This window comes from Staurois parvus, unplaced genomic scaffold (genome assembly GCF_062004578.1).
Source record: "Staurois parvus isolate SC_StPar_1 unplaced genomic scaffold, SC_StPar_1.0 ptg000498l, whole genome shotgun sequence".
In the NCBI taxonomy this organism is placed as follows: domain Eukaryota; kingdom Metazoa; phylum Chordata; class Amphibia; order Anura; family Ranidae; genus Staurois; species Staurois parvus.
In genome coordinates, this window is record NW_028318294.1 from 3,960,496 (window position 1) to 4,248,853 (window position 288,358).

General features: G+C 41.4%; 1 protein-coding gene across 3 annotated transcripts; it reads left to right on the top strand.

Annotated features, from left to right (window-relative positions):
* The first annotated feature begins 15,488 nt into the window (after positions 1 to 15,488).
* Positions 15,489 to 156,070, top strand: MAF (MAF bZIP transcription factor). 3 transcript variants are annotated; one of them, XM_089689812.1, is made up of 3 exons: positions 15,489 to 16,874; positions 99,730 to 99,790; positions 143,937 to 156,070. In XM_089689812.1, exons 1-2 carry the CDS (start codon positions 15,823 to 15,825, stop codon positions 99,761 to 99,763), a joined length of 1,086 nt encoding a protein of 361 aa, XP_089545938.1. In that variant the 5' UTR covers positions 15,489 to 15,822; the 3' UTR covers positions 99,764 to 99,790; positions 143,937 to 156,070. The 3 variants fall into 3 exon arrangements, with proteins under 3 accessions (XP_089545938.1, XP_089545940.1, XP_089545939.1); XM_089689813.1 differs by lacking the exons at positions 99,730 to 99,790; positions 143,937 to 156,070 and adding an exon at positions 21,439 to 23,236 and having other exon boundaries at positions 15,492 to 16,874; XM_089689814.1 differs by lacking the exons at positions 99,730 to 99,790; positions 143,937 to 156,070 and having other exon boundaries at positions 15,489 to 16,878.
* Positions 156,071 to 288,358: the final 132,288 nt, after the last annotated feature.

A 288,358-nucleotide genomic window follows, 5' to 3' on the forward strand; every position in this document is an offset into this window, starting at 1 on the left:
GAATTTCCCCCACGAATCATTATCACTCAATTCTGCAAGTGGTTCTGATTTACTATCGCTGTTCTCTAGCTGATCTAAAACCGCTTTTGACCTAAAGGGACACATTTTGGATGCCATGGATGTTTCTCAGTTTCCAGGCAGAAAGAACGGTAAAAATGTAGGCAGGGCGCAGGACAAAGCACTAGGGACAAAGGTGTCCGTTTATGAACCAGCGGTAAATGATCGCTGCTCAGTTCTCCAGCATTCTCGGAGAACACAGTTCTCCTGTGAATGCCTTTTATGAAGCGGTGTAGATCAGTTCTCCGATCGAAGGGAGAACGGTCTACAAACGCCAGAGAATGGTCTACAAACGCTGGAAAATGGCTTATTTTACTATAATCTCGCGAGATTACAGTAAAAGATCAGTTTACTAAGCAGAGGTAAATTATCGCTGCTTAGTTTGTGGGCCCAGAGCTGGAGAATCTGGAGGGAGAACACAGATCTCCAGTGAAGGGCTGAACATGTTCTCCGCTGATCTCCTGAGTGTCATAAACTGTGAATGTCCAGAGAATAGCTGCGATCCTCTGAATCGCAGCTATTCTCTGTATCATAAATGGATACCTAAATGTATGTGAAATGGTTTTATACAGTAATCTTATACTATGTGATTTTAGTGAATTTAGTGAATATCACTTTTCCAACTTTCAAATTTCCTGCCGTTCCATCCCCGTACGTCCCGACGTCGCAGTGAACGGAACCCAGAAGACAGATGCCGGCATTTATTGGAGGACATTGCCAGGGACACTGCAGGAGGGACATTGCAGGAGCGCAGGACAAGGTAAGTGAAGAAGAGATCCCAAAGCAGCGCTGCAAGGTATTCCCCAGTGTAGCTCGGGGTTACCGCTTGTGGTCCAGAAACTTTACCCCAAGCTACACTCGGGAATACCACCAGGGAGGTTAATGAAAATTGCAGGTTTAAAAATATTTAAGTACTTTTGCTTACTATACACATGGCAACTCGTAGACAATTTAAACCGTTTTTAGCCAGTTCTTAAAGCGGAGTTCCAGTCATTTTTGTGTTTATTAAAAGTCAGCAGCAACAAAAACTGTAGCTGCTGACGTTTAATAAGCACACACTTACCTGTCCCAGAGTCCAGCGATGTACTCACCCGCGCCGAACTTTCTCTCCTGCACGGCACCGGCATCTCAGCTGTGGGCACCAGGCTGTTACAGCTTGCGGCTTCACAGCCTGGTGCCCACTGCGCATGCGCGGGTCACGCTGCACCTCCTGATTGGTCTGGCAGTCTTCTAGGAGCTGTGAAAGTTCCCAAGAGACTGCAGGAGGAAAGAGTGGGCCGCATTTCCGACTAACTTCGCCGTAGCAGACTGAGCCGGAAGTGGGAGCGGGTACCTGTCCAAGACAGGTATCCGTTCCCCCCTTCCCGCCAAAAGGTGCCAAATATGGCATTGAAGGGGGGGAGGAGATAAATAAGCGGAGATTCCGCTATAACTAGAAGAGGAACCAAAGAGATCAAGGCAATCAACAAAAGTAGTTGGCTGTGGGTGGGTGACAACACTTATTGACTGTACTGTATCTACGTATATGGGAGCAGCATATTCATCCTAGAAAAGGACTACAGGACACCTTCCCTCTCCCCAATTTTAGGGGGGAGTTCTGTAGTCCATAGAGGTATGATAAGACTATAGGGTATGCATTACACCCTGTTTCTGTAATACAGTTAGGCTACGTCTACAGCAGGGGCGGACTGACAACTCATGGGGCCCCCGGGCAATAGGGGATCATGGGGCCCCTGTGTCCTTGCCCAAACTCAAAAAAGCCTATGGAAAAGGTACCAGGGGCATCTCATGAGGCCCCCTACTGACCCCGGGCCCTCGGGCAGTGCCCGAGTTTCCAAATGGTCAGTCCGCCCCTGGTACACAGAAATATATGTTTGAGTTTTTTTTACTGTGATCTCATGCTTCAGGTTTTGTGCTGACAGCATGGTGGAGAGTCGCACCGCTGCTCCATACAGAGCATAGCAGTCCAGTGTTCTGACACTCCCCCTGCATAGTGCTCCAATCATTAGCACCCCCAGCTCCTTGAGCAGCACTGTTGAATGCAGCACTGTGCGGGGGGATCAGACTACTGGAGATCAGGATGGTTCTGCTCAATGTTTATAAGTTGATTGGCTGATCCACCACCTCCAATACTTTCTGAGTTCACTGCCTCCCTGCTCATTCAGAGTCAGCATCTTGGAAAATATCCAAGCCATTAAATCATCTTGATGGCCAGGCAATTAGCAATTTTAAGGAGGTCAGCAATGGTAGCCTATATCCAGTATATTTCTCTAGCTATGCTACCCCTTGTTTTACCGATGCGTCCTTTAGTGAAGCTCTCACTCATGTTTTCATGAAACATTCAATTCTGTTGCAGCAATGTGTATGGAACAACTTTTATATGCTAACAAAGAAAAAAAAAGAAAAAGCAAGCTATCTCAAATGATATTTTATTAGTTAAAAGTTAGAAAACTCTGTTTACCCCAATTTTTTTTCTGACCAGTTATGGTGTTTGCTAATAATAATCTAGGCTTTATTCTATTAAAGAATATATAAACCCAACATTTCATATTTCTGATATGTGTCTGCTGTAACATGTACTTGTATAAAAAAAAGCATCCTGTTCTCTTTGTGTTGCTTCCTTTGTGTGAAATCTCTGGTGTTCCTGACAGTCCTTCTGCTTTCCTATTAAAAAGTGACCACACTAGGCATGAGAGCTCAGCACGGTCAGTTTGTTGGCTGTACTGAGAAGTCAGCCTGCTCTCCTCCAATGATCAGACTTGTCCTGACACGATTCCCCCTCCCCATTTCTGCACAGACATTCAATGGTTCATTGGGAAGATCAGTGTCATGCTGTTTCTCCTCCCCCAGCTCTTTGACTTGTCTGACTTGTTAAAAAAGGGAAAAAAAGGTATTTATAATTTTTTTTATGTTTATACAAATGTTTGCCTTTCATTTCTGTTTTAAAATGAATGGGTTGTTTTACAAGGTGAGTGTTCATATTTACTATGGCATCACAAATTTAACTGCAGTTCAAGGTGCCGGCATTAACATGCATGCCAGATATTCTGCATACAATTGTATCCTCTGATGTGATCATTTTAAAGCACGTCCACAGCCAAAATGTTTTTTTTTTCAGCTTTGGATATTAGAAAATAGCAAAATAGAAAAAGTTTTTTTTCTTGGGGGGGGGGGGGGGGGTGTTGCTGCATCCTTTAATGAAAATTTCAGTTAATTTCCTGCTCAACAGACACAACAGGATGTTAGAGAAATCTCTTCGTTGTCACTGTTAACAGGTCAGGTTCCCCCTCATTTTCCCCCTGGTTTACGTTATTGCTTTTAAAATACATAAAATACTTAATAAAAACAAATCTTTAAAAAAAAAAAGCTCTGGTTGTGCGCCTGAGTTCTCAACACCACCACCACCAAAAAAAAAAAAAATTACTGTGTGTCACACAATTGCCGAGTTATACAGACATCATTAGATCCTTTGATAAATTCTAATAATTGTCTGTAAATAAATAAAATAAAAAATGCAAAGGAATCATGAATATATAACAATATATAAAAAAAAATAAAAGCAAAACAATTGTCTATAAATAAATAAAAAAATAATAAATACAAAGGAATAATAAATACATATAAATATAAAAAATAAATAAACAAAACTAAAACAATTGGCTATAAATAAATAAACTAATAAACACACAGAAATAACAAATATATAAAAAAAGATAAATAATAAATAAAAGTAAATCCCTAAACAATAATAAATAAATAATGGTCCATAAGGAGAAACAAAACCATAATCCTAATGCAGAAGATAAAAATGGCAAAGATGTGAACTACTGCGTTACCCTGCGTTTTGCTCTGATATTCATCTTACTTGTCTGTATGTACTAACCCATTTCTAGGCACATTCGGCCCCTGCTTCAGCAGGAAGAAATGGTCTCACACACATCTCTTGTTATCTGGAGCCAGATAGACAAGAGTATTGAAATCCAGCACAAGGGGTCATCGAGCACAGCCCCTCCCCCCTCTGTTGCTGTATTTTCTAAGTGGCGTTGTCACCTTTGGCTGGTGGATCATCTTAGTTCTTTAGGAAACCATGATCTGTTTTCTACTTTCTACTTGTGTTTTATAACCAAGTATGTTTTATTTGATTTACAGACATGTGATTCTTTAAAATCTATTTTAATAATATTTTCTTGTGTAATATTTAACCAAAAAAAAAGCATCTGCATTGCTTTGCCAAACCCTCTGTGCTCTTTGTCTTATTATTAATTACTGCATTTTTTTACTGCTATGGTTGAATTGCTGGGAGGTCCTGGTGAGCGTTGCCTACACTTCCATGGCACCGCGGGCTGTTTGCAGTGCACACAGATGTCACATGACCACAGCACAACTGTCTATGTGCCAGTTTGTTAAAAAAAAAATGGCAGTGCTTTTGTCTTGTTGTTTGTGAACTTCCATTTGCTGTCTAATATCTATGGCATGTATTAAACATTCTAAAAAAACACATGTCCGTGTTTATGTAATTATTTTTTTTTAAAGATTTAGATTTAAGATTTTTTTTTTTAAATGCCATATGTTGGTACAGAGCCCTCCTTAAATCTGATTTTAATATTCACACTAAACAGGTGATTTGCCTGTTTACACTCTGATCTGTACAATACGGCAAGCGCGTTAACGCCGGCAATTTCCAGACTTAATGTGTGTTGCAGAAAGTCAACCCAATTTTTTTTTTGGATGGACTGGCAATGCACCACAATGAAGATTTTAACAAATTTCCAGCATTTTTGTCAGTACAGCTCACCTCAACACACTGATGGCTCACATCTGTGCTCTGGTGCACTAAAATGTACGCTCGTTGTTCTGCTATAGATAGATGTATTAGAGTGCCATTCTGCAATGCATGAGTTAAAGACCCTCTCATATGATTGTTCTGATTGGGTCTACCTGTCCACTGTCAGGAGGACCCGATCTAACCCACCATTCTCCTCTAACGAGTGGTGGATGTAACCTGACTTGTGTACATTTACACCCTCCTATATCCAATCCAATCTGATCTGCCCAGACAAAGGGGAATGAATTCCCTTCCGTTTGCTTTTAGTGGACTGGATTGGAGCAGATAGAAGGCCAGTCCATTTATACCTGACTGCCCATAGAACAGATTGGGCTGTGTTCATGTCAGCTCTGTTTATGCAAAGACCTGTCATCTGACATTGGTGGACAGATCCCCTGCTGTGCAAGTGGACTCCGTCCTGCGTGAAAGGGTCCAAACGGGCGTATTTACAACAAGGCAAACAAGGCATTTGCCTATGGGGGCATTTTTCAGTGGGGCAGCAGCATTTTGCAGGGGGGCAGCACCGCCGCCCCAAAAGAAGGGACACACACAGCATGGGGACCAGGTGGGATCTGAGAGAGGCTGCAGGCTGCTTGATGGTGTATGCAGAGGCTGACTCTTGTTCCCGGGGATGTCTGGAGCTGTGAAGGTGAGTGTCTTCTCTCTCGCTGGGGTGGGAGTGGGGGGTTGTCAGTGTATGGGGGGCGTTGGTAATGGAAAGCTCTCTCGGATGGGGTGGGGGCAGGGGTGTTGTTGGTCAATGTCAGGCTCTCTTCGTGGGGAAGGGGGGTGTTGGTCGGTGTCAGGGTCTCTCCACGGGGGGTGATTTTTGCGTTGCCTAGGGCAGCACGAAACCTAAATACACCACTGGTCTAAAGGCTACTAATTCCACCTTTGCCAACATGTTTCATGTTACACCCATATTCAGGATGTAAAATGTAACTCGGTGCCATAGCCAGCACCCCCCTCACCCCCCCCCCCCCCCACTTACCTAAATCGCAGGGTTCTTTTTCTCTCAGGCTTCTATTTCATTTTGAATTTTGGGAGGATGTGCCTGGCTATGTCCACGTAGTCATGTCATCCTATCATAGAGATCTGTGAATGGAGAGACTACAAGTCCTTGATGAAGTCACATGATGTGTGACGCAACGCATCGGAAATAAGTGTGGTGACGTAATTTCCGATGCGGCAATGCCAGCCGCTATCTTGCTTCACTTCTGTTTTTATGCTTGAATGGGCTATGTAGCCCTTTGCTCCATGTAAGTGTTTAATTTTTACATTGTATATCACATGGTAATACTTACTACACTATGAGGAGCCTTTATGTTTCTGTTTGAGCTATTTGCCCAGCCATTGTGTACCAAGCAGATCCATACGTCTGTGATATCGATATTGAAGGAGGACTTCTATTGAGCGCAAGTTGACCTGCTTTCTAGGTCAGAATTGGGAGGTAAGCGCACACCCCTGGTGGAGGTGGACACAGTGGTGTTTGAAGTGGACACTTTTGAAGAGTTTTTCTCACATATCATTGATTGAATATCATTTACTTGGGAACTATAATCTGACTATAAGCTGACGCGTTTCGGGAGCTGAACCCCCTTCCTCAGAGCTCTGAGGAAGGGGGTTCAGCTCCCGAAATGCGTCAGCTCATTCGCATTATTAGACACAGATGTTTTGTGACTGTCTTTGTGGACCACATACACTGCCTTTATTCACGTTGGTTTGTGAGTATATATCCTCTTTTTATTCAATAAATACGTGTTTTACTACGGTATTGCACGATGAGAGTGCGCCCTTGTCTGTTCTTTTTCACTATTGTCATCATGTATTTATATATTCTGCTGCATTTTTACCTAGGAGGGATGATGTGTGTTCATTTTATTCATTACTATGGCTTTATATGTTTATGACACATTTTTCTTTTCCACTTAGTAGGGCAGCTGGGAGTTTATTTGCCTGTTTTTTATTTATTTATTTTTTATATAATTATTTTTGTAACATCACTTGATTGATTATTTATGGTTTTGTGATACATATAACATTGCCCTGGGTTGTAGTATGCAGGGCTCAGCCCGGTGTTTACTGTATTATTGCATTTCTATTTGGCACTAGTGGTGTAGTTTGTTGTGTGTGAGCGCAGCATCTTTTTTATATATATATATAATTTTTTATTTACAAGCCCCATCTGCCACCCCAGCAGAGGGATTCATCATTCCCAAGGGAACACAAGTATGGTGACGTCACTGCACTCACATTTATGCTCCCTCCAGCTCCATAGCTGAAGGTCCGAACCTCAGCACGGACCTGAGCAAGAGAAATAGTCTGCAGGAGCCAGAGCATTGCACCCACAATCCACTGATCATGGTTGCAATGCTTTACAAGCTAAAAAAATACAAACAATAATTAATTAATGCATTTTTTTTCTCTTTTCAATATTGGTGAATTTATTAATTATTGTAAAAAATGGAAAATGCTTTTAAAATACGCTGCATGAAAACACTGTACCGTGCATTATCAACGCATCAGTGCAAATGGATCCAAATCATTTCCCCCCCACCATAGTATGATAACACTGTCCTGTGCTGCAAATTATTATTATTATACAGGATTTATATAGCGCCAACGGTTTGCTCAGCGCTTTACATTATAAATTCTGAGTCAAAGGATGGACTACAAACTTTAACCTGCAATCAAGTACAAAAAATGTATATTTTATTTGGGTACTGGCTAAATATATACAGATCAGCTTTTAAGAAATACAATCCTCAATATCACATAATATAAATAGAAGTAAAACCTGAGTGCAGTATGGGCACTGCTGGCACAGCGAAGGGTTTCAAGTGGGACTTGGAAACAGATCCAATGATGAAGTCCACCAATAGGTGGCACTGTGGAGTTTCAAAATAAAAAAGCCATATAATACATTTTCCCCCTTTACTGTGTATTAGAAGTCAGAACATCAGCAGCAGAATGTAGAACTGCGAGCCAGTTTAACAGGATAAATAAAAGGGCCAAAGGAGTAAGCACTGTCAATGCACTTCTTATAAGTGTAACATTTCAATTTCACATCCTGCCACACTGTTCTAAATGGAAATCCAGCAAATGTTTTTTGTGAGCTTACAGCCGGGATAAAGACTCCAACGTATCACTAAATATATCGTGCACACATCGTATTCTGGGGTCAGGAAAAAACACTATTGATCTGTGACTGCTGGATATTAAAACAGTGATTGGTTAATGGAGCGATGATAACTGTTTTTTTTTATTTTAATATATATAGAAACATTTTGATTTGAAAATTATAAAATAAGTTCTAAAATTTTAGCGTATGCATTTTAGAGTCTTGTATCGACATTATAACATAAAATATATACATATATATATACATATTATAATAATAAAGCAGGCTTAGGCAACCTATGACTCTCAAGCAGTTGTGAAACTACACCCAGTCAGGGGCGGACTGACCATTTGGAAACTCGGGCACTGCCCGAGGGCCCGGGGTCAGTAGGGGGCCCCATGAGATGCCCTTGGTACCTTTATCATAGGCTTTTTTGAGTTTGGGCAAGGACACAGGGGCCCCATGATCCCCTATTGCCCGGGGCCCCATGAGTTGTCAGTCCACCCCTGCACCCAGTACAACCAATATCATGTCTTTTTTTAAAACCATTATAAATGAGCCTTGTTGGGGTTATGCTCACTTTATCTAGCCAATCAGGTTTTCAGAAATTGTCTTTTTTAATCTTCCAATAGTAAGCATCAATTCACACTATGAACTGCAAGTGAATCGCACAAGAACCCCACAGCCTTCACACGTGATTCAGTTGGACGCAATTTGAACGGGCTCAAATCGCACTGCATACACAAAAGACGTGCATCCACTAATTTTGGAGCAACACTGCAACCAGATCGCATGATCTTTTGTTCCATGTGACTTGGTGCAGGCAAATGCACTTCATTTGCGACCTGCGTTTGGCGTGTTGTTAAGATCGCACTGACACCTACTGCAGATCGCAAGGGCAGTGCAATTGGAATACAGTGTGGGAAATAAGCACAGATCACAGGGTTTCCTGCACCGCATTAGTGTGAACCTCTTATTTGAAACTATCATAAGTGGGCCTTACTGGGTTTGTGCTTGTTTTAACTAGCCAATCAGGTTTGCAAAAACTGTCTTTTTTAATTTCCCATAGCAAGCAAATGTATTAGATGGGGTAAAGCATATATTTTAAAGCCGACCTCTATATAGATACAAGGACTTGTTCACACAGGCGGTTGGGAGGGGGGTGGTAAAAGCAGGCAGTTTACCACTTCTGACCACCCACCTGAACAAGGTGCTGCTCAGGGCTGTACAAATCCTGTTACTGTGATGCTTTGGCGCTGCTGCAAACATTAAATGCTACATGCCATTTTGCGGCCAGTACTGCCACCAAACATGGCCCATTTGAGTGAATGAGGGCATTCCACAACCACCCTGCAACTGCAGTTGCGGTGTGGTGAGTTGGCAATTTCAGGGTTAAAGCAGGAGGTAAGGAGGTGACATATCACCTCCTATCAAATGCCCTCTGAAAAGCGCTTCACTGTGTATCACTTTTTGCCAATAATAGTTGCGCATCTAAAACAGCCCTTAAAACACAAATTAATGTGATCACTAATACATCAGTCAGGCTAGGTTCACATCTATGTTTGCCAGGAACGCTCGGCAAATTGTGTGCTTTCCTGAAAAAGGCGCTCCCTGAAAATGAGCCTGGGCCCAATCACACCAAGTAGCAATGGGCTGCCGTGCCTCTTGAAACGCAGGGAAAAGGTTGTTGCTTCATTTTAGAAATCACATCCTAGTGTGGTTCACAGTGTGGGAAGTGGCACTGCAATTTCCAGCGTGTGTGGGTGCCATTTGCATTAATTGCACCCGCATGCATCTCCTGCATTTTACTGTGCGGGTGGTTGCGGCTGCAGGAACGGGGGTGGTCCCGCAGTGGCAATCACCCACACAGGTGTGAACCTATGCTTAATGTAATGTATTTAAAAAATGCCAGCAATATAAGCACCTAAATCTGACCTGGTATCAGCATCTTACAGGTCCTTTACAGCAGGGCTGGAGTATGAGGGTATTAAGCAGCCAAGGAGCCAATCAGTTCATGTATTGACAAGCATGCTGATAGAAGGATAAAGCGGAGTGAGATGAGTTCCTTACCGTGCCCCTTCTTTTACTGTTCAGCCACAGGCTGAGAGTAGATACAGGACAACCTGGTCTCAGAACAAAGTGGTTGAATAATGCTGGCCATCAGACTGAGGACATCTAGTGGCAGAAGAAAAGTATTGCGGGGGAAATCTCTGGATTAATGAATATTGCAGAAAAGGCTGGTTTTGCTTTTTTATCCGTACACAGGCTATTCATTTTTATCTGGAGTCCTGCATTAAATGATAGCTGCACCATAGTTAGGCAAGTAGAAGTCTAAAAATCCAGTAAAATTGCAGCGTGATCCCTCTCTTTGTATTTGTCTGATCGACACTCTTGCCTTGCAGCGCTTAGATACTGGATACAATTCCCAAAGCATACTATCAGTGTGGAGTTTGTGTTTGGATGTGTTCTCCCTATGAAGGAGATTTACTAAAACTGGAGAACTCACAATCTGGTGCAGCTGCATGGTAGCCAATCAGATTCTAACTTCAGCTTGTTTAACCGTTTCTGCTCCGCCCTATAGCAGGAATACAGCTACAGTGCGGTATGGGTGTGCAAGATCACTTATTTCACGTAAAATCATAGTGGCCTCGGCTGAAAATCACCGGCTCCTGCCCGGTGATTATGCGCCGGCACCCGGTGATCGCCGAATATCTCTGACGGGGAGAGACTTGTGTATAAACAACACAGATCTCTCCCCTGTCAGCTCCTGCACACTGCTTTGTACATAGAGCCATACAAAGCAGTGTGCTTACAGTGAAGCACACACACAGCTCAAGTAGTGAAACAGCACACAGTTAACCCTTTGATCACCCACATGTTAACCCCTTCATGCCCAGTGCCAGTAGTACAGTGTCAGTGCTTTTAGTTAGCACTGATCATTTTATTGGTATCACTGGGTATGTCAGTGACACCAACTCAGTTCCCCCCAGTGTTAGAATGCCCACTGCAATCCCGTATTGGGATTTTTTTTTTAGCAAAGACATGGAGCAGAATACATTTGGGTCTAAATTTATGACGAAATTTGATTTTTTAAATTGTTTTGCTGGACATGTTTTATAGCAAAAAGTCAAAACTATATTTTTTTTTTTTCAAAATTGTTGGGTATTTTTTGTTTATAGCGTAAACAATAAAAAACTCAGAGACAATCAATTACCACTGAAAGAAAGCTCTATTTGTGGGTAAAAAAGGATGCAAATTTCATTTGGGTGCAGCGTTGCATGACCGCGCAATTGTCAGTTAAAATAATGGAAAAAATGGCCTGGTCAGGAAGGGGGAGAAATCCTCTGGAGGGCAAGTGGTTAATTACCCGGAAATGCAAAATCATGTGCAGAGGCGAACTGACCATTTGGAAACTCGGGCACTGCCCGAGGGCCCGGGGTCAGTAGGGGGCCCCATGAGATGCCCCTGGTACCTTTTTCAAAGGCTTTTTTGAGTTTTGGCAAGGACACAGGGGCCCCATGATCCCCTATTGACCGGGGGCCCCATGAGTTGTCAGTCCGCCCGATTATTTGTATATATATACGTGATTTTGCGCACCCCTGGCACTCTGTAGCAGTATATCTTCTATAGGGCGGCAGGAAAGCTGTTAAGCTTTGACAAAAAAACCTGGAAGCTGATCGGTTTGTCTGCAGAGCTGCACCAGAATTTGTACTTTCTAGTTTTAGTAAATAACCCCCTATGGGTTATAGTATATTCTCAAACTTGTGTGTGTAGAGGGAGGAGGGCTGGTATGGGTTTCCTCTACAGCAGGGGTCTCCAAACTAGGAGGGCCAGACTTTGGCCCTTTGGTGTAAAAAAGGCCCCCATGTCAGTGGGAAAAACTAGTGCCCTATTGTTTGGTGTCATTGGGAGGAATTGTGCCCCACATTGGACCCCATTGTTGGTGTCATTGGGAGGAATTGTGCCCCATCGCTGGTGTCATTGGGAGGAATTGTGCCCCATCGCTGGTGTCATTGGGAGGAATTGTGCCCCATCGTTGATGTCATTGGGAGGAATTGTGCCCCATTGCTGGTGTCATTGGAAGGCGTTGTGCCCCCTTCATTGGTGTAAATGGGGGGAATTATGCCCCATCGTTGGTGTCATTGGGAGGAATTGTGCCCCATTGCTGGTGTCATTGGGAGGAATTGTGCCCCATTGCTGGTGTCATTGGGAGGAATTGTGCCCCATTGCTGGTGTCATTGGAAGGCATTGTGCCCTCTTCATTGGTGTAAATGGGGGGAATTATGCCCAATTGCTGGTATCAGTGGATTAAAGTGTCCCAAGGGCCGGATAAAGGCAAGCAAAGGGCCACCGGGCCGCAGCTTGGAGACCACTGCCCTATAATATGATCTGAGATAGAAATATATTCCGATTTGTGAAATGATGGGATGACTGGTGTGGCTACTTATTAAACCTTGCAGCCAATCGCCTTCAGCCTGGGTTCACATATATGCGGTGCATTATATCGTATGTGATTCGCAAAGGAATGGACCGCATTCCTGTGCCAATCACGTGATTTGTGTGTGGTGCGATTGGAGCCATACATTATGTATGGCTCTAATCGCACCGCACCAAAAACGTGCGGGACCCTTTCTTGGGTCCGCACTAGAATCGGATCGCATGGGTATTCACACCTATGCTGATTCTGCACATCGCACTGCGTTTTGCGGACCGCTTTCGGGGTGTTGTTAACGTAACATGCACACTTGCAGCGGTTCACATGAACGGGGTGCGATTCTGATGCGGTGCGGAATTTGCACAGAAAACGCTGCAAATTATGCACCGGGCTCAATATTCATTTATTCAGCACCTTCCATAGAGCACATCCTGTCCATGATAAACGTGTTTTATTCTGCGCTCATACGTGTCATACAATGTTTTCACTTCTGCACACACTGAGGCCTCCTCCTGTCACGGTGTCATGGAAGATGGATTTTTTTCCTCCTCTCCACATAATATGAAAGAGTTAAATGTGAAAGTGCAAAGGGCAGAGGGAAGCATGCTCAGATTACAGAGAGGGGGCAGCCTGGGTGGAGGAGGGGGGGATAGACTCTCCAACCCCAATACTAGATCAGCCTGGCTGAGTGTGACATGCAGTACAGATCCCCTCCTCACTCCTCGTCCACAAAGAGCTATACAGTACAGACACCTAGCTGTCACATTGTATATAGAGCAGGCAGATCACGGTGCAGGGGAGTTCTGTGAAGGGGATGGACACAGCATGGCCCCATGTGATGAGGACCATTTACTAAAGGAGTCCAGGAGGTGCACTGAAAAAGAGAAGGATCACTTGAATGATCCAATCACCATTATTCACCAGGGATTGCTGTGTACATGATTGGATGATTGAAGGGACTCTTCGCTCTTCCTCTAGTCTGCGTTCCCAACTCACATTGTGTGCAAGTGTTGTGTATAGAAGGACAATGTCTCCCCCTCTCTCCCTGTAGATTTTATATCACAAATATGTCAGACTTTCAGTTCCTTTACTAAATTTGTCTCCCCCCCCCCTCATTCTCTACCTCCCATTGCACTCCCCCCCCCCCCACCCCCCATTGCTGTCTTCTCCATCCCGCTTTCTCTCCCCTCTTACTCTCCCCTTTTCTCCTCCCCACCAACTCTTCTCTTCCCTTAGTAACCCTTCCCCACCCCTTTGCTCTCCTCTCCCCTCTCCCCCTCCCCCCCCCCTCCACACTCTACTTCCTCATCTCCTAACTCCCTGCCCCTCTCTCCCTTCCCTACCTCCTTAATTGTGCTCCACTACCTCTCTCTCCTTTCTCTTCCCCCCCCCACATTGCACTCACCCCCCCCTCTATTCCTCCTCTCCCCTCTCTAGGCCCCCCCTCCCATTGCTCTCCTCTCCCTCTTTTCCCTCTCCATCTATTTCCCCATCTCCCCCCCCCCCCCCCCCCATTGAGCTCCTCTTCCCTCTCTTCTCTCTCTCCCCCTCCCTTCTTTTTCTCCATCCTCTACCCTCCATTGCCCTCCTCTCTCTCCTCCCCATCCCCCTCACTCTATTGCTCTCCTCTCCCCCCCCCCCCTATTTCCCCATCTCCTCTCCCCCCGTCCCTTTCCCTCTCCTTTCTCTGCCCCGCTCCATTGTGCCCCCACCCCCCCAACTCTCCCCCTGTAGCTCTTTTATCCTCTCTCATTCTCCCATTTCTTCTATCCCCTCTCTACCCCCTCACATTGCTCTCTTCCTCCCCTCTCTCCCCTGCTTCCTTACCCTCCCCAAACCCCCATTGCCCCCTCAATTTCTGCTCCCACTCTTCTCTTCTTTCCTCCCCCCCTCCTCATTTACACTCTTCCCTCCCTGTCCCCCCACTCCTTCTAATTACTCCTCCTCCCTTCTCTCTCTATCTCCCCCATTTCTTTCTCCTTTTGCTGTCCACCTCCCCCCCAGTCTTGTATACAGTATATACATATCAGAGATGGCGGTATGACACTGTGCACACCTCCTGATCCCTACTCCCCCCCAGTCTTATATAATGGCAGTAGAACACTGTGCACACCTCCTGATCCCTACTCCCCCCCCCCAGTCTTATATAATGGCAGTAGAACACTGTGCACACCTCCTGATCCCTACTCACCCCCCCCCCCATCTTATATACATAGAGATGGTATGATGGCAGAACAACACTGTGGACACCTCCTGATCCCCCCCCCCCCCCATCTTATATGATGGTAGTATAACACTGCACACATCCTGATCCACTGATCCCTACTCCCCCCCAGTCTTATATAATGGCAGTACAACACTGTGCACACACACCTCCTGATCTCTGCTATCATTCACGCACGCCCCCCCCCAGTCTAATATAATGGCAGTATAGTACTGTGCACAACTCCCCCCCCCCCCAGTCTAATATAGTGGCAGTATAATACTGTGCATCCCCTCCAAGTCTAATATAGTGGCAGTATTACACTGTGCAACCCCCCCCCCCCCCCCCAGTCTAATATAGTGGCAGTATAATACTGTGCACAACCCCCCCCCCCCCCCCCAGTCTAATATAATGGCAGTATAATACTGTGCAACCTCCCCCCCAGTCTAATATAGTGGCAGTATTATACTGTGCACACGCACCTCCTGATCCCTACTATCAGTCGCCCCCCCCCCCCCCTCCCATTAGTGGGGATCCTCTCCTCTCCGGTCCTCACACTCCGAGAAGTATGTAAAGTCCCATCTATGGGAGCTCCGCTCAGGAAGAGTTAACCCCCCCCCCCCTCCCCGAGTCCCGGTGGTCCGGCTCGGGAAGGGTTAATGCCGGTCCCGTCCCAGCTGACAGTCAGCTGATCGCCGGGTGACGGACGGCTCCCCTCCTCGAAGTTTATCTCTACTATTATGCTAATGAGGCGCGGGGTTCCGTGCTCCCATTGGCCCGCCGTCCCCAGTCCGGGGCGTGACGTCAGGCCGCCTATAAAACTCAGCAATGCTTTTAAAGTGCTCCGAGGACGGATCGGTGAGAAAATCCGGAGCGGCGGCGCCCCCTCCCCCCGTCCCCCCCTCCCGGTCCCGGGACTGACTATGAAGTGTGACTAGTCGTGGCCGCTCGCTGTAGTTGTCGTCCAGCCCGGGAGAGGCAGCGCAGCCCCCCGGCATGTCCAGCAGCAGCGGCCGCCCCTCCGCCGGGCTCCTGTGATCTCCCGATCTTCTTCTCCTTGTAGTCGTTGTATTTGGAGTTTTGGGGGGGAGCACCGATCAGCGCCCACGCTGGCTCTCCCGGTGCCCGGCCCCAGCAGCCTGGTATCACCGGTGTGGAGGGCTGCGAGCGGCAGCAGAAGGATGGCATCAGAACTGGCAATGAGCAGCTCCGACCTGCCCACCAGTCCCCTGGCCATGGAATATGTTAATGACTTCGATCTGATGAAGTTCGAAGTGAAGAAGGAGCCGGTGGAGACCGACCGCATCATCAGCCAGTGCGGCCGCCTGATCGCCGGGGGATCGCTGTCTTCCACCCCGATGAGCACGCCCTGCAGCTCGGTGCCCCCTTCCCCGAGCTTCTCGGCGCCCAGCCCCAGCTCCGGCAGCGACCAGAAGAGCCACCTGGAAGACTACTACTGGATGACCGGCTACCCCCAGCAGATCAACCCGGAGGCGCTGGGCTTCAGCCCGGAGGACGCGGTGGAAGCTCTCATCAGCAACGGCAACCCCCAGCAGCAGCAACAACAGCAGCAGCAGCAGCTCCAGCAGGGCGGCTACGATGGCTTCGCCCGGGCGGCGCAGCAGTACGGCGGCTCCTCGGGGGCCATGCCTGGGGAAGAGCTGGGCTCCGCCGCCGCGGTGGTCTCCGCAGTGATCGCAGCCGCCGCGCAGAACGGAGCGCCCCATCACCACCACCATCACCACCACCACCCGGGGCCCGGGGGAGGAGGAGGAGGGCTGCCGGGATCCGCCGGGGCGGGCAGCGGCGTAGTCTCCCCGGCTTCCTCCGGGATGCACCCGGCGCCCCACCACCATCATCACCACCACCACCACCTGCACTTCGACGATCGCTTCTCCGACGAGCAGCTGGTCACCATGTCCGTGCGGGAGCTCAACCGGCAGCTGCGGGGGGTCAGCAAGGAGGAGGTGATCCGGCTGAAGCAGAAGAGGAGGACCCTGAAGAACCGGGGCTACGCTCAGTCCTGCCGCTTCAAGAGGGTGCAGCAGAGGCACGTCCTGGAGTCCGAGAAGAACCAACTGCTGCAGCAAGTGGAGCACCTCAAGCAGGAGATCTCCAGGCTGCTCCGGGAGAGGGACGCCTACAAGGAAAAGTATGAGAAGCTCCTGGGAAGCGGCTTCCGAGAAAACGGCTCCAGCAACAGTGACAACCCTTCCTCTCCGGAGTATTTCATGTGAGTGTCACCCTTGAGCCCTTCCCTTCCTTCCCAATACCATGCTGACACCTGTCTGGGGGTGAGGAACCTTTACTGAACATTTCCCTTCCTCCCTGTACCATGCTGACACCTGTCTGGGGGTGAGGGATCTTTACTGAACCTTTCCCTTCCTCCCTGTACCATGCTGACACCTGTCTGGGGGTGAGGAACCTTTACTGAACTTTTCCCTTCTTCCCTGTTCCATGCTGACACCTGTCTGGGGGTGAGGGACCTTTACTGAACCTTTCCCTTCCTCCCTGTTCCATGCTGACACCTGTCTGGGGGTGAGGGACCTTTACTGAACCTTTCCCTCCCAATACCATGCTGACACCTGTCTGGGCGGTGAGGGACCTTTACTGAACCCTTCCATGAAGCCCATGCGCCATGAACTCTATTCTGTTTCTCCTTCACTCTTCCTGAAACTCCTCCTTACCCATTGGGGTGTAGGACCTTCCTAAATCCTTCATTGTCTATATGCTGCCCAGGCTACATTAACTTTTGAGCTTCCCCCATATAATTTCTCCTTGACTTTGTCTAGAAACCATTCTTGACCTCTTCTACTATGCCTACTCTGATGTGGGAGTTTACTATACCCTTCCTTGCTCATATGGTACCCATATTGCATTAACTTTTGAGCTGCCCCATGTAATTTCTCCTTGACTTTGTCTAGAAACCTATTTTGACCTCTCCTCCTATACTTTCTCCACGCGGGAGTTTTATACCCTTCCTTGCCCAACATTTGAGTTGCCCCATGTAATTCCTTCTTGACGTTTTCTAGAAACCTATCTTGACCTCTTCTACTATACCTATTTCTATGTGGGAGTTTATTATACCCTTCCTTACCCATATGGTACCCATGCTGCATTAACTTTTTCGTTCCCATGTATATTTTTCTCCTTGACTTTGTCTAGAAATCCGTCTTCTACTTCTACTATACCTATTCCGATGTAGGAGTTTACTATAACCTTTCTTGTCCATATGGTTCCCATACTGTGTTAACTTTTGAGTTGCACCTGTGTAATTTCTCCTTGACCTTGTCTGGATCCCCATTTTGACCTCTTCTACTATACCTAGTTTGATGTGGGAGTTTATTTTACCCTTGCTTCCCCAAATGGTACCTATACCACATTAAATTTTGAGTTTCCCCTGTGTCATTTCTCCATGATTTTGTCCAGAAACCAATCTTGACCTCTTGTACTATGTGAGAGCTTACTATACCCTTCCTTGCCCATATGAAGCCCATGATGTACTAACTCTTAGCCTTTATGTCATTTCTCCATTATTTTGTGTAGAAACTCAATCTGTCAACTCTTCCCTGCCTGCATGGTACCCATTAACTATTGGGTTGTCCACATGTTATTTTTACTTTGCACTTCTGCTCTCTTTTGCTACACATATTGGGGTGTGGAACTTTACTAAACCCTTCCATGCCCATATAGTGCCACTGCTGTGTTAACTCTTAGCTTCTTGGGATAAACTTGTTATTTCTTTGTCACTTTTGCTGGAAACTTATGGTGCTCTCTTCTAATGTGTGGGACCTTACTAAATATGTCCTTGCACACATGGTGCCCTAGCTGTATTAACTCTTAGTCTCTGGGGCTGATCACCTTTTTTCTCCTTCACTCTGGCTAGAAAGTATTTGTGCCCTTTTTCTAGTATGTAGGACCTTACTAAACACTGTTTTGCCCTTATGTTGCCCATGCTATACTGACTCTTAGCCTGTTGGGTTGACCACATGTCATTTTTCCTTTACTTTGTTCAGAAGCTCTACCTGGCCTATTCAACTAAACCCAGTGGGGTGAGGGACCCTTAGTAAACCATTCCATGCCTACATGGTACCCATGCTGTATTAACTCTTAGCGCCTCCATGCAAGTTTATATACTTTGTCTAGAAACTCATCCTGCCCTCTTCTCCTAAAGCTATTGAGATGTGGCACCTTACTAAACCCTTTGTTGCCCACATGGTGCTCACGCTGTATGAACTCTCAGCCCTTTGGAGTGACCACACGTTGTTTAATATTCATTTTGGTTAGAAACCTGTCCTGTGTCTTCTATACTCACTGGGGTGTAGGACCTTACTAAACTTGTCATTGCTTATATGGTGCCATGCTGTAATAACTCTTAGCCTCTTGGGGTGACCAAATGTCATTTTTCCCTGGCTCTGTCTAGACATTTATCCTGCTCTGTTCCACTATACCTACTGGGATGTGGGACCTTACTAACCTCTTCCTTGCCCACATGGTGCCCAGGCTGTAATAAATCTTAGCCTCATGGTGACCACATCTTGTTTCTCCTTCTGGCTTCAAACTCTCTTCTACTCTACCCAGTGGGGAAAGGAAATCTTACTAAACTATTCCTTGTCCACACGGTGCCCCTGTTTGTATTAACTCTGTATGTGCAGAGACTCTTCTTATTTCACATCCTTTCCTCTTCACCCTGTCTAGAAACTTGTCCCGCTCTCGTCTATTATACATAGTTGGGTGTGGGATCCTTACTAAACTCTTCCTTGTCCACATGGTGCCCCTGTTGTATTAACTCTGCATGTCCATAGACTCTTCCTCTTATTTCTCCGTTATCCTGGCTAGAAACTCATCCTGCTCTTGTTTATTATACCTATTGGGGTAGGGGACCTGTACTAAACACTTTGTTGTCTACATAGTTCCCGTGTCGTATTAACTGTTCACGTCCACAGACTGTTCGGACAGATATTTCACATCCTTTTTAGCTATCTCACATCTTATTTCCTCCTCACCCTAGAAACGTATCCCACCATCTTCTACTATATCCAGTGGGATATGAGATTTTATTAACCCTTTTCTTGTCCACATGCTGTATTAACTTTGCATGCTCAAAGTCTCTGGTGGTGACCACATCGTATTTCCCCTTCTCCCTGGCCATAAACTCATCCTGCCCTTTTCTTCTGTCCTCAGGAGCTGGCCTTAGCCTGAACTCGTGTCCCCTTTAATTCCCTAAAAGTTCCTACACCCCCCCCCCCACCCCTTAAAACGACAGTCCATTTTCTAACATTTTTCTTTTCTGTTCTGCATTAATTTACCTTGTCCCTTCTGTATATCATAGTCTTGCATGCCCATCTGTTATAATCACAGCTCAATTCTGGTGCACTTTGAAAAGTTGGAAGGACTTTTAGCAGAGCAGCCAGCAGTTCTAGGCAGTTGTATTTCCAGGGACAGTTCCTAGTAATGATTGGTCCTTGCAGACTGCTGTCCCATGTTTTCATGACTGGGCAGCTGCACAAAAAAAATTCTAAACACTGACTATAAATAATTACTCGAACATCTAAATAAAATTAGTATTTAGCATTGAGATGTTCAAGTTATTTTGAATTGTGGGTCAGTGTTTAGGATGCAATCATTTAGAATAATAAATAGTTAATAGATGGGGATCTAGCTTTTCTCTTTGAGACACTATTTTGCAAGCTGGACCATGACTAGCCTAATGCCAGAGTGTCCCTAGAATTTATTTTAAAGTGTTTGCAGCGATGCTTTATTTTTCGGGAAGGTGGCAGGGATGCTTAGTAAACTGAACATTTCCTAATATAAGGGAGCAGTCAATTAATCTCTTCCATCATACCCATCCTACACTAGCCAGTTCTACACCTTCACACATTAGAACTTTGTCTTAGTTGGCTACTCACAAACCTAAGATAGCAACTTGTGATTTTGAGTCACGCTTTTTTTTTTCTATGAAAAAAAAGCGTTTTTTTTTCTTTCGAAAAAGCCGTCCATTCAAAAGATCATTATTGCTAAAAAAAATCAAAGATTAATTTTTTTAACCATTTTCCGCCAAGCGGAAAACTTTTTTTTTCAATCGAACGATCTCATGCAATACACATGCTTTTGCTGTATCTAGAAGCACTTTCTCGGTATTGCCTTTTACTGTCATGTGTGCATTCTGTCTGCCTGAGGAAGTCATTAGCGTTCGTAGAAAAAATAGTTTGCATGAAACTCTATCAGGGAGGAAACAGCCTCAAGTCTTGCTGTCTTGTGTCAATGAGTAGCCTTAGTCTTGAGGACTTTTACCCAAACAAGCAGCCCATATAAGATAGATATCAATCTTAACTGCTTCGGTGAGCTGTAATGAAATCTTTAATTGCTCATATTAAAGCTGCATCACCGGCTAGACACTTGGCAGTGTACTAATTTAGGCAATAGTATTACCTTGGCATGCTTTATATCTCATATATCATGGAGATATATTGTAGGGGTGTGCTAAAAAAAAATGTATTGAGGTCCTGTTCACTTTTTTTTTTTTTAACTTTTTCTGCTGTAGAAATATAGAAGCAACAATGTACACACTGCATTCGAAACTTTGAAGTTTTTACAGTTAGCTGTCTTCAGTTGTTTTATTTCCTATACTTTTATTACATTGGGTGGGTTCTTTTAGGTATTTTATTTTACTGCTTTCTTTCCATGCTTTTCTGGGCTTGCCTTACACCTATCTAACTCCCCTTTTGCACTCATATGAAGATTACTCTTTAATACCATCCGCTTTACATTTTTTCCTATTTTGTTTTGTTTTTAAGGTCATGAGTTTATGAGCTTGCTGTGTCAAAGACAGAAAGAAAGAGAAAAAAAGCAGAATTGTTGCCATCCCGAGTCCTTCATATGAGCTTGCAATAAATAAAAAAAAAAAAAAAAAATGTGAATTTTTAGACTGTCTCGCTGAATTCATCATTTTGAGAGTTGCTGACCTAAAACAAACAAAAAAAAAAATGAGGAGATGACGTGTAAAGCAACCTGCCAAAATGAAGCCTCTTCATCAAAACTTCAGTTTTTTTCATGTGACTTTATGGCCCAGAATGACTGAAACTGGCCTGCCATTAAAATCCATGCTCATCTCATGCATTGTGCTTGCTGTTATGTCTTGGCAACAAAGAACTGTAAATGTCATAAGACTTTATGGAAAAAAAATAGACAATATATTATTAAGAAGGCCCTGCATGCTGGACATGTATGGTATAATTATTTTTTTTTGTTTTGTTTTTTGTTTTTTTTTTCTTTTGCTTGGAAAATGGACTTCTGGACAAAATATGGCATGACATTATTATTTTTTTTGTTACTCATCACTTAAAGACAAAAAAGTGCAATCTAGATCTTCCCCTAACGTTTGCATCCACTAGAGAAATAAACAATGCTTTTTGGTTTTGTTTTTTTTTTTCTGTTTTTGTTTTAATTTTCCGTATTTGCAAAACGTCTGTTATTATTTTAAAATGCACTGATTGCTTTTCCTCCAAAAAAGATGGCAGAATGGATTTTTCATATTTAAATGTGGCAACATTTGAAAAATAGAAGCAACTTTGAGTAACTTGTGTTGGGACTAAATGCTGTGAGCTAATGACGGTCTTAAAATTTATTTAAAAAGAAAAAAAAATACCCTTTTTTTGCATTTGGTTGCTGTCAAATGTGGAATGCTATGGGTTTATAGTACCTATTTTTATGTTTAAATTTTCCATAGAATTTGTGAGCGCTTTTTAAATGTTTGTAACAGATAAAGGAATGTCTTAGTTTTAATGGAACAAGTTAGACCCATTTTAGATGTAGTATATTTTACCGATGATGCACTAAGTTGTTCACTGTCGTGACGTTGAAAGGGGTTTAGGAATGGGACTATTTTTTAAAGGTAGTTTCCAATGCATGTGCTTGCAACTTAAATATAAGTTGAGTATGTGTTTAAAAAATAAAACCCAAGCTTTACCACTGACTGTATTTTAAAACCAAAGTATTAAAAGGGTAGGTAGCCTTATGTATATTCAAGGGGTAGATGCATTCAAAAGTGTCTGTTTTTTTTATTTTATTTTTTTTTATTATTATTTCTAAAATTGAAGTATTTGGGACTGAATTGCACTAAGATATAACCTGCAAGCATAAAATAAAATGCAAATTTTGTTTTAGAACGCTAATACAAAAATTATGCAGTTATCATGGCATTACTGCACACTTTTTAAAACAATGCAGATTGTCTTTTTTTATTATTTACCGTTTAATATTATGGTGCAGAACTGGATCTTCTGTAGCTTCACAAATTTCACAAGTCTTAAATGCAATAACCAGGAAAAAAAATGTATCATCAGGGACTGATAACATGTCTTTTTACAAATGAACGTAAACTTATCCATAATAGATAGAAATCCATGTCGGCTATATAATGTTATTTTTTTTTGTTTGTTTTCCTATCCATATTTTGCTGTGCAAAATTTTTTTTTTTTATATATTTTGAGTTACTAACGAAATGTGATGTATTTTGTGCTCTGTCATTTCATGTCCTATGGTCATATCAAAAGAAAATAATCTACAATAATAAACTGCAGTTTTTGATTCTGAGTTTGTACCGGGGTATGGTCTAAAAAAAAAAAAAATTCTGATTTATTTATTTTTAATTAAATTTGCAAGATGTGCAGATTGATGGCAATATAGGCAGAATTTTGAGATAGTCGTGTTCCTAAAGATACAAGTCCCTGTAGGCAACCAATACATTTTGACTGTAGGATATAGGCTCTTTTTATAAATTTCTTAATTTGATGGATGTTACCTGTTCTACTTGCTTTACTCTTTTGTCCTTTAAATATGATCTGCCCACTCAGACTTCATCATGTATAATAACTCTTTCCACCTCTCTGCAATGTCATTTTCAGTTCTATGCCTTGCCTGACTGCTTCAGTACAATTCTTCCTAAATCAGCCTACACATGCATTGAATGTTAGCTTTTATTGGTTAGAAAGATTCCTTTTGCGCTTATTATTTATTTTATTTTTTTTTCTGAAAGCCAATGTGCCTTACAGAGGATGGTGTCAATATCTCTAGGCAGAGCGTGTTGTTAGGGACTGAATAGGCAGCAACAAACTTTGAAAGGAAGTCTAATTGCAGCAGTAATTAGTGTCATGATCACATATCAATCGTAAGGTACCTTGCTTGGGACATCGTTTTAAATGCATGCACTGTAGAGGTCTGATTTATTCTCCCAAGTAGCATGACCTTACATTTTTTATATAAAAAAAATAATATATATATATATATATATAATAGTGTGTGTGTGTATTTGCTTCCTTTTCTATCTGTGATCATATATCCCCTACGACACCCATACGGAAAACTCAAATAGTTATTGGTTTTCTAAACCCCGAACTATCACCCTTTTGACATCTGACCCTTTGTGTGACACTGCTGTTTGGATAATGATTACAGACCCCAATTCCAGTTTATTTAGCTTCATATTCTAGTTAATCTGTAGTCAAAGGATGAGCAAAGATGGATTTGGAAGATGTTGTTGTGCCATCCTGTTATACCCTGTAAAAAAAAAAAAAGGTCATTTTGCTATATCTAATCCTATGTTTAATCAAGTATTGGCTTGCCGGTAAGCGAACGCTACACCCTAGTCTGCTGTGTCATCCTGCCTACGTATAGTTTGGCCTATGGGCTGTGCGTTGATGCTTTAGCCCATGGATTTGCTGCCTCTGCTTTGCTCCGGCTGTGGAAGCGTTAAATGTTCAGCTGAAGCTTCTGTGCACTGATAAGTTTGGAGGGCACAGTCTGTGAAGTCGGTTGGACTGGACTTTTACCTAGCATAGCAGGGAAAACTAAACAGGGAGGATGTTAACCCTGGCTTGCCGCAACAGATCACACCCTACGCTTTTGCATAGAATTTATACAAATTTATCCGACCTACACTGTGATATGGGGAGGGGGTGGGGTAATAATTTCAGCAAACATCTGTCCCCTCAGACATAAACTGTGATTATTTTCCTCCGCTGGCTGGTTCTTATCTTAAGTATATAAAAGTTGCAAAATATGTTCCTACAAGCTTTGTGGTTTTTTTCTTTTTGCTTGACCCTTGAAGGGTTTTTTTTTTTTTTTTTGGCTTTAAATCCCTAAGTACTCTAAAGATACAACAGCTTTCGGTGTTATGTGTAATATTTGTTGGGTAATGCATGTGATGTATTTTGTAGAAGAGTACTTCTAAGTGCTATATGGACAAAATATGTTTCTACAAGCTTTGTGTTCTCTTTTGCTTGACCCTTGAAGCTGTTTTTGTTTTGTTTTTTTGTTTTTTTTTCTCTCGCTTTAAATCCTTAAATACTCTAAAGATACAAGTCACAGAGCTTTAGGAGTTAGGATATATTTTTTGGGTAAGACATGTGATGCATCTTGCAGAACAGGGCTACTGAGTGTTGTATGGACAAAATATGTTCCTACAAGCTTCGTGTTTCTTTTGCTTGACCTTTGAAGGTCTTCTTTTTTTTTTGTCTTTAAATATTCCTAGAGATACAAGTCACAGAGCTTTAGGAGTTAGGTAAGATATTTGTTTGGCAGTACATGTGATGTATTTAGTAGAAGAGGGCTACTAAGTGCTGTATGGGCAAAATATGTTCCTACAAGCTTCGTGTTTCTTTTGCTTGACCCTTGAAGGTCTTTTTTTTTTTTTTGCTTTAAATATTCCTAGAGATACAATTCACAGAGCTTTAGGAGTTAGGTAAGATATTTGTTTGGCAGTACATGTGATGCATTTAGTAGAAGAGGGCTACTAAGTGCTGTATGGGCAAAATATGTTCCTACAAGCTTCGTGTTTCTTTTGCTTGACCCTTGAAGGTCTTTTTTTTTTTTTGGCTTTAAATATTCCTAGAGATACAATTCACAGAGCTTTAGGAGTTAGGTAAGATATTTGTTTGGCAGTACATGTGATGCATTTAGTAGAAGAGGGCTACTAAGTGCTGTATGGGCAAAATATGTTCCTACAAGCTTTGTGTTTCTTTTGCTTGACCCTTGAAGGTTTTTTTTTTGCTTTTTTTTGGGGGGGGGCTTTAAATACTCTAAAGATACAAGTCACAGAGCTTTAGGTGTCAGGTAGGATATTTGTTGAGTAATGCATATGATGTATCTTGTAGAACAGGGCTACCAAGTGCTGTATGGTCACAGCCTTGGTCAGAGATGGCTATGATCTATGGACTGTAGGAAGTGCAGGCTGAATAACTGAAACCAGCTTCTGAAAATATATTACGTAGCCCTATAGGGAATCTATATGCAGCATTTGGCAACGTGCATGCTTTGTTTTTAACGCAAGAGGCTAAGGCATACGCTGCACACTTGCCTCGCTCACCTAATATGAACCTGCTATCATCCCATAACAATTGCCCTTAGACTATACAGTGCCTGCTGTGATACATGATCTGTGAGCCTATATATATATATGCACATATGTGTGATGAATTATTTATAGCTTTTAGCATAGATCCCAATTGTACGGCACTACACGTTGACAGAAGCTTGTTTACGAAGGACACTGACAAATAAAATAAATATGTTTGGTGTCATGCACGCCCACCCGATCAACTGGGGGATTTATGATTTTCAGCAATCAAATTAGGATTTACATGGCTGTCTGCTTTGATAGGAAGCGATAGGAGATTAATCTTGTAGTTGGTTAGATTTATATATTAAATATTTAAATATCATCAGTATATATTTCTTTAGTCGAAGTAAAAAATGGACAGATTTAAGAGAAGGCTATTGAATTCAAGCTCTGCCCTTCTGCGAAGCAAAACTTTTTATTTGTAATATTACCAAAGATTGCAGCTCTTTTAGTATATGATCGCTATTTCATGTATCCTAAAATAATTTCAGTGATATGAGCCACTGATGACACTGAAAGGGCTGGTTATGGGGGTTCAAGTAAAAAAAAAAAAAAAGCGCATAATAATCTATGTAAAATGAATGATGCATCCCAATCTTAGTATGTTTAGCAGAATTTATTTCATCCACAAGCCCGCCTTTTGAAACTTTCGTCAAGACATCTGTTACTCGCCACGATACAATGTCTTTAGCAACTCCACATTTCCAATAGCACCATTCATAATATTTGGGAAACGTATCCCTGAATGCAAATGCTGTATCAAGTATTCCTGATTTCCTGTGCTGAGTTTGTAAATTATGTATAGGGTACATAAAAATTCTCTTTTTTCAAATATATGGATTGCTTTCTGCATAACAGTGTAATTTAAAAGAGAAAATCCATTTTTTTAAATAAAATAAGTAACACGGTTAATTTAAAGTCCCGTTAAGCAACACCTGCTTAGGAGTCCTGGAGATCAGCCAAACGTATGGCAGCAAAATAACCTTTTTGTATTTATTTTCCGCAAATAACTTATCATTTGAAACAGACCTATTTTAAGACGGTGCAGCTGTTGTAAAATAGTTTAACAGATTAGGAAAAAAAAATGTACTTTTTTTTTTTTTCATTTTCTTTAGACAAAATTCCATTTTAACATCTAACAGCTTAGCATGCCAGCCCAAATTTTCAGTTAACCAAATATATTTTTCTGATTTTAGTAATTTTGGAGGGGAAAAATATTTAGCGTTTGCACACTCTAAGATGGTATTTTATTTTTTCATGACATAAAACCACAACAACAAATAGCAATAATAATAATACTACAATTTCACAAGCATTAAGAATCCTAACTACAATCATCTATATCATCCTTGCTATCCCTTTCTTTTGCCTTCTTTTTTTTTTCCCAATTATTACATATTGTCATTAATTTTTTTTTTTATATCTTCCTCTGCAACCTAACAATTCCCATGAAAATCATAAAAGAGAAAGCGACTGTAATTATTTTTTGATGTTCAAAATTAAAAACAACAGAAAAGGGCATAGGCAGGGACAAATGTGAATCATCTGCTGTAAAGAATTGTGACATTTTGTTGTCGCTAAATACATTAATATAGCAAATAAAACAGGTGAAAAACTTGCTAGTATAGGCTGCTATTGACATTGCTACTTAAGTAGTTTTCAAATATAAACCTGTTAATATGTAGTGTAAATGAAATCAATATTTATTTTATGCAGGAATGTGTCTGGCTGGCTCATGTCAGCCCAGAGATTAATATTAGGCGGATGACAGGGAGCGGGGTATAGGGTTATGAAGATTACAATTCAAGCAAGTCAAGTGTTTAATGCTTAATTCATGTCTACATTTACCCTTGTGTCTTCCTTGTACACACAGAGGTGGAAATAAGCCCTCTTGTGTGTGATTACTTTTATGAACCTATTAAAGGAATTTGATAAGCAAATGGCTAAAGCCACCTATGGTTGGTCTCCCTCAGGCTTCCGTCATTTGCATTACTAATTCTGACCAATGAACAGATTGTAATTTACTGCTGCCTGTTTAGCTGTATCAGTTTCTAGAAACCTTGTAAGAGACTATATGTATGCTTAAAAGTATAGTAATATGTCTCTATTTGAGAGTGAGCAATTTTTTTCTAGGATTTGGGACTGGTTTTATTTTTACTTCAAAAGAAAGGAGTTGACTTTTGCTTGACCGTCCTTTTAGAATATATGTTCTTTAATTAGATGTACAAAGGCCATAGCTATTGGGTCTGTAACTATTGGGTTTTCTCACTTGGGGCTTTGGCTACAGGAAAAAATGAGGGCATGGTAAAGCTAGGTGTTATTTAATATATTAGACGGTACGCTATTAAGGTGGCAATCAGCAACTCTTAATAGGACTGACCAGACAGAATCACTTAGCTGCAGTTGGCAGTTGAGTGTAGGCGAATCAGAGTCCACAATGTGTTAAATTGTATCTAGAGATTTTGAAAGTAAATGTTAATTTACTGTACTATAGTAGAATGTTTGACCCTGTCGAGATTTTACATTTGCCAGTCCTTCCTAAAATATTCAATTTAGGTGGCGGTGTTTGCAAGTTTTCATTATACTACTGCGATATGGTTGCAAAACTGCGGCAGCTTGGTGATTTAGTTATATGATAACGTCAAAAAAGTTTTGTCTATAGAAAATTTTATGTGGTATAACCAGTGGCCTTAATCATCGCATCAGTTGCCCTTTCTAGGCAATTCCGATGTCCCAAATGTCATTATTATAAGTCTTTATGCATTCCATCAACATATTCTGCAATGATTTGGGATTGGGGAAGTCACAAAATGAACCAAGAAAGGATAAGCGTGTCTCTAGTAAGGCCAGCTGTGTACACCAGAACCAATCTCAGCATCATTTGAGATGCCTGGATAATGTAGAATTTAGCTCTTCAGCAATAAAGAACTCTTGCAAGCTTTAGAAAAACAAATTTTTACGAGCGGAGGTTTTCCAACGAATAATATTTTTGAGACTGATCAGTGGTTCCATTGTTTTCCGTAAAGAATGGAACATTTGCTTCTTATACTCGCACCTCTACTCAACATCATCTAAGATAGGAAAACAGCACCGGGTTTTAGCAGTGCAGAGCAGAATGGTAGAGCTCCTACGACCCGCTTTTCTTGGTCGAAGGTCTGTCGATAAGCAAGTCCTTCAAATTATTGATTTTTTTTTTTATATATATGTAAAATAGTGGGAGGCTTCGTTCTAATTCTACCTTATCTCTGAAGACCCTCAAAATAAGTATTTAGCAAAAGGTTGTTACAGAAGCAAGCTGCAGAACCTTCTACAGCGTTAGAAGTTAAAAAAAGTAAAATCTGGGCCTTCACAGAAGGAGTACAAAGCCACCAGTGGTTTAAATCTTTTTACTTAAATGGTCAATGCCTTCAAGCCTTTAAAGTAGATGTAAACCATAACAGGTCTATTTATCATTGTTTTCAGTCAAGTTTTGCACGATGTTCACTCAAGTTTCACCCATTTTTTTAGTGTGACGTTTGGGTGAAAGTTGTGTAACTTAGGTGAAGCCATTGATAAGACAATAGTAGTGTTTAAGTACCGTGTAACATAAATTGCTATTATTTTCTAATACTGGGTTTTACCTTTTGCATTCTTTGTAGTATCTTAGTGCTGCCAATCATTTGCAGCCTATTCTGTCTACAGGCATATGCACTCCAGCAATGGCTACATGACAATTCTCAGGTTAGGTTTCCCGAAGGTGACAACAGTGGACCATGACTGTGCAATGTGTGCTGAAAGCAGCCACTTGTAATCTCCATCAGAAGTCTATTTGACAGGATGAAGAAGCAGGAACCATATACTTAAATTGGGCGCTAAATAATATTCAGGAAAAATTCATTTATTACAACAGCCTTTCTCAACCATGGTTCTGTTGAACCCCTGGGTTCCTTCAAAGGTTGCTAAGGGATGCTTCAGCAATGAGCACTTTCTACCACTCATATAAGTTACTTCTGACACCAATAATTTTTTCAGCTCTCTGTAAGGGGAGCTTTAACACATCCCACTGCCCACCAATTAAAAAGGATTTTTTTTCCCACTGGCCACCAATAGAAGGAGCATTCTTCCCACTGACCACCAACATAAGGAGCACTCTTCCCACTGACCACCACTGTAAGTAGTATTCTAGCCACAGACCACCAACGTAAGTGACTTTCTTCCCACTGGGCACCAATGGAGGGAGAATTCTTCTCTCTGACCACAAATGTAAGGAACATTCTTCCCAATGACCATCAATGTAAGGGGCATACTTCCCAGTGACCACCATTGTAAGGAATATCCTTCCCCCAACCACCAATGTAAGGGACATTTTGCAAACTGACTATCAATATGAGGCATTATTTCCACTGACCACCATTATAAGTAGTATTCTTGCCACTGACCACCAACGTAAGGGGCTCTTTTCCCTCTGACCACCAGTATAAAGTGCATTCTTCCTATTGACCACCATTGTAAGTAGTATTCTTGCCACTGACCACCAACATAAGGGGCACTGTTATACTGACCACCAGTATAAGGTGCATTCTTCCCATTGAACACCATTGTAAGTAGTATTCTTGCCACTGACCACCAACATAAGGGGCACTGTTCCCCCTGAGCACCAGTATAAGGTGCATTCTTCCCTCAGCCCACCAATGTAAGGAGCATTGTTCCCACTGACCACCATTGCAAGTAGCATTCTTCCCTCTGACCACTAATGTAAGGAACATTCTTCCTACTGACCTCAAATGAAAGGAGCATTATTCACACAGACCACCAATTTAAGTTGCATTCTTCCTACTGACCACCTTTGCCAATGTAGAGAGCATTTTTCCCAGTGACCACCATTGTAATTAAGCCCTTCTCTATCTAACCACTAAGCTAGGGGGCCATTCTCCACTGACCGATCATTGTAATGGAGCACTTCCCTGCCCCCCAGAATAAGGGATCACTATACTGACTGCCAATGTAAGTGGTCACACTAATGTGAAGGAGTACTACAATTTTCATGGTCTGCATTTCTTTTTTGACCATTATTATCATTTTTTTCCATTTCACTATTAATACTGAAAAAAAATTGTTGTATAAATCAGCCCTTGGCTCAAATTTGCTAAGTACGCCACATTCCGTATTCTTTCATTTATTCTGATATTCACAACTTACTGTTCACATTAATGTCCTTTAAGCTGCAGATATATTAATTATTAGCATAGGTTGCCTAAGACCTAAAGCTTATTCCGAGGATCCCTCCATATTGAGAAAGGCTGTATTATGGGATACGGTGAAGAAACGTGATCAATTTTGCATTTGTAAAGCAGATCAATGATACAATACTGATTTTCCTTCTGTACGCCAAGAAAAAAAAAAAAGAATGATTAAGAACAGAAATCAGAGGACGATAAAAAAAAAAAAAAAAGATTAAAGGCAGTAACCCTTAGTAACCAATTAGATTTCACATTTTCTTCAATTGGAACAATGAAATCTGATTATTGGTAGGTTGGTTGAAGTGCATTTCTGTCATTTATAAATTGTTCTTTCACTTGTTAGGTAAGCTTGACAGTTCTGTTCTAGATGTGCAGTTTTAGATAAAGCAACGGAGTTCTCGTCTTGTGATTTCAATCTGCAAAGGAAATGGTGTTAACTAGTGCTATCGCTTGCATATTGATGTAACATGCCAGGCATAGAACAGGCGTATAAGAAGGGGCCCGGGGCCTCTAACTCGGTTTAATCACTAGTTAATACTTCCTGCGTGCCTGTGCTTGTATATCTATGTATAAGTCTACATATATCTTAAAATGAGATGCAAGAACATAACGAAGGGCCTACTAAATCTAGTTACACTCAGAGGATCGCAGAATATATAATCCAAACAAAAAGTATTCACTGATTTTTTTTTTTTCAAAGAACATTTTTTGCAATTTTATTCATTAACCTCCTCGGCGGTATGATTCTTTCCGATTTTTTGTGCTGAAAGCGGTACCATTTTTTTGCATGGAAATATGTAGTTTTTTATTGTAGGCTGTAATTTTTAGGAATAACTCACTGAAATCTGTCCGAACAAGAGTCTATTAAACATTCCGGGTATGATAAAATTTGAAACACGAAATCATAAATGATAATTTAATAAATAATCATAAAAAATAATAATATAATAATAATAAATTTAATTCAATAATATAATCAAACCAAAAACACTGAAATTTGAAATACAGAGGCAAATTCGCACATCGCTGAGCAAAGTCGCAAAATCGTTTTCAGTGTCTGATGACGAATTTCCCCACGAATCATTATCACTCAATTCTGCAAGTGGTTCTGATTTACTATCGCTGTTCTAAAACCGCTTTTGACGTAAAGGGACGCTTTTTGGACGCCATGGACTTTTCCAGGCAGAAACAGTCAAAATGCAGGCAGGGCACAGGACAAAGCAGTAGGGACAAAATATATGTGAAATGCATTGAGACAGCAATGACAGCAAAAATGACATTTTTTAAAATTTTCAAATTTCCCGCCGCCGGCGGCGGCGCCCGTACGTCCCGACGTCACAGGGACCGGAACACAGAAGCCAGATGCCGGCATCGGCCGGAGGAGATGGCCGGGGACGCTGCAGGGGACACATCGCGGGAGCGAAGGACAAGGTAAGTGCTGCAGGGACCCCCAGAGCAACGCCGCATGGTAAGCCCGAGTGTAGCTCGGGGTTACCGCTCTTGGCATAGAAATTTTACCCCGAGCTACACTCGGGATTACCGCTAAGGAGGTAAAAGCAGATATAAACCCAAACTGAATGATGTTCAGCAATATTAAACCCAAAAGCAAACATTAATTATATTGCAGCTTACCAATTCTTAGATGTGATGGCTGCATGACTTTTCTTTCTTAGGCTTTCTTTCTTTTATTTTCATCTGGTGATCCAGCCAGCAATTCTGCTTTTTTTTTTTACAAAAGTTCAAGCTCTCCAGCAGAATGTATCAGTTACAGGGATGAGACAAACCATTTAACACCGGCAGGGTTGCTTACAATGGTCAACTTTTATTTATTCATGTAAAAACCTTTGTCTCAAAAAGTGTTTTCTGTATCTAATATAAAAGTGCAGAGCTTAAATGTAAATGCTAATTATTATAGCATAAATATATACCGTGTTAATATCCAAAATGAATTAGCTATAAAGTGCATCAGTGTAAACAAGATTCATATATCCAATCAATACTGAAAGAGTTAATACACCAAAATCAATATAAATTAACTTCTTCACGCCGGTGCCTCCCTGCCCTTTAAATGTTTTCAGACGCCGGGAGGCGGGGCAGGGTTTTAGGGTCATGTGATTCGCTGTCACGGTGGTCACATGATCGGAAAAGGTCCTGATCGCAAGGGGAGATCAGGACCAGGGGCGGACTGACCATTTGGAAACTCAGGCACTGCCCGAGGGCCTGGGGTCAGTAGGGGGCCCCATGAGATGCCCCTGGTACCTTTTTTCATAGGCTTTTTTGAGTTTGGGCAAGGACACAGGGGCCCCATGATCCCCTATTGCCCGGGGGCCCCATGAGTTGTCAGTCCGCCCCTGATCGGGACCTTTGTGTGAGACACCTACATATGTGCTGGGAGCGAACTCAGTGCATATGTGTTTTCAAGCGGTACGCAAATATGCGCTTACTCGGCGCCAAGGCCCAGCCGCTGAGAGACCTCATATTTGCGTTCGGTCCGCGTCAAGGGGTTAACCATAAAGCATATCGGGGTCAAAAGAGTTAATACACCATACAATATAAGGAGCAATAAAATAAACCATTAAGGTGCTATTGCCAATATAAATGTCCAAATGAAACAATACATCAGTCCTCTTCAGATGAAATGTATAGAAAGTCCTCAGGTGTAGGGAAATAAAAAGCTCTCGACTCCGTCGCCAGCATTGTGCAATCCTCCACCCTTATGCACTCACCAAAAAGATCAATTCCAATAGCGTGTATTATAGCTAATGTTGCACATCCAGCAATCCAACCTCAGGCCACCAATCGGGTTCCCTAGATGGAAGGGAGCTCACATCACAGAGCCCAGATAAAGGTATATAGTGAAGTATTTATTGGTAAAATATCAGTACAAAGTATAAAATAACTCCACATGGTAATGTAAATTAGCAGTCTGGACTTACTAAGATGGGTCCTGGAAACAGCATCATGACGTCAGGACATAAGGCCCCTCCCTAGAAAACTGACCACACTGTACTCTCATGCCTAGTATGGTCAGTTATAGGCTCCTTCGCTGCTCCTCGAATGACAGCCGTCACTCTTGTCAGTTTTTCCTCTGAAACCTGAAAAATAACCGGTGTGGGAATCTTTCCCATTTAATAGCGTACAGTCTCCGCCCTGAAGAAGGGGGAGACTTTTCTCCCGAAACGCATAGGTTTGATGTACTTGTTGATATTCTCAATAAATGCCTCTTCATTTACCATGAAAAGTGCGTTCTTTTGGACATCGGACGTTCCTTCTTTCCTGTTATTCCAAATTTCAGGCTCCATGCACACAAGCAGAGTTTTTTTTTTAAGGTAAAAAAACTGCTGGATAAAAAAGGTGGTAATATGCGTTTTAGTAGCGTTTAGGTGCATTAGTGATTTCTTAGCATTTTTAAAGTACATGTAGGAAAACAAAAAAAGCTAAAAAAAAAGCTGTTAGGAGCATTTCAGTAGTGTTTAGCGTTTTTTTTTTTCATGTAGGAAGACACTGCCAAAAACTCTACACAAACATTTTTTTTTTCTGCTCCTAAAAGCTGAAACTTGAAAAATGCTAATAGCCTAAAGGAGTGTGCATGGACACATAGGAAAACATTATTTAGCTTCTAGGAACAGAAAAAATGCTAATAACAGCTTCTAGGAGCTTAAAAATGCTAGTGTGCATGGAGCCTTAAATAGAATAGCTTAGGGACTGTCAGGAACACCAGGGATTTCACATAAAGGAAGCAATGCAAAGAGAACAGGATACTGTTCCATACAGGGGCGGACTGACAACTCGTGGGGCCCCCGGGCAATAGGGGATCATGGGGCCCCTGTGTCCTTGCCCAAACTCAACTCCTTGACGCGGACCGAACGCAAATATGAGGCCTCTCAGCGGCTGGGCCTTGGCGCCGAGTGGCCGCATATTTGCATACCATTTGAAAACACATATGCACTGAACTCGCTCCCAGCACATATGTTGGTGTCTCACACAAAGGTCCTGATCAGGGGCGGACTGACAACTCATGGGGCCCCCGGGCAATAGGGGATCATGGGGCCCCTGTGTCCTTGCCCAAACTCAAAAAAGCCTATGAAAAAGGTACCAGGAGCATCTCATGGGGCCCACTACTGACCCCGGGGCCTTGGGCAGTGCCCGAGTTTCCAAATGGTCAGTCCGCCCCTGGTTCCATACAAGTACATGATACAGCAGGCACATATCAGGAATATGAGATGTTGGGTTGACATATTCTTTAACCTATTAAAGTCTATATGAGATATTAGCAGTTGTGTTCACATAGACTTTTAAGTACAGTCACTCAGCAACCAATCAGAGTTCACCAAGCTGAAATCAAACCAGGACATGATAAATTCTGATTGGTTTCAAAGGTTTTTCTGCATGTGCAAATGCTAACTTTTTATTTAAAAAAAAAAAAAAAAGGCTAATAGCAAGAACTGAATGTAATTTTCCAAAAAAAATGAATGGGATTGTGCAATTGATCAGTGTTTAAACTCCGGTATATTTCCAGCGACACATTTCCAGGAACAAGACCTGAAAACTTTGGTCTGTGTCTGGAACTTAAAAATTGTTGCCAGCTACATGGAACACTTGTTAAACGAGGGCTTTTTTTCTTTCCAGAGTATGTGTGTGTGTTTTTATTAGCACATGTATTTTTCCGAAATGTGCATTATTTTGAACACATTGGGACTTTTTTTTATAGTTTTATTGGTAAATATTTTTTTTGTTATTATTATTGTTATGTTTTTATTTATTGTTATTAATTTTTTTTGTCCAAAATTAATTTATTATATTATACTGTATTTTAGGTATATTTTATAGTATAGTTTTATTGGGTATATCGTTATTTTTTTTATTATTGTGCAAAATATTTGTATTATATGTATTATTATTAAGTGCAAAAAAGTACAAAAAACTATATTAACCACTTAATATAAATAAGAAAGATAGTGAGCGCTCCTATTGTGGCAGCAGCTAAAACACCAAAGGTACCAAAAAAGCCTCAAGGTAAATGACAGAAAATGGGTGTAGCGCTATGGTAATATAATACAAAATGACATTAACCAATACAAATAAAAATATGCCATAAAGTCTGAGTAGGTAAATGTGAAATGTCCATATATAAATAGCTCAATTAAAATAAACTTTCAAAAGGTGAAAACCAGCAGCAGATGAACTTGTGACATCTGTTAGTAGTAAAAGTGCGCACTCACCAGAAGCACATTGAAAATGCTCATATAATGTAAGCCGTGAAGAAATCAATAGGTGGACAGGATAATCCGGTGAACTTTTCCTCTATGGTGTAGTCATCAAGTTGGAAGGATTAAGGTATCTGCTGAATCCAGAGGTCTCCTTAAGGATGGATATAGGTGCTCAACCTGAGTGCAGGGCTCCTTTTCCTCTGGTGGTATAGTGACAGTAGGGAGGAAAAGGAGCCCTGCACTCAGGTTGAGCACCTATATCCATCCTTAAGGAGACCTCTGGGTTCAGCAGATACCTTAATCCTTCCAACTTGATGACTACACCATAGAGGAAAAGTTCACCGGATTATCCTGTCCACCTATTGATTTCTTCACGGCTTACATTATATGCGCATTTTCAATGCGCTTCTAGTGAGTGCGCACTTTTACTACTAACGGATGTCACAAGTTCATCTGCTGCTGGTTTTCACCTTTTAAAAGTTTATTTTAATTGAACTTTTTATATACAGACATTTACCTACCCAGACTTTATGGCATATTTTTATTTCTATTGGTTTATGTTATTTTGCATTATATTACCATAGCGCTACACCCATTTTCTGTCATATATTAACCACTTGCCTTCCCTTCCTGACCAGGCCATTGTTTGCAATATGGCGTTGCATTACTTTAACTGACAATTGCACACTCATGCAATGCTGCACCCAAATGAAATTTACGTCCTTTTTTTCCCACAAATGAAGCTTTCATTTGGTGGCATTTGATTGCCTCTGCGTTGTTTTTTTTTTGCACTATAAACAAAAAAAAGACCGCCAATTTTGAGAAAAAAACTATATTTTTTACTTTTTGCAATTAAAAATATCCAGTAAAAAAATTTAAAAAATCAAATTTCGTGATAAATTCAGGCCAAAATGTTTTCTGCTCCATGTCTTTGCTAAAGAAAAATCCCAATACGTGTAAATTAATTGGTTTACGTGAAAGTTATAGCGTTTACAAATGGCGGTATAGATACTGTAGTTTTTAATTTAATTTAATTTTTTTTACTAGTAATGGTGGCGATCAGCGACTTATAGCGGGACTGCGGTGGGCATTCTGACACTGGTGGGAACTGACTTGGTGTCACTGACATCCCCAGTGACACCAATACAGTGATCAGTGCTAATAAAAAGCACTGACACTGGGCAGGAAGGGGTTAACACGTGGGGCGGTCAAAGGGTTTAACTGTGTGCTGTTTTACAATAGCGGCTGTGTGTGTGTTTCATTGCAAGCACGCTGCTTTGTATGGCTCTGCTACGCAGAGCCATACAAAGCAGTGTGCAGGAGCTGACAGGGGAGAGCTCTGTGTTGCTAAAAACACAGGTCTCTCCCCACCGGAAATCCTCAGCGATCACCGGGTGCCAGCAAGTAATCACCGGCCAGGACCCGGTGATTGACAGCCTGGGCCATGAATGGCGGCACGGGTAGGGCTCCCTATCCGCAAATGCAAAATCTTGTATATATACAATATATATGTGATTTTGCGCACCTGTGCTGCTCTGTAGCAATATTTCTGCTATAGGGCAGATGGGAAGCGGTTATGAAGACCATAGAAAAGAAAAAAATTGAATTCATCTTTCCCTGAAAAAATATCCTAGATGTTGTTCTACATGAAGCACTGAGGGTAGTTTATTAATGGTGTAGATGCAAATCACTTGGCACTGTGTTCCCTTTGCAAAGTGTATGTTGGGAAGCAGGGCAAAGCTGTCTTTATTTTGAATATCCAATAATGTGCAAAAAAAAAAAAAAATAAATTTTTGTGTGCATATGATTGGGTATTCAACTTGAACACAGGTTCACCTTATTTACTAACATCCTCTTTGCAGAATTAAGATAAACTTTGATAGTTGAACAGCCTCTACACCCTCCATTACATCAACCCAATTATCTCCATCAATCAAATAGGCATAAAGCATAGAGCTGCACCAAATGACTATAGCCTTTGGCAACCATTGACTAATCAATGTTCATTCCTAAATCCCTAAGGGGTTAATCCTCTGCATTATGTCAAAAGACTGTTTGATCCTGTCTTCTCTGATCTTCTACTGTCCTCAATCCATCTGCTGATAGTACAGAGCTCCAGGAGTCACTCTGCACATGCTCAGTTCAGTGTGTATTGCTAGATAGTTTTTTTTTTCTTTGTGATCAGCAGAGAGCCAATCAACACTGTCCAGACAGAGGGTCAGGGGCCAGAGGTGTCCCTACGGTTGTTGTCACCCGGTGCGGTAACACTTGGTGATACCCCCTCCGACAAGCCCCGCAGAATGGATCAAATCTGCGGATTGAGCATAATGGATCGGACTCCGATCCATTATGCTCAATCAGCAGATCCGATCCATCCTGCGGGGATCGTCGGCTTTCTTTACAACTTACCTTTTCTTGGAGCGGGTCCGGTGTCACCCCGCATAGGTTGCATGCCGACGATCCCCGCAGGATGGATCGGATCCATCCTGCGGGGACCATCGGCTTGCTTTACAACTTACCTTTTTGTGGAGTGGGTCCAGTGTCACCCGGTGCGGACCGCACCCCCCGCACCTGCCTCGGGATGACACTCTCGGGCTACACAGCCTCATAGGACAGTCAGAGCAGAATGAAAACTCCTCCTGCAAGTTTTAACCAGTGCTCAGCTGGACACTGATAGAAGTTACAAGACTGCCATATATTGCTGATGAGAAAAGGTATTTATCAGTTTATATTTACTAAACTATTTCTTCCACTGACACCAATGATGGGGTACGATTCATCCCCTAATTTCAAAGATCGGGAGTTGTTTACTCCCAATGAAGCCTGGATATTTTCTGCTCTGACTTCCTGCAGTCCGGCCCCCCTAAAGTCTGAATGGCCATTAACTGACCCTTTGTTTAGAAAATTTGGAGGCCCCTGCTCTACAGTAGAGGTTGGTAGACGTAGAGGCTGGCAGATGAAACCACTGAGCTCCGAGGGGCAGTGGCGTCCCGAGGCAGGTGTGGGGGGTGCGCGCCGCACCAGGTGACACCTATCGCATGGGGTGACACCGGACCCGCTCCACAAAAAGGTAAGTTGTAAAGCAAGCCGACGATCCCCGCAGGACAGATCTGATCCATCCTTCGGTGATCGTCGGCTTTCTTTACAACATACCTTTTTGTGGAGCGGGTTCGGTGTCACCCCGTATAGGTTGCATGCTGATGATCCCCGCAGGATGGATCGGATCTGCAGATTGAGGAGCATAATAGATCAGACTTCGATCCATTATGCTCAATCTGAAGATCCAAACCATCCTGCGGGGATCGTCGGCTTTCTTTACAACTTACCTTTTCTTGGAGCGGGTCCGGTGTCACCCCGCATAGGTTGCATGCCGACGATCCCCGCAGGATGGATCGTATCCATCCTGTGGGGACCGTCGGCTTGCTTTACAACTTACCTTTTTGTGGAGCGGTCGGTGTCACCCGGTGCGGACCGCACCCCCCGCACCTGCCTCGGGATGACACTCTCAGGGGCTACACAGCCTCATAGGACAGTCAGAGCAGAATGAAAACTTGTCCTGCAAGTTTTAACCAGTGCTCAGCTGGACACTGATAGAAGTTACAAGACTGCCATATATTGCTGATGAGAAAATGTATTTATCAGTTTATATTTACTAAAATAATTACATTTCCATGTTCTGTGTACTGTGGGAGACCAGATATAGTAAATGCAAGGTCCGGGGTTTAGTAACACTTTAAAGCAGTATTAAACCCAAAAGCAAACATTCATTATATTGCAGCTTACCAATTCTTAGATGGTGGTTGCATTAGTTTTCTTTTTTAGGTGTTCTTTCTTCTAGTGATCCAGCCAGAAAGTCTGTTGTTTTTCAAAAGCACAACCTCTCCAGCTGTCCAGTTTACATGGACGAGACAAACCATAGGGGTGCTTACAATGATTAGCTTTTATTTATTAATAGAAAACCTTTATCCCAAAAGGAAAAAAACTGCTGTAACTGCTTATAAAATGTTAGCTGGAGTTCAGCCTCAATTTGTTAGTGTATTTAATTCTACTAGTTCTTCTAACACACCCTTCACCCCAGACCAGGGGCAGACTGACCATTTGGAAAGTCGGGCACTGCCTGAGGGCTCGGGGTCAGTAGGGGGCCCCATGAGATGCCCCTGGTACCTTTTTCATAGGCTTTTTTGAGTTTGGGCAAGGACACAGGGGCCCCATGATCCCCTATTGCCCAGGGGCCCCATGAGTTGTCAGTCCACCCCTGCCCCAGACTGACAATGCTGCTGTCCTATGGTATCCCCTATGCTCCTTCATCCAGAGTAGGCACACTCTAATACAGGAGGTGTGTTACTGGCCAGATCATCAGGTGAAGACGGGGCAAAAAAAGCCTAAAAAGAAAACTAATCCAGCCACCACAATGATTGGTAAGCTGCAACATATTGACAATATACTGACAGTTGCGCAGTCATGCAATGCTGTATACAAATGAAATTTCTGTCATTTTTTCCCACGAGTTTCCTCTTTGTGGTGTTTGATCACCTCTGGGCTTTTTATTTTTTGCGCTATAAACAAAAAAACACTGACATTTTTTTTTCTACTTTCTGCTATAAAACATATCCAATAAAAACATTATAAAATTCTAATTTCTTCATAAATTTGGGCCAGAATGTATTCTGCTACATATTTTTGGTAGAAAAAATCCCAATAAGCGTATATTGATTGGCTTGCGCAAAAGTTATAGCGTCTACAAATGGCGGTATGTACTGGAATTATTGTTTTTTTGTAATAATAATAGTAATGGTGGTGATCAGCAATTTATAGCGGGACTACGATTTTGCGGTGGACAGTCTGACACTAACTGACACTTTGTGGGAACCAGTGACACTAATACAGTGACCAGTGCTAAAAATTTACACTGTCACTGTATTAATGACACTGGCTGGGAAGGGGTTAAACATCTCGGGCAATCAAAGGGTTAATTGTGTGCCGAACTCATGTATGTGCTCTACTAGGCAATCTGTTAGATTTTATTTGCTGAATAAAATCTAGCAGATCTCTGCTGGCATAACACAGCTCTGTCTTGTTTCCTTGGCTTGCAGAGCTGTGTTCTGTCATTCTGTCAGTCTCCTGTGTCACCAACGGGTGCCGGCGCTCATCCATTGGCTGGCACCTGGAGATTGGCTTTTGCTGTGTCCAGTCACAGCAGAAGTGGAGCTCTGGCGGCAGGCGCAACAACCCTGCCCCCCCTTCATGGCAGAAGTGCAAAATCATGTTTACCGTATTTGCCGGCGTATAAGACGACTGGGCGTATAAGACGACCCCCCTACTTTTCCTGCTAAAATTTAGTGTTTGAGCTATACTCGCCGTATAAGACTACCCCTCTTCCAATGCACACCAGTGGGAGGAATAGTGCCCCATCATTGGTATCAGTGGCAGGAATAGTGCCCCATCATTGGTGTCAGTGGGAGGAATAGTGCCCCATCATTGGTGTCAGTGGGAGAAATAGTGCCCCATCATTGGTATCAGTGGCAGGAATAGTGCCCCATCATTGGTATCAGTGGGAGAAATAGTGCCCCATCATTGGTATCAGTGGCAGGAATAGTGCCCCATCATTGGTATCAGTGGCAGGAATAGTGCCCCATCATTGGCATTAGTGGCAGGAATAGTGCCCCATCATTAGTATCAGTGGGAGGAATAGTGCCCCATCATTAGTATCAGTGGGGGAAATAGTGCCCCATCATTGGTATCAGTGGCAGGAATAGTGCCCCATCATTAGTATCAGTGGGGGGAATAGTGCCCCATCATTGGTGTCAGTGGGAGGAATGGTGTCCCAACATTGGTGTCAGTGGGAGGAATGGTGCCCCATCATTGGTGTCAGTGGGAGGAATGGTGTCCCAACATTGGTGTCAGTGGGAGGAATGGTGTCCCATCATTGGTGTCAGTGGGGGGTGGAATAGTGCCCCATCATTGGTGTCAGTGGGGGGGGGGAATAGTGCCCCATCGTTGATGTCAGTGGGGGGGAGGAATAGTGCCCCATCGTTGGTGTCAGTGGGGGGGAGGAATAGTGCCCCATCGTTGGTGTCAGTGGGGGGGAGGAATAGTGCCCCATCGTTGGTGTCAGTGGGAGGAATAGTGCCCCATCATTGGTATCAGTGGGAGGAATAGTGCTCCATCATTGGTATCAGTGACACCAATGATGGGGCACTATTCCTCCCACTGACACTTGCTGACCCTGTTCTCGTATGGTGCTGCTGCAGCCAGCATATGTGGTTGCAGCAGCACCTCTACACTGACCACTTACCTGCTGGTCCTGCACTCGATTTTCGCGGGGCCGCTCGGCTCCACCCCCTCGCCGGTGATTGGCCGCCTGTGTGCCTTTCCTGAGCTACAGTTCTGGCGGCCAATCACTGGTGAGGAGGCGGAGCCGAGCAGCCGCACGAACATCCAGTGGCCGAACTGAAGGCGCAGCCGCGCTTCCTGGACCGGATCGTCGTGGGACCGGAACCAGGTAAGAAACAGCCGCTGCCCACCCCTGTACTTAGTGTCCCTTCCATTGGGGGAAGGGGGGGGGGCGGCGGCGGCAACGCGCCGCCCCCCTAAAAAGTGTCAGTATATGCCGTATACCGGCGTATAAGACGACCCCCGACTTTTGAGAAGATTTTCAAGGGGTAAAAAGTCGTCTTATACGCCGGCAAATACGATATATATTTTGTACAGAACATCCACTGCTATATAAATCTGCTATAGGGCAGACAGAAAGTAGTTAATATGCAAAGCACTTTATATCATTTACAGATACTTTTTTTTCTAACAAAATACAGTTTTCCCCTTTTTTATCCTTCGTGTTGAATAAACACAGTTGATCTCCTGCAGCCTCTTTGCAGCCACTTCATATTTACATGCTGCATGGCACTTTGCAGGACAGGCTTCCCTTTAATGACAGCAGTGTCTGTTCAATGTGTGTTGCTTGTTGTTTCCTTTGAGAGAATGTGACAACACAGGAGCACAATTGGGAGATGGACAGAGTGTTGTCACCCTATAACTGGTTCATGGGGGATGCACATAAAATGTATATATATTAATGAAGTATATTACCATGAATGAACGCAAAAATCAGGAGCATTTCTGCAGAAATTAAATAGATAAATCTTCAAAGCCTAGTACTGGCTGTAGAATTGCCCAAACGTTGGAAAATAATCACATTTTCAGATTTACTAAAACTGGTGCACTCAGAATCTGGTACAACTGTGGTAGCCAATCAGCTTCAGTTTGTTCAATTAAGTTTTGACAATAAAACGTGAAAGCTGATTGGTCTCTATGCAGAGCTGCACCAGATTTTGCAGAATGCAGCTTTGGTAAATCAACTCCAATGCATTTGAATGTTCCTTAAAGCAGAACTCCAGAAGGTCCACATTGCTGGCAACTCCCACCGCCAAATAAGTCACACTTACTGCTGGATCCTCAGTGGCCTTCACTGGTATGTTTGGGATGTACCTAAGAGGGGTAGGCAACCTGGGCACTCCAGATGTGGTGAAACTACAAAACCCATCATGCCCCTGCCTCTAGGAGTCTAGGAATGCCTAATGGGACTTGTAGTTCCATAGCAACTGGAGTTCCAAGGTTGCCTACCCCTGTGAGAAAGGTCATTATTTGCATATAAGTGCCGCGGGTTTGAGGGCTCCCAAGGTACAATAGTCTTCTATTTATTCTGCTGTGTGGCAATGCTGGTTTATTTAAAGTGGTTGTAAATCCTTACATATACTCAGTGAAGTGTCTGGCTTCAGGTGATACACAGAGATGAAACAAATCCTCCCACATACGTTGTACCTGTTTATCTTCAGCGTTCTCACCTCTACAGCCTATCAAAGTGCAGAATTTATGCAGCTTGTCTGAGCTTTCAGAAAGCAGGGGGCGGAGAGCTGAAGATACAATCAGTAAGGAGAGCTCTGAAAGCTAATTGGAGGGAAGGGACACACCCCTTCCACTTCACATAGCACAACAGAGCTGAGGCTGTCAATCACAGGCTGTGTGCTGGAGCTCCCTCCTCTGTCACTATTTTTCTCTTGGTGTCAGGAAAACGTGTCAGAAGTGATTCATGCTGATAGCAGAGGAACTACGCAGCAGACAGAAATGACACTCAGTACTTTGGATTTGGATATGCTTTATTCATATTTCATGTCTGAGGTGTACAACTGGTTATAGTTAACCCTATGCCACTGCCAACCCTTTAAGAGGGTCTCGGTGTCGGGAAGCAGTGGTGGGTTTCCCGATCATGTGACGCTGCAATTGGCTGTCACAGTAGTCACACAATCAGAACAATGACAGCTCAGTCACTGCGATGGTAACGCACGGCGAGCACTTTCAGCAAAGAATTGTGGTTCTCCATTGTCGCATGTGCTGCGGCTGTGCATTCCAGTCCACCCGTTTGGCCGGCACAAAAATGTATACAGCTGATGGGAACAGGTTAAACAATAAATTCAACCATTAAGAGCTTCTGTAAACTGAGTCTGGCGGGTATAGGATAAAAGGGGAGCTGCATGGAGTGTGTCTGAAGTTGAATTACTATATAAAAGGATGCGAGCACCAAAACTCAAGATTTAATCCAGTGCATGTTTGTTATTCACAACAAAGGGTCCTAAACTATATCCAACGCGTTTCGGGGGCTCATAGATACTTTATCAGGGCTTGTATGCGGGCAGTGATGTTCAATAACACTAGGTAGCCAATTATGGAAAATTAAGATGAGTAAGTAATTGCAGCACAAGGCCTTGAAGTTGAATTAAGCAGACAGCTAAGAGCTGCATGGAGTGTGTATGGAAGTTGAAGAATTGAGAAGACCGCTAGGAGCTGCCTGGAGTGTGTCTGCAAACTGTATTAAACATCTAAAAGCTGCATAACGTGGAAACTGAAAAAGTAAGCATTCCACTAGAACTCCATATAGTGTGTTTGAAGAATAAAGCGAAAAAGGGGCTGCATATTCTCGTATCATTAAGTGTTCTTGCATGGCAGACCACTTACTGTTATCTCACATATATATTCTTATTATTATAGCCAAACTTACCACCCTAACTCCTCCCACAGTTTTTACACTACATAGACAGTAATATACCGAAACGTGTGGATTGTTCCCGATTGGTGTGCTATTACTTTGTGGAACGTTTCACCGAATAGTTCACAAAATATCGGCATTTTTGTGGTGAAATTGGTCGCATAGGAATGAATGGCGGAATGTTTAAAACTAGAGTGGGAGCTCACACAAGCTAGAGTGTGAGCTGAAAAATCAGGACATGATTTCTAAACTGCCATCACTCCCTCATTTTCATGCCCACCTACACAAATCTTATATCAAAACGTTCAGCTATCCCTGCTGCCACTAAAAATGTCCACGGCTAAGCCATAGTCCTGATAGTTTTCACAATATGTCCATTTGTTTGCAACTCACATTGACATTCATTGAAACTCCACTCTAGCCACCTCAAATTTGAAGGGCAATTTCTAAACTGCGACTGTGCCTTCATTTTTAACATTTCAGAGACATACTATGCATCAAAATGTAGGTCTGGGTCTTGTGATTTTCACAATATGAAGCTCTTCGGTGTAGGATTTATATTTTTTAAACTACAACTGTTTGAAGATGGCAACTACCAGTGAAGTGAGCAAGTTGGAGCAGTTTGTTTTTAACCGCTCTTCTCTGCCCTTGCTGTAGAGTGAGTTGCCATAGGAACCCAGGTGTGTGAGCAGGCAGCAGAGTGACAAAAGCTAGAGTGTGAGTTGTAGACTACTGGTGGAGGCAAGAACACTTCACACAATTTCCCCAGAAATTGTAGCTTTTCTAGTTGTTATTAGTATTGCTGAATCCAGCTAGAAAACATACCCAAGCATCAAGCTTATTGATTTAGGCTGTGCGAAGAGCAGGGATGGATTGCAAAGTGAAGTAACTGACAACAACCAATCAGAAATCATTCCTTGACAGATCTTACAGCAGTGAAATGGAATCTGACTGGCTGCTGTGTGATACTGCTCTACGCAGGGCTGCTGTTACGGAGAAATTACGGAGCCCCATACAGCCAACCTGACAGCCCCCCCATCACCCCCCAAAAAAAAAGTTTTCTATGCTTCAGTTATGAATGAATATAGTGAGTGATCAGTACTGATTACTCATTGTATGCATTCCAGAAAGGAAGGGGCTGGTAAATGTGACATATTTATCGGACCCTTCATGCACTCTTCAGCCTGAAGGATCCTATTGTGTGCATGCAGCTGCCAGTGGAAAGGAAAGGAGGGAAGCACTGTGGGGGTGGCTTTCGTGGAAGATTGTCTGGTGGCTCTTGTGAAATCACATAGGTGAGTAGATATAGTGCACAAGACTGTCTGTGCCATACTCACCTATGGGATGTCAGTGGGGCATACAGGGGGGCCTGTGCAGCAGGGGGAAGCGTATGGTGCACAGGGAGGGGGATGTATGTGGTGGTGGGGGGGGGATTACTGGAACCCATCCCTGTATATCTCTCTCTGTAGCAACTGAGAGCCAGGTGGAGGGAGAAGAGAAGAAACCAGCTTTCAGCTGCTGCAGAGAGAGCCATACAGGGGATTGGTTCCAGTAATTGCTCCCTCCGCATTGATCACCTTCCCTGCCCACATCTGATTCACCCAGCTGCCTAGGCCCCCCTGCTGTCCTGGGCCCCATACAGGAGGACTGGTGGTACCCCCTTATCCACGGCCCTGGCTGTGTGCACCCACAGGCTTTTTTGCTGCCTAACTGAATAAACCTAACTACACACGCATAGATTTCTCTAGTTCAACGGTCTGAAAAAGAGAAATCTAATCCACGCTATATGAAGGAATATATTGGATTTAGAACTCTATCAGATTTCGGTTGGATCTATTGATATAGGAATCTATTTGATTTCCCACTATTAGCTGAAGTATTCTGACAGCTGGTATCCTCAGCTGTCAGAGTACTCAAACACTGACCGTGTCTGGTTGGATGCAGCCTCTGTTCAGCCCCCAGTTTTCCTCCTGGCTCCTTCGATCTTTGAATCAAAGGATGTTGGGTGGATGGGGGCCATCAGGGCCACCCATAGTTTGAATTTCATCTGATACCTGCTGAACAAGAGAAATCTAATAGGATCCTGAAGTCTAAAAGATTCCTCCATCCACACTGCTAAGCATGGATGGAGGAATCTTTTTGGTTTAGATTTCAATTAGATCTATTCGATTTATTAATCTATTAGATTTTCCCCTACCGGCTACTGCATTGTGACAGCCAGTGTCCACAGCTGTCAGAATACCGAAACAATGACTCCATCTGATTGGATACAGACTCAGTTCATCCATCAATTTTCCTCCCGGCTCCTTCAATCTTTAGATTGAAGGATGTTGGGTGGAAGGGGGCAGTCAGGGCCACCCATAGTTTGAATTTGATCTGATACCTACTGTACAAGAGAAATCTAATAGGTTCCTGAAGTCTAAAAGATTCCTCCTTCCACACTGCTTAGCATGCATGGAGGAATCTTTCTGATTTCGATTTCGATTAGATCTATTAGATTTAGGAATGTATTAGATTTTCCCCCCTAGGGTCACCTATTGTTTGCATTGTGGCCGGTTAATGCTGAACAGGAGAAATCTGTAGATTCCTGAAATGTAAAATATTTCTTAAAATAATAGATTCCTCCATCCACACTATTCAGCATGGATGGAGGAATCTATTAGATTTAGAACTCTGTTAGATTTCTATTCGATTTAGGAACCTATTAGATTTTCAGAATACCCAAACAATGTATCCATCTGATTTGAGGCAGCCTCAGTTTGTTCCTCAATTTTCCTCCCAGCCCCTTCGATCTTCAAACTGAAGGAGGTTGGGCGGTTGGGGGCAGCCAGGAACACCTACTGTTTGGATTTTGGTTGGTTTAAGCAGAACAAGAGTAATCTAGTAGTTTCCTGAAATGTAATAAATTCCTAAACCTAATAGATCTAATAGAAATCTAATAAAAATTGAATAGATTTCTCTATCTATGCAGTTTAGCGTGGATGGAGGAATCTGTATGATTTCTACCCTACAAGAAAAATCCAGTACATTTTCACATTTATTAAATTCCTAAATCTAATAGATCTAATCGAACTCTAATAACGTTCTAAGTCCCTGGTCACAACGGTGCGACTTATCATGCAATTTGAAACAAGTTGCCCCCTTTTGTCTGCAATGGAAGTGGTCAAATCGGTGAACCAATTTTGAATGTAGTTCATGCACTACTTTTTTTTGCAAATTCAGGTGCGACTTGCATAGACATCTGTGCATGAAGTCGCACAGATGTCTTCCAAGTTGCACCTGAAGTCTCACTGACATCCAACTTTGAAGTGCAAGCAGGGGCGGACTGACAACTCATGGGGCCCCCGGGCAATAGGGGATCATGGGGCCCCTGTATCCTTGCCCAAACTCAAAAAAGCCTATGAAAAAGGTACCAGGGGCATCTCATGGGGCCCCCTACTGACCCCGGGCCCTCGAGCAGTGCCCGAGTTTCCAAATGGTCAGTCCGCCCCTGAGTGCAAGTGAAGTTGCACAATTTCAAAGTCAGATTCAGTGCAACCAAAGACTAAATCTAATAGATTCCTCTATTGATAGATGGAGGAATCTGTTCGATTTAGAACTCTATTCGATTTCTACACTCACCGGCTACTTTATTAGGTACACCTGTTCAATTGCTTGTTAACACAAATTGCTAATCAGCCAATCACATGACAGCAACTCAATGCATTTAGGCATCTAGACGTAGTGAAGACAACTTGCTGAAGTTCCAACTGAGCAGCGGAATGGGGAATAAAGGGGATTTAAATGGCATGGTTGTTGGTGTCAGATGAGCTGATCTGAATATTTTAAAAACTGCTGATCTACTGGGATTTTCACACACAAACCATCTCTAGGGTTTACAGAGAATGGTCCAAAAAGGAGAAAATATCCAGTGAGCGGTAGTTGTGTGGATGAAAATGCCTTGTTGATGTCAGAAGTCAGAGGAGAATGGGCAGACTGGTTGCTGAGACATTCAGATAATAGGGTCAAGATTTGGTGTAAACAACACAAAAGCATGGGTCCATCCTTGTCGTGGTTGGGATTGCGAACCAATGACCCTACTACTGCCAGGCGGAAGTGCTGACCATTTAGCCATTGTGAGAATGATAATTTATTCTAGCCATTAAAATGAATTCACGCGTTTAGCCGTGTTTTTAGCCCTGGGTTTTTTTTCCTGCTGGTAAACGCCGCTGCTACTAAAAAGCATGGACACACAGGATAACATAGAGGACCGTTTAGAAGCAGTAAAAAAAAATGGCTGGCACCCCTAAACGTGGCTGCAAAAATGCCCTGTGTTCATGAGGCCTTAGCATCCCATGGAAATCGCATGGCAATGGGGTCGCAGCAGTGTGAACTGAGCCATAAGAATCTATTTTGATTTTTCTGTGCCAGCTATTGCATTTTGACAGTCAGAATACTGTCTGCATCTGATTGGATGGAGCCTCTGTTCAGCTGTCAATTTTCCTCGAAATTGATAGATGTTGGGTGGGAGGGCTACCCTTGGTTTGGACTTTGTCTAATCCTTCGGCAACCAGCGGAAATTCACCCTGTGTATGGCCAATCTAAGTCCTTTCGAGTTGTGTTGCAAAGAAAGCAAGTAGAGGCTTTATAGAGGGGAGAATTCTGTACGGCGGATATGCCGGAGAAAGTCTAATTTCCAGTAAACTCGGAGTAAGCAGAATTTAACACATAATGAGATTTTCGGCAGGCAGGTTTAAAAGGTGTTTTCCTGTTTAAAAATTCAATACACTTGCTGTGGATTATATCCTCACTGTCAGCCTAGCAGTTTTAGTAGGCTTGGCAAGGTCATCCTGTCACACACTAAGGAGCACATATGTTCCTTGATAATCATTCATCTCCAGACAACTTTCTCTTAGAATTTGGAAGTGGAGGCGTCTCTCCTGCTCCATTGTACTCCGGAGCTTCTACTTGCAGCGTTGTCTACAAAATCTGGAGCCTGGTCTAATGCAGCTAAACAGAGACTACCAAATAATTTGGGCAGCACAAAGGCTAAATGGCTAGCACTTCCACCTGGCAGTACTAGGGTCATTGGTTTGCATCCCAACCATGGCACCACCTGCCTGGAGTTTGCATGTTCTCCACGTGCCTGTGGGGGTTTCCTCCCACGCTCCAAAGACATGCTGGTAGGTTAATTGGCTCCTGTCTAAATTGGCCCTAGTATGTGTATGTATGAATGGCAGGAACACATACATCCCATAATAGTTTGCTGGCAAGCAAGACACAATAGAACAATGGGATGCAGCAAGTGGCAGTGAACAATGGACAACCCCCCACCCCACCTATACATGTCTACACAATATCAGGACAGACCACCCTATACCCCTAACAGGCACAGGGTGGTTACACATAAGAGGAATCTGGGGAGCTGATACAGGAGTCCCCCCACCCCCAAAAGTCACTCCCGTCACAATACCTCTTTTAATACAAGAGAGGATTTTGCTCACTTTAGAAACCGCAGCTTGGCATTACATGCCATTATTAAGCTTGTGATCTACCAGAACTCCCAGATCCTTCTCCACCATTGATTCCCCCAGTTGTACCCCCCCTAGTATGTATGATGCATGCGTATTCTTAGCCCCCAAGTGCATAACCTTACACCACTTGAAGTAGCGTGATTTCAAACCAGATCAGTGTGATTTGTACCTCTGATTTCACTGTGGCTTTTTTAATATTATTATAATACAGGATTTATATAGCGCCAACAGTTTGCTCAGCGCTGTAGATTATAGCGGGAGACAATACAGCAACAATACAGTTCAATACAAGAGGGATAGGAGGTCCCTGCTCCTTGGAGCTTACAGTCTAAGAGGAAGGGGCTGGTGGTACAAAAGGTAATAACTGTGGGGAACTAACTGATGGGAGAAATAGAATATTTCGTTATTAGCTGAAGGCAGGATAGGCTTCCCTGAAAAGATAGGTTTTCAAAGATTGCCTAAAAGTGAGAAGAGTAGGTAATAGTTGGATAGTTTGGGGTAGAGAGTTCCAGAGGATGGGGGAGGCTCTGGAGAAGTCCTGGAGAAGGGCATGGGAGGAGGAGACAAGGGAGCTAGAGAGCAGGAGGTCATGCGAGGAGCAGAGAGTATGGTTTGGTTGATATTTGAAGACAAGATTGGTGATGTAATTTGGGGCAGAGTTATAAATGGCTTTATATGTTATTGTTAATGTTTTAAATTTTATTGCTTGCAAGTTCATTTAACAGAAGTCAATGAAAGTTGCAATGAAATCGGAAAAAAGTAGTGCAGTAACTATTTTTGAAATCGCGCTACTTCAAATCTCACTGGTTAAGACAGTGCCATAGAAATACATTAGATACGACTTCAGGTGAGATTTGTTAGTCGCATGTTGCACCTGAAGTCACTCCGGTGTGAACCAGGGCTTAAATGCAAGGTGATATAGTAAAAGGTGATGAAAATACACCTCTAAGGACCAGTTCACACCACATGAAGTCCAGTGAATTATTTTTTGCATCAAAAATGCATTGATAGTAGGTTACATGGTTTCCAATGGCATAGTTTACACCAGTGCCGTCAATTACAGTGCGTTCCAGTTCCAGGAAAAAAAAGGAGAATATGCTGCATTTTTTCGGCACTGAACTGTACTGGAATGCAGTAAAACGCATCAAAAGCACACCAAAATGCACTGGAATGCACATGTCCTTATTTAAGGTGAAGAAAAAGAGAGGGAAAAAAATTAACCAGAACACATCAAAAGGCATCAAAAACTCAGCAGAACGCATCCAAAACACGCAAAAAAATAATTAAAAATGCATATATAGAAATGCATCTGAAACGCAGCCGGACTGCGTTTCTATGATGTGAACCGGCCCTAAGGGTACATTCACACCAGGTGCGGTAGAACTGTGTTAGGCGGCTATCCCAGGACAGTCCCCCCACAAGATAAGGAAAAATGCCTCGTCTCCTACCTGGCCAGTTCAGCGCAGTGCAACGTAATCCAATAGACATGTGCGATTTGTTCTGAATAGGAATTTGGACAAGTTTTTCATCATACGTAAATTCGGATGTATCCTAATTCTGAATCACAATAGTAATGAATGGAAACAAATCCTCTGAAATATTGAAATTAAATTAGTCCAAAATAACAAAGCCACTAGACTCTACAGCAGTGGAGACGTGTTCTCTGGAGTGATGAATCACACTTCTTTGTCTGGCAATCCGATGGACATGTCTGGGTTTGACATTTGCCAGGGGAACGGTACTTGCCTGACTGCATTGTGCCAAGTGTAAAGTTTGGTGGAGGGGGATTATGGTGTGGGGTTGTTGTTCAGGAGTTGGGCTTAGCCCCCTAGTTCCAGTGAAGGGAACTCTTAAGGCGTCAGCATACCAAGACATTTTAGACAATTTCATGCTCCCAACTTTGTGGGAACAGTTTGGGGATGGCCCCTTCCTGTTCCAACATGACTGCACACCAGTGCACAAAGCAAGATCCATAAAGACATGGATGAGCGAGTTTGGGGTGGAGGAACTTGACTGTCCTGACCTCAACCTGATAGAACACCTTTGGGATGAATTAGAGCGGAGACTGTGAGCCAGGCCTTCTCATCCGACATCAGTGCCTGACCTAACAAATATGCTTCTGGAAGAATGGTCAAACCTTCCCATAGACACACTCCTAAACCTTGTGGACAGCCTTCCCAGAAGAGTTGAAGCTGTTATAGCTGCAAAGGGCGGGCCATCTCAATATTGAACCCTACAGACTAAGACTGGGATGCCATTAAAGTTCATATGCGTGTAAAGGCAGGAGTCTCAATACTTTTGGTAATATAGTATATATTCCTAACTCAAAAAAGTCCCTTCTATTGCTCTTAACTTCCTTTGTATTCCTTTTTTTTGCTGCTGTGATCTGACTTCCTGTTAGAGGGTGGCTACATTCCTTCTCCATGGTCCCACTGTATATAGGAACATAGCCACCCTCTTTTGCTCACTCCTGAGTTGGACTATAGGATTGATAGCGTGCAGTGCACATGACTGCAACCAACATTAAATGATCATTCTAAACAAATGGAAGTGAGGGGACAAGGAGAGAATTGGGAGCTCATGGAGGATGTTATGGAGGCAGAAAAACACAGAAAGAGCTAGTCTAATAAAAAATAGATTAGAGGGCCACTAAGTAGTGGATGTGTATGAAATATTTTTAGAAAATAAGGATGCTGTTTAGTGTAACTTTAAATAACTTTAAGCATTTTTATATCTGTTCTTTAAGTGCAAAAAAAAAGAAATACCTATTGATCCTGCCATAAATCCTTTGACCTGATGACTTCCTGTGCACTCTGCCTGTAATCAGGGGTGGACTGACCATTTGGAAACCCGGGCACTGCCCGAGGGCCTGGGGTCAGTAGGGGGCCCCATGAGATGCCCCTGGTACCTTTTTCATAGGCTTTTTTGAGTTTGGGCAAGGACACAGGGGCCCCATGATCCCCTATTGCCTGGGGGCCCCATGAGTTGTTAGTCCGCCCCTACCTGTAATGTCTGTTATCTGTTAGAATTGTTCCTAGCTATTTCAGTGAACTTCAAAGCCCCTCCCTCCAATGTTATGGAGAATAGTAGAAAGAGGATATGTTCTGGAGACTTGTCTTAGAGTGACAACGCTGCTCCTCCAAAGATAAAGTAGGGTGAGGGAGTGTTGTCAGTGGCAGTGGCGTATTTATCATGAGGCATATAAGGCATTTGCCTAGGGTAAAAATTTTCAGGGGGGCAGCGGTGCTCCTCGGAAGTAGGGACACACGTGACAGGGACGGGGACTTGGTCAGCTCCACCATGGGATCTGAGGAGGCCACACACTGCTGGAGGGTGAGGGAGTGGTTGGCTGCTTCTGTCATTGTGGAGGTTAAGGTTAGTACATGAATCAGATGGTCGAGGCGGGGGAAGGGGGGGGATGTGTGCTGGTCAGTGGTGGTGGTGGGGTGGGGGATTGCAGTGATGGGTTGTGATGGCAGTGGGGGTGGGGGGTGTCTGATTTTAGAGTTGCGTAGGGCAGCACATGAACATGGGCGGACTGACCATTTGAAAACTCGGGCACTGCCCAAGGGCCTGGGGTCAGTAGGGGACCCTATGAGATGCCCTTGGTACCTTTTTCATAGGCTTTCTTGAGTCTGGGCAAGGACACAGGGGCCCCATGATCCCCTATTGCCCGGGGGCTCCATGAGTTGTCAGTCCGCCCCAGCACATGAATTAATTACACCACTGACCTTGGGACAAGAAAGCGTGTTAATGGCGGCATCACCATTTGAAAAGAGCCTGGAAAAGAGAAAACAAATGCAACCATCATATCTAAGGACCAGCAACCTGCAATATACAACATTTTTTTTTCTTTGGGATTAAATATATTTTAGGGCTTAACGCCAGCCAAATGTTTCGATAACGTGCCCATCTCTATGCTAAAGGCTGTGAAGGAACGCAACGTACTTGCATGTTGTGTTTGTGTGTTGACCTAAATTCCAATTTTTTTCAATTATAGAAAACTAGGATGTAAAAAATGCATTTGAAGATAATTTATTTTTGGGTATTTAAGCTACTAACTATTCAGTAGAGGTGAATTTTATTTTTTTTTTAATTACATATATTTAATTTTAAAATAATGTATTCATTTACCTTAAGATTATTACATGATAGGTCCACCTTAACACTCATAAAGGCTATTTAGGTGTAGAATGTTGAAAAAGCTTGCGAATAAAATAGCTGTGTGGTTTGCTTACTGGTTGGGAGAGATATAAATAATTCTTAAAAAATAGAAAAAAAACAAACAAAACAAAAAAAAATTATAAATAAAAAAAATGGGGCAGACTAGATGGATCATTTCGTCTTTTGTCTATTACATGACAGGTCCACTTTCACACTCATAAAGGCTCTGTGAGTAGCAAAGGCTTTAGAATAAAATAGCCATGTGGTTGGGTCTTCAGGTTGGGAGACATAACTATATCATATGACACAGTAAAAAAAACCCCCCAAAAAACAGAAAAACTAAATAAGTAAAATATATAATTTAAAAACAAAAAGGGTCAGACTTGGTGGTCCACTTTTCAGCCATCACAAAGAGAAACGGCAGTCTTAACAATATTCACATATAGGGTTACTTAAAAAATTCTGTCCCCAAAGTATTCTAATCTTTTCTCTTATTTAGTCACAAATATCATAGCATTTTATTTTGGAATATATTGGAGCTATAAAGAGTCATTTTGAAAGAGGCAGAGCAAGATTAAGTTAATGATGGTCTGGTTTTTTAGACAAGTTTCTGGTACTATGTATTTTTATGTATTTTTTTTTTCTATTCTTTATTCTTTTGTTTATTGTTGATAATAACATCATAAAATATGTATAATATAATTAATAAAATATATGTAATTTTAGCTGATTTTGAGTAAAGGAAATACACTAAAATTAAAAAATACTGATAAATTTGCATGAAACATGAAAATATTTTCTAAAAAAAAAAAAAAAAAAAAAAGTTTAACATGCCTGCCATAGATTAAAAACTGAAAACTGTCAGGGAAAGTAAAAACTGCCAAATGTTTTAATTGCTGAACCGGAGTGAGGATTTTTTACATATATTGTTATAATCGTCACTATTAGCGCTTTCAATAACGTAACTTTCACATTTTAAGTTTAGTATTCTATAAAACGCGTCTTAAATTTTGTTACTTTTGCCACAATTTCCAAAACTTTAATACACCTGGTAAAAATCTTTGTTTTATGTAGCCCTGTAAAATTTAATTGCACTGATGTTTAATGCATGGGTGGTTTGTTATAGCTTATTATTCCTTGAGCTTACATGCTTCGTGTTAATAAAATATGCAGGGTTACCATTTTCAAAGAAAGTTTTAATTTTATTGCATGGTTTTTCTTTAGAGTATTTGATCCCTCAACTGTTCTTTTTTTTTTATATTAAAAGCAGTCCGTCCCCAAAGAAACAGCAGTAAGACATCGAAGATTTAACTAATTTATGTAACCTAAAAAGATGCAGATTAATTTTTTATACAGCATTTATTATATATAATATCTAATTACTCCTTTGATCTAATATCCTTCCACCAAAAAATGTATATATAGATAATATAGACAAAAATTCAATAGAACAAAATGTATAAATGACAGATATCTAAACAAAGCATACATTAACAAATTAAGGCTGATTGATTCAAGGAGTTAGTAATCTTCACTCAATAAATTAGAGCTTTGATTACCAAATCACGAGCATATACTATATGATAAACAGAAATTTGATTTTCACATGACTCGATAATTGAAGTGAATCTAAACTCTAAATTTCATTGTCCGTACCCAAATATAGCTTTATTCCAATTTCAAGACCTTTTCAAACTTTTCCATGCATATTCCACCCTAATCTCTTATAATACAAAGCCATATAATGGGGGTTATAATAAGATAATAAGATTTTTACTTATAATTTTATTTTTAATACTTATAATTTTATAATATGTATAATGTTATTATAATAAGAAACACACTTAGATAATAAACATTTTATATTCCGTTTTTTTTTTTGTTTAATTTAAAATGTTTGATGCTATATCAGCTATAGTTCTTGGGTATACACATAGCTCATTTATTATATAGAGAAAAAAAAAAAGCCCTGGACCCTTTTGAGAACGTGCATAGCACGAAACGCGTCAAGGGGGGCTACAGCATCTAGGACATCTAAGCCACCGTTGGTGGCCAGCACATATCATTGCGGTCAGTACTTTTGTTTCTATGTTTGACTTTCACTTGCAAAAAAAAGTCTTTTATGCAGTATCACGCTATGTGATGTCCTTTATTGGGCTCTATATGAGCGCCACCCTTTCAGTACCTAACTTAAGGAGGGACCCCTAAGGTGCATAAGTGTCTGAGGAACCAGGGAACTTGGCCAGGATGGATGTCTAGTGAGAGCGCAGCCTGACCTGAGATCCAAGGACCCAGATGTACCTGATGAAAGAGGAATTTGCTTTCATGCGAATCTTAAACGCACTTCTGGTGAGTGCGTATTTCACTTATTTCCTGTTCACCTGTGGATTATTTATCGTGGTTTGAAAAGGAGATACGACACAATTTATATATCACACTTCTTGTGTGGTTTTGGGACAATAAATGGAACCTTTAATTATGATCCAATAAGATTATTATATGCATACTTTTTTCAATTTATGTTGATATAGCTCTACTGGCATTATTAGCGCTGCACCCTTTTTTTTTCTCTATATATATTGTCTTGGAAGGTTATGTTGGTTACCTTTTTGGTGTTCTAGCAGCTTGCATCGAATTTTCACTACAGTGGGCGCTCGCTATACAATCTATATGTAGCTCATTTATTGACTGATTTATTTTCAATAAAAGTTTTGTTATTTAAAAAAAAAAAGAGGTAAATTTGTGTCCACTTACACAGGCCCTGATGTAAAAAAGTCAATCATATTCCCACTGAGCCCAACTTTTGGATGCACATGCCTGCCAAAGATGGGTTAGTAGCAATAGATTTGAGCCTTAAGTGTAGGGGCCTCATGCACATTGGTGCCAAAATACATGCATTCAGATACATTTTACATTCAGATACATTCAGCTAGTTTTTTAAATGCATCTAGAACCTTGTAATTCTATGCAATGGTGGAAATTTTAAATTCTCCTAATTTTTCATTCTATTTATAAAAAAAAAATTATAATTACATGTTATAAATTTTAATAAAAATAATAATAATAATAACAATAAAAAAAATAATAACAATAACAATTCTACTATTAACAATACTGCTAATAATGAAATATAAATATATTTAATAAAAATCATAATATATTTTACTATTTAATGCTTTCTATGTGACTCATTTAAGATCACTTTTACGTAAAACTGGATTAAGGGCTCGTTCTGACATTATCTGCCTAGATCAATGTAGGCTCAATATTGGGTGACCTGTTCACACCACAACGCCGAGATGTGGCATGGCGTGGCGCGCTGCATAAAAATGCAGATAGTCTGCATATTTTTTTGCAGCAGAGTGTACCGCAGCACACAGACTTGAATGACGTGTCATTTTGTGACATTTCAATTAAGTTTTACAAAAAGAAAAAATATAAATAGCTCTATGCATTGTAACAGCACACAATGGACACCAGCCTGCAGTGTTTTAGCATGCTGGCTGGTATGAACAAGCCTTAACTGTTACCCTACTTAAAAGATTTCTATATACTGTACATCTTCGTGCTCGGCAAACTTTGTATTTTGTTTTTTTATTTAATTGAGAATTTTTCTTAAAGTGTATACAAACCCAAGGAACTTCTCTTATCTGCTCCCATTCAGTTTGTTAAATAAACCTTGGAAGCTCCTACACACTTCCTATTCTATTTTAAAGAGTCTAATTCAGGAGGCGGACTGACAACTTATGGGGCCCCCGGGCAATAGGGGATCATGGGGCCCCTGTGTCCTTGCCCAAACTCAAAAAAGCCTATGAAAAAGGTACCAGGGGCATCTCATGGGGCCCCCTACTGACCCCGGGCCCTCGGGCAGTGCCCGAGTTTCCAAATGGTCAGTCTGCCTCTGGTCTAATTAGTTCTCCTGACTCTTATATTGAGCTACAAATTGATTGAGAGTAGGAATGGCCAGGGGCGGACTGACCATTTGGAAACTCGGGCACTGCCCGAGGGCCCGGGTCAGTAGGGGGCCATATGAGATGCCCCTGGTACCTTTTTCATAGGCTTTTTTGAGTTTGGGCAAGGACACAGGGGCCTCATGATCCCCTATTGCCCGGGGGCCCCATGAGTTGTCAGTCCGCCCCTGGGAATGGCTGAGTAGTTTAGCAAAAGACACTGGACAAGGCTGACACCACTCAGTCCACAACAAAGCTTTGTATTGTCAGCCAAAAAAAACGCAGTGCATATCTGGCAGATCAACAGGTATTTTTCTGTACTTGCAGTCTTTAATACTTTTATTGCCACCACCGTATTCCATGCATCACTGGTGGCAGGGGGTTTCACACACTATGTATTTGCTTAGTGCAACCTTATACTTTATAAAAAAATTTAGTAATTAAGAAAATTAACATTAGTGAACTGTTACCTGAAATTTAGCATTTTCATGCTAATGCTTTGGGACATAAAAAATTGGAACTACCACTATTTTATTCTCTAGGATCTCTGCTTTTCAGAAAATATACACTGCTCAAAAAAATGAAAGGAACACTTTTTAATCAGAGTCTAGATTCAAGTCAACTAAACTCCTGGGATATTGATCTGGTCAGTTAAGTAGCAGAGGGGGTTGTTATCAGTTTCAGCTGCTTTGGTGTTAATGAAATTAACAACAGGTGCACTAGATGGGCAACAATGAGAAGACCCCCAAAACAGGAATGATTTTACAGGTGGAGGTCATTGGCATTTTTTCCCTACTCATCTTTTCTGACTGTTTTTCAGTAGTTTTGCATTTGGCTAGGGTCAGTGTCACTACTGGTAGCATGAGGCGATACCTGGACCCTACAGAAGTTGCACAGGCAGTCCAACTCCTCCAGGATGGCACATCAATATGTGTCATTGCCAGAAGGTTTGCTGTGTCTCCCAGCACAGTCTCAAGAGCATGGAGGAGATTCCAGGAGACAGGCAGTTACTCTAGGAGAGCTGGACAGGGCCGTAGAAGGTCCTTAACCGATCATCAGGACCAGTATCTGCTCCTTTGTGCAAGGAGGAACAGAATGAGCTCTGCCAGAGCCCTACAAAATGACCTCCAGCAGGCCACTCGTGTGAATGTCTCTGACCAAACAATCAGAAACAGACTTCATGAGGGTGGCCTGAGGGCCCGACCTCCTCTAGTGGGCCCTGTGCTCACTGCCCGGCACCATAGAGCTGGATTTGCATTTGCCATTGAACACCAGAATTGGCAGGTCTGCCACTGGCTTTTCACAGATGAGAGCAGGTTCACCCTGAGCACATGTGACAGACATGAAAGGGTCTGGAGAAGCCATGGAGAACGTTATGCTGCCTGTAACATCATTCAGCATGACCGTTTGGTGGTGGGTCAGTGATGGTCTGGGGAGGCATATCCATGGAGGGACACACAGACCTCTACAGGCTAGACAATGGCCTCCTGACTGCCATTAGGTATCGGGATGAAATCCTTGGACCCATTGTCAGACCCTATGCTGGTGCAGTGGGTCCTGGGTTCCTCCTGGTGCATGACAGTGCCCGGCCCCATGTGGCGGGAATATGCAGGCAGTTCCCGGAGGATGAAGGACTTGATACCATTGAATGGCCCCCATGCTCGCCTGACCTAAATCCAATAGAACACCTCTGGGATATCATGTTTCGGTCCATCTGATGCCACCAGGTTGTATCTCAGACTGTCCAGGAGCTCAGTGATGCCCTGGCCCAGATCTGGGAGGAAATACCCCAGGACACCATCCATCGTCCCATTAGGAGCATACTCCGACGTTGTCAGGCATGTATACAAGCACATGGGGGCCACACAAACTACTGAGGACCATTCTGAGTTGCTGCAATGAAATATCAGCAAAATGGACTAGCCTGCTGCATCATTTTTTCACTTTGATTTTCGGGGTGTCTTTGAATTCAGTCCTCTGTAGGTCGATCATTTTCATTTCCATCCAACGATGGGCCATCCTTACATTCCTATCACATTACCCATCCATGTCAGTATAGACATCCAGCAGGAGATTTCTCCCCATTGAGATCTGATGTGTTTTCAAAGTGCTCCTTTCATTTTTTACTCCCTAGCCCAATTTGTCCGACTATCTCGTGTTCTGTGTAGGTGATTCATGAAAACCCTTCTCTTTGGAGAAGCCTATTCCACCTCCATCTAACAAATGTACTTTTATTTTCTATATCAGCTCATCCCCCCAGTTATCACCTTTTGTATCACGTGACACCCCCATTGTAGATTGTAAGCTCTAATGGGCCGGGCCCGCTGATTCCTCCTGTATTGAATTGTATTGTAAAGTGCTGCACAAACTGTTGGAGCTCTATAAATGTATAATAATAATAATTATAGTAATGATGCAGAAAGCAGAGAGAGAAGAAAGGGGATTTCAACTTCCCAGACTTCTACACTGACTGTTTTCCAGCATGTCCAACAATAGCCAGTTCTTGAAGAATTTCCACTGCTGGTTACTCAGCTCTCATAAGTATTATAAATTATCATATACTCAAATAGATTTAATCAAACCTATTGTAATGTATCATCTTTCATTACTTTACAAAGCCTTGAGTAAATTATATTGGGTACCTCTAGTATAAAAACCTCCATAGAAGAAAAGGTGTATGCTTTTGGCAGACTCTTTGATCCTATGCCAGCAATGCCAGGGCTGTCTGAATGCATGGGCATCCCTGGGATCTGTCAGTTCTGAAGAAAGGAGCTTGACTCCCGAAACGCGTTTGCTTTCGTAGATGGTTCCGAGATGGGATGGGCCTTCTAAGGCTGTATTTCTTGTACATGCATGCTATTTTTATGTGTTTATGAGTTTGTTTTTGTCTCTTGGCATTTGATTACATTTTATGATGGTAATGCACCAGGGTCTGCTCCCTCTTGTGTGTTTTTACAGTTTTCTGGAATTTCCCCGATTCATGGAGGTACTTGTTTGAAGTACCCTGGTTTGATCACTGGAATGATTTTAAGAATTTAGATCCCCTGGACAATGCCCAGGGGCCCCAAGTGCATGGGGACCCCATAATAATCTTGCATTACATCATACTTGCCAGCCGGATTGCCAGGACAGTCACACTTTTTTCCAAGATGTCCCGGAATAGCCCTTGCAGATTCCCAGAACCTGTACTGTGCCCTCCTGATCCCAATATTGTGCCCACCTTCCCTGCCCCCCCCTTTCCCTGTACTGTGCCCTCCTGATCCCAATATTGTGCCCACCTTCCCTGCCCCCCCTTTCCCTGTACTGTGCCCTCCTGATCTCAATATTGTGCCCTCCTGCCCCCCCTTTCCCTGTACTGTGCCCTCCTAATCCCAATATTGTGCCCTCCTGCCTCCCCCTTTCCCTGTACTGTGCCCTCCTGATCCCAATATTGTGCCCTCCTGCCCCCCCCCTTTCCCTGTACTGTGATCTCCTAATCCCAATATTGTGCCCTCCTGCCCCCCTTCCCTGTACTATGCCCTCCTGATCCCGATATTGTGCCCTCCTGCCCCCCCCCCCTTTCCCTGTACTGTGCCCTCCTGATCCCAATATTGTGCCCTCCTGCCCCCCCCTTCCCTGTACTGTGCCCTCCTGATCCCAATATTGTGCCCTTCTGCCCTGCCCCTCCTTTCCCTGTACTTTGCCCTCCTGATCCCAATATTGTGCCCTCCTGCCCTCCCCCCTTTCCCTGTACTGTGCCCTCCTGATCCCAATATTGTGCCCTCCTGCCCCCCCCCTTTCCCTGTACTGTGCCCTCCTAATCCCAACATTGTGCCCTCCTGCCCTCCCCCCCTTTCCCTGTACTGTGCCCTCCTGATCCCAATGTTGTGCCCTTCTGCCCCCCCCCCCTTTCCCTGTACTATGCCTTCCTGATCCCAATATTTTGACCTCCTGCCCTCACCTCCCTTTTCCTGTACTGTGCCCTCCTGATCCCAAAATTGTGCCCTCTTGTCCCCCCCCCCTTTCCCTGTATTATGCCCTCCTGATCCCAATATTGTGCCCTCCTGCCCCCCCCCCCCTTTCCCTGTACTATGCCCTCCTGATCCCAATATTGTGCCCTCCTGCCCTCCCCCCCTTTCCCTGTACTGTGCCCTCCTGATCCCAATATTGTGCCCTCCTGCCCCCCTTTACCTGTACTGTGCCCTCCTGATCCCAATATTGTGCCCTCCTGCCCCCCCCCCCTCCTTTCCCTCTGCTGTGCCCTTTGTGTTAAATAGACTTATATTTATTGTTTAATTTTAGAATTTTATTGAAAGTACTAATAAATATATATTTAATTCTATCAGCTACTTATACTTTAATTCTTGTAAGTAAAAGCGTAAATTGGGGCAGGCTGGTAGGGACCCCAGTGCATTACTTTGCCTAGGGGCCGATGTTGCTATTAAGATGGTCCTAAGCAATGCTGTTGGGGGAGAGAGAGAAGCGAACACAGCTTAGGGCCCCAAAATTCACTTCTACGCCCCCTGTACTAATTTCTGGTAACTGCTGTAAACTAAGAGGCACATGACATCACTTCCAGTCTGTTTAACAACTTCATGACCCGTCCTGTTGCAGTTTTACTGCGACAGGGCGGCCGCTCTGCTCAAAATCATATATATATATATATATATATATATATATATATATATATTTATATATATATATATATATGTTATTTTGCATTTCTGAGAAAGGGGCGCACGCGCGACCTCCTACCAGTGCTGTCATTGGCTCCTGCAGGCGTCAATCACCAGGTTCCAGAGAGTGATTCATGGCCCGATTCAGTGATCGGAGGAGCAACTGACAAGGAGAGAGATCTCCAAGAAACAGGGCCCTCCTAACCCTCTTGTATTGAACTGTATTGTTGCTGTGATGTTTCCCTTTATATTATAAAGTGCTGAGCAAACTGTTGGCGCTATATAAATCCTGTATAATAATAATAATAATCTGTGAGTGTAAACAACACAGATATCTCTCCTTTCAGCAGGGATGTGCTGTTTTTTATTTCTCTGCAAAGCAGGGAGATAAAACCCAGCACTTCCCCTAGTAAAACAGCACACAGTACACAGTTTAATCCCTCCCTAACACACAGTTAACCCTTTGATCACCCCAGATGTTAACCCCTTCATGCCCAGTGTCATTAGTACAGTGCTTTTTATTAGCACTGATTACTGTATTAGTGTCACTGGAGATGTCAGTGGCAGTTAGTCAGTTCCCACCCAGTCTCAGTTAGTGTCAGATTGCCCGCCGTACTATCACAGTCCCACTATAAGTCTCTGATCACCACCTTTACTAGTATAAAATAAATTTTAAAAAAATAAAATTCAAGTATATATACGGCCATTTGTAGATGCTATAACATTCACACAAACCAATTAATATACGCTGATTGGGATTTTTTTTTACCAAAGACGTAGCAGAATACATTTTGGCCCAAATTTATGAAGACATTTTATTTTTTTTATTTTTCCATTGGATATGTTTTATAGCAAAAAGTAGAAAATATATATTTTTTGAAATTTTTGGTATTTTTTCATTATTAGTGCAAAAAATACCAAATGATGATCAAATGCCACCAAAAGAAAGCTATATTTGTGTGAAAAAAATTATATAAATTTCATTTGTACACAGTGTTGCATGATCGTGTAATTGTTAGTTAAAGTAGTGCAGCGCCGTATAGCAAAAAATGGCCTGGTCAGGAAGGGGGGGGGGGTAAATCTTTTAGAGGGGAACGTGGTTAAAGTGGCACTAAATGATATCTGTTTTCTAAACATAGTCCATACACATCAACTATTTAATGGCCCTTTAATTATTTTTCATGAAATTGTTATTTACTGTATTTTTCTGCCTCCTTGTACTGTGTTGCGTGAGCTCCTAAACCTTTCCTTTTCCCTCTCACTTCTATTTGTTTGGCGTGAGCAGTGCATCTTAGCTACTTACAATTTCCATCGTCCATCTTGAGTGTGAACAAAGGAAGGTAGCTACAGTCCCACACACAGTGGGATCATGGGGAATGAGTGTAGCCACCCTTCAACAGGAAGTCAGATCACAGCACCGAAAAAGGGAATTTGGAGATTTGGAAGAGGCTGGGAACAATAGAGGGGACTTTTTTGAGTTAAAAATTGATTTTTTTAATATACCAGAGTTTAGTGTGACCTTAAAGAGTAACTCCAATTTTGTTGAGAAAAAAACATTCTCCCCTGGGTGATCTATGTACATTGCAAGGAGTTTCACAAACTTTGTTGCAGATTCCTACCTTTTGTTATTCTGTAGAAATAGCTCTTTGTTTGTTCAAAATGAATATGAAAGGGAGTGATTTTATAATTACCAATCAGCCGCTGCTCTAACGAGGAAAGTGGCAGGGTCTGCATCCCTTTAGACCTGATTTCCCTTTGGGAGTATGTGACCAAAAATGACATTCTTGTTGCAGGGTATGCCCAAAATCTGACTTGTATTTTAGTGCAGACTTCTGTGAAAATCCGTAAGCCAATCACACAAGCAGGAAATGGCATTTCTGGGGGGAAGTTTGTACACCATCTGTGTACAGAACACCTCCAGGTTGCCATATTGCATTTTTCAGAAAATTAAAGCACTGCAGATTGAAAAGGAAATGTAGCTTTTAAAAACATTGAATTACAATATGACTTGTGTAGCAATTGTATATGTTATTTTATTTTATTTTTTTAAACTATTTGCTACTTTTTTCACATAAAAGTGGAGTTGCCCTTTAACCTCCCTGGAGGTATTCCCGAGTGTAGCTCAGGGTAAAGTTTTAGCACCACAAGCGGTAACCCCGAGCTACACTCGGGATTACCCTGCAGCGCTGCTCCGGGATCTGTTCTGCACTTACCTTGTCCTGCACTCCCGCGATGTCCCTCCTGCAGTGTCCCCTGTAATGTCCTCTGGCTAATGGCGGCATCCGTCTTCTGGGTTCCGTTCCCTGCGAGCGGGACTTACGGGGGACGGAACGGCGGGAAATATAAAAATGTGAAAAAGTGACATTCACTAAATACACTAAAATCACATAGTATAACATTGCTGTTTCAAAACATTTCACATACATTTTGTCCCGAGTGCTTTGTCCGGTGCCCTGCCTGCATTTTTACTGTTCTTTCTGCCTGGAAACTGAGAAAAGTCCATGGTGTCCAAAGAGCGTCCCTTTAGGTCAAAATCGGTTTTAGACCGGCTAGAGAACAGCGATAGTAAATTAGAACCACTTGCAGAATTGAGTGATAATGATTCGTGGGGAAATTCGTCATCAGATACTGAAAACGATTTTGCGACTTTGCTCAGTGATGTGCGAACTTGGCGCTATATTTCAAATTTCAGTGTTTTTGGTTTGATTATATTATTGAATTACATTTATTATAATTATATTATTATTTTTTATGATTATTTATTAAATTATAATTTATGATTTTGTGTTTGAAAATTTTAACATACCCGGGATGTTTACTAGACTCTTGTATGGACAAATTTCAGTGAGTTATTCCTAAAAATTACAGGCCTACAATAAAAAAAATACATATTTCCATGCAAAAAAATGTACCGCTTTGAGCACAGAAATATGGACATAATCAGACCGCTAGGGAGGTTAATTACATTCCTGGCGGCCTTGACCCTAAGTAGAGCAGTGACTCTCAATAAGGAGTTAAACCTCTGAAGGAGATACACTTTAATTCTTCAGGATTAGGGATAGAATGTTCTTTTATTAGAAGTATACTTTACAACAGTTGACTGCTTCCACCTCTAAGCATGAATTTATGTTCAGTAAATGGGTACACTTTATATACCAATTAAATATCTGTTACATTATAATACAAAGTAAAAAAAAAAAAGTTTATTTGCTCAGCATGTGTCTATATGGTCTTATGTTTCTGGGGTTTTAATTACACACTGTGCATTATGTTTTATTTCTTTAATTTTAAGCTCCTCTGTTACCGGTATCTTTATTTTTTGAATCAGGGCATGCCAACGTACGACAATTTCCCAAATATTCCAATTGTTTTAGAGCCCACTCGTCTCCAGCTGCCACCTATCAGTAGATCTAAACCCAGTCATTAAAATCAGGCATCAGCTTTAATAAATTAATTATTAGAGTGTTACTAAACCCACAACAGTAAAATCAGTCTGTATATGCGGTAAAGCATGCTTGTTATACTCACTGTGGAACCTAAGGGGTTAATCCTCTGCATTGTGTAAAAAGGCTGTTTGATCCTGTCCTCTCTGATCGTCTACTGTCCCCAATCCATCTGCTGATAGTACAGAGCTCTACGAGTCACTCTGCACATGCCCAGTTTAGTGTGTATTGCTAGAGAGTTTTTTTTTCTTTGGGAAGGTGCATGTGATCAGCATAGGGCCAATTAGCACTGGCTAGACAGAGAAAACTCCTCCTACAAGCTTTAACCAGTGCTCTACTGAACACTGATAGAAGTCACAAGACTGCTCCATGTGCTCTAACTCCAGAGGATCAGGGGTCAAGCAGCCTCACAGGGCAGTCAGAGCAGAGTGAAAACTCCTCCTACAAGATTAACCAGTGCTTGGCCAGACACTAATGGAAGTCACAAGACTGCTCTAACTGCTAATGAGAAAATGTATTTATCAGTTTATATTTACTAAATAATTGCATTTCCATGTTCTGTGTACTGTGGAAGACTGGATATGGTGAAGGCTGGTTTAGTACAACTTTAAAGTTTAGGTTCAGTTCACAATGCTGTGACCCCAAAGTCCTGCAACTAATACTGCAACTTTCCATTGTGACTTGTTTGCAATGTGATGCGACTTCCATGCGACTTCAATGTCAGCTTCCATGTGACTTTGATGTTTTGCGACTTTAGCTTAAAACCCTCTGAAGTCGCAGTCAATGTCACAAAGATAGGAGAGAGATCTGACAACCTTGCGACTTTTGCGACTTGTTGCAGTCTATGGCATTCATGTCGCACCAAAGACACAAATTCACATTAATTCTGAATGGCACCCCCACGCATCTCATCCCGCAGCGTGATCGCACCATGATCGCAGGTGCAGGAACCGCATGGAAACTGCATGGTCAAAAAGACCATGTGTGTTTCTGTGTGACTGCATTTCAGAAAAAGTGCATGCACATTTTTCTTGCGTGAAATGTGGGCACAGCAGCCCGTTCAAATAAATGGGCTGCTGTGCCTGAGCAAACGCGGGTTGCACAGCCCGCACTAGTGTGAACCGGGCCTTACCAGTAGAACAATGCTCTGAAACTGATTTACTAAATAAGTGGAGCTTGTGCACTGCGCTTAGCTTAGCGAATAGTTCAGCTATGCGGATGTCTCTCATCTAATCATGTGCTAGTAAAAATCTTTTTCTTTTTTTTTTTTAAATTTCCTTAACCTCCTCGGCGGTATGATTCTTTCCGATTTTTTGTGCTGAAAGCGGCACATTTTTTTGCATGGAAATATGTAGTTTTTTATTGTAGGCCTGTAATTTTTAGGAATAACTCACTGAAATCTGTCCGAACAAGAGTCTATTAAACATCCCGGGTATGTTAAAATTTGAAACACGAAATCATAAATTATAATTTAATAAATAATCATAAAAAATAATAATATAATAATTGTAAATTTAATTCAATAATATAATCAAACCAAAAACACTGAAATTTGAAATAAGAGGCAAAGTCGCACATCGCTGAGCAAAGTCGCAAAATCGTTTTCAGTGTCTGATGATGAATTTCCCCACGAATCATTATCACTCAATTCTGCAAGTGGTTCTGATTTACTATCGCTGTTCTCTAGCTGGTCTAAAACCGCTTTTGACCTAAAGGGACGCTTTTAGGACGCCATGGACTTTTCTAAGTTTCCAGGCAGAAAGAACAGTCAAAATGCAGGCAGGGCACAGGACAAAGCACTCGGGACAAAATGTATGTGAAATGCATTGAAACAGCAATGTTTTACTATGTAATAATAATTTTTTAAAAAAATGAAATTTTTTAAAAATTTCAAATTTGCTGCCGGTTCCGGCGCCCGTACGTCCCGAAGTCACAGGGACCGGAACACGGAAGCCGGATGCCGGCATCGGCCGGAGGAGATGGCCGGGGATGCTGCAGGGGACACATCGTGGGAGCGAAGGACAAGGTAAGTGCTGCAGGGACTCCATGAGCAACACCGCATGGTAAGACCGAGTGTAGCTCGGGGTTACCGCTCTTGGTACTCAAATTTTACCCCGTGCTACACTCGGGAATAACGCCAGGGAGGTTAAAGCCAAACTACAGACACACAAATCTTGAATTTAAATATATTCCTCGTTAGCCGCAAAGGACATAAACTAATTTTGTGTACCTTTGTAAATTCAGATATTACCTTGTAAAAGTAGCGGTGTGCACTATATAGGCTGTGCACAGAGTAGAGCTGTGGGAGGGACCCAGCAGGCCCCACCCACTACAGGCTGCCTGCAGAAAACTACAGAAGGGGGTGGAGACAAGACCAGTCACCCTGCACAAGGAGAGAGAGCAGCAGTACTGAAAATCACACTGCAGTGAGTTGCACAGGAATCGCACAATAACTGGCACTTAAAAAAAAAAAGATAAAATATCAAAGGCAATTAGAATATAATTCAAGTTTTCAACATGTCTATTTTATAACATGGAGAGATATTTTTTAAAAATACATAGTAGAGAATAAGCCATACTATTTTGCAGCTTGGGGATCTCTATAGCAAGAGCCAAATTTATGTTGAATCCTAAACAATATTTTATCTGGTGACCAATTCTGGGATTATTCATAAAATAATAATAATAGTAATAATAATGTATTTTGAATGAATTGGTATATTGTTATTATTATTACTATTACTATTTTTGCATTTAGTTTTTGTATTTTGTTGAAATCAGGTTTTAAAGCGATTTTAAAAGAAAGATAAGCGTGGATGAGGGTGCAGAGGTGATTGTGGACTAGGGGTTTAAGCTGTGAATGGGGGGGGGTTACATGTTGACAGAGCATAAATAGGGGAGCTGTTGATGGGGGGGGGGGACATGCTAAAGTGAATTGTGGAATGTGGGAGGGGGGGAGAAGGTAAGCTGTGGATTGCGGGGAGCAGGGAGGGAGCTGTGGACAGGGAGAGAGAAGGTGACCTGCGGAGGAGGGGAGTGGGTGAGCTGTGGATGGGGGGGGAGAGGGTGGGAGAGGATGAGCTGTGGATTGGGGGGGAGAGGGTGAGGTGTGGATCTGGGGGGGGGGGTGAGCTGTGGATGGGGGGAGAGGGTGAGCTGTGGATGAGGGGAGAGGGTGAGCTGTGCATGGGGGGAGAGAGTGAGCTGTGGATGGGGGGGGAGAGGGTGAGCTGTGCATGGGGGGAGAGGGTGAGCTGTGGATGGGGGGAAAGGGTGAGTTGTGGATGGGGGGGAGAGGGTGAGCTGTGGATGGGAGGAGAGGGTGAGCTGTGGATGGGGGGAGAGGGTGAGCTGTGGATTGGTGGAGAGGGTGATCTGTGGAAGGGGACAGGGAAAGGGAAGGTGAGCCTTGACCACACCCATTATTTGGTAACACTTTACATCTCTTTCCTGAGGAATAGCAGGATTGGGGGTGGGGGCAGGGAGTTGACTAGGGAGGGTGGGTTCCTGCACCTATTCTCTGAGAAAAAAAGCCCTGTGTATATATATCTATATATACACAGGGGAGGCATTGGGAACCTCTCCAGTCACTGGATCGCATTCTGTATCAGCGGGAGGGGATGTGTCCCCCCCCCTCTCTCTGCTCGCTAGTGATTTTTGGGCTTACTGTTAAAACCGGCCCGCCCAAGAAAGATCCGATGGTGTGGCTGGCTGAAGATGGAGGCGATGAGAAACTCTCTGATTACCTCTATTATTATTGACTGGAGCAATGTCAGTTTTCTTCTTTTTTAAAGGAAAAGTCCTGTTTTTTTATTTATTTATTTTTTTAATTCAATATTTTGCTTTTAAAGGTAAAGGAGAGATCTGGGGTCTTTTTGACCCCAGATTTCTCCTTAAAGAGGACCTGTCATGCATATTTCTATTACGAGGGATGTTTATATTCCTTGTAATAGGAATAAAAGTGGTCAAGAAAAAAAAAAAGAAACCATGTAAAAATATAAATAAATACATGAGAATTTTTTTTTTAGCTTTCCCCTTATTTGTATTGTTAAGGAAGCAGCGGGAGAGTTATGTTTAACATGATTACCCCATCTGTGCTGTGCTGGCAGGTCTTCATTATCAGTTGTAAGTTCGATGTGTTGACCTGTCTGTCCCAACAAAGGGTTAAAGATTGTAAGGCTTGGATAATACATGGTATGGGCTCTTGAAAATCAGTCCCCAAATCTGTCTGCTGGTTGCGTATTGGAACCTGCCTACAGAGTCCAGTGCCAGGAAAAGGCCATCCAGCGCTCAGGCGAAGTTGGCGAACTAACCTCCTGGGAGGGGATGGGGCAAATGTATGGAATTTTTGTGGCATGTGCTGAAATGGTGTTGCTGCACTGATAGGTAGCACTGATGGGCACTGATGGGCACTGATAGGCGGCACTGATGGTCACTGATAGGCGGCACTGATAGGCAGCACTCATAGGCACTGATAGGTGGCACTGATAGGCGGCACTGTTGAGCTAGCACTGATGATGGGCACTGACTGGCAGCACTTCTGGGCACTGATGGGTGGCACTGACTGATGGCACTGACTGGCGACACTTCTGGGCACTGACTGGTGGCACTGATGGGCACTGATGGGTGGCACTGCTGGGCTGCACTGATGGGCACTGGTGGGTGGCACTGGTGGGCACTGCTGGGCACAGGTGGGTGACACTGCTGGGAACAGGTGGGTGGCACTGCTGAGCACTGATGGGCACAGGTGGGTGGCACTGCTGGGTACTTGTGGGCAGCACTGCTGGGCACCGATCATCAGGGCACTGATGTTCTAACATGGGTTTTGCCACTGGAAAGAATAAAATGTCCCTGCATTGGTGGTTTTACTGGAATTAAAACAGGTCCCTGAGTCAGTGATATCACTGGGTGGGAAAAAGTTCCCCGTGTCAGTGGTGTCACTAGAAGAAAAAAAATGTTTCAGCATGGGTGGTCTCATTGTAAAGAGAATAGGTCCCTAAGTCAGTGGTGTCACTGGACAGAAAAACTGTCCCTTCTTTGTTGGCATCACTGGAAGGAAAAAAAATGCTCCAACATCACTGGAAGGAAAAAATATCCCTGTGTCAGTGAAATCACTTCTGTTCCTTCTGACAGGAGTGATGCTGCAGTCTCTAGTCCCAACTAGCAAGGTAAGAATTTTTTTAAAATTATTTTTAGGTATTCTGTGTGAACTGAAACACATAAAAATATATATAAGGGTTTCTCAAATTTGACTGCGAAACTGGAAATACATTTGAAGACTTTTGTTGGCCAGCAATGGGTAGGACATATTTTTAAGCACATGCTTATGTTGTTCCTTGGTTGCTTACCAATATGTAATTATGGCTGAAATTGATTGGCTGGTTGCATTCTGACATCCAGTTTTGCTGAGATATATCAGTAATAGATGGCTGTTTTAGATCAAGGAAGCAATTGGACTTCAGATGCAGCAAAGTGTATGCCTTGGGGTCATGATGAAGAGCAAGGAGATAACGGCAAGGATGGCTTAGCATGCATTTCCATCCTGCAAGATGATGGCTGGGACTGTTCTGTCCTGTGAAATACTGCAGTGAATAATTAAAATCATACAGACCAATGACGTCAATAAAAAGCTAATCAAGTTCTACGTACAGTGACCACTCAATGCTGTACTATTGACTGGAAGCTGAACTCCGTGTAAACAACTAAGCACACAAATGAAATGCATACGCGGGTTTACCTAGCAAAGGATTTATCTTACTATCCTTCCAGTCCTGAAATTTACACAGCCCAGTCAGGATGGCACCACTTACAATTAAAGTGTATGTATGACAATTCCCTTCTCTTAAGCTGGCCACAGATGGATCCAATCTTGGCCGGTGCACCAGGCACCAATTGAGATTCGATCTACCTATGGGGAGGCTGGTTATACTGAAGTCGAATTTTCTATACAGGATCACTGCCGGCAGCTTTAGCTATTAACCTCCCTGGCGGTATTCCCGAGTGTAGCTCGGGGTAAAGTTTCAGCACCACAAGCGGTAACCCCGAGCTACACTCGGGAATACCCTGCAGTGCTGCTCCGGGATCCCTTCTGCACTTACCTTGTCCTGCGGTCCCGCGATGTCCCCCCTACAGTGTCCCCTGCAATGTCCTTCGGAGGATGCCGTCACCTGTCTTCCGGGTTCCGTTCCTTGCAACGTCAGGACATACGGGAGACGGAACTCGCGGGAAATTTGAAAGTTGTAAAAGTGACATTCACTATATTCACTAAAAACATTACTGTATCAAACCATTACACACCCATTTTGTCCCTACTGCTATGTCCTGTGCCCTGCCTGCATTTTTACTGAAACTGAGAAATGTCCATGGCGTCCAAAAAGCGTCCCTTTAGGTCAAAAGCCTTTGATATTTTATCTTTTTTTTTTTTTTAAAGTGCCAGTTATTGTGCGATTCCTGTGCAACTCACTGCAGTGTGATTTTCAGTACTGCTGCTCTCTCTCCTTGTGCAGGGTGACTGGTCTTGTTTCCACCCCCTTCTGTAGTTTTCTGCAGGCAGCCTGTAGTGGGTGGGGCCTGCTGGGTCCCTCCCACAGCTCTACTCTGTGCACAGCCTATATAGTGCACACCGCTACTTTTACAAGGTAATATCTGAATTTACAAAGGTACACAAAATTAGTTTATGTCCTTTGCGGCTAACGAGGAATATATTTAAATTCAAGATTTGTGTGTCTGTAGTTTGGCTTTAACCTCCCTGGCGTTATTCCCGAGTGTAGCACGGGGTAAAATTTGAGTACCAAGAGCGGTAACCCCGAGCTACACTCGGGCTTACCATGCGGCGTTGCTCATGGAGTCCCTGCAGCACTTACCTTGTCCTTCGCTCCCACGATGTGTCCCCTGCAGCGTCCCCGGCCATCTCCTCCGGCCGATGCCGGCATCCGGCTTCCGTGTTCCGGTCCCTGTGACTTCGGGACGTACGGGCGCCGGAACCGGCGGCAAATTTGACATTTTTAAAAAATTTCATTTTTTTAAAAAATTATTATTACATAGTAAAACATTGCTGTTTCAATGCATTTCACATACATTTTGTCCCGAGTGCTTTGTCCTGTGCCCTGCCTGCATTTTTACTGAAACTGAGAAATGTCCATGGCGTCCAAAAAGCGTCCCTTTAGGTCAAAAGCGGTTTTAGACCGGCTAGAGAACAGCGATAGTAAATCAGAACCACTTGCAGAATTGAGTGCTAATGATTCGTGGGGAAATTCGTCATTAGACACTGAAAACGATTTTGAGACTAAGATCAGTGATGTGCGAACTTGGCGCTCTATTTCAGATTTCAGTGTTTTTAGTTTGATTATATTATTGAATTAAATGTATTATTGTTATATTATTATTTTTATGATTATTTATTAAATTATAATTTATGATTTCGTGTTTCAAATTTTAACATACCCGGGATGTTTACTAGACTTTTTGATTTCTGTGAGTTATTCCTAAAAATTACAGGCCTACAATAAAAAAAATACATATTTCCATGCAAAAAAATGTACCGCTTTGAGCACAGAAATACTGACATAATCAGACCGCTAGGGAGGCTACCAGTAATCGTTGTGTTCTGCCAACAGAAAAGGGTCCTCATTGGCAGAACATAATAGCACTATGGGAGGGCCTCCCCCATCAGTACTAACTGTATTGATGGGTGATTTTTTTTCCCTGCAACCACAGGCTGAAGTAAATCACATCACCTGCCTAATTTGCTTTCTTTTGGTTTATTTATTTACTATGGGTACTTCTATAGCACTGCCAACTTTACTTATATATTGTACATTCACATCAGTCCCTGCTTCCAAGGATTTAACAAAAGGGTACAGTTCAGGTTGGATAGGGACAGAATCAGGGGCGGACTGACAACTCATGGGGCCCCTGGGCAATAGGGGATCATGGGGCCCCTGTGTTCTTGCCCACACTCAAAGCACACCCACAAAAGCCTATAAAAATGTACCAGGGGCATTTCATGGGGCCCCCTACTGACCCTGGGCCCTCGGGCAGTGCCCGAGTTTTCAAATGGTCAGTCCGCCCCTGGACAGAATACCAGTAAAAAAGGTGACTTGAAAAAATGTTCTTTATCCACAGCTCTGCACTTATCCTGGGCAGCCGAAGCACAGAGATGTTATAAAAGACGGCACTAGATATAACCGGTTCACTGTGAAGAATTAAAAATCCATCTTTATTATACTCTGAAAAATGAAAAGTCCATCTTTATGACATTTTAAATTGTTGAGGAGTCCAGGCAGGGGTACAGCACTGAAAGATGATCCTATATCCACCTTTATTCTTGTATCATCAGAGCTTCTTTCTTTCCATTACAAATTCATCAGCAATAATTAAAGACCTTTAAAAGCAAAATTGGATCCAAGATTTTGGCAATGAATTCTTGTCCTTTGTATCATTTCTCTGCAAGCTGAGCTTTGTACAGTATTGTGATGTATTCCTCATCAACCAGTTTTTTTTGTTTTATTTTTTTTGGGGGGTGGGGGGGACTAAAACAATGATCATGCCAATAGAATAATTGTATAATAATGATTGTATACAAATATATTAGAAGGAAAAAATAGCAGTTTCATTAAAGTGTTACTAAACCCACAACAGTAAAATCAGTCTGTATATGCAGTGAAGCATGCTTATTATCCTGTCACTGTGAAACCTAAGGGGTTCATTTATTGCATTGTGTAAAAAGGCTGTTTGATCCTGTCTTCTCTGATCTGTCCCTTCTTCTACTGTCCCCAATCCATCTGCTGATAGAACAGGACCTTGGGAGCAAGCTGCACATGCTCAGTTTGGTGTGTATTGCTAGAGAGGTGTTTCTTTTCTTGGGAGAGTGCATGTGATCAGCACAGGGCCAATCAGCACTGTCCAGACAGAAGATTAGGGGTTATTCAGCCTCATAGGACAATCAGGGGAGAAAGAAAACTCCTCCTAAAAGATTAACCAGTGCTCTACTGAAGTAACAAGATTGCTCTAACTGCTGAGGAGAAAAGCTATTTAGCAGTTTATATTTACTAAAATAATTGCATTTCCATGTTCTGTGTACTGTGAGAGACCAGATATGGTGAATGCAGGGTCCTGGGGTTTAGTAACACATTAAAGTATATGTGAACCCTCACCTTGTAAAACAAACCATACAGTTTAAAATCGAAATGAAAGGTAAAATATTTGTGTATAGATATAAAAACATAAACACAATGTCTCCCCTTTTTTATAAGTGATTACATTCTCTCTGTCTCAACTGCATAGAAAAGTGGGGTGGAGAAACAGCATCATGCAGGTCTCCCCAGTGAATGGCAGTGCAGGGAGGGGCGTCTCAGCACAAGTCTGATCATTGCACACTGGGTTTCTGGCACAGCTAGAGAACTGACCACTCTTCCTAGTGGGGTCAGTTTTTGATAGAAAAGCAAGGGGACTGGCAGGAACACCAGGGATTTCACACAAAGGAAGCAACACAAAGAGAACAGGATACTTTTTCATACAAGTACATGGTACTGCAGGCACATATAAGGAATATGAAATGTTGGGTTTACATATTCTTTAAAGCTTTCTAGAAGGGAATACTGGTACGGCGCAGCAGGTCATTTAGTGTAAGTCCATAAGCTCTACTCTGTGGAAGCCATGGTTTCCATACACTGCGCTGATGATGGTCAAGTAGCCTGAGACAGTCTTGTGAAGATTGGAATAAATAACTACAGTAGACTGTGGGGTTTATTTACTAAAGCTAGAGAGTGCAAAATCAGGCTCACTTCTGCATCCAATCAGCATCCAGGTTTCATTGCCAAAGCTTAATTGAGCAAATGGAAGTTGGAAGCTGATTGGTTTCTATGCAGAAGTGAGCCTGATTTTGCACTGTCCAGCTTTAATTAAACCCCTGTATGTGTACTCTACACCAATAGTTCTGGATGTACAGTTGACCCCAGGGGCAAATAAAGACTTATTTGCATACTCTGCCAACTAATCTAAAATGAGGAGTAATTCTCTTTTTCTTTTTTTTTCTCTTTTATCTGGGATGTAAGAAATGAAAATTTGCTTTTGTTTTACTAATAATGTACTGTGTTTTTAAAAGAGAATACAGAGCAATATTAGATTAGCAACTACAGCATATGATATTTATGCACATTGTCTCCATATGTAAAGTTTTTGTGTTGCCCACAGGAACCAGTTCAATGTTTTCTTTCATTTTATAATGTGTATTAGAAAATTAGCAGCTGAAATCTGATTGGACTTTAAGTCCAATGCAAGAAGCTTTATATCAGGCTTGTCCAACCCATGGCCTGTGGGCCTCATGCAGCCAACGACGGCTGTGAATGCAGTCTAGCACAAAATCGAAAACTTGCTTAAAAATGTTGATTTTTGTTTGTATTTTGTTTGTAAAAATACTTTTACACTTACCTAACACATGCAGCCAAAAATGTTGATTTTTGTTTGTAATTTTTTTGTAAAAATACTTTTACCCTTAGCTATCACATGCGGCCAAAAATGTTGATTTTTTTTTTGTAATTTTTTTGTAAAAATACTTTTACCCTTAGCTAACACATGCGGCCAAAAATGTTGATTTTGTTTGTAATTTTTTAATAACAATACTTTTACACTTAGCTAACACATGCGGCCAAAAATGTTGATTTTGTTTGTAATTTTTTTGTAAAAATACTTTTACCCTTAGCTAATACATGCGGCCAAAAATGTTGATTTTTGTTTGTAATTTTTTAAGAAAAATACTTTTACACTTAGCTAACACATGCGGCCAAAAATGTTGATTTTGTTTGTAATTTTTTTTGTAAAGATACTTTTAACCTTAGCTAACACATGCAGCCAAAAATGTTGATTTTGTTTGTAATTTTTTTGTAAAAATACTTTTACCCTTAGCTAACACATGCAGCCAAAAATGTTGATTTTTGTTTGTAATTTTTTTGTAAAAATACTTTTACACTTAGCTATCACATGCGGCCAAAAAAGTTGATTGTTGTTTGTAATTTTTTTGTAAAAATACTTTTACATTTAGCTAACACATGCGGCAAAAATGTTGATTTTGTTTGTAATTTTTTTGTAAAAATACTTTTACACTTACCTAACACATGCAGCCAAAAATGTTAATTTTGTTTGTAATTTTTTTGTAAAAATACTTTTACACTTAGCTAACACAATTTGACAGGGTCTCTTCACTGGACTTTTATAAGTTTTATCTTCCCAATGAAAAATCTCCTACTCTTCACAATCACACCTTACTCATTTCATCAGTTTTCAGCAGCACCTATATTTGTGAGCAACTCTTTTCAATTGATGAAGCTGAAGGGCAAAATTAGAACCAAAATATCTGATGAGCACCTTGAGAATTGCGACTACATCCATTGAACCAAATATTGATGCCTTAGTGTATCAAAAACAGTGTCAAATATCACACTAGTTTTATGTTGCCCTCTTTTACTTTTATAATAAAAAATATTACAAAAAAAAATGAAGTTTTATTACTCAGTACATTATCTATATCAGTGATCCTTAACTTGGGATCTGCCCGACTTTTGCTCATCAGCTCTCCTTATAGTTGGTGTATTTTTTGTGAGGCCCAAGACAAATCCTCTTCTTTCAATGTGGCACAGGAAAGTCAAAAGGTTGGGCACCCATGCCTTATATCATTAAATATAGAATTTAGAAGCCTTATTGTGGTTGAAAAGTGGTTGAAATGGCCAGAAAAATAATCTAGGACATGCGGGCCGAATTTCTACATAGCTAACAGGCTATGGTTCACAGGTCTGCTGTATATGTTGCTGGCTGTAAGTAATTCATTCCTGCTGTCAGTGCAATTTGGTCACATCCTTGTTGTTACCACTTAATCCTCTTGTTGGCGCTATACATATCCTCTATAATAGTATAATAATAATAATACTTATGTATTTTAATGGTGGATTGGTGTATCACACTTCATCCTGTTGGGGTTCATAAAACTAGAGCCATACTGCTAGCAGAATAGGGTGACAGTTTGCCTACTCTTCCAGTCACTTATTCTATCTGAACAAATAGAAGAGGCTTTCCATTTAGCCTTTTCACCCCTTTCACAGCCTTAGTGTAACTTAGTGACTTGGATGACATTAAAGTGATTCTAAAAGCTGACGTTTTTTTTACCTTTATGCATTTTATGCATAAAGGTAAACAAACTTCTGTATGCATCCCCGTATACTTACCTGAGCCAATCCCTATCTAGCGCTGTGCATGGGAGCAGCAGCTCTCTTGGGTCTCTCGCTCCCTATTGGCTGAGACAGAGCAGCTCGAGCCACTAGCTCCCACTGCTGTCAATCACAGCTAGTGAGGAGGAAGTGGTGGGAGGGGATGTGTTTATGTATGCAGACAATGTGGCTCAGGAGCGAGTCCGCATGATGGATCCCCCATTCTTGCTGAAAAGAAGGAGCCAGGAGTGCCGACAGGAGATCCAAGAAGAGGAGGATCGGGCTGCTCTGTGCAGTTGTTTAATAGGTATAGTATAATATGTTCGTCATTTAAAAAAAAAAATCCTTTAGAATCGATTTAAATAATAGTTTTGTGAGCTATTTAGTTGGCTGGGAGGGATGGCAAAAGACCATTGGCCCAATGGTCAAGAACTATAAATCCAACCCTTGATGTAATCCCAGCATCTCTAAAATTCAAAAACTGAATCCTGGAGCTCATATTAAGATGTCACATAGGCCATGAAGGGCTGGATTTTATCCACAAAAATTAATGCAACTTACATAGATACAAAGTTGCATAGTTGGGTTGAAAAAAAGACACAAGTCCATCTAGATTAACCAACAGATAAAAAAAAAATAAACAGAATAAATAAACAGAAAGCCTCCGTTATACCCACGGTCGATCCAGAGGAAGGAAAAAAACCTATTAATCATTGTCTGTGTGCATGGAGTTGTGACGTCAATCTATGAATTGATGTGGAGATGTTTCAGGATCCACTTCAGTGCTGTTCTATGTATTTGCATCTTAGCCCTGTGTAATTCAACCTCTGAACATAAATCGAAATCTTTCATTTCTGTTGAGCAAGGATCCTATGACTACACTAAAAAAAGGCAGTTCAGGAGTCACCATATCCCCTACCCAGGTGTTGTCTTGGTACTATAACTGCTCTTTTAACCATTCACTCCTCTTTGCCTTGTGGATCCCTCCGGCAGTGAACGCTCACCATGAAATGAGGAGAGAACCACATGATGACTTGTTAATTAACTGTCTGATGCTGACTAGTCTCAGCTGGGGAATTGCAAGTCTCAGGAGGAGCATTGCAGGAAAATAACATCTTCCATAGTGTGTAAGCGTGTTTGGATAGGAAGGTCTCTATGCAGTCTTTCACATCACCTATTTGCTCTGCTCCTGCAATGTCTGTAATCTGATTCTGTACATAATGAACTGGCTGCATTGTACGGCATCGCAGCTTCTGCCTCCAACAGCACCGGCAGACAGAGACTGCAGAGAAACTCTATGCAAGGAAAGCGTTTGGGTCCTCCTAATACTCATCAATGCTGTGTTATGTGTATTCTTATCCTCCTGCCATGGGACCACTTGGCCAGAATAAGGGACAATCTTACAGGGCACCTATACCACATTATACATTCAATCACATTTGGTCTTTATTTCCAGTAACATCTCACCATTCACTACCCAAATCACTCAAGATGGGTCCTGTTCGAGCAGGCAGCAAGCGCCAACTTTGAGAAGTTAGCTACATCTATTACGTGGCACAGTCTAAGCATTCTTATGAGGATCTTACTTCTATATCGAAGGGCTGAGATGGCATGCAGTAGAATGGACAGCTCTTCTCAGCCCCTCTTTTTGGTTTCCATGGACCCCTCTGAGGAGCCTGCCTTGTCCTTTTATGTCTTTGGCCCTGAATGAAGTAGGTCCACTCCTGACAATTAGAGCAGGCAGCAAGCATCAACTTTGATGTTTACTTTGTTGTTAACTTTGAAGTTAGCTACACCAATTACATGGTGCAGTCTAAGCATTCTTATAAAGATCTTATTTCTATATTAAAGGACTGAAATAATATGCAGTAAAATGGAAGTTCTTTTCAGTCCCTCATTTTGGCTTCCATGGACCCCACTGCGGAGCCTTCCTTGTCCTTTTATGTCTTTGGCCCCCCACGGTGCTGGTCCACTCCAGACCTTTAGAGCAGGCAGCAAGCATCAACTTTGATGTTTACTTTGAGTTAGCTACGCCAATTAAATGACACAATCTAAGCATTCTTATAAGGATAGTATTTCTATATCAAAAGGCTTAGATAATGTGCAGTAGAATGGACAGCTTTTCTCGGGCCCTCTTTTTTGGCTTCCATGGACCCCTCTGAGGAACCTACCTTGTGCTTTATGTCTTTAGTCCTGAATGGAGTAAGTCCACTTTTGACTGTTAGAGCAGGCAGCAAGCATCAACTTTGATGTTTACTTTGAAGTTAGCTACATCAATTACATGGTGCAGTCTAAGCATTCAAATAAAGATCTTATTTCTATATAGAAGGGCTGAGAAGATATGCAGTAGAATGAACAGCTCTTCTAAGTCCCTCATTTTGTCTTCCATGGACCTCTCTGAGGAGCCTTCCTTCTCCTTTTATGTCTTTGGCCCCACACGGCGTAGGTCCACTCCTGACCATTAGAGCAGGCAACAAGCATCAACTGTGATGTTTACTTTGAGGTTAGCTACACCAATTACATGGCACAGTCTAAGCATTCTTATATAGATCTTGTTTCTTTATCGAGGGGTAGAGATTATGTGCAGTAGAATGGACAGCTACTGTCTGTCCCTCTTTTTGGCTTCCATGGATCCCTCTGTATAGCCTACCTTGTCCTTTTATGTCTTTGGCCCCACAAGGCGTAGGTTATTTTTATATCGAAGGGCTGTGCAGTAGAATGGGCAGCTCTTCTCAGTCCCATTTTTTGGCTTCCATGGACCCCTCTGAAGAGCCTACCTTGTCCTTTTATGTCTTAGGTCCCACATAGAGTAAGTCCACTCCTGACCGTAAGGCAGGTTAATTCAGGTCTGGGCAAATGTATATAACATAAGCACTGATGAGCAAAATTATAATATAAAGTTGTAGCTTTTTTCAGTGCCCATAACCACAGGTGGATACATAATGTAGACATCTTTTATTGTTACACAGTGACCAATTTTGGAGAAGCATACTAAAAAGGTTAAGAGTTTACCGTAGAGGGAACAAGGTTGGGTTTGCTAGGGGTAGCAAATGGAGAGATTTGGTAAGGGACAGAAGCAAAATGGGCCCCTTAACTTGCAGGCAGCACATAGTTAACTATTACAGGCTTTCTCCAGATGGCACTATGCAAGCAGTCCTGCACTTGCATGGAGCTGCAGCGTTTGCTCAAGGACACTACAATTATATCTACATTTCTGTGATATGGCCAGTTTACTCAGCTATGCCATAGATCTTCATGACTGTACTGAACTATTTACGTTTCATAAGATAAATGAATTGTGCTTATATATTCTTTCTGTATTCTCTTATGCTTCAATCAAAAAAGGGTCAAAATAATATATTATTTCACAGCTGGTCACTCTTTGAAATGTTGCCACCTTGCACATCTAAGTCCTACCCACCTACCATCACCCTTTCCATTGATAGTACACTTACAGGTCACTGGGGCACTCTTTTTGACAAAGGAGCCAAAAGTGGATAGGGCCTAACTTCAGATGATGATGTTGAGCCTATAGTAATAAAGTTAATCTATTATCAGAGGGGCACATTCTTAGACTCGAGACTTGAGTCTTAGACTTGAGACATTCTTAGACTTGAGTCTTCAAAGTTTAAAATGTCAGACAGGATCACTTTATATGAACACTTATTCACATGGATGGACTTTATATTAATAGAAGAGTTTTAACTGAAATACCTGCTATATTCCAGCAGGGACCAGCTTCGCTTCAATCCACCTATGGGTAGGCTGGTTGTACTAAAGTTGATCCATCGATTGACTTCAGTACAATAAGCTGGTCAGATTTTTTTCATGCAATCACTGCCAGTGGCTGTAGCCACCAGCAGAGATCATTGTGTTCTGCTGGCAGGGAAGGCTCCCTACTGACAGAACATGATAGCGCTGAGGGAGGGATTCCCCCATAATCACTGACTGTATTGATGGGGGGAATCAAGTAATTTTCTTTCCTTCCACCCATGGTAAAAGGAAAGAAATTTGCATAATCTATGGGCAGCTTAATGGACAATTCAGGCAATAAACTGCACTAATAATTTGTTTTTTGTTTTATTATAAAAATAGTTCCTTCTGATATTTCTGTCATAGTAAACTGTGCCAAACACTTTTCATTGTGGGCATAATGTTTACTGATCAACGTTGAATAAATTAAGCCACATGCTTAATGCTTGTTTATTGTTAGTAATTGTTAATTCAATTGACTTGTACATTTCCATCTAGAAAATGATTTAGGTCATAATAAAAGAGTTGGAATTAATAGATCGTTACATTTTAGCAGTCTCTTTCTGTAAATTGGAGTGAAAAAATGTAAACAATCAATCAAGTCTGAAAAAGGCTCTTGTATGGGAATGGGATAATAATTCTAATTATTTAAAGAGTAGATCAAGCAAAAAATAAAATAAATTGAATACAGTAAATGTGCTAAAATCAGAATGTATATCCGATTTATTTTTAATCTGAAATGTACTTAAGGTATTTTTTTCAAATAATAAACATGTCATACTTACCTGCTCTGTGGAATGGTTTTGCACAGAGCAGCCCCAATCCTCATCCTCTCAGGTCCCCCGACTGCGCTCCTGGCTCTTCTTCCCTTCTGAGTGCCCTCATAGCAAATTGCTTGCCACAGGGGCACTCGTATAAACCTGATCCCAAACCGCACTGTGTATCCATCAACACACAGCTCTGCTCATCCCCGCCCCTGCTCTCTCCTCTCAAGATGTGATTGACAGCAACAAAAGCCAATAGCTCCCACTGCTACCTGCATGACCCATGAGGAGAGGGAGAGAGAATAGAGCCACTACTCGCAGGTATGGCTCTGGATAGAGTTCAGGCTCAGGTAAGTATAGCGAGGGGGAGCTGAACAAAGAAGGTTTTTTTATCTTTATGTGAATAATGCTTTAAGGAGAAAAAAACGTCTGCCTTTAGAACCACTGTAATCCATTGCAGCCCAAATTAGTAAGATTCTGAATGGTCACTGAAAGCTACTGCAGTCTCTTGTCACATGTTCTGCTCTCAGCAACCTCCCTCTTGTGCTTCATTTTGTGTTAGTAAAGCTGCAGTGGGCTCAGAAGAAAAATATATACTGTAGACAGTGGGCACTTGATCCTTCTCTTCTACCTTCTCCTATTCTCTTTGCTTTGTAAAAGCTGCCTTGCCTACCTGGGTTCTCACACAAGAATCCAACATTCATTAAGCCTTACTTAATGTGAGCATTGCAAGGCTGGAGGCGGTGTGAATGACGCTACCACTCTGCCTCTTCTCCACATAAAGAGGTTTCCAGCAGATCAGCATTCAAAGCTGAGAGATTTGTGCTTATATAACTTGGCACAGGCAATATGACGATTTGGCTCAGTGACTCCAGCTGCAGGATATGGTACCAATGATGCAGAGGGGGTGACTTTAATGTTGGAAAATACAAAATACCTAGAAGATAGTTTTTTTAGCACAGGTCCAGCTCTGATTTTTTAGAAGCTCCATGAGTTGGGAGACTAAATTTTATTATCAGCCACCCAGTCTAGAGAGTCTGACAGCTGTACATCAGCTATAAGACGAATGAGACTACATAAACTAGTAGAAGAGTTTATGGCACTCATGGTTTGATTTTACAACAGTGAAGGGATTCTTTAAGGGACTATTCTCAGTCTTGGTGTGCTCTAGAGCAATTACTGAAAATATAGATATTTTTCAGCAATATTAAAGCTGGCCATACAACAGAAAATTTTCTTTTACAAATTTAGAATTTTTGGGAACATTTGTTTGATTTTTAAATGGTTAGTGAAGGCAAATTGATGATTGTTTTCAGCCGTAGTGATGAAACGTTTTCTTGAACAAATCAAATTCTAACTGTGAATGTGCCTTTCAGAAAAAAAATCATATTATAATGTATATGTTCTAGGCACAAAAGAAATCTGTGACTGATCAGTGCTGTACTGAATCACAGCACTGCTGAGCCGGTGAGCACGCTTTTGTGTGCCCCCAGCCCATGAATACGGCGCGGGGTTGCAGAACACGTATATATATGTGATGTTGCGCAGCGTGACCACCCTGTAGCAGTAAAGCTATAGGAGGCGGTTTCCAAGTGGTTAAAAACATCCAGGATTCCATTTAGGTAGCAGGTCTGGGTTTTTGAACAAACTTAATTGGCACAATGACGGCCAGATTGATTCAATTTTTATAGAATTTCTGTGCAAACTTTAAAAAAAATTATTTCTACTTTTGCACCTAAATTTGAGGAAAACACCACTATAGGTTTGTTATATGTTTCCATTCACACAGCATATCTAAAACATTTATTGATAAGAACATGGACAATATATTTTCTTTAGGTTTGCTATTGATAGCATCTATAGCAATAATTCTGAGAATGAGCAGATTTTTCTGTAACGCCAAAGTATAATTTTACACTGGGTGTCAAACATTTTATTTTTTGCAAAGCAGAGCTTGAGAATGCAGATTACTCACCTTTAGAGCATAGCTACATTTAAACAGTTCTTGCTGATACAAGTACTGGTCTCCTCTTCCAAAAAAAAGTTTACCTTTTGTAATGTATTTATGAACAATTAAAGTGACATTAAAGGCAGTTAAAAAAAATCATTAAACAATTAAAGTGACATTAAAGGTAGTTAAAAAAAAAAATCAAAAAAATTACCTGCTCTGTGCAGTGGTTTTTACACAGAGTAGCCCAGATTCTCTTCTTCTCTGGTCCCCCGCCGGCGCTCCTGGCCCCTCCCTCCTGCCTTATGCCCCCAGAACAAGCATCTTGCTGTGGGGACACCCAAGCAAGCTCACTCCTTACCCGCTGCTCTGCGTGTCCATTCACACACAGAACTGTGGCTTGGCCCCGCCCCCTCTCACTCCTCATTGGCTCACTGGCTGTTATTGACAGTAATGGGAGCCAATTGCTCCGGCTGCTATCTCAACCAAAGAAGAGGGTGAGTCTTTGGAGAACCAAGGCTGTTGTGCACATTGCTGGATTGCGATGGGGCACAGGTAAGTAATGGGGGGGGGGGGGGCTGCTGCACAAAAAAGGTTTTCCACCTTCTTCCATAAAATGCATGAAGGTAAAAATCCTTGAGTCACATTAAAACTAAACTCCAGAGTATTTCAGCTTTGTATTCATTACTATATCAGTAGATGTATGTGTAAGGACCTGAATTTGACTTAGTATCAAGCGCTCACAGTTCCTACACAATGGAAGGGACAAGCAGCACATGGAGCCAATCAGTTGTGCTGTAGTGCACGTATGTTAAGAAAAGGTTCATGTTGATAGGAGGAGAGAGAAGTGTGACAGAGAGATGAACTCATTAGTCTGCTGCTTCTCCTTTCACTGTCCAACTGCCTTAGTTCACATGCTAATATTTTTTACACTCCAAGAGTATAGCCATGATAATTTGGCATCTTTTGCAGCACAGATAAAGCTTCCATGTGGTGTATTTCTATGTACAGCAAGGGCCTAATTTGCAAAAGTGAGGCAAAGTAAAATTTATCTGAACCTGATTTACTAAAGTGTAATGTGAGAAAAATAGAAAAAATATAGAAATAGAAATAGAAAAATAGAGAATCTGTTTCAGTTGATCAGATGTACACAGGCGATATTCACTCCATTTTACCTGCATTAAAATGATTAAATCGAGCTTATTTTAGTAAATCCAGCCTATTTTTTTTAGTTCCGTGTGGAAAAATATAACTAAGATGAAAACACAAAAACTATTTATTATATTCTCCCTGAAATAATTTTCCCAGACTAGCCTAGACCTAAAACCAAACCTAAGACTAATTCCAACCTTAGCCTTAAAATGGAAATCCAGCCAAAACCTAACTAATGCTAAACCCACTCCAACCCCCATTTTAAGCCTAATTGGAATATGTAATTATAGCGATCTTCCCTTCGCAGGGTTCGATAAACCCTGAACATGAACATGAAATATCTGTATACTTACTTGTTCTGAAGCTGCTCCAGTCCAATCCCAGGCTGAGCTGTCAATGTAGAGCAGAGGCAGCTGACAACGGATGCCCCATAGCAAGTCTATGGGTGATGTCATCTCCTATTCATTTCAGAGACGTTGTCGGCTTTCTCTCTCTACATAGAAGCTGCTGCTGGAGACCTGACCAGAGCAGCTTCAGAATAGGTAAGTAAAGCGATCTTATCTTTACAGGGTTAGATAGATTTGCTTAGAATATGGGTGGGAGTAGGTTTAGCATTAGAGAGGCTTTAACTGGAATTGCACTTTAATGTAGTGCCAAACCTTCACCAAGCATAATTGCAGCATTGCACTTAGTCATAGCCCTTGTCCAAGCCCTTACACTAGCCCTACCCCTAACCCAAACCAAAGCTTAGGGGCACAAATATACCAATGATTAGGGATCAGTAGAGGTATTTCATAGAAACTGATTTTGCAATGAAATTATCAGTTTTCCATTGGGTGAAATTTTGCTCAATGAGCAATTTGGGGACATTTTGTGGGGAGATAGGGATGTACTTAGGGTAGTTTTTTTAAAGCAGAGTTCCAGCCCTGGCCACCTCCCTTAAAAAAAAAAATCAAAGTCAGCAGCTACAAATACTGTGGGTGCTGACTTTTAATAGTCCAGGCATCCAGCGATGTCCTCACCTTGAGCCGATTCTTCAATCCTTCTTTGGCTTTCAGGTGCTGGCACCATCATCTTGACTAAGAGAAACCAGCAGTGAAGCATTGTGGCTTCACCGCCGGTTTCCTAGTGTGCATAGACAAAGCGTGTGGCACTTTGTGAGTGGGCTGCAGTCCTCTGGGACCTTGGAAGTGTCCCAGAGCACTTTGGGGGGTGCCGAACTTCGAAGTGGGAGTGGGTACCTGTTAAAACCAGGTACCTGCTCTCCCTCAAAATGTGCCAAATGTGGCAGCAGAGGGGGTTGGAGACAGAAAAGTGGAGCTTCCGCTTTTGGGTGGAACTCGCCTTTAATTTAGGGTTCTTTGTATTTGTGTTTTTGCCTATTTATTTCATTTCTATATGGCAGTTATTTGCATACTGTTGCTTTAAAATGTTGAATATGGAGGTAATACAGAACAGTTTGTAAGCCGTGCCCAAGGAGGAAGGGATTGTACACAAAGCCAACTAGAAAGTATTTGTATCTTGATACTTGTTGACATACTGGGGAAAATTTACAAACTTCTGAGCCTCTCTTTAGAAAGATGGGTATGGTATTTAGCATCTGATTTTTATTGTGTCTCATTATTTTTATTTTGTCAAATGGTGTGCAGGCCGTTTAAGAAAAAAAATATTGTATGCCCCCCCCCAAAAAAAGACACCCATCCAGACATACAGACTGTGAGGGAGGGGGTCAAATCTATTTGGTATCTGCTTACCTGAGTTCATTTAAAGTGTTACTAAACCCACAACAGTAAAATCAGTCTGTATATGCAGTAAAGCATGCTTGTTATACTCACTGTGGAACCTAAGGGGTTAATCCTCTGTATTGTGTAAAAAGGATGTTTGATCCTTCCCTTCTTCCAGTTTCTACTAAATATCTCCTGATAGAACAGAGCCTTGGGGGCAAGCTGCACATGCTCAGTTTGGTGTGTATTGCTAGAGAGTTTTTTTTTTCTTGGGAAAGTGCATGTGATCATCACAGGGCCAATCAGCACTCTCCAGACAGAGGACAGGGGTTCTGCATCCTCCTACAGGAGAATGAAAACTCCTCCTAAAAGCTTTAACTAGTGCTCTGCTGGACACTGATAGAAGTCAAGTCACAAGACTGCTCTAACTGTTAATGAGAAAAGGTATTTATCAGTTTATATTTACTATAATAATTGCATTTCCATGTTCTGTGTACTGTGGGAGTCCAGATATTGTAAATGCAGGGTCCTGGGTTTAGCAACACTTTAAGTCCAGTCAAATTTTCTAAGCTCTAATGGAGTGGGAGTCTATTTGAACCCCAAAATGTGCTGACTTTTTTCTTCAATAAAATTTTGGTTATTATTATTTTTATTTCTGCATTGCTGCGTGCCCTTCATGGCATTATCCAGGTATCCATGCTCTTTTTAAACAAATGTTTGAAAAACTGGCCATGAAAAAGGTCAGAATGTCTTACAAGATTTGTCTCGCATCCATGCTTCAGTGGAGTTTAGTGTCCTGTTGGGGTTTAGGGGACTTTGCTAGGCTTGCTGGACCTCCTGTGACCTGAACTTTGCCGTGTTCACTCATGAAAAATACTACATTTTGTATGTTTGTATTTATTTTATATTTTAAATGTGACATTTCAGTTTTAATAAAAAAAGAGAAAAATCCATTTTATCTCAAGCCAGAACTTTTTTTGTAGAGCAGGGAAGGGTTAAACTCCTCAGATTTTTTTTTTTTGTTATGCTATGTTCCCACTTTCACCCTTACTTGGTCTCTTTGAGACACAACCCAGAAGGGACTTAGACTGAAAAAAAGAGCCTGACAGTCAATACCCCATTCCTATAGTATCCATTAAAAAAAAGCCTTTAGATATACTATAGCTATATATTTTGCAGAAATTTAGCAGAACACATTGCATATCCATACCATTCCCAGTTTTGAATGTGATGAATGTCCTTTTTCAAACTGACTGATAAATGGGAGAAGGATCTGCCTTTATTATCAACACCTGACAGTAACTTAGAATTAGTAGTAATTGTAGTAGTAATTAGTATCCTGTATATACACTTGGAATAATAAAGTTGTATTGGATATGTACTGTATACACTGGGTATAATACAGTTGTATTTAATATATATATATATATGTATGCATATGCTGTATTTAATATATATGAGTATGATAGCGTTAGAGTTGTATTGAACTTTTAAATATTCTGTAAATTATATTATTATTATACAGTATTTATAAAGCGGCAATAGTTCGCTCAGCGCTGTAGATTACAATGGGGGGCAGAACAATAACAATACAATACAATGCAAAACATGAGGGGATCGATGGCCCTGCTCTTTTGAGCTTACAATCTAGGAGGGAGGGGATGGTGGCACAGGAGGAGATAGCTGTGGGGGATGGGGTGGTAGGAAGAGTGGAGGAGGTCGGCAAGTTAGCAGGGGGTGGGGTAGGCTTCCCTGAAGAGGTAGGTTTTCAGGGTGCGCCTAAAGGAGAGGAGAGTAGGTGATAATCTGATGGGTTGGGGCAGGGAGTTCCAGAGGATGGGTGACACCCTGGAGAAGTCCTGGAGGCGGGCATGGGAGGAGGAGACCAGAGAACTAGATATAACTATATATATATATATATATATATATATATATATAACTACATTGGATGTATTCACTGTGTGTGAAAAAACTGTATTGGGTATATGCAATGGGCCTTGATTCAGTTGGGTATATGTAATGACTTATCTCTGATCCCATTCATTTTGCGGCCAGGAGATTCTACAGGAAACAGCTGCATGCAAACAAAGGGGGTTGGATGACACCATTACCCAAGCATGGCAATGCTCATATCTGGGCAACGACGAGTTGCACTGGAGATGGAGCTAATGGGAAACTAGTCTTAGAGTTCCCCATCAAGTTCACCCTCCCAAACTTTACATCTGCCTACGGCTGCCATGCTGTAAATCACAGGCAAGTTAGACCTGACGGGAACTAACCTCGCAGTTCACCCTGTTAGGCTCTGCCCACCCCACCACCAAACTCCTTGGCCATGTGTGTGTTTGTGTGATTGGCGCAGTGGCTAATATGGACACTCTGGCACCAGTACCGCCACCTACTAAGACAGATCCGTGTACCTGTCGCTGAGAGCTATAGCCACCAGCAGTGATCATAGTATTCTTCCACTGGGGAGGGATCCCCACTGGCAGAACACAGTAGCTTTGCTGGAGGGTTTCCCCCATCATCACTGACTGTGTTGATGGGGAAATCGAGACATTTTCTTTCCTTCAACCATGGGTTGCATTATCTGTGGTTAGACTAAGACACTCATTATGAGTTCCCCCTATGAGGCTAGTTTACTAAAGAAGTTTAGTTCACACAATAAATTACATAAAAATTCACTTAAATTATCCAAACTTGCATTTACTAATTTTAACTGAATATGATTGGATAAATGAAGTGAATATTTAAACAATTTATGGTGTGAGGTTTCTCAATTCGTTAAATTAATCATTCCAATGACATATTCTGCTAATGGACTGTAGCAACTTCTACTGAACACAAATAGAAATATATCGAACACAGTAAAATAAAATCTGGAAGACCCTAAAATAGTTTAAAATGGTAGAATATAGTCCATATTGAGGCAGTGCAAAAACTATCCCGATAGTCCTTCATTTAGATTTAGTCCTTATTAGTACTGAAACTCATGTGGGCAACCAAGGAAAAGTTCTCAAGAAACTGAACATTCATTCATAAGTATTAGCCCAGAGTAAAAGTGAATAAGGATCCCAGTCTTGGAAGTGTCAGTCCATAATTTTTGGAATCACACTGTATAAGGCTGCATTATACTTGCTACCTTCTTTCACTGATGGCAGCTTGTGATGGCTTGGAGGCATCCATAGTGTCCCGGTATGTCAGAATGTGCAAATATGTGACAACACTTATTAATATTTACCAGCATGTGCCTAAATCCTTGGCTCCCTTTAGGCCCATGTAACTTAAGTGATCTGTCTCTAGCAACAACACGCCAGCAACAGGATCACTAACAGACAATTTACCTGTTGTTATGGAGTCACTTCTCAACTAGCCAGACCAATGAGATGTCACAATTCCACTGGCAATTCTGCTGCTGGCAATGTGTCATCAGCAGTAGAAGTAGAATCACCCGTGTGACATCGGCCTTAGGCCAGATCCCCAGTACTAGATATAAATATACTGAATAAATATACCTAATAAAGTAGCATCTGAGTGAAATATATATATATATTTATTTATTTATTTCAGGTACTTGTATAGCGCCGTAAATTTACGCAGCACTTTACATATATATTGCGCATTTACATCAATATATATATATATATATATATATATATATTTTTTTTTTTTTTTTTTTTTCCAGTAGCTATATTTGATGTATTTCATATATAAGTACAGGGGAATCAAACCATATGCAGAAAGTTCACAAAGAAAACAAACATAGGAACTTAATTTGTTCCCTTGCACATGTTGTTGAGTGTTGCATGCAAGCAGGGATTCTCTAAAAAAAACTGGAAACTCCTTTTATAAATGAAAGAAAAAAAACCCTCTTTTTTTGCTCTTTCTCTTTAATTAGTTCCCCTCTAGAGCATTTTATCATTTTTTTTGCATACATGTTAAAATCTGAATTTTTGGCTATGCAATTACCTAAAACTCCCCAAATTGTATGTTTTCTGAAATCAGGGACTCTGTACAATAAAATGATTGCTGGAATTTTTTATTTTGCATGATATTTTTGCACAAATGTTTATCGAATGCATATTATCAAGAAAAAATATACTAAAATTAATTTTTAGGCAAACAAACACAATATAATACCCAAATGTTTTGATAAAATATAAAAGAATGGGTTGCATCAAGTGCAGAGATACCAAACATGCCAAGTTTTAAAATTGTGTTTGCTGGTGATATTGCAAAAAACACGGGTACCTAAAATTCTCCATAGGTAACAATTTAAAAGCCTTTACAGCTTGTCAATTTAAAGTGAAACTAAATTAAAGTTAGAGTTAAAGTGGTTCTAAATGGAAAAGATTATTTTTCCTTAATTCAATACCTGCATTAAGGTGAAAACCCTTTCTTTAGCTGTTTGTTCCCCCCTTCTAAATACTTACCTGAGTCCTGTCTTAATTTAGGGCTGTGCCCACCTACAGCAGTGTTTGTCTCTCTCCAGGACAGATTGGGAGCAGTGGAGTCATTGACTCCCGCTGCTGTCAATCAAGTCTTGTGAGCAGAGAATAGAGGGCAGGGCCAAGCCAGGCTGTGTGTGTCTATGGACACACTCGGCCTGGCTTGAGAGTGCTCCCACATGTGTGTAGCGGCTGGCTAGGGGGGCGCACACAGGGAAGGAGGAGCCGAGAGCGCCAGTGGGGTCAGCAGAAGAGGAGGTTCAGGGCCACTCTGTGATATATCCTTGCACAGAGCAGGTATCTATAACATCTTTTTTTCATTTTAGGGAAAAAAAGAAGACTTTCATATCTAATTAGCTTTGAAGTATAGCCCTAGAATTATTGCTCTCATTCAAATGTCCGCAGCGATACCTCCTCCACCTGTGTGATGCAATCACGGTCTACATCCATGTGTGCACCCTGTGTGCGCATTTGCATTTGCAGGCATGTACAGGGTGACAGTGTTACATTTAATTTTTTTTTTAATTATTAAATTTTATTATAAGTTTTTTGTTACTCTTTATATTTTTTTCTCATTTATCTTTATTGCTGTAAAAAAGTATGTGATAGCGTTGGGCAGGTGACAGGTTCTCTTTATGGAAACAACAGGGATCTATTAGACCCCTAATGTCCCTCCTGCCCTTTACTACAGATCATGATCAATTAGCTGCTTTCCTGGCTGCCAACCCCCCACAACAAAAATGTACTGATGGGGCACACATTTTTACTGATATCCTGAAATATGACAGAAACTCCTATTATTAATTAAGACAATCGATATTTAAGCAGCATAAACAATATGTAAACAATAACAATACTCATGTTATCTGCTGGCTTTACAATGAAAAACTCAAAACAGTGAGTGACAACATTTAAACATGACTAGGATTATGAAAGAACTGGGGTACCTCGCGATAAAATAGAAAAATAAGTTCTGCGGCGGGCAGTAGATTCGGGTTACCCCTTTCCATGCAGGCCAGTTCACATACAGGCTGATAGCCCCACGTTGTCAGCGACTTGTTTCATTACCTTGCTTGGGGTGAAGTCGGCTTTCCAAGGACCGAGTATGCAGAAAGCAAAGATGTCAGATCAGCCCCACCAACCAGTTTTCAACCAGCATATTCTCTCCTGGACACAAGGGCTAGGGCCACTTTGCCCTTCTCTCTGCTCTCCCCCAACCAGCTGTTCCCACTTTAGCAGTGCCTTCCTCTCTGGGTGTCACTTCTCCGAGGTCCCCCAATCTCCAGCACTAGGTCAGCGCTCCAAGGGTCCACCACACTAGAGTTCCAGTTCCATTCTCAGCGGCAGAATGGAAGCCGGGAAATGGAGCAATAGGAAGAGGTGGAGCAGGGAGGACAAAGTTACATCCTCTTCTGGGGCCTGTGCATGCACGTGATTGGTTGCTAGAATGCCAGGCAGTCCTAGCAACCAATCATTTTGACAGCGGCAGCCAGCAGGAGGCTAGGACTCAGGAGACAGTGGCGGGCAGCCCCTGCTGAGGTTGGGACTAGTTGCTCGTCAGTGTAAAACAAAGGAGGGGAGACAGTTTTCTCCCATTTCTGGATGGATGAAATAAGTGTGTTTTTTACCAAGTGTCCATAAATTTATGGACAACATTGGCTGCCAGGGGTGTCACTCCACTTGCACTGTAAAAGCTACTGCAGCCCAGGGGCGGACTGACAACTCATGGGGCTCCCGAGCAATAGGGGATCATGGGGCCCCTGTGTCCTTGCCCAAACTCAAAAAAGCCTATGAAAAAGGTACCAGGGGCATCTCATGGGGCCCCCTACTGACCCCGGGCCCTCGGGCATTGCCCGAGTTTCCAAATGGTCAGTCCGCCCCTGCTGCAGCCATGAGATTTTTTTGAATGCTTCACTCTCCAGACATATGTAGTACGTCCAAAGAGGTAAAGTAGCCTATTGGATTTCACGTTCTCGCTGCAAGCTACCTTTACGTTCAGTAGTGTATGTATTGGTATTGTTTGAGTTGGTACTGATTTTGGCTTTGCTTCCTAGCATGCTTCTCTTAGTTACTCTCCTTCGGTTGGTTAAATATCCCATTGAAAGTGTTTTGTTATGTATGATCACAATGTGCAAGAAAGTCCTCTCTCTGCAGCTCTGCTACCTGTAGACTTGTGGATTTGGGTAGTCTTTCTTTGGTACCAGCAAAGGAGTAGACCTGACCCTTCTGCTATTTGCTTGTATTCACCTTTTGTAAACTTTCAATAAAAAATTTAAAAAGTGCAAGAAAAATGCTTGTTTATCCTTCCAGAAATCTAGTAAGCTCATAAGTTCTTAGCATTTTTCCTAGCTTTCTCAGTGGACAACAGAACCTCCCCCCATGTTATGAGTATTAACCCCTTCACGCCTAAGGGTAAATGAAAATCTTAATGCCCAAGCACAATTTTGCAACTTTGACATGTGTTAGTAAAACCGTACATATCATCACAAATACTTTGTACGTCCAGGTGAATTATACCTTGTTTTTTTTTTCAGGACAAATTGGACTTTCATTTGGTGGTAAATGGTAATGCATATCTCCTGATTTTTTTTTTATTATCAAAGAAAAACTGGCCCATAATAGTAAAAAAAAAAACATTTTTTTTTAAATGTAGCTGTGTGTTTCTTGTTATTACCATAACCTACCACCAAAGAACAACCCAAAATACATTTTCCAGCTCTTGACAATCGCAGCGATACCATATATGTGTATGTTATTTGATGTTTGTACCCGTAGTACAGCCCAGAAACAATAGCGCGCATTTTGTTTTTTGTTTTTTTACCTAAAACATACTGACACCGATACCAATTAAAAGAAAAAAAAAAAACCCTGACCTTTGACCCTGACCTTTTGACCTTGACCAAACACTAACCCTGGCACTGAACTAGATCAAACCTAGATTTATTTATTTATTTTTTTTTATATTTATTTATCTTATTTTTTTTAAACAAACATTTTTTTTTCTCTATGCAAGGAGTTATAGAGATACAATGTATCACTCTCCTCCATTCATAGAGAAAAAAAAAACAAGGGGCAGGTTATACAGTGACTGATCACTGTGATAGCCAATCAGAGGCTATCACAGCGATCATTTGACCCGGAATTGGGAGTCCCGGGTCCCGATCGCTATAATGGGACCTGTTGCTCTCAGTGACACCCTAGTGACACAAGGGGGCGGGCTATACAGTGACTGATCACTGTGATAGCCAATCAGCGACTATCACAGTGATCATGTGACCTGTAATTGTGAGTCACGGGTCCCGATTGTTAAAATGGACCTGTTGCTCTCAGTGACACCCCGGTGACACAAGGGGGCGCGCTATACAGTGACTGATCACTGTGATAGCCAATCAGAGGCTATCACAGCGATCATGTGACCCGTAATTGTGAGTCTCGGATCCCGATCATTAAAATGGGACCCGGGGCTCTCAGTGACACCTCAGTCTTTGTGCTGGGAGCGCAAATATGCGGCCCCACGGAAAAAAACCCAGTTCTGTGAGGCCTCATTTTCATGTGACGTCAGCACGCAGGGGTTAAGGAAGGTGTTCTGGAGGACAATTTTGCTCCTCTGTAGATACAGTACAGTGAGTGTGCTTTGTGAAGAGTGTTACTGGCATGATAACCAGATAAAAAAATTAGAAAAAGAAAACTAATGCAGGGACCACATCTCAAGACTGGTAAGCTGCAATATATTACATATTTGTTCTTGGGTTTAGGTGCACCATAAGACTAAAACTTTCTTCCATCATCCCACTAGAGTGATGGCCATAAACCTAGTGAAAGACCTCCAGTGAAAGACTGACTTCAACTCATCAGCACAACGATAACTGGAGCAAACTAGGATTTTTTTGGACTCTATTCAGGTGTGAAAATTGAATAGCGTTTTTTTTTTTTTTCCCCCTCATGAAACTGAATGCATTAATAACAGGATGGATTCATCCCTGGCATGAAAGTAGAGGTCATATTGAGGAAAATGACACCGAATGTCTAAAAATGTCATCTACTTTAAGAGATCCTGGGCACGATGCCAAGAGCAGCATTTAAGGCAGCCCTGAACGTATGCTCCAAAAATAACACGCTAGAGGATCTGGAGGGTGGAAATCTTCAAGTGACACCTTAAGCGGTGCAGGGTATCATTTGCGGCCTATCGTTTCTTAATAAACATATTCGTATGGCTTTAGTTTAATCAGCCGGGGGGGGGGGGGGTGTTCTGCGGTCTTAATCAAAATTCAGAAACTGATCGCACCCTTCCAATAAGCAATAAACTAGCCTGTCTATTGCAGCAATAGCAAAGGCAGATTTAAAGCTAGACCATCTAAGGTAAACGATATGAATCCTCTAAATGTAGAATATTCACAATACAGATTTCCCGCGCAACAAGGACCCACTGGGTTCATATTTCTATAAGCCCCTTACATTAAATGGAAGGTTCATTGGACTCCAGCTCATTGGGATCACAGCCTACAGACTATAGTACATTTACTAATAGACTCATCTCCTAATAATAATAATAAAAAAAAGAAACTATTTTGAAGAGGAGAAAACAAAAACAGAAGTGATGACTCACTAAGTAACTAATCCTTTTGATAAATAAAGATGAACAACACTTTAGGTTGAATTACAAACCTATCCCCTTGCCTTGAGAAACACTTATAGCAACTGCAGCACAAATGGTAAACTGATCCTTAAAGTGCAACTCTGTGTTACACATCCATTTTTAAATAGTTTTTTTTTTTATTCATGCAAACAAGCCATAATTGAAATATACAATGTATGATATTATTTTATAATAATGCTATGATTATTATTGTTACATTTGTTCTATTTTTTTTAACTGCTTTTAATGTTTTTTATTGTTTGCAGTGTAACATACATTTTTTTTTTATTATTGCAATCTCTTTGGTTTTATTTTTTTAAAAACAACATAGCTTAAAGAAAAATACAAACTGGTAGCCCCTTACCTATTCTACCCATTGTATTAATGTTTGTTATTGTTTGCAGTATAACATACATTTTCTTTTTTCTTTTATAGTTTATTGCAACCGCTTCGGTTTTATCTTTTTAAAAACCAAAAAGCTTAAAAAAGTCTATATGAAAACACAAAAATTGCAAACTGGTAGCCCCTTACCTATTCTCCCCATTGTATTATATTATTTATTTATTATTATTTATATTTTATTGCAACCCCATTAGTTTTATTTTTTGAAAAACAAAACAGCTACACACACACACACACACACACATATATATATGTGTATATATATTATATATATATAAAATATATTTTATATATATATATATATATATAACTAGCAGCCCCTTACCTATTCTACCTATTGTAATATATTATTTATTTATTATTTAATATTATTTATGTTATATTGCAACCTCTTTGGTTTTATCTTTCTAAACACAAATTATCTTAAAAATACAAAAAACAAACACAATAATTACAAACTGGCAGCCCCTTACCCATTCTACCCATTGTATTATATCATAATATTTATTTAATATATATTATTACTTATACTTTATTGCAGCCTCTTCAGTTTTATCTTTGTAAAAACAAAATAGCCTAAAAATAAAATAGCTTACAAAATGACAAATTGGTAGCCCCTTACCTATTTTACCTATTGTATTATATTATATTATTTATTTATTATTATTTATATTTTATTTCAACCTCTTTGTGTTTTTTTTTAAACAACCAAGCTTAAAAATAAAAAAACAAAAACAAACAAATTACAAACTGGTAGCTCCTTACCTATTTTACCCATTATCTTGCCACTACCTTGTAATCTTGTATGGGCCTGATTTTCAGTTTTTTTATTTTCTAATGCAGGTGTTTTCAATTCATAAATAGAAACGTGTAATAATATTAGTCAGGGAAAGGCCGACAATTATTTTGTGTTTTTATAAATATTTTTACATCTTAAAAGTTGTCAATTCATACACTGGAATAGAATACAATGGAAAATAAAGGATGCCATAATAGTACTGTAAAAAAAATAATTTAGACATGAATAATAAGCAGTGAAAGCCCAAAATGACTAATTAAAGAAAAGAATAAAAACAGTGATCTGATTTTTTTTTTAGTGGTCTGTTTTTTTAAAGTTCCCTTTAAATGACAGATTGTAGGCCAGATTAAATCTCTATATTTTAGTAAATCACTTTCTTGGTTTAAATCTAAAATCAGCTATTAATACAGTCTTCCGGTCTTTAAATTAATACAAAAATCAGCAAGCTATCCATCTTTAAAAGTTGCAGGAAAAAAAATGTTCAGCCAGCCAAGGTCTCTGAAGTGGTTAACGTTTTGATGAATTCCAACTGTACCATGTTGTATAAATGTTTTATAATACAAGACAAAATACAATCACTGTATTTAGGTGCTGTAAGTATGAGATCTCTCTGTATTAAGTTGTGAATATTCATGAACTCTTGTTTCTTTTGATATATCTGCTCGCCCAGGTACACTCGGGAATCTTCCACATCGGTGATGTGAAAATCGTTGATGCCTGAAGTTCAAAAGGTACGTCTTCACTTTACATTCCAAGTCGGTATAAAGAAATAAATAAAGAGGGCACACAGTACATGTAGCTCAACAAATAGCTATTGAATGCGCTAAAATGTTATATCGAGACCAGGATGCTGGAGGTTCATGTACAGGCAAACTCTTGAGAGGAAAGCAAATTCCAACTGAAAAAAAAAAGGAAAGCACAAATCACGAGTGAGCCTTGATTTAACAATATATACTATTTTTGTGTGTTAGTGGGAAGAACGGAGCAAGGATTGGACTAAAGATGATTAACCCTAAGTTATCTCATCATGCTCTGCAATTTATTATACGTGTTGGCAATATTTTCACTATTTATGTGAAAAATAATATATATTCTATTGAAATTCTATTTATTTTTTTATGTATTTATTTAATTTTATTGTTGATAGAATAGGCCTTTATTGTAGATTGCAGGTTGCTGTACCATGACAAGGGATAGAGGGCTGAGCCAAACCAACAAAAAATACGCCTCTCACTTTTTAATTTTTTTTTCTTTTTCCTTTAAATCTATTATTTAAACAACTATGTCCATACATACAAAAGGAGAAACAGAGTGGGATATAAATAATTGGAATATGATCAATAGAATAATGTTCACTTAGTCTGCATGCAAACAACATATTTGAAGTTACAAATGGCTCCATCTAGGTTGGAACCCAAGCCAACCTTGTGTGCAGGTCTGCTTAATGCTTAAAAAGAATAAACTATAAGGCCATGAACTACCTGAGAATTTTATTATTTTTTTACTAATTCAGCATAAGTAATGCTTATACAAAAAAGCTGAAATTTTTTTTTTTTTTTGGTTTATGCTACACAGTGTCAGAGCACAAAAAAATACTGAATATTATCATATTATCATGGTGTTATGGAGATTATTTTTCTTGTTTTTTTTTAAGTTTATTTTATTTACTGTAGGCAATGGGCCACCACTAAAAAGTAAGCCTTAAGCACGTTAAGATAAAGCTTACAACAGTTTTTTTATAAACAAAGACAACATAAATAATCACAGGTAACAAAAAAATGCATATGATAATAGGAATCAAAATAAATAATAATAATCCTATGGATTTTTATTACTTTTTACTTAGCGTAATAAGCAGATATAAACATCTGCTACATAGGTGACTTTTTTGACATTGGTGCAGCCTGGCAATTGTGAAGGTTACTGATCTACTAATGTTGATGTAAAAATTTCACCCAGTGTAAAACAATGGCAAAAAATGTGTTTTCGTCAAACACCCAGATGGTTCAGAGGCATAGTTTTTTTTTTTATTCTCCTGAATCTGATTGGGCATTGGATTTCCAATGAACACAGGATTAATAGATAAGTAAAACTATGTTTTTAAAAAAAATCAGACCCCAACTTTATTGCCTTTTAAATTTAAATTGCTTCTGTTTTTCAGACATTTGTAGGGCACCACTCATGTGAAAATATTGCACTCTGCTATTTGTATGCTGTCAATATATTTAATGACAGTATTCAGTTTATTTCTTTCTATTTTATTTCACTCGAATTTATGAATATGCAGTATTTTACTACACATGCTAATTAAAACACTTACCCTTTATTCATAATATTCATATGCTTTTATTTATTTATTTATTTATTTTTTTGTAGCTGCTCAAACACCCCTTTTATTATGTCCCAACACTTGCTACTTACATTTTGCTGGACAGCTTGGTCTGCATGTATATGTGGAGAAAAATATACATCAAGGCAATTGCGTCTGTTTTTTAGATGTTTTTAGGGCACCACTCATGTGAAAATATTGCACTCTGCTATTTGTATGCCGTCAATATATTTAATGACAGTATTCAGTTTATTTCTTCCTATTTTATTTCACATGAATTTATGTATATGCAATATTTTACTACACATGCTAATTAAAACAGTTACCCTATATTCATATTATGCATATGCTTTTTTTTTCTTTTGTAGCTGCTCAAACACCCCTTTTATTATGTCCCAACACTTGCCGCTGTAATTTTGCTGGACAGCTTGGTCTCCATGTATATGTGGAGAAAAATATACATCAAGGCAATTGCTTCTGTTTTTCAGACATTCTCAGGGCACCACTCATGTGAAAATATTGCACTCTGCTATTTGTATGCCGTCAATATATTTAGTGACAGTATTCAGTTTATTTCTTCCTATTTTATTTCACACAAATTTATGTATATGCAGTATTTCACTAATTTCAGTATTTTGCTAATTAAAACAGTTACCCTTTATTCATATTATTCATATGCTTTTATTTATTTATTTATTTTTTTTTTCTTTTGTAGCTGCTCAAACACCCCTTTTATTATGTCCCAACACTTGCAGCTGTAATTTTGTTGGACAGCTTGGTCTGCATGTATATGTGGAGAAAAATATACATCAAGGAAATTGCTTCTGTTTTTCAGACATTCTCAGGGCACCACTTGTGAAAATATTGCACTCTGCTATTTGTATGCCGTCAATATATTTAGTGACAGTATTCAGTTTCTTTCTTCCTATTTTATTTCACACAAATTTATGTATATGCAGTATTTCACTACACATGCTAATTAAAACAGTTACCCTTTATTCATATGCTTTTATTTATTTATTTATTTTTTTTGTAGCTGCTCAAACACCCCTTTTATTATGTCCCAACACTTGCCGCTGTAATTTTGTTGGACAGCTTGGTCTGCATGTATATGTGGATAAAAATATACATCAAGGCACTTGCTTCTGTTTTTCAGACATTCTTAGGGCACCACTCATGTGAAAATATTGCACTCCGCTGTTTGTATGCCGTCAATATATTTAATGACAGTATTCAGTTTATTTCTTCCTATTTTATTTCACATGAATTTATGTATATGCAATATTTTACTTCACATGCTAATTAAAACAGTTACCCTTTATTCATATTATTCATATGCTTTTATTTATTTTGTTTTTTTTTTCTTTTGTAGCTGCTCAAACACCCTTTTTATTATGTCCCAAAACTTGCCGCTGTAATTTTGCTGGACAGCTTGGTCTGCATGTATATGTGGAGAAAAATATACATCAAGGCAATAATGAATTCATATAAAAACAATATCATACCAGGTACTGGTGCGTTCAGATAGCAGGGGTTGATTTACTAAAGGCAAATAGACTGTTCAAGGAACAAGTGCAGTTGTACTCTGATGCAGCAGAGTGAAATGACACTTATGTGTGAATGGTCAGTATAGGGCGGTAATTAGATAAAATACTTCTGTTGGCTGCTGAGCAAAAACCACAACAGTGCCATAATATTAGAGCACATGACAATCTGAGGATGGGATCCTCCCCAACAGATGTGACAAAGGCCTCTTCTGAGCCAGGCACTTCTAATTACTGCAGTGCTAATTAAATGCATGAAATGTGGTCTTGTGTGGAAGACTAAATTAGGTTGATTTACTAAAAGAGTAAGGCCATTCACTTAGTTTAGTGAATAGGATGGAGCAGTGTTCACTTCAGCTGGACAATTAAGAGAACGTAAAACCCATGCTTTTTCATTTCCCTTGCACATCATTTTGTTTCTTGTGATGGAGTAAGTGAACACAACTGAGTTTGCTGTAACTGAATGTTCTTTTTGCAGTATGAACAGCCTCTACTCTGATAAATGAACCCCATACAGTTCTCTGACAAAATTTGATCTTGAGCTATTGAGTTCTCTTTTTTTGTACAGTTCTGGACAGCCTGCTACACACATGAAAAGGAGCCTAAACTGAAAAAAAAAAAAATAATAATTAGTATTTTTTAGTTGTGATCATAATAATTTAAAAAATAAAATACAATATGCCATTTAAAGCCCAGCTCTGGGAAAAATAAAAATTTTCCCATACAGTGGGGCTGTGCCTGCACTGCAAGGGTTAATTGGTTGATTTTGTCTAGGAGGCAGGAGAAAGGAGATATACTTACCTGATCCGCCAATCCATCCCACACAAGACCAGTCCCTACTGCTCCTGTTTACCCGCGTAGTCTAGCAGTCTTGAGCAGTGGACTGTTCCTGATGTCATCAAGCCTATAGACCTGCTCTGGACCTAAGGATTTCAGGAACAGTCCACCACTGGATTGAGGGGGAGTGCTGTTTGTCACTGGGATGGAGGATTGGGTGAGTATAAACTTTTTCATTGCCCCTGGACAAAATCAGCAGTTAACCCCTTATAGTGTGAGCACAGTCCTACTGCATGGGAAATTTTTTTTTGCCCAAAGTTGGGCATTAATAAATCAGTTTAGCTGTGACTTACCGATGCCTCTGTGTATTTTCTCTATAAACTGATGGTCTGCAGCAGTCATAGGTTGTTCAGAATAGGGATAAGCAAATCTGTTCCCCCAAACCTGAAATTGTATTGAAAAATCTGCATACATCGCTATTTGCTGCAAATGGCTGATTCCTCAGAGCCCTGAGGAAGAGGCAAATCCTCAAAATGCATCAGCCTATTGGATGTCTACACTCCCTATTGTGGGCTGTTACTCAGCGCGGGGTTGACCCAGCTGTTCTTTTATGACGTACCTTGACTTTATTGTCATTTGTGAGTACAACACCTACTTTATTTCTTATTAAACATTTTTTATGGTAATGCACTAGGCCTGTGCGCCTGTTTGTTCTTTCCTTAACTGGTAAAGTGGGCCTTTTGAGCCATTACAAGTTCAGCCCTGCACTGAAGAACCTGCAGCAGCTCACTTAGGAAGAATAAGGAAGAAAGAGAAATTCAATAAGGAAGAAAACAACTTGTCATAAACTAAAAAAGCTTAAAAGAGTGTACCTGTTAAAAAAGGCTATCGGTACTGCTTGCCCGAACACTGCTCCAATCAGTAGATATCTTCTGCTAAAATCCTTGAGGAACCCAACATTTCTGGGAATGTCAGCCTCCTGGGTCCCTAGCATCTCTCAGTGGTTCCTTCTGCTGGTCTCCATGTCACTACCCTATTCTGCAATGATAGAAAGTCAGAGAGAGGAACCAATAAGAGCTGCAGGAGCAGGCAGAAGATCAACACTTCCAGAAGTAACAGTTTCCTTAAGGATTTCAGAAGAAGATTTTTCTTGAATGGCCCAGTGTCAGGGCAGGACAGGAAGACGCATATTTTGAATCGTCTTTCACAGGTACACTTTTTTAGGGATATTTTACTTGATGACACAGTAGTAAAGTTTGCATCCCCAATGAGTCATGTTTACACTGCGGTGAGAGTTCTATGGAATGGAGCAGGTCTCCTGGAATGAACCAGTAAGGGTCCAGTGGACCTCTTTACTAGTTTACCATATGCCAAGATTCCTTCATCCTTGTTTTAGAAACTTGGGTGATCTCTCATCCACTGCCAGTTCCTGCTGAGTTCCTCTTGCTAAAATATACAGTTGCATACAGTAGCTAAATGTTATAGAGCCCAATACATTAAAAGAGGTCCCACATTTGAAATATATTTTAAAAATATTCTTCCCAAATATATTGACATATTTTTGAAATACTACAATTTTGGCCATATTCAATATATATATATATATATATATATATATATATATATACACACTGTATGTTGAAATGCGTGTGTTTATTACAAAATTTATGAAACATATTAGTAAAAGTAAATTTTCAAATATACTGTATGTCTTTAAAAATACAAATCTACTTTTTTGGAATGTATTTATAAATATATGTGAACATATATGTTAAAATGACATTTTTATATGTTAAAAAAGATCTGAAGAATATATTTAAAAAAATATATTTTTAAAAATATTTTTCACACATTTTGTAATATATAAAAAAATGTATTTCAACATGCAGTATATATATATATTGTATATATTGAAATATATTGAATATGACCAAAATTGTAGTATTTCAAATATATATCAATATATTTGGCAAGAATATTTTTAAAATATATTTCAAATATATTTTTCTTCCATATGGGGTGTCCCAATACTCATCAGGGATCTTGCAATTGAAAACATTTTTTTGTGGAACTGAGGGTTCTCCAGGAACACAAGATTAGCTGCAACATGTGCTGCCATATTTCTTTGATCACAGGTTTCTTTTAAAGATGGAGGAGGTTTGGAAGCCATTATAGTCACTTTAGTGGTAGGGCTACATTTCTTATCCTGCCAGTCTTAGTGCGAGAGTTGGAGAGGGTTAATGAATGTTTCCTGGAAGAACTGGCTTTCCAGTCACTGTTTTCTGTGTAGAATTACCATTGGGAGATAAATCAGATTTCATCCATGGGGGATGACTGACAGGTAAGGGTGAAGAGATAGGTCTCTGGTCAGAGATTGGGAAATTGATAAACATCTGCAGAACTTTGACATTTGATGTGTTCTGATGTCATAACGTCTTGTCTATAAACAGCCTAGTCACTTTGGAAAGTGCTGAGAAGGTAAAATGAAATTAAGGACCTTCATCTACAGTATATGTACAGAACATTATACATGTATATATAATATACATATATATTACATACATATACATGTACAGTACATTATAAATGGAGGTGGAGTGTAAGATGTAATTATACAATGTTGAATTCCATGGGAAATATCTGTATATACAGCAAACAGTAGTATATCTACCTTGTGATGAGTTAGTGTATTTCTCTCCAAACCCATTTTTTCTAGTTTTAGATAGAGTAGTTAGAACATCTGTCAAGTTTTTATTGCCTCCTGCACCCCCTGAACCCAAACATGTCGTTTTTGAGTAGGCCACTAAGAGCATAAACATGGTAACTGGCTATCTTAGAGAAATAAGTTTTATTAATGACTACTGTAGTTGAAAGAGATCATGCTAAAAAAACTAAATTTTTTAAAGCAAAAAAAAAAACTTGTGGTACCCCCTGACACAAGTCCTCAGCCTTGTGTAAGTTTTAAAGTAGAACTATGCCAAAACTTGTTTTTTTTTTTCATTTTGGATAATGTAAGAGAGGTTATTAGACCCTGTAAGTTTTTTTTTGCCATCTGTGTCCCATTGGGAAGATTTACCTTCATTTCCTGTCTCATAGGCAAAACAGGAGCTGAGAGGACAGCAATCCCTTGGGGTCCCCAGGTCACCAGAACTAGTGCCCCATTGGAAGATTTCCCCTTTTTTACTTTTCTGAGGGCAACCCAATTTTTTTTCTATTTATTTATTTTACTTTCAAGTTCAATGATAATGGTAAATAGGGCAAAAAGAGAGGGTGATTCTCCTAATGGGGGGTACAGAGAGAAAAAAAAATCCATCTCCACTCTGTCCAAAAAGGTTTCACTTTTAGCCCTGGTTCACACTAGAGCTGACTTTGAAATTGTGCAAATTCAGATGAAGTCGCACGATTTCAAAGTTGCATGTCAATGTGAATTCAGGTACGACTTGGCAGAAATCTGTGTAACTTCATGCACAGATGTCTATGCAAGTTGGACCTGAAATCGCAAAAAAATGGCGCAGGAACCGTTTTTCAAACCAGTTCGGCACCTCAAAGTCAATGTCACACAGGTTTGAAAGGTTCCATTGCCAATAGGGTGTGACTTGTCATGCGATTTGAAACTGTCACAAGCCACACCGGTGTGAACCAAGGCTTAGTTATACTTTAACTTAAAATGGTAATAAAGGCAGTAGTACACACTGACTATTCTTAAAGTGGAGTTCCACCTGAAAAAAAGAAAATAAAGTCAGCAGCTTTTTGTAGCTGCTGACTTTTAAAATACAGACACTTACCTGACCCTTGGTCCAGCGGTGTCCTCACCACAGCTGATTTCACCAGCCATCTTCTCTCCCTGGTGCCAGCATATTCAGTGTGGGCACCCGGCTGTGACAGCTTGCGGCTTCACAGCTGGGTGCCCACTGCACATGTGCAAGAAGCTCTGCGCTTTGTGAATGGCCCCGTAGTCTTCTGGGACCTGTCACGAAGACTACGGAGAGGGAGGGGGGAGGACAACTTCCGCTTCTGATCGCCTAGGCATTAGAAGTGGAAGTGGGAGCAGGTACCTGTCAAATTCGGGTACCCTCTTCCCAAAGGTGCAAATCCTAATGGGGAGCGGGGGACAAAGGTTTAAAGCGGATCTTCCCCTTTTGGGTGGAGCTCCACTTTAAATAGTTCCCCTCCTACCTATCCTACATACCCTGTGTACCTACCAGGGGCAGACTGACCATTCGAGCACTTGGGCACTGCCTGAGGGCCCGGGTCAGTAGGGGGCCCCATGAAATGCCCCTTGTACCTTTTTTATAGGCTTTTTTGAGTGTGGGCAAGGACACAGGGGCCCCATGATCCCCTATTGCCCAGGGGCCCCATGAGTTGTCAGTCCGCCCCTGGTACCTACCTTTTTTTAATCCAGTCCAATCATGTTATTCAGCAGTTCCTGCTCCCCTGTGTAAGGGAGCACTTGACAACAGCTGTGAATTCCTGGACATCCCCCATAGGCTCCCATGGCCCAACTGTTGTTGGTGCTCCCTCCTCTCTCCAGCTTACTTACATTGGGAAGCTGGAGCTGCAGGATCACAAGATCAGACTGGACCAGAATAAAAACAAGTAAGTACACAAATCTTATACACAGGGGATAGAGGATAGCTAGCTGGAGAGAGAAGGGGTCATTTATAGGAATACTTAGAGTTAACGTTTTCTTCCACTTTAAAGTTCTCTAGTCCATCAAGTTCAACCAGTAACAGAAAACCTCCATTAACAGAACCCTATACCCACAGGGGACCCAAAGGAAGACATAAAAACCCTTATAAAGCATGGTCCAATTTGCTTTCTACAGGGGAAAAACATCCTTTCTGATACCCCAAGGCAATAAGATATTCCCTGGATCAATTTTGCATGGGCAAAGAGCAGGTTTAAATGATATTTCGTATAAATGATTAAAGTGTCATTCCAGTCAAATTCTATCTAAGGCAAATCTACTTCCAACCCCATTCTAACACTATTCTATCTGCCCTGTAAAAGGAAAGATGCCCTTACTTACCTATTCTGAAGACACTACGGGTCAATCGCATGCTCGGGTCTCAACAACGGCTTCAGTGTACAGGAGGAACAGCCAACAATGGCTGCCCCATAGTAAGTCTACAGTATGAGTGACATCACCGCCTAATCTCTACATCTATTGTCATTGCCTCTCTTCTATACCAGTGTTTCTCAACCTTTTTGCAGTCAAGGCACCCTTTAAAATTCTGCACAATCTCAAGGCACCCCATTCTAAAATGTAAAAAACTATTCTACACCCATCCAGTACACCCAATGTTAGAGGTGATTTATTCTTCCAAAGCAAATACACCTTTGCATACTGGTACCAACTAGTATGCCAATGTGTCTCTCGGTTTCTCTCCCTAAGTCTGCTAGTGTGACCCCAGTGCTGACAGAGAGGGGCAAACAAGGATAATGTCCATGCATTCCATGTCCTCCTTATCAACTGATGATGTTATTGGTTGTTAGGGTGCAGGCAGCTAGAAGGTCATAAAAGTGCACCATGACAACCTGTAACTTTGTGTACTAAAAGGAAGGATTGATCCACCTGCTGGCTGGTGTACAATTTTTTGGGGGCATTTTGCCAAGGCACCCCTGAAGAAGCCTGAAGGCACACCAGGGTGCCTGGGCACCCTGGTTGAGAAAGGTTGCTCTATACTGAAGCAGGTGCTGGGACCCAATCATGTGAACAGACCAGAGTGGCTTTAGAATAGATAAGTATGGGCATCCTTCCTTTTACAGGGTAGATAGAATAGTTTTAGAATGGACGTGGGAGTAGATACACTCACTGGCCACTTTAATAGGTACACCTGTTTAATTGCTTGGTAACACAAATTGCTAATCAACCAATCACATGGCAGCAGCTCAATGCATTTCGGCATCTAGACGTGGTGAAGACAGCTTGCTGAAGTTCAAACTGAGCATCAGAATGGGGAAGAAAGGGGATTTAAGTGACTTTGAACGTAACATGGTTGTTGGTGCCAGGTGGACTGGTTTGAGTATTTCAAAATCTGCTGATCTATTGGAATTTTCACGCACAACTATCTTTAGGGTTTACAGAGAATGGTCCAAAAAAGAGGAATTATCCAGTGAGTGGCAGTTGTGTGGACAAAAATGCCTTGTTGATGTCGGAGGTCAGAGGAGAATGGGCAGACGAGATGCTAGAAAGGCATGCTATCATATAAATATGGACCAAAATCTCTGAGCAATGTTTCCAACATCTTGTAGAAGCTATGCCATGAAGAATTAAAGCAGTTCTGAAGGCAAAAGGGGGTCCAACCCGGAACTAGCAAGGTACCTAATAAAGTGGCTGGTGAGTGTATAGCCTTAGTTTGACTTTGACTGAAATTCCACTTTAAGATCATTTGGTAAGGATGGTACCAAAAATACCAAAATAAAACTTCCAGGCAGGGGCGGACTGACAACTCATGGGGCCCCCGGGCAATAGGGGATCATGGGGCCCCTGTGTCCTTGCCCAAACTCAAAAAAGCCTATGAAGAAGGTACCAAGGGCATCTCATGGGGCCCTTACTGACCCCGGGCCCTCGGGCAGTGCCCGAGTTTCCAAATGGTCAGTCCGCCCCTGCTTCCAGGTATATAAAATGCACATGTGTATTATGTATGAACATTCAGTTATCCTAAGATGTTAAAAACAGATATGAAAAAAGATCATTTGTTCAATGGAAACCAGCCAACAATTCCAGCTGTACAAATCGATTTTTCTGGAGACGTCTAAGAAAGATCTTTTTGTGATCAATTTTCTTCAAAGAACCACTATCATTGAAATATTGTAGTCTGGTAACTGGATGTGGGTAATACATATGATAATAGTATTCAGGTTATGACTCCTTTTTTTAAATTTTACACTAATGTATGCTTTTCACTGTTTATTTATACTTTGCTCATCATTGAAGACCCAACTGACCAACAAAAGTGACAGTCCTAGGGGGTGGGACAAACTATCACATTTCCAGGGGAGTTTGAGCAATTAGAGCACTTTATTTCAGATTTAAACCCTGAGAATAAAAAGTGAGCATTGTAAGCATCTCCAACAGTGTTAGGCCCCATGTAGACGGGACATTTCTGAACGAGGGAAACTGACTGCTGGAAAACGTAGGTTAAAAAATGTCTGTTTAGCTGCGTTTGCATAACGCGTTTATGTGCATTTATGTGAGTTTGCGTTTAGAAGCGTTTTTTAACGATAAGCAAAGGAGAACCTCCCAAATGCCAAGAATGCACTGAAAAGTGGTAAATTATTAACTATTTCAGACTGTTTTAGAGAAATACAGAGAGTAGAAGCAGAGAGAGCAGTATGTGTTGAGATTTGCTTAGGTGTGAGTTGCTCATTAACATTTCTTTTGTTTCCAAGGGTGGGAAAGGTGTCTGGTGGAGGGAGTCATTAAGGCCACCTGGCAGGGGGTCTTCATGAGGAATTTGAGGTGTGAATGGTCATTAACATATCTTTTGTTTCCAAGGGTGGGAGAGGTCTGAGGTGTGAATTGGTCATTACAATGTGTGACAAGCTTGGTAGGAACATCCTGTATTCAGTGTTTTATCCATCTGAGTACCTTAAAAACGCTTTGCATGCATTTTTCATGATGAAAAAAGGCTCAGAACAGCATCGGGAACTGGAAGAGTTTAAAAAATGTTTCAAATGCAAACGATTATAAACGCAAATTGCCACGTTTACAAGCATTTTGCGTTTGAAACGCTGATAAAATTGACTGCTGAACGCAAGTTTTCTGCGTTAAAAAAAAAGACTGTAAACTCAAATGCCTGTAAACGACTGTAAACGAAGATGTGTACATGGACACATAGGAAAACATTAGGGAGAGTTCAGGGGCTGCTGAAAAAAATGCTGAACAGCTCCTAAACGTGAGTTTATCAGCTGCAGTGTACATGAGCCCTTATAGTTTTTCTCATCCTGATCCACTTGGTCTGCATAGAAATGTAGATAAATTAATATAATTGAGATGTGAAATAAAAAAGAATCCATATTCCTAGTACTATCATTATATGTATTACCCATATGGTTATTAAAATGCATTGGGGTTGATTTACTAAAGTTGGAGAGTGAAAAATCTGGTGCAATTCTGCAGAGAAATCAATACGCTGGTCACATTAGCTGTGTAAAGTCACGTTAAAAGCAAGAGTTTTTCAGCGTTTTTTAGCATTTTTGTATTAGTGTTTAGCGGTGTTTTGCCACCTTTTTTTTAGCGGTTATTGGAGGTTTTTTTGCCGCGCTTTACTGAGTTTGCCGCGATTTACCACAGTTTACCGCGTTTAACCACATTTTGCCACGTTTTTCATCATTACAGCGTTTTTACACCTAAAAAAACTCCTCTAGAAACCCACTAGTCCTTTTTTTTTCCAGCCTAAAAATGCTGATTCCAGTCTATGTGTGCATGGACACATAGGATAACATGCTGGGGGGTTTACTGGCTGTAGAAAAAAATGTCAAAAGCCAAAAACAGCCGCTGTAAAAACATCCAGTGTGCATGAGGACTTATTGTCAACACTTAACTGAAAAAGCTGAAGTCAGAAGCAGATTGGCTACCATGCACAGCTGCAGCAAATTCTGAGAGCACCAGTTTTAGTAAATCAGCCCCAATATTTTTTCATGTTATCGGTCCTTTAACACCTTCCAGTCAAATGCCCCGCCTGGTCGTCAATCTGCTATGGGCTGGGCAGGACACTTCTTCTGACTGGGTGTCATATGACCTTCTGCCCGGTGCCAGTGTCATGTGACCGCTGTGACCAATTATAGCAGATCACATAACAATTGCATACAATGGATGGCTTCCTGTCATGCCATCCATTGTATACAATTGTGTTGTTAGCTGTGATTGGTCAAAGCAGTCACATGGTACAGACAGGGCCAATCACAGCCCATCGGTATCATGTGATCAGCTTTGCCTAATCACAGCTAATCACAACAAAAGACTGAAGGAATCATTTTCATTCAGTAACAAAGATAGCAAATATCAATGACATATATTGGTATTAGTAATCATATTGTGTAAAAAAAAATCCTGATCACTTGCCCAGAGTAGTTCAATGTTACTATGATAACACTGTATTGCTTTGGTCACAGTGTGTTGAAAAAAAAATTGTAAAAATAATAATGTAATAAAAAAATAAAAAAAGAATAGACAAATGAGAAAAAAAATACAAATTACATTATTATTATTGTTATTATTATTATTATTATTATTATTATTATTATTATTATTATTATTTTCACATACTGTCACCAGTCAGACAATGTGTAAAAAAAAAATTGTGATTTTTTTTTTTTACATTACTACATTTTCCCAAAAAATTGTAATAAAAAATGACAACCTCCAAAAAAACTCACAATGTCTCTTACTAAATACCTTGGACTGTCTATTTTCCAAAAATGAGTAATTTGGGAGGTATTTGTACTATCCTGGCATTTTCGAGCCTCAAGAAATGAGATGGGCCCTCAGTACATCAGGATCGATTGATTGTCAGCTGTATACCGTGGTTTGTGGACTGTATAACTTTCCTACAGACTAAATAATATACACTAATTTGGGGTATTTTCACCAAAGAAATGTAGCACAATACAGAAACGAAGAAAAACACTTTTTTTTCAAAAAGTTTCTGGGGTTTTTTTGTTTAGCAAAAAATGAAAACTACGCGGTGAATAAATACCACCAAAAGAAAGCTTTATTTGTGTGAAATGATAAAAGCTTTTTATGGGTACAGTGTTGCATGACTGCACAATTGTCATTCAAAGTGTGACAATTAAAATTGGTACAGGGCAGGAAGGGGGTATTAATATTGAAGTGGTTAAGAAGAATTCCAGGTATGGATATTTCATAGTTATATTAATCTAGCCTTATACCATACCTGGCCAATGCCCCTGGAAGCTGGAAATCACTAAAGCAGACAATGGTTCTCCAGAGATCTCCACTTGCTCCTGGTCCTGAGCCTGGCAGGAGATCAGACGCTTGGCAGGAGTGAGAGAACACTTTGCATTTTCTGAATGGATGCAAATAGGCATTTTGATGTTTGCATAACCCTTCTCATCAGTGAGGGCCAACCCCTGCTTGCATCAATCTGAGGGCTCTTGATGAGCTTCCTGCATTGCATAGAGAAGCACATAGATCTGGTGATGATGTCACTGGGTTTAAAATAAGGTATATAGTGAGAATGGAATGATTTTATTTAAACATTTCATTAGAATTTTGATTGGGGGAGGAACCAGGAAAGACAAAATATAAGAATGTAGGTAGGAGTCTGTGCTCAATGCTTGTAGGTAAGAGACTGAGCGTTGTGTCAAGGTGTATTAATGTGAAGGTATTGAGAAGGATCAACAGGGACTGAACCAGGGGCGGACTGACCATTTGGAAACTTGGGCGCTGCCCGAGGGCCCAGGGTCAGTAGGGGGCCCCATGAGATGCCCCTGGTACCTTTTTTATAGGCTTTTTTGAGTTTGGGCAAGGACACAGGGGCCCCATGATCCCCTATTGCCCGGGGGGCCCCATGAGTTGTCAGTCTACCCCTGGACTGAACCCACATCTGCAGTGGCTGGTACACTTACAATGAACTTTACAAAGGTTATCCATGTACCCTGATGACACCTGACAGATCCAACAGAGGAGGTGGCTGGAAGACAGTCCGGCAACTAGGCACCTGAATAAGGCTCCATGCACACGGGGCATTTCAATAACGCTGGTCACGTTAGCTGTGTAAAGTCACGTTAAAAACATGAGTTTTTCAGCTTTTTTTAGTGTTTTTGTACTAGCGTTTAGCGTCATTTTGCCTTGGTTTTTTGCTTTTATTGCATTTGCCTTTTTTAGCGTTTTTTTGACCCAAAAAAATCTCTGTTAAGTAAAAAAAAGTCCAAAGCCGCTGGTTTGCCACGATTTACTGCGGATTACCGTGTTTTATCGCGTTTTGCCACATTTTTCAGCGTTAGAGCGTTTTACAGCTAAAAAAACTCTTCTAGAAACCCACTAGTCCTGTTTTTTTCCAGCCAAAAAATGTCCCTGCCAAAAAACATTGATTGCAGTCTATGGGTACATGGACATATAGGATAACATGCTGGGGGGTTTACTGGCTGTAGAAAAAAACGTCAAAAGCCAAAAACAGCCGCTGTAAAAATTTCCAATGTGCATGAGGACTAAGGAAGAGCCAGAGACACAGTGACAGTCCCTAGTCTGTCCCTAACCAGTGGAAGATCTGTCTCTGACCTGACCACTCGCAAAATGCATGCCAATTTAGGGGAGACGGTGCTATTTATCAGCATTACCCACACCAAAGATGGCAGCGAAGGTCAACCAGGGCAGCAGCGTCCAACCAGACAGCTCCCCTAATGACACCTACGGAGGCTTCAGAGGGACATTCCTCCTTGTCCTTCACCCTCTCTGTATGGTGGCCACCAGACAGCACCACCCTTGAAGGGAAGCCAAACCCAACCTGGAATAAATTGTAATCTTAGAATTTTAGAACTTAGATTGGTAAGATTGTGGAATTCTCTTTTCAGGACATCGATTTCACGACATCAAATAACCAATAACAATCAGTGCAATCGAGATGATTTACTGCTAATGTCAGGGGTCCCTGTGTATCATAGCAATACTCTAGTGGCCCTCGCTACTATTTGTTTTGTAGTCTGGGCTAAAGTGTGCTTTGCACTGTATTCTCCCTGCCAGCGGAACTGCCTGAAAGTGATTTAAAACGATTGCTTCGGTCTTTGACTTCACATTTATTAAAAGCTCAGACTGAGAAGAAACACTTACCAAGAGGATAAATCAGATTTATTCATACTGTTGATGAAATGAACACTTTTATCAGAACATTTATGCAAACTCATAGATCTATTGTATAGAGTGGGGATGAAAGAGTTAAAATGATCAGCTGTCTACCAGGGGCGGACTGACCATTCGAGCACTCGGGCACTGCCCGAGGGCCCGGGGTCAGTAGGGGGCCCCATGAAATGCCCCTGGTACCTTTTTTATAGGCTTTTTTGAGTGTGGGCAAGGACACAGGGGTCCCATGATCCCCTATTGCCCGGGGGCCCCATGAGTTGTCAGTTCGCCCCTGCTGTCTACTGAATAGGAAAAGAAAACATTCTGGGAGATTGGGAGGAAGATATCACTGGGGCTTGTACTGTGACCACATAGAACAAGCATCACACATTATGTACACTGTTCTCTTCTTAAGCCCCATACACATGATGAGAATATCGGACAAATGATCGCCTGTTTTTTTTTTTTTTTTGCATGGTAGCTTCAAATCAAAACAGAAGAGGTTACTAAACCCACGTGGAAAAAAAATATATTTTAAACATATTTTAAAAATATTCTTTCCTAATATATTGACATTTATTTGAAATACTACAGTTTTGGCCATATTCAATATATTTAATAAAAAAAACAAAACAAATATATATATATATATATATATATATATATATATATAAATATATATATTCTGTATGTTGAAATGCGTTTTTTCTATATTAAAAAATATATATGAAAAGTATTTTTTTTTTAAAATTCAAATATACAGTATATGTCTTTGAAAATACATGTAATCTCCATTTTTGGCATGCATTTACAAATATATGTAAAAATATATGTTAAAATTACTTTTTTATAGGTTAAAAAAATCTAAAAATATTTATTTTTAAATGTAGGCCTTTAGAAAGTATATTTAAATTTGCATTTTTTAGAATACATGTTAAAATATATTAGCATAGGCTAATATATTGTAAATATATGTCACATATATAATTTTTTTCTAAATATATTGGAAATATATTTCTCTGCCATCTGGGAAGTTATGAAAATTCTTGTATGACAGAATAAAAATTCAGAAGTAATGTAATGTATTTGTATTTTCAGACTAAAATCGTACTAATGAAACAAAAATCATACAATCTGGTATCATGCAATCTGGTATCGTAAGAATAAATTTTTCGTGCTTGTCCCTTCAAATAATTTCATATGAAAGCTGTGTACTAACGATCAATTTATTGCACGATCGCTTCCAAAGCGGTATTTTTCATGCGATTTTCTGATCGTGTGTACAAGGGTTTAGTATCTGAATGAACACAGCCATACATTCTTTTTGAGATGAGAAAGGGGGGACACTATTAAATATGGTCATATTCAGGGCTTTTTTTTTCTCAGAGAATAGGTGCATGAACTCCCCCCTTTTGAGTCACTTCTTGTCTACTCCCCCCTACCCACATCCAAGCACCGTCTCTTGGCTCAACCTCCTACCCACTTCCCAGTACCACTCCTTTTAGAGAATACAGAGCCAAGTATCGTTTTTTGGTGCTAATTTGTATGGGATTTGTTAACGACAACAGGAAAAGCAGTAAAATAGATCTCCCACAGCCAGCAGCAATAGACCCCCCACAACAATATATCCCCCTAGCAAAAATGGGCCCCCACAACAAAATACCACCCCAACAACAGACCCCCCAGCAGCAACAACAGATCCCCCAGCATCAATAGACTCTCCATAAGCCAGCAACAATAGACCATTCCCTCAACAGTAGATCCCTTCCATCAACAATACATCCCCCACCTGCAACAATAAACTGCCCCAACAACAACAGACTGCCACACAAAAATAGATCCCCCCCCCCCCAGTGATCCCTCAGCAACAAGCATCGATAGACCAAAACACCCCAGCACCCCTTACCAATACATACATTCATTACCGGAAGTGACGGAACTGCATTCCCCTGTGTCCCCGCTGAAAAAAAGCCCTGGTCATATTCATATAGATTTTTCCCATACTCATGTGGATTCCTACATCCAAAAGCTGCACAGTGTGGAAGGAGCAATCTCCACTGCAGCATTTGTATTTTGACAGCTGATCACAAATATTTCATACACAAAAAAAACAGAAGGAATCTATTTTTCATTTCTATTTCCTTCTACTATTTTCTGCTGTTTAACCCTCAAAGATTTTTTACAAGGCCTAAGGAGAAGTGAAAAAAAAATCTTGCACTGCCCGAGGGCCCGGGGTCAGTAGGGGGCCCCATGAGATATCCCTGGTACCCTTTTCATAGGCTTTTTTGAGTTTGGGCAAGGACACAGGGGCCCCATGATCTCCTATTGCCCGGGGGCCCCATGAGTTGTCAGTCCGTCCCTGGCTGCAACTCTGAGACCAACAACTGAGCGATCATATGACCACTGATCACTCAATTCTTGGTCTTCTTGAAGCAGAGAGCAGTGGCTGTCAGTCTGCTCCTCCAGAGGAGAGAATGCATGAATGTAAAAAACCTCGAGCCAGGGGTGAACTGACAACTCATGGGGCCCCTGGGCAATAGGGGATCATGGGGCCCCTGTGTCCTTGCCCAAACTCAAAAAAGCCTATGAAAAAGGTACCAGGGGCATCTCATGGGGCCCCCTACTGACCCCGGGCCATCAGGCAGGGCCTGAGTTTCCAAATGGTCTTTTTCAGTAATGCTATGTTAATGGGAACATGTAACAGATGTAAAATAGGTGTTATCTCAATTTGGCTGCAAAAGTGGAGATTCAATGGAAAGGTTGACATTTGTCTTCCCTTATACAATGCAGAGAATATTATTAGAAATGTAATAAAATTCGGCCTTCGTGGAATTCCCTTGGTACTCAAACAGCCATGGGACTGATTTAATAATGTGACACAACCAATAGCAACAAGACCTAGCAGTTTAGTGCAGTTAGAACTATGGATGTGATCTGTGGTTTCTATGGGTTACTATTGTACATGCCTGTTCTTTTCTGAAGCCATGTTATTAAATAAAGACTCGCGTCTGGAGGATTGTAATCTGGTAATATGCACTTTATTAATCTTTGGCAAGTGACATAGGATTGTTTTTGGCTGCTATCGAAATCCTATCCTCTGAGACAGCAAAATATAGGCATTGCATTGCTGAAATCCCCCCAATAAATCAGCATCTGACAAAGAGACAAGTAAAAAAAAATGTTATACATGGAACAATAAAAGAATTAATGTAACGTGTGCTGGCTTTAGTTCAACATCATCTGCAGTCTCATCCCAGTGTTATTGTACGAGATCAATGAATGTGTGCCCAAATCTTTCCAGCTCTTCTTATTTTTTAAATTCAGGAATAAAGTAACATTTTGAAAAAAATGTTTTTTCCTTTTAAAGCTTAACTCCAAGAATAAAGCTATCTAGACATATGAAATATATACAATATGGAGAGATGTACTAAAACTGGAGCATTCCATTTACATGAGCAACGTTTCCATTGACTTTAGCAGAATGGGGTTGATTTATTAAAACTGAAGGGTGCAACATCTGGTGCGGCTGTGCTTGGTAGCCAATCAGCTTCTAGTTACATAGTTACATATAGTTACATAGTCTGGCTGAAACAAGACAAAAGGCCTTCCAGTTCAACCATTAAAAAAAAAAAAGTTATAATCCTATACCCACAGTTGATCCAGAGGAAGGCAAAAAAACCCAGCAAAGCATGATCCAATTTGCTCTGCTGGGAAAAATATTCCTTCCTGATCCCCCGAGAGGCAATCGGATATTCCCTGGATCAACTTTTCCTATAAATGTTAGTATCCAGTTATATTCTGTGCAGGGGCGGACTGACAACTCAAAAAAGACTATGAAATAAGTACCAGGGGCATCTCATGGGGCTCCCTACTGACCCCGGGCCCTCGGGCAGTGCCCGAGTTTCCAATGATCAGTCCGCCTCTAATTCTGTGTATCTAAGAAACAATCCAGGCCTTTTTTAAAGAAATCCACTGAGCTGGCCAGAACCAACTCTTGAGGGAATCTATTCCACATTTTCACAGCTCTTACTGCGAAGAAACCTTTCCGTGTTTGGAGTTTAAATTTTTTTTCCTCTAACTTGTAACTTTAGCTTGTTCAATTAAGCTTTGACAATAAGTTCTCATGCACACGGGACATTTTTACAGCGGCTGTTTTTGGCTTTTGGAGGTTTTTTCTACAGCTAGTAAAATCCCCCACCATGTTATCCTATGTGTCCATACACACATAGACTGTAATCAATGTTTTTTGACAGGTGCCAGAACTAGTGGGTTTCTAGAGGAGTTTTAAAATGCTCTTATGCATTTACGCAGTAAAACGCGGTAAAACACAGCAAACTGGCATTTTTGGACTTTTTTTTAGCACAAAACATTATTTTTTTGGTAAAAATAAACCGCTAAAAAACGCAAACGCAACAAAACGCAACTAAATGCTAATAAAACACTGAAAATCTTTACACAGCTAACGTTACCAGCATTAGTAAAACACCCAGTGTGCATGGAGCCTAAAACCTGGAAGATGATTGTTTTCTATGCAAAGCCAAGTTTTAGTTGCACTGATGCCGATATCGGTGCCTATACTAAGCATTTACTCGTGCAAATACTCCGATATCTGAAACCAATACCTTTATGGTGCGATTACAGCCCATTCAAAATTAATGAGCTCAAATCACACTGCAGAATCAAATCCGATTTGAACAGGAATGTGGTGCGATTCTTGCCCCGATTCACTTGCGGGTGCTCTGCGATTTGCTGTGCGATTTGAGGCATTCATTTTGTATGGGATCTAATCGTACCATAAAGGTATTGGTTTCAGGTATCAGAGCATTTGCATGAGTACTCGTGCAAATCCTTAGTATCGTCATCAATACCCATACCGACATCAGTATCGTACAACCCTAGCAAAAACTGCATTGTGCACAATCTGGTGCAGCTCTGCATAGAAACCAATCAGCTCCCAGGTTTTATTGTCAAAGCTTAATTTAACAAGCTGAAGTTAGAAGCTGATTGGTTGATTCCAGACTCTGCCGGTGACTGCTCTTGTACCTGCAGTTACATGTTCTTCCTGGCCAAGGATGGCTTGGGTGATTGGAGAGGAGCGCCCAATGTTCAAAAAAAGTCTCATTTGATGAATGTTATAATTTATTGAAGATAAAAGTAAACAAGCAGAGCCAATGTGTGGCAGGGGGAATCATCTTCCCTTCTTCGGGGCTAGTATACAGAGAGAAAGATGCATGGTAAAAACCCATAGCCGGTCCATAAGATTTGTATAAAGTGCAAAGAAAACATTTTGTCGTTAAATATAGTTTCAAAATACAGTGTAATCCTCATTTAGTCTCTAAAAACATATTGCAATTATTTTTTTTTAGAAACTACCATCTTTTTCTCTGTATACTAGCCCTGAAGAAGGGGTTAGCAATTCCCCTGAAACACGTTGGCTCTACTTGTTTACTTTTATCTTCAATAAACTATAAAGTTCATCAAGTGAGACTTTTTTTGGGACATTGGGCGCTCCTCTCCAATCACCCAAGCCATCCTTGGCCAGGAAGAACATGTAACCGCAGGGACAAGAGCAGTCACCGGCAGGGTCTGGAATCAACCAATCAGCTTCTAACTTTAGCTTGTTAAATTAAGCTTCGACAATAAAACCTGGAAGCTGATTGGTTTCTATGCAAAGCTGCACCAGATTGTGCCGTTCCTCTCCTATTTCTCAAGTGTTCCCTGCAGTAACGCCTCCATTGTTTTCAGAAAGGTAGCAGCCCTAGAACCCAACGGAGTCTATTACTCAACACCTACAATTGGGCTTAAACCCATTGGAAAAAATTCCCTCTATACCCTCCACACAGTAACTTGCCACTAGGGAACTTCCAGCAGCACCAGTCCAGTGCTGTCTTCCACCCAAACTTGATGGCTAAGGATGGGAGAAATGAAGAGGTAAACCAGCTCCAGGGTTCTCTCTTCTGTCTCCAAGAACTATGATAGGGGACCTCAGGGCACCCTGCCCTCCCCTAGGAAGGGGAGAGCAGAAGAACAGCAGATGGCGTTGCCTCTTTCTTCCCCAGACTGCTCACCTCCCAACTAGAACCTGCCTATTCTCCCAGTCTTCTCCTAGGGGGAGGAGCCATTTTAAAGGGGACCCTACTCCACCATCAAAGGCCAGAGTACTTGGTGTCATTCTGGACTCCAACCTATCCTTCCAGCCCCAAGTCCAATCTTTAACAAGCTCGTGCAGACTCCACCTCCGCAACATGGCCAAAATCCGCACGTTCCTAACCCCAGAAACCACTAAACAGCTCATCCACTCCCTCATCATATCACGACTCGATTACTGCAACTCCCTCCTCACTGGCCTGCCTCGCCACTGGCTATCCCCGCTTCAGTCAATCCTGAATACGGCAGCCAGACTCATTCACCTTTCCAACCGCTCCGTTTCCGCCACCCCCCTCTGCCAATCCCTCCACTGGCTTCCGATTGCGCAACGGATCACATTCAAAATCCTAACACTGATGTACAAAGCCGTCCACCACACTCCAATATATAAAAGCAACCCATTTATATTAGTAGCAATGTATTAAATTTAAGACAAAACATTTAAGGTTTGATAAAAAAAATGTACAGCAAAAGTTACTTGTTCTGGCCTAGTAAATAAAATATTCAACAGTTCAGTGCAAAGTGCAGTATCCATAGCATGCCATCTTACTTTTATTGGCTTCACATCAGTAAAGGAATTATATTTGATTAGTAATGTATCAGCACTGCTCTTTTTACTGCTCTACGTATTTCCTATTAAATACGTCTATTAATAGGAAACTATAATACATTTTCCGTAGATTCTAAATTATTATAGTATCCATTATTTTTACTTTGACTTTTTTTTCAATATTTGCTCTTCCATATTTCAATATTTTATTATCATAAAGTTATGTAATGGTTTATTTGGGGCCCATTACACCTTCACACATGGTAATGCACATGAGCTTTATAGAACCAGCTACATTACAGGGAATTCAACTTCTCACTTAAAATTAGGGATGAATAGAGAAATTTCTGTGAATTGGTTTCACCGCAAAATTACCATTTTTTCTGAAACTGTTGATTTTGCTTACTGAACTGTATATGCAAAATGTGCTTGAAATAAAAAAAAATAGCCTTTTTTTTGAGGCTGTAATTATTTTTTCCTTTTTTGCGTGTGATTAATTGTTATTGTGTACTGCCACTTATATTTATTTTTTACCTATATATATTTTTGCACTTTTTTTTTTTTCTGTAAAAGAAATGTTCTGATTAGGATCCATATTTTTGCACAAGAACAGGCCCAGGTTAGTTCAAAAAAGCTTCATTTAAAAACAAAAAAAAACAAAAAAACTTTCAATATGTTTCACCAAAATGGCAATATTTTGCTGAAATCTTCTGATTTTTTCAGATATTTTGCTCAGGCCTTATTTCTAATGCAACATAATTTGAAGTAAAAAAGGAAGCATGTTTATAGGCCCTCAGTGGTCTTTTATAATACTGAACGTGATTACAATTTCTTCGCTTCTGAGATCAGCTCAGCCAAGGCGGCAACAAATGACCTAACCTGGTCCCCAATTTGATAGGGCTTTGTAGTGTTATCTTATGGGTGATAATTATTGTTTTTGATAGTATAAGTGTTTGTAATTGCAAACATATTTCTATTTAAAACATTTTTCTGGCTTGTTGGAAAATTTTGGAATGAAGGGAGTGATCATTGAGAAGGACGTGCTCCAACATACAGGCACTGTTGGCCAAATCCCAGCACTTTCAGTTGCAGAAAGATATTCCCCTGTTTATTGTTCTGTCTGTGGTCATGCTAATGTTATTCACACTTATCGGCTTATTCCTTTTTTTAATTGATCATGTCAATATTTGTATTGAATCTGGAAAACATCAATAGTTTCCTGCACACTATTTTACCCCCAAATTCAAATAGAAAATCAAAATACTTGAATTGGTAAATTCCGGTGGTTGTGATGAGCTCTCTTTTAATAGATAACTGGTATTGGCATTATTTGATTACTTAGAAAAAAGAAGAGGCATTATTTGTGTAATTTGTGGTGAGCAGCCAGTGTTTTCTGATTGATTTGTTATTATTATAAATGGCTGGATTGATGCACCCCAGCTTTCCATTGCTGCTGACTTAAACATTAGGTTCCACCAACAGATTAATTAAATAAACAGATTGATCAATAAAAAAAACAAATCCATGTATATGTGGTCAGCGTCTACATTGTTGAGATTCTACTTCTGGCCCATAGAAGCAACAATACTTTGCATTATTATTCAGCAGCAAGCAGAGCCTGCATATGTAATAAACAAATATAGCTGCCTCCCATCACATATAGTAAATACTTGCAAAGAGGAAGGTTGTTAAGTATTACCGCTTAATAGTATTATTAATATAAATATGTACGTAAAGAATTTTTTTTAAACATTTTGGAAAGTGGGAAAAGGTTAGACCTCCCGTCAAGTTTTATCATTGATTATGTCCCAGCTAAGGAGATTCTCCCCTTCTTTATGTCCTGGTGAAGGGAAATATCTCCAGTGTGGCACAGACAGCTAAAAATAACCTAATGAGGATTACCCATTTTATATATATATATATATATATATATATATATAGAGAGACTTGGCTATACATAAACTGTGAAGAGGATCTTCACTCATTCAACTGATTTGGATCCTCTGCATCCCACCCTCTGCTGCACATACAGTATATTGGATTATTTTTTTCCTTTTTTCTTAATATTGGATGCAATCCGCCCTTTCCCCCCCATTCTCCATAATTTGCCTAGGCTAATGACATTAGTGCCCCCGGTGCCTCCTGAGATATGTGATGTGCATATCCCAAAAGGCATTAGGAGCCCCCGCACGTCACCCCATTCGCTAACAGAGGAGGAGGTGGGCCTAGTGGCTCATCATCAGTAGCTTGCACCAGAACTTGGAAGAGCTGGTGGAGCCTCACAATGATGTCACAGATGAACATGGCTGTGCAGGGCCCCAGAGGCTCCAGGACACTGCTGGATCCTCTGTGTGGGTGAGTAGTTGAAATGTGACCATACCAGCATCAGATAAGCGGGGGGTGCCAAAAACAAAAAAATTGGGGAGGAGGGTGAAATTCCTCTTTAGGTTGTCCATATTCTCATAGTCTTCCATTACGACTGTTTGGTTCCTGACCTATCTGCATTTATAAGTTAAAACCAAGATCTCAGGGGGGCGTTCTCACATTTATCAGCCGCCAGAAGGCTTAATCTGATTTTTATCTGGCAGAATGATTGATTGTGATCCATGTGCTTCAGACTGATAGATAATAATTGGTTATCACTTACTTATGGTTAATTATTCCGACTAAATTAGAAATCTAGGTCAAAAATACCAGAAGTAAAAAAAAAAGGGGAGTAAATGTCAACTACAGTATAGATAGTAAGGGGACAACAAATTCTGATTTGTCCTGTGATGATAAGACATATTATTTAAATATGGCAATGTGTGATTTGTTTGAAGCAAGATCTCAGTGTGTTTACCTAATGGAAGGGTATTGGAGTGAGAAATTCACACATAATGCAAAAACAGGTCCATGCTACGCTGTCTGTTCAGATGTATTCTATATGCAGATCTCCCAGCTTGAGTATCTTTTAACACTTAGGTTCCCGTGAACATAGTAACCTTCCAATTCCATCTCATTGCCAGTATCTCACTTTATTCTTTCTACTAGCCATCCATTGTTTCTTTTCGCTAAGGAAAAAAAAGCACAACTAAATTATTGTTAAATCACATATATGAAGTATAAGACACAGGTCAAATCCATGTTCCACTAAGTCAGACCATATTTGTATTTTTTTTAAGCTATTTAAAATATATTTATTTTCTCTACTTTTTTTTTTTTTGTATAGTGTAGTGGATGTGTGTGTTGTATTGGAAAATTTTACCTTCACCTTCTGTCCTGGAGACAAAAGGGGGGAAATTTACTAAAACTGGAGAACCCCTTATCTGGTGTAGCTGTGCATGGTAGCCACTCAGCTTGTAACTTCAGCTTGTTCAATTAAGCTTTGATAATAAAACCTGGAAGCTTATTGGTTACTGTATTGCCCTCCTATGTAGCTAGGGGGAGCTAGACTCCAATGGTTAGATAGGGACTGAGCAGCAGCCCAGGTGTAATAGCCAGAGTGGGGTCAAATTGTGGTTCACGTCAAGAGGCTCTGCAGGCCAGCCTCTCTGGAATTTCCCCTGCTCTAGAGCTTTAGAGGAAGGCCTAGAAGCAGTGGGTGGATTTGAGGAGTGGTTGGCCTGTACTCTTCAGGGAACCTGGCCAATCCCCAACAGGAGGTTGGAAAGGGGCCAGGACAACCCTTAAAATTAAGAGAGCCTACTCAGTAGGAGGAGAATGCGGATGGAAGATGGAGAAGTGAGGTTGAGATTCAGGAGCCTAGTAAGGAGCCCAGGCTGGAGGGGGCTTGCCTCTAGGCAGAAGTACCGTGAAGGTAAAAAAGCTGTGGACTTCACTGGCCCCCTGAGAGAGAACCACTTGGTGGCAGGGAAGGTACTCCTACACCCCCTGGGCCAGAGAGGGGAGAGAGCAATTGGTTGGGAAACCTGACTAGCTCTACACCTGAGACTGTTACATTTTAAGTAGAAGCTTTGGACTCCCTTACCCAGGGATTCCTCTAGACAACTGGGTAAATAAGAGGAGTTATGTGGGGTTTCAGGTGGCACACCAAGAGAAGCTGGAGAGCTCTCCTTGAAGAGAAGTTGTGAATTTGGAACCTGCAATATAGTTCAGGGTGTTTTTCCTCAGTTGCCATTCCCATGGGCATTCATACACCCCTTACCCCGTCCAAGTCCTACATCCCTAATAAAACTTCAAGACAAAGCTCAAGGACTGGTTTTCTGTTTCTTGATGCAAGTCTGAATGGAAAATGTGTGATGTCTGGCTCTGCAGAACTTTAGGGGGACCCAGTTCTTCAGCAACTCCTTAGGGGGTAGTGCTACATTTCTACGCACGGCTCTACCAGATTTAGTACGCTCCAATTTTAGTAAATTACCCCTGTGTACCACCCAAGGCCAGTCACTTCTGGGTATATTTAAAGTTTTACAACCACTTTAAATTGCTTTCATTTTAAAGCTGAACTCTGGGCAGATATAAAAGACAAATATTTGTTTTTAGAAATTAGTCATAAATTTTCTTTTTTGAATGGCACGGATGCAAGTAACTAAGTTAAACCTGGCATCCACCGCCTGCTATCCTCTATAAAGCAGGACTTATACTGTGAGAGGGAAAAGCGGCACAAGAAACCAGTACATTAGGCTGTAGTGCTCATGCAAATATGAAATTATGATTGTGACTGTGCTATACCTATTATAAATACATATGTGCATACAAACAATACATCAAAAATTCATAATAAAGTGTCACACTTTATTATTAATTTTTGACGAGTTTGTTTTTATGAAAATATGCATTTATAATGAATATAACACAGTCACAATCTTAATGACAGAATATAACACAGTCACAATCTTAATTTCATATTATTGTGAGCACTATATTCTTGTAGTGACCGCAACTGTTCATTAGGTAGGGGATTTTTTGGTTTTATTTTTCACGTGGATTTAATTTGTTACTAATATGCAGTGCTCATGCACTGACAAGGAGCATGCTGCTAGAAGGACAGGGCAGAGTGACAAAGAAAAGAGCTCATTAGTCTGCTGCTTCTCCTTCACTGTCCACGGGGTGGGAATAGAAATCTTCTGGCAGGTAAAACAGTTTCCCCATATGCATACAGCATATCCCATCTTTGTATTTAGCTGTCTGCTCATCTTACCTTGTTCAAGGGGCTGGGGGAAGTTAACAATGGACTACAAATGTAATGATGTCACTGCATTTGAGCTACGTCATGATCTTTAGGTCCATTTTATAAGACAGATGGGACTTATAGTCACCCCATTCACAGATCTATGTGAATGGATGGATGATGGAGCTGTATGTGGCTCCACTACATTTAAAAAAGTAGGACACTATAGGAAGAAGAACACTGTGATTCAGGTAAGTGAAGAGGGGGTCAGTTTGAAGGTGGGGGAATGTGACAATGTTTCATGTCATACCGTAAATATGAGTGTAACATGAAACATGGTCAGAAAGTTGGAGTATGCTTTAAAGTCCAATTCTGGGATAAAAATGTCCCCCTCCCATCCCACTCTAAATGATCACTGTAGTGAAAAAAATAATGCCCTTTTTAACTTATCTGAAGCTGCAATGATGTGATTCCACAGCAAGTCTTTTCTTCTGTTTACTTCCTGCAGAGATTCTTCTTCGGTTGTCCATGCCTGTGAGATATGGACAATTCCTAGAGGGTGCCTGGTTGAGAGGTGCTTTCAGGAGAGAGAAGAGGACAACTTCATCACAGGGTGATGGCAGGGGACCTGTGGTTTCAGGCCACCAAGCCTTCTCCTTTGCTTTTTAACTCCTAGAAGTTTCCATCTTTGATTGTCCATGTCACTGCCTGTGAGATATGGACAATTTCTTTTAGATGCCTGGCAGCAGGGTCCTTTCAGACAAGAGAGAGGTACAACATCATCAATGAAGACCTGTGGTCTCAGGCCACCATTGTAGCACTAGATCAGTGGTTCCCCACACAGGAACTAGTGACAATGAGACACCTGGATCAGGGGCTTATGTGAGTATATGTGCCTTCACCAGGCAAGGAGGGGAAAGAATAGGAGAACGGGTTAGAGGGGATAGGAGGGAAGTGTGGTTAAAAGTTTGGTTTTGCCCAGAGTTAGGGTTTACATTTTGTGAGGTATTCAAAATTACAAGCCCAAGAGTAGGTTTGTTGTAAGCATACCAAATCATCCCTTTAGCAAGGCTCTCCTATGATTTACAAAGGTTTGGGGCAGCCTGAGGCAATTACCTGAAGTACACCTTACCTGTTCCCCATCAGCCATCCCCAGAACCTGTGTAAATCATACATACCCCTAGTTAAAAGCATTGAATTGACATCCTTGTTTGGTTCCAACTGTGGCACCTCAGCAAACGTCTATGCGGCTTTGGGTCTGCAGCTACCAAATTGCACATTGGCCTGTGTGTCTCTAACAATGCAGCTCATTTACAAAGACATTTTTATGTGAGGGCCTTGTCAGGTGGCATTTTTATTGGCTCAGTAACCCAAAGGTAAAATATAAAGGCATGTATTTTCTCTCACTGGCCTGTTGTCACAAGCCAGGTCCCTCCCTTGTTAAGTTGATAAATAATTTTACTAGCGGGAATCTGCTGAATTTTATGCATGCTGTCTATTTTCCGCTCGCTGCAGATAAATTTCTCCACTCTGAGGGCACTAAAATCCCAAACACGCGGTATTTTCCCACTTTGTGGCCGCCAGTATAAAATATTTATTTCATCTTCTCTCTAATTTAATAAAAGACAGCAAATGCTTCACAATTAGTTTTGAATGAAGAGTTTTATCATGTACATTTTTATTCCTCAGATAATTTCTAGCATCTTGTTTTTTTTATTGCTGCTTCTAAAGGTAGAAACACACGGGTATATAAGGATTCACGACTTAACACTTCAAGTGTTTTTTTTTCTGTTTGTGCTGTTTTGTTTCTTTTTATAGGTAACAAAGAAATTTTAACTCTTCACAAAATCTGATCACATTATTTAAAGCTTAACTCCAGGTAAACAGCCAAATATACAGGTGAAATACTTATTTGGGAGTTTTTTTGCCTGCCAAAAAGATTTGCATAGGTACCGTAAATCTAGAAGTGAATTACCACATTGTAATGTTGAGTCCAAAATTGTGTTAGTTAACCATAACTTGTGTAACACAAAAAAAGGCAACACGTTTCAACGTCTACACACCACCCCCTTCATCAGGGCTAGCAGAAGCAAAGATACAGACTATGTGGACCCCAGTGATGATAGAAACTTGCTGCTTGAGCCAGCTGATGAACAGTGCTCTGCTAATTCAGTGTTTAGTAGTTGTTATTGTCATTTGAGTCCAGGGGCGGACTGACAACTCATGGGGCCCCCGGGCAATAGGGGATCATGGGGCCCCTGTGTCCTTGCCCAAACTCAAAAAAAGCCTATGAAAAAGGTACCAGGGGCATCTCATGGGGCCTCCTATTGACCCCGGGCCCTCGGGCAGTGCCCGAGTTTCCAAATGGTCAGTCCGCCCCTGCTTGAGTCATTATACTTATAGAGGCGGGTGGTGTTTTGTCCCCGAAACACGTTGGATATTTTTTATTTTTTTTTTTAAAGTTATGTTGTAACTAACTCTACTTTGGATCTGAACATGTTGGTGTGGCACGTCTAAATCTACCCATCCCCATCACAGCCTAAAGTGACTGTTGTAACCCTACAGCATGTAGAAGCTGCCTAACTATTATTTGAAAACCTCACAGTTATACCATTGGTATCCACTGGATATTAACAAAATTATGAAGCCGTAATTTAACCAAACCACATGTCATATTAAGTCAATGATGTCAAGAGCACCCCCTCCCCTTTAGCTGTGGGATGGGGAATGGCCAGGCCAACACTTATTGGGCCGGAGCTGATAGCTGACTTCTGGGTTTTGTCTGAACCCAAGCTCATCCCTAGTCTTTAGCCAGTTGTTTAGAATGTTGCAAAATCACCTTTAAGAAGATAGCAAGATTTAGTTAGTACAGAGGCTGCCTTTGCTAACCTCCACTTCTGAAGTGATAGTTCCTTGGCTGTAATGCCTATCCATTGACTTCACTACTTTCTAAGTTACTGGCCTAGTACATGAATGCAGATTAGGATCTCTGAGTTTTCTGATATGCTTGCTTTTCCGAGGTCATTGTCCCAGAAAAATATTTAGGTGACCATTTTTATTGCCCATGCATGATCTCCCCCAGTGTTCTCACTTTTTCTCACTCTAGGGTCAGTTATTTTGATAAAAGTTACAGTTTTAACTTTTTTTGCATACAAATGCTTCTTATTTCCATAATTGGCGACTGCATGGCATTTATTCAGGACAGGCTTCCTGATAGTAAAAACAGTGGTACATGTCTGTGCACTGATCATAGGGACACCACTTAGGGTCTCCACCAGCAGAGTCAGGGTGACAATTTAAGAGTACAATCAGTAGCCAGTGACAGAGTGTTGTCACCCCAAAACAAGAAGTGGCTAAACAAGATCCTTCATGGCAAGACCACCAGTTATTTTATTAACCAATGTTGAATATTTTAAAATATTGAAGATGACTTTTGAATATGAATATGTTAAAGCATATATGAAATTTTAGTCATTGGGTTTACATCTTCTTGAAAAGTAATTTCCCATTAGTTAACATGGCAGTCTGTGCAAATACTGCATGTATATCTGGAACTCTGTTTTGTAATGCTCTTGAAGCTATGGCAAGGTACTATTTTGGGGAGGTCATTTGCAGAGCAAGTTAGACTGAGTGACAGAGCTGAGGACAACGAGAAAGGCGGCAGAGTGGGAACAGGATACCATAACTAAGTTGAGGTTAAGGAAGCAGCACTGAAAAATATAGCCACTTACTGTATTTACAAGCTGTACTACCATAATCCCAGATGACCCAGTGTATCACCTTCCCCAGGGGTGAGATGCTGATGAGTCTCTGTATCCCAACAGCCATCTATCCCATCTGCTGTGACCCTTGCTAGTGACACAAGATGCAGAATTAACCTCTTCAGTCTTGCAGAGGCCAGGGGGTTACGGCCTATCATATACTGTAGTGGTAATTTACTTTCCTAGCATGAAATAAGTAACTTTCCAAATTTAGCTCAGCTTCTGACAGCACCCTTGTTAGGGGTGAAGGTGCTCTCCCAAGAGAATTTAAGCCATTGACAGTAATCGTCATTTTTTTAGAGGAAGAATATTCTTGAGAATACTATTTATAGCTATACCATTACAGAGGAATAAATACTAAAAGGAACAAAAACTGTAGCTTCTGACCTAACGATTCCAGCTCTGTCTTCCCGCATGTAATTCATCCCTCCTTGTGGGCTTACGGTGCCACCATCTTGGATTTCGAAGCCAGTTGTGACTTTCTGAAGAATCATTGCCGGATCCCCGGTGCACATGCAAAAAATTATGTGGCAGAGTGAGATTGGTCTTTCAGCCTCCTGAGACATGTGACATATCCCAGGAGGTTATAAGCAGAGAAGGGGAATGGGACAAACAATGCCATTTTTACCTAGGGAAGAATTAAGGAAGTGTAAAAAAAAAAGTCACAGAAAAAATATTCACAATCCACACACTCAAAACTACCTAATTGGATGGTGCATCTCAAGTGCAATGACAGATGTTACCTCATGCATAGTTGTAATCATTATTCAGAGCAAAAGCACTCATCTACCAATAATAAATCACATAAATATATAGAAATTTCATTGAACCCCAATGGGGGAATTAAACAGACACAAGTAACCCTTAGCACCAATCATTAGCTAGAGTCCTTATAATACGGAACCGTCAGCAGAGTAGGGACATCAGATAGCTGGGAAGAGAAAAGAAATAAGACGAAGTTTTTTTCAAAAGAAAACCTCAAAGTGTAGTAAATAAAATAAAAACAGGAATTTACTGATAAAAGTTTGCTGTGTTATTGCACTCGCATGAGATAGATAAAGCATAAAGCAGGTCCATCTTGTTGTGTTGTTAATGCTATTTTTGGTGACTTTTATAGCATAGATACATGAATTGTTACATTTTAGTTACATGCATTGTTTTTGGAAGCTAGGCCTCTCCTATTCATATGCAAATGAACCCGTTGAGCTCAGATGAGAAGCTGCTGTCCTCTGTTAGTCTGGTCCGCCCACTGGAGTGATATCACCCGCCATCTCTGAGACCGAGTACTGGGTGATCAAAGACTGCTGATCACTCAGTTCTCAGTTTTCAGTGAGCAGAGAGCTGGTGATTGTCACCAGGGGGTGGGAACAACTGGCTCAGGCTGTCAGTGGTCAAGTACCTGCGGGTCCCCTCCAGAGTCTGGACTGGCTGAGTGACGTCAGCTAATAGTGAATTTTATCCCGGTGTCAGCTGAATATGGGTCAGAATAGAGCAGAACTAAGTGCCCTCCTGTGATCCACAAGAGGAATATAGCCAAAAGAGCTCTGTGCCTACTTCTCCTTCAATAAAGTAAAATAATCAGTGAGCACTATGGAGGTTCTTCTCTTTTGTTGAACTTGAGGTTAAGAGCCTATGTGAACCAGTGATCATGAAGGGGAGTGAAATCCTGACCGCTGTGCTGTGTGCTGATTGAATCCATCTGGCAGAATTGGAGATTCTGTGTCCTTCATGTGAGTCTGATCTTTGTATTGAGGGTCAAACTACAAGGTCAGAATACACCTTTGGGGGATCTGGTGGAGGATTGGTGTCACCCATCCTGTGTTCAGCTTATTGTGGTTTTTGCACCCAGAGCACTGATTATGTCACATACTTTAGTTGGCTTTGAGCATTATTTTGTTGCAGTTTTCTCGCCATTTATTGTGCATTTTACTATTTACTGTGTCACCTTGACAAGCTATCAAACATAACTGTATATATATTAATGCAATAGCTACTGGGGATCAGAAAATACATCTTACATAGTTAAAAAAAAAATGTATATATATATATATAATTTTATATATTTACATTTGAGGTGTTATGTAGGGGTTCACCATTTTTGGTAGCTGCTAAGGGGTTTGTAATTTAATATTCACCTAGGAAATATACAAGGCGCCGGTGTTTTCTCTTCTCACATCTTAGATGGTATATAACACCTTGTACAATAATTACATTTTCCATTTCCAGCAATAACTTATGTTGGAGGGGATGTGGCCAAATGGGTTCATTAATACATATGTTATGGTCATGCCTGTATGAAAGGAGTTATTGGAACATGAGATTCAGGCTTTTTGTTGAAGGTACAGGGTGTATTACAAAAGCCAATCCTGAAATGGCAATCCTCAGTATAGGCATAGAAAATGTCCCCCTTACTCTAAGGCCCCTCATTAGGAAGGTCTTTTTTGCAGCTAGATTAACCACTTGAAGAGCAAACCTTCTCTGAATCTTTTTGTTTATATGTAAAAATTATTTTTTTGCTAGAAAACATTATATATTTTTAAAGTGGAGGCCTTAGAAAATAGAATGGTGGGTGTTTCAAATTTTAATGTCACACGGTATTTGGGCATACTTTTTTCTGTTTTTGGCAAAAAATACACTTCATTGAATTTTAATGTACAAAAATACAATATAATACCCAATTGTTTGATAAAATTTAAAAGATGATGTTACAAGTAAATAGATCCGTAACATGCTATCAAAAGAGATGATAATCCTTGAATGATGAAGTCCTTATGGGATGTCTTCAACTTACAAACTGACCTCAATGCACTGTTTAATTGGGCAACTATGTGGTAAATGAGATTTAATGTTGATAAATGTAAGGTTATGCACTTGGGGGCTAAGAATATGCATGTATCATACATACTAGAGGGGGGTACAACTGGGGGAATCAATTGTGGAGAAGGATCTGGGGGTTCTGGTAGATCACAAGCTTAATAATGGCATGCATGGCCAAGTTGCGGCTTCTAAAGCGAGCAAAGTCCTCTCTTGTATTAACCATTTGCCGCCCGGCCAATGGCCGTTTGGCGGCTTGAAAGTTGCTTCTCCACTCCGGGTGCACGCCATTTGGCGTGCTCCCGCACATGCGCCGTTTGCGCTAATGCAGAGTGGCGCAGCGGCTCGATCTGTCACCGGGCGTGTACCTCGGACACGGCCGATGACAGATCCGAGTACCGGCTCCGTTGCAGGTACCATGTGACCTGCTGTGACCAATCACAGCAGGTCACATGACAGTTGTATACAATGGATGGCTTCATTCATGATGCCATCCATTGTATACTAGTGCCTAGCTGTGAATGGTCACAGCTAATCACATGCACATGTCATGTGATTAGCTGTGACCAAATCTCAGCTAAGCACAAAAAAAAAAAAAGCTGAATGAATCCATTTCATTCAGGTAAATGCTTGCTTATAGCAAAGTATTTCTTTGCTATAAGCAAATTGTGTAAAAAAAAAAAAAAAATACTGATCACTTCCCCAAAGTAGTACAATGTTACTATGGTAACATTGTACTACTTTGGTCATAGTAAAATATGAAAAAAAAATGTTAAAAAAAAATAAAAAAAAGTAATAAAAAATTAAAAATAATAAAAAAAAATAAAAAAAATAAAAAAAAAAAATATATATATTTTTTTTCATACTGTCACCAGTCAGTGTCCCTGTTCACTGCCATGCCAGTTATATGATGACGCTGTACTGCACTGGTGACAGTATGTAAAAAAAAAATTGTGAAAATAATTTTTTTAATTTTTTCATTTTCCGAAAAATTATGACAAAAAAAATACAACTTCAAAAAACTCGCCATGCCTCTTATGAAGTACGTCGGACTGTCTACTCTGCAAAAAGGGGTCATTTGGGGGACATCTGTACTATTCTGACATTCTTAGACCTCAAGAAATTAGATTGGCCGTCAGTACTTCAGGATTGATCAATAATCAGATCTATACTATAGTTTGTGAACTCTATAACTTTCCTACAAACTAAATAATACATCCTAATTTGGCTTATTTTCACCAAAGACATGTAGCAGAATACATCTCGGCCTAAATTTATGAAGAACAATTATTTATTTGTAAATTTTTATAACGGAAACAAAGAAAAACGTGTATTTTTTTCAACATTTTTGGCCTTTTTTTGTTAATTTAGCAAAAAATAAAAACCCCAGTGGTGATTAAATACCACCAAAAGAAAGCTCTAGTTGTGTGAAGAAAATGATAAAATTTTAGTTTGGGTACAATGTTGTATGACCGCACAATTGTCATTCAAAGTGTGAGAGCGCTGAAACGTGAAAAATGGCCTGGGCAGGAAGGTGTAAAATTGCACGGTATTGAAATGGTTAAAAGAGGTATAGACTCCAGAGAGAGATATCATATTCCCCCGGTACAAATCATTAGTAACACCTCATCTGGAATATGCAGTTCAGTTTTGGGTACCGATTCACAAAAAGAACATTGGGGAACTGGAGAAAGTACAGAGAAGGGAAACTAAACTGATAAGAGGCATGGAGGAGCTCAGCTATGAGGAAGGATTAGAGGAACTGAATGTATTCTCTCTTGAGAAGAGGAGATTAAGGGGGGATATGATCTCCATGTATAATACATAAGGGGGGATATGATCTCCATGTATAATACATAAGGGGGGATATGATCACCATGTATAATACATAAGGGGGGATATGATCTCCATGTATAATACATAAGGGGGGATATGATCACCATGTATAATACATAAGGGGGGATATGATCACCATGTATAATACATAAGGGGGGATATGATCACCATGTATAATACATAAGGGGGGATGTGATCTCCATGTATAATACATAAGGGGGGATATGAGCTCCATGTATAATGCATAAGGGGGATACGATCACCATGTATAATACATAAGGGGGGATATGATCTCCATGTATAATACATGAGGGGGATATGATCACCATGTGTAATACATAAGGGGGATATGATCACCACCATGTATAATACATCAGTGGTTCATATAGTGAACTCGGTGTATCGGTGTAGAGTTATTCACCCTGAGGTCAACACAGAGGACAAGGGGGCACTCTTTACGTCTGGAGGAAAAGAAATTTAATCTCCAAACACTGAAAGGTTTCTTCACAGTGAGAGCTGTGAGAATGTGGAATAGACTCCCTCAAGAGTTGGTTCTAGCCAGCTCAGTGGATTGCTTCAAAAAACTCCTGGATTATTTCTTAGATACACAGAATTTAATTGGGTATAACATTTATAGGTAAAGTTGATCCAGGAAATATCCGATTGCAAATTGGATCATGCTTTGCTGGGGGGGGGGAGGGGGGTTTGCCTTCCTCTGGATCAACTGTGGGTATAGGATTATAACTTTATTTTTTTTTTATGGTTGAATTGCATGGACGTTTGTCTTTTTTCGGCCAGACTAACAATGTAACTATGTAACTATGAACAACAGCATGGGCCGTAACAGATACTCTTTGCTGAGATATCTGGGGTCTATTAGACACTCCTCTGCCCTTAAAAGCATTGTATCAAACCAAGATCAGTTTGATCGGATGCTTTTCCCTAACTAGTAATTGTTTGTTTGCAAACGGGAAAACGGGAAATGACTAAATACTGATCACTTCCGGTTTCTTACACCATAGAGATGATCATCCTGGTATATCCACTGAAACTCCCACGACATATGAGTACGTTGCAGAGTGTCAAGTGGTTAATGATAGTCAAGAAATGGAAAGGAAATGTGGTTCCCAACATTACTGCACTGACCAGACATGTAGAAGTAATATATACCTAGGAAAAAAGTATTGGATATCAAATGGGTAAACAGAAAACATTTCATGAACCTTGGGATCTGTGGCTAATAATTAGACTAGTGACTCAAGATAGTACAGTTTTTTTTCTGTTTTTTGTATTTTTGAGCCCCAGTTCACTCTGATGAGGTGTGGAATTCGCACCGGTTTCTGTGCGATTTCTGCACTGCATCATAATTGCACCCCGTTCATGCGAACAGCTGCAGGTATGTATTTTAAGTTAACAACACCCCGAAATCAGTTTGCAAAATGCAGTGTGATGTGCAGAATCAGATTGCATGGGTGTGAACACCCATGCGATCCGAAAAAGTGTCTTGCAGCATTTTGGTGTAGATGTGGTGTGATTTGAGCCATACAAAATGTATGGCTTAAATTGCACCGCACAGAAATTGCAGGTGATTTGCATAGGAATGCCATGAAGTTCCTGTGCGAATCACATATGATGTGCCGCACCACATCAGTGGGAACCTGGGCTCAATCATAAAACACCTGCAGTCTTAGAATAAATTAATAATCCCCAGCAGCTGCTTGTAGATATTACCCTTGATATCAAACCAGCATAACAACATTAAACAGCAGCGTTATACCCTCATTCACATATTGATACTTAATAAAGCTGTAATAATCCCAAAAGCAAATATTTTAATTCTTATATATGATGGCTGCATTCGTTTTCTTTTTTTGGCATTTTTTCCTTTATTTGCATCTGGTGATCCAACCAGTAAGTCTGTTTTTTAACAGAACAAGCTCTCCTACAAATGTAGCTGTTAGAACAGTCATGTCCAAACTGTGAACCTTTTCTTGCATTTATCTGGCCCTTGAGGCAATATTCCTACTATTGACACCAATGATAAGGCATAATTTCTTCTACTGACACATGTACTAGGGTAACATTCCTCCCACTGATACCAATGATAGGGCACTATTCCTCTTACTGACACCAATGATGAGGCACTATTCCTTCCAATGACACCAACAGTGTGGCATAATTCCTCCCACTGACACCAACAATGGGGCATTATTCCTCCGATTGAACCAAGGATGGACACCAATCCTCCTCCTACTGACCAAAAGAGCAATTATTTTTTCACTTGCCCTGACTCTAGGTTATTTTCTACTCCCAGTGGCCATAGACTGGCCCCCCTAATGTCTAAAGGCTAGTAAACTGGCCCTTTGTTTAGAAAGTTTGGAGACCCCCTGATCTAGTGGATCAAATTGGATGAGAGTTGGATGTAAACGGACAGGCGTCCATTTACATCCAACCATCCCATAGAGAGCAGCAGAGTGTGCCGATGTCCACTCTGCACAAGCGGAGTGGACACAGACCTGCCATCCACCTGCTGAGCAGATGGATCCACTTGGCGGAGGCCACCCATGTGAAAGGGGCCTTACAGCTACTTTAAGAATAGAGTGAATCAGGAAAATACTGCTGTATGTCCACTAGATGAAGCTGACGATCATAGGAAATACTTATTTGCTATGATTACCAACTCCATCAGGCTTTAATGTGGACTTTTCCTGTTTTACTCTATTCTCCTGAATAAATAACAACCAACCTAGAGAGAAAATAGCCTAGTAACATTTAATGGTACCAACCAGGGGCGGACTGACCATTTGGAAACTCAGGCACTGCCTGAGTGCCCGGGGTCAGTAGGGGGCCCCATGAGATGCCCCTGGTACCTTTTTCATAGGATTTTTTGAGTTTGGGCAAGGACACAGGGGCCCCATGATCCCCTATTGCCCGGGGGCCCCATGAGTTGTCAGTCCGCCCCTGGTACCAACATTCACATAGAGCAAATGTACATGCAATTTTAAAGAACTAATTTCTCTTCAATTTTTTTTAATGAATGCGTCCCTGTCTGTTTACAGTTTGTGAACAAGCCCAAAATTCTATGGTAGTTAAAGTACTCTATATTGCCAAAAGTATTGGAACACCTGCCTTTACACGAACATGAAATTTAATGGCATCCCAGTCTTAGTCTCTAGGGTTCAATATTGAGTTGGTCCACTCTTTGCAGCTATAACAGCTTCAACTCTTCTGGTAAGGCTGTCCACAGGATTTAGGAGTGTGTCTATGGGAATATTTGACCATTCTTCCAGAAGCGCATTTGTGAGGTCAGGCACTGATGTTGGACGAGAAGGCCTGGCTCGCATTCTTCGCTCTAATTCATTCCAAAGGTGTTCTATCGGGTTGAGGTCAGGACTCTGTGCAGGCCAGTCAAGTTCCTCCACCCCAAACTTGCTCATCCATGGCTTTATGGACATTGCTTTGTGCACTGGTGCACAGTCATGTTCTAACAGGAAGGGGCCATCCCCAAACTAATCCCACAAAGTTGGGAGCATGAAATTGCCCAAAATGTCTTGGTATGCTAACGTCTTAAGAGTTCCCTTTACTGGAACTAAGGGGCCAAGCCCAACCCTTGAAAAACAACCCCACACCACCATCTTCCCTCCACCAAACTTTACACTTGCACAATGCAGTCAGGCAAGTACCGTTCTCCTGGCAACTGCCAAACACCACTGCATCCAATGCTTTTCATTGCACTTGCTCGGTCATTTCATGGATGGACTTATTGCACAGGTGACAACCTATCACGGGACCACGCTTGAATTCGCTGAGCTCCTGAGAGGGTTCATTCTTTCACAAATGTTTGTAAAAGCAGTCTGCACACCCAGTTGCTTTATTTTATACAGCTGTGGCCATGGAGGTGAATGGAACACCTGAATCCAGTGATTTAGAGGACAGTCCCAATACCTTTGTCAATATAGTGTATATCTATACTTTAGGTTAAGATAGCATAGAGAATGGCTTGAATGTCTGTTAGGTTGTTCTACAGTATTTGCTGTCTGTGGCCCAGATACATAACAGATACACAACAAGAAGTGGTTGGCAAAACAGTTTCCCCTTTTTGTACTAGTGTTCAACACCCTCTACATGAGTCTACTAATCCCTTGCCTGTACACACTGGAGAACAAGAGGGAGGTTGCACAGCTGAGAATTATGTGGCAAGCTGCTATCATCCTACCAAGGAATTCAAAGAAAAACAAGGCTGAATGTGTCTGCTCTAGATAAATTAAATGGACTTTTCTGACTTTAGTGAAGTCTTCCCTGGGTGTCATTAGCAGTTCACCAATTGATTGTCATTGCTACCTGAAGTTGATTTTTTATTTAACTGTAGGAAGTCCTAACTCAGAATATCTGGATTGTCATTGAGTATTTATTTACAGCCTAGTCAGTTCATCTCTATGGCATAGCATTTATACGGTAAACACACAGGACATAGTTAGTGTGCCTCCAAAATCTAATCCTATTTATTAATGTTGTCACCTGCTATTGAACTTTTCCTTCATACATTATATCTTTTATAGACAGCCACTAAAACCCAAAATTACATTCAAGGTGATTTTCTTTCCCAGATATACGTGCTGCCAAAATCATTCAAGAACTCTGCTTCAATTTGTTTTTCAAGTATCTCTAAAAATAACTTAGTGCTATGGTAGAAATATTATAGGGCCAACATGTTCTTATATACACCTCCAAACTTTTCCTTCTTCTTCTTGTGACATTCAGAATCATCAGGCTCCTAAAGGGTGAGGCACGTCTGAAATAGGTGTGGCCGTGGATTGGGTTCCTCAGGGGTGGAACTAAATGTGATACTTTTATGTGAGAAAGTGTTTAGAATCTATTGCTGTTTTTATATAAATAACCGATTTTGTTGTGTTGTCCTCAGTGCACATGACATAACCTCTCAAATGAAAAGAATAACTAATATTACTTTCTTGTGATCGTTTCAATGAAAGTCTATGTAATATGAACACTAAATATTTATTCTTCAAGCTAGTCTGTGATTTTTTTTTGCTTTGTTTCTTTAGCCAGGATTCTTAGCTTTCAGGAGTACCAAGATGGATGTCAAGAATAAAGATATACTGTATTTCCTCTTGTGAAACAGGGATACATTATTTATGAATATGGAAGATGCACCTGAGCTGAGTGCAGCCAGACTTGGCTCAGAAAATGTCTTGGCCCTAAAACTCTTTGAAAATGAAACTATGAATTTAAATTTAGTCCAAGAGAACATAGCATAGTAAAGAGACATATTGAATATTGCCTTTAAAGAATTACACTACCTTTCTGGCAAGTTAGATGTGTCTAGATGTGGCAGTAAAACTCAACATTGTTAATAATAAAGGAGTTGAAATTCTTCAGATATCGAAAACAGGGAATGCAGTTATTTAACAAAAAGAATTAAAGGATAAGTTCACCTTTCGTAACATGTTACATGTTACACCCATATTCAGGGTCCTGGACTCCACCCCCCCCCATCCCCACTTTGACAGCTAGTGGAGGATCTTCTCCCCCCTCGCTAGCTGTCAAATTTTTAAAAAAAACTACCGTGTGGGGATCCGCCCACACGGCCACGTCTCTCATTCATTGTCATCTGTGAATGAGAGAATACAAGTCCCGACAGCCTTAGCGGCTGTCAGCTTGTAGTCCTCAATGAACTACCACTGCACTGTGAAGAACTGTGGTAGTTCATTCATTCTTACTATCAATATATCTGCTTGCTTGTATATCCCGTACGGCCAAGCAGATATACTGACAGACCTGCAGGAGACCTGCATGGCATCAGGGATCTGCTGATCACTGGTGCAATGCTTTCAAGGCTCCCGCAGATAAAAAAAAATAAATGCCCATTTTTTTTACCTGCAAAAAATGTGCATTTATTATTTATTTCTAAAAGGTAAACTTATCCTTTAAGTGCTCCTTTACATTTCTCCGCTGCAGTGAGTTGAAGCAGTGCATGAGTTAGGGCTCTTTCACTTGGGCGGAATAAAAAACAGGCAGCTGAGTCTGCCAATCGCCCATCAATTTCTACCATTACAGCTGAATGGGGCTGTACACATACCACAACTGCAATGCTTTGCTTCATGGCTGCAACAATTTTAGCTCAGGTAGCAGAGTTTGAGAGGTGCCACGGCTTGCCAAACAAGTCAGTGAGAGGTGCCACAACCAATAGCCAAAGGTTTGTGGTTGTGGTGTGGTATTTTAATGCCTCCCTTTAATAGAGGGAAATTCATACTTGATTTTGACGTTGAAAGCTCTTTAGCCAAAGAAATATACAAGTAATGGGGTAGATGCCCATTGCCTATTTCACAAATTCTAGTAGAGCAAGACAAATGTTCATTTGATCCTTGTCAAATAATCCTATTCCGCCATGTATGGTTGCAATTATTCTCACTCAAAGAGCATTCTATAGTAATAGTTGGACAGACAATTGTATATCATTCAGCAGTGCAGCTCGTTGTGTATTATAAATCGAAACCAATGATTCCATACTCTTTATTAAATGAGAACCAGCTATTGCAGCAGTAAGCAGTTGTATATTGGCAGGTTATCATGCAGATATTCATTGTTCAGAAAAAAACAGGCAAGTGTTGTATGGAAACAGACAGAATGGTATGTTTAAAGCTGCAAACAATTCCTCAACCTACTGCTTGTTGTCACTTAACTTATGACATGCATTTGACATCAAAGTGGAAAGGGTAGTTATGTGCTTGTTATCCACCAACCATTCCCATTTCTGCTCTCAAATATTTGTTGTTGTCTGACTAATGAAAGAGAAGCTCTTGTTGGATGCCATGGGCACGCCTGGCTTCTCCTCCCCACGGAATGCCCCTATAGCAAGCTGCTTGCTATGGGGGCATTCGTGCATGCTTGCATGCTTGCTTCTCCTGAGCTGTGCTCTGTGTGTCTATTGACACAAAGAGCCCTGCTTGGCCCCACCTCCCACTCACCCCTCAATGGCTGTGATTGGCAGCCAATGACTCCCGCTGCTGTCTCTGAGCTAATGAGGAGGGAGAGAGTCAAGTGAGCAACTGCTCTCATGCACAGCGCTGGATTGAGATCAGGCTCAGGTAAGCCTAATGGTGTTTAACCTCCCTGGTGGTATTCCCGAGTGTAGCTCGGGGTAAAGTTTCTGTACCAAAAGCGGTAACCCCGAGCTACACTCGGGCTTACCATGCGGCGCTGCATAGGGAGTCCCTGCAGAGCTTACCTTGTCCTTCGCTCCCGCGATGTGTCCCCTGCAGCGTCCCCGGCCATCTCCTCCGGCCGATGCCAGCATCCGGCTTCTGTGATCTGGTCCCTGTGACGTCGGGATGTACGGGTGCCGCCGGCGGGAAATTTGAAAATTTAAAAAAAAATTCATTTTTTTCAAAACAAATTTTACATAGTAAAACATTGCTGTTTCAAACTATTTCACATACATTTTGTCCCTAGTGCTCTGTCCTGTGCCCTGCCTGCATTTTTACTGTTCTTTCTGCCTGGAAACTGGCGTCCAAAAATCGTCCCTTTAGGTCAAAAGCAGGTTTAGATCAGCTAGAGAACAGCGATAGTAAATCAGAACCACTTGCAGAATTGAGTGATAATGATTCGTGGAGAAATTTGTCATCAGACACTGAAAACAATTTTGCGACTTTGCTCAGTGATGTGCGAACTTGGCGCTATATTTCAAATTTCAGTGTTTTTGGTTTGATTATTTTATTGAATTAAATGTATTATTATTATATTATTATTTTTTATGATTATTTATTAAATTATAATTTATGATTTTGTGTTTCAAATTTTATCATACCCGGGATGTTTAATAGACTCTTGTTCGGACAGATTTCAGTGAGTTATTCCTAAATATTACAGCCTACAATAAAAAAACTACACATTTCCATGCAAAATAATGGTACCGCTTTCAGCACCAAAAATCTGAAATAATCATACCGCCAGGGAGGTTAATGGTGTAGATGCATTATTGTGTGTCTTTTATATCTGCCTGGAGATCAGCTTCAAAAGTAATATATCTGTTTAAAATATATAATGTTGTTTTTCCTCATCATTGCTATTGCATTGAGTTATTGATTTTTCCTTACTACCACCATTGTTGCCAATTGAATGTTCCATATCACCAAATTGTGCCAGCTTTTCATACAGAAACTAAAGTGCTCTTTTTCATTTACAGGTGAAGTAAAGTCGGGAAGCTTCAGTGAGAGCTCCCCCACTCTGCTCCTCTGGTGACTTCAGACCCTCCTCATTTTAGCTATTTCCACAGAGAGGACTGCTTCACTTCCCCAATGGACAGGCAACACCATGAAACCTCATCATTGTAAATACCATTGACTCTGGTGGGACGTTTGGCTTCAACACTTTTGGTTGCATGCTTTTCTTAGGATCTTTATAACGCTTTCTAACAATGGCCGCCCTAGGTATGAATTGCTTCCGGTCAATCACAATCCTCAATATGCAACTGGCTCTGTGAAGGAACTATCTGTCCTTCATCCTTTAAGCCAATGACTGTTTCAATGGATTTGGTCCTGACAATGAAGAGAAATGTGCTCAACATGTTTAAATCTGTCCTCAGGTGACTACACTCACAATTACACAATGTGAACTCAAAATTCTGACTCCACAAATACCAATAACCCTCAGGATTCCAACATTTCTACATATTGATGATATTCCTTCTATACTCAGCCAGCAAAAGGTCCCAGGATCTCAGTAACTCTACAAAAGGCACAGAAAGTCATTCTACAAAGTCCAACTAATCACCTTTTATACTTCTAAAGTGGACTAAAAATGAGTAAACCATCAACGATGGTGGAACGTTCTTAAGACACTAAAAAGCAAATAAATCAATCTTGTATATACGGCTGTACAAAATTTCACTGTATATAAATGTAAAAGTAATCCACTTCCCTGCTGGGGGAGAATGAAAGTGTAATGGAGACCCCCCAGGGCAAGAAAGAGGGGGCCAAGCATGGTGCAGATGTCTCTGCTGATCATAATGTATTCATCCATGATGTTAGGAAAGAAACTTATACAGTTTAATGTATAGAGCTCAGCTCTCACCAGCATTTCATTTGCTTCCATTGAACAGTCATGGTATGTAAAAGTCAATAATTTAGTATATATCAATATATATATATTTTTGGTTTGCCAAAACGTTTATTCATCATGTAATTTAGGTACACAATTTCAGCTGTACAATTTGTGTTTATCTAGTCTGCTGCCCCACACTAGTGCCTGCATGCTTTTTCCACTGAACCAACCACTTCCTGTTTTTCATTAGATAAGTAACTTGATGGTTGCTACACCCACCTTGACTTCCAGCTAAGTTGTCTCTAGAAACAAGTCCAAGACTCCCTTTGAACCATTGGTGCCTGACAAAAGAATGCGTGATTTGTTGTCTCAGATGAGACTTCCAGTGACAAACCAGTACAATATACAATTGCTTTGTCAGTTTCACACGATAGAATGTTGTTGGTAGATGGCTTGGATAATTTTTCAGAGGCAACTTAGTTGGAAGAAAATCTATAACTTGGTATAAACTTGAAAGAAGGTTAAAAAAGAAAAGTGGGGAGCACCATAAATTATTTTGCTGCTGCTTCTGAACAGTGCAGGCGTAGGCATGTGCCTCCGTAGGCTAACTGGAAATCTATAGCTAGATAAAGCAATATAAAAAAGTTTTCACAGTACTCAATACTATTTTATTTTCTTGAGGATAAATTACCCAACGGGGAAGAAAAGGAACAGAAATCAATTGTATATGCATGTACTGGAACACCTTTGTTATCCAGGACCCACAGCCCATTGCCTTGGTGGTATCAAGTCCTTTGATGTTCCACTGAGGGACCTCTAATGCGTTGTGATTTTGTTTTTTATGGCTGTATCCTAGAAGACTCGAACTTTGGTAAATAGGTTGCTGGTGAGAAGCCAAGGCTTTCTAATGGGTACTATTGCTCCTAGTTTAAACTAATACCAATTTAAAAGTGATAGAACTATCACTATATTATAAATGAAGCCATATAAAGATATCTGATGCATTAGCCACCAGGGACTTCTTTTCTATGGCTAGCTGCAGCCTCAGAATCTGGCTGGCTCTTCCTTTCTCAACCAACTCACAGCAATATTAAAGGCCAGTAAGTAGAAGGAAATGAAAGGTTATTTCATTACAGTATAACTAAGACAAAGCTTTTTTTTTGTTTTGGACAGAGTGTAGATGGATTAGAATACTTATTAGATTTTATTACTGTCTGTGCCACTTGGAGATTTACCCTCTCATTTGACCTGTTTACCATATCATTGAAAGTGAAAGTGAGAGAAACCCCCAAATTTTGGGTTCCCCCTAGAAAATTCTTAGAGGGGAAATCTTCCAATGGGGACACTAATTCTGGTGATCTGGGGGACCCAAGGTATTCCCTTTATTTGCAAGGATTTCTTCTCACTTCCTGTTTTGGATAGGGGACAGGGAAGTGAAGGTAAATCTCCCCAATGGGACACAGATGGCAAAAAGAAAAACACTTTGGTTATAGCCCTCCCTTACTCTATCTAAGATGAGAAGAAAAACAAGTTTTGCCTATAGTTCTACTTTAATGCTATGCAGAAGGGACTAAAAGAAGAATGGTGGTCTCACAATTAGGGGCAACTATAGGAGGAAAACAGGGTCCTGTGCAAAAATAAACCCTTATTTTTTGGCAAATTGGAGGTTCAGGAGGAAGTTGGAAAAAAGCAAGCCTCCTTAATTGAATAAGCTCTTTATTGAAGACATGTCAACATTACTGGTTAAATGTGCCAGAAAAAGGTTTCTGCAAGGGCTTTCTCTGCTTCACTCAGCAATGGGACACAAATCTGCCTCTCTTGCTAAGGGTTATCCTTTTTTCCTGAGCTCCAGGGTCTAATTTATCTAAGTGCCCGAAGGAACGACTGTTCTTCTGCTCTTAGCAACCCGACAGAGCCTTTATTTCATTTGCCCATACTGCCTATAAAGAATAAAAGATAGTAGCGATGATTGAATCAGGAGAATTGCTGAATCACTACTTTTTGATTCTACTGAATATTTGCATATGGATTTGTCTGATCTGAAGAGAGTAACACAAGTTAGTAACGAAGAGAATTGTGATTCGTGAATTGTATAATTCTCTGCAGACTGAACAAGAATCAGAAGAATTAAAGTGACTCTCTCGCTAAAATTAAAACCTCAAACAAATGTCCCCAGCAAAGAGCAACGTGACTTCTGAAAGTGTTGATTTCCTTGCCCCTCCCACTGCGCTCTTTGGATCCTCCCATCGACAAAGGGCAGATTGAACTATTGAGAGCAGTAGGGTACTGGGATCTAACACTCCAAGAAGTGACATTTTCTAAAGATTCATAAGGGGGCTTTCAGTGCCGCAGGCAGCATGAAAGGTATGTTTTCACATTCTCTCCAGACAACACTTTGTTTGAAAGTTAGGCTTTAGAGATTGAGTTTCTTTAAAAAGTAGCTCCATTCACAAATTGACCATTTTGCTTGATTTTTAGACCAAAGCACTTACAATGAAACTCTTACTGGGGACAACAAGAGCAGTTTTTCCTGTTGTCTTTCACTCTCACAGTCAAAAACAATTGATTACTGTCCGTGATACTTTTTTTATTTGCACTAACATACAATTTTGAGGACAAGCTTTCGGGGTATGTCCCCTTCTTCAAAGTCCAACAGTACTCTCACGGTCAGAATTTTTTTTCCTTCTAGTTGATTCTAGTAGATAGTTTTCTCTTAGATGCCAAATGTAAAGGAACTATTCAATATTTTGCACATGGCAAAAATTGATCTAATCTTGCATTGATTACTACAGGACAAATACTTATATACACATAATTGTCAAATATATACACGCCATAGGTAATGATAAACAGTGTAGACTATGGAGTTGTTCACAACAATTTATTTGAATGTCTTAAATTATTACATGATTTTTTCACAGCCAGGGATTATTAGTTTAGGGATTTAGCATGTCCTTACACAGTCTATGATGTGTATCACCCATTAAGTTATAAGCATATGTATAAAAAGCTTTGTAAGATATTTTTAATCATTGTCAATTTCAGACATCACTGGTCAACAGCTAAGAACTGTCTTTCACTACATTGGTCATGAGAGCAGAATTTTTTTAATGCCACAGAGTTTCAGGAAACATATTTAATAGTTAATCATAAACTGTGGTTTAAGCAATACTTTATGTTTCATTCCTCTCTTTCTCCATCTCAGCTACCTCAACTAGACATTACACTCCCCATACTTAGTACCACACATATACTGTAAATGGTGGTGCCCCTCCCCATCAACAAGAGATGAGCAAACATTCTTAACATCCACTTTACCTACCTGATTTGGTTTGTAGTGTCAACATTCACTGTACTTTGCATATATTTCCACTATGGGCTTTTATAGGGTTACTTTTTTTTTTGGGGGGGGGGGGGAGAGAAATAAAAACACACTTGTTAGAACTTTGAGAACAAAATACACAATATGGTTAGTATTTGTCAGCTAACAATGGTAAATTAGTATCTGTTTTTTATGTTGACAAGTGTACGAGAGATTGACTTTCTGAGTGACTGAGATAATAATGCTCATTGCATGACCTACTCTAAGTGTTAGAGAAATTACTATGGCCTGGAAGTTTTGGCTGTTAACCTTTGGAAAAAATGGTAAAACTGGTTGTTATCTTTTGTTTCACTACAAAAATGTTTTCAGGCCAGTTCCATTTTGAGCTTTGTTGTGAGTATTCAGGAGCACCCGGTACAAAAGTTCATGACACTTCAGGAATCCACATTTTTTTTGATATAGTGCAGGATCCAGCCCCTTGGGAATTCTTCCTGGCAGTGATACAAGGCACTATTCCTTCCACTAACACCAACAATGGGGCACTATTCCTCTAATACTTGTGATGGGGCACAATTCCTTCCACTGACACCAACAATGGGGCACTATTCCTCTAACTAATACTAGTGATGGGGCACTGTTCCTCCTCCTAATGACCAATAAGTCCAAGTCTACTCTCACTGGCCACAGTCCATCTCTCCCAAAGTCTGTGGGACAGCAAAATGGCCCTTTATTTAGAAGGCTTGGAGACCCCTGATATAGAGTATCAAGATAAGCTAACACATTTATCTTGATTCGCTATCTCCAGAATAATTTTGACAAAACCTCCTGAAGTATCATTAATTTTTGAACCTGGTGCTTCTCTAGACTCAACCCAAAGCTTTATATCTACTGTACATCCTCTTTTGAGACTATCAGAGAGACAGCAACCCAACTCCAGAACAATGTTTAGTCTACACTGCTCAACCACTGTTTGTCAGCCTCTTTGAATATCTCATTCTGGGTTATATCCAAAAGCACCAATATCCCACTTCTATCTGTCCAGTGCTATTACATACACAGATCTGTCACTTTTTGAGAGAATCTTTGAGTTCTTTAGTAGGGTTGTTGCACTGATGACTGTACAAGCAACCAAGAAGCCCCAAAATGTTCCACTTGTCCGTGGCTGGCAGCACTTCATTGTTAGAGGTAACCTACTTTAGTGCATTAAAAGGGGGTACAACAGACAGATGAGATTTCATTTGCATTTTAACAGTGATTAATCATAGTGTGAGAGACTGTGATGAATAATCATGATGATGATACGGCACTGAATGGGAGCGCAACAGTCTGTGGTGCACTGTGACTGTGAGTTATAATGATGAATGGCACTAGTCCAATGGATAGCACTAGTTCAATAGTTGCTTCTTTGCTCCTCCATTGTTTATGGGAATGATGTTTGGTGATGTAACCCACGGGAAAGGACAAAATGGTACGAGATAGGTTGGGAGGACATACCTGTATTATGAAAATTAACTAGCCACTAAAAATGGCACAGTCTTGTACATAACCACATGGGCAATTCAATACAATATATGCTGGATCTGGTTTGTTTGCTCATCTCTACTATATACCATGACTCATCAGTCACAAATCATGAAGGGCATAAAAATCACTTGTTTGTTTCTTTATGTACGAAAAGGAATAATTTACCTATACCATGAAATACAACATATCACCTTGTAACATGCCTCATTTATCATAGGATAGCCTCAAACAGTCCGTATTTGCTAAATGAGCCATTCTGGTATTCCCTTTCTTTTGTCCAGCTTAGATGAGCGACAGAAAAAATGGAATGAGTGATATTGGCAACACAGACTTTTTAAAATAGGCCTTCCTTCAAGATGCTTTGGTAAATAATACGCAATGTTCTGTAATTCTAATGAAAAGATCACTTTAGCTCGGTTTTAGGGCAGCAGTATTAGTAAGGGAGAGTAGTGCTATACTGAACGTCCAGTAAGCTGCTGGACCACCTTCTTCCCATTAAAATTTTGGTGGTCAGCTGGGGTAATTACAACTGTAGAGAGAGAGAAGCATGTCCAAACCAGAAAAAGGTGGGAATATTTTTGGGTGCTGGAGCTAGACAATGACACCTAGAGTGATGGAAACTCATACAATACAGCTAGATGTCACCATAGCATCCATGTTGTGTTCCCAGGTCATCTCACTGTTCAGTAATGGACCTGAATCAACAAGGAATCCTCAATGTGGTCTTATGTCACATTGTCTCAGCTGGGTTCAGGGCACAGCACGGCAACACTGTGGGCCTAAGACTAGCCTAGTTACAAAAGTTTTGGAACCATACAAAAGCATTCAGGTTAGGATGCTGTTATACAGGAACATCACTCTACTGTAAGATTTTTGCAGTGGAGGTATATCGTCCTGTAACTGCTTATCCATTTCGGGAATTATGTTTGAGGACCTTTATGAAAATGTTACGACAAAGTGTTTTAACTCATAGCAACCAATCAGATCCTGCCATTTTATAGAACAGGTTAGTAGCAAAAGCAGAGATCTGAGTGGTTGATCTGGGTCCTAGCTCTTTTTCAAAAACAGTTAGGGTATGTACACACATGAATTCTTACTTCTGTTGGAAGGTTTATAATTGTTTTCCAAAGAGCTGAAAGTTAACAACAAATCATGTAGCCCTTCCCTTTTCTCGTCCGTTTTGCTTAATTGGGTTTTACTTTTCTATTTACAACTGCAGCATGCTGCAGCTTCGATCTTGTCTTTTTTTTTTAAAGAATTTTATTAACATATTAATTTTTGTCTTTTTTATAAATTATGCAAATGATCAATGATAAAAGCCTATATGAAATAAAGAAGGATTAAACACACAACCTGGATTAAAACCAGATTAAAGATTGAAGGATTGAAAAGGAAAAAAAAATCAGTAATATAACCCTTCATCTTTTATTCATACTCTTCGGGACTTAATAATCACGTCAGTGTAAACATACCCTTACTGTGGAATTGTTTTCATAACTCTCCGCTATTTTTTCTGTGACGAGGACCACATGTTTGTCCATCTTGTATATTATACAATGTAAAGCTGTACTTATATAAACTTAATGTAAGTGATTTAGCTGTAAATGCAATAACAAGCCAATGCAAACATATACTATATAGCTGAATAGAGGCAGTACTAGCACTGTTATTGCACTACTGAGTAGGAGTAACCATGAAGGCATTAATATGTGTATGTACAAATAGCACCTCTTGTGTCATACTGAATTTGTCTTTATTAAATACAAACTTCTTTGAGCAGGTTGAACTATGTGACAGTTGAAACGTGGAGTGGAGTGGAATGCAGAATATCATAATTGGCTCTTGCCACTGGATTCGTTAAGTGGCATTTTCTTACCAAATCTAAAAGTTAATTATTAAATTGGAAAAAAAAAAATCGCTGTCACTGTACACGCTTTACTGGAATGTGACAGAGAATGTAACATTTTTTTTGGAATTAATCCAAAATTAAAGGAACACTACAGACAAAAAAAAGAAAATGAAGATGCAAAAGTGAAAGAGCTCACTTAGATGTGCTGAGTAAGTGCTTCCTGCACATCAGACCTCTGTCTGCAGACAGTTCATTGTGCCTGCTGTACTCTTTGATATATTTCTGTCTTCCAACTAGGCTTATAAAAACTGGAAAGAGAAAGAGGTAGGTGTTGCCCATAGCCACCAATCAGATGATGCAACAGCTGGAGTTTAGTTGTGGTGGGCATCACCTTCATTATGCATATAGCCAGCAAAGAATAATAGTGTGAATGCCATAAATCTGAATTTTATAGATTTCATGTCTTATTTGACATAACAGCATTGTAATAACATTTGGAATTACTGGTTACTTTGTGCCTGTGGAGATGCAGCGCAGGAGGCCCTCTGTCTTTTTAAGGAAGAATGTTAAATTGGCCACATAATGCAATGTTAACACATTCTTTTGCAAAAAAGATTAAAGGCTTGGCTTATCCAAAAGTGATACTTCAGGTATATGTGGATGTTGATAGGCTAAGACTGCTCCTAGTTTCTTCTACTTTTCAGATACTCCAACAGTGAGACCCTTCCCATCATAATTCTTGACTTTATGAAGTCAATTAAGTCAACCTTGGAATTTTGGGTTATTCTGGCCACCTTTGTATATTCCAGCTTCTCCTGCCACCTACCAGCTCCTCCATAATATAATTTGGGTAAACAATTCCAACAGGAAGGGTGAGAGCTTCTCATAATAGTCAGTAGACATGTGCACACCAGAAATTTTCTTTTCATTTCAGATGCATTCGCTCATTGAAGAATTTTGTTTCGTCATATTCATTATGTTTATCTGATTCGTTTTTTAGATTTGTTTTATTTTTATATTTGCCATTCTTTTCGTATATTTGTTGGTCTGAGTAAATTACAACAATTTTGCAGGTTTGTTTTGGAAGATTGCTATACAGTATATTTCGGGTGGATTTGATATTCATATATCAAAACTGTTTGGAAGGATTCAATATTTTCGGATGCAACATAATAAATAATGCAAAATTCGGAGGCCCAACATATTTCAAACCTAAGAATTGCATTAGACTGTGAAACTGAACTGACTGTGACAATTACAAATTCAATTTAAATCACAAATTTACTTAAATCCGAATTATTGAAAGAAATTGAAAATTTAATTAATTTCTCCATGGGCCTAAACGGCTATCGCATCATGTGACATCATCCAAATGATACAAATTAAACCAATGCATTTGTTAATTATGTTAAAACTTTTTTTTTATTCATTAACATTCGCTGCTATGTATGTTTGGAGACCCTTACAGTGAGACCCTTACCATCATAATTCTTGACTTTATGAAGTCAATTAAGTCAACCTGGGAATTTTGGGTAATTCTGGCCACCTTTGTATATTCCAAATTCTCCTGCCACCTACCAGCTCCTCCATAATATCATTTGGGTAAATGTTTGGAGATTTGTATACATCTGAATCTCAGAAAATCACATTTTCAGATGAAAATCAATGTGTTACAAAACAAAACACACATGTCTAATGGCCAGTAGAATCACCAATACCTGAAAGCGATATAAACCTGCACCATCCATCCAAAGCTGAAATATCACTTTTTGGTGGTCAGACCCTTCAATGATTTTAACAGCTCTTTATTTTAAAACAAAATGCCATTTTCAAAGTTTTAAAGTGAAATTCTAATTTAAATGGAAAATAAATTAAATTCATAAGAAAGAACTGTTTTGAGCCTTATGTACCATCACAAAATATAACCATTAGAAAGAGAACAGTAGAAAAAAGACTTCACAGTTTTCAGACCAACAATGAGTCATTTTTGTTTTTTCATAGAAGCTAATAAATATCATATTTAGGAGAAGTCAGAGCTAAATATACTGTTAAAAAAAACAATCTCAATAAGTGGTCACAGAAGAGAGGGTCTCCTTTGCTGCATAGTTACAGGCCAGGTAATTACCAGTTCGAAGTGTTAAAGGGTCAGTCCACCAAACAGGAAATATCTAGTAATAGGTGAAGCGTGGTGAGCTGAATCAGCCCCTGTCATTTTATATGTTATAGGTACTCCAAGACTGAGATCTCCCTGCTATAAGTCCCCCCTGTCCACCTGGGAGTATGAGGTGTTCCCACCACCTTTGTCTGTTATAAAGAATAAAAAAAATCATATATGCTGATCACAGAAGGTATAGAGGCCTTGGAATTCAGCACAGAGATTTCACCAACAGAGTCCCTGGGATATATAAGAAATTGTAATGTCCAGCAACTACAAAAAATTGTCAGTTATTGGTAGACTGACCCTTCAATGGTAGATACTTATCACCTTATGTTTTTTATTATTTTTTTCTTAACTCCACTCTCCACCACAATTTGGACTTAAGTGAAAGTATCCTTTTAATTCATATCTTATGATTAAATGATTTCATTGCTGGTAACGTTAATTTTAATGGTTTTATATTTTTGATTTTCTATGTTTTAAACTAAATCAAAATTTATAAATTTCTGAAAAATCTGAAGAGTTTCTTCCTTTCTCTCCATTCTCCCGTATTACTGGACAGCAGGGGTGTTGCTAGGTTTGGATATAAGGAAAGCAAGGTCAACAAAATGTTCAAGGTTGTAATTATAATGATGTTTTTGCAAGAGGTAACTATGGGACTTTGCTTCAAGAAGATCCCCCAAACCCCCTTGGGCTCACTTTATATTGACTTATCGCTATATAAATTATCCAAACAACTAAATTTATATGTAGCCCAGACACATGTAGCAGACTGCTGGGAAAGCAATTACAGGCTTATTTAATTTATAGAAAGACCAGAATGTTAAAGTGGTCTTAACAGATCACTAACACATTGGGTTGTGTTTAATGTTGCTAGCATGTTTCACTGTACAGTAGTGAACATTCCACCCTTACCATTGTCACTGGAGCTTACGAAATATAGCTGCTAATGTTCTATGTATTTTCTAGAAACATTATAATTTAATAATAATACAGGTTTCTTACCTTTTATAAACTACTTTTAAAGCCTTTAAATAAATGCTGATTTACTCACTAAGCCAAAATTTGTGAAGTTCATTAGCCCACAGCAACCAACCAGCATTGATCTTCCATTGCTCTGACCTCAAACTGAAATTTGATTGGCTGCTGTTAGTCACTGAACTTTATATATACCATTGCTTTTTGCACTTTATTTACTAGGCCAGTTGATCCACTGCAAGGTGAAAATTGCAGGCCATTTCAACTAAAATATCCGTAAAGCAAATAGATAATTTGAGGAAATGTTATGTCTCTGTCTGGCCTTTGGGTACTAGCTTCAGCAAGAAAAGAGTCAGAAACTTATATCTGGGAATATAAGTACATTAGGTTGTATGTGTATTTGCCAAGCTTTTCGCATATATCTCTAGGATATCATAGAGTATGCACAAATTATCATCAGTTATGCCTTTATTCCCACCAGCCTCAAGTTAAAGCACGTCCATGTTGCCAAAATCTGGCACTACTTGCACGCAAGTGCATTCTAAACATTACAGATGCCCATATGCTGTAGATCACTTTTGCCATAAGACAAGGCATTGGTGTCCCAGAGATTTGCCTCCAGAGGTGGAATCAGACAGCATTTTCACTATGCCCCTGCTCCTCATATGACTCTCCTGGGCACTGATGTAGACCAAGGGTAGAACCATAGCCATATCAAGCCATGCAATTTCTATGGGGGTCCAATGATTCATACATGTTGAAGTGGCATTTGGGTGAATTGAATGTATATACAGCTTGGAAGCCCCCATAACATTGCTGTAAAACAGTCAGCAGTCTACACCACTAGAGGAATTGCTTTGGAAATAGAGACTGGAGAGACAGAAGACCCCTTTGTGGGTTTGTTATGGGGATCCATCAAACATAGCTGCCATATCAAAGACTTTTAATACGCACATTGTTACCCCAGCACCTGCAATACGACTGCAGAGGGGTTTTAGGTCGATGGGTGAGGCTTAAGAGAAATATTAAGAGCAACATTCAAAGGCTGTCTAAGTTGAAGCGTAACACCATTGCATCTATCCTGAAACCCTGTTTTGATGTAGACTTCACCTTTAAGTGAGGAACTTTGATGATTATATCCTCCTCTTCTGATTGGATTGCAGGCCCATTTTTGTACTTAATCAAGCAGAAATACTCTGTCAACCTAGCAGCACCCCTGGTGGTAATATAACCTAAACTTTGTGTGGTCCATTCTGCTTTACCCTACTGGGTTGTTCACAACATGGCTGTCCAGAGACAAGATGGTCTGAACATGGGCTATGGAGTAGCAACAAAGCAAAATAATGCATGCATGCACATATCTATCACACAGACATTCTTCTTCCAGTTACCTATGTATAGATTTTATGAATAAAATTGACATTAAAATACATAGCTGTTTTCCTATTTTGTTGTCCAGTTTATTCCAAATCTGTGGTTTATTTCAATAGATCTATGTATCAGCCTAGTGCATCTATAATATATATTTCAATTGCATGAAGCTGGTAAATCCTCAGAAGATTGCTGTTATTATTGATTTTGCACCTTTGTTAACGGTTTTACACCTTTGCAGCAAAAAGACAGTATTTAAAAATAGCTTTTGCTGTGTTTCAATCATATTTGCAAACAAATTGATCCATGAATCATATCTTGAGCAGAAATGAACCAATGAATCAAACATGAAAATGAGAGTGACAGGCAAATCAAATTTAAAAAAAAAAAAAAAAAGCAACAAACAGCAATGTGTCATATTAGATACTATTTATTAATCAAGCTATTGTCACCTAGTGTGGTGACAAGATATTGTACATTGGTATGGAAATGGAAAATATTACTGTATCATTCTTGTTTTGTCATGTCACATGGGCAAGATCCTTTAGCAAAAAAGGCCAAAAAAAGCTGTAAACTACTACAGCAGCATAGGTTGCAGGTCCTGCCCCACACTCCTACCAAAACACGCAAGGCGGCTGCCCCGCTGCTTAACAGTCAACATGTTAACAGGGCCAGCAGCTCAAAAGGTTGCAGTACAATCTACTTTATTGAAAACAATGTTGGGGTAAAATACCAGAAACAAATTAGCTGACACATTTCATCACAACCAAAAAAGGAAAAGCGGCTTTTTTCTAAGGGTGACCCACCAGTGTATTTATAAGGCAACCAGGAGACTCTCAATTTTTAAAATCCACATACAATGTTTTATTACAAAATATCTTAAAAATACAAATCTTATTATGAACACATCATATAGAGAATATACTGTACATACAGTAGAATTAAGCATTAGTTTATAATGTGTTTCGCGGTCTATACCACTTCTTCAGATAACGATGCTCATTTGTAACAGGTGTCCATTACTTATCTGCAATTAGAAGAAACATACATATAACATACAAAAACCCATAGGTGTTCATTTTCATTAAAATTACTTATATACGCTATATTGCAAAAAGTATTCGGACGCCTGCCTTTATACGCACATGAATTTTAATGGCATCCCAATCTTAGTCCGTAGGGTTCAATATTGAGTTGGCCCACCCTTTGCAGCTATAACAGCTTCAACTCTTCTGGGAAGGCTGTCCACAAGGTTTAGGAGTGTGTCTATGGGAAGGTTTGACCATTCTTCCAAAAGCACATTTGTGAGGTTAGGCACTGATGTCGGGGGAGAAGATATTCTATCAGGTTGAGGTCAGGACTCTGTGCAGGCCAGTCAAGTTCTTCCACCCCAAACTCACTCATCCATGTCTTTATGGACCTTGCTTTGTGCACTGGTGTGCAGTCATGTTAGAACAGGAAGGGGCCATCCCCAAACTGTTCCCACAAAATTGTCCAAAATGTCTTGGTATGCTGACGCCTTAAGAGTTCCCTTCACTAGAACTAAAGGAACAAGCCCAACCACTGAAAAACAATCCCACACCATATTCCCCCCTTCACCAAACTTTACACTTGGCGCAATGCAGTCAGGCAAGTACCATTCTCCTGGCAACCGCCAAACCCAGACACATCCATTGGATTGTCAGACAGAGAAGCGTGATTGGTCACCCCAGATCACATCTCCACTGCTCTAGAGTCCAGTGGCAGCGTGCTTTACACCACTGTATCCGACGCTTTGCATTGCACTTGGTGATGTAAGGCTTGGATGCAGTTGCTTGGGCATGGAAACCCATTCCATGAAGCTCTCTATGCACTGTTGTTGTGCTAATCTGAAGGACACATGAAGTTTGGAGGTCTTTAGCTATTATAATCATAATGATAGCTGTTATAATACCACTAACAGTTGACCGTGGAATATTTAGTAGCAAGGGAATTTCACGGATGGACCTATTGCACAGGCAGCAACCTATCACGGTACCACGCTTGAATTCACTGAGCTCCTGAGAGCGACCCATTCTTTCACAAATGTTTGTAGAAGCAGTCTGCATGCCTAGGTGCTTGATTTTATTCACCTGTGGCCATGGAGGTGATTGGAACACCTGAATCCAATGATTTGGAGGGGTGTCCCAATACTTTTGGCAATATAGTGTACATATACCCTGACCCCAAAAGAAAGAGACAGAAGGGCAGAGACAAAAAAAAAGGAAAAAACCCCACAAACACCACACGAAAACAGACTTACAAAAACCAAACTAGAACTGTACAAAATGCAGTCACATCCGTCCAAGATGCAGGGAGGTATGAAAACAGTGAACATCAATGGGAGAGCTGTGAACCAAGTCCCAAAATTTTCCAAACCTAAAAACATAACATAAATATAAATCTCACAGCATCAGGAGAAGTTCATTGGGACCTATATCACCCATCACGCTTACTGGAGTATATATATGGCTAGCAGCCATCGAAATCCACAACCAGTATTGCTAAGAATAGTTCTAAAATATTGGAATCACTTGAAAGCCAAGCTAAAGGAAATAACCTGTCTATTCCAAAACCACCTTGATGTTACTAGGTCCACTCATACAGCAATAACTGGGATACCAGAGGACCTACAAATGGTCAGCAGGTCTGCCTACAAAATATAGAAATAAATATATCTAAAATAACAAATCACCACTATAATTCCAATCAAAGCAACTACAACTCAGAATATTGGAATGACCTAAATAAATCCAAATATTACATACCAATAATCTTAAAATACTCCCATAAATCAACCCGGTCTCACAAATGTGCTGCCAAAAGCAAAATGAAAGAGACCTCGTAGTCCCTTCCATTTAATAGCCCTCCTGAGAATACACCCACCATAACCACATATCTAGCTACTTACAAATCAGATGCACAGTACACGCCCAAAAGGATTGGAAGGGGGATGGTTGTCTCCCCATTGAAACACACATCAACCTATCAAACCACCACAAGAGAAACAATGATACATATATGGAAAATGCCAAGCACCTTTCATTCTCAACCACATGGTCATTATTATTATTATTATTATTATACAGTATTTATAAAGCGCCAATAGTTCACTCAGCGCTGTACATTACAAAGGGGGACAGAACATGTGACAGAACAATACCAATACAATGCAAAACATGAGGGGATCGAGGGCCCTGTTTGTTTCCATACCCAAGCCTCATATTCATGTTCCAAAATGGCTGATGCTCCAGAAGTGAAATCACTGCGCACATGCGCGATGACATACCGGTGTCGCCAAACCAGGAAAAGTGCATCTACCTGGCAGTCCACCAGAACTGCATCAAAAAAGCAAGGCAACATCCCAAAAAGCCAAAAGAAAAATATCAGCACAAAAAGTGCAAGTGTACTGACATCACTGGGAACACATCGAGGGCAGATATAAGGCACCTAAGACCAACAATAAACACAGAAAAACACTACACATAGATAAACCAAAAACAAAAAATAATCATGAAAACAACAGCAAAAAAATACAAAAAACAAGCAATAACAAAAGAAACAAAAGAAAAGGTTCTTAGTACTACTTTGGGCTGCACATAAGTGATATCAGTTTGAGCCAATCACCCCATCTTTTTTCCACCTCCCTCAATTAATCAACTACAGTAAGGTTGTCTATCAGCCAATTTTAAAATTTCAGCTGTTATTCAATTGATTGGGAAAAATTACAATGCACTTGCATTCCACATACAATTTACCAACCCTGAAGGTTCAATATCCATTTTAGCAGTTTCAGTTGTGTGTATATACGTGTTTAAAATAGAACTGAGCACATTTGTTATGAGGTCTTTAAGGATTAATGCTGCTGTGTTAAAGTGGGAGTTTTACAGGAAGATGTACATCCCGATGTTCCACTTATTACAGCAGTATTAGTCACACGTCAGGTCGCTTGAAGGGCAAAATACTCCCCGAAATTCTAAACTAAATTTTGAAATAATAGATAAGGGTTGACGTGCCATTAAAAAAAATCTAAGTCTTGTTTTTCTTGAGTTAAACTTGTCAGTCTGAAGTTGACAGATCAGCCAACACCCCTGAAATAAAAGATCACTTTTCTTCTTTAATGGAGGAGGGATATGTTCCTATGTATGTTTTAATTCTACTCCCTTAATCTCTAGAAAACCACTGAAAACAAGGAATTCGGGTGCATGCTCTCGGGAGTGGACCTAAGGAATTTCCTGAAAACTTCCTGACACATCAGCAGCAAGCATAGGGCACTTTCTACAGCATATCATTTAATATTGTAATCAACTTTTCCACAAAATGTGTATTTGAGAATAAAACTCTAAAAAAAATTCTTCAGTGAGCAGCAGGGGCGGACTGACAACTCATGGGGCCACCAGGCAATAGGAAATCATGGGGCCCCTGTGTCCTCGCCCACACTCAAAGCATACCCAAAAAAGCCTATGAAAGGTACCAGGGGCATCTCATAGGCCCCCCTACTGGCCCTGGGCCCTCGGGCAGTGCCCGAGTGCCTAAATGTTCAGTCCGTCCCTGGTGAGCAGATGTCTATATTTGTCTGCAGATTTGGCCTATACCAATTACTTGAGCTTTCCTGGGTCACAAAGTTTCCATTGACTTTAGCAGAATGGGGTTGATTTATTAAAACTGGAGAGTACAAAATCTGGTGCAGCTGTGCATGGGAGCCAATCAGCTTCTAACTTCAGCTTGTTCAGTTAAGCTTTGACAATAAAACATGGAAGCTGCTTGGTTTCTATGCAGAGCTGCACCAGATTTTGCACTCTCCAGTTTTAGTAAACAAACCCAACTGTGTATTGTAAGTCATCGGTAGGCACACTTTTGCAACTGTCTTGAACAATTTGTAATCTAAAGAGACCCTTTCATCAATTTAAAAAAAAAATTGCAAGCAAAAGCAAAGAAAAATCAAGTATTTAAAATGAGAATTATAAATATAACTAATATAACAAAAAGACAGCACACACCCACCACACCCCAAACAATAACCAATCAAGTCACTAAGCAATCCTTCCCCTAAAGTACATAAAACTAAATATAAAAAAATATATAGCAGACTTGATTTAAATAAATAAACACATCAATAATATCAATACAACCCAATGTCCAAATAAACTCCAGATAAAGTCCAAAAACACACTTGCAGGTGATTTCAAAATAATTCAGATCCTAGGGCAAATTTGATGATGAACTCCAGAAAATCTTCATATACCTCAAAGATAAAAGATCTAAACATAGTGTATTATCCTAGGTCTTTATAATAGTGCCACACGTGTCACATGCAGAAACTAAAGTGCCACAGCAATCGTGAGATGTTCAAACTCCAACAATATAATAAATAAACCCTCTGCACACAATATAGTAAAAGTGCATAATTACCCTAAGGTAGATAAAACCAGCATAGGATCCATAGTAAGGATGGGATTGCCTCCAAACAATATATCACTCATCTTCTCCATACACCTCCCATAGACAACTCTGAAGGAGAGCCAGGTGGTAGATGGAAGTGCCAAGGATATGCACAGCTGCGTGTTCCAGAACCCAAGATGGCCACCACGGCACTTCCGGAAATGTCAATACGTCACTACGTCACGTGCCCCGGACGCGTTTCGTCACATCTGGACTTTTTCAACAGGGATTGACTTTAGCAGAATGGGGTTGATTTATTAAAACTGGAGAGTACAAAATGGGGTGCAGCTTTGCATAGGAGCCAATCAGCTTCTAACTTCAGCTTGTTCAGTTAAGCTTTGACAATAAAACCTGGAAGCTGATTGGTTTCTCTGCAGAGCTGCACCAGATTTTGCACTCTCCAGTTTTAGTAAATAAACCCAACTGTGTATTGTAAGTCATCGGTAGGCACACTTTTGCAACTGTCTTGAACAATTTGTAATTTAAAGAGACCCTTTCATCAATTTAAAAAAAAATTGCAAGCAAAAGCAAAGAAAAATCAAGTATTTAAAATGAAAATTATAAATATAACTCAAGCACTTACTTTGGTAAATACAAAATATAAATGAATAAATACGTAAATAAGTATAATTTAAAAACTGTAGCTGCTAGTGCACACAACCCATGTCTCAGTGAGCTAAATGATAAAATAATGTCAGTGAAAAAAATGCTGCGCTACATATACAAAAATGCACAATTCCTATAAAATATAACTAAAAACCAAAAATGCAGAACAGTGAAATAAAAAAACAGAGATAATAAATATTTAAAATGCTTGTTTTCTCTAAATAAAATAAATACTTTTTAAAAAATGCTTGTTTGTGCTGTTTTTTCTAAACGAAATGATTACATTTTTAACCTCTTTTAAATTTTAAACTTTTTTTTTAAACCTTTTTAAAATTGTTAACCTTTTTATCCTTAAAGAGACCTTTTTCCCAATTAAAAAAATTACAAATAAAAGCAAAGAAACATCAAATATTTAAAATGTGGTGTTTTTCCTATACAAAATAAATAAATAAATAAAACATTTTTATTTAATTGTGATAAGACAAAGGTGCATAGCCACATTTTAGACAATCAACACAGGGCTCTGTACAAAGGGAACAATCACTCTGTTTTGCAGGGAGAAGAAGCAAAATAGATTTTTAGTTAAAAAACAGCACACATTACACAAATTAAAACTTGTTAGGCACACACTTATTATTATTATTATTATACAGGATTTATATAGCGCCAACCGTTTGCTCAGCGCTTTACATTATAGTGGGAGACAATACAGTAACAATACAGTTCAATACAAGAGGGATTTGAGGGCCCTGCTCCTTGGAGCTTACAATCTAGGTTAACCCCTTGATTACCCCAAGATGTTAACCCCTTCCTAGCCAGTGTCATTAGTACAGTGACAGTGTACAGTATTATCACTGATCACTATATTAATGTCACTGGTGAGGTCAGTGTCAGTTAGTCAATTCCCACCAAGTGTCACCTAAAGTCAGATTGCCTTCACATTATCACAGTCCCATTATAAGTTGCTAATTACTGCCTTTAGTAGTATAAAAAAATCCAGTATATATAGCATAGTTTGTAGACACTGTAACTTTCATGCAACATTTTGGGATTTTTTTTTCCACCAAAGACATGGAGAGGAATACATTTTGACCTAAATTGATGAAGAAACTAGATTTTTAAAACATTTTAATTGGATATGTTTAATAGCAGAAAGTTAAATCATTATTATTTTTCAAACTTTTCTGTCTTTTTTCATTTATATAATAATAATAATATATAATGTTTATAATAATATAATATATTTATAATAATATAATTCAAAGAGTAGTGGTTAATGATTCATACTCTGAATGGTCTGGGGTTGTCAGTGGTGTACCCCAAGTTCAGTGTCGGGACCCTTACTTTTTAATATATTTATAAACAATATAGGGTCTGAGACTAAAAATACAATTTCAGTCTTTGTAGATGACACCAAGCTGTGCAGTGGAATAACGTCCTTACAGGATGCCTTCAATTTACAAGCCGACCTCAATGCACTGTTTAATTGGGCAACTATGAGGCAAATGAGGTTTAAAGTTGATAAATGTAAGGTTGTGCACTTGGGGGCTAAGAATGTGCATTCATTATACATACTAGGGGGGGTAACAACTTGGGGAATCAATGGTGGAGAAGGAACTGGGAGTTCTGGTAGATCACAAGTTAATAATGGCATGCAATGCCAAGCTGTGGTTTCTAAAGCGAGCAAAATCCTCTCTTGTATTAAAAGAGGTATAGACTCCAGAGAGAGATATCATATTCCCCCGGTACAAATCATTAGTAACACCTCATCTGGAATATGCAGTTCCGTTTTGGGCACCACTTCACAAAAAGAACATTGGGGAACTGGAGAAAGTACAGAGAAGGGCAACCAAACTGATAAGAGGCATGGAGCTGCTCAGCTTTGAGGAAAGATTAGAGACACTGAATTTATTCTCTCTTGAGAAGAGGAGATTAAGGGGGGATATGATCACCATGTATAATACATAAGGAGGGATATGATCTCCATGTATAATACATAAGGGGGATATGAGCTCCATGTATAATACATAAGGGGGATATGATCTCCATGTATAATACATAAGGGGGGATATGATCACCATGTATAATACATAAGGGGGGATATGATCTCCATGTATAATACATAAGGGGGGATATGATCACCATGTATAATACATAAGGGGGGATATGATCTCCATGTATAATACATAAGGGGGGATATGATCACCATGTATAATACATAAGGGGGATATGATCTCCATGTATAATACATAAGGGGGATATGATCTCCATGTATAATACCTAAGGGGGGATATGATCTCCATGTATAATACATAAGGGGAGATATGATCTCCATGTATAAATACATCAGTGGTTCATATAGTGAACTCGGTGTAGAGCTATTCACCCTGAGGTCATCACAGAGGACAAGGGGGCGCTCTTTATGTCTGGAGGAAAAGAAATGTAATCTCCAAACACTGAAAGGTTTCTTCACAGTGAGAGCTGTGAAAATGTGGAATAGACACCCTCAAGAGTTGGTTCTGGCCAGCTCAGTGGATTGTTTCAAAAAAGTTCTGGATTCTTTCTTAGATACACAGAATATAACTGGATACTAACATTTATAGATAAAGTTGATCCAGGGAATATCCGATTGGCTGTCGGGGGATCAAGAAGGAATGACAATGAAGACGGGTGATTGGAAGTTCTCTGCCTCTTCTCTGCTGCCAGATGAGAAAACGGAAAGAGCACCTGTCATTTTGGAGCAAATAACGTGCTACAAAATAAAATAGGGATCCCAACCTGTCTTTTATAACCACTTGAGCTCGGGAAGGTTTTACCCCCTTCATGACCAGGCCATTTTTTGTTATTTAGCACTGCGCTTATTTAGTACTTGCGCATGTAACGCTGCACCCCAAAAAACATTCTATAATTTTTTTCACACAAATAGAGCTTTTAGTGGTAGTTGATCACCACTGTTTTTTTTTTTTATATTATATTATTATTATATATGATATATATTATATTTATAAATATATTATATAGTTACAGCTAGTCTGGCTGAAAAAAGACAAAAATCCATCCAGTTCAACTATTAAAAAAAAAAAAAGTTATAGAATTTTTTTTGGGGTGCAGCGTTACATGCGCAAGTACTAAATAAGCGCAGTGCTAAATAACAAAAAATGGCCTGGTCATGAAGGGGGTAAAACCTTCCCGAGCTCAAGTGGTTATAAAAGACAGGTTGGGTTCCCTATTTTATTTTGTAGCACGTTATTTGCTCCAAAATAACAGGTGCTCTTTCCGTTTTCTCATCTGGCAGCAGAGAAGAGGCAGAGAACTTCCAATCCCCCGTCTGTGGTTCCTACATAAAAGATTCTATGCCTATACCAGAGTGGAGCGTACACGAGGCAGAATCAAATCACTATTATTATTATTTTTATCTAATATCCGGATGACTTCTTTGTTTTTCTCTCCCGGTAGGAGAATGTTTGCGAGGCTGGATAGGGCATTTTATTATGCATGAGTCTGGATATTAATGTGGCTGGATGTACAAAGTATCAGAAAACACACAATTACAATCAAATTAGGAAGCAGGGAATGGGCGAGTGGGGTTTCTGGTTCACGCTGAATACATTATGTTCCTACATAAGCTGGTTAGTGGATCAGTTTGTGTGAATAGTGTACAGCAGACGGGGGGCTATGCACATTTCTGCTGCTCACTTCAACTAACTCCTGCAAAAAGGAACCTGCAGAGCTCGTACTGAGATTTCTATGTCTTGTCCAGATGACATGGAACAGAAATATCATCTTTTTTTCAGGAACAAACATTTGTTTGACAATCAAGAAACTTGATCTGTATCCTGTACTGAATGGGTCGGTCCATCCAAAACTAATATTTTCGTTTTTGATGGATGCTGGATGTGTAGCCTCCCTGGAGGTATTCCCGAGTGCAGCTCGGGGTAAAGTTTCAGTACCACAAGCGGTAACCCCGAGCTACACTCGGGCTTACCATGCGGCGCTGTTCCGGGATCTGTTCTTCTCTTACCTTGTCCTGCGCTCCCGCGATGTCCCTCCTGCAGTGTCCCCTGTAATGTCCTCCGGCGGATGTCAGCATCCGCCTTCCGGGTTCCGTTCCCTGCGATGTCGGGATGTCGGGACGTACGGGGGACGGAAAGGCGGGAAATTTGAAAATGACAAAAAGTGACATTCACTAAATTCACTAAAATCACATAGTAAAACATTACTGTATCAAACCATTTCAATTGAGTTGATAATGATTTGTGGGGAAATTCGTCATCAGACACTGAAAACGATTTTGCGACTTTACTCAGTGATATACGAACTTGGCGCTATATTTCAAATTTCAGTGTTTTTGGTTTGATTATATTATTTAATTAAATTTATTATTATTATATTCTTACTTTTTTAGGATTATTTATTAAATTATAATTTATGATTTCGTGTTTCAAATTTTATCATACCCGAAATGTTTACTAGACTCTTGTTCGGACAGATTTCAGTGAGTTATTCCTAAAAATTACAGGCCTACAATAAAAAAAATACATATTTCCATGCAAAAAAATGTACCGCTTTGAGTACAGAAATACTGACATAATCAGACCGCTAGGGAGGTTAAAGCTCAACACCAGGTAGATATATAAAACAACTATGAAAGATTTTTTTACATTGGTGGCCTGGGTACAGTAAAAACAGGTGGATGAGCCATAGTTTTACTGCCACGCCGGCGGCTCTCCAGAATTTTAACATGGCTATAGCGGTCACCAGTGCCGTGACAAGGTCATCCAGTGCCAAGGGTAAATATGCCCAACTGTGCCCCTCCAGTTCATAATGTGCAAGTTTAGGGGATCCTACGCCCAGCAGACACTTGTTAGTCAAAATCACTGCCACTGCCACTACTCTTGTCGGCCTTGTAACAGAAGGAAGGCACTCCCATCCCCACAGCAAACCATTGTGCCTAGGGCAGCCGACCCTTCTGTCCACCCTGGTGGCCATGGCTGTACACACAGCAAAGCATACTGGCCGAGGCTTACACACAGCAGAGCATAGTGGCCATGGCTGTACACACAGTAGAGAATAGGAGCCACGACTGCACACCCAACAGGGAATAGTGGCCACAGCTGTACACACAGCAGAGAATAGTGGACACGGCTGTACACACAGCAGAGAATAGTGGACACGGCTGTACACACAGCAGAGAATAGTGGGCACGGCTGTACACACAGCAGAGAATAGTGGGCACGGCTGTACACACAGCAGAGAATAGTGGGCATGGCTGTACACACAGCAGAGAATAGTGGCCACGGCTGTACACACAGCAGAGAATAGTGGGCACGGCTGTACACACAGCAGAGAATAGTGGGCATGGCTGTACACACAGCAGAGAATAGTGGGCATGGCTGTACACACAGCAGAGAATAGTGGCCACGGCTGTACACACAGCAGAGAATAGTGGGCATGGCTGTACACACAGCAGAGAATAGTGGCCACGGCTGTACACACAGCAGAGAATACTGAGCATGGCTGTACACACAACAGAGCATAGTGGCCACGGCTGTACACACAGCAGAGAATAGCGGCTATGGCTGTATACACAGCAGAGAATAGCGGCCACAGCTGTACACACAGCAGAACATAGCAGCCACGGCTGTATACACAGCAGAGAATAGCAGCCACGGCTGTACACACAGCAGTGCATAGCGGCCACAGCTGTACACACAGCAAAGCATAGTGGCCACAGCTTTACACACAGCAGAGAATAGCAGCTATGACTGTACACACAGCAGAAAATAGCGACCACAGCTGTACACCCAGCAGAGCATAGTGGCCACGGCTGTACACATGCCACAGCCTCTATGCTCTGCTACGTGGCCGCAGCAATTTTAACTCGGGCTGCAGAGTTTGACAGGTAGCACTGCCTGTCATGGATACGATTCATACACTATTAATACACTATTGATACGATTCATAAACTATTGATACTATTGATACACTATTAATAGTATTGAAACACTACTGATATTATTAATTCACTAATAATTCTATTGATACTTTATAAACTATTGATACATTAAATACACTACTGATAATATTAATACATTATTCATACTATTAATACACTACTGATACATTTAATACACTATTGATACTCTTAACCCACTATTCATACACTATACACTATTAATACTATTAATTCACTATTGATACTATTCATACACTATTGATACTATACATACACTATACACTATTGATACTATACATACACTATTTATAGTATTGATACATGAAACACTACAGATATTATTAATTCACTATTAATTCTATTGATACTTTATACACTATTGATACTTTAAATACACTACTGACAATATTGATACATTGTTTATGCTATTAATACACTACTGATACATTTAATACACTATTGATACTCTTAACCCACTATTGATACACTATACACTTTTTATACTATTAATTCACTATTGATACTATTCATACACTATACACTATTGATACTATTAATTCACTATTGATACTATTCATACACTATTGATACTATACATACACTATACACTATTGATACTATACATACACTATTTATAGTATTGATACATGAAACACTACAGATATTAATAATTCACTATTAATTCTATTGATACTTTATACACTATTGATACTTTAAATACACTACTGATAATATTGATACATTATTCATGCTATTAATACACTACTGATACGTTTATTACACAATTGATACTCTTAACCCACTATTGATACACTATACACTTTTGATACTATTAATTCACTATTGATACTATTGATACACTATACTATTGATTAATACACTATTCCTTACTGATATTATCAATACATTATTGATACTATTGATACACTATACACTTTTGATACTCTTAATTCACTATTGATACTATTAATTCATTATTGATACTATTGATACACTATACTATTGATGCTATTAATACACTATTCCTTACTGATATTATCAATACATTATTGATACTATTGATACACTATACATTATTTATACTATTGGTACACTTTTTATACTATTGGCTATTGTTTGATATTGTTAAAAAAAAAGTTTTGGCTATTGATTAGAGATTCATACTGTTCCTTTTTTATACCATCTTGGTCAGCATGGTGCTACCCCTGCAATAAGGCTGTGGTGATCATTATGGTACTTGGACCCATGAAAGCAAGTGAATCCTACCGCCACCCATGAACCCATCGGCAGCAAAGTTTAGCAGCAAAACAGTTAATCCAGAACGCTGCACAGTGTACGCTGAGGGCTGTCTCAGCTGTAATCTTCTAAAGTTCTCTCAGTGGGTACAGTAATGGGGAATGTGAAAGGAGAACCAATTAACAGAGCAAATTGTGTTATACTTGCTACAAAGTACTTCACCTGACAGTATGTCCATGCTAAATACCAACTAATGGCACGAGTCGGGGTCCTGGAACAGCGAGGGGAAGTACATCTGTACAATTTCACAGAATCTTTTGATGTGAGTGGAGGGGAATGCGAGGGAAAGAGCTGGAATGGTTTGGCAGTCTACCAGTGCTTTCAATGCCCTACAGAAAGAAGCAGAGAAGACAAAAATAGATCTACCTGACAGGTCTGCATTTCACCAGCTGCCTGGAAGCTACACAGCTCTGTGCAAGACCCTATAAACATGCAAATGAGGGGCAACCCCTAACTTAATGGTACAACAGTCTAGGCAGTGTGGTAAAGGAACAGCAATGGGTTTCGCTTGTCAAGTGCTAGGTATTATCAACTAAAAAAAAATCACTACCCCTGTATTTTTTTTTTCAATAAACAGAATAGTTGAGTTTTATAAAGGTGTTGCGTAAATCCGTAATTCAAAGCTGAACTCCAGGTAAGATCCTAGTTGCATAGAAACATGGGTCCAGCTTGGCCTGCTGTAAGTAAGTATATCCCATATCTAATGGACCACTGGAGAAGCTGACAATCACCCCATTCCATTGCCACTGCCACTGACATTGCCATTGCCATTGCCACACCATTCATCCTCCAGCAAAGAGTGAAATACCTGGTACTTCCAGGTATGAAGAAGCAGGTGACTCATCCAAAGGGACGGGGCTAGGCCATTCATCATTGCTTTTGGGAACAGTCCATAGCTTTTCTGATTCTTTTTCAACAACCCTGTTTTTTCCTTCAGTCAGCTAATTAGGGGACCGGTTAATGTTTCAAGAGTGTATATAAGTTTCTATAGAACTCAGTTTTGAGCTTGCTCACACTTAATGCTGGCTTGCATGTGGAATTTGTGGAACAAAAGTGGAGAGTTAAAAAACAGGAGTTATTACAGGAGTCATCTAATCTGTAAGTAACATCCTAAATGTCCTCTAAGTAATTGTATTGTAATGGGATAATGGGTGCTAGCAAGGTTTTGCTCAGTGCACAGAGTGTCCTACGTATGCAAAGGTGGTGCAACAGCTCAAGGATGTGAGCAGGTTGCCATTCTAGAAGCTCCCATTGGAGATCTGGAAGAGCACGTTGCAACACTGAGCAGAAAGGACAACTCTGAAAGGGGCCTTCTGCTCACTGAGCAGGTGGGCAGTGGGGTTGGTGTGGAGGATGGAGAGGTAAGTTAGAATTATCAGGTAGGAAGATGGGTTACTGTAACTAGGGGGAATGGTTGGGGCTCACAGAAAAGGAAGGCCAGTCCTGTGTTTGAGCACCAAAACAAATTTGCTAAGTTGAGGGAAGATGTAGAAGTGGCAGCCCTGGATGTCACTGCTACCCCTAACAGCCAGGAGAGCAGCCCATCTAGCACGGGTGGTGAGGGAAGAGCAGGAAGGCCTAGACAGTTGGTGATAATAAAGGATTCGAAAATCAGGACTGATAACTGAATAATTTGTCGCCAGGTTCAACTCAACCGAACAGCTTGCTATCTCCCTGCCATGTGGTGGACCGGGTTGATACATTTCTGAGAGGGGCTGGGCATGACCCAGCTGTCTTGGTTCATGTTGGAACCAATTACAGAATACATGGAAGGTGGAGGCTCCTTAAGAAACAATTTAAAGAACTAGGCTGCAAGTTGAAGGGAAGGACCTCCAAGGTGATATTCTCTGAAGTATTGCCTGTGCCATGCGCAACGTAGGAAAGACAGGGGGAGATTAGACAACTGAATGCATGGCTAAAGATCTGGTGTAAAAAGGAAGGATTTGGGTTTTTAGAGCACTGGGCTGACTTTTCATTGGGGTGCATCCTATATGCTAAAGACGGTTTTGCATCTAAATAGAAGGGGGTCTGCTATGCCTGGGGAAAGGTTTATGGGAAAGTCGGGGGAGTATTTAAACTAGGATTAAGGGGGGAGAGTGAACTAGAATTCAATGGTGCAAACAGGTCAGTTAGGGGTCAGACAATAATGGAGGGTGGAATGGGGAAAGATGGAGGGAGGGTTATGGCATTTGATAAGAAAGTTCCCATGTTATAAACAACCATTGGAAATTATAATACTATTTGTACTACTAAAAAAGATATTCAAAATACAAGAGCAAAATGTGATAAGATAATGAAGTAAAGTGTTTGTTCACCAATGTCAGAAGTCTGCCAAGCATAGGTGAGTTGGAAGCTTTGGTGTACAAAGAGAACTATGATTTAGGTGATATTGCTGAATCTTGGCTTCAATCCTCACATGACTGGGCTATTAAAGTGTTACTAAACCCAGGACCCTGCATTCACTATATCTGGTCTCCCACAGTACACAGAATATAGAAATGTAATTATTTTAGTAAATACAAACTGCTAAATACCTTTTTTCATCAGCAGTTAGAGCAGTCTTGTGCCTTTTTTCAGTGTCCAGCAGAGCACTGGTTAAAGCTTGTAGGAGGAGTTTTCTTTCTGCTCTAGGAGGATGCAGAACCCCTGACCTCTGTCTGGACAGTGCTGATTGTCCCTGTGCTGATCACATGCACTCTCCCAAGAAAAAAAAAACCCTCTCTAGCAATACACACCAAACTGAGCATGTGCAGAGTAACTCCACATGATATGTCTTATCAGGAGATAAGAGGGGGACACCGGAAGAAGGGTAGGATCAGAGAAATCAGTATTAAACAGCCTTTTTACACAATGCAGAGGATTAGGCTCCACAGTGAGTATAACAACCATAAGTTACTGCATATACAGACTGAGTTTACTGTTGTGGGTTTCGTAACACTTTAATATTCTTGGCTATGCTCTCTTTCAGATAGACAGGGTAAAACGTAAAGGTCTTTTTTCAACCAGACTAAGTATGTAACTTTAATTATTTATTTATTTTTATTTATTAAAGGTACTTATATAGCGCCATCAATTTACGCAGCGCTTTACATATATATTGTACATTCACAGTCCCTAACCCTCAAGGGGTGTACAATCTAAGGTACCTAACTTACATTCATACATACACATACTAGGGCCAATTTAGACAGGATCTAATTAACCTACCAGCTTTTCTTTGAAGCTATATGTAACTATGTAATCAGTGCTTTCATAGGGAAAGAGTCCATAGCCCTGTGAAGCCATAACCTCAGCAACTTTGGCCTTAGGCACACATGAGCTCAAATATGCCTATTTTATAGGCATTTGAATCCCCCTGTCATCTCCCTGACGAAGCCACGTAACCCGGTGGCGCAACGCGTAAGGGAGGGGCTCTGACGTCACCACGAACTCAAGATCACAGCGGCGAGTATAGGCTGTGTGTTTAGCACACACAGAGGAGGATATATACAAGGCTTGTTTTTATTGACAATATTGTGAGTGTTTAGAATACCGTGCAAAAATAAAAGGTGTTACAAGGATAAGGCACTATGTTTCTCTTTCTTTCATATATTTAAACCGTGGAGAGATAAGGAGAAACGGAGAGATGGAAAGATAGATCTTTATCCGGCAGCAAATAAAGGGAAAGATCCAAGCAATCTAATCTGTACTAATGGAGGAGACCATTAAGGAAACCCTGGTGGATGGCATACAGAATTACATCCAATCAGCTTGTATATCACTAACAGAGAGGAGAAGATCAATCCTATTATTAAACAGTTAAGTTTGCCTAATCGAAAGTTAGGCTTCCATTGAGGTGAGCGCATATTGATATTCAAATTTGAAGGGCACGTTTGCAAGAAAAAGCACTTGTTGGAATAGATAAATTGACTTTGGGACTATCACTATATATATTAATAGTATACCTATTTAATATATTATTGATTTTTGCTTGTTGAATAATGTATTTTTGGCTTAAATCACATTAATAGTATGCAATTTATAATCCATCCAGTTCAACCATAGAGAAAAAACAAAAAAAAAAATTATAATCCTATATAATCCTATACCCACAGCTGACGACATATATTTGAAATACTAACATTTTGGCCGTATTTAATATATTTCAATATATATATACATATATATATATATATATACTGCATGTTGAAATGCATTTTTTATATATTACAAAATATATGAAAATATTTTTAAAAATATCTTGTTTTAAAATAATTCTTCAGATTTTTTTTAACACATAAAAAAGTCATTTTAACATATATTTTTCCATATATTTGTAAATGCATTCCAAAAATGTAGATTACATTTATTTTTAAAGACATACAGTATATTTGAAAATGTATTTTTAAAAATCTTTTTCATATATTTTGTAATAAAAACGCACTTCAACATACAGTGTGTATATATATATATATATATATATATATATATATTATATATATATGTACTGTATATTTATTTATTTAAATATATTTTGAAATATATTGAATATGGCCAAAATTGTAGTATTTCAAATATATTTTCTTCCATGTGGGTTAGGCGTGTTTTTGAACCGCGTTTCTAATGCCAGGAGAAAAATGTTTAGAGGAGTCTCAGTGTGCATGGGATCTTATGACTATGACTAAGTGGCTTCTCCTGTTCTCACTAGCCAAATGGAATTACAGGAGAGTGAAAGTAAGGTGGGTAAGTGCTCCTGCATATGAGGAATGAATCTTTAGCTTTGCCTAGTATGTACAAAGCCAGGTGCACTTTAAAGCTGAACTCTAGGCATAATTTTTTATTGCATACTTACATTGATCCAGCTTGAACCAATTTAAGTATGCATAATTCATACCTGAGGGGCCATTGGAGAAGCTGACAATCGCTGTAGTAGTTGGCACTGCTACACTGATCACTGCAATTCTCAAGGTCTTGTGCAAGTGGCTTCCCTGCTGTATACTGACCACAGAGGATCACTTGCTCAGGACTGCCACCATTTACATAATGCCTTTTATTTTTTTCAATGAATACAAGAAATTATCTGATTGGACAAGGTGAAGAGGAGGGGATGTCATGTCAAAATCTCTACCCTGTGCAATTAGAGAACACCTTGTAATCATTTTAAAAAAGGCAAGGTGTTCTATGTATGGCCTTAGTGCCAAGCAAGTGACCCCCTGAGGTCAGTGTGCAGAAGAAACCACTCGGCACAGAACTGGAAGATCGTGGTTATCACTGTGGCAGCAACAACTACTACAGTGATTGTTAGCTTCCCCAGTAGCCCCCTGGGTGTGAAATATGCAAACTTACATTGGTCATAGTTGGACCATTTAAATAAACAATAAAGATAATATCTGGAGTTCAACGTTAAAGTGCACTTGGTTTTGTCCACACTGAGCAAAATTAAAGATTCACTCCTCTCCGGAGGCACTTACTCACCTTGCCTGAGCTCTCCTGTGATTCTACTTGGCTGGATGGTAATACAATACAAGCAATTGAATAAAAGCCATAAGTGGCTCAGGTTATGGCCTCACAGGGCTATGGACTCATGTGAAATTACTGGTGACTGGCCTAGCACCATCCTATAGGATGAGTCACATGCTCTTTCGTACCTGGAAGTACCAGGTATTTTCTTCTCAGTTGGCGGATGAATGGAGTGACAAATGAGTATGTTCTGCTAGGGGTAGGGGTGGGGTAATTAAGTGTACCGTGGCTGTCTGAATACCTGAACAGTGATTGCATCTGATAGGAAGCAGTAACTGGTCAGCTGACAATTTTCCACTATACCTGGTTGATTTTAAAATCAACTCTTGTCAAGTCAGGTAGTGCCAATAGAGCCACCCACTGCTCAAATTTTAGCCAATTAAACAGAAATTGGACAAATCTAAAGCCTTGTATGGTGAACTTTACATGAGTCTGCTTGAGACACTACCATTAGAGCCCCCTTTACAAAACAATGCTCCCACTACTTGCTGATGGAGCCCATAGTACAAACAACTTTTTAGGGGGTCTATAAAAACAAACATCTGTGGAGAAGTTAGAACGTATACTTACCTTACCGCCAGCTTGCACAATGGAGTGGATGACCACCCTTCTTGCAACAGGATTCTAACAATGAGTATACCAAATCTCACTCCAGCACAGGACAGAAGCATCTTCTTGATTTGGGATTCTCTGCATTCCTAGGATCTCACCAGAAGCATAGGGACTTTACACTTGCCTAGGTATCTCAGGGGGAAGCTGAGGGTAAGTTAATTGTATTTTTTAACCTTTTGGTGCAAGGTCTGCTTTAACCAAATGCCTTTCTTTAATTTCAAAAAGTGGAGTACTTCTGGAGGTCACTTACTAAAGAAACCAAATGCTCATCCTGGATATAATCTGGAACCAGTGGCAGTCTCACTCAGTAAATCTCTGTGGTTACCAGTATCTTTATATAGTGCTACCCCCATAAGGGCCACTGTGGATTTCAACAGATTTTATCCCCAAGTCAGTGCAAGGCAGCCAGGCACACAGTAGAAATTCATACACGTTAGCTCAATAAGCAGGATAGGGGTTGTTTTTTTTTTTTTAGAATATTGCTAGTTGAACTTGGGAGGGGATCTGAGGTTGATGCAGGATACTCCAAAATGAAATGTGCTGCTAGTGGAGGACACCTCTATCTTAGTAGTAGTATTAGTATTCATGGAGGTAGTAGTGGCAGACTAAGGAAGTCTATAGATGCACAGCTGGAGACCATGCAGTGATGTGTAGAGCAGGTAATAGGAACTGAAGCAGTCCACATTCCATGGCTGGAGACCATGAATACTTCAGCACACATGAAGAGGCTCAACTCATGGCACCCTAGAACAAATACAGTCCATAGGTGCAGCCCCAACAAATACGTCCAGCCCAAGAGTGCTCCAGGGCAATCAGCCCCCTGGAGCTTACAGATCCATTCTCACACAGGGGAAGAAACCTCCTCTCTGGGCTCTTGACTATTTAACAGGAACCCATCCATCATCTGGGCATACCTCCCCAGGGATTGGATAGGCTCTACTAAATATTTAGGCCAGGTATCTGAATCCTCCCACCCTAACCTCCAGAAGCTTCTTCAAGAGACAAGGGGAGGTAGTTAATTTCCCAGTCTGTGGAGATCTGAGAAGACCAGACTAAAGAATTCCAAGTCCTCTAGTTACAGCAGAAACCCAAGCTAAATTTAACCAACAGCCTATCTAGAAGGGCATTACACTTTTTTTTTGGATGACCCTGGATGTTCACCAAGTCTAAAAAACATTATTTAAGAGTTAGACACCTTGGCACAGAATCATGTAGCAAGAGACTGAAATCCTCCCAGAAGCATTATGAAAAGTATACTGAATTTTACCTGTGATGGATAAAAACTAAAACCAGCTGAGTGCATGATCTGGCTATAGCAAATTATTATTATATAGGATTTCTAAGTTGCCAATAGTTTGCACAATGAAGGGAGAAGGCCCAGTTATAATACAATTCAGTACAAGAGGGCTATCTGGATAGAATAAGCAAGTCACTGTATGATTAAACTTGCTTCCAAAGCTGCATTTTTTTCGTAATACTTTTTTTTATATTTTGGGTTAGCATTTGTTTCTACCAGCAATGGAGAGATCCGCCATGCACTGTACTTTCAGACCTTGCATTAAGCTCAGTAATTTCTCTTCATTGCACTCCCCAGATATCTACACATATTTTAGACACTCTGTCTAAAATCCTTTGCTGCTAGGGTGATATTAATTTAAAACTCGAGAAGTTAAAAGCTTGTCTGCAACTGCTCAGCAGAAATGTGTTGTGCACGTATAATAAATGTACTCAGTAGAGGTAGACTTGCTGTCTTTTCTATGGCTCTCCGGTGATGGCACACAATGGTGCTTAGAAGGATGATGCATCTGGCTGTGTAAACTAAACCTTCCCATTTAACAGGATTCAAATATCTCTGCTGCAGCCATGTGAACACGTATTAGGCTCTGAATGCTCCCAGCCCACCGTAGGAATGAATAGAGAGATTAGAAACCTAGAGATAATTTGCTAATGAATATCAATTTCGCATTTTGGCATCCTCGAACTGCAATTCATTTGCTAATAAAATCGAAATTTGGCCAAACTTCTTTGGCATTGATCCCAGGCCAGAGGGGAATCCAGTGTTTCACAAATCAATAGCTTTGTTTCCCTCTGTGACCCAGGATTGGACAAATACGGAGGCTGATACTGTAATAACGTTAGCAGGCTTATTCAAGAAAAGTGCTAGAAGTAAAGGAAAAGGAATCTACTGCTCATGGCGGGACCAGGGTGGATTCCTGCTCCACAATGAAACATATAATTTTAGGGGCCCCAGTGCCTATCCCTACCACTGCCCAATAACAAGTGTAGATATCTGTAATGGTAAGCTCCTTACAGGCCAAGTAGGCCTGCACCTTCCTTTCTATCCTACTATAAAACATAAAATTTGAGGGGGCCCAGGGCTGAAAACTGCCCCTTCTTTATTGACCAGTAATGGGTTTAGGTCCCTTTAATAGGGGATCCTGTATAAGCTGGGAAGTACTTCATGCCCGTCATACTTTTATACTCCAGGGCATAGAAGACCTCTGGGGAGGAGTTATGTGCGGTTGTACGCCTTTGGAAAAAGAGTTGCATCTGAATTTCTTTTGAAGAAAGACTGCCCCACCATGCGAATGGAACATTTTGGCTGCTCCCTTGTCAGGAGTGAGGGGCTACTCCCTTGTCAAGAAAGATGTGAAGAATAGTCAGACTTTATTTTAATGGCAATAGGAAGGGGTGGGGGTAAAAAGAAGGCCATGTAGGAGAGGCAGTAAAAAAGGGTGCTGAATGGACCAAGTAAGTAAGTGCCACATACTGCATTAAGCGTTCCCTGAGGCCTCTAGATCTGCAGCTATGTTGCTATAAACAAAGAGAAATTGCAATATATGGTACCCAGGGGCGGACTGACAACTCATGGGGCCCCTGGGCAATAGGGGGTCATGGGGCCCCTGTGTCCTTTCCCAAACTCAAAAAAGCCTATGAAAAAGGTACCAGGGGCATCTCATGGGGCCCCCTACTGACTCCGGGCCCTCGGGCAGTGCCCGAGTTTCCAAATGGTCAGTCCGCCCCTGATGGTACCCCAAACAAACAACACAAATTCACTTTAATTGACCTAGCTTCAGTAAAGTGAAATATGATTGGTTGCTATGTGCTTCTGAACTTCTATCTTTGCTTCTTGTAATGGATATTGAATAAACCTATGCATAGATCTCTTATCAACAGCCAGGCCAAGTAGAGGAAGGGTAGAGTGAGGCCCCTGCCTTTTTTTTTATTGCTGTCTGTGCCCCTGTTGGTGATTTTCCCACATGTTTTGTCCGGGTCAACACTGCCACCCAGAATGAATGAGAGGGGAGGTTTTCCCAATGATGCCACAAAATGTAAAAAAAAATTGGTTCTAATTCTTTCTACTCCATCTAAAATTTAAAAAATAAATCATTGCTAAGCTTGAACCTAAATCCTAGAATAAACAATCCGAAAATAAAGAACCCCCCCTTTTACCCCCCATCTCCATCAAAGCACACCCCAACCCATCATTTAAAAAAATAAAACATTATTATTACCTGTATAAGATGTCTTTGAGCGGGATCAGGTACATCACGGGTCCTCTTCACCCTCTTCCTCCACCGGTAGTGGTCAGATTCTAAATGCTGCAGACAGCAGGGCCATAATAATGTGGTGCAGCTTGCCACAGCATTTTTTTGTGAGTCCAGGACAGCAGCAAAGCCTTGACACCCTGGGCTCACAGGAAGTGGAGAACAGTGGTGAACCAAAGTCCACAGTGCTTTCCTACCCTCCAGCACTGTGACGTCTGCAAGCTCCCTTGTCTCCGCTGCCATATTCTTAAAGGTTCACCACCTTCAGCCAGCTTGGTTGGCCAGCCCAGAATGATGTAACTCCCATGCTTGCGCACGGCAGTTAGCTCCTCCAAGCACCAAGCCATGCTGAGATTGTACATAGAGCCTCACAACTCAGTGTAAAATCTTTAGAAACTTGCTAGGAGGTAATAAGCTTTGATTGCATCCTCTTGGAGTCTCTTCTGCAATAAAAGTCTATCTGTTTGAATTTTTTTTTTCGAGTAAAGTTCAACTTTAAAGAAGAACTTCTTTTCCCCATCTATGTTCTCCCTTAACATTTTTGCTGGATTATCCGCAAAAAAACTTACCCACATACCCAGAAAATACAGCAATGTTCTGGAGGTATCTGCTGCTCGTCTGCTCTGCTGCTGCTCAATCATTAACACACCATCATCTATTTTTCTGACATCATCAGGATTTAGCTGTATCTTCTGGGTTCTTGCAGCTGGTTCCTGATGATGTGCATGCACTGAAGAACCAGGAAGAGACAACCAGCCTCCTGATGATGTCCTGAGATTCATGCACTGTAGAGAACCCTGATGTCTCCTGGGGTGCATGGCATGTGCATCTCAGGGGGCTGAGGGCAATTAAATATATCATTCTTGCCTAGGCCAGAACCCAGACGTGCTAGGATGTGTTCCCTAAAAATTATATTAAAAGGAAAAAATTAAGAAAAAACATTCATTTGTGAGAGAGGCATGGGGAATAATGGAATGATGGAAATTAGGTGGGGTGGGTGAAGGCCTGCTTTAAAAAGCTGTAGGATATCCACTTTTAAAAATTTTTGGCCCAAGGCACAATTGGACTTTAACTTATCCTAATCAAAATCTTAACCTAAGCCTATATGATTTTGTTTTCATATATTTTGGACTTGCCCAGCTTTTGCCTCATTTTGGGCAGCTGTCCTTCATGATATTAGCTCCACAACTCACATCCCAATACAATGCTCTCCCAGATACTGTCTGTTGGGCCTGGTAGAGGAACTGGCTAAAACAAAGGCGGTACAGGTCCTCTTGAGTCTTTTGATGTTCTTATTCTTCTAACTTACTAACTTGCCACTTTATGAAACTACATACAGCAACAGGGGTTGCTCAAAGAAATTTACAAAAATCTGGTCATGCTGGATTGACAACTCCTCTACTGCCACATCAATGGATACTTAAGATTTAGTTCTACCTCTCTCAGGTTAGCCTTCTGAAATCTTCCCCCTGGCGGGTAATATACAGGTGAAACTCGAAAAATTAGAATATCGTGCAAAAGTTCATTTATTCCAGTAATGCAACTTAAAAGGTGAAACTAATATATGAGATAGACTCATTACATGCAAAGCAAGATAGTTCAAGCCGTGATTTGTCATAATTGTGATGATTATGGCTTACAGCTCATGAAAACCCCAAATCCACAATCTCAGAAAATTTAAATATTACATGCAATCAATAAAACAAGGATTGTACATAGAACAATATCGGACCTCTGAAAAGTATAAGCATGCATATGTACTCAGTACTTGGTTTGGGCCCCTTTTGCAGCAATTACTGCCTCAATGCGGCATAGCATGGAAGCTATCAGCCTGTGGCACTGCTGAGGTGTTATGGAAGACCAGGATTCCAACTGTCAGGTCAGCAGTCTTTCCCATGATTGTGATTCATACTGAACCAGACTGAGAGACCATTTAAAGGCTCAAGAACCCTTTGCAGGTGTTATGGCTTAATTAGCTGATTAGAGTGGGACACTTTGAGCCGAGAATATTGCACCTTTTCACAATATTCTCATTTTCTGAGATTGTGGATTTGGGGTTTTCATGAGCTGTAAGCCATAATCATCACAATTATGACAAATCACGGCTTGAACTATCTTGCTTTGCATGTAATGAGTCTATCTCATATATTAGTTTCACCATTTAAGTTGCATTACTGAAATAAATGAACTTTTGCATGATATTCTAATTTTTTGAGTTTCACCTGTATATCTTGTCAACTTACACCAAGTGCTCAAGCCATGCGCTTACTACTAATGTGGTTTTTGTACACCTTTGGTTTTAAATGTTTTCTTTCTGTGGACTCTGCCCCTGTGTCATTCGTGATATTTTTTTTTGCATTTTTTTTTATTATTTTGTGTGTTGCACTTTATGCAAAATTCAATAAAAAAAACAAAAAAAAAACCCAAGCCTTAAAGCGGAGTTCCAGCTGAAAAAATTAAAGTCAGGAGTTACAAAAACTGTAGCTGCTGACTTTTAAAATAGAGACACTTACCTGTCCCTCAGTTCAGCCGTGTCCTCACCATGGCTGGATTCACCAGCCCTCTTCTCTCCCCAGCACCGGAATCTTCAGTGTGGGAACCTGGCTGTGACAGCTTGCGGCTTCGCATGTGCGAGAAGCGCTCCGCTTTGTAAATGGTCCTATAGTCTTCTGGGACCTGTCACGTGTCCCGGACGACTACGGGGAGAGAGGGGGGAGGTCAACTACTGCTTCCAATTGCCTAGGCGATCGCAGCGGAAGTGGAAGCAGGTACATGTCAAATTTGGTCATCTGCTCCCCAAAGGTGCCAATCCTTAATGAGGAGCAGGGGACAAAGACTTAAAGCGGAACTTCCCAATTTGGGTAGAGCTCCGCTTTAATGTGTTGCTAAACCTCGGACCCTGCATTCACTATATCTGGTTTCCAACAGAACATGGAATTGCAATTATTTTAGTAAATCTAAACTGCTAAATACCTTTTCTCATCAGCAGTCAGAGCAGTCTTGTGACTTCTATTAGTGTCACCAGTGTTAGAGCACTGGTTAAAGCTTGTAGGAGGAGTTTTCATTCTGTTCTAGGAAGATACAGAACCCCTGACCTCTGTCTGGACAGTACTGATTGGCCTTGTGCTGATCACATGCACTCTCCCAAGAAAAAAAAAAACTTCTCTAGCAATACACACCAAACTGAGCATGTTCAGAGTGTCTCCACACAATATGTATTATCAAGAGATAAGAGGGGGGCACTGAAAGAAGGGGAGGATCAGAGAAGTCAGGATCAAACAGCATTTTTATACAATGTAGAGGATTATCCCCTTAGATTCTACAGTGAGTATAACAAGCATGCTTTACTGCATATACAGACTGATTTTACGGTTGTGGATTTAGTAACACTTTAAACCCTAACTTGTAATGTGTAACTCCTAATGCTAACCAGGGCTGAGGATAAGGGGGTACCATCAGTCCTCCTGTACGGGGCCCAGGCCAGCATGGGGGCCCAGGCAGTGGGCTGAACCAGGTGTAGGCAGGAAGGGCGATCAGCACGGTGGAGACAATAACTGGAACCGATCCCTGTATAGTTCTCTCTGCAGCAGCTGAAAGCCAGATTCTTCTCCTCTCCCTCCTGCTGGCTTTCAGCTGCTGCAGAGAGACTCATACAAGTTTTAGTAATTGCCCCCCCTGCTGCACCCATCACCCTCACTGTGCACCATACATTTCCCCCTGCTGTTTAGGCCTCCCTGAGTGCCCCTACCCCCGCAGTGTGCTGCAAGCACACAATGGGATCCTTCAGGGTGGAGAGCGGGGGAATGGTCCAGTAAACATGTCACATTTACCAGACCCTTCCTTTCCTGAATGAACACAATGAATGATTGGTTCCAATCATTCACTGTGTTCATTCATAACTGAAGCATAGTAAACTATGTTATTGGGGGGGGGACCTGTCAGGTTGGCTGTATGGGGCCCCCGTGGTTACTAACAGCAGCCCTGATGCTAACCAAAACGTAATCCTACCCCCCATCATAATATTAACTTTTAAAAGATACACTTAGTAGCTTATCAGTGGCGTCCCGAGGCAGGTGCGGGGGGTGCGCGCCTCACCTACCGCAGGTAAGTTGTAAAGCAAGCCGATGATTGCTGCTTCAAGGCAAGGGCAGCTTACAGTCATCAAGTGAACAATTAATTGTATTAAAGTTTGTTGAGAATGTGAATCCACCTTTCTGAAAGTTGAACATGAAATGGATTTTTTACGTTAAATTGAACTGAATCTCGCTAGCAAATCCACCAAGAAATGGCTCAAGATGAAGAGATGGCCGGTTATCAACTGGCCTATTTTAAGCCCTGATTTGTAATCCATTAAAATGTTGTGGAGGGATTTGGAAGGGGCAGGGGCGTCCCTAGGGTTGGTGTCACCCGGTGCGATAATACTTGGTGACAACCCCTCCGACGATCCCCACAGAATGGATCTGATCCAGGGGCGGATTGACCATTTGGAAACTCAGGTAGTTCCCGAGGGCCCGGGGTCAGTAGGGGGCCCCATGATGCCCCTGGTAACATTTTAATAGGCTTTTTTGAGTTTGGGCAAGGACACAGGGAACTCATGATCCCCTATTGCCCGGGGGCCCCATGAGTTGTCAGTCCGCCCTTGATCTGATCCATTATGCTCAATCCGCAGATCCGAACCATCCTGCGGGGATCGTCGGCATGCAACCTATATGGGGTGACACCGGACACGCTCCACGAAAAGGTAAGTTGTAAAGAAAGCTGACGATCCCCGCAGCATGGATCCGATCTGTAGATTGAGAATAATGGATTGGAGTCTGATCCATTATGTTCCCCAATCCGCAGATCCAAAACCATCCTACGGGGATCGTCGGCATGCAACCTATATGGGGTGACACCGGACACGCTCCACGAAAAGTTACGTTGTAAATACAGCCGACAATCCCCGCAGGATGGATCCGATCTGCAGATTGAGCATAATTGATCGGAGTCTGATCCATTATGTTCCCCAATCCGCAGTTTCGAACCATCCTGCATGGATCGTCGCCATGAAACCTATATGGGGTGACACCGGACCCGCTCCACGAAAAGTTACGTTGTAAAGACAGCCGACGATCCCCGCAGGATGGATCCGATCTGCAGATTGAGTATAATGGATTGGAGTCTGATCCATTATGTTCCCCAATCCGCAGATCCGAAACAATCTTGCAAGGATTGTTGGAGAGGGTGTCACCAAGTGTTATCGCACCGGGTGACACCAACCCTAGGGACCAGGGGCGGACTGACAAGTCATGGGGCCCCCGGGCAATAGGGGATCATGGGGCCCCTGTGTCCTTGCCCAAACCCAAAAAAGCCTATGAAAAAGGTACCAGGGGCATCTCATGGGGCCCCCTACAGACCCCGGGTCCTCAGGCAGTGCCTGAGTTTCCAAATGGTCAGTCCGCCCCTGCTAGGGACGCCCCTGTAGCTTATGTAGCATCTAAACTATCGGCACGAAAGACAAAGGCCCCTACAGTGATATATAAGCACCAACAAAGCACAATTTACTATTTCATAATTGACTGAAGAGGTGAGAGTGGTCTGGCTTTATTTCTGGTTTCTGTAAAAGAAATACAAAATGTGTCGTTTTTGCTAAAGCTTGAACTATGTTCCTTTTATTAAAAACGTATTCCACATTGCCTGATCTACGCAGGTTATACCTAATCTGAGACGTATGCCCGATTCTTGCCATTGTCTGGCAAGTCTTTGCCCGAGGTCAGACAACCATGCCCCATGCCCCTCGCTGAACCATCTCCTAATAATGGCATGCAAATAATGCCTATTAGCCTTTCCTCAAATAAAAACCTACATAAGCATTATCTGTAGGTGTCCAATTAGAGCAGCTGTTAATAGATTCAGGCAAGAAGCAGGCTGCTGGATAAACAATACAGCCCTTTAGTCATGGGTCAGTGGAGAAAATTACATTGCATGTTGGGTATTGTGATGTTGGTTCAGGACCCTTGTAGAAACTACTTCCACTCATACAGCTTAATCATCTAATTACCAGAGTAACACTCCACATACCGCCGCCACGACTCAAGCTGAATATACAAAACTCAATTACCAAGGTACATTAACCTGTAGATTAGAGTCACAAACTACTATTTAAATGATATGCATTAATAAAATTTAATTAGCTTTTATTGGGAAAATATACTACACTGATAAACAGAATCTGCGCTCACTACAGAAACCGAGTCGGGTAGGTGGTGGTTATCCTGAACAAAGATCATTTTGCTTAGATTTGGATTAGCAAAAACCAATTGTTTGTTAAATAGAGAGGAATGCTTTCTTCGTATAGTACAGTGATGATGGCTTGTTTTACTACTGAATGATGGGAACTAGGTCATAGCAATGAATGTGACGGAAAAAGAAATAAAATGCCACATTGTTTCCTGTGCTTATTTATGTGCTGTTCTGTGCCACTTCTGTTCTATGTGTCTATCCATTGCTGTTCTCCCTGTGTGTCCAGTGCTGTGCTCCCTGTGTGTCCAGTGCTGTGCTCCCTGTGTGTCCAGTGCTGTTCTCTCTGTGTGTCCATTGCTGTGATCCCTGTGTGTCCAGTGCTGTGCTCCTTGTTTGTGTCCAGTGCTGTTCTCTCTGTGTGTCCATTGCTGTTCTCCCTGTGTGTCCAGTGCTGTGCTCCCTGTGTGTCCAGTGCTCTGCTCCCTGTGTGTGCAGTGCTCTGCTCCCTGTGTGTGCAGTGCTCTGCTCCCTGTGTGTGCAGTGCTCTGCTCCCTGTGTGTCCAGTATTATGCTCCCTGTTTGTGCAGTGCTCTGCTCCTTGTGTGTCCAGTGTTATGCTCCCTGTGTGTGCAGTGCTGTGCTCCCTGTGTGTGCAATGCTCTGCTCCCTGTGTGTCCAGTGCTGTGATCCCTGTGTGTCCAGTGCTGTGATACCTGTGTGTGCAGTTCTGTGCTCCCTGTGTGTGCAGTGCTCTTCTCCGTGTGTCCAGTGCTGTGCTCCCTGTGTGTCCATTGCTGTGCTCCCTGTGTGTGTCCAGTGCTGTGCACCCTATAGATGTCCATTGCTGTGCATCCTGTGTATGTCCAGTGCTGTGCACCCTGTATGTGTCCATTGCTGTGCATCTCGTGTATGTCCAGGGCTGTACACCCTGTATGTGTCCGTTGCTGTGCATCCTGTGTATGTCCAGTGCTGTGCTCCCTGTGTGTGTCCAGTGTGGTTCCCCGTGTGTGTTCAGAGCTGAGCCCCTCTATATGCAGTATTGTGCTCCCTCAGTGTCCAGTGCTGTGCTCCCCGTGTGCCCAGTGCTCTGTTCCCCATGTGTGTCCAGAGTGGTTCCCCCTGTGTGTCCAGGCCTGAGCCCCTCTATATGCAGTGTTGTGCTCCCTCTATAAGCAGTGTTGTGCTCCCTCTGTGTCCAGTGCTGTGCTCCCCGTGTGTGTCCAGTGTGGTTCCCCCTGTGTGTCCCACTATACAGTATGTAGTGTTGTGCTCCCTTTGTATATAGTGCCGCCCGTAAATGTCCAGCTATGTGCTTCCTGTGTCTGTGCAGTGCTGTGCTCCCTGGCTATGTGGTGCCGTGTTTCCTTCCTGTGCAGTGCTGTGCTCCCTGGGTATGTGGTGCCGTGTTTCCTTCCTGTGCAGTGCTGTGCTCCCTGGGTATGTGGTGCCGTGTTTCCTTCCTGTGCAGTGCTGTGCTCCCTGGGTATGTGGTGCCGTGTTTCCTTCCTGTGAAGTGCTGTGCTCCCTGGGTATGTGGTGCCGTGTTTCCTTCCTGTGAAGTGCTGTGCTCCCTGGGTATGTGGTGCCGTGTTTCCTTCCTGTGAAGTGCTGTGCTCCCTGGGTATGTGGTGCCGTGTTTCCTTCCTGTGCAGTGCTGTGCTCCCTGGGTATGTGGTGCCGTGTTTCCTTCCTGTGAAGTGCTGTGCTCCCTGGGTATGTGGTGCCGTGTTTCCTTCCTGTGCAGTGCTGTGCTCCCTGGGTATGTGGTGCCGTGTTTCCTTCATGTGAAGTGCTGTGCTCCCTGGGTACGCGGTGCCGTGTTTCCTTGCTGTGTAGTAATGTGTGTATGTGAGTACAGTGCTGTTTGTATTTGTACAGTAGGGAGCTCAGTAAATATGTACATTGCAGTGCTGTGATCCCTATGTTTGATGTACAGAGCTTCCTGTGTATGAATTTATGCTATACAGTTTTACCTTTGCACTTGCTATACAGTGATACCTGTGTATACCTATATACTATACTACAGATATCATTGCAGGGAGGAAATCCTAATCTGAAAAATCAAAAGATATACTCTTTATGCTGACCATAAACAATTCAGTTTCAACCAGCCTCCACCAGCTTTAATATCACAAAAATAATGAAGCAGATCAACAGCACCAAAACTATTCATGGAAGAAAGTGTTGATCCATTTTGTTGCAGATCAAAAGCTGGTTGAAAGTGGTTGAAAATGCCTGAAAATTGGCAAATGTATGGTCAGCATCATTAGCTTTCGATAAGAGGCCTATAAACCTATAGCTGCTAATTAGTAATGGGCTTGATGTATGGGCCGAACATAAGTTCGACTTGAACATCGGCCGTTTGTGTGTTCGGACAACACACGAATGGTAAGGGTGTTTGGTAGGCTGTTCGCCCACTGCGCCTCACCATTCACTGAACTCTGAAAGTGCATCGTGATTGGTCAAAGCAATGCACCTGACCGCAGGTCAGGTGCAAAGCTTTGGCCAATCACAGCACAATTGGGTGGAGCTAGGGGTGATGTCTATGTACCCCATACTCAAGGGGGGGTCTGGGGGCCGCCTTGTTAAAGGGGGCTTCCAGATTTTGATAAGTCACCCCCTGCAGACCCCCACAACCACAGCCTAGGGTTGTGGGGAAGAGGCCCTTGTCCCCATCAATCAACATGGGGACAAGGTGCTTTGGGGGGGATCCCCCACTGTCCCAAAACACCCCCATGTTGAGTGCATGTGGCCTGGTACAGTTCAGGAGAGGGGCAGCGCTCGCTCATTTCCCCCTTTCCTGGCCTGCTTGTGCTTGGATCAAGGATCTGGTAGGAATTTTAGGAGGGACCCCACGCTGTTTTTTTGTACAGATGTGCAACTTTGTAGTTAATTTAAGGGGACCCCAGACATGATATTTAAAGGAATTTTTCTTTTTTCTTTTTTTTTTACTTTAAGTAATGAAAAATGAATGCCCCTTTAAAAACAGTACTTTTTGAAAAAAATGTTTTCACTGATTCATGTCCCTCAGGGCAGTACCCAAGTCCCCATACCCCTTTTATGGCCAACCACTTGTATATAAGCCTTCAAAATGGGCATTTTTGAATTTACAAGTTTGAGTTCCATAGACTTGCATTAAGTTTGAAGTTTGCGGCTAAACTTTTGTTAGGTTCAAATGTTATTATTATTATTATTATTATACAGGATTTATATAGCGCCAACAGTTTGCTCAGCACTTTACAATATAAATGTCCAACCGCGAACCGAACAGGGGGGTGTTAGGCCCATCACTACTGCTAATAAAAAAGTCCCTGTTCCTTCACAATACTTACCTGACTACTGTTAGAAAACTGATACTCTTTGAAGCTTCTTCTCAGTATGACAAAAAAAAAAAAAAATCCCCAGACTACATCCTAATCAGCCTCACCAGAATACGCTAGGTTCAGGCCTGATAAGCACTCCAAGGAACTTGTAGCTAAAAGTACTGCTTATATAACAGACCAGTGTAACAAATGCAGTTATATGTAACGGGGCCATCATAAGTCATCAATAACAGCTCTTTTTTGCAGTAATTACATCAACATGCTTTTAGTCCAGTAGCCACGTGTAGAGCTTACTTGTGGTCATTAAATATTAGGAAAAGGGAGTTTATATTTTACTTCCACATGCCTGCTTTCCACACCCACTTTATTCTAAAGCACACCATAACCCATTTGGCTATGGTAACTTGGTTGCAAATGCCAGCCAAGTTACTATGGTCTGAACCTTTTGCTAACCCCTTCACACCTCATGCACCTTACTACTGGCCTGTCTCTTAGATGGACAGGATCACTGGTCAAGATTGCAGAACAGGAGAAATGGGTGCCCATGACCGTAGTAACATGTCCAGTATTTCTATAACAGAGGACCTAGAGCAGGGGTGGGCAAACTTTTTGACTTGAGGGCCGCAATGGGTTCATATATTGGACCCGGGGGCCGGACCCATAGTAATTCATCCCCCATAGTAATTCATCCCCCATATAGTAATTCATCCCCCCTATAGTAATTAATCCCCCATATAGTAATTCATCCCCCATAGTAATTCATCCCCCATAGTAATTCATCCCCCATATAGTAATTCATCCCCCCTATAGTAATTAATCCCCCATATAGTAATTCATCCCCCATAGTAATTCATTCCCCATAGTAATTCATCCCCCATATAGTAATTCATCCCCCCTATAGTAATTAATCCCCCATATAGTAATTCATCCCCCATAGTAATTCATCCCCCATAGTAATTCATCCCCCATATAGTAATTCATCCCCCATAGTAATTCATCCCCCATATAGTAATTCATCCCCCCTATAGTAATTCATTCCCCATATTGTGTCAATTCACTTACCTTTGCTCCGCGCGTTCCTCTCGCCGTGTTCCCGTGCCGTTCCGGTCTTCAGGGCGGACTGTGAGAGGAGCCTAGCTCCCCTCACGTTTGTCACGCTGCCCCGCCTACATCCTGACAGCCAATGTTTGCCACGCTCCGCGGGCCGGATTAAAAGGTCCCCCGGGCCGTATACGGCCCGCGGGCTGTAGTTTGCCCATTGCTGACCTAGAGTCTTGGGGAAGAGAGTAAAGTGGTGTTCAACATCTGCCAGTACTTTCTATGAAATGAAAGCACTGCATTCTTTAACATTTAGTACTCACGGGATAATAATTTTAAAGCTCAACTCCAGGCAGGTCATTATAACCTCCATCCTTCCCAACATGTGAAAATTAAAATGTTTGTTTCTACTTTCCAGGGGCCGCATGTGGGCAGATCCTAAACCATCATCAGGTACAATGCAAATCACTAGTGACTAGGGGTTTTGCATTGCACATTCTGATGTTGACAAGAAGAGCAGCTGGATGGAGAAGAGGAGCAGTTTAGGCAAGATTGGTTGATGCTACCAGGATACCAGAACCATCAGAAAAGAAGGCAGCAAGATCGTGGATTGAGAGTTAGATTGCAAACCATCATCAGGTACAATGCAGAACCAATGGTGGCCAGTGGTTCTGCATTATACATGATTATGTTGGCAAGAAGGGTGGCTGACTGGAGAAGAGGAGCAGCCTAGGCAAGATTGGTTGATACTACCAGAATACCAGAACCATCAGTGAAGAAGGCTGCAGGATCGTGGATTAAGGGTTAGATTCCAAACCATCATCAGGTGCAATGCAGAACCAGTGGTAGCCAGCGGTTCTGCATTGCACATAATTATGTCTGCAAGAAAGATGGCTGGCTGGAGAAGAGGAGCAGCTTAGGCAAGATCAGTTGATACTACCAAAATACCAGATCGATCAGTAAAGGAGATTGCAAGACCATGGATTCAGGGTTAGCATTTCAGGCTTAGCAATCATCTGCTGGTAAGACAAATGAGCTGGTAAAAACTATTCTGCATCTGCCAGGATGAGGGGAACTTTTGTGGCCAGTACAGAGTTGAGCTTTAAAGCCCAATTCCTAAGCTCAATGGAAACCCTACAATTATGTTTCTTGCCTGCACCTAGGGATTCTTAGCACACAGGCTGTCCTTTGAATGACGTCTCCCCAAACAAGCACATCTCTACACTCTTGCAATATAGGATTTTCCATTTATTTTGTTTTTCCGTGAAATAGTAGCTCCACTTTTTTTTATTTTGGGTAGTCCCTAATGTAGCCAACTAAATTATAGAGAGCATTTGAAGAATGGGAGGGTAAACTTTTCCTCATTTAACCATAGACATGGGCTACCTTCAAGTCAAGGGAGTTAAAGGACCTTATTAGGAACTCACATAGACAAGTAAAAGCTTGTCTATGTAAGGTTACAAGGTCAAAGCCTTCAGATTAGCCTCAGTGGTGTCAGGATCCTAACTAAACTACAAGTAAGTATACAGAAACAGAAATAAATCTGTAAATATTATTGCCATCTTGTGTAAGCTAGGATGTTAGCTGGTCTTCTGCCAGAAATTAAGCATCACCCTGTTAGGGTATGGTAAGGTGGACCAAATGAAACCAAAAGGAGGTTTTACAAAACAAAGGAAATATTCATGGAATGGGTTCTGTTGGCCCTGGCAGTGTTTACCACTGTTCTGTCTTACTGTCCCCATGTCAGAACTCTTCCTATGTCTCCTACACAATTTAAACCAGAGCACCACTCGTGTTTTCCTCTTCTGCTACTTGGCCAACTTAGAATGAGATTAAATGTTCTCAACTTCTCTGCACTATTACTTTACCCAAAACATCCATCGCATGCACAGAGAGAGGCACAGTGACTCTGCATACTTATTTATTTTAAATGCCTGATTAAAAATTAATGACAACAGGAAGTGAGGAGAGGGAGAGGACTGAGATAAATAATGGAATCCAGGATCTACTCATAGCAGGCTGTGGAGAAGTGTTAACTGCTGAGATTTTATATTTAGAGGATAGTGTGGGCTCTAGCTGAAAACGCTATTTGGGAATAACTAAGCGGCTGATGACTGTGAAGGAAATCTTGGCTACAATAGAGGCTTTATATTTTGTGAGGAATTGACATTCACATTGTGAACATCTGCATGTCTTTGTGTACATGGCTGAACAATGTTTATCATACATTATAAACTGGACTGACTTTAGGCGTAAGTGGGCCAAGGGCAAAAATAAAACATGTAAGACCTGTTATAAAACCAAAGGGTAGCAGGATCGCAGAAAAAAGTCACTTTCAAAATGAAACACAAATCAATCTTTCTTTCTTTCTTTCTTTCTTTCTTTCTTTCTTTCTTTCTTTCTTTCTCTCTCTCTCTCTCTCTCTCTCTCTCTCTCTTTCTTTCTTTCTTTCTTTCTTTCTTTCTATGAACATCAGAGGGGATCCTGCTACTATCTGTAAATGTGGAAAAAAAGATTCTTATACAAAACCTCCTCAAACTGATAAATTTTGGATTCCCTATGGAATGGGGAGTAGATTGGCCATTTTCCCCTTGTTGTCCCTCCTCATCATCCCACTTGGCAGTTAGTTCCAGCTTACATAGTTTACATAGTTAATCTGGCTGAAAAAAGATAAAAGTCCATCCAGTTCAACCATTTAAAAAAAAAAAAAGTTATAATCTTACACCCACAGTTGATCCAGAAAAAGGCAAAAAAACCACCAGCAAATCATGGTCCAATTTGCTCCTGCTGGGAAAAAAATTCCTTCCTGATCCCCCGAGAGGTAATCGGATATTCCCTGGATCAACTTTACCTATAAATGTTAGTATCCAGTTATATTCTGTGTATCTAAGAAATAATCCAGGCCTTTTTTGAAGCAATCCACTGAGCTGGCCAGAACCAACTCTTGAGGGAGTCTATTCCACATTTTCACAGCTCTCACTGTGAAGAAACTTTTCCGTGTTTGGAGAACACGCATTATTTGATTCAAACCCACATTAGATATGAACCTGAAACGTATCCTTATGAATCAGGGCAAGTTTCCTAATGGTGACAACTGTAGAGCATGCCTACACATTGGCAAAAATTGCTTATAGTCCCAACTGGAAGCATTTGACGATGTCACAACACAGAAGGACAACAGGGTTGGAACAGAGAGTTCTCGCAGAAAGTGTTCAAACAACTTTCATGGCAGGATCACAGAGTACTATTTTAATGAAAACTGCAGTTAGGAAGATTGAAAATGACTTGTGAAATTAAACTAATAATGTATAGCTTCCTATATGGAAGAACAATTGAAATATATTTTAAAAATATTCTTCCCAAATATATTGCCATATATTTGAAATGCTACAATTTTGGCCATATTCAATATATTTCAAAATATGTTTCAATAAATATATATATATATATATACTGTGAGAACTTGCTTCTAAGTGGTAGAGCTTTTAAACGCACACAGCTACTCGCTTTCTTTTAAGGGCCTTTTTAGCCCACTTTTATTTAAATGAAAGTTCAAACAGAAGTTTCCCACACAGAGGTATCGATCATCCACATAAACAACGGTTCAGCCTCCTGGCTTACACTCAGCTTGCTGTCTGTCTCCTGCAGACTTCTTCCCAAAAATAGGGCACTTGCACACCGCTGGCCTCTAGCACACAGCTAGTCTCTAGCAGCCCCTTGCTGCTTTTGGCTTCCACCTCTCCTAGGTGAAGCCCACCTGACTTCCAGGCAATGACCTCCTGTCTTCCAAGTGGAGCCCTCCTGACTCCTATCTGCCGGGGTGGAGCCCAGAACCCTGGTCCTGACTCTCTGAAGAGGCCTGCACACACCTGTGCAATCAGTCTCCTGGCCATTCCCAAAACCTGGTCCCAGGATTGGAGATTTCATCCCTCCCAGATCTCTTTGAAATCTCCAGGCTCCAGATCCCAAAACAGACCTTACAAACAAAGGAGGAAAGTGAAAAGCCACTTTCCTCCGTATCAAACCTTTATCCTGGAGCCCCTCAACCTGCCTTGTTGAGAATCCAGGGTGACAGATTGCCACACTGTCACAATACATATATATATATACTGCATGTTGAAATTTAAAAATACATTTGTATTTTTTTTTTTTAATACAAATCTTTATCTTTGGAATGCATTTACAAATATATGTAAAAATATATGTTAAAATTACATTTTTACATGTTAAAAAATCTGAAGAATATATTTAAAAAATATATATTTAAAAAAATATATTCTTCAGATTTTTTTTTAAATATATTGAAATATACTTTGAAAATATATTGAATATGGCCAAAATTGTAGCATTTCAAATATATAGCAATATATTTAAGAAGAGTATTTTAAAAATATATTTCAAATATATTTTTCTTCCATGTGGGTTATATGGGACATTTATTGGTTGGGTTTATATAAAGTACTTGTCAATTCTCTACTAATTTGACTGATGTTGTTTTTTTTTCTGTTTCAGTGTTTTTATTAATGTTTTAAACAATAGAATAACAATACAGCTGTAGGCCTTTGATGGCAGATTCACGTTAAATCCCGCAACGCAGGCGCAACTGAAGGAAACAATCAACAAATGCATAGAGGATGGGTTATTTAAGTGGAAATATACCATCATAAGACAACCAAAGGTGAGAAAGTTGAAATCTAAGAAGTGGGCGTTCTAGGTCAATGAGTAAGAATTAAGTAGGCCGGTGCCAGATGCCCACTTTATTCCACATAAGAAAATAACAGAAGCATGGCCATCATAATACAACGCAACCCATCATGAATGATGAGAGGTCGTCATATCATAATAGAGAAAGAAGCTAGATCCACTAATAGGCTCTTCCAAACAGTCACGATAGCAATTTTAGCTGCTAAAAACATGAATTATATCAAAGTCTGAGTACATCTGGGTACTCCTTTAAAGGGTTCATAGAATAGTGCAACCTTGGGGTTTTACTGACAATAATCATGCTCACCTCTATATCTACATAAATAATATATATATACAGATACTGTATATATATATATATCTCTATATATATATACCGAGGAAAACAAGAAAAAAAAATTCTGACCCAATGGACTGCAGACATAGTACAGGAAATGACCAGAGACTGCAGACATAGTACAGGAGATGACCAGAGACTACGGACATAGTACAGGAGATGACCAGAGACTGCGGACATACTACAGGAGATGACCAGAGACTGCGGACATACTACAGGAGATGACCAGAGACTGCGGACATAGTACAGGAGATGACCAGAGACTACGGACATAGTACAGGAGATGACCAGAGACTGCAGACATACTACAGGAGATGACCAGAGACTGTGGACATAGTACAGGAAATGACCAGAGACTGCGGACATAGTACAGGAGATGACCAGAGACTACGGACATAGTACAGGAGATGACCAGAGACTGCAGACATACTACAGGAGATGACCAGAGACGGCAGACATACTACAGGAGATGACCAGAGACTGCGGATATACTACAGGAGATGACCAGAGACTGCAGATATGCTACAGGAGATGACCAGGGACTGTAGACATAGTACAGGAGATGACCAGAAACTGCAGACATAATACAGGAGATGACCAGAGACTGCAGACATACTACAGGAGATGACCAGAGACCCAAATTTGACAGGTACCTTCTCCCACTTCAGTGGAGTTGTCCTTCCCCTCTCGCTCCGAGTAGTCTTCTGGGACACTTAATAGGTTCCACAAGACTACGGGGCCATTCACAAAGTGCATTTCTTCTCCCACATGCGCAGTGGGTACCCGGCTGTGAAGCCAAAATCTGTCACAGCTGGGTGCCCACACTGAAGATACCGGCGCCGGGGAGAGAAGACGGCAGGTGAAAGTAGGACACCGCTGGACCGAGGAACAGATAGAACCGAGGAGCAGGTTCTTCTGCACAGTAGAGCCAAGCGGCCAGCTCGGTATTCTAACACGGCGATGGCTACAGGGGGGGGGGGAAATACCAGGCTGACTGCTGCATGTTCGCTCCATAAGACGCACAGACATTTTCCCCCATTTTTTGGGGGGGGAAAAGTGCATCTTATGGAGTGAAAAATACGATATATATCATGTAAATGTACAATATATATGTATATTGCGCTATATAAGTACCTGTAATAAATAAATATATTAAAATGAAACCTATTGCAAAGTATGTAGGCTATATTGAAGTGTGACACATTGTCATGATGAAATGGCAGGTGCACATATTTCTTTAATGAAGAGAACATTACTAACGCAATCCCAACTAAGCAACCCTCTTATGGGCCTCGCAACGAGTTACACCCTTGGTAATGCCTTCTTTGACCTTCTTTCTCTGACTCAGCATTGTACTGCATGACTTTTGCCACATTGTGTACCAGTAAGTAAGAGCAGAGAAGGACTAGGACAATGGCATTCTGCCATTGTTCATTCGACTATTCCATCTGCAGAATATATTTACCTGCTGTAAAGTATCCTCAGTGTATGAGAGATAAAATAAGCAATCATGCTAGAGCTGCAAAGATGCTTCCTCACGCAAATGTGTTTTTCCCAGCAATTTGATAACTCTTAAGATGTCAATCAGCCTTTAAAGGCGGGGATGGGTCATACATGGACCACTTGTTAGTAGGGAAGGTCTAAAATAAAATGGCACCTTTACCCAATTTTAAAGCTAGCCGTTGATATTAGACATATGTATCACCATCCAGTCATTTTTGGTAGTAGCCGATTTTCTACTGCCCATGCACATACCTCCAGCTTCTAAAACCAGAACAACAGATCAAGGAGGTTTGAAACATTTACCCAATCCTTGGTGTTCACTCAGATATAAGCCAGCATTGTTGGAGCATAGACTGAAAAATTTGAGTGACCATAATTTTCATGTTTATATATGCATCTGACCCAAAAAAGTTTCAAACAGTCAGATCACACATACACTTCCAACCATTATCTTAGGTCTATGGGCAGGTTAAATGGAGGTTCTATTGGAGTTCACCAGACATCCCCCACCCAAGAAGAATAAAGCTGCCATTTGCATGGTTTTTACTGTTGGCTGGAGATAATTTCTACTAATTATGATGTTAGGGGATGTGTGTGTGCAGATAGACAGCTGCAGAATTTGAGCTGTTGGTCAGGCCTCCCTCCAAGAAACACACCACCCCCTTATCAAACAATGGCTCCTCTTTGAAGCCTTCATTATCTCTCTTTGCTTCATGTGCAGCGTTGTCTCCAGCTCTTGAACGTGCAGAGATCACTGTTCATCAAGATTATAGTGAACTTTGTGCTCCTGCTCAGTAGTTTATCAGTTCAACCATTAGCTTGTTAAATCGTCTTATCTTCAAGATCCACAGAACACTTAAAAAGTTGAGACAAATTCCTAGAACTGTATTTAAAAAAAAAAAGTTTATTTTAAATGACTGGGAACTTGAACCTTTACAACAGCTAAAAAGTGCATAGTGGGACTTATAGGTTGCCACTTCAAACTCTAGACAGGTGGTGAATGGCAGCAGCTTCTATGAAGGGAGCAATTAGCACTTGTGATAAGTCCCCTTTTGAAGACCCTTGTACATTCCAAGTGCTTAACTTATCTCCACTTATCTCTCCAGGAACACCTACTGTGCTGGTCCAGACAAGGCGACTGGTTTTAAGGGAAAAATATTGCTTTAAAAAAAAAAAAAGACGTTGGTTTTGTATGTACTGACTCAGTTTGAAAGATGCCACATTTAAAAGTTTTTGCTTTGAACGTTTTTTTTGTCCATTTGATTTTTTCTCTTAATTCATGGGTTAGTTTTCTCAGAGTTCTTAAAGTAAACAGGTTATCTCACAAGCAGACTTGCAAATTACAGGTAAAGGAAAATGTTGAAACATTTATTAGCTCCGTGGTCTTTACGCTCAATCCCAAAATTATATGTCGTGTGTTTTCAAAAATGCTGCTTCAAAGGCAAAATTAATGGATTTTTTTAAATACATCTGAATCATTATTACGTTTAAAGTAGCATTTTTTTACCCACCGCGGAGTACCCCAAAATACTTTAGTTTTAATGTTCTTACAACATCGCAGTTGAACATTGCAAGCTAGGCCACAATAAACTAGACCACAAAAAAATAATTATAGATCCCAAAGTTTATTAAGATTTATTATGGATATTTTACAAAAGTCTGCACTTTAGTCATTAATCAAGACTTCAACTTTTCATTAATTATAGTGAAAAACAGAAAGTTAAAGCCGGCCATAGATGGTTCAAACCTTGGCCGGTTCAGATACTGGCCAAGATTAGAAGCATTTATGGACAGGCTGATGGTACCCAAGTTGATTGTTGTATAAATTGGGTACAACCAGACTGTCGAATTTTCAGGCAATTACTGCCAGCAGCTGTGTACTCCTGGCAGAGATGGCTCCCACCCTCCCTGCTACCCTGCCTGGAGAACACAATAGCTCCGAAGAAGTGATTCCCCCATCAACACTGACTGTGTTGATAGGGGAATCAAGCATGTTAGTTTCTAGAAACCCATGGTTGCATGAAAGAAAATCGCATCATTTATGGCCGGCTTATGTTTTCTGATACCTGTTGTTCTCCGATATTTTACAAAAGTCTGCACTTTAGTCATTAATCAAGACTTCAATTTTTCATTAATTATAGTGAAAAACAGAAAGTTAAAGCTGGCCATAGATGGTTCGAACCTTGGCTGGTTCAGATACTGGCCAAGATTAGAAGCATTTATGGACAGGCTGATGGTACCCAAGTTAATTGTTGTATAAATTGGGTACAATCAGACTGTCGGGTTTTCAGGCAATTACTGCCAGCAGCTGTGTTCTCCTGGCAGATATGGCTCCCCCCCTCCCTGCTACCCTGCCTGGAGAACACAATAGCTCCGAAGAAGAGATTCACCCATCAACACTGACTGTGTTGATGGGGGAATCAAGCATGTTTGTTTCCGCCAACCCATGGTTGCATGAAAGAAAATCGCATCACTTATGGACGGCTTTTGTTTTCTGATACCTGTTGTTCTCCGATATTTTACAAAAGTTTGCACTTTAGTCATTAATCAAGACTTCAACTTTTCATTAATTATAGTGAAAAACATAAAGTTAAAGCCGGCCATAGATGGTCCGAACCTTGGCTGGTTCAGACACTGGCCAAGATTAGAAGCATTTATGGACAGGCTGATGGTACCCAAGTTAATTGTTGTATAAATTGGGTACAACCAGACTGTTGGATTTTCAGGCAATTACTGCCAGCAGCTGTGTTCTCCTGGCAGATATGTCTCCCCCCCTCCCTGCTACCCTGCCTGGAGAACACAATAGCTCCAAAGAAGGGATTCCCCCATCAACACTGACTGTGTTGATGGGGGAATCAAGCATGTTTGTTTCCGCCAACCCATGGTTGCATGAAAGAAAATCGCATCACTTATGACTGGTTTATGTTTTCTGATACCTGTTGTTCTCCGATAAGTCTGCACCAGTAGCTGTCCCAGTAACCCTCCCTCTTCAAAGAGTAAATACAAATCTTCGGTTAAGCCAGAAAATCATCTTTAATGACACTCTATTTGTTACAGGAGCCTGAGGCCAGTTGAAATGTGTCTACTCTAGCTAGGCATCTTTCTCTTCTCTTTCCTTTTCTTTCCCCTTCCTTTGCCCATTCAGGCCAAAGGGCTATTTAAAGTCCATCTCTGGGGAGAGAAAAATTGCTACCGTCAGTGGGGCACCCCCTGCACTGTAAGAGTTAAATTCTTGTTTATTTATTAGAGGTACTCAATAATGGCAACAATTTATGTAGCACTATATATATATATTGTACATTCACATTAATCCACATTAGTCCCTTAAGGAGCATACAATCTAAAGTCCCTAACTTACATTCATAGACTTAGTAGGGACAATTTTGCCAGGAGTTACCAGCAAGTCTTTGGAGTATAGGTGGAAACACATGACTCTTGTATTTAGACAATATTTGCCTATCCTGGAGTTCAGCTTTAATCAACACCACTGGTTAATAATGACCTGAATCTCCGATTGAATTGACATACTTGTTTGACCTCAATTGAAAGGACATTCCACAAATACACTACATGTTTTCGTAATGCAATACTTCCTTCCGAATAAAGGAGTATGCTACTCACCTCCTGTAGTATTCTGTACTGTCCTCCACGAAAACTATGTTTAAATTAAAGGAGCATGTGAACTAAATTTAAACATAGATATATTGTATGTACAATATAGAAAAAGGTACAAACTACATTCATTAGTATGTATGTAAAATAGTCTTTCTTGCACAGCATAAAAATATTTGACATTTATGTAATTTGGCAGTCCAGGCTAGTTCTACAGGTCTAAGTGAGATCCAAGCATACCTGCTACAAATATTCTAATATATGATTACTAGACAGGAAGTCAGCTGTGTGTTGGAAGATACTGCTCTTCACTCTAAGACCTCTGTTATCGCATTCTTTGATTTTGGCTTCATACTGACTACAGGAGATACAGGCATGCTGTGCATGAGAACAGTGTCCTGCATCTCCAAGAAGGGAGCTCTGATATGCAAACTGACCATGCCAGCATGAACCTGCTTCCAAGACTGGCGTGGTGAAATTGCAAAAGCAGGGTGTGCCAATTGGCAGGATCATTATGTATTGAAAGCAGTCAAAAACATCAAAAGTTGAGACAATTTATTTACTGACATCCATAGGAAAAAACGTACACATACAGTGTAAAATCTGAAATTCTGGGCTAACATACACTTAAAAGATTAGGTTCCAGCTTTAAGGAAACCTGTAGCCAGTATTTTCACATTCTTAACTAAACAAGCAGTAAATAGGCTTGAAACTGAGCTTTCCTGGACCCTCATAGCTGCAGGTACAGTGGAACAACTCCCTCTCTTTACAATTCAAAAGCAGAGACATTGTGAAAGTTCTCTTAGAAGCTCAGCACCCCCTTTTCTCTTCTACCAGAGCAGTGCCTACTGAGTTAGTTTTGGAAGGGGAAGCAGGGAAAACTAAGTTGCAGAGAGAACATCTGGATGACTTTAGTGATTCTGCTATAAATTTTGAAGATGAATTGTTCTACAGTGCCTTCAGCTACGGAGAAAATTGGGGGATTATTTTAAAGCACATTTATTTCTTGTTAAGGATATGGAAATAATTGAGTGTCCATAGCCTGGTCTCAAATACGCTGTAAAGTTAAACTACAGATTACCATGAATTTCACAGCTTTTAGTCATCTGATAGCATAAGAGAAGTGACCAATCTAAACTGTGTTACTCAGGCAGTCAAGGGGGATTAACATTGGTCAGACCAGGGGCGGACAAACCATTTGGAAACTTGGGCAGTGCCCGAGGGCCCGTGGTCAGCAAGGGGCCCCATGAGATGCCCCTGGTACCTTTTTCATAGGACTTTTTGAGTTTGGGCAAGGACACAGGGGCCCCATGATCCCCTATTGCCCGGGGGCCCCATGAGTAGTCAGTCTGCCCCTGGGTTAGACTGAAAGTAGGTTAGGGGCAGCAAGACACAATCTGGTCCACCAGATAAGAGGAAAACAATCTGGAACTCACCTCCAGTCAACCTCCGATATCCTGAGCTGTCAGTGCAGACACAGTGCTCTCTAGTGGCTCCTGCACGCCATCCACCATAGCTATGACTAAAAGGCCCATACTGGGCAGAAACACGTAATTGTCAGGATCAATTATGGAATTTTCTAATTGTGACAAATAAAGCTCATGTTTTACCCTGAAGATGTCTGCCATGAATGTGCTTCCACAAGGAGAAAACCATGCAGATCTGAAACATGGTTTTTGGCTTTTCTTAAATATAGCAGTTTACCAGGTATAGCACACCTTTCACTATTACAGGCATTCTTGATGTGCGGGTTTTCAAAACTGTCTAAATTTCACCTTCAAGGGTTCATGTTCACTTTGCCGTTCTGGTGCATTGTGGTGACACCCACACGCTAATGTGCATTGTGTCATGCATTGTCTTTATTTGAATGGACTGCCTTAATGCAATGCAAGTTAATAGATGACATTATGCATATTAATGCATGTGGAAAATAAATAAGCAAGGTAAAGCATGACACATTGAATGTTAATGTGTGTGCAAAGTGAATGGGTGGCAACCAGTGTACCAAATCATACCTTCACTGGCCAACTGCAAATTGAGTTGACCAAGTTGTATAGCATAACCGCAACAAGGAATGATTAGATCAGTATACTGGCTCTACTGTCTGGACTGTAAATCATTATTATTAGTATTATTATTATTATACAGGATTTATATGGCGCCAACAGTTTGCTCAGCGCTTTACAATATAAGGGGAAACAATACAGCAACAATACAGTTCAATACAAGAGGGATAGGAGCAGGGGCGGACTGACAACTCATGGGGCCCCCGGGCAATAGGGGATCATGAGGCCCCTGTGTCCTTGCCCAAACTCAAAAAAGCCTATGAAAAAGGTACCAGGGGCATCCCATGGGGCCCCCTACTGACCCCGGGCCCTCGGGCAGTGCCCAAGTTTCCAAATAGTCAGTCCGCCCCTGGATAGGAGGACCCTGCTCCTTGGAGCTTACAATCTAGGAATCATAGGACTGTATGCAACAGAAATGCAAATTCCTTGGAAGATAAAGAAGCTTCCATATATTTATTCAGCTATGTAGGTAATAGTTTGCTTGGTGTTCAACTGTAAAATTGGGGTACTCCTTTAAACACAATTTAACCACTTACCCTCCAGAGGATTTACCCCCCTTCCTAACCAGGCCTTTTTTTGCAATACAGCACTGTGTTACTTTAACTGAAAACTGCGCGGTCATGCAATGCTGCACCCAAATGAAATTTATGTCACACAAATAGAGCTTTCTTTCGGTGGTATTTGATTGCCTGTGCTTTTTTTATTTTTTTGAGCTATAAATAAAAATAGACAGACAATTTTGAAAAAAAATTATATTTTTGACTTTTTCTATAAAACATATCCAGTAATAAAATGTAAAAAATGAAATTTCGTCATAAATTTAATTTAAATGTCTATGCTAAAAAAATTCCCAATACCTGTAAATTAATTGGTTTACGTGAAAGTTATAGTGTTTACAAATGGTGGTATATATACTGGGATTTTTATTTAAATTTTTTTTTATACTAGTAATGGCGGCGATCAGCGACTTATAGTGGGACTGTAGGACTGTGGTAGGCATTTTGACACTGGGGGGGGGACTGACTAACTGCCACTGACATCCCCAGTGACACCAATAAAATGATCAGTGCTAATAAAAAGCACTGACACTGTACTAATGGTACTGGATTTCTGGGGCGATCAGAGGGTTAACTGTGTGCTGTTTCCTGTTTTACTAGGAAAACATACTGCTTTGTATTGCTCTGCTATGCAGAGCAATACAAAGCAGTATGTCGGTGCTGACAGGGCAGAGATCTGTGTTGTTTACATACAGACCTCTCCCCTGTCACTGTTACTCAGCGATCGCTGGGTATCAGTGGGGAATCTCCGGCCTGGACCCAGTGATCGACAGCTGTAGCCACCAATGGCAGTGCGGGTAGGGTGGTGCATGCGCGCCCCCTACCCAGAAATGCATGATCACGTATACAGTATATACGTGATTTTGCGCAGCCCTGCTGCCCTGTACCAGCAATTCTGCTATAGGGCGGCGGGGAACTGGTTAATTTTTTCTTCAACTTATAATACAATACAGTAAAATATAATACAATAAGGTGCAATTCTGTACTCTTCAAAAACAGAATCCTTTTCTTAGAGTTACAAGGCCAAAAGTAACATTTTTACAGAAACAAAAAAAGACAAAGAAAAAACAGAGAACACTATTCTGTAACATTTTGCTGAGTCACATTAGGGAGGCAGGAAAATGATGTTTGTCAGATATTTTATTCCCTATGAATCAGCCAGATTGGAATTGTCTGGTCTTCCAGCTGCCTTATCTGCTCCTCATGACCTTGTATGAGACAGAATTAGCTCTTAATTGGCCTTGTTTTGCTAATATAACCAACAATAATATCGCCTCTATCAACAACGGTCCAACTATGAGTGGTTTGTCCTGATTATCCGAGTGTGGGAACCATTTGAAGAGTTTCGTCATCTTGGTCCTTGATTAAACAAAAGAATTAAAGATGTACAGCAAAGCCTGTAGAGATTCGGGTGTAGAAAAAAAAGGACCTGGCACAATGGGTGTGGTTTACTAAAACTGGATCACTCAGAATCTAGTGTAACTGTACATGGCAGCCAATCAGCTTCTAACTTCAGCTTGTTCAGTTAAGCTTTGGCAATACAACCTGGAAGCTGATCGGTTTCTATGAGTTGGACCAGATTTTGCACTTTCCAGTTTTACTGAAAAAAAAAAAATCCCCAGTATAGTCCAATGTGCGAGGGGCGTTCAAGACAAACTGGGACTTTTGAATTGATACAATAAAAGTACACATTTTCAGGAGTGGAAACTGCATTTATTTTTTTACATACTCCCCTACATTTATACACTTAGCCCAGAGTTTAACTAATGCCTGGAAAGCTTCAGTATAGAAAGGTTTGTCACTACGCCTGAACCAGGGGTGTACTGATAACTCATGGGGCCCCCAGGCAATAGGGGTTAATGTCCTTGCCCACACTCAAATCACACTCAAAAAAGCCTATGAAAGGTACCAGGGGCATCTCATGGGGCCCCCTACTGTCCCCGGGCCCTCAGGCAGTGCCTGAGTTCCCAAATGGTCAGTTTGCCTCTGGCCTGAACCATCCTAGCACACCCTGCTTCAGTGCATCATCAGTGCTGAAATTCTGACCACCGAGGAACTCTTTAGGGTTACAAATAATTGGAAATCACTCGGAGGAAGGTCAAAATTTGTTTGGTGGTGGTGAGCCCGCATGCTTCCATTGCTTTGATTCCGGAGTGAAATGATGTGCCCAGATTTTGTCACATGTATTGATGCGATCCAGAAAATCAGGGCTTTCCCTGTCAAATGCAATGACTTCAACTCTTCTGTGCAGGTTAATAGCGGAAAGCTGTCTTGGTACCCAACGCGCAGTAACTTTTTGAAAATGCCAATGTTCATAAATGATTTTGCTCAATGTTCCCACAGAAAGATTTGTCTCTTGTGCAATTTACGACAGATTATGTGTCGATTATCCAGGATCAGGCGTTCCATGGTCCGTATGTTCACAGGAATGACTGCTGTGGGCAAGGAATGACTGACGTATGGTCATCTTTGAAACATTTAAACCATTCAAATGTCTTATTGCAGATAAGCGTCTCATCATCGTACTGTGCTTGAAGTCCTCTGTAGATATCTGATGGTTTTATGCCTTCATTTCACAAGAAACCTCACTTAGTATGTCTGAGGTTAATGTCCAAGGTGTCATAAAATTTGTGGTCCTTTTAAGGCCTTTTTTAATTTTGGAAACTGTCAAAAGTTGCAGGGTGCTAAGCCATGGGAATAAGATGGTTGGTCAAGTTTCGAAATTCATGTGCAGGAGCATCGTCGTGGTGGAGAATACACTTGTTAGGCCAGAGTTCTGGTCTTTTTCTCTGATCAGATTTCTGTAACCTTTTCATTTTCAACATCTGCATCTGCCCTTTGCGTTTCTGGCTGCTCACTCCTTTCATCATTGTGGACATCCTCCTGCCCCTCCTTAAACCACCTATGCCATTTAAAACACTTGATTTCTTCATGGAATGCTCACCATAAGCCTTTTGTAAGAGAGTTATACAAGAAAAAAAAATGGAGATTACTGATCATAAGCCAACATCCCCAAAACAACAAAATAGTGAGAAAAGAGGGACCCCCTAAGGCTTGGGACTTAATTAGTACCACAATATTATTTAAAAAAGTACAAACGTTTAATTTTTTTTGTCAAAAAATTGTTGTAACACATAAACATACAATACAATACATAATTCAGAGTCATAGTACAGCATCAAAATCAGAATATGAAATTACATGATAAGGTTACCCAGTATGACTGTGTTTGACTACCCATTAAAAATATTTTTTGGGGGGTTTCCGCTACCTGGGTTAGGTCGGCCCTTAGTCATACGAGGCGGTATTTTGAAGCATCATGTCTTTTAATCAACCATTCCTTTTGCACTTTTATGTATTGTAAGTATATCTACAGATTAAAAGGTGTTAAATGTTGTGGTGGATATGAGAAATGTTCCAAGCGAATATATGTTTAATCTTGTAGATGATGTCATCCATATGCAGAGTTCTTCTCTTTTTGCCTGAGGAAGGAGTGACGTCACTCCGAAACGCGTTGGATCAATTAGAATAATATTTCTGCAGTTGTGTATACTAATGGTGAAATCGTAATATATATATTTTATGGCTAGTCAAACACAGTCATACTGGGTATCCTTATCATGTCATTTCATATTCTGATTTTGATGCTGTACTATGACTCTGAATGATGTATTGTATTGTATGTTTATGTGTTACATTCATTTTTTGACAAAAAAATTAAAAGTTTGTACTTTTTTAAATAATTGTGTGGTACTAGTTAAGCCTTTAAAGTCCCAAGCCTTAGGGGGTCCTTCTTTTCTCACTATTGTGTTGTTTTGGGGATGTTGGCTTATGATCAGGAATCTCCCTTTTTTTCCTTGTATAACTCTCTTATAAAAGGCTTATGGTGTATTGTATGTTTGTGTGTTCTATCTCTCCAAACTAAGCATTGAAAGTGTGATCTCTGTAACTTACATTTGTGATGAGATAGCGATAACTCCAATCTTAGTTGAATAACACAGGCAGTGACTCGATCTAGATGACACCTTGTAGATCTTGTGAAGTTTATTCCATAAACTGAGAGAATCTTACAACAATGAACATCAGATAGGTCAAGAGATCAGAATGTGATCTGCTTCATGACATAAGGCTAGAAGGTGAAATACATTACTGGGAAAGGGTGGAGCTATCTATACAGCATGAACTAAACCAGAGGAAAGGGAGGAACAGAGACAAAATACAAAGAACACTAAAAGGCATATGACAGTCATGTGAAACATGACATTATGTTTTACAATTTTTTGACAAAAAAATAAAAAGTTTGTACTTTTTTAAATAATTTTTTGGTACTAATGAAGCCTGTAAATTCCCAAGCCTTTGTAAGAGAGCTAAAGTTACATTTGTGCTTTTGCCAATTTTCACTCAAAATTTGATGATAAACTCCCTGGCGGTATTCCCGAGTGTAGCTCGGGGTAAAGTTTCAGCACCAAAAGTGGTACCCCGAACTACACTCGGGAATACCTTGCAGCGCTGCTCCAGGATCTCTTCTTCACTTACCTTGTCCTGCGCTCCCGCGATGTCCCTCCTGCAGTGTCCCATGTAATGTCCTCCGGCCGATGCCGGCCTCTGTCTTCTGGGTTCCATTCCCTGCGATGTCGGGACGTACGGGGGACGGAACTGGCGGGAAATTTGAAAGTTGTAAAAGTGACATTCACTAAATTCACTAAAATCACATAGTAAAACATTACTGATTCAAACCATTTCACATACATTTTGTCCCGAGTGCTTTGTCCTGTGTCCTGTCTGCATTTATACTGTTCTTTCTGCCTCGAAACTGAGAAATGTCCATGGCGTCCAAAAAGCGTCCCTTTAGGTCAAAAGCGGTTTTAGATCAGCTAGAGAACAGCGATAGTAAATCAGAACCACTTGCAGAATAGAGTGATAATGATTCGTGGGGAAATTCCTCATCAGACACTGAAAACGATTTTGCGACTTTGCTTAGTGATGTGCGAACTTGGCGCTCTATTTAAAACTTCAGTGTTTTTGGTTTGATTACATTATTGAATTAAATGTATTATTATTATATTATTATTTCTAATGATTATTTATTAAATTATAATTTATGATTTTGTGTTTCAAATTTTAACATACCAGGGATGTTTACTAGACTCTTGTTCGGACAGATTTCAGTGAGTTATTCCTAAGAATTACAGGCCTACAATTAAAAAAAATACATATTTCCATGCAAAAAAAGTACCGCTTTGAGCACAATAATATGGACACAATCAGACCACTAGGGAGGTTAATCTGCTACTCCAGATTCCTGTCACTCATTTTCCACCAACGGTGCAACACACACACGTGTTATTTCTTCTACTACTCCGTAAACTGCTCTGCAACCCAGACAAGTGGCAGTTAGAACATGTCGGAACACACTCAAGTGTGAATGGCTGTCTGACTCCCCACCATAGGGCTACGCCGCGGGCATTCCGTGAATTAAATTGTCGCACATGAAGACTAGGTTGTGGCTGAAGTTGAGCTCCAAGTGGCAACTGTGTAGAAATCAGAATATAAAACATGAATATCTGAATGATACAAAGTTATTTTTGGTATGCTCATTCTTTGTTAATTTACACAATTTGTTACAGATTGTCTTCCAAAACGTAAGCATATCTTATCTCCTACTGAGATCATGTTCTTAGTTCGAGGTTGTCTCTTACAGTCATTCTAATATGAATCCATGCAGAATAAATGATCAAGTCTTAATCCCCATATCTGTGAACATCCATCTTTTGTCTGCAGCAAATTTACCAGACTGGGAAGTCAAAGACCTTGCTTATAATACTGCAAAAATAAGGCAAGGATGATTAAATGAGGAAGAGAATGGAAAGGGAATAGTAGACGTTGCAGGCTAGGTGCCAAACCTTTCATGGAAATTTATTATGTGGGTCCAACATTTGGGGTGTTAATGAAGCTCTAGGCTATACTGTGTATATGAGTGAGAATCTCAAATGAAGTGTCAAAATCAGGGGCGGACTGACCATTTGGAAACTCGGGCACTGCCCAAGGGCCCGGGGTCAGTAGGGGGCCCCATGAGATGCCCCTGGTACCTTTTTCATAGGCTTTTTTCAGTTTGGGCAAGGACACAGGGGCCCCATGATCCCCTATTGCCCGGGGGCCCCATGAGTTGTCACTCCGCCCCTGGACATGACATTCATTTACTAAAGATGCATTTGTTGTTGTTCATAACAATGACAACTGACAGCTGAAATCTCAGAAACTGGAACATTGTTGAGCACGTCTGCTGCAGATTCCAGTGTGAATGGTCACAGATAGATCATTTCTAAGTGGTTTTTAGGTCTCAATGAATGGCGGCCCCTCCAATTCATGGCCAGAGCAGCAGCTTTTTGAGAAGTATAAAAAGGAAGGTCACCACTCTCAGGGCTCAGAAAATAAAATGTGTATTCTATTCCTACAGCAAATACAAGACAGCTTATACCTTGCAAGGGGCAGACTGACAACTCATGGGGCCCCCGGGCAATAGGGGATCATGGGGCCCCTGTGTCCTTGCCCAAACTCAAAAAAGCCTATGAAAAAGGTACCAGGGGCATCTCATGGGGCCTCCAACTGACCCCGGGCCCTCGGGCAGTGCCCGAGTTTCCAAATGGTCAGTCCGCCTCTGTACCTTGCAGATAGCAATATCTGTAGTGACACAAGACAACGTCATGCATGTCGGTCACATCGCTTCCTATTGCACAGTCAGTAGACCGCATGATTACCTGACTAGGCCAAGATCTCCAAACTGTCTCTATACCCCAAAGCAAACATGGAATTTATTGCAGCCTAAATATGATGGCTGCATTTGTTTTCTGTTTTAGGCTTTCTTTCCATTATTTTCACCTGTTATCCGGCCAGTTAGTCTGTTCTTCAAAAGGAAAAGCAGATGTAGCAGTTAGAGAGGTCAGAAAATAATTTACCACTGACAGGGGTGCTTACAAAGATCAGCTATTCCAAAAGGAATGAATGGGCTGCAAAACCGGTCCGCATGGGAACGCATGTGTTCCTATATAATATTAAGGCCCCTTTCACAGAGGCGTTACGCTTTTTCTCATCAGTTCAGTCACATTTTTTCAGAGAAAATCAGATCAGTTCACATCACTTTTTTATCAGTTTTCGTCAGTTTTTCATCAGTTTACATCCATTTTGCATCAGTTTATGTCAGTTTACATTTGTTTTTCATCAGTTTACATCCATTTTGCATCAGTTTATGTCAGTTTACGTCTGTTTTTCATGAGTTCACATCAGTTTATATCAGTTATTCATCAGTTTACATCAGTTTTCATCGGTTTATGTCAGTTTTTCATCAGTTTACATTCATTTTTCATCAGTTCACATCAGTTTACATCAGTTTTTCATCAGTTTATGTCATTTTTTCATCCGTTTACATCAGTTTTTCATCTGTTTATGTCAGCTTTCATCCGTTTTTCATCAATTGACATCAGTTTATATCAGTTTTTCATCAGTTCAGATCAGTTTATGTCAGTTGTTCATCAGTTTACAACAGTTTTCATCAGTTTATGGCAGTTTTTCAGTTTACATCAGTTTTTTATCAGTTCACATCAGTTTATATCAATTTTTCATCAGTTTATGTCAGTTTTTCATCCGTTTACATCAGTTTTTCATCTGTTTATATCAGCTTTCATCCGTTTTTCATCAGTTCACATCAGTTTCTATCAGATTTTCATCATTTCAGATCAGTTTATGTCAGTTGTTAATCAGTTTACAACAGTTTTCATCAGTTTATGTCAGTTTACAACAGTTTTCATCAGTTTATGTCAGTTTTTCAGTTTACATCAGTTTTTCATCAGTTCACATCAGTTTACATCAGTTTTGCATCAGTTTATATCAGTTTACATCAGTTTTGTATCAGATCACATCAGTTTACATCAGTTTTGCATCAGTTTATGTCAGTTTTTCATCAGTTTACATCCGTTTTTCATCAGTTTATGTCAGTTTTAATTAGTTTTTCATTAGTTCGCATCAGTTTATATCAGTTTTCATCAATTTATATTAGTTTTTCATCAGTTTAGATCAGTTTTTCATCGGTTTATGTCAGTTTTTAATCCGTTTACATCAGTTTATGTCAGTTTTCATCTGTTTTTCACCAGTTCACATCAGTTTCTATCAGTTTTTCATCAGTTGACATCAGTTTATGTCAGTTTTTCATCAGTTGACATCAATTTTTCATCAGTTTACATCAGTTTATGTAATTTTGTTATCAGTTTACGTCAGTTTTTCATCAGTTTACATCAGTTTTACATCAGTTCCTATCAGTTTATGTAAGTTTTTTATCAGTTTACATCAGTTTTTCATCAGTTCAGATCAGTTTACATCAGTTTTTCATCAGTTCACATCAGTTTTTCATCAGTTCATATCTGTTTACGTCAGTTTTTCATCAGTTTACTTACTTCAGTTTTTCATCAGTTCACACCTGTTTTCATCAGTTTTTCAATAGTTTACATTTGTTTTTTCATCTGTTTTTCATCAGTTTAGATCCATTTTTCATCAGTTTACATCTGTTTTTCATCAGTTTACATCTGTTTTTTATCTGTTTACATCTGTTTTTTCCCTTTACATCTGTTTACATTCTTGTTTGTCTGTTTACATCCGTTTTTGTCCGTTACATCCATTTTTTGTCTGTTCCGTTTTTTTTAACAGAAGAAAAATAGGGTTTTCTTTTGTTCAAAAAATGGATGTTAACGGATGCGGACATTAACGGATGTAAACAGATGATCATCCATTTACATCCGCTAGTCAATAGAAATACATGGGTGTCCATTTTTCGTTTGTAAACAGACAGATGAAAAACGGACATACAGAACGCCCGTGTGAAAGGGGCCTAAAGCAGTATTAAACCCAAAAGTAAACATTTATTATATTGCAGCTTACAATTTCTTAGATGTGGTGGCTGCATTCATTTTCTTTTTTAGGCTTTCTTTCTTCTCTTTTCATCTGGTAATCTGGCTGGTAAGTTTGCTGTTTTTCAGAAGCGCAAGTTCTCCAGCAGATGATGAGGCAAACCATTTAACACTGGCAGGGGTGATTAAAATGACCAGTTTTAATTTATTTGTTCATGTAAAACCTTTATCCCTAAAGGAAAGTGTGAGCTGAAATTTTACTTCAATTAGTTAGTGTATTTAAATCTGCTAATACTTTTAGACTCCATGCACACTAGCTTTTTTTTTTTAACCCCTTTGGCGCCGGCACCTCCTGACCCTTTAAAGGTTTTAGAAGCCGGGAGGCGGGGTGGGGTTTTAGGGTCATGTGATCGCCGTGATTCGCTGTCTAAATGCTACAAATACGCTACTAAAAATGCAACTAAAAACGCTATTACCAGCATTTTTTATCCAGCTTAAAATAAATGCTAGTGTGCATGGAGCTTTAAAGTGGTTGTATTCCTCAGACATGAAATATGAACAAAGTATATTATTCATTAGCATGTACTTGTCTCACTTAAGAGTGATTTCTGTCTGCTGCTTTGTTCCTCCGTTATCAGCATGAGTTACTTCTGACAAGATTCCCTGACACCAAGAGAAAAATGGTGACAGGGGAGGGATCTTCAGCAGATTGACAGCCTCAACTCTGTTCCTATGTGCTGTGTGAAGGGGTGTGTGATTCTTCCCTCCAATCAGCTCTCAAAGCTCTCCTCACTGAGCTCTGCAGAGTGTATTTTCAGACAAGTTTTATAAATTCTGGACTTTGAATAGCTGCAGAGAAGAGAAGACCTCAGATAAACAGGTACAATTTATGTAGGAGGATTTGTTTCATCTCTGTATATCACCAGAGGTCAATCACTTCACTGGGTGTATGTAAGGGTTTACAACCACCTTAACACTCCCCTTCCCCCCCCAGACTGACAATGCTGCTGTCTGCTCCTCCCCTGTGCTCCTTCATCCAGAGTGATGTCTCACTAATACAGGGGGTGCGTTACTGGTCAGATCACCAGAAAACAGAGGGGAAAAGTTAAAGAGAAGGAAACTAATGCAGCTATTCTCATCTAATGATTTGTAAGTTGTGAAATATTATATTTTTAGTTGGGGGTTTAATATCGCTTTAAAGTGATTCTAAAGCCTTAAAGTGTTACTAAACCCACAACAGCAGTGAAATCGGTCTGTATATGCAGTAAAGCATGCTTGTTATACTCACTGTGGAACCTAAGGGGTTAATTCTCTGCATTGTGTAAAAGCATTGTCTGATCCTGACTTCTCTGATCCTCCCCTTCTTCCAGTGTCCCCCTCTTATCTCCTTATAAGACATATCGTATGGAGTCACTCTGCACATGCTCAGTTTGGTGTGTATTGCTTGAGATGTTTTTTTTTTCTTGGTAGAGTGCATGTGATCAGCACAGGGCCAATCAGCACTGTACAGACAGTGGTCAGGGGTCCTGCATCTCTCTAGAGCAGAATGGAAACTCCTCCTAAAAGCTTAAACCAGTGCTCTGCTGGACTTTGATAGAAGTCACAAGACTGCTCTAACTGCTGAAAAGGTATTTATCAGTTTATATTTACTAAAATAATTGCATTTCCATGTTCTGTGTACTGTGTGAGACCAGATATAGTGAATACAGGGTCCTGGGAGACCAGATATAGTGAATGCAGGGTCCTGGGAGACCAGATATAGTGAATGCAGGGTCCAGGGAGACCAGATATAGTGAATGCAGGGTCCTGGGAGACCAGATATAGTGAATGCAGGGTCCGGGGAGACCGGATATAGTGAATGCAGGGTCCTGGGAAACCAGATATAGTGAATGCAGGGTCTGGGGAGACCACATATAGTGAATGCAGGGTCTGGGGAGACCAGATATAGTGAATGCAGGGTCCGGGGAGACCAGATATAGTGAATGCAGGGTCCGGGGAGACCAGATATAGTGAATGCAGGGTCCGGGGAGACCAGATATAGTGAATGCAGGGTCTTGGGAGACCAGATATAGTGAATGGAGGGTCCGGGGAGACCAGATATAGTGAATGCAGGGTCCTAGGAGACCAGATATCGTGAATGCAGGGTCCGGGGAGACCAGATATAGTGAATGCAGGGTCCGGGAGACCAGATATAGTGAATGCAGGGTCTGGGGAGACCAGATATAGTGAATGCAGGGTCCTGGGTTTAGTAACACTTTAAGGTTTTTCACTTTAATGCACTCTATGCATTAAGGTGAAAAACCATCTGTGGTGCAAGATCCAATCCAGCGATGTGCACGAGAGCAGTAGCTCTCACTGTTGTCTTCCTCCTTCCTGGGCAGATTAATAGCAGTGGGAGCCATTGGCTCCTGTGGCTGTCAGTTGAATGCTGTGCCGAGCCAGCGGGGGGGGGGGGGGGCTCAGCCGCCCTCTCTGTGCCAATGGACGCAGACAGGAGGGCTCAGGAGCGAACCCACATGGGTGCCCACATGGAAAGCCGCTTTCCATGGGGGCACGCACCGAAGAGGAGGAGCCTGGAGCACCGACGGGGGACTAGAGAAGAGGAAGATCCAGGCTGCTCTGCGCACTACGATTACACAGAGCAGGTAAGTATACCATGTTTGTTATTTTATTAAAATCATTTTATTATTTAATGTCACTTTAACATAAAATATGTAGTCACTAAAAATATCCATTCTTTCTTCTAACAACAACAGCAGATTTGGATGGCTTGGCCCATTAAGAAATATACAAAAGAGATATATATGTAACAATAAGAAGAAGAGAGCAAAAGAAATGCAATGTAAAATCATATGCAGTAAATTCATGTATTTTTCATGGTGTGGATTGAAACTTATCACACATTGTGTAAAATCGGTTTTGTTTATTGCATGTGAGCCTTGAGAAGAAACAAAGCAGGCAGAAAATGATAGAGAGGATTCTGGCACTAAAAAGTGACATTTGGGAGCTATGTAATAATGAACTGCGATGAATTTGGTATGTGCAGCCTGTACGTCATGGAAAACTTGACAGGCTCCAAATTCCTTCTTCTGCTGGTGTAAATTTGCTGTATTTTGATTGCAGAATAACACTTAATTTTTTTTTACAAATTTTAGATCTGATTTGATAGCAGAAATCTAGGTGACTGTGACTATAAACTGGAGTCAAATGACCTAATCTGATTCCAGCAGACAAGTACTGATAGGGTGCCTGAACTCGGCTTCATCTAACATTTCATGCAAGTGAAGTGGAGCTCTCTGATGTTGCCTGTGCACAGAGATTGTACATACATACAGATTAAAAAGGATGCATGGTGTATCAGGGGTGGACTGACCATTTGGAAACTCGGGAGGGCCCGGGGTCAGTAGGAGGCCCCATGAGATGCCCCTGGTACCTTTTTCATAGGCTTTTTTGAGTTTGGGCAAGGACACAGGGGCCCCCTAATCCCCTATTGCCCGGGGGCCCCATGAGTTGTCAGTCCACCCCTGTGGTGTATGCATCCATACATGTGTAGCACTACCCTCGTAAGGGCTTCAGAGTTGAATTTGTGTCCTCCTATTCTCTGCACAGCCAGGCAAAACACATTTTCCACACTTGTATTTTCAGAGCCAGTAAAACAGTCCTTGAGCTGGTTTTGAGCTATTTTTATTTAGGGGTTAACAACTTGGATGGGGTCTAGGAGTTCATGGGATTCCCAAGGAACTACGGAACTCGGGGACAAACTTCTTAGCAACTATATACAAAAAAGGTGGACTGGCAAAAGAAAGCACTATTCCATTTTTCATTGTACATCCTCAGATCCCGGATGAGTCCTCCTCTTTGCCCAACTGTGCTGAGGGGATCTCTGAACAAAGGGGGTTCCAAGAGCTTGCAGTTAAGCAGTCCCAGGTGAAGACTAGTTGAGTATTGCACCTGACTGTCCTCTCCCCTTATCCAGGGGTGTAGGAGTACTAATACAAAAAAATATACAGCCCTATAGAAAGGCCGTGAAGTAACGATTTAAAGTAAACCCAAGCAAAGTAGTCTGTTTAATGGTACAAAAAGTTACTTTATTATAAATCTTGCATAAAATGTGAAACCTGTGAGTACTCACACTGTCCTGTCCTGTCAGTGTGGTGGGTTCGTAGGTGATTTCAGTCCTTTCGCTGGGCTGGCTCCTTCCCTGCTGCTCAGGATGTCCTCTCTAGGAGACTTTAAGCAGTGGAGATCCTCCAGCAACAGGCTTGTAGGTAGGCTCCCATCCCTGGGGCCTGCTCCCAGGCTCCATAGTCCAGCCTTCCTCTGAGTTCATCTTCCACCCAACTCCCCTTCCTCCCCAGACTCTATGATATTTGAGGATTGCTGTGGTATTTGAGGGTTGCTATGCCTCATGCCAGGGGATTGACCAAGGTCCCTCAAACATGCAAATCTTGACCTCCACTTCCTCCACCCCTGTTCCAGAAAGTTCTCAAGTTTCTGGAAAGGTGGGGAGGCTCCCGAAGCCCTGTCCTGTAGAACCTCCCAGCTTGTCCTGAGGTGAACTCACTACCTCACTCCCCAGGCTGACTCATCCCAAGCTGATACTCAGCCTCTAACAAAAGCCTATCTAGCTAACCTGGATGGTGTTACACACATAATAAAGATGCCTTATCGTTACCCCCCAGGTGGGAAATGATTTCTTCTACTGAGACAAAGGACATCAAATAATAATTGATTGGTGTTGTTTTCTATTGTTGAATGGTTCAGATTGCTGTTCCCTTCAAATGGACTGTTTTGGGGGGTCTTTTTGATCACAAAACAGTTGAATTTACAATGAGAGACTCTGTGCCCCTGCAGTGTAGTCCCCTGCTCTTAGCTAAATCTGGCTATAAATGGATTGAAATTTGGCCAGTTCAGCAGGGACTGGCCAAATTTCGATCCCTCTATGGCCATTCCTGCTAAACAGAAGTAGGTGTAATAATTGAGCTCCGTCAAATGGGAATGTTGGAAAATTTTCAGTTTGATCAGCAGCTGCAGTCTATCTGCTGCATCACTGATCATTGTATTCTGACAGTACAGGAGTCCCGCTTTCAGAATACAGTAGGACAGCAGAGAGATATCCTCCATCCACTTCAGTTGTGTGGACAGGATAAGCGGGCTGATTGAAAAAAAAAAACACCCAATCGTTTGGCAGCCTAAGGCTTTGATGTGCATTTTGGACGTGAGTTGACAAGCATTTTTAATGAATTTTAAGGCATCATAGGTTTTTCATGAAAACTATTTAGGCTAAAACACAGGCAAAACTCATCTTACACGCATTTTCATGCATTACCATTTACTTCTATGGTCCTCAATATGAATGAGAGCAGAAAAAAGACCTGAGCTATTTTCAGAAAATGTGCAGCAGCACACATATGTGAATAGGCTCTCTTGATAAGATTGCCTTTGATGATCTCAGTATGAACCAGGGGAGGACTGACCATTTGGAAACTCGGGCACTGCCCGAGGGCCCGGGGTCAGTAGGGGGCCCCATGAGATGCCCCTGGTGCCTTTCATTGGCTTTTTCATAGGTTTTTTTGGGTGTGGGCAAGGACACAGGGGCCCCATGATCCCTTATTGCCCGGGGGGCCCCATGAGTTGTCAGTCTGCCCCTGGTAGGAACTCATGGTTGGACTCAGCACCTGGAGTTCCAGAGGTAAGGGAAACTGGAGAGAGCAAAATATTGTATAACTCTACATAGAAACCAGTCAGCTTCCAGGTTTTATTGTTAAAGCTTAGTTGAATAAGCTGAAGGTAGAAGCTGATTGGCTACCATTCACAGCTTTACCAGATTCTGAGTGCACCAGTTTTAGTAAATCTCCCCCACTGTGTTTATTGTCTTTGATGATGTACGTGTTTTAAGGCCTATATAGGCATTTTCCTATAGAGACGGAATAGCACACATTCTTGTAGGTGCAGTTTGTCTTTAAATAAGCGGAGAATAGTGGTGCTAGGAAAGTCAGAAAACCAGGGGAATGCAACTAAAAGGAATAATATCTCAAACAGGACATAGAGCTTTAGGATATGAGTATAATGTCCATAGTTCTTGTGAAACAGAAGTCCATATAGACTGTGTTCAAAAATCATATTCAGAGTAAAGCAGTCAGCTGTCAAAGTAGAAGCTCCTCTGTAATGGGTAAAGGAAGTGAAGAAACAGCAGTGCTTTCTGAGTATAGTAATGTAATAAAAGCAAATTTATTAGTAAGACATAAGGCAACTCACAAAAGGGGTATATAGACTCGCATTTCACATCAAAGCCATCTCCTGCTGATTATGGATTCCAGATCTCTGGGGACGATGTGTTCCAGGATCCGTCCGGTTGCACTGGTGGTTCCCAGGACTCCGAGCAAGCTGGTGGACCGACGCTGATATTGGTAACATCACCGTAAGCGGAAGCAAAGGAGAGGCAGTCTGGCTAGCACATGTTCAGGCCGCTGTTGTTTCTTCACTTCTTTTGCAGTTTGTTATTATGAAATGATCGCTCTTATTTGGATTGCACCACATCATTATTAGAACTCAGTGTAGTCTACAAGGGCAATTCCACCATGAAGATGACACTCATAAGATCAGAGTAAAGACTTGTGGGATACGCTTCTGTTAGCATTCTGTGGGTTTTGCATTCCCATGCAAGTCTAAGGAAATGCAAAACCCACTTAAAGCAGATCAAATGCAGGTCCGAAAGAGGTCTACTGCAAGTCAAATGCATCTGTCAATGAGTTCAGAATGATCTCAGAAGCGCTCAAACTGATGCCATCAACACAAGCCTAAACTGAGGGTGGGGATTTACTTAGGAACAGAGAGTTGGATGTGTTAAGTGAACTAGAAAGTGGTCCAGAAAACACCTTTGTAGAACCCTGCCCAGGGACGGACTGACAACTCATGGGGCTCTATGAAAAAGCCAATGAAAGGTACCATGGGCATCTCATGGGGCTCCCTACTGACCCTGGGCCCTCGGGCAGTGCCCGAGTGCTCGAATGGTCAGTCCGCCCCTGACCTTGCCAATACTGACTGATTTACAGAAAAAATCTGGCCTGTAAAACACATAGCAGGGCCAGATTTAGAGGATCCGAAGTTAAGCCACTTGGTGCCAATTTTCTCATTTCTAGTCTACTTTTTAATTGACTTACTGAATAACTCTAATGACGTTCCTATGAACAGTGATAGTAAAGTAGTCCGGAACTTAAAAAATTTGAACTATGAACAAAAGTTAACTTTAAATAAAGATTTGCTGTGATATAGAGAACATTTAGAAGTGTTATTACCTAAGAAAAACCTACTCTGAAAAACCTACCTTTTGTCTTGACTTCCTCCTGAAAAATAGTAGTGCACCCCTATACCTTGATCCTCATTCCTGTGTATCTGTAGTTCATAGATGTATATGAGACACAGTGCAAAACAAGGAAAGGTACAATAAGTGAAGAATGAAGAAAAGATCATTTTAAGATGAACCTGTGCAGTTCAGGTCACAGTATGTGGAGACAATATGCAGAAACCTCTATTATCTTCCATCATAGTTTTCTGAGAGTCACATTTTGATCCCTGAACTATCCTTATGGCGCCACTGTAACCTATACATACATGGTTCTCCCTTCTCTGATTTTAATATATACCAAACCCTGAAGTAAGCTTTGTTAATTTTCCAGAAAACCGGGTCAGCATTTCCAAGGTTTGATTATGGGAGTAGAGTTTTTAAAGATTATGTGCTTCATAGGATTGTAACGCTTAGGAAGGATTTCGGGACTGAAATGGCATTTCATAGTTATTTAAATCTCTGTCCATACACAAAGCTATGGGTGGCTCTGTCACCACCTTCCTGCACAACATCCTTCAATCTGAAAATTGAAGGCACTCGGTAGAAATTTGTGGTGCTGATGCAGCCACTGTTCAAGTATTCTGCTGTCAGAATACAATAGCCATCAGGGAAGACTCCTCCATCCATGCTGTTTAATGTGAATAAGAAAATGAGGCAAATCTTACAGTTGTTGGCCAGCTTTAGTGGATTATTGACCTTCTTTTGACCCATAGAAAGAGGACTAAAAGTTTATTAGATTACTGTAATATAGGGAGTGGAGTACAGGCATCATCTTCTGTATCACTTTGCTAGCTCTACTTAGTCTTTATTTATTAAGGCATCTTTTTTTCTCCATACCACAAGTTTATCTTGGTGAGTCTGTGTTGACCAAGATATTTTCTCCTGTTGGCTCCAAAGATCAGGCTCACCAAATCAGGTGAAGTTTAGTCTTTCTTCTGAATGTTGAAAGTAGACCTTGTCTGAGAGGTCTTCACCTCCTCTCAGTAGGACATGACATATTTTCCTAATACTGGTTTTATTGGAGCTGTTTCTAAGTCTTTCACTTTTCCACTGTGTTTTGAAAAAGACAAGTTTTCTTTCCAGACTGTAAAGGGTATCTAACTGTTCATTGCTTGGTGGTCGAACCAAACTGTTACAGATGCAAGACGCACAGTTTGTAAGATAATGTAGAAAGCAGATGGTATTAATGTCACCTTTAATGTCACCTTTATTCTATATGGTTTCATGCTACCTGCTCTGAATTCAAAAACCTTTGACGCAAATTCCTCACATCGGTTCAGTAAGTGCTTGTTCAAAGCTGGCAGTTTTATTGAGGCATAAAATTCACTTAAAATTAAAATAATGTGTAATGAATCTTCTTCAAGCACTCTATAAATCAGGTGTGTAAAATATATTTTGGAACTGCACTGAGAGTCAGAATGAGTCTATCTCTAACACTGGACTCCATGATTTCAAGAACCATTCTTGTCACCTGGAGCAACTGGATTCTCCATCAAATGTTCTCAGTTCATTCTGAAAGGAAAACACTGAATTGCTATGAACAACAAAAACATATCCTCCTTCCAATACTTTAGATCATGAGGCCAACTTTTTTCATATTAGCTGTATTCTAGGGACATTCTAGAGCTCATGGGGTGCCTACATTACTCAACCTGCAAGCCTTTATAGCATTGGCTACAACACCCTTTGCAGTTCTCTTCCATGCATCGAAAAACTCAACTTTTCAGCTTATCAAAATTACAAAGATTCCCATCAGCTGTCCGGATATGGCAACCATTGGGAGTGATGTTTTCTGTAACAGCTAATATAAATAATTACCTGAATGTTAAATGGAAATTATAACCATTTCAAAAAGTGCATTCAGTTTAAATTCTATTTTATCTACGATCCGTTGTAGCAAGATTCATCAGGATCTCATACTGTATTCTGACCCCTAAACTTAACCTAGCTGACCCTAAAGGATTGCAATTCAGCCAGTTCAGCAGGGACCGGCCCAATTTCATTCCATGTGTGGTCACTGTGGTTGAACTATGTTGATCTACTGATACTGATTGACTTCTATACAACCACCCTGTTGGAAAACCCCTCAATCAGCACTGCAGGCTATAGACTGCAGTGCTGATCTGTGAATTCTGATGGCGGGAAAGTCTCCCTACTGTCAGAATACAGTGACACAGTGGGGAGGACTCCCCCATTCACCTCAAATGTGTGAATGGGGGAATCGGGTCCATATTTTCCATTTAACCCACTGATTGACCAGAAAACCTGACTTATCTATGGCCAGCCTAACACTTTTTTCCTTGTACAAACCATTATCTTAATATTTCCTTAACATTTGTCCTTAGTTACTAAGTATTTAAACTCAAGAACAAAAAATGGATAATATTGCAGCTTATTGGTTCTTAGATGGAGTGGCTGCATTAACTTTCTTCACAATTCACCAGACCATATCAACAGAGATCCAAGCCTGAGAGTGGTAGTGAGTACATCCGGGGGCAGTGCAGGACCACCCATATCACAGCACCTGCACCACTGCCACAGGAGTATCCACTCAACCTCTGTTTCCCACTGCTGATCATCGGAGGCTTTTGGGGATAGACCAAAAGTCACCACAGCATCCCAGACACTGGGGAGAGGGCTATTCGCCCACTGCTGATACTGCTAGCAGGGACAGAGCCACTGGATGCAGAACACCAAGTGTACCCAATCCATACTGCACTCTATACCACACTCCAAACCTAGACTGCACCTATACCAACCCTATATCACATCTGAACCACATCTACCTTGCACCTGTGCTGAGACTACACTTATATTGTATATATACTGCATTCAGGCAGGGGCTGGCTGACAACTCATGGGGCCCCCGGGCAATAGGGGATCATGGGGCCCCTGTGTCCTTGCCCAAACTCAAAAAAGCCTATGAAAAAGGTACCAGGTGCATCTCATGGGGCCCCCTACTGACCCCGGGCCCTCGGGCAGTGCCCGAGTTTCCAAATGGTCCGCCCCTGCATTCAGATCAACTGGGACTGTCGTTAAGTGTGCCGATGCTCTTAAAGGACGTCAACAATAGCCAAGAGAATTTATCTCACAGGACTGCCGATCCCATAATAATTATTCTGCAACCACCTTTTGTTACCTTGCTCCCTACTCTACCATCCTCCTATTCTTTTGGACAGTGCTTACCCAGTCAGTCTAAGACTAGCTTCACCACCATAAATGCATTCTGACAGTATAGTTCCAGCATTTGGCAGATTAAACTTTACTACAGCTCACTGCTACACTTGAGGTAGCCTGGTGCTACCACTAGGCAAACTAGGCAGCCACCTAGGGCACAGCAATGGCCGCTGATTTCGCTACTCCCCTGCTTGCTAAGAATTGTATCACATGGAGTGTTTTTCAACTCTGGTTTTAGGTTCACTTTGCTTTTACTACTTTATTTAATTGTCATGCTGGTATCTGTAGTTCGCCTAGCCACTGCTGTGCCCATAAGTAGTAGGATACAGCAGTTTGCTTTCAGACCTCTAGAAGGAGCAGAGAGCTGTCTAGAGAGTGCATAACCTGTCCTCCAAGGCACCTGACCTCCCCCACATGAGGTGGATGTCACGTCTACCTCATGGGCATTCCAAGCTGGCCCAGGCACTTCTATTTGTCCGGTGGTGCCCTGGCATCTCTCCATCCACTCCATCATTCCAGACCCACACTGGCTGATCCTTAGGACAAAAATGACTGACAGTGACCATTATCGGTGATAAGTGACATTTTATTTCTTTCTTGTGAGTGTTTAACACTGCTTGCTTATTACATTGGTCTTTCAATACTGCACTTAGTGGCACCTCTCCCCGTCTTTTTTTTGTCTTCCACATACAGAGCTGGCATACTCTGATGATGGCTGCCGCTGATGTTGCTGGTTTTTAATTGACTGGGTTTTTTTGGGAGGGTTGCAAGTAGCTGGTTTTGCCTAGGGCACAAAATAGTCTAGCACCGGTCCTGCTTGCTACTATTTATGCTGATCTTGCTGCCAAATGTCATCTTATGCCTAGTCCCTACTGTTGCTCACTTTGTATGGTAAATTTTGTTACCATTGTTAATCCATTTTATGCTTGTCTAGTTACCAACCATATTGGGTGACAATATATTAGGTTTGATGTTACTACCTGGTTTGGTGCCTTTTTTCTTTGATATAGCACTACTATTTGGTACTAAGTATTACTTTCAGTGATTTCTTGCGATATTGTATATTTTTACACTCAATCTGGTGTTTCAGAGGGGCTGCGGTGCATGAGAAGGTTGAGGCAAAGAACAGTAGACATATCCTATCTAACAGCTCCTAAGTGGCAGCGTTACACACAGAGGCAGATTGACCATTTGGAAACTCAGGCACTGCCCAAGGGCCCACGGTCAGTAGGGGGCCCCATGAGATGCGCCTGGTACCTTTTTCATAGGCTTTTTTGAGTTTGGGCAAGGACACAGGGGCCCCATGATCCCCTATTGCCCGGGGGCCCCATGAGTTGTCATTCCATCCCTGGTTACACATATAAGAAGCCAGGGATTGACTCTGGCCACTGGGCAGCATATATACATAAAAATCAGTTTTTGGAGAACTAACCCTTTTTAGGTCTTTATGGCCTATGTTCACTATTATTCAGGTAAGCCGCCTGTCTGAATATTGTCCTTCATGTAACTTGCCAAAAACAGTTTATTAAACAAAGTATCTTACCAATCCAATTATAACATTCAAATGAAGGTGAAAAAAGGGATATCAACTACAATTAAAACTCCATGTTCACAGAAAAATAACTTCCAGACGTGTGAGGAATTAAAAGGGAATTTCATCAAAGTCAGCATTTTTACTCAAAAACAGCAGAATGAAGATGAGAGTGAAACAATTCATTTTGGTTCTGGGGGGGAGTGCGACTGTTTGATCACAGCTAATGCGAAGCATCATTCTCGTATCAATGCAAATTATTTCAGACCTGCGCTCATCCTTCAAGGATAAAAATGACCTAGAATTTTAATTCCTTGTTGAAACAATCTTACAGGGACTGTCATACTGGAAGACAAAAAAAATATGCTTTGCATAAAAAAGTCGCTCCACCCAAAATTATTTTTCTATTGTGCGGGGGTTGGGGCAGGGTTTAACCAATAGGACATCAAAAGTCAATGCTACAACCTTATCGACCTTAGAGACCCTATCACGGGAAAATTCAGTTTTACTTCCCATAAATGTATATGTCCATTTAATATATTTTTAGCATGTTATTTACCTGTAAATCCCTTCATTGTGTAGACATCCAAAAACCCTTGGACTGCTAGTAGGCACTGCCATCTTGGATGGTATGTCATCAAGCCCAGCAAACTCAGAGCTGTCACTAAGGGGAACTCTATAGTAGTCACACCTCTCCCAACTGCAACATAAAAAGTTATGTAGGAAGGTGCAGGGAGGGGCATAGGAGCTGAACTAGTATAGAGAATAATCAGCTCCGAGATGAGACAAGGTCTATGACATGCAAGGAGGAAGAAGGCAGTATTAGGCAACTGACTCTTCCTGAAGTAGTCCAATTTTCTAGAACGTTTAAAAATATGTAGAAAATAATTAAATAATAATTTTCAAAAGGAAAAACACTGCAGGTAAGCTATAGCCACCAGCAGTGATCTTTGTATTCTGACAGTGAGGAAACCTCCCGCTGTCACAATACAAAAGCTCTGAGGTAGGAATTCCACCATCAACACTGACCATGTTGATAGGGAAATTGAACCCCAAGAAAGAAAATTGCTTAATGTATGGCCTTCTTAACAATTACATTAGTAAGTTTTCACTGACAGCCACCTCCTTTGCTGTATGATGGTCAACAGAAGCACGATGTACAGTAGCTGATGGGTAGGGATGAGCTCATCAATTCTTATGAGTCACAACTCAAAGTCAAACCTTTACCAAGAAACCCGATATGCTCAGCAAACTGTATAATAACCACTTATAAGTTAATTTGTAGCATCTCTGCTTGCTAGATACTTAAATAGTAGGTCCACACTCCAAGGAAACTCCATTGGAAGATAGTCTTCTTGTTAGGATGGCCTCTTGGCCACTTTGACAATTGATGAGTTGGTAAGTGAACCTTTAGGACCACTCTTCACCTGTTCACTATACCTTGTGCAAAGTGAATGCTTCCTTGTCAGAGCAAATATTGGGGTCTGATTTGGCAAATCATTGGTGGAGTAGATTTTCTATTGTCCTTCAACTCTGGTGATGAGTTCCTGTGAACTGTATAAGAGCTAAACTTCCCCCTCAGCCTAAGTGTACTCTTAGACCAAAGGTCTCCAAAACTACAGCCCATAGGCCTCATCTGGCCTGCAACAAGATTTTATCCAATCCCATCAGTGGCATATCCTCAGTGTGTACTGATTGAGGAATAAGGTCAGTAGAGGTTTCTTATAATCTCTGCTTGTAAGTGGGGACTCTGATAGAGACTCTGATGTAAGGGGTGACTCTGATGGGGACCCTGATGTAAGGGGGGCTCTCATGGGGACCCTGATGTAAGGGGGGCTCTCATGGGGACCCTGATGTAAGGGGGGATCTGACTGGGACCCTGATGTAAGGGAGTCTCTGACGGGGACCCTGATATAAAGGGGCTCCTATGGGGACCCTAATGTAAGGGATAATTTGATGGGAACCCTGATGTAGGGGGGCACTGATGGTGACCCTGATGTAAGAGGGGCTTTCATAGGGACCTTGATGTAAGGGGGAGTTCTGATTGGGACCCTGATGTAAGGGAGAGGGCTCTGATGAGGACCCTGGTGTAAGGGGGGCTCTGATGGGAACCCTAATGTAAGGGAGGACTCTGATAAGGACCCTGATGTAGGGGGGGGGCCTCTGATGGGGATCCTGATGTCAGGGCCAAGGCTCTGATGATGACCCTGATATAAGGGTTAATTCCGGTGAATATTCTGATGTAAGGTGGGGTATTTCTTGGTTCACAGATATTTGTAAAATATAATATATGGTCCTAGTACTGAAAAGTTTGGAGGCCTCTGTCCTAGACTGTTATATTACCCAACTGGGGCTTTCATGTCCAATACCCTTCTCCATCATATCATGGTGGTATTGAATATTACACAATTTAATAGGGATAAAAAAAAAACGACAGAGCATTACAGTCCTCTCATCCTATGAAGTGTTGAGGTTGATTTACAAAAAGAGTAGAGACTCTTCACTTAGCTAGATTAATGTGATTTAAGTGAAGTTTTGTATACTTCACTCATCTGATCATATGCAAGCAAAAGTCATGTCGCTTTTTAAAATTTCCCTTGCACATTGTTGGGTTGCCTTATTTACTACCTTACTGAACATTCATTGTGGTAAGTGTACAGTGTCTACTTTATAGTAAATAAAGTCAAAAGACTCTAGGGACCCCCAGAAGCAGGTACCTGGTGGGAACTGCAACTAATGCAACCCTCTGTTCTATACCACTGAGTTTTAATACCATTTTCGAAAAGGTAACATGTATTTTAGCACTACTAGTACAAACAATGGTATATTCAGTGCAAAATTTTATATATATATATATATATATATATATATATATATATATATATTGCAAAAAAACAAACCAACAATAACTAAAATAATAAAAATAAAATCCAGCAAAAGTACTGAAGGCTTAAATTATTTGCTGGTTGTGGCGACAGCAGACATGCCTCGTGGCAATATTGTAATCAGCTTTGTCTCATTTATTTGTGTCCTGATTTTTTCCACTTCCACTTTAGTTTCCAGGGCTCCTTGTTTTGCATAGTCAGCCATGCTTACTTTGTGCTTGACAAATGAATTGACCAAAAATGAAAGGTTATCCGTACGACACAGCTCATTTAGGAAACACCCCGAGGCCTGCATGTCAGCCAGCTCTGAAATTCTACACATACTGTATACATAGAGATGTATGGATGTATGCTTCAACTATGAATGTGAATGTTTTACAGCTGGATGATCCTCACATGCCGTGTCTAGGTGTTTGCTGTATGGTTCTAATTGCCGGGAGTGATTTGTGTAAATGTTGTCCTTACCTGCTACATAAACTTCTGGACAGCAGACTGCTAGTCATTTTATGATCTACAGATTTTTTTTGGTGGTAATTAAATTTTAGTTGACTTCAGGGGTTGAAGAGCTGACCCAGACCCTGAAATACAAGTTGCCTTAATCATCCTCTAGAGTCCAAACCCAGACACCTGTCAAATCCCTTAAATCCCAATCGGAGATTCACACTTTTTCGCCTCTTTATAGTTCTGTACCCAACATGTAGCGATCTGTGACTAATTTTTCCTTGGAAATGTTGTAAATGTATTGACTGTTGAGAATAATAGTTTTAAATCTCAAACCTGGCCTTTAAACTTCAACCAAATCTATTTCCAGACAACATAATCTTCGGAAGTGCAAGGTTACAGCTTTGGATTGGATTCAAACTTCCTATTGAATAAACAACGTTTTATTAATTCACAAAATTTGTATTGTACTTTTGATGTTTTGTCGTACAAAACAATTGTATGTACAATAATACTGCATAAAATAAGTAGCAGAGGCAAGAACAATTCCACCAAATATGTAGCTGTAGAACTTAAGAACCACTTCTTGACCTATAAAAGGCACAGGTAAGTGCACTTTTACATCAGTATGACTCAGAAGGTGTTCCAGGGATGACAAAGGCTACCAGTGAAAGTACAAAAAACAAGGTACCGTATATACTCGAGTATAAGTCGACCCGAATATAAGCTGAGGTACCTAATTTTACCACAAAAAACTGGGAAAAACGATTGACTCGAGTATAAGCCGGTGGTGTCAGTGGGGGGAGGAATAGTGCCCCATCGTTGGTGTCAGTGGGGGGAGGAATAGTGCCCCATCGTTGGTGTCAGTGGGGGGAGGAATAGTGCCCCATCGTTGGTGTCAGTGGGGGGAGGAATAGTGCCCCATCGTTGGTGTCAGTGGGGGGAGGAATAGTGCCCCATCGTTGGTGTCAGTGGGGGGAGGAATAGTGCTCCATCGTTGGTGTCAGTGGGGGGAGGAATAGTGCCCCATCGTTGGTGTCAGTGGGGGGAGGAATAGTGACCCCTGCTCCAGCCTGGGCTCGCTCGCTCCCTCCCTCTCCCATGGTACACACTTACCGGTCAGATGTCTTCCTTCTCCGGCCGCTCTCCTCCTCTTCACTCGCTCGATCTTCGCGGTGCCGCTCGGCTCCTCCTCTCCAAGCTCCACCTCCTCGCCGGTGATTGGGCGCCTGTGTGCCTCTCCTGAGCTACAGTTCCGGCGGCCAATCACCGGCGAGGATTGATCCCGGGGGTGTGTCCAGATGACAGGGACGGCATGTCATCCCGCCCACACCTGGAGACCTTGACTCGAGTATAAGCCGAGGGGGCCGTTTTTCAGCACAAAAAATGTGCTGAAAAACTCGGCTTATACTCGAGTATATACGGTAATCGCATGATTAGGTAAAGCCCACACCATGGGACAAGTGGTTAGTTCGACAGCAAACAGGGCTTGTATTTTATTTATTCAAAGCAACATTTTTTTCAATACGACAAAATAGAAATAACGCGCAGTGCTCAGTAACCACAACATATACATGGACATACAACCAAAAAATTAGAAACAATGTCATGATAGGGATGCCTGGACGTCAATTATTCTGCATGCATGCATTCCCCACGGAAAGCTGTCCCAAATATTGTAATATATGAAATGAATAATTGCAGCACCGTGAGATTTACATGCTTCAGGCTCCTGGGCCCGTTCACACTTAGTGAGTATAATGTGGATGATGCTCGTAATGGGAAATGATTCCCTTGGGATTGCGTGACACTAGAGCCTCAAATGGTAAGTCCAAAGTCACTGTTGGTAATCCTATAGGTGGAATCAAAGGAATCATAGATATCTACCATCAGATGGTTTAACATATAGGCATTTGTATGTGATCACAAGTCCATTAATTCCAAGGATAATGGAGTAGCACATTGACCTGGATAATATAACCACATTACTGTTACCGGCTGGGTGATTGTAAATTAATTCAACAGACGCTGAATTAGAGAGTAACCAGTGAAAGTACAAGACAAAGAAACTCCGGAATCCGCTGAACTCTTTAATCTTTTTTAGATATAAATAAAACCCATATCACATTCAGTGTCAGGGAAAAAGAGGTTAACGGGTTTCACACTAAAAACACTAAAAACGTATTTATAACCACTGCACCACACCAACAACTAAACAAACATATATATCTGATATGTAATTATGGCGATGCCCTCACCTGCAGTCAAAACAACTCCTCCAAATCCTAAAGATGGGGGAGAGAGGAAAGCAGGTTAATGGGGTAATCACCATACTTACCTAGGACCAGACCGTGACTTAAATATTGCCTATCTGTAAAATACAGACCCCCTCTTTCCAATAAAAAAAATTGCATAGCTACTAGTGAAAGCACTTGCCTTGGCAAAGGTGAAGGAAGGGAGAAAAATGTTCTGGAGCCTAGAGAAGAATGCAATGATAGAAAGGAGGAAGTGAAGAATGGAGAATAGCCACCATGAAACCAGTAGACAATGGAGAAGAGAGAAGAGGAAGGAAGGGAGGAGATTTGCCTGACAGAAAGGAAGGGGTCCGGGAAAATTCCTGTGTGGTCCAACTCATTACGCAGCACAAGGATGGGCCATCTGAATGGTCATATGGACAGTGCGGTGCAGATTTAGATGATTGTTGTAGATTATCCCTGTGTTTCCGAGAATTTGGCATGGGTATCTGTAAGTATAGAGGTTTGTTCTCATGGACCATGGTTCCAATAAGCCATTGAAACAGCTTTTTATTAAATCCAACATAAATCCATGTTGTACACAGGTAAACTGTGAGCAACTAGTAACATCATAACAACATTATCTAAACATCTCTTTAAATTATAAGTTCCAGACAGGCGTTGAACAAACCAAAGAAATTCAGAGGGCCTAAAATATGAACCAATCAAAGTTGACAAGGTAAAACTGCCAACAAAGCTGTGACAAACTCTTAATAGGGAGAGCAGGTGGGCACACTCAGCCTTGCTGGTTGGGTTCCAAGAGGGCAGTAAACCCACTCTTTACATGCTTTACAACAACATCCACTCCTCCTCCCTCAATCTGTACCTGGCCAATTATTAGGTCACATGTCTGCCTAAGGGGAGAGTAAAATATTATAAAGGTTTCATTCTACTAGCCATTATTCCAGCCATGAGGGCTCCTTTTCCTTAAAGTGCTACTAAACCCACAGCAGTAAAATCAGTCTGTATATGTTAAGCATGCTTGTTATACTCACTGTGGAACCTAAGGGATTAATCCTCTGCATTCTGTAAAAAGGCTGTTTGATCCTGAATTCTCTGATCATACCCTTCTTCTATTGTCCCCGACTCATCTCCTGATAACACATAGTTTTTGGAGTCACACTGCACATGCTTAGTTTGATGTGTATTGCTAGAGAGTTTTTTTTCCCTTTGGGAAAGTGCATGTGATCAGCACAGGGACAATCAATCCAGACAGAGGGTCAGGGGTTATGCAATCTCATAGGAGAATGAAAACTCCTCATACAAGCTTTAACCAGTGCTCGGCTGGACACTGATACAAGTCACAAGACTGCTATATACTGCTGATGAGAAAAGGTTTTTAGCAGTTTATATTTACTAAAATAATTGCATTTCCATGTTCTGTGTACTGTGGGAGACCAGATATAGTGAATGCAGGGTCCTGAGTTTAGTAACACTTTAAAGCTCAAGAGATCTTCAACAAAAATTAAGCATCTTCCCTCCCACTCCACTTACCTATGCCAGTATAGCTGAGTAACAGCCACCCCACTATGCACAGGAATTCTGACAAAGACTGTATTACAGTCATGGGAAGAGGTTGTATCTGACTTGATCTGCTACATTAAGGCCCCATGTACACGGGACACTTCTGAATGATGGAAAATGACTGCTGGAAAACGTAGGTTAAAAAAAGTCTGTTTAGCTGAGTTTGCATAATGCGTTTATGCGTGTTTATGTGCATTTGCGTTTATAAGCATTTTTTAAAGAGAAGCACAGGAGAACCTCCCAAATGCCCAGAATGCACTGAAAAGTGGTAAATTATTAACTATTTCAGACTGTTTCAGAGAAATACAGAGAGTAGAAGCAGAGAGAGAGCAGTATGTGAGATTAGCTTAGGTGTGATTGAGATTAGCTTAGGTGTGAATGAGATTAGCTTAGGTGTGAATTGCTATCCAAGGGTGGGAAAGGTGTCTGCTGGAATGAGCCATTAAGGCCACCTGGCAGGGGGTCTTCATGAGAAAATTGAGGTGTGAATGGTCATTAACATATCTTTTGTTTCAAAGGGTGGGAGAGGTCTGAGGTGTGAATTGGTCATTACAATGTGTGACAAGCTTGGTAGGAACATCCTGTGTTCAGTGTTTTGCACATCTGAGCACCTTGAAAACCCTTTGCATGCATTTTTCATGATGAAAAAAGGCTCTGGACAGCAATGGGAACTGGAAGAGTTAAAAAACAATTTCAAATGCAAAGGCTTATAAACGAGATTTGCCACGTTTAGCCACATTTAGAAGCATTTTGCATTTGAAACGCTGATAAAATCTGTGGCTTTTGATTCATAATAACCTGCAACTTATTGAAGACCCCCCGCTCCACCCCATGCAGATACTTTTTAACATTAGTGAGAAGCTAAATGTTTAGACATTAGTTTGAATGGTGATTGTGTAGTGTGTTCAGAGTGGATGAACCTCACAGCTTTTTGCTGTCAATGGTTGCTAAGGATATAGCCAGTGCTTGCACCTGTTGCGTCCATATCAACCACTCATGTCACCTGGCTCATTCACTTACATGGCAAAGAATCCCCAGCCATGTAAGTAAAGGGGCAGGGATAGGAGGGTGACATAATTGCCTAAATATAGTCAAATGGGTTGTGCCCACCACCATGCTATTTTTTGACAATGTTTGCCTATTAGCCAAGAAAATGGGCTTCCTTAATTTAACAGATTCAGTCTCTTTGATTTTAATGAGGTTCAGGTTCAGCATCTGAACTTCTCTGATGCTCCAACCAAACCCAGGGCATTTTGGCTCCTCCTTACTTGACATTATTTTACGAGAAGCTTGCTGATTCTTTATTAGCTGTGGAATGGCCATTGACCACAACAGAACATAAATCAGTATGTCTAAAGAAATATACAGTGTAGATGTAGATCTGCTCCAGGTTCTGATATCTCTCTCCTGTTCCTCCTTACAGAAAATTTTGCGAATAGATATTCACTATTTCCAAGGCCAAAAGGGTGGCACCAGAGACTTTTCATGACACTTTAAGGTACCATTGAAATAAGTCTTGAGGAACCTCAAGACTTGAGGAACCTCAGCTAAAATTATATGATTGGGGACAGCGGGAAAAATGCCCCTTACATTAACAGCTAGTGGGAAGAATTCCCCCCCTACAGCTGATGCCAAAATGCCACCCTTACATACAACTAAAAATATTAGTTGAGTTCAGGCAGCTGACTCCACCAAGTGGCATTGGACCTTAAATGATGCAGGCACCATCAAATGGAAGGTCAATCGGCCAACTTCTAGAGGAGCCCTAGGAATCCATTGAATCCTCTAAAGATACACATTCAGCATCACTGTCATAAATCCTAGACTGAGGTTGGTAAATGAAGATATCCAAAGCCCAACTGGAGATGCAAAGTCAAGATACTTGCATATAAAGCAGCAAGTACCAGGTTTGCAATCAATCCTGGAAAAGCAAAATTATTAAAAAAAGGGGGGGGGGGGGTGGGACTGAAAAAACATACAATTTTGACTTCAGCAGTCATGTGTCTATGAAAGATCATTAAGGGCATATTCAGAATGTTCTGCATTTTTGTGTGGCAGTTCATTGTGACATGTTGTACTACCGTGGCATCAACAACGGAAATCACTCCTGTCTCATTTTTTTTTTACTGCAGCACAACATAACCATCACCACAATGCACCACACTGTGCTTGATGTGTTACCATGTCTTGTGGTAACACACACATTTTACCATGCTTCTTCACAACACTAATGTGCATTAGTGTTTTGTGCTGTTGCATGCAGCACAAAAAGTGCGTTAGCTTCACAAGTGGAAACATATTTCGGTAAGTAGTGTATCATTCCCTAAGACAGGTTGCTAGAGAGGTTAGGGTAAAATTAGTCTTTTTTAGCTCTATAATCAGTGGTGCAGAGTGATTATTTTTGGCTTTTCTAGGTTTTGCTGGCTGCAGGCTCGCCTACTTTCTCCTGCCTCCTAGTGGATTCTAGAATATAGTGGGCTGGAAGAGGCAGACCCTGGGCCAATATTCATGTGCCCAGTAGGTGGCTGAAGGCTGCATAAATAGTTTTGGGCCTGAACAGCGGGGTCCTTGTCCAGCAGGAGAAGACACAGCCTGAAGGGCTCCTGCCCTTCTGGGCAAATTAGCTGAAGTCTGCAGGAGTTTATAAAAGTGCCAGCTCAGAAGAGTTGGGGGGTCTGAGAGGAGCTGAAGCCAATTTAGAGGGGGTTTATTGAGGATCTGGACTGGAGGCTCACAGGAGAAGTGTCTGGATGGTATTGGCAGAGGTAAAGGCATCCAAGTACACCAGGACATTGTGAGTAGAGGCTGGAGTGAGAGATCATGATGACCATTGCTACTTAATCTTTTGAGCACTTGGATGTTCACCTATTGCTAGTAGGAAAGGGTTTACCCTTAAGACTCTAATTGAGTCAGAGAGTGTCCTCTGCTACTTTGTCCACTAAATTTGGAGTATCCCACAGCTTACCGTGCACCCCAAAACAAAGTTACCATTAAACCCTAAAAAGACACTCACTGCCTGGTTATTGTGTTGTGAGACTGTGGGAGCTGTTGTATGCCTGGCTACAATGCACTGACTTGGGACAGAATCTGGGGAAAATCTGCAGAGCCCGTTAGGGGTCTGCGCTACAGTAGTCAAAGCATGTCTATTTTCCAAACATTGAAGTTACAACGGTCTTTGTTGTAGCGCAGAATATTAAAGGTTGGTTCATATGGAAAACACAGACGTTCTCCTGTCCTCCATTGTTATAAATCAGCCCTGATATATTCCAGATGTCTCATTTATAAAAGGGTTAATATATTGTCTCTTAGGACTGAGATGACACATGTTGTTTGGGTTAAATGCCCCATAATTGGAAAAGCTAAGAGGCCAAAGTACCTTCCCATGTGAGCTGAGTTCATTCACAGCACATCTGCAGTGTGAAATGGACCACATCATGCTCCAGCATGAAAAACACATCGCAAAATGCCTTTTTTTTATATTCAAAAGAATGTACTCAAACCAGCTCAGTCCCAACAAACTGTGCGGTTTTCAGTGGGAAAATCCATTTTACTAGCAGGAAGCCAAGTGCAATTTTGTGTTTCTTGTCTGTGTCTGGACAGTTATTATCTGCGGGGGAATCAATAATATTACAATGCCACTCTCTGAGTGTCCTCTCATAGGTGACATTCATTAGGCTTCTTTAAATTTCCACTTGAATAAAACTCTTACTGCAAGTTCAGTGTACTATTCTCAACTACTGTCTTCTGCTGTCTACCTCCTGAAACAAAAATATATATTTTTATCATACATTTTATACTGGCCTCTGATCTTCAGTATTCTTTAAAGCTGAATTCTAGGCAGATACAATAGCCTCAAATTAATGCAGATCTGTACAAATGTATTTTTAAAGCCCAACTCCAGCCAACTAAAAAATTATCCCTTGCAGTGAGGATGTGCCTGAGTAATTGCTTGTTTATGTTTAGGGGGACAATAAAATAAAAAAGTTACTTACCTGATCCTCCAGCTAGATTCTGGATATTGATGCAGAATACACTACAGTTAGGCAATAAAGTGCTTGGTCTAAGGCTATCCACAACTTCTGATTGGCCAATGAAGGATCCAGCAGAGCCCTGAGCTGTAAGCAAGTTCCTTGTAAGCAATAGAGCCCTAAATGGTTCAGATTTCTGAGCTTCCCTCTCCCTCCCTAAAGCCTTGTACACACGATGAGAATATCAGACGAATGATCGGCCGGGTTTTTTTGCATGCTGGCCTCATATTGAAAATGAAGAGGTTACTAAAGTTAGAAAAATTATTTTATGACAGAATACAACTTCGAAAGTGATGTAATGTATTGTATCATAATGTATTCGTTCATTTCTGAGCACACCTATATATTGACTGGAGGGTCTACTGATGCCGGCTGCTGGGGGATATATTGTCACTGGGGGGATCATTTGTTGCTGGGGAGGTCTATTGTTGCTGGTGGGGGATCTGTTTTTGCTGGAGAGATCTTATGTTGCTAGGGGGCCAATTGTTGTTGGGAGGGATCTACTGTTGACAGAGGGGTCTATTGTTGCTTTTTGCTTGAGGGTCTTTTGATGCTGGCTGCTGGTAGACCTAGTGTATTGTTACATTGGTGGTCTATTGATCTGGGGGGGGTTGATGCTGGTGGTCTATTATTGCTAAGGGAGGGGGATCTATTGTTGCTGAAAGGATCTATAATTGCTGGAGGGGGGATATTGTTTCTGGCTGCAGAGGATCATGCTTGGAGGTGGGTAAGGGGACAAGGGGTGACTCAGAAGCGGAGAGTACCTGCACCTATTGTCAGAGAAAAAAAGTCCTGTCTATACCTACTTGTGTCATATACCCCTGCATGGTCTTCAGCTGTGCACCCATCAGGGGCGGACTGACAACTCATGGGGCCCCTGGGCAATAGGGGATCATGGGGCCCCTGTGCCCTCACCCACACCCAAAAAAGCCTATGAAAAAGCCAATGAAAGGTATCAGGGGCATCTCATGGGGCCCTTACTGACCCCGGGCCCTCGGGCAGTGCCCAAGTGTGCGAATGGTCAGTCCGCCCCTGGCACCCATAGACTGTCCAAGTATATGACTACTTGTGCTATAAAGTACAAAAAGATGTCCTCTAGACTGATTTTTGTGAATTTTTGAGCGAATGGATGGTTTCTCTGTGCCTGGCTGCCTATGCACGGTGGTGGGAAAGATCCTGCCTGCATGCCTGAGCTAAGGACAGATGGATTTCAGGAAGTAAATGCTACATGAATCATCTGCCATTACTCAGGATGGCCACAGCCAGAAATGTGGGGGGGGGGGCATTTTTCAAAGTGATTTCTCAACAAAATAGAGCATGGAGACAAGGATGGATGAGTGAGTTTTGCTTTGAATCAGGGCCAGATCTAGGGGGGTGCTGGGGTGGGCTGTGCCCCCCCCCACATTTTAGCTGTGCCCCTCCAAGTCTCAGAGTACATACATGATCCATGAACCAGTCTGATGTGAACAGTTGATATAAGGAGGCACTCTGATGGGGACAATCCATGTAAGGGGGCACTCTGTTTGGGATAACTGTTCATATGTAAGGGGGCACTCTGTTGGGGACAGTTGATGTAAGGGGGGCACTGTGAAGGTGACACCTGATGTAAGCGAACACTCTGATGGGGATACTGATGTAAGGGTCACTCTGATGGGGGCACCTAATATAAGGGGGCACTCTGATAGGGACCCTGAAGTAAAGTGGCACTGTGATAGGGACCCTATGTAATAGGGGACTCTGATGAGGACTCCTGATAAAGGGGCACAGGTTCTGTTTAATCATCCCAATCTAATGACCGCCTAATACATACTAGTCGGGACACTGTGACAGACTCTCAGTGACTCTCACACAGTGTTGCCATTATGCCCCCTTACTTTTTTTTACTGCACCCCCAGATTAGATTCGGCCCTGCTTTTGAATATTAAAAATTTATTAAATAGAGTTTTGTTTTTGTGATTCTCAGATACAGTTTATTTCTGCTTTAATTGCTCTTTAAAGATGTATTAATGAATACAGAGCTGTGTTATTGTGAGTCCTACTTGAATTTTAGCATTAAAATAAATGAGCTAAAATATGAGGATAATATGGGCAGCAGAGGTCGATCCTAGGGTTTAAAGAGGTAAACAAATATCCAACCCTGTCTACGAGGTTACATGAGGCTTCCAAGTCTCTCTTCTTTAGAAAGAATCTAAAGTGCTCATTGCAGCAGCGTTATGAAATCAGACCACAGAATATATGGAAAGTGCTTTTAAATTGAAAGATGCAATAAAAACACTCATAAACTAATAAAGCTTCCTGTTAATTTTATGTCGGATACAACCTTGTAATCAATCAAAACAAACAGCAAACTTCCCAAAGATATTGATGATGTTTGTGTGTGTGGGGCTCTGTATTAAACCCACAAGGAGCTTTCCACACTCATTACAGTGATGGTGAGCCGGTGTCACTGCAATGACTAATTCTCTCAGCCATGTTTTCCAGTGACTCCATTTGTCATAGGTATTGGGTCTTGGAAGTTAGTAAGGTCTCCAGAAAGGCCTTAGATGCCCTGGCCTAGAAACCTGGTTTGCACATCGAGTCATTCTGAATATATGTGGCCTATACTGGGAATACATGTTTTACCGTAGAGTAAGTCATTTATCACATACATAATCACTATCACACGGCTGGGATTATTTTATGGGCAAATTAGGAGAACTCCCAATCTTCCAGTTGGCTGCATCAAGAAAGAAAGGCCCACTATTGTGACAAATAATGTACAGTCAGGTCCATAAATATTGGGACATCGACACAATTCTAACATTTTTGGCTCTATACACCACCACAATGGATTTCAAATGAAACTAACAAGATGTGCTTTAACTGCAGACTGTCAGCTTTAATTTGAGGGTTTTTACATCCAAATCAGGTGAACGGTGTAGGAATTACAACAGTTTGCATATCTGCCTCCCACTTGTTAAGGGGCCAAAAGTAATGGGACAGAATAATAATCATAAATCAAACTTTCACTTTTTAATACTTGGTTGCAAATCCTTTGCAGTCAATTACAGCCTGAAGTCTGGAACGCATAGACATCACCAGACGCTGAGTTTCATCCCTGGTGATGCTCTGTCAGGCCTCTACTGCAACTGTCTTCAGTTCCTGCTTGTTCTTGGGGCATTTTCCCTTCAGTTTTGTCTTCAGCAAGTGAAATGCATGCTCAATCGGATTCAGGTCAGGTGATTGACTTGGCCATTGCATAACATTCCACTTCTTTCCCTTAAAAAACTCTTTGGTTGCTTTTGCAGTATGCTTTGGGTCATTGTCCATCTGCACTGTGAAGCGGCGTACAATGAGTTCTGAAGCATTTGGCTGAATATGAGCAGATAATATTGCCCGAAACACTTCAGAATTCATCCTGCTGCTTCTGTCAGCAGTCACATCAATAAATAAAAGAGAACCAGTTCCATTGGGAGCCATACATGCCCACGCCATGACACTACCACCACCATGCTTCACTAATGAGGTGGTATGCTTAAGATCATAAGCAGTTCCTTTCCTTCTCCATACTCTTCTCTTCCCATCACTCTGGAACAAGTTGATCTTGGTCTCATCTGTCCATAGGATGTTGTTCCAGAACTGTGAAGGCTTTTTTAGATGTCGTTTGGCAAACTCTAATCTGGCCTTCCTGTTTTTGAGGCTCACCAATGGTTTACATCTTGTGGTGAACCCTCTGTATTCACTCTGGTGAAGTCTTCTCTTGATTGTTGACTTTGACACACATACACCTACCTCCTGGAGAGTGTTCTTGATCTGGCCAACTGTTGTGAAGGGTGTTTTCTTCACCAGGGAAAGAATTCTTTGGTCATCCACCACAGTTGTTTTCCGTTGTTTTCCGGTCTTTTGGTGTTCCTGAGCTTACCGGTGCTTTCCTTCTTTTTAAGAATGTTCCAAATAGTTGTTTTGGCCACACCTAATGTTTTTTCTATCTCTCTGATAAGTTTGTTTTGCTTTTTCACCCTAATGATGGCTTGCTTCACTGATAGTGACAGCTCTTTGGATCTCATCTTGAGAGTTGACAGCAACAGATTCCAAATGCAAATAGTACACTTGAAATTAACTCTGGACCTTTTATCTGCTCATTGTAATTGGGATAATGAGGGAATAACACACACCTGGCCATGGAACAGCTGAGAAGCCAATTGTCCCATTACTTTTAGTCCCTTAACAAGTGGGAGGCACATATGCAAACTGTTGTAATTCCTACACCGTTCACCTGATTTGGATGTAAATACCCTCAAATTAAAGCTGACAGTCTGCAGTTAAAGCACATCTTGTTTGTTTCATTTCAAATCCATTGTGGTAGTGTATAGAGCCAAAAAATTTGGAATTGTGTCAATGTCCCAATATTTATGGACCTGACTGTACATAACTGATAACTGGAAGTAGTTACCATGTTATGATAGCATAAAATCTTTTTTTAATCTTGCATGTCTTTATTGATATTTTTCTTCATATTCACATGCAGACCAAGTTGTCCAGAAACAGAGACAATGACAGGGTCAAGGACAAACTATAATGCTACCAGGGGTGCTCAATATGGTACTTAGTTTAAACCTTCTGGCAGTATGATGGTTTGTCCCAACCCCTTTTACTGTCAGAACCTGAACCCACAACCTCTGCTGCATCTGACAGTGAATCTATTTGCTGAGATGCTGGACAGTGCAATGTCTGATTACTTGGATAAACTGACTTTCTGTTTTGTCTCTGGTTCCCTACTATCCCATGAACTTTCTATTTAAGCCATGCCTTTGCATTTCCTGTCTGCCAGATTATAATGCTTTCTCCAGCCAGTATCTCTCCCTTGTCACTCTTGCTGCTGTCCATATTTTGGCTACCACTCATTACTGCCCTTTGGCTCAATGGTGTATTTAGGTTTTGTGATGCCCTAGGCAACACAAAAAATCGGCCACCCAACACCACCCCCCAAATCCCCACCCCGGGAGAGACAGAAAGAGACTCACCATCATAGCTCTCTGGCATTAAACCATTTTTAGATGTCTTCATTCTCACCTACAGCCCTCTGCTCCATCAGTGCTGCCTATATCACTCACCTGGCTCCCTTCCCGGAGTCTCACGGCCGCTCCCCTGGCTCTCCTCACTCCGCTCTTCCAGCTGCCGTCCAGCCACGGTGCCCCTCAGATCCTCCTTATAAACAGACCCATCCGCTCCCCATCACCAGCACGATGTCACCACAAATGGACCAGCAACCAAAGGCAGAGCACAGGGTGCATAGGACAACCAGCTTTCCTTCTTCCAGGGGGTGGCGCCACCCCCGGAAAAATGCCCCCCCCCAATGCAAACACATTATTTGCCTCGCAGTAAATATGCCCCTGATTTGGCTTGTTTCTTGACTACACTTCTGCTTTATTCCAACTTGCAAACCACTTGTTGCCAACCTTGCCTTGTTTACTGATTACGCTTCTGATTGATCCATACTTGCTTTTTCTCCTACTGGACCCTGGCTTGCTCGATTCCTGGTGGGGCAGTCTTGAGCACCATGACTTGGTAGTAACACACAGCAAAACCCATCTCCACCATCAGGAGCCCTGGTGAATACTGGTTAGTACTCAGATCCCTCACCTTGGGTGTGCCTGCATCATTTGCTAGGGTGAACATCTTGTGTATTTAACCTGCTGGTCTCTCTACTCCTATAGCTACTGGTCTCCGAGCCTAACCCCTGATCCTGATAATGGGAATATTCCTATCGCACATGTTCCTGGATCAGGCTCAGGAGTAGCAGGTACTGTAGTAACATCCAACAGGGGACTGGAACCATTACAGATCAAAGTTCATATTTTCCAGCATACCACGGATCATCAAAGTCATCCAAAAAGCTTTTTATTTTTAATTGAAGAATGATCGAATAACAGAGAGAAAGGTGCAATGTTTCGGAGCTGCGCAGGACCCTTAGAAATGTTGCACTTTTCTCTTTGTGATGTGATTATTTTTCAATTAAAAAAAGCTTTTTGAACTACTTTGATTTGTGTTATGCTGACAAATATGAACGTTGACCCCTGATCATGACACAGGGTCTACATAGACTGGGGACCCAGGTCCTGGTCTATCAAGTTCCCTCTCAGTTCCCCCCCAGATTCAATGTGCAGGCTTAAGTCCCCAGCTGCTGATGCACTCAATCACATTCCTCTTCTACAGCTGGTGATTAGGGCTAGGTCCCATTCAATCAAAGTCCAGTTCCTATTTGCCGATTAATCAAATGGCCCAGGAATGACAAGCTGTGGCTTGGTTATAAAGATGCCCAAGCTGTGAGGCTTCCTCCTTAAAGCAGAACTAAACCTCTTCTGCAATAACACACCCTTCCTGCTCACAGTCTTCTATTGAATGGTGACTTCTGTATGCATGTGAGAGATGACATCACCCCCCACCAGTGAATCAAGAGGATGAAAACCCAACACCCAGAAATAGAAGATGACGGCAGCCGCTGAGGGGCAGAGCCAGGGGCGGACTGACAACTCATTGGGGCCCTGGGGCAATAAGGGATCATGGGGCCCCTGTGTCCTTGCCCAAACTCAAAAAAGCCTATGAAAAAGGTACCAGGGGCATCTCATGGGGCCCCCTACTGACCCCGGGCCCTCGGGCAGTGCCCGAATTTCCAAATGGTCAGTCTGCCCCTGTACAGGGTGCATATGTAAATGAAGTTAAAAACTCCATTCTATTGCATTGTACAATGTTCCCAATCTATCATGTATTCAAGCATGGAGAAGACGGAGGCAAGTTAGGCCCTCAGACGAAGGATGATGCTTATTCACTGTCCCAGTAAACAGGCACATGGCACCAGAAAGGTAGGACGCTGTAGAGGCCCCCTACTGACCCCAGTGCCCGAGTCTCCAAATGGTCAGTCCGCCCCTGGGCAGAGCCAATTTAAAGGGATCACTGCCTGGGCTACATTACGTCAGATTGGTCTGCATGCATATATACAGTAGTTTACTAGATGAAAAGAAGAGAAACATCAACACCACCAAATGACCTCACAAAGACTAGTACTGCAGAAAGGGTGGGGGGATGGCAGGTGAGTCTGGCCAGTTCTGTTACTGAGCACTGATTACTGAGGGCACTGGGTTTTACACTGGTTTCTAATGGACTGCACAGTCTATTTTACACACCCTGCACGACTGCTATAATGGGAAAGTGAATCTAAGGCTAGTAGGATGGAGGCTGTTTAATATCTATTTAATCTCAAATGAGCTTCATGGGCCCCTTTACACCACTGCTTTGCAATATAACACATTACGTGTGCTGGTGTGTTGCAGGGCCATTCATTTTTAATGGCACTCTAATGCAGCTGCATTGCAGCACACCATAATGAGCATGTAATGCACTATAGTGGATTCCAGTGGAGTCCATTTAAATCAGTGGTTCTCAACCTGTGGGTCGCGACCCCTTTGGGGGCCGAATGACCCTTTCACAGGGGTCACCTAAGACCATCAGGGAAAACACATTTCTGATGTGTAATGAGCAGCTACTGTGTAGAAAGCAGCTACTGTGTAGAAAGCAACTACTGTGTTGAAAGCAGCTACTGTGCTGAAAGCAGCAGTATTGGAGGTAAAATGACACTTCATGAATTATAATTACTGGGCAAATAATTTTATGGTTGGGGGTCACCACAACATGAGGAACTGTATTAAAGGGTCACGGCATTAGGAAGGTTGAGAACCACTGATTTAAATGATAGGGGTGTCTTAACGCAACACTCATTAACTCCTGCGTGTAGATGCAATGCAATAGAGTGGAAGAGTGGTAGAGAGGTGTGAAGCCAACCTTATTGTCATGTCTTTCCACACATAAGTAAATCAGAGCCTTAGCTTGAGGGTTGACAGTTGCTCTACTGAATCCTCTGAAAAGAAAATAAATAGGTGTGATCTGGTTACATTTACTTTTTTTTTTGCATTTGAAGCCTTATAATGTGTATTTGCAACAGCAGAAAAAATTGCAAAAAGATCTTGTTTACAGTAAGTAAAAATTCCAATCATTACACTGATACAATCGCACTAAAAGTCTCATAATTTTAATGCATTTTTGTCACTGCGACTCTGTCACCCGGATGAACCAAGCCCGGTAAAGGGCAGCCCATCTCACAATGAGCTCATTTATCGGTAATGCAGGTAGACAACCAGCAAGAGATAAATAAACAACATCAATTGCGACTGTCTTTGTCAACTTAATGCCAAAGATTTATACCTTGTGCGGTGAGGACCTCTACCCGACACATTTTAATTTAATTAAATTTCTGTCGAATTGATGTTTTATCAATCAATAATGTTAATGTTTTTGCAATTTGGAGATTAAAACACGCACATAAGAAATGTAGATGGGCAATCATGGCCACATAACAATTTTGAACATCACCAGGCCCAAATTAGGAGCTGATGGCTTTACATGCAGCTTGGGGAAACCAGGAATACAGTATGTGATGTATGCAGCTCACTTTCAATGAAGGTTTCCATTTTCTTAGCGGGGATTTTAATAACCTGGACCTGTCCCTAATTGAATCGGGACTTTCTCTGTTCCAATCATGTGCAGCATGGGAGAGCTTACACTGCCTACACAAAACTGCTAATGAGTTTGGAAAGGTGAGCTTACAAAATGCAGACAATATGGGGAATTCACTTTACATAGACTTGTAAGTGAACTATCATGGTGGGTTAACCCCTTATGTTTCTATGGTTCTTTACTTATTATACTTGAAGACTATTTTTCAATCAAATATACAGTTTTGCTTGCTTTTACACATAGTTCCACCCCTGTAGGTGCCACTGCATAGAACGGGTCCTCTGTTATTTGCCTTGAGCTTCTCAAGAACTTCAGCCCCTCTGACATACCAGGTTGAGAGTACAAACATACAATAAACAGGGAATCACTGAAAGTATTACTTAGTACCCAATAGTAGTGCTATTTCAAAGAAAACAAGCACCAAACCAGGTAGTAAAGGCAAACTTAATATATTGTCACCAAATTTGGTTGCATGGACACATAGGCTAACATAGTAAAGAAAGAAAAAAGTGAGGGGGCGCTATACTATATAAACTATTCACAACAAATGCCAGTATGGCTATACATATGCATATACACTCACCAGCCACTTTATTAGGTACACCTGTTCAATTGCTTGGCAACACAAATTGTTAATCAGCCAATCACATGGCAGCAACTCAATGCATTTAGGCATCTAGACATGGTAAAGACGACTTGTTGAAGTTCAAACCGAGCATCAGAATGGGGAAGAAAGGGGATTTAACCTCCCTAGCGGTATTCCCAAGTGTAGCTCGGGGTAAAATGTCAGAGCCAAAATCTGTAACCCCGAGCTACACTCGGGCTTACCATGCGGCGCTGCATAGGGAGTCCCTGCACAGCTTACCTTGTCCTTCGCTCCCGCGATGTGTCCCCTGCAGCGTCCCCGGCCATCTCCTCCGGCCGATGCCGGCATCCGGCTTCTGTGTTCCGGTCCCTGTGACGTCGAAACGTACAGGCGCCGCTGGCGGCGGGAAATTTGAAAATTTTTAAAAATTTCATTTTTTTCCAAACAAATTTTGCATAGCAAAACATTGCTGTTTCAACCCATTTCACATACATTTTGTCCCTAGTGCTTTGTCCTGTGCCCTGTCTGCATTTTGTCTGTTCTTTCTGCCTGGAAACTGAGAAACATCCATGGCGTCCAAAAAGTGTCCCTTTAGGTCAAAAGCGGTTTTAGATCAGCTAGAGAACAGCGATAGTAAATCAGAACAACTTGCAGAATTGAGTGATAATGATTCGTGGGGAAATTCGTCATCAGACACTGAAAACGATTTTACGACTTTGCTCAGCAATGTGCGAACTTGGCACTCTATTTCAAATTTCAGTGTTTTTGGTTTGATTATATTATTGAATTAAATGTATTATTATTATATTATTATTTTTTATGATTATTTATTAAATTATAATTTATGATTTTGTGTTTCAAATTTTATCATACCCGGGATGTTTAATAGACTCTTGTTCGGACAGATTTCAGTGAGTTATTCCTAAAAATTACAGCCTACAATAAAAAAACTACATATTTCCATGCAAAATAATGGTACCGCTTTCAGCACCAAAAATCTGATATAATCAGACCGCTAGGGAGGTTAAGTGACTTTGAACATGGCTTGGTTGTTGGTGCCAGACGGGCTGGTCTGAGTATTTCAAAAACTGCTGATCTACTGGGATTTTCACGTACAACCATTTCTAGGGAAATCGAGACGCATCAGACCAAGCAACATTTTTCCAATCTTCTTCCAATTTTGGTGAGCCTGTGCAATTTGTAGCCTCTGTTTCCTGTTCTTAGCTGACAGGAGTGGCACCAAGTGTGGTCTTCTGCTGCTATAGCTCCTCTGTTTCAAGGTTCGATGTGTTGTGCATTCAGAGATGGTATTCTGCATACCTTGGTTATAAAGAGTGGTTAGTTGAGTTACTGTTGCCTTTCTGTCATCTAGAGCCAGTTTGCCGATTCTCCTCTGACCTCTGACATCAACAAGACACAACAGCGGCTCACTGGACATTTTCTCTTTTTTGGACTATTCTCTGTATACCCTAGAGATTGTTCAAATATCCCAGTAGGGCAGCAAACTGATGCTCAGTTTGAACTTCAGCAAGTCGCCTAGATGCCTAAATGCATTGAGTTGCTGCCATGTGATTGGCTGATTAGCAATTTGTGTTACCAAGCAATTGAACCGGAGTACCTAATAAAGTGGCCAGTAAATGTATACATAAATAATCACATTAAATCTCAAACAAATATCCCTGCAAATAAATCATACATTTGTGTATAAATAGTTTTTTTTTAAATGAATGGGAAAAGAAACCATATACTCTGAGGAATGGACAGGCCTTACATTTTATAGAAGATTCATAGATGACATTGTCATGGTATGGGAAGGTTCCCAAAAGGAATTGAAAAAATTGTTACACAGAATGAATAGTAACAGGTATGGAATTAAATTCACAGGAAACTGACATAAAGAAACAATTAATTACTTGAATTTGGTGTTAACAAAGAATGGTAACAGGTTAGGCAGGAAAACATTCTTCAAAGTGACTGATCGGAATGGATATAAACCCACCTGGAGTTACCACCATCCCAGGTGGATAGGCCATTCCAAAAGGGCAAATAATGCAAATTAGGTGGAATTGTGTCAAAGTAGAAGATTTCTGGTCCTAGTCAGAACTGTTGGTAAATAGAGTCATAGAGATATTTGAGAAACAGGGTGGAAAATCTCGTGTTGGCTTAGCCTGCTTCCACTACAGTGGGATGAAAACATGTTGCAGGGAGTGTGGCTATCAGCATTTATCACTGCTGACTCATAGCTTGTCATTCACCACCTGGCCACACCTAGTCCTTCCCACTGCTTTCTGGATCAACAGCACTGCCTCTGTTACTGAACCACTGTGAGCTGCAGTGTCTGAGAAGTAGAGTGTGTGATAGATAAATGAAGGAGGGTTTGGCGCAGTCAGGGAAGGTAAATTAAGCCTTTATGAGACTTGGATGTGGTACCTTTCACGATCGCAGCGTCAGACCCCAGACCTTCTCACCAAACTCGTGACCGAAGGACTAGCCGATCTAGAATCGCGATGTGACGTGTGTAACAATTCAACACCCAGCTGCACCCTGCACAACGATTTTCCAGCTAATGGACCACCATCGATGTACCGGCAGCCTGGGCGATTGTTACTGGGTCAGGTTAATTACGCAATTAACCTTTCACACTGCCACCACCTCCTTTTTGTACAGAGAAAGAGGAAACTCGGCGTTATCAGCTATAACACTATAATGATTGAGATAATCGTCTGTATAAAATGGTATGCAGGCCGGTTATACAGAGGTTTAAACAAACACAGTAGCGTTCTCTTTAGAGGCAGGAATTTGTAAATTGCAATAAAGCACTATAGAAACAGTTCAACACTTTCAGAAGGAAAGATTTATTACTAAAAGGTCAAACGGGTGCAATAAAAATATTTACAGAAAAAGATGTACCTAAGATATATATATATACAAAGAACCATAGCACTGCAAAGAGATATCAGAGAGAGGTGAAAGGGTTAAAGTACTTGCCAAAGTCCTGGGTTAGCAGATCCAAGTTTTCAGAGCAGAAGGGTGCTTTGATCTCCCTATGTTACGATGGTCACTGGGAGAATTCTTCAACCTCCCACTCTTAGGCCTGACAGCCTCAGCAGGGGGTGGCTCTGAAGTCAAGGACCAATCGCCGCTTAGGGCGTGGAGATATGGGTGGATGCCTCAACTAGAGCAAAAATCTCCCATAACTCATATTTTGGCCTATAACTTTCCATCTACACCAGTGACATCCCACCCGGGGGTAGATTATTATGCAGACAAGTCTGAGGATTGATTAGATATGAATTATGAAAGTGTACACTGAATGGTTTGCGCAATCTATTTTTCTGCTTTCCTGTGTGTCCGAGACAAGGCGAGTGACCCATCAAACTGTTCGCCTGCTCATCGTCCATCTGACGATATGTCCAGTTTTTATGTAAGTCTCTCATATTCCAAGATATGAGACATAAGGGAAACATGGATTTTGAGACGTGTTATCTGATTCTGTCACCTATGCTGAGGAGGTTTTATTAGGTTGGAATCTCTCTCAACTCCTGAGAAAGCTTGCCTTATCTCTTCCGAGGTGTGAAATGGCACAGGTTCTCAGACAGCTAGGCCCTGGCTCCCTGGGGGGGCCTTTATAGCTCCTATGACCCTCCTGTGACATTTTTTAACACACACATACACTGTCACTGTGACTCTCAGAGTGAGGAGGGAGGGGGGAAGGAGAGTGAGGGGAGAAAATGGAGATTCTTAACAAAATGGCGGACTGCGTCCATCTCTGTTGCACACGTTTGTGACAGTACCTATTTACAAGACTTCACCATTGTAACAATTGAAGAGTAGAGATTCAGATTATGACACCATGCCCATTTGAATGGTTCTTTTTAAAATAGACCTGTGCTGTGTTATGGCTCCCCTCTAAGCTGAATATGTGGCCACGCTAAATAGGTGACAAAAGAAGCATCAAAATACCTGTACAGAAGAAACTATGTTCCTCAATGCCAGTCACATGGCCAAATGCTGAAGCATTGGTCCCATGATTCTGGCCATCTAGCCAACAATTAACAGAGAGCTGTACACATGAGCCAGTGCCACAGAGGAGCGTACAATAAGGCCTCGTGCACACTGAACGTAAGTTCACCTTTTAAGAAAAAATAATAAATGCACATTTTTTTGCAGGAAAATGTGCATTTACTATTTTTATGTTTTAGGAGCCTGGAAAGCATTGCACCAGCGATCAGCAGTTTTACACTGACAGGAAGAATCAATTAACTATTACAGTGCTCAACAGTGCCATGGTAGTTCATTGAGAACTACAAGCTGACAGCTGCAAAGGGTGTCAGTACTTGTAGTTCATTGATTCACTGGGATCTGTTAATCAAAGGCCGGTCCGGCCTTGCTCTCTTCGAACTGCGGCAGCGAGTATGGGGAGAAGATCCAGGCTCAATGCCATAAAGAAGGGGGGGTTGAGGATCAGGGGGAAAGGGGTCTGATACTGATCATGTTACATGTTACACTCTAAATATGGGTGTGACATGTAACATGTTCATAAAGGTGAACTTATCCTTTAAAAACACCACTTATACAGGCGTGTGTGTAGTCATGCACACATGGGTGTATTAGAATACAGCTGTATAAGAAGACGAGTTTATAGGCAGAAAAAAAACATCACTTGGCATTCAGAAGAGGAGCTTTTGGGCAGAAAAAAAACACTGAACGCACCTAAATGCATGTCTAAACGTGCCTAAACACTAGGCATGTTTATCGCTTGAGTGATAAATTAATTAACAAATAAATTAATATTCTGGCCAATGGAATCAAAGAAAACCCAAGTTCTTGATGCACCCAAACACGCCTAAATGTGTATGCAAAACTCGGCTTAAGGTGCGTTTTTTTTAGTTGATTTTTTTCTGCCAGCAGTAAAGGTGTCCAGGGGAGGAAAAAAAATGTCCAGTGTGCATGAGGCCTAAAATGAACCAACCCAGTCATGAAAAAATAAAGTGCACTCTCATTCTAAGGCCATTTTGATTAGAAATGAATTCACATATATTTTTGGAACGTGAGCCAAAGTCAAAGCACATGAAGAAATGTATTGTGCATTTAGTGTGAAAACTTTTGGCATATAGGCTAGGGGAGTTACCCCTGACGTTTTGGTGAGAAATACCTGAGATTCTGAGATGTCTCGGTTTGTCATTGGGGTCACATGGTTGCATCTATAGCCACAGAAGACAAGGTGACCCATTATTGCTGAAGAAGCAGATGAACAGGAGAAAATGTTAGTGGTGGTTATAGTGCGACAAGAAAGATTGCAGATGACACAACACTGTAAGGGGGTTCTTTGAGAGGTAAGTGTGCCATAATGTGACAAGAACCCACTTATCACACAGTAGACCTTAGTTTCCCTTTATTGCTTTTGTTTTCGGGGCCCCATCAGGGTCACATATTTATGACTTGACTCTTGAGTTGGAAAAAACTGATTCACTAATTTAATCACAATTTCAAGCCCAATTCTATGATGAGAGTACTTCTGCCAAAGCTGACTGCTCCCGAGTACTAGTACTTCCAGATCACCAAAAACAGGAAAAATCAGGCACAGTCCAACTACCTCTTCTTGCAGTAATTTTATTCATCAGTAAGTAGACTGCATACAGTGATGTCTCCAACCCAAAACCAACCTTTCTTGATGCGTTTCACAGCTCCTGGCTTACTCACAAGGACAGGGGAAGTCACCTGTCCCTGTGAGAAAGCCCTGATTTTTCTAATTTTTAATGAGGAGTGAAGATGGACTGTGATGGCCATCACCCAGGTTGTCCATGTACAGGAGAGACCATCCTTGAGCAGAGCTTTGGATCTGTGCGTGTTTCTTTTCCCAGGTTACCAGTTGCTACCTGGTTATGTACTGTAGATGTCACCAATCCTGTTTATTGTAGTCTTCTTTCTTTCGTTTCCTGTCAATGTTCTTTAGAGTGGTCCTGACTCCAATCACAAATGTTGTTTGAAACCGGCATCAAAGCTGTGTAGTCTATATTGCTGCACAGGGGATTTTAAGCACAGGAGGGCCGCATCCTTCAAGGATCTCGAAAACTCACAGGGGAGGTGGCTTCTATCAATATGTTAAATGTCATTACCATCTTCCTCCAAAATCAGGAAACTACCCTGACCACCAAAACTCATTGTATTAAACAGCCAGAAAGCAAATGGCCTCAAATGGCTGCCTACCTGCTGGCTATCTCTTTCCACATCTTCCTGGATTCCCTGCATGCTTTGCAGCTTGTCTTCTGCTGTTTACTTTCAATTTCAAGGACTCCCATGGTACCCATGGTACCTTGCTACCAGGACGCTCTCGGCACGGCTCTGCTTACATTCTGGTATGCATATATGGGGCCTCTCGGCATTAATGCCCACCCATCGAGAGGCCGCATATATGTGTACCACGAGAGGTCAAGCTTAGTTAACTTTTGACTGAACTTCCACTTTAAGTCACAATGTACACTCCATGTAAGCCTTTCCTGCTCCACGTGCCGATCCTCTCCAGGAGCACGTCTTATTCCACACAAGCATAAATCCAACAGACCGGGGCCGCACATTGGCAAAGTAAACCGTAAAAAGTAGGATTCCAGCTTCAGCTCTCTTCCCTCCCTGCCCCTCTGACATGTTTCACTCTGATAGGACTTAATTGTAGATATCATCTGAATCAGAGCAGATTAACAGTAGGTAAGTACACACATCTCATTTATACAGGTTAGGCGGGATAGGTAGAAGGAAGGGGAAGGGAACATTTTTAAGAATAGTTATAGTTAGTCTTTTCTTCCACTTTAACAACCCAAAGTGTTATACTACAGTAAACCTTTCACTGTACTGTCCGTATCTAACCCCGGAAACCACTAAGCAACTCATTCACTCCCTCATTATATCGTGCCTCGACTACTGTAACTCCATCCTCCTCGGCTTACCTCACCACAGGCTATCCCCGCTTCAGTCTATCTTGAATGCTGCTGCCAGACTCATCCACCTTACTAACCGCTCCGTACCTGCCACCCCTCTCTGCCAATCCCTCCACTGGCTTCCGATTACCCAACAGATAAAATTCAAAATGCTAACATTGACGTATAAAGCTGTTCATAATACTGCCCCAAACTACTTCACTGGTCTGGTATCCAAATACCACCCAAAATGTACTCTCCGCTCCTCAGAATACCACCTACTCTCTAGTTCCCTGGTCTCCTCCTCCTATGCCCATGTCCGGGACTTCACCAGGGCTTCCCCCATCCTCTGGAACTCCCTACCCCAATCCATCAGACTATCACCTACTCTCCTCACCTTTAGGCGCACTCTGAAAACCCATCTCTTCGGGGAAGCCTACCCCGCCCTCAGCTATTTACTGAACTCCTCCACTCTTCTTACCACTCCATCCCCCACAGCTATTTCCTCTTGTACCACTATCCCCTCCCTCCTAGATTGTAAGCTCCAAGGAGCAGGGCCCTCTAACCCCCCGTGTATTGAATCGTATTGTTACTGTACTGTCTCGTGTACTGTCTCCCATTATAATGTACAGTGCTGAGCAAACTGTTGGCGCTATATAAATCCTGTATAATAATAATAATAATAATAATAAATACTTCTACATTATTGCATTTGTTATATTCAAATGCTCTTATAACACAAAACGTATTGGTGGAAAAAATCGCTAGTGGGTTTAACCAATCCAATTGAGAATGAGTTTAACCAATAAATTCAGAATGATCTGCGTAACTAGGATATGTGGTGTGAAATGCCCATTGCCTACATACTGTTCTATCCCAGAACTTTGAGAGGCATAGGTACAAGTGCAGATGCCGGACACACACACACACACACACACATATATATATTTATATATATATACAGTGGGGATCGAAAATTTGGGCACCCCAGCTAAAAATGTGTATTAATGTGCATAAAGAAGCCAAGGAAAGATGGAAAAATCTCCAAAAGGCATCAAATTACAGATTAGACATTCTTATAATATGTCAACAAAAGTTAGATTTTATTTCCATCATTTACACTTTCAAAATAACAGAAAACAAAAAAATGGCTTCTGCAAAAGTTTGGGCACCCTGCAGAATTTATAGCATGCACTGCCCCCTTTGTCAAGCTGAGACCTGCCAGTGTCATGGATTGTTCTCAATCATCGTCTGGGAAGACCAGGTGATGTCAATCTCAAAGGTTTTAAATGCCCAGACTCATCTGACCTTGCCCCAACAATCAGCACCATGGGTTCTTCTAAGCAGTTGTCTAGAAAACTGAAACTGAAAATAGTTGACGCTCACAAAGTTGGAGAAGGCTATAAGAAGATACCAAAGCGTTTTCAGATGTCAAAATCCTCTGTTCGGAATGTAATTAAGAAATGGCAGTCATCAGGAACAGTGGAAGTTAAAGCAAGATCTGGAAGACCAAGAAAAATATCAGACAGAACAGCTCGCAGGATTGTGAGAAAAACAATTCAAACTGCACGATCCCTCCAGAAAGATCTGGCAGACACTGGAGTTGTGGTACACTATTCCACTATAAAGAGATACTTGTACAAATATGGTCTTCATGGAAGAGTCATCAAAAGAAAACCTCTTCTACGTCCTCACCACAAAAATCATCGTCTGAACTTTGCAAATGAACATATAGACAAGCCTGATGCATTTTGGAAACAAGTTCTGTGGACCGATGAGGTTAAAATTGAACTTTTTGGCCGGAATGAGCAAAGGTACATTTGGAGAAGAAGGGGCACAGAATTGAATGAAAAGAACCTCTGTCCAACTGTTAAGCATGGGGTTGGATCAATCATGCTTTGGGGTTGTGTTGCAGCCAGTGGCACAGGGAACATCTCACGAGTAGAAGGAAAAATGGATTCAATAAAATTTCAGCAAATTTTGGATGGTAACTTGATGCCATCTGTGAAAAAGCTGAAGTTAAAGAGAGGATGGCTTCTACAAATGGATAATGATTAGAGATGAGCGAATCGAAGTATCCGAAGTGGAATTCGAGTCGAATATCGGAAAAATTTCGATTCGTGCCGAATCCGAAAAACAGCCTAATTCGGACGCGCGAATCGAAATTTTTCCGAAAATGGCGGCTGACATGTGCGGCGACGGAGCGGGGATGTCGGGGAAGGCGCGCAGACAAGGCGCGCTGCCCCATAATGCATTCCTCAAAGACATGTGATCGCATCAGCCAATCAGCAGCCAGCCAGCCAGCACTGTGTAATGGTCGAGGTATATATAGCGGCCATTTTGGAAATCTTCATTTGCCTGCAGTCATTGAACAGAGGCAGACCGCTCTGTACTAGGGACAGGGACAGAGTTAGGGCCACAGAAACGAGAATTGGGGACAGAGAGAAGTTACTTAGGGACAGAGAACCATTACTCAGGGACACAGACTTGTTAATGAGGGCCACAGAATCGTTATTTAGGGACAAAGAAACGCTAGTTAGGGCCACAGAATTCATACTCAGGGACAGACAGAATTTTCACTCAGTGCCAGAGAATTGTTACTTAGGGCCACAGAAACGTTATTAGGGCCACAGAATTTTTACTCAGGGACAGACAGAATTGTTACTGAGTGCCAGAGAATTGTTACTCAGGGACAGACAGAATTGTTACTGAGTGCCAGAGAATTCTTACTCAGGGCCACAGAATTCATACTCAGGGACAGACAGAATTGTTACTCAGGGACAGACAGAATTGTTACTGAGTGCCAGAGAATTGTTACTCAGGGACAGACAGAATTGTTACTGAGTGCCAGAGAATTGTTACTCAGGGACAGACAGAATTGTTACTGAGTGCCAGAGAATTGTTACTCAGGGACAGACAGAATTGTTACTGAGTGCCAGAGAATTGTTACTCGCACAGACACAAAATTGTTACTTGCACAGACACAGAATTGTTACTCGCACAGACAGAATTGTTACTCAGGGCCACAGAATTCATACTCAGGGACAGACAGAATTGTTACTGAGTGCCAGAGAATTGTTACTCAGGGACAGACAGAATTGTTACTGAGTGCCAGAGAATTGTTACTCAGGGACAGACAGAATTGTTACTGAGTGCCAGAGAATTGTTACTCAGGGACAGACAGAATTGTTACTGAGTGCCAGAGAATTGTTACTCGCACAGACACAAAATTGTTACTTGCACAGACACAGAATTGTTACTCGCACAGACACAGAATTGTTACTCAGGGCCACAGAATTCATACTCAGGGACAGACAGAATTGTTACTGAGTGCCAGAGAATTGTTACTCAGGGACAGACAGAATTGTTACTGAGTGCCAGAGAATTGTTACTCAGGGACAGACAGAATTGTTACTGAGTGCCAGAGAATTGTTACTCGCACAGACACAAAATTGTTACTTGCACAGACACAGAATTGTTACTCGCACAGACACAGAATTGTTACTCAGGGCCACAGAATTCATACTCAGGGACAGACAGAATTGTTACTGAGTGCCAGAGAATTGTTACTCAGGGACAGACAGAATTGTTACTGAGTGCCAGAGAATTGTTACTCAGGGACAGACAGAATTGTTACTGAGTGCCAGAGAATTGTTACTCAGGGACAGACAGAATTGTTACTGAGTGCCAGAGAATTGTTACTCGCACAGACACAAAATTGTTACTTGCACAGACACAGAATTGTTACTCGCACAGACAGAATTGTTACTCAGGGCCACAGAATTCATACTCAGGGACAGACAGAATTGTTACTGAGTGCCAGAGAATTGTTACTCAGGGACAGACAGAATTGTTACTGAGTGCCAGAGAATTGTTACTCAGGGACAGACAGAATTGTTACTGAGTGCCAGAGAATTGTTACTCAGGGACAGACAGAATTGTTACTGAGTGCCAGAGAATTGTTACTCGCACAGACACAAAATTGTTACTTGCACAGACACAGAATTGTTACTCGCACAGACACAGAATTGTTACTCAGGGCCACAGAATTCATACTCAGGGACAGACAGAATTGTTACTGAGTGCCAGAGAATTGTTACTCAGGGACAGACAGAATTGTTACTGAGTGCCAGAGAATTGTTACTCAGGGACAGACAGAATTGTTACTGAGTGCCAGAGAATTGTTACTCGCACAGACACAAAATTGTTACTTGCACAGACACAGAATTGTTACTCGCACAGACACAGAATTGTTACTCAGGGCCACAGAATTCATACTCAGGGACAGACAGAATTGTTACTGAGTGCCAGAGAATTGTTACTCAGGGACAGACAGAATTGTTACTGAGTGCCAGAGAATTGTTACTCAGGGACAGACAGAATTGTTACTGAGTGCCAGAGAATTGTTACTCGCACAGACACAAAATTGTTACTTGCACAGACACAGAATTGTTACTCGCACAGACACAGAATTGTTACTGAGTGCCAGAGAATTGTTACTCAGGGACAGACAGAATTGTTACTGAGTGCCAGAGAATTGTTACTCAGGGACAGACAGAATTGTTACTGAGTGCCAGAGAATTGTTACTCGCACAGACACAAAATTGTTACTTGCACAGACACAGAATTGTTACTCGCACAGACACAGAATTGTTACTGAGTGCCAGAGAATTGTTACTCAGGGACAGACAGAATTGTTACTGAGTGCCAGAGAATTGTTACTCAGGGACAGACAGAATTGTTACTGAGTGCCAGAGAATTGTTACTCAGGGACAGACAGAATTGTTACTGAGTGCCAGAGAATTGTTACTCGCACAGACACAAAATTGTTACTTGCACAGACACAGAATTGTTACTCGCACAGACACAGAATTGTTACTCAGGGCCACAGAATTCATACTCAGGGACAGACAGAATTGTTACTGAGTGCCAGAGAATTGTTACTCAGGGACAGACAGAATTGTTACTGAGTGCCAGAGAATTGTTACTCGCACAGACACAAAATTGTTACTTGCACAGACACAGAATTGTTACTCGCACAGACACAGAATTGTTACTCAGGGCCACAGAATTCATACTCAGGGACAGACAGAATTGTTACTGAGTGCCAGAGAATTGTTACTCAGGGACAGACAGAATTGTTACTGAGTGCCAGAGAATTGTTACTCAGGGACAGACAGAATTGTTACTGAGTGCCAGAGAATTGTTACTCGCACAGACACAAAATTGTTACTTGCACAGACACAGAATTGTTACTCGCACAGACACAGAATTGTTACTCGCACAGGCACAGAATTGTTACTCAGGGCCACAGAATTCATACTCAGGGACAGACAGAATTGTTACTGAGTGCCAGAGAATTGTTACTCAGGGACACCTAATCATTGAATTAAATAGTATGTCAGACAACATGCAGAGGAGTGGCAGAGGAGGCAATGTTTTAGGAGCGAGCAGACGTGGCAGCAGAGGAAGGGGTCGAGGCAGCAGTATTCACAGCCAGAGGCCAGTGCTCCCGGTGTCATCCAGCGGTCGTGTCTCCACCGACAACCCTGCCGTCATTGATTGGTTGGCTCGGTCGTCTTCCTCTTCCCAGGTCACCTCTGACACCTACAGCCAACGGTCGGTGGGTACGTCAGACACAACCGTTAGTTGGCATGGCCCGGGAGCAAGCCCACTGAAATCACGTGTCCTCTACCTGCCCCTGTCCTTTGCTGTTCCCTCACCAAGCGAAGTATCGCATGCTGTGGGCTCAGCCCCACTGTACAGTGAGGAAGAGCTAACAGAGGGCGGTCAGGAACGGGGGGAGACATCGGCCTTTTCAGCAGCCAAGCGAACAAGTACTGGCGAGGAGAGTGGCTCGGTAGCCGGTCTAGAGACAGGTCTGTCTCCTGACCCAGACGCAGCCGAGGGGGCTAGTAGTGAGGCGGAGACCCTACTTGATGATGAGGAGGTTGATCGCACTTGGCAGCCTCGTCGTCATCAGGCAATTTCTTCCGCATCATCAGGAGAAGAGGGTGGCAGCTTGGCAGCGAGCAAAACAGTCGGTGGGTTGCACAGGAGACAGCAGCAGGGTCGCATCAGTGTCAGTGGAGCCAAACGTCCACGGAGTAGAGCACCAGCTCCACTGCAGCCTACCACCACGGCCAGTAGTGGTGCCGGTGCGCACGGAGGAAGTAGCAGTCAGCCAGTGAAGAGTAGCGGGGGCAAAGTTTCCTACTCGGTGGTGTGGCAATTTTTCCTCAAGCCGCCCGAGGAAGTAAACGTAGCCGTATGTCGACTATGTGGCCAGAAATGCAAGCGTGGCCAGGGGGCCCATGTTGGGACTACAGCGTTGCGTCAGCATATGCAGCGTCACCATTCGGTGGCCTGGGAAAACCGTGATAAACATACGGCGGTTCTGCCTGCCCCAGCCCCCGCTCCATCACCCGCTCCGTTACTTGCTCCGTCACCCGACGTCGTCAATCGCCCTCTATCAGCCAGTCAAGGCTCCAACACCTCTGCTGAGGGGAGTTGTCGCTCGTTGGCATCTTCCGCTCGTTCAGATGCTCCTTCTCCTGCTACTCCTCTTCTCGGATTCCGTCAACAGTCTTTCTTGGAATCCGTATCCAAGAGACAACAGTTTGCGAGCACGCACCCGACGGTGCAAAAGCTGAACGTCCTCCTGTCCAAGTTGCTGGTGCTGCAGTCCCTCCCTTTCCAACTGGTGGACTCAGCACCTTTCCGAGAAATGATGGCTTGTGCCGCGCCGCGGTGGAGAGTGCCAAGCCATCATTTCTTTGCCCAAAAGGCAGTGCCAGCCCTGCATTCACATGTAGAAGAGATGGTGGGCCAGTCTTTGAGCATGTCGGTCTCTGCCAAAGTGCACGGCAGCGCCGACGTGTGGAGCTGTAACTACGGTCAGGGACAGTACATGTCATTTACGGCCCACTGGGTGAACGTGGTGCCGGCACAGCCGCACCAGCAACTTGGACAGGTCACGACGCTTTTGCCTCCACGTTTGCACGTCCTTGGTCCAGCAAGCATGTCCGCCTCTACCACCTCTTTTTCCGCCGTGTCCTCAGCCGCCACCCCCGTGCCAAGTCCCATTACCCGACCGGCATATCACATGTGCAGGGCGCAACGGTGTCACGCTGTGCTGCACCTGGTATGCCTTGGCGAACGTAGTCACACAGGGGAGGAACTGCTGAGTGTAATGAACAGAGAAATCGACAGATGGCTGTCTCCGCGCAAACTAAAAATCGGAACCATGTTGACTGACAACGGAAAGAACATGGTGTCTGCTCTGCGTCAAGGAAGGTTGTGCCATGCGCCATGCATGGCTCACGTGTTCAATCTGGTTGTCAAGCGGTTCCTAAAATCCACCATCCCACTGCAAGACATCCTTAAAATGTCACGTAAACTGTGCATGCATTTCAGCCATTCCTACACCGCAAAGAACACCCTCATTGAGCTGCAGCGGCAGAACGGAATTCCACAGCATCGCCTGATCTGCGACGTTGCAACAAGGTGGAATTCAACCCTACACATGTTAGACCGCCTTTACGAGCAGCGAAAGGCCATCACCGATTTCCTGATGTTACAAGCGGATAAAGGTACTCCCCTGTGTAACTTAGATGTCAGCCATTGGCAGCTCATGCGTGACACCTGCCGCTTGCTCAGGCCCTTTGAGGAGGCCACGCTATTCGTGAGTCGGCAGGACTATGGGATGAACGACGTCATTCCTCTGTTGCACGTCCTGGAACAAATGCTGTTAACAATGGCTGGTCAGGGTGCGGTAGACGTGGCGCACAGATCTCAACGCCACATGACCCCTGTGGGGGCAGGACAGGAAGAAGAGGAGGAGGTAGAGGAGGACATTTGTGCTCAGGAATTATTGAGTGAAATGGGTGGTTTTTCCACTCAGCGGACAGGAGTGGAGGAGCAGGAGCATCTGGTAGAGGAGGAGGAGGAGGAGACAGAGGACCCAGACGCACCGTGGCAGTATGCTGTGGAGATGGAGGCAGGGAGTCCCTCGCATTCCTTGGCACAAATGGCCCATAGCATGCTCGGTTGCTTGCGTAGCGACAGCCGAATAATAACCATCAGACAGAGGGATGACTTTTGGCTGTCCACCTTGTTGGACCCTCGCTACCGGTCCAAAATGGTGGCCTTTTTCACACCTGCTGAGAGGGAGGCCAAAATTACGTACTATAAAAACCACCTATGTAGTCAGTTGGTCTCTGCCTTTGTGCGCCAACGTCCATCCTCAGACACTGTGGGCCCTGTGCGCTCGCGTTCCGCTGGCATGGCAGCAGGGGAGGGGTGGGGTGGTAGGAGCAGTGGCAGCTCCACCAGCAGCGGCTGCCTCAGTCTGCAGTCGATGATGAGTAGCTTTCTTCACCAGCGCAGTGAGGAAACTACTAACCAGCCGCAGCAGCAGCAGCAGCATCAGGTGGACCTGGAGCAGGAGCTCAAACAACAGGCTTGGGCCTACTTGGACAGCACCCTGCCAACCGAGGTAGACAATCCCCTTGACTACTGGGCAACGAAACTTGACCTTTGGCCCCAACTAGCTGAATTTGCCCTTGAAAGGCTGTCATGCCCGGCCAGTAGCGTGGCATCGGAGCGCGTGTTTAGTGCGGCAGGAGGTATTGTAACTCCGCGGAGGACACGACTGTCCACCCAAAGTGTGGAGAGACTCACGTTTGTGAAAATGAATCAGGCGTGGATTAGTCTGGATTTCAAACCACCAGTTCCTGACACAACTGACTAAATCCGCCATGAATCATGCCTCAAACATGTGCCACTTTCAGGTCTCCTCACACTGCTGGTGTGTTTAATTTTTTGACATAGGGTGCTGGCAGATTACGGGCCTCCTATAGCTGCTGCCAGGCCCCTAATCTGCCATAGGCCCCTATATACCGCCTCCTCATGCTGCTGCTAGGTCCAGAGTCTCTCATGGGTCCCTGTACGGCCTCCCATTGCTGCTGTCTCCATCGCCACACTCTGCTGCCATGTGCCACTTTCAGGTCTCTTCACACTGCTGGTGTGTTTAATTTTTTGACATAGGGTGCAGGCAGATTACGGGCCTCACATAGCTGCTGCCAGGCCCCTAATCTGCCATGGGCCCCTATATACCGCCTCCTCATGCTGCTGCCAAGTCTAGAGTCTGTCATGGGTCCCTGTACGGCCTCCCATTGCTGCTGTCTCCATCGCCACACTCTGCTGCCATGTGCCACTTTCAGGTCTCTTCACACTGCTGGTGTGTTTAATTTTTTGACATAGGGTGCAGGCAGATTACGGGCCTCACATAGCTGCTGCCAGGCCCCTAATCTGCCATGGGCCCCTATATACCGCCTCCTCATGCTGCTGCCAAGTCTAGAGTCTCTCATGGGTCCCTGTACGGCCTCCCATTGCTGCTGTCTCCATCGCCACACTCTGCTGCCATGTGCCACTTTCAGGTCTCTTCACACTGCTGGTGTGTTTAATTTTTTGACATAGGGTGCAGGCAGATTACGGGCCTCACATAGCTGCTGCCAGGCCCCTAATCTGCCATGGGCCCCTATATACCGCCTCCTCATGCTGCTGCCAAGTCCAGAGTCTCTCATGGGTCCCTGTATGGCCTCCCATTGCTGCTGTCTCCATCGCCACACTCTGCTGCCATGTGCCACTTTCAGGTCTCTTCACACTGCTGGTGTGTTTAATTTTTTGACATAGGGTGCAGGCAGATTACGGGCCTCACATAGCTGCTGCCAGGCCCCTAATCTGCCATGGGCCCCTATATACCGCCTCCTCATGCTGCTGCCAAGTCTAGAGTCTCTCATGGGTCCCTGTACGGCCTCCCATTGCTGCTGTCTCCATCGCCACACTCTGCTGCCATGTGCCACTTTCAGGTCTCTTCACACTGCTGGTGTGTTAAATTTTTTGACATAGGGTGCAGGCAGATTACGGGCCTCACATAGCTGCTGCCAGGCCCCTAATCTGCCATGGGCCCCTATATACCGCCTCCTCATGCTGCTGCCAAGTCCAGAGTCTCTCATGGGTCCCTGTACGGCCTCCCATTGCTGCTGTCTCCATCGCCACACTCTGCTGCCATGTGCCACTTTCAGGTCTCTTCACACTGCTGGTGTGTTAAATTTTTTGACATAGGGTGCAGGCAGATTACGGGCCTCACATAGCTGCTGCCAGGCCCCTAATCTGCCATGGGCCCCTATATACCGCCTCCTCATGCTGCTGCCAAGTCCAGAGTCTCTCATGGGTCCCTGTACGGCCTCCCATTGCTGCTGTCTCCATCGCCACACTCTGCTGCCATGTGCCACTTTCAGGTCTCTTCACACTGCTGGTGTGTTAAATTTTTTGACATAGGGTGCAGGCAGATTACGGGCCTCACATAGCTGCTGCCAGGCCCCTAATCTGCCATGGGCCCCTATATACCGCCTCCTCATGCTGCTGCCAAGTCCAGAGTCTCTCATGGGTCCCTGTACGGCCTCCCATTGCTGCTGTCTCCATCGCCACACTCTGCTGCCATGTGCCACTTTCAGGTCTCTTCACACTGCTGGTGTGTTTAATTTTTTGACATAGGGTGCAGGCAGATTACGGGCCTCACATAGCTGCTGCCAGGCCCCTAATCTGCCATGGGCCCCTATATACCGCCTCCTCATGCTGCTGCCAAGTCCAGAGTCTCTCATGGGTCCCTGTACGGCCTCCCATTGCTGCTGTCTCCATCGCCACACTCTGCTGCCATGTGCCACTTTCAGGTCTCTTCACACTGCTGGTGTGTTAAATTTTTTGACATAGGGTGCAGGCAGATTACGGGCCTCACATAGCTGCTGCCAGGCCCCTAATCTGCCATGGGCCCCTATATACCGCCTCCTCATGCTGCTGCCAAGTCCAGAGTCTCTCATGGGTCCCTGTACGGCCTCCCATTGCTGCTGTCTCCATCGCCACACTCTGCTGCCATGTGCCACTTTCAGGTCTCTTCACACTGCTGGTGTGTTAAATTTTTTGACATAGGGTGCTGGCAGATTACGGGCCTCCCATTGCTGCTGCCAGACATGTAATCTGCCATGGGCCCCCGTACCGACTCCTCATGCTGTGACGTTGCAACAAGGTGTAATTCAACCCTACATATGTTAGACCGCCTTTACGAACAGCTAAAGGCCATCACAGATTTCCTGATGTTAAAAGCGGATAAAGGTACTCCCTGTGTAACTTAGATGTCAGCCATTGTCAGCTCATGTGTGACACCTGCGCTTGCTCAGGCCCTTTGAGGAGGCCACGCTATTCGTGAGTCGGCAGGACTATGGGATGAATGAGGTCAAATCGGCCATGGGCCCCCGTACCGCCTGTTCACGCTGATGCTGGTCCCACAGTGTGACCTGGGTCCCTGTACGGCCTCCCATTGCTTCCACTCTGCCATGTACCTCTTTGAAATCTCCTCACACTCCTGCGGTTGTCCATTTTGTCATAGGTTGCTGGCAGATTAGCGGCCTTCCATAGGTGCCGCCAGGCCCCATATCGACCATGGGCCCCCGTACCTCCTGGTCACGCTGCTGCTGAGCCCACAGTGTGACCTGGGTCCCTGTACGGCCTCCCATTGCTTCCACTCTGCCATGTGCCACTTTGAAATCTCCTCACACTCCTGCGGTTGTCCATTTTGTCATAGGTTGCTGGCAGATTACAGGCCTTCCATAGGTGCCACCAAGCCCCATATCGGCCATGGGCCCCCGTACCGCCTGGTCACGCTGCTGCTGGGCCCACAGTGTGACCTGGGTCCCTGTACCGCCTCCCATTGCTCCCACTCTGCCATGTGCCACTTTCAGGTCTCCTCACGCTCCTGCTGGTTTCCATTTTGTCATAGGTTGCTGTATGGCCTCCCATTGCTGCTGCCTCCACCGCCACACTGTGGCTCCAAACACTGGTTTTGGCCCCGTGACTGGCCAAAGGAGTGAAGTGTGCAGTGATTCTAAGATCGACGGCACTCATCTGCATGTCATACTGACAGACAGTATTATTTCTCTTCCCCAGCAGACTCCAAGGGCATTTAAATTAAAGGTACAGTGTTCTGCACTAATATTAAGTCTCTCTGAAGCCTAGAAACACCCTTTTTTAAGTTAAATTCACAGCGAATTTATTCGACTCGAATCGAATATTGTCCACGAATTCGCCGAATCAGTCGAATCGAATTTTTCATTTCTTCGCTCATCTCTAATAATGATCCTAAACACACCTCGAAATCCACGGGAGATTACATCAAGAGGCGTAAACTGAAGGTTTTGCCATGGCCTTCACAATCTCCTGACCTCAACATAATTGAAAATCTATGGATAGACCTTAAAAGAGCAGTGCGTGACAGACAGCCCAGAAATCTCAAAGAACTGGAAGACTTTTGTAAGGAAGAATGGGAAAAGATACCTCAAACAAGAATTGAAAGACTCTTGGCTGGCTACAAAAAGCGTTTACAAGCTGTGATACTTGCCAAAGGGGGCAGTACAAGATATTAACTCTGCAGGGTGCCCAAACTTTTGCAGACGCCATTTTTTTGTTATTTATTAAATTTATTGTTATTTTTTCTGTTATTTTGAAAGTGTAAATGATGGAAATAAAATCTAACTTTTGTTGACATATTATAAGAATGTCAAATCTGTAATTTGATGCCTTTTGGAGATTTTTCCATCTTTCCTTGGCTTCTTTATGCACATTAATACAAATTTTTAGCTGGGGTGCCCAAACTTTCGATCCCCACTGTATATATACATATATATATCACCTATTGTGCTGGCATCCTCCCTCTTTAAAGCCCTCGTGGCTCCTCGGTTTGTTTGTGTTATGTATGGACAAATCACGCTGTTCTAAATAAATGTAAATTGTTATTTTCAAAGTCACGCCGCTCCCGATACGCACCTGTGTTCCACATTCTTTCACCTAACGGCATTTTCTTGCATTGAGCCAATTAAAAAAATAAGCTTCAGGCAGCAATTTGGAGAGTGTGCAATTTGTCTTGTGCTGAAGTGCAGAGCGGTGTTGTGTGCTCTGGATGTCAGTGCAGAATTCTGAGATCTTGTCAACCTCCTTGTCCCATTCCTGGCAATGTTCTCTTCATCTCTTTGTGTAACATAAACACACCATATGTTATATACAGCGTTATTCAAGCTCATTTCGCAGACTAGTATTTTTAACACTCCATCTGCATAAAAAGAGCATTGACAGCATTTACATAGCCTGAGCCAGATCTTGAACTGCTGCCTGTGATAAGACCCGCCCTTGGCAATAAGCCCCACCTCCTTACACAACAGCTACAGTCCTAAATGTATACACTAGCTGATATATACACTAATATGTAAAGGGCCCCAAGGCAAATTAAGAAACATGTCCTTCGTCTACTCAGGGGATCCCAAAGAATAGCTGGTCCCTTGGAATATAAATACACAACTGAATGAGAAGAACAGATGATTAGGCACTACGCAGGACACTTATCTTGAGGTCAAAGGGTACAGAAAAAGTTACTATACACAGCACACTGTATACAACTAATACAAAAAAGACACAGATCAGTTATCAAACAGCATCTGTAATCATGATGACATTAGATCAATAATGTAGAAGTAGACTCCATCTAGTTCAACCAATTAAAATGGAGATAAGACTCCTAACAAGTAGTTAAAGCTGAGCTCCAATAATTATTTTTGCATACTTACATTGGTCCAGCTTGGCACATGTAAGTATATCTCATACCTGAAGGACTGCTGGGGAAGCTGGAAACCACTGTTGTAGGTGGCATTAATACACTGTTATCCACAATCTTGTGTCCTGCCCAGGATCTATGTAAGCAGCTGTCCCACTGCACACTGACCACAGGAGCTCATTCTGCCGACATTCATAGATCACCTTGTATTTTTTTCAGTCAATAAAAAGCTTTCTGTGATAGGACAAGTTCAAAAGATGGGCGGGGACATCATGATTTCCACCTTGTCCAACCAGAGTACACCTTGATTTCATGGATAAGGTGTTCTATGAATGGCACTGGAGACCCCCTGTGGTCAGTAGCATAGAACCTGGCTTAGTGGTTAGCACGTCTGCCTTGCAGTAAATGGGTCATGGATCGATTACCAACCATTGCGCCTACTGCATGGAGTTTGCATGTTCTCCCTGTGCTTGCCTGGGTTTCCTCCGGGTGCTCCGGTTTCCTCCCACACTCCAAAGACATGCTGGTAGGTTAATTGACTCCTGTCTAAATTGGCCCTAATATGTGTATGTATGAATGCAAGTTAGGGACCTTAGATTGTACACCCCTTGAGGGTTAGAGACTGATGTGAATGTTCAATATATAAATGTGTAAAGCACTGCATAAATTGATAGCGCTATATAAGTACCGGAAATAAATAAATAATCAGACTATCACTGTAGCAGCGCCAACTGATTTTCAGCTTGATTTCAGGTGTGATTGTGCCAAGCTGGACCAATGTAAGTATCAGGGGCAGACTGACCATTTGGAAACTTGGGCACTGCCCGAGGGCCCGGGGTCAGTAGGGGGCCCCATGAGATGCCCCTGGTACCTTTTTCATAGGCTTTTTTGAGTTTGGGCAAGGGCACAGGGGCCCCATGATCCCCTATTGCCTGGGGGCCCCATGAGTTGTCAGTCCGCCCCTGGTAAGTATGCAATACAAATAATTTCTGGAGCTCAACCTTGACCACTTCCTATTGTAACAATATGGCCAAGTGTGTGCTTTGTTATCTTGGGCGGATGTCATACTGTATGATGTCTTCCCGCTCGCTCACCTTGCGCGTGGCCTAAGGGTATTATGATGTGACACTGTACTGCTGTGGTGACAGTATGTAAAAAAAAATGTAGAAAAAAAATTTGTTTAAATAATTGACATTTGTTTTAAGATACTGTAACCAGTCAGTGTCCCTCCTCACTGCCACACCAGTCTTATGGTGGTGCTGTACTGCTGTAGTGACAGTATGAATTGAAATAAATGTGGAGAAAAAAACAAAATGTATTTAATTGCTTAATTTTCAAAAAAATTGTGACAAAAAAAATTCCAACTGCAAAAAAACGCACCATGTCTCTTACTAATACCTTGGACTGTCTTTTTTCCAAACAAGGGTCATCTGGAGTGGTATTTGTACTGTTCTTTAGGGCATTTTAGGGTCTCAAGAAATAAGATCTGAGCCATCAGTATATCAGGTTTGATCTATTTTCAAGGGTACATACCAGGGGCGGACTGACCATTTGGAAACTTGGGCACTGCCCGAGGGCCCGGGGTCAGTAGGGGGCCCCATGAGATGCCCCTGGTACCTTTTTCATAGGCTTTTTTGAGTTTGGGCAAGGACACAGGGGCCCAATGATTCCCTATTGCCCGGGGGCCCCATGGGTTGTATGTCCTCCCCTGGTACATACCACAGATTGTAGACACACAGAGACTAAATAATTATTACAGTTAGGGTTATTTTTTACCAACAAAATGAAGCAGAATACATTGTGGCCTAAATGTATGAAGACTACTACTACTACTAAGACTAACAGAAACTAAGAAAAATATGTTTTTTCAAAATGTATTGTATTTTGTTTGTTTTTATATAGCTAAAAAAAACCCCAGCTGTGATTAAATACCACCAAAAGAAAGACATATCTGTCATAAAAAACCCCCCATAAATTTTCATTTGGGTACAGTCTTGAATGACTAAATGTTATTCAAAGTGTGAAAGTTCTGAAATCGGAAAATTGTCCTGGGCAGGAGGGGGAAGAAAGTGTGTTGTATTGAGGTTGTTAAATGCATGTGCTATATAAATAGCGGCATTATCTGCCCCATTATTAATAATCTGTTGAGCTAGTTTTGTGATCATGCCAATCTGCTACACAGAACATCTAGTAAGGTGGCGTTGTTTTTTTGGTTTAACTGCATAGCTTCCCATTTCACCTATTCACTTCAAGTTTGCTCATTGGAAAATGAATCCAACATTTATTCAACATTTCCTGTTCAGTGAATAAGCAGGTAAAACAGAATGCTGAATGGGAAACACAGGCGTTCATTTTTGGCTATGCAGAAGTATGTGAATCAAGATAATATGTGTTGCTGTATGTGAAAAATAGTAAATATAATAAAAAAAAAATCTGAATACATTACATAACTCAACAATATCAGTAATAAATGACCAAATAAAGTGCAAAAGTATAAGAAAAAATACTAATAAAATGCAAAGATATGAAACAAAGTAACAAAAAGTGCACTAAACATGAAACCAATAGTTCAGTGTATAACCACGAATAAATAATCCCAGAAAAGTGAATTATATAATAGTCCCCTTGAAAATGTACAGTCCAAACTTGAGATCTTATCTTCACTGTTGACACCCAACACCACTATAAAGGCAAGATGCGGGCTTACCAGATGTACTAACCCCTTTATCTAGAGTGGTCAGTAAGCACTTTGATTATTAAGCCAGAAACTGAAACATCCACATCAATCTGACTAATGGCAATTCAAATCACCGCTGCTCAATAGGACACCAAATACAGTTGCATAAGAACAGAAAATACACCTCTTATAGTGTAGATGGCTAAAATACCAATTTCATGTATAAAAATTGCCTTTTCAATCATAAATATCATAAAAGAATTCAATATATTCACCAAACTGCATCAAAGTTCACAGCTTCTGGCAAGGTAGTATGCAATGATGTCATAGAGAAGGCTCCTCCCTACGCATTTTGTCATAACAGACATCTTCTGGGGCTCAAGTATGTGAATAATAAGACTGAATGAAGAGAAAGCAGGCCATTTGGCCAGTGGAGCAGTTCACATATATGTATTTCAACTGTGTTTGTAATTGATTTCCCAAAGAAGAAGAAAATAATTTTGATACAAATAATTTTTGTAACATAGTAATTTTTATGGAATTGCATCCCAGTCAGGAGCGGACTGACCATTTGAGCACTCGGGCACTACCTGAGGGCCCGGGGTCAGTAGGGGGCCCCATGAGATGCCCCTGGTACCTTTCATTGGCTTTTTCATAGGCTTTTTTAGGTGTGGGCGAGGACACAGGGGCCCCATGATCCCCTATTGCCCGTGGGCCCCATGAGTTGTCAGTCCGCCCCTGATCACAATCATTTTTATCTCATATAGAATAAAGGTTTATTGGTTTTGCAAGTATATATAAAGTTACAGGAAAGCATACCATGCGTAATGACCCATTTAGAATACAATACATGGAGCAAAAACATTGCAAGTATAGAAAATACAATTGTGCTCTGGATTTGCAAACATCCCAACTGGTATTAATACTACACCTGGCTTATAGTGATATCATAACCTGTCTCCATAATGGGAGGAAGACTTGGGTCCATGATAAGTCAGTTCAACCAGACGCAATCACAATCTGTAGCTGGGGGGTCACATGAGAACTGATCAATTCTCATCTAATTGACATACTTTGCATTTAGGGAAAGGTAAATTAATCTTCATTTCTCAACTTCGCAATCACTGTAGCCTTGAGATTTTTCTCCCATTCATTACTTCATAATACTGACCTGGTTCTTCATCAGCAGTTCTCAGTAGGTGGTGAATGTACCCCCAGCAGTATACCTGGCAGGTGCACAGGGTTCACCTGCTTGTTACATTCAATCAGCATTCTACACTGAAATTTTATTAAATTGAACCTTACTCAGTTTTATACTTTAAAAAGGAAAAATGCTATCTAAGCACAAAGAACATTTTTAATCTGAAAAATCTCCTTCTGTGCTCCTCTGGTTTAGTTTCAGTTTGTTATTGAAGCCTGACTTCCTCTGACTTCACAGCTAAGTCTTGCCAACTGCCATTCCACTGCCCAATGTGGCAGCCTTAAAGTATATGTGAATCCTCACCTAGGAGAACAACCAATTCAGTTTACAATAGAAATTCAAGGTAAAACATTTGTGTTTATATAAAAAAATATATAAATACCTTTTTTTAAATAAGTACTCACATGACCTCTGTTATCTGCTGCATAAGGGGCTTGGGGAGGTAGGGGTGGAGACTGAAAGGGGCATGGAAGCAGAGAAAGGGCAATGCACTGATATTCCCAAGTGCTGTGCGGGGGGGGGGGCATGCCGGCACAAGTCTTGGTCATTGGAGGACAGCCAGGCCGTTCTCCCAGCACAACCAGAAACCTGACCATACACAAATGGATGTGTGTTCGGTTTGCAATTGGAAAGGAAGGGGACTGTCTAAGTCACCAGGCATCAGGTATCACCAGGAATACAAAGAGAACATGATACAAGTACATGGTACAACAGACATATACCAGGAATATGAAATGTTGGGGTAACATATGCCTTAAAACCTGCAGTCTGAACAAGAGAAGTTTATAGATTCCCCCTGTAATGCCCTCCAGGTTAGCTAGGTAGGTTTTTGTTAGATAGAGGCTGAGTAGCAGCTTGGGGATGAGTCAGCCTAGGAGTGAGTTAGAGAGGTCACCATGGGACAGGCTGGGAGGCTCTAACAGGTCAAGGCTTCTGGAGCCCACCTACTCTTCCAGAAAAATAGAGAACTTTCTGGAAGAGGGGTGAAGGAGGGGAGGAGGCCCAGAACTGCATGTTCGAGGGACCCTGGCCAATCCCGGGCATGATTTCCAGGGCAACCCTCAAAAGGTTAGTGTCGAGTGGAAGATGGAGTGAGAAGCTGGACTGTGTAGACTGGGAGGGGGCCCAGGGAAGGGGCCTACCTACAGGTAGGTGCCGGAAAAGGGAATCTCCACTGCACCACCGTCTTCTAAGAGGGACTTCCTGAGCAGCAGGGAAGGAGCCAGCCCAGCAGAAAGCCTGAAGGCAGTCACCAACCCAAAAAAGCTAACAGGAAGGACAATGTAAGTACCCTTACACCCCTTGGGCCAGTTATAGGGAGAGGGCAGTCAGGTGGAAACCCCAACTAGCTTCTCATCTGGGGCTGCTGTGCTAAATTGGCAGCTTCTGGGCCCCTTGCCCAGGGAATACCCTAAGTGCAGCTGAATAAAGAGGAGGAATCATTTGTGGTCTGAGGAGATACACCAGAGAGCTGGAATGCTCTCAATGGAGAAACGATTTTGTCCACATCTGTATATAGTTGCTAAGGACTTCGTCCTCAAGTTTGCAGTTTCCTTGGGCATCCCATACACCCCTCAACCCCATCCAAGTTATTACCCCTTTAACAAAATTACAAAACCAAGCTCAAGGACTGTTTACTAACTCTGCAAAGAGTGCAAAGTGTGGAAGCAAATGCATGTTGTCTGGGTGTGCAGAGCTTTAGAGGGACCCAAAACTCATCGACTCCTAAAGGGGTAGTGCTACACCCCATCCATGCTAAACAATGTAGATGAATATATCACCCCTGCCACTATTGTATTCTGATAGCCAGCACCTACAGCTGTTAGAGCACCCAAACAGTGGTTGCACCTGACTTGATGCAGCCACTGTTTGGCTAGGAATTTTCAGCTTTCTTGTTTGATTTGCAAATCAAATGATATCGGATGGGAGGGTGACTTCAGGGCCATATTACATACAACCTGATGGTAAGGTTTAGCCATCAATTCATAGAAAGTCAAACCCCAATATTAAACTGGAACAAAATCAGAGAAGGGCACAGAAAGGGTTTTTTTGACTAATAATGTTAACAACAGGCTTCTATCCCTCTCTACATCCGAACCCTAAGACTGAACCTAACAGCTAAAATTCAAACTGAAGTTTAGGTATGGCGATTTTTACATAGTTATGTTTGTCCAGACCAGGGGAAACTCTGGCACTGCCCGAGGGCCCGGGGTCAGTAGGGGGCTCCATGTGATGCCCCTGGTACCTTTTTCATAGGCTTTTTTGAGTTTGGGCAAGGACACAGGGGCTCCATGATCCCCTATTGCCTGGGGGCCCCATGAATTGTCAGTCCGCCCCTGGTCCAGACCCCCAAAATGTCATTTCTTGCTTCTGTGATTGGCTCGGTCATTTTCTCACACATCCACACTAAGATACAAGTAAAATTTTAGGCACCCTCTACAATAGGAACTTCATTTTGGTGAGATATTTCCTAAGGGTTAATTATTTCTGAAGGGATGCAGACAGTGTAACTTGCCTCATCAGAATACTTAAAGTGCACCAGGTGATTATAATGAACCGGACCCTCATTCAGGAATTCAGGGACTTAATGGATCGAACAGAAAAAAGGTAGGAATCTGCTGCAAAGATTGTTAAAGTCCTAGCAATGTACAGTACATAGTTAACCCAGAGGAATTGTTTTTATTTTTTCTCAGAAGAAGTGAAGTGTAAATATGTGCCATTTGTTCACATGGAATTTTCTGAGGACACTCGCTCGTAATGATGTAGACAACAGGGGCGGACTGACCATTCGAGCACTCGGGCAGTGGAGTCAGTAAGGGGCCCCAAGAGATGCCCCTGGTACCTTTTTATAGGCTTTTTTGGGTGCGGTTTAAGTTTGGGGAAGGACACAGGGGTCCCATGATCCCCTATTGCCCGTGGGCCCCATGAGTTGTCAGTCCGCCCCTGGTAGACAACCAAAGTAGCAGCTTTAAGATTAGGAGATTGTTTAACTCTTCCTAAAATTGAACAACTCAGAACATAATCAAATTATTTGCAAAGGATTTTTCAGCTACTGGACTAAAAGCAATCTGTGTAAGATGATAATTGGTGTTTTTCTCATTACAACTCACTGGCATACATTTTCCAATATGTCCCTACCATAGTCATACAGACACACACTAGGATCAGGAGGGTGAAAGGCAATTAACCTGGTATGTTTCAAAAATGTGATAGGAAAATGGACTTAGCAAGGATTCTTATTCAAATACGCAAGGAATGACTTCCTAAAGGAGTAGAGAATGTTCACTTAGTAAAAGTAAATCTACATTACTCTTGATTAGCCACTATGAGCTGGAGAAAAAAAAAAAGATTTTGCCTAGCATGAATGAACAATAGAAGCCAACAAGAGGTTCATTTTGCTGTTTGAACATCCTACAGCTCCTTGGTGCCCAACCTGCAGCCCAGTGGAACCATAAAGGTCTTTGGCACTCAGGGGCGGACTGACAACTCATGGGGCCCCCGGGCAATAGGGGATCATGGAGCCCCTGTGTCCTTGCCCAAACTCAAAAAAGCCTATGAAAAAGGTACCAGGGGCATCTCATGAGGTCCCCTACTGACCCCGGGCCCTCGGGCAGTGCCCAAGTTTCCAAATGGTCAGTCCGCCCCTGCTGGCACTTATTGTGTGGCCCTCTATATCCCTGCACACAGTAGTGTGTGTTTTCCTTACTTAAGTCCTTAGTCGACTTGCAGAAGTTCCATGGTTTGTTTTTTTTCCAATTACACCATTTTACATTTTCTGTGTTATCCATTCCTTTGCTCTTTTTATATTTTTTTCTAAGATCTTTCCTAATGGATCTTGCTAAAATAAATTCCAAGAGTAGCACAAGTTATTTAAAGGTAGCTGTAGGAAGCCCACAATTGGAAGAATGCATTTGTATTGCTTTTGCTGCATTTCTTGCACACGTGTTTAAAAAATCATTTCAGGCCTGAAGATTATACCCCCCCAACATTATATATTTTCGCAAAGCAGACATCTAGAAGATAAAATAGTGGTAGTTCCAATTTTCCATGTCACATGATATTACCGCAAAGGTTAAGGAAATGCAAATTTCAGTTTAGGACAAACAAACGCAATAAATTACCCACATTTTGGTAAAATATAAAGACAAGGTTGAGCTGAGTACATAGATACCCAACATGCCAAACCTCAAATTTGTGTGTGCCTATGTAATGGCGACAAACTTCAGTATCCTATATTTTCTATAGGTAATGCTTCAAAAGCCCATATAAGACATCAGTTTAGTGCTATGGAGGAGGTATTGTATTAGAATTATTGCTCTTACTCTGGCAAGCACATTTACATTCCTATGTGCATATATGTGGGGGTGGGGAGGCCTTAAAATTTTTTTGGGGGGGATGTTATGTGCTTGGGTGCAACTTTATTTTTTGCAATAAAAAAAAAATTCCTTTACTTATCTTTTTCATCACACAACGGACACAAAGCCCCTATGTGATGAGTTTAAGTGACAGGTTCTCTTTGCTGGGACATGCAGGGTCTAAAAGACCTTGCATGTCTCCTCTGGTCTCCACTAGATGTATTGCAATGCAGATCGCACTGCAACACATGTATCCCTGGCTATTCTAGCTAGGGAAAGTGACAGCCATGACCCGGATCTCCTCTACACCTGCCGGCACCCACCATGGTGCACCCCGGGCCCGCAGATGGGAACGTGGGGGGCACCAGCTTCCGAAGGGGTTGTGGAAGAGAATAGGTGGCAGCGCAGCTGCCTGACTGCTTCCACCTGATGGGCAGCAGTCTGCCTGTCAGTCTCATACTTGATCCCGGTGGCTGCAGCCACCGGATTGTATATAAAACCCCCTGCTGTCAGTTCCATATGCCGTACGGACCTTGCAATGAAAGGGTTAATAGTAGTTATCTCTAGCAGTCCTTTGTAAAGGGTCTCCAGTCTATGAGTGTATCCTGAAAATTGTCCTCAGTGACAGTCTCTAACAACTCCTATAGCATGCTTGTAGTCTCTGACCATCTCTTGTAACAATTAAAAGGTCTTGTAAAAGGCAGGGCAGAGCAGTAAGGCAGAGCTGTGTAAATCCCAGGATTGGATGGACAGAAAAACAAATATTTGGCAAGTATAACAGCTCCCATATACCATACATATTTCATCTGTGTACTTAACTGTTTGCCTGGATTTCAACTTTAAATAACATTTTTTTGTCTCTGTAAAAGTACTGCCAATATGCTTGTTATCACAGTTCTTTCAGCATAAAGCTGTGACCATAACCACACCACTAAAACCAGCCGATATACACAATGTTATTTTTATCACAAATAAGTCATCTACACAACACAGAAGTAGCACTATGCAATCTAACCAAAAGTCTGGACAACACGGGGCCGCTAAGCCACTTCCTTCCACAGCAGAGATTTCATCAAAGTTCTTGATCTTTGCATGTAATATTTATGCAATATGTGCAAGATACAGTATAGTAGGATAGATAGATAAACAGACGGATGGATAGATAGATAGATAGATAGATAGAATCACTGGGTTCTCCCAGCAAGGATGGCTCCCTGCGCCCCCCTAGCCCTCCCGCTAGGAGAACACAATGGCTCTGCAGGAGGGATTCCCCCATCAACACTGACTGTGTTGATGGTGGAATAAAGTGATTTTTTTCCCTACAACCCATGGTTGCAGGAAATAAAATTGCATCATCTATGGCCTAGCTAAGACAGGATAGATAGATAGATAGATAGATAGATAGATAGATAGATAGATAGATAGATAGATAGATTCGATAGATAGATAGAGTACTGGGTCATCTAGAGCCCAGGGCAAACTTATCAAAAAGCGCCCCCCCTCCTTCCTCCCCAAGATGTATGAGCATTATGTGTCAATGAAACCCCCCCCCCCCAGAAAAAAAATCGAGCACTAATCAGCATGCTTACCCCTAAGCATAAATTCCCCCTCCTTCCAGTATAAATCTACAATCCCCCTGCCATCACAAATCTTTACACCCCCCCATCTCCCCTCCAAGCTCAAAATCCTCTCTTTCCCAAAATCATCCTACTAGCACAAATCATCTACTCCTTAAATTTCCCATTTAATTATCGCCCCCCACTTCAAATCCCCCCTCCCAGCACAAATCCCCAGTGTCCTCGCATAAATCCTTCCCCTGCACCCCCCACCCAAAAAATAAAAAATTCCTCTCCTCGCATAAATTCTCCACTATCATATCACAAATCCCCCAAATCACCATTCCTAGTTCACCTCCCAAATTTCCCCTCCTAGAACAATTCTTATCCCCTGCCACCCTCCAAATTCTCCCTCCCAACACAAATACCCCTCAATCTCCTCCCAGTACCCCCCACCTCCACCTCACATGAGACCACAGTGCCCAGGGCAGCCATCCCTACTGCTCACCCCTTGTCCCAACCCTGGATAAATAGATAAATAGGTAGACCGATAGATCAGTTTTTCCAGAGCACCAGTCTTTAGCCATGGGAAGCTGAGTTGGTGGTTGAGCGTGGAAATTGTATATTCATTGATTGTTCTCTATGTCTCAGGGGGTTCCCATCCTGGTTTCTTAGGCAGATATAAGAAACCAGTAAGTGAAAAAGGCAAATGTTATAAAAAGCCCATTGGTCGTCCAATAGGCAGAGATGCCCAGAATTTTATGTCTAAGAATGGGTAGGATTCATCTGACATGATCACCATGTCAAATACCCATTATACCCTTTGGAACTTATACATATAGACATCATTGCTGTCACCCTGAATTGAAGAAGTGGCAATTCAAAGCCACAAATGTGTTTTTTTTTATGAAATAAAGAAATTTGTTTCAACAAAGTAGACTATTCCTACCCATTCTTAGACATATAACTCCGGGCGCCTCTGCTGAATGATCCACCAACAGGACTTTTACCGCAAACGCCTCTTGCACTATGTTGGTTGGCTCCTAGTATGTGTTTGTATGCATGTAAGTTAGAGACCTTAGATTGCAAGCTCCTTGAGGGCAGGGACTGATGCAAATGTACAATATATGTAAATTGTTGGTGTTATATAAATACAATAGAATGCTAAAAGAAGGCATCTGATTTGAACGAGCCCTTAATTTGACTTGATATATAAACTAGTGAGCAGAAGATGATTGAAGCCTAAATATAAAAGTAATTATAAAGTAATGTTTTTAACAAATAGAAATTGTAACTGAATCTACATTTGTAATAAATAAAATATATTTTGCATTTGGCCAATGCGTTTGTTCTACGTGTCTATGTACTTGTTTTTTATAGTGCAGAGACCAATCCAGCAGTTTGTGTCTGTCTGTGGGGATAAAAAAAGGCAGTTTGCAAAAAAAAAACATTTTAAGTAAACCCAAACTGATCTTCATCTCTCATCGCTGAGGAATCAACCTAGTGTTTAGCAATTAAAAACATATATATATATATATATAAAATACAGTATACAATTTGCCTTGAAGCAGATGTGACAAGCCATTATCACAGCCATGAAATCTATTAAAGGCTGAACTCTGTTATCAGTTCATTGTTAGAACAGCAGATTCAGGTGATGTCATTTGCCTTTTCAGTGATATTAAAACTTCTTCAATTCTATTTGAAAATGAAAGGACAAAGAAATAATTGGCTGTGCAGTGTCAGAGCAATCTTCTTGATACGTCGACCTTTGATGTCTGTGCTTTCAACAATAGGAGACTTTTCAAGGTTAGTTTAGACGTAGGCCTTACAGAGTCAAGGTGACCCCCTCTAGTTTTCTAGATTCTGGTTTTATCGAGAGCAGCTGAGTGAGCTCAGTCCTCCTCTCACAGCCTCGACACATAGAAAAAAATTATAATCCCAAATCCTTCGCTGCTTCCAAAACCCTCGCAGAGGCTTGTTTGGAAGTTAAAGGGCCACCAATCAAAAATTACAAATTATGAAATATTTAAATGTTATTTAAAGATATGTTTGTGAAAGTTTTTGAAGTATGCCAGCACTGAAGAATTTTAAAATTAAACTCCAGACAAAGATAAATATGCAAACAAAATACATATATGGGAGTTGATTTAACTACCAAAGGATTTGTGTTACTGTTCAGCCTGTCTTGAGAATTACACAGCACTGCCAGGTTGTTGACCTGATTTTTCACTTCTACAGTTATCAAATGAAGGCTAGTCAGACCTCCACACACAGTCTGTGATTTGACAGTGAATGAGCAGCAACAGACCACTGAAGTAATCATTCTGCTTTCTCCCCCTGTAAAGCTGGCCATGCACAGAGCAACTTACAGCCAGTTCCTGATGGACCAACTATTAATATTATTATACAGTATTTAAAATGTAACTAAAATTTGAGCCATTGGTTGTCCTGTCATCACCCATCCTTCAATCCAAAAATTGAAAAAGCCAGGCAGATAATTGTCAGCCGAACAATGGCTGCATCAGATGTAGCCACTGTCAGTTAAGTCAGTCATAGATGGGTCAAATCCCAGCCAGTTCGGCAGGGACCTGCTAAGATTCGATCCATCTATGGGCAGGCTGGTTGTAGTGAAATTGATCCATTAAGCATGTACTCACTTCCAGTGGCTAAAGCTGCTAGCAGTGATCATTGTGTTCTTCCAGTAGAAAAACTGCCGGCAGAACACAATAGCGGTGCAGCAGGGATTCAGTCAATGCTGATGGCGCAATCAAGAAATGTTCTACCTGCATTAAGCTGGTGTTTTTTAATATATACTTGGAGTTTGAGAAGAAAACAAAGTTTAAAAGACAAAGGCCAGTACTTGGACAAATTTAAAAAAAAAAGCTATTACTGCAATACTCACCTTCAATCCGACCCTATTCCTCCGTTTACATACGTTTTGCTACTCCAGCAGATGATGCTCCTCTTCTAGGTTGAATGATGACCGGCACCACTGAATCCATTCCTGTGAGCCCAGCTTTTAATGGACACGCCCTTGCTGTGCATCATCACACCGGCCTGTGCTCAGAATATTACTGCAGTAAACAGAGATCACACCTCATCATGTCATACTCAATGCAGAAGTAAGGACCAACCACCACAACAGGCAGAGAAGAGTAAGGGTCCATGATGTCCCATGGTAGAAAAAAGATGGGGGAAGGGAAGATATAAGCTGAAGATTTGCTTTAAACAAGAACTAAACCGTTCCTAACACCCCTTCCCCTCCTGGAAAAATATCCCCAGGACTGGCCATACTCAAGTCATTTTCTTTTGTTCAATACGCTAGTTGAATAAAGGAAAAGGACTGGATTCCCCATCCATGCATTCAGTGTGGTAGGGGGAATCCATCCCACTGAGCCTTTGTATTTTGACAGCGGGGAGATTTCCCCAACCTCAAAATACCTTCAAAGCTACATGTGGCATCATTGCTCAAGAGAAAATTTTTCAATAGATTGTTTTTACACAAGTCTGTGTACAACCAGCCTGCCCATACATGGAGTGAAATGTGGTTGGTCCCTGCTGAACAATTTTTTTTATCTTTACACAAGTCCTTGTCTCAAAATAAAAAAAAAACATACTTACTAGAACTAGACCATGGAGACCAGTGTTGTCTTGCTTGAATTAATTATCCTCTTTGCTGCTCTTTTCCAGTACTGCCATATTTAATTTAATTTGAGAACTTTGTGCAAACGTCAGCTAAGCTGGCAAAAAGGGCAGTAGCCCTTCAGGATGGGATCTTCTCCTCCATGACAAGAACCCTACTGCTCCAGGACTCTCTCTCCACCTTCTGGGTATATCTCCCCAGAGATTGGTTAGCATCCCATACATATTCACCTGTCTCTTCCAGCCCATGGCATTCCAGAACCTACTAGAAGGCAGGGAGAAGTAGTTGAACTTGCAGCCAACAAGGCCCAGAACAGTCCAAAAAAAAAAATCACACTCTGCTCCATTGACTACAGAGGAGCCAAAAAGACTAAATGTACCCTAAAAAGTCTAGCAACCTATTCTGAAAGGTTGCTACTAAAGAAAAAAAAAATCACTTTTTTCAATGAACTTTTTTTGGACAAATGTATAAGATGGGGTGGTTGCAGGCAGGAGAGAGAAGCTTCCTGAAATTAGTAAAGTTCCACTTTAAACTTAAGAATGAAAGTGGTGTCAGTGAAGTTGGGGGGGGGGTGATATTTTTCCAATGCTTAGCTGATGTTCTTTTTAGAAATACCATAGAAAAGTACTGACATGTATAAGTGCACTTCAAGTGTATGGATCCCAAGTAAGTGTAAGAGGGCAGGCTCTACATAAAATGTAACATGGTCTAGTTAAGTGTTTTGAAGTCCTTCCAGCAGCTTCCTCCTATCACTGTTCATGTCACAGTGGAAGGAACAAGGAGAGGATTAGGGGATCAACAGAGGACCATCACATTAGTCTATCTGTAGGGCTGCAAAGTCTATAATTATTATTATTATACAGTATTTATATAGCACCAACAGTTCGCTCAGTGCTGTACATTACAATGGGAGACAATACATGAGACAGTACAGTAACAATACAATGCGATACACGAGGGGTTCGAGGGCCCTGCTCCTTGGAGCTTACAATCTAGGAGGGAGGGGATAGTGGTACAGGAGGAATAGCTGTGGGGGATGGAGTGGTAGGAAGAGTGGAGGAGATCGGCAGTTAGCAGAGGGCGGGGTAGGCTTCCCTGAAGAGGTGAGTTTTCAGGGTGAGCCTAAAGGAGAGGAGAGTAGGTGATAGTCGGATGGATTGGGTTAGGGAGTTCCAGAGGATGGGTGAGGCCCTGGAGAAGTCCTGGAGGCGGGCATGGGAGGAAGAGACTAGGGAACTAGAGAGAAGGAGGTCTTGTGAGAAGCGGAGAGTGCGTTTTGGGTGGTATTTGGATATCAGGTCGGTGATGTAGTTTGGGGCAGTATTATGGACAGCTTTGTACGTCAGTGTTAGCATTTTGAATTTGATCTGTTGGGCAATCGGAAGCCAGTGGAGGGATTGGCAGAGGGGGGTGGTGGATACGGAGCGGTAATAATTTTATACAATACATGCCCCCATTATCCTCCACTTCAATGATTCTCAATGTAGGTAGCAGGTCCACATTAGCCTTTTTCCTTCCTAGCAGTATAAAAGTATATTTTTAGATAGTGTCCAACTAGAAATAGCATGTGTTGTCATCAGAAAATAGACACATTTCCATCAGCTAAATGCATTTGTGACAGTGTGTCCATGGTGACAAACGTCCTTTCCTTTTGGGTCTTGGAAATGAAGCAGCAATGACGGAGAATAACACTGTGATGAATAGACAGTTCTTCATGAATCTTCCAAGGAAGCCTTCCAAGGTGGATACATAATCCAAAGATGTTTCCACACCCCAAAGTCTGAATGTTTTGCCACCAGTATCTTGCTTTAAATATACCTGTTTAGGGGGAGGGAATAGTTATGTCTCTAGCAGAGATGACTGAACTGGATCAGGAAACCTACGCCACTTACAGGTACCTAATCTGATCTGCTTTTTTTGAAAGCCTTGCATGTTAAGACACTCCCCATCATTATCACAGTACAGATGACAGTCAGTACCGTGCTAATGCTTTACAAGGAAAGGGGCCAAATAACAGAAATATGCTGAAGAGCCCCCGTCTCCTCTGCTAATTATTGCCTAGCAGAGTATGGGGTTGAAGGTAGGAGGTCTGTGGAAATTTAGATTCTCCCTGCCTTCTTTGGCCAGATTAACATGAAAAGGGATCCTTTTGACACACAATATTATAGAGTAGAAAAAAATACACCAAAAAATACACCTCCTCCCCCTTCAACCACCCACAAAAAAAAAAATCTATGTGGTAATATAAGATGTATAAAGAAAACAAATACCCCCCCCCCCATAGTAGTGAAATTCCACCCAAAATCTAAATCTAACATTCCCAGCCAAATCCTAAACCTGATCTATCTAACCATGTAAAGAAAAAATCACTATACTTACCTAATCTTAAGTTGCTCCGGTGTGGTCTCCAACAGTGGCTTCTGTGTAGAGATAGAAAGCTGACAATGGCTGAGAAATGAAGAGTAGATTACCTCACCCATAGACTTACTATGAAGCATCCATTGTCGACTGCAACTGCTCTACACAGAAGCCATTGCTGACATCTCAACCTGGGACCAGGTAAATATAGCAATCTTTTCTTTACAGGGTTAGATAGACTAAGCTTAGAATGGGGGTGGGAATAGGTTTAGCGTTAGGTAGGTTTTGGGTGGAATTCCAATTTAAAATACTGTTAGGTATTACATTAGAACTGTAGCCAGGCTATGGACATTCACATTTTGACAAGTTTTTAACAAGCAGTAAATAAGATGTAAAACAAGCCTTCACTGAACTCAATATCTGCAAGCACTTTGAAATACTTAATTCTCAAAATTTGCATCTATGTCCACATTCTCTGCATTTCACCCACACATGTTGAACTGGGTGGACTGATGTCTTTATTCAACCTTACCAACTCTGTAACTATGTAACTATTGCTCAACTTCCTTTTGCTAGCATTGAGTTGGCAATCCCATGGTAATTCTCTTGAGATACTGGATGGCCACTGATGGTGCGACTACTGCACATGCATATGGTGTACACTAAAGACAAATCATCAGGAGCCAGGAAAGGGATTTTTTTTACAAAATCAACACATATCTTTACTTTAGTGAGTTACTATAAAATCAGCAACTTACATAGGTCAATGTTTCGGGGCCTTACAGAGTCCCTTCTTTAAGGTGACACAGTGATGTGGGAAGGGACCTTGAGAGGCCCTAAAATGATGCCTTATTGACTTTTTGTGACATGTTGATTTTTTTAAATAAAGCTCTGAAACAGAGATACTGGAGTTACATATAGTTACATAGTTAGTCTGGCTGAAAAAAAGACAAAAGTTCATCCATTAAAAAAAATAAAAAAGTTATAATCCTACACCCACAGTTGATCCAGAGGAAGGCAAAAAAAAACAGCAATGCATGATCCAATTTGCTCCTGCAGGGGAAAAAATTCCTTCCTGATCCCCCGAGAGGCAATCGGATATTCCCTGGATCAACTTTACCTATAAATGTTAGTATCCAGTTATATTCTGTGTATCCAAGAAAGAATCCAGGACTTTTTTAAAGCAATCCACTGAGCTGACCAGAACCAACTCTTGAGGGAGTCCATTCCACATTTTCACAGCTATTACTGTGAAGAAACCTTTCCGTGTTTGGAGATTAAATTTGTTTTTCTCCAGACGTAAAGAGCACCCCCTTGTCCTCTGTGATGACCTCAGGGTGAATAACTACACCGAGTTCACTATATGAACCACTGATGTATTTATACATGGAGATCATATCCCCCCCTTATATATTATACATGGAGATCATATCCCCCCTTATGTATTATACATGGAGATCATATCCCCCCTTATGTATTATACATGGAGATCATATCCCCCTTATGTATTATACATGGAGATTATATCCCCCTTTATGTATTATACATGGAGATCATATCCCCCCTTATGTATTATACATGGAGATCATATCCCCCCTTAATCTCCTCTTCTCAAGAGAGAATAAATTCAGCTCAGCTCCTCCATGCCTCTTATCAGTTTGGGTGCCCTTCTCTGTACTTTCTCCAGTTCCTCAATGTTCTTTTTGTGAATTGGTGCCCAAAACTGAACTGCATATTCCAGATGAGGTCTTACTAATGATTTGTACCGTAGTTAAATGATATATCTCTCTCTGGAGTCTATACCTCTTGTAATACAAGAGAGGATTTTGCTCGCTTTAGAAACTGCAGCTTGGCATTGCATGCCATTATTAAGCTCCCAGATCCTTCTCCACCATTGATTCCCCCAGTTGTACCCCCCCTAGTATGTATGATATATGCATATTCTTAGCCCCCAAGTGCATAACCTTACATTTATTAACATTAAACCTCATTTTCCACATAGTTGCCTAATTATACAGTGCATTGAGGTCAGCTTGTAAGTTGGAGACACCCTGTAAGGACATTATTCCACTGCACAGCTTGGTGTCATCTGCAAAGACTGAAATGGTATTTATAACCTCAAACCCTATATCGTTTATAAATATATTAAAAAGTAAGGGTCTCAACACTGAACCATGGGGTACACCACTGACAACCCTAGAATATTTAAAGTATGAATCATTAAACACTACTCTCTGAATACCATCTTTTAGCCAGTGCTGGAGTGCCAGTAGTTCTGGTGACTTATCATCCAATTCCCAAACAAGTGAAGCCACAAAATAAGAGAGTGAATACTTACCTACTCATGCCACCAGAAAGCTGCTCCCATTCCATAGATATCCTCTGCTGAGGTCTACTGGGAATTGACATTTCAAGTTTTATCAGTCGTCTTGGTTTTCTGCAATGCTCACTGGTTCCTCCCACCAACCTCCACATAACTACTGTGTTCTGTAGTGTCATGGAGGTCATTGGGAAAAAGCAGTGCAGCTTTCCTTCCAGCAAGGAAAAAAGTGATGAGTACAGTGGCCTTAGATGATGTCATGCTGCAGATATACAGTTACGAGCATACAGAAAAGTAGTGCCTAGGCACAGTCACGTGCTTCTTCCTGGTCTCTCCTTCAGTACACTATGCTGGAAGAGCTGGCAGAACAGCCATACCCCTTTAACACAAATGTCCCTATACAGATTTGTAGTGCTCAGGAAATGAGCGCTGTGATCAAGTTTTCGAGATTATGAAGTGCACTGGGAACCATGGTCACAATCTGGTATGTATTGGGAAGCACAGGAATAGATAGACGCAATGACCAACTGCTCTAACAGGAAAGGCTTTGAAAATACAAATTGTTTGTTACTTTTAGTTATTGACACAAATAGTAAAAAAAAAAAAAACATGCACTTTGGAAAAATATGTGGTGAGTAGAAATCACCTAGTTTTCAGCCAGCGTGAATTTTATAAATGTTCCTTTGTTATTGGAGACACATTGTACCTGCATAAAATACAATTGTTAGACAAAAATACTGATCTCTGGTTGGATTCTGATGGGTAATTAAATCTCCAGATGAATCCTCAGATCACGAGACCATGTTCCTTCCTGTAGGATGTGTTTGTGGTTATACAAATTCACATTCCTGGCTCTGTTATTTAATATTCAATCTGGTTATTAATAAGCCAAGGCTACGTGGGAGGGACTCCCCCTTAAGATCTCTGCTGTTTTACAGGCTTTCATTATAAAACATAAAGTGCAAAAATGTGTCCTGCAGGGTCTGGTGGTCAATTTTTGACAAAGCCTGTGAAAACAGCTAAAACTTCCAGACATCTGTGGATCTTAACTCTGTAGCTGATGCACAATGTGGAGCTTCTTTTAACACAGATCTGCAAACCAGATGAGCTAGGTTTTGTGTAAGCAAGGTTTATAGATAAAGGGGATTTTTATTGCAAAGAAAGGAAAATGAGCCTGAAATAAATTGGCGTTAATATATATTCCCTTGTTGATACAGATGAGAAGAATGGATGAACCTTGTACTTCACCGTCTCACCTGATCTGTTCCTTGTCAGCTAGCCTCATAATCTGGGTAAATTCTATGTATCACTTTATTAAATTTTTATTGGATTGGGTTGAATACATGCTCATGTAATGGGACAAAGAGATCTATATTGAAGTCTATCCTGACCTGAGGCAGCATAACTGCAGTAATTGGAGAAGAGGTGACTGCTCTGAGGCCCACACATTTAGAAGACCCAACTATGAGTGCTCCTATTTCTTATTTGGATAGGTGTTATTTTGGTCTGGTAATCCATCTTGTCCAAAGATGATTGAGTTTCCAGGCTGCCAGAATTTCTTTCTGGCACAGGCACCTACTGGCTGACATGAGTGTCACCATTCCAAGGTGTCAAACTGTGTTTTCATCAATGAAAAACGTTGACATTTTTTCATTATTTTAGGTTATCACCTACAGGACCCAGTAGAACAGTGAAAGGTTTTGTACAAATTGAAATTTTCCATCAACGCCCAATGATTAAAGGAAGTTGCTCTTAGTTGATATGAAGGGATCTGCACTGCTGCAGCTCACAATCAGAAACAGCAGACCAATATATATATTGATTATATTTTTTGACCCTATAGGAATTATATTAGTTATTTGTAACTTCAGGACTGGGAAGTTCATGATGGTTTGGATCTTGCTGAGAGGGGTTGCTGAGTTTATCATCTGCATGCCATACTGAGATGTAGGTGGATATGTAGTCATAGGTAGTTGCAGGGTGCACAAGTTGGATCATCCTTAGTTCTTGGAGATGTTATTTTACAGGTCCTTGGTAAGAAGGGTCTTAATGTTCTGAGAGGTGTGTTTAGTACTGACTAAGCTTGGTTGTTAGACGTCTCTCTTCTGTTTTGATAAAGCATGCAGATAATCTTCCACCCATTACAAGGCTGCTGGTGTTCCAGCTGCAACCAACTGGAAAGTGTGGCTCATGTATATCTCTAGACAATATTTAAAGAACCTGCTGCAGTTGATAAAAAGCTGGGGGCTGTAAGAAAGGGTATCAAAGATGAGTTGTGAAAGTATTCTGAGAACTAATAAAGCACCTTAAAGTTGTGTACATGGGTTTTTATATCCTCGGGAATTTGTCCCAAGGGACAATGGGTTGTTTACACTGGATGCATTAGGGTTGATTTACTAAAAGCAAATAGCCTGTGTACTTTACAAGTTCAGGTGCACTCTTCAAGCATAGTTGCTCCAAGCTTAGTTAATGAGGTGAAGTTTCACTTTGCGAAGAATACCCAGTCACATGCAAGGAAAATTTAAAAATTTTCGTTGCACATAATTGGATCATGGAAGTCAGTAGAGCGTTCCCTAATTTACTTAGCTCTGGAGCAAATGCCCTTACAGAGTGCAACTTCACTAGCAAAAAGTACACAGTCTGTTTGCATTTAGTAAATCAAACCAACTGATTTGAATTTAGTTTCAATTTCCTGCACAGGTAAAATGACAGAATTCAAGACACAATCAATCCACCTGTTCACATGTTTCTTTATCATATCTTCAAAAAAGAAAACAAATGTAGTGCTACCCTCAGCCAGGTTCTCTTCCCATAGTACAGCAACCAGGCAAACAGCAACTTTACACTTTGATTTCAGAAATCACAGTACATAAGGATTACCCTCTTTAGAACTTATGCAGTAATAACTTGGATAGCATTCAGGGACCTGTGGGATAGTCGACATTACAAACAGGAGCAATGAGGGCACACTTCCTTGTAGTAGTTCTACAGAAGCAGTGGGACAGCAAGTGGAGAGCACTGGGCACTGTGAAAATGACCTAGGCTGGGCAAGCCTTTATAATTTGAGCAGCAGGGGTGGTAAAGGCAAACAGTCGTTGAAATTCTTCCCCCTTTGGGACAGTATTCACAGTGTCCTTCCAGCTTGGAATGTTACTCTCTGGTTCCAGCAAATAGGCTACTCCCTGTGAATTCCCAAGGCAGTTCTTCAGTGACACCCTTCTTAAGTTCCTGAAAGGGTTTATGGCTGAGCAGGCCCTCTCAGCATAGCTGGGATCATGATGAGCAGACTGATCCTTCATCAGCACAGCCAGGAGGGCAGGCAACCCTCATGGACAAGAACCCGGCCTCAGGGGATCCAATCTTTTTATACACACATACACAAACACCATTAATCCTAACTGTAGCCAAAGGCCGAATGTGGTTCTTTGCTTGCCTTTATCTGGTTCCTGAGGCACCAACAATGAGACACTATTTCCTTAACTGGCACAAACAACGGACATAATTCCTTCCAATGACAATGATGATGGAGCATAACGCCTCTGGTTAACACCAAAGATGGGCATGATTCCTCCCAATGACACCAAAGATGGGCACAATTCCATCCACTGTCACCACTAATGAAGCACAATTCCCCTCACTGACAGTAACAGCATTGCATAAATCTCAAGTTGGCACAAATTATAGGGCATTATTTTTTTTCCACTGACCACAGGAACTAGACCATTTTTTTCCTATACTGACCACCGATCTCTGGCCCTTTTTTACTACCATTAACAACTGAGCCTGAGGCATTGTTTACTCCCACTGACTGATACTGTGCATTTTATACTTCCACTGGCCTCAGTGTGGCCCCACCTAAAGTCTGGAGAACAGTGTAATGGCCCTTTATTTAGAAAGCGCGAAGACGCCTGCTCTGGAATAAGGAATGGAAGTAAAATTACTGCATATCCCCATGACTTAACTTTAGGATGCTCCCTGGAAAAGAATCCTCATAGATATACCTTTTTTGGCTTTTTATTTTTATTACACCTTTTATCTTGACTAGAGTTCCCCTAGAGATAAACTTACAAACTCACATTTTTTGAGGATTTTGGTCCAATTTGCCGGTTATCTCAAGTGCATTTGTTATTTGGGGGAAAACCAACAAAAATGAAAAAAATGCCTGAAACTTAATCTACAGAAAGAGAAACAAAAATCAATGTTAATACTGGAAGTAAAACAGTCAGGTCAAAAGTACATCTCTTCCATAGAGCAGCAGAGAACATTCACAATTAGGTCACTGAACCCATGTTTGGAAAACTCTGCTTGACATGGAGTGCCTGCTGCAAGAGACCACTTATGTCTCATATACCAGCAACAAAGCAGATGCAAAAATGTTATTATTATTCTACCGAAAACTAACCCATAGCGATCATTTTTACATTTTTTATGCACCAAGTGCTTTTAATCATGATCTGATGTTAGGATTCTACTGGTTATTGTTTTTTTCATAATGAGTAGATTACTTTGTATATCACAATTTGCACCAAAGCTCAGATGTTTGCCTTTTTGTTTCAGGTAAAACAGCCCAATCTGTAATGGATTTCTGAAGGAGTCTTTTGGACCCCTTACCAGTGGACTTTCTGTGCCTGTTTCAGAAAGTGTTTTCTCCACAATAGAGTGTGGACTTTCTACACACCATATTTCTCTCTTAGTACATTACTTAATAACAAGCTATAATCATACCTAATTGCAGTATAATGGCCTATTACAACGGGGTACTCCTCCCCCAAATCCTTTGTATTCTCGGTGTCCAAATAAAAATAGGATTCCTCTGAAATCCACCATATATGTGCAAAGTGGGCACTGGTTTTCTTAGTGTGGGACTTTCTGTTTTAGGGTGCATGACCCAGGTGGGGCTGAGAGGGCGGAATTATATTGAACATCAAAATCAAACAAATAAAAGCCTCGTTCCCACCATAAGTGCAGAAAAACTGATGGAAACTGATGTGCAGATTTCACTTGCAGAGACATCATTTACATCAGCTTTCATGCATGTTTCAATGAGTTTTATACACATTGCTTGGATTCCTATGCAGATCAAATCTGCACGTGATACTAGTATTGCAGTGTGAACAGGACACATAGAGAACAATTGATTTTGTTATGCCCTTGCAGAACACTTGCTGTACCATGGTGTGAACGAGCCCTAAAACTCATGAATAATACAATATGACACAAATTATTTTCATTGGAGTGATATGGCCGTAGCTTCTATTAGATAACCATATAATAACATGATATAGACACCAGTTCTCCAAAAACATAAAAGAATTCTGATACAACCATTAAAGCCAGGTTCTTGAACATGCGACCCAATAACTTGTTCCATTGTAAACCTATAATGGCCGCCACCCATCTACAACCAGCTCAGTACACACCAGTAATTTGTACACCATTATTCAACTGGAATAAACCTTAGCAAGTACTTCCTTCATGAACACCACATAATCATACTTATTTCTGACCATTAAGGATAAACCACTCATTGCCAACCATCTTACTTTTCAAACATCATCAAGGATCTGCCAATGCTGTGACAAAAGTACAATATGCTCCACAAATCCACTATCCTTTTCTTATACCTCAGTTCCCCAAATATATGCACTTTCAATCATAGCTACTGTATATCTACAGATTTACCAAGAGGGTGGGTTGGCCAAATTACTAGCCACGTTGTCTGTTTCTCCTTGAGGTTTACTTAGGCTATGACCACATCCTCCCTGCTCCCTACATCATATCCTTAAACTATTCCCCACCCATTCTTAGCCCTTTTCTTGCTTTCTAGCCCAACCTGTCATGTGCCCTTTCTCCTATGTGCTCAGGGCATCCAAAAAAACACTAGCGGATGCACAATGCCTCCAACTGCATGCAAGAACATCAGTGGGAGTTCCTGCAATTAGCTGTGAGAGACAGCCCCATTGAAAACAGCAGGAGGCTTCTGGCTCCTGCAGATAATTGCGCCCACTCGCATGTAATATCTCATGCAGCGATCACATGGGAATGATTGGCACTGGATGCAGAATGCATGTAA

What these genes read in the sequence shown, in the direction of transcription:
- MAF (XM_089689812.1), top strand. Translation starts at nt 15,823, where the DNA reads ATGGCATCAGAACTGGCAATGAGCAGCTCCGACCTGCCCACCAGTCCC. An exon ending in TCCTCTCCGGAGTATTTCAT is followed by an intron (nt 16,875 to 99,729) that starts GTGAGTGTCACC and finishes CTGCTCGCCCAG; the next exon opens with GTACACTCGGGAATCTTCCA.